Here is a 235051-nt window from a genome sequence, read left to right on the forward strand (position 1 = left end):
GGGGTGGGCATTCACGGGTGGTAGCACCACCCCTCGGGACACACACACCACACGTGGTGGGAGTACCTGGCTTGAGCCACAGCTCCTGTGCTGCCAATCCAGCTTCTTGCTCATGCACTCTGAGAGGCTGTAGGTCACAGTGCAAGTGCCTGGATCCCTGCCTGCTCCCATGGGAGACGGGGTTGGAGTTTTAGCTGGTTCTGGCCTGTCTCAGCCCTGATTATTGGAGGCATTTGGGGAGTAAATCAGGGAATGAGAAATCTCTGTGTGTCTGTCTCTATTTCGCTATACTTTCCAAATATAAATGAAAAGAGATCTTTATCTGTTGTAGGAAGATGATAAGACAAACTTGAAGTTGAGCTTCAGGAAGTGGCTGGGTTTTGTAGGTCAGAACAATTGCATCTCAGTAATTCCAGCGGAGTACACATGACTCTTGCACCTTTGGGCTGCAGGCAGGCTTCTATGGTGGCGTGGATGTGGGCCTGATTTGCAAGCTGCGTAGGGGCTGTGTGGAGGCAGGGCGGGGATTCCCAGGCCTGTGTGGCAGCTGGAGTCAGTTTGCTGGAGGGGAAGAATTGTTTCATTTATTTCGGTTTGTGTAGCAAGTAGCAGCAGCGCGGAAACATGAATTCACATTTGTGTGTGGAAAGGGTGGGGGTGGGGAGGGGACAACATCAAAGCAGGATCTGAACTCGGGATTCCCACCGTGGACAGCCAGTGTGGGGTGGGGGGGCCTGGGAGGGACCTAGCCATGAGAAGTTTCCCAGGCGCTGTGCGGCAGAGCCCTGCGGGTCAACGTGGACGCTGGCCCAGCTGGAGCCCCTTCGCCACTGCTGCCCTCCTTGTCCTCCTCTGCGGCGAAGGCTGTCAGTCATCTCCAGCTTGTGTGAGTCAGACACGCAGGTGCCCTGTGTGTCAGAGGGGCACTCAGCACCGCCCCAACGCGAGTGACGAGGCTTTGGTTAGAAACCAGGCTGCGGACTCGGGATTTGTGCTCTTGATGCCATGTGATGGCGTTAGACGAGGGGTTGTCCTCTGTAAGGACACGAGGGTGTCCCCAAGCTGTGTGCTCTCAGCGCCTCAGCCACCTCACCTCTGCAGAACTCCGCACTGCAGAGAATGCAATAGCATGTACCATGCCCACCGCACGCAGGGTGATGGATAATGTAAGTAGAGGTACATTCTAGTATTACAGTGTCATACACCTGTCAGATGCCCACATGTACAGGGTGCATTTCACCGTGGAGTCGGAAACAAACCTGGGTGAAAGTCCAGTGAACCATTCAAAGAATTCAGAGAAAGAGGTGGGGGGGTTGGTGCGCTCCAACACATCTAATGCCATCCTTTTATCCTGCTCTTGTCTAAGACTGGCACCCCCAAATCCGGTTAAATGCAGAGTACATTTATTACATCTATGTGCCAGACTAGGTTAGATTTTGTGGGTATCAAAAAAGACAGTGTCCCTAATCCTGGAAAGTGACAGTGCAGACAGGTAAACCAGCCACACACTGTGGTGTCCAGGGGCAAGGACGCTGCAGGCAGAAGGGCACGGAGCAAGCACTTAGAGGCATGAAAATCAATTTGGGGAATGGCTCAGGTAGGCACAAACTGGGCAGCTGACATCAGAAAACTCAAAATAGCCACAGCTTAAGCAGACTAAAGGATCTGTCACTTGTAAAAAAAAAAAAAAAAGCACAGAGCTTGGATCCCAGGCCGAGAGAATAGACTCCAGGATCTTATAATCTGGTTTGATTTTTTTTTTTTAAGATTTATTTCATTTTCATTGGAAAGTCAGATATACAGAGAGGAGAAGAGACAAAGATCTTCTGTCTGATGATTCACTCCTCAAACGGCTGCAACGGCTGGAGCTGTGCCGATCTGAAGCCAGGAGCCTGGAGCCTCTTCCAGGTCTCCTACATAGGTGCAGGGTCCCAAGGCTTTGGGCCTTCTTCGACTACTTTCCCAGGCCACAGGCAGGATGGGAAGTGGAGTGGTTGGGATTAGAAACAGCGCCTATATGGGATCCCGGTGTGAGCAAGGCGAGGACTTTAGCCTCCCGACTACCACTCTGGGCCCATGGTTTTTAAACACTTATTCATTTTCATTTGAAAGAGTTACACGGAGAGAGAGGAAGAAAGAGATTGAGAGAGTGTCCATCTGCTGGTTTACTCTGCAAATGGCCGCAATGGTTAGAGCTGGGCCAAGCCAAAGCCAAGAGTCTGGAGCTTCTTCTAGGTCTCTCATGTGGGTACAGGAGCCCGAGCATTTTGGCCATCCTTTGCTGCTTTTCTAGATGCTTTCGCAGGAAGCTGGACTGCAAGTGGAGCAGCTGGGACTGGGCTTTAATCCTGCTTGTGGGGGTCACTTCTCCCCTTGAATTCCTCTATAGAATGAAGACAGTGTAAGCGCCTGTCCCTGACTCCCGCTGTGGAGTGCTGCCCCACAGGGGGAGTGTTTTGAACAGGCACTGTCCTACCACGATGTTGTTATAAGGTAGCAACCTCAGTTCTTGTCTGGCAGGAAAGAAGAATTTTCATGCAGACACAGTTTCATTTTAAAGCAAGATTTATTAGAAAAGCTAAGAAGAGAGACTCCTAGCCCAGTGATGGGAGGGGGCTTCAAGAGAGAAAAGAACCTGCACCTCCTGCCATAGTAGCAGGAGGAAGAGAGAAAAGGACCCCAAACCTCCTGCCATAGTGGCAGGAGGATAGAAGGAAAAACCCACAAATTAATGGTGGGGATGGTGTCTTTTGAAAGTTCACCTCAAAGGAGTTTCTGCATAAAGAAAGGAAAATTCCTGGTTTCCATGGTACGTGGCCTTGGGACAAAAAGTCCCAAAGGTGTTACTGGCCAACTGCCTCAGTCCCTGTTTAGTGATAAAGAGACCAGTCTGACACTACCGCCTTGGCAACGGCCAGAGATGGAATTGGGCTGGTGCTTCAGGTGGAGAACTTGATATGCTAATGCGCCCTGCCTCTTGGGGAAGCATGGTCTTGATATGTTAAGTATGCACTTGTCTCTTGGGAGAAACAAGCTCTGGTGAATCCAAGACTTGGTGGAGAAAATACCCTTTTATATTTGAGAAAAAACGATGACTTGGGAACCCATAATACCTTAACTGCCTCCTACCCAGTCTGACTCCTCTTACAATGTCATATTTATTTTAATAGTCTACCTTCCTCCTCTACTCTCTTTGATACTAGGCTTCCCTTTTCAAGGTCACCTCCAAATCCAGACTGACTGTTGGAGTGCCAGCCATCATGTCCCCTCTCTGTAACAGAATCCATTTCCTTTAAACAGCTGTTTGGAATTCTAACAGTTCACTTCTGCTTACAGAATACAGTTAGAAAGTAAGTTTATGCTGGTGCAAAACTTTGGAATCTGTGCATTCTTTGTAATATGCATTTTGCACACACTTTTTGATGAAGCCTGGTGTGTCACTTTCTGAACTGAGTTACCCAGCCCACGCTGCTAGGAAACTTGCAATCCTGGTCTTCTAGCTAGCTATTATTATTATTGGTGGTGTTGCTATTGTTGTTATTATTAGATTAATTAGACAAAGCAAGCTCCAGTCCCCCGGCTGGCTCCCAAATCGTTGCCATGGCTGGGGCTGAGCCAGAAGGAAACCAGGAGTGAAGAATTCGATCCAAGCCTCCCTGGTGAGTGGCAAGAAACCGACTTGAGCTGTCACTTCTGCTCCTCAGGGTTTAAATGAGCAGGAAGCTGGAGTCGGGAGCCGATGCCGGATGTAAGTGTCTTAGCCATGAGGCTGAACCCTTGCCCCGGAAATGACTCTTGTCTGGTGATTTGCAGCTCCTGCCATGGGGAATATTGGAGGAGCTCCAGAAGTGTGTCAGGCTCCAGCATAGGATGCAGGAGTAGGTGGGAGATGAGGCTCCAAGCACGGGGAACTGGGTGTGGTGGCATTTTCTGGTGGCATTACCAGGACACACGTGGTATTTGTCAAAGAGGAAGTGGTGGAGACTCATCCAGGGTGGTGAGTAGAGTGAGAAGTCAAGGGCAGGGGCGAGGGGTGGGTGTGCGGGAGCAAGGAGGGATATGTTCTCAGGTCCTCCTGTCAGGGAAGAGCTCTGGTAAGTGCTGTAGCTTTACTGCTCATTACCTCGCCTTGGATCTCGCATCCTTTGAATTTCTGTTGTCTCCACCTCCTCACTCCCTGCTCCATGTACTACTTTTAAAAGTGAAGGTGCCACTTCTCAGGAATATTCTCCCTGGCACCTGCCTGCCCTCCCCTGCAGAACTGCATCACTGGGGAGAGCGACAGGTGTGGCTCTAGCTGGGACTCCCGGCACTCCGCTGATGGCTGCTTTAATGGGATAAACCCCACTCTAGGGCAGAGAGGAGCTTGCTGAACAGTGGCAGGAAGGGGTGGGTGGGACTGGACCAGTCTTGTTTCTCAGCTGCACACAGAAGAACAGCTCAAACATGGTGCCCATGCTCACTGCTCACGGGGCAGACACTGGGGAAGTCATCAGATGGAAGACCCTCTGGAACCCAGGCCCATGTTAGACGCTGTGTTCTGCTCGCTGACACCACTGGCAGCCTCCCCTCTGTGCCCTCTCCTGGGAATACAAGCCCAGGAGTTGGCATTCTTTGTCCCTAAGTACTGTTCCTGAGCAGCCAGCCCCTGCTGCTCTCCCTGGCCAGGAGGAAGAGGGCAAGGTGCGTGGGGTAGCCAGGCTTCTGTCTACACCACAGAGATGGGGAACATTTGTGGCCGCGTGATATTTACCCTCTCACTGAGCCGATTGGCACAAGGATCTGCACCTTGTCCGACAGACACAGAAGTAGCACACATCATCAGCAAGGCTCAAGGACCCTGGAGAAGCTGGCAGTCCAGGTGCTGGCCAGAGGCCGCGTGGGGCTCAGCAGCAGCTTCTGGAGTGGCTTCTGCACGGGCGACCAGGAGCTGGCTGTCAGCTTGAATCCTCAACACCTCCCCTCGTTGGCCGCTTCTGGGGATGCCCAAATGGCTGCACAACATGGAACTAGCTACCCCCTGGAGTAAAAGTCCAGGAGAAGTAGAGTTGGGCAATGCTGTCCCTTACCTGCCCTCGCCTGGGAAGTCCCGTGGTGCCAGTTCGGTTACTAAGTCTGGCTCCTGCTGTAGGGGATGGCGGAATGTCCCCTTTGCAAAAGATAAGAGGGACAAAGTCTGCAAGGTGCTGTATTCCAGCCCGAGCTTGGAGCCAGGGCCAGAGGCAGAAAAGCAGATGCTTGGGGACCTTATTCCAAGGCTACCTGGAAAGCCGTGAGATGTCAGGTGGGGTTGGGCTGCCACCAGGGGACCCTGTGAGGTCATTCAGGTGATTCTCAGGTAGACTTAGCGATGCCTTGCGTTGGCCCTACAGATGACCAGATACCCACCCCCAAACTGTAACTGCCTCTTACTGTAGGTGCCTTCTTTGGGTACAGAAAGGGAAACTGAGGCAGAGAGGTTGAGGGATTTGATCTCTGGTTCCCTAAGGAGGCCCAGGTGGTGGTGACCCAGGACCCCCACCCCTCCTGCACACACACACACACCTGCACCTATGTTCCCCTGACCCTCCGAGAGGCCAGTATTTATGCGGAACAACCGCTGAGCCTGAGCACTGCGGGTTTTAGGTCAGCTTCTCCTTCTAGAACCCCCCAGGGCAGATTTTATTAGTGAAGAGACACAGGCAGAAGAGAAAGTTGTGTGGGGAAAGGAGCCCAGAGTTACCCAGTTTCCCTCAGGCAGACAGGGATGCAATTCTAGCCCAAACCAACAGACTCCACATCCGTGCTCTCCATCCTCACATCCTCCCACCCCACGCTCCAGCTTCCGGGAGTGCATCTGCTCCACTGCCTCCGATGCCCCAGGGAACCCTGAGCTAAAGCTGGGGTCCTCCAGGCTGCAGAAGTCAGAGGGCAGAGGTGCCTCTGCAGGAAGTAGTGTCACCCAGAGCACTCCCGCTCCCGTCCCAGTACCTGCTGGAAACCAGAGTCAGAAACGTGTCCCCTCCTCTCCAATTACTCGGAACTCCGGCAACACCCAGAAGACCCTCTTCTTTGCTACCAAGACGCTGGGGTGGCATGCGGCAGTATCATCGGCCTCTCACCAAGGGTGGCAGCAGGGGTGGCTGGGATGGCCTCTTCTTACTCATTGGCCTGAGCCACTGCCTGCATTTCAGGCTCCTATCTCCTCCACTGACCAGGAAGTGTCTCCCTGCCCTTGGCGCCCTCTAGTGTTGGATACAGACCCCAAGCCTCCACGCCCAGGCAGGATGGCCTCCAGCAGGACAAAGGGGGATGGAGGAAAGTCCTCGTCCCCAGACTCTGGGTGCTGCCAGCTGCCGCCACAAGAAGACATCCAAGTCCTCCCATACGCTGGAGATTTCACAAGATGATGCTCCCTCTCCTCAACTAAGGCTGACTTTTTAACCTAGAGGACAGCCCAGAAAAGCAGCAGTTCCAAGCTGGAATCACCGGTCTCAGACGTAGGTGGTTTCTCAAGTCTCCTGGCACGGAGGGGGCTGAGGAGAGGAGGTCAGCAGAAGCCCCCTCGGCCCAGCATCTCTTAACCAGCTCCAAGGGCCTCAGGAAAGACCAGCGGTGGGAGGGGCATGACTACCGCAGTCAAGCCACGCCTTGGGATGCCTACATCCTGTGTCAGAGGGGCTCGGTTCAAGGCCCAGCTCCTCTTCTGATCTACTTCCTGCTAGTGTGCACCGGTGGAGTCATCAGATGATGGCCCATGCGGGTGACAGATTCAATCCCTGACTCTTGGCTTCATCTGGGCGCAGCTCTGGCTACTGTGGGCATCTGGGGAGTGAATGCCAGATCTTAACCAAAAGATCTAGCTGTGTCTTTCTGGCTTTCAAATAAAACGAATGAAGGCATGAATGAGAAGCACATGGCAGGTGCCTGTGAAGGGGCTGGAGAAGGACCTCTCCCAGGTTCCTCCGTTCTTACTACCTGTCCTGCTGCCTGGGGACTGAGGCCAGCTGGGCTTGGCCTGAACCCTGCGTGTCTCAGTTGTACTCCTCTGTCATCATACTGTCTTAGTAAATCAACTGATGAAATATGGGTATAACAAAATTTCTATAAAAATGCGGATGATGGGCTCAGCACCGTAGCCTAGTGGCTAAAGCCCTTGCCCTGTATTCGCTGGGATTGTGTCCGACTGCTCCCCTTCCCATCCAGCTCCCTGCCTGTGGCCCGGGAAAGCAGTAGAGAATGTCCCAAAGCCCTGGGATCCTGCACCCGTGTGGGAGACCTGGAAGACGCTTCTGGCCCCTGGCTTTGGATGAGCTCAGCTCTGGCCATTGCAGCCACTTAGAGAGTGAACCAGCAGGTGGAGGATCTCTGTCTCTGTCTCTCCTCTCTGTATAGCTGACTTTCCAATAAAAATAAAATTTAAAAAATTTTTTAATGCAGCTGAATAGCTTGGAGGAAGCAGTTGACTTTAAAAATAAAATAAGCACAGGCCCATTTCCGATTCTCAGTCCACAGTGAAGGCAGGCTGTTCTGTCTGAGGCCCAGCGAGGGTTTGCATGCAGGTGGCAGCCTTGGCTTCTGGCACCCAGCACAGCAGCGGCCGCAGCACACCCAAAGGCTAATTGGAAAATCCATGCGGCCAGGCCTAATTGACAATGCTAATCATCTTTTTGAACTGAAGGGTCCTGGCTCTTGGACTCTGTTGGAGCCTGTCAGTCTGAGATAAAGCCTTAAGATTTCCACAAGGAAACCCAGTTTTCCCTCAGCAGACCTGCACTTAATCAATACTTCCAATTGCACGACCCCTTGACCTCACTCCAGCGAACAAATGCAAACACCCCTCGGCAGGCTGCCCACCCGCGTCCTTCCAGGCCAGGATGCTGCTGCCCACGCGGACTTCCCTGCGCATGCGCTGCTCTGCAGAGGCACCTGAGCGCTGTGCCCTGCTGGCAGACTTAGCTGGGCCTCCTCTTCTTAAACTTCAGTTGTGATCTAAAGAAACAAACGCTGAGTCAACAGGAAACCTTCCATCCTCCACCAAGGCCAAGGTAGCCTCAATGTGTGTCCTATTTACCCAGAGCGCTGTGGTTAAAAGCATGGTCACCTGGTTGTCATGGTTTGCAGCCCAGCTCTACCACTTACTACTTCTGGTGTGAATGTGGCGAAGCCAATCCGTGCCTCAGTTTACCTAACTTGTAATATTGTTGTGAGATATAAGTGAGTTATTCACGCTAATAGGGGCTGCAGGTGCCAAAACTGCTCAGCCAAATGTTTGCTGGCTCTGGTTTTCCCTTTTTTTTTTTCAAGATTTATTTATTTATTTTTAAATTAGAAAGGCAGAGGGAAGGAGAGAAAGATCTTCTGTCTACTGATTCACTCCCTAAGTGGTCACAACAGCCAGAACTGAGCCAATCTGAAGTCAGGAGTCAGGAGCTTCTGCGGGGTCTCCCACATGGGTACAGAGTCCCAAGGCCTCGGACCATCCTTGACTGCTTTCCCAGGCCACAGGCAGGGAGCTGGATGGGAAGGGGAGCAGTCGGATCCATATGGGATCCTGGTGTGTGCAAGGCGAGAACTCTAGCCACTAGGCTACAGTGTTGGGACCTGGTTTTCTGCTTTAAAGCATTAATTTAGTCGGCTAATGGCTCTGAAAACTCTTCTTAGAAGATACGAAAAATGCCAGTTAGAGAAGAGTTAAAAGAAATAAAATCTCAAGGTACAAATTGAACGCTTTGTCATTAACAAAACCATTATGAATTCCCCTTCTCTGAAGGCTGGCTTGTTGGCTCTCTCCTTGCACTGGCAGGCGGCCTCAGGCCCTTTCCACCGGTGCAGCAGGCAGAGATTACTGCTAATTAACTGCTCTGGGAGGAAGCCTCCGGGTGGGTCCCATTTGCACTCGCCCCAACTGCAGGGCGCAGTTCTCCACTGCCTCTTTAAAAGGAATTCCTTCAGCTCTTTACGAGGGAATCGGAGCCTTCTGAACAGCCATCCAAGAAAATGGAACAGCAATGAAGCCCCCTCCCAGGCACGTCGGAGCTGCGGACACTAAGTGGGAGCTGAGGATGGCGCCTTCCTTCTCCAAGCAGGTGGGATTGCCGGATGAGGAAAGGGAAGAAACAAAAATCAAAACAATGCGGCAAGCTCAAAGCTGGGGGCGAATCCCAGTCACAGGTTTAACACGACACTGGGAATTGTCCAGTCGGCTGGAGGCCTGTCATCCTCTTGTCCGCCGTCCCCGAGGGGCAGGAGAGCTGACCTTCAGGTAAGGAGGGCCGAGAGGGCAGATGTAGACATTTAAAAGCATATTTTAAAAAAATGTAATGATTTGAAAGAAAGGCAGAGTCACAGAGGGAAAGGGAAAGACATCTTCCATCCGCTGGGTCACTCCTCAGAGGGCCACCGTCGCCTTTTCCTGGACTCTCATCTGGGTCTCCCAAGTGGGTGTCAGGGGCCAGCTTCCCCTTTATCCCCAGGAGCGCTAGGAGGCAGTTGAATGAGACAGGAAGCAGCCAGGATTTGGCTGAATACCAGCAGCCCCTTAACCCGCTGTGCGAAGCAATAGACTCCAGGCAGGCATATTCATGAGACAAGAGTAGGAAAAACTCCGGAGTATATCCACATCTTGGAAATTCCTGAGGAAAGCTTGAAGACTGCAGGGCGGGGAGGGGGCAGGGCTGCGCGGAGGGGGCAGGGCTGCGCAGAGGGGGCCTCCCAGAGCAGCGGGCTTCCGGCTTCCTCCGGCATGGTTACTGCTCTTACAGAAGGCTGAGCCGCAGTTAAAAAGTCAGCTGACACACAGGACCAGTGGAAACCTGAAATGCCCAGGAGAGGTAGTGAACAGGATCCTTCCAGACACTTCTGCAGCCCAGGACCCATGGGAAAAAAAAATCAAACATTACAATCCCCACAGAAAACAAGCCAGGGTGAGGGCTGGTCAGCAAATACTTTGCACAATAGACACAATAAAACAACTTGAAAGATGTGTGGGCGAGTGTGTTTCAAGTGTTAAACTAGTAGTGGAAGAACAAACACTGAGAAGGTAAGAATGAGATCCTGCACACAAAGACTGCCAAAGAAAACAGGCAAATTCTGGACATACAATAGTCAACACTTAAAAAATCAATGGAAAGATGAAGATCATTACAAGCCCAAAGGGAGAATTAGCTGGTTATTTAGAAAGTTGCATCCTAGGTAATAAACTAACATGCAGCTCTGGAAGACAGAGATGAAAGTGTGAGAGCAGAGTTGGGAGGTGCGGTGTCGGGGGCCAGAGTAAGAAGCTGGGGCAGGCATCCGGCCCAGCGGCTGAGCTGTTGCTTGGGGTGCACTTGGAATTAAGTGCCAGTTCCACTCCCAATTCTGGCTTCTTGCCAATGCAGACGCTGGAAGGCAACAGGTGATGGCCCAAGTGGGGACTGGGTCTTTGCTACCCAAGTGGATTGAGCTCCTGCCTTAGGCCTGGCCCAGCCCTGGCTGTTGCAAGCACTGGGAAAGAAGCCAGCACATAGAAGGTCTCTTTCTTTCAAACAATTAAAACAAAAACAAAAAAGCCAAGAAGATTGAGAATATAATAAATAAAAGTTCTGAAAAGAGAATGCAGAAGAAACAGAATGTTAGGATAAATGTCAACCTGGAATTCTTTTTTTTTTTTTATTTTATGAGTGTCAGCATTTTTTAATTTTAATTTATTTGAAAGGCAGAATAACAGAGAGGGAGATGAGGGAAATAAGAGAGATGAGAGAAAAGAGAGCTATTTCATCTGCTGGCTCACTCCCCAGTACCCACAACAGCAGGGACTAGTCCAGGCCAAAGCCAGGAGCCAGGAGCTGCTTCCAGGTCTCCCATGTGGGTACAGGGGCCCAAGCATTTGGGCCGTCTTCCCATGCTTCCCCAGGCTATTAACAGAGACCTGGATCAAAAGTGGGACACTCCAATATGGGAGGCTAGTTCATCAGTTGTGCAAGAATGAATGTGAGATTAACATGTTTTGAATTTACAGACCTACCTTGGCAATAAGTTTAGCAAGACTGAACATGAAGAAAAAGATGGCTTCCAAAAGCTCCTGGTGTTACTAAAAACTCATGTGTTTCTGATGCACACTCCTGGCTAGCAGCCAGAGGTTTAGGTCAAAACTAGGATTTTATCCATGTGAGAATGTAGACTCAGAGACATAAAAAATGTCTTCCTCAAGGTCAAATACAGCTCATATGAAGAGACAAACTTCCTTGCACTTTCTTATGTGATGTTTTCAGTCCTAGGACTCAACAAGTTTGTTGGGTTTGAATGAAAAGGCTCTGGAGCAGGGGTCCCCTGGCAGGAAGGAAAGAGAAGAGCTGCAGCGGGTAACTCCAGCCCAGGATTTGATTAGCCATGTCTGGTGCAATACTTATGGGGCTGATTCCTGCTGATTGTTAGTAATTAACATCTATATGTTAATTATATGTTACAATTAATCTTATATAATTAAAATTGTATAATTAACATATGTGTTAATTATGTATTATAACATTGTATATGTTAATTATATATTATATTATAATATATTATTCTATTATATATATTTTATATATATATATATTTTTATTATTATTAACATTGTATTATGTGAAACAGTTTTATAAGCACTGGGGAGTCCCCCCGCCCCTCCCACACCCCTCCTCCCATAGTGGATTGCTCCATCTTGCTGCATAACCACAGTTCAAGTTCAGTTGAAATTCCTTCATTGTGAGCATGTACCTAGCATAAAGTCCAGCGTCTTATTGTCCAGATAAGTTCAGTGGCCTCTTGGGGAGACCTTCTCTGGTCTGAAGGTAGAGCTAACAGAGTAAAGTTCCGGTCAGTTAAAACCCCCCAACAAAACATCAGCGTCAATATACAATGTTATGGGATTAATTGGTATAGTGTTGAGTGAACAATATGTTAAAAAAAAAAAAAAAAGTTCAATTCTTCCACACCTCTGGGTTTAGACAGTATCAGTGACAGGTTCAAAAAGTAACAATCAACCAAGCATAAATTACAGGTTAAATCCAGGCAAACATTAGATGTCTGACATAGTATTGAGTAGACAATATGTAAAAATTACATGTAAGTTCTTGATTACCTTCTACAACTATTTCAATGTCACCTCCTCAATTGAGGTGTGTAACGATTTTGGGGGGTTATTCTATTATATATAATAGGTATATATATACACGTGTTAATGGCCTGGGCAAAGCAGCAGAGGCTGGCTCAAGTATTTGGGCTCCTGTTGCCCAACTGGGAGCTGTAGAAGAAGCTCCTGGCTCCTAGATTTGACCCGGCATAGTCCTGGTGCTTGTGGCCATTTGTGAAGGTAACCAACAGATGAAGACTCTCTCTGACTTTCAAATGAATCAATAAATCTTTAATTTTTTTTCTTTTTTATGTTAAGACTATATGAGGATAGTTCCACAAAATGTTTGTAGAAATTGAGTGTCGATTACTGAAAGAGAGAAAAAAAAATAGAACGTATAACTGCCTAACTAGTCAAAGGTAAAATGCTGAATTAAAAATAGAAAAACTAGATCAAGTCAGCAGTCGAGAGGAACAGGGGTGGGGGGAGAGAAAAAAAGTAGCAAAGAAAAGGCTTTGTAAGTGGGTTTAGAACAGGTTCAGAATTTGACTTTGCCTCCTCCTAGCTCTGTGGCCAATGCCATAGGATAAGACACTGGTCCTCCTTGTTGAGCCTCACTGTTCTCCACTGTAACATGGGAGCAATAATTCCTTTACAGGTGCTTCTGGGCTTATCTGAGACGGTTCATGTCAGGTGATGGCCATGGCTTGCAGCTGGTGTTCAGTGTCAGGTCTTGGTTCATTTCAGTCCCCACTCCCTCCCACCTGTGGGATGTCTCCTGTCCCAGCAGCACTTCCATGGATTCTCGTTCAAGCCCAGAGTCTCTTCACTTGCCCTGGGTGAGGGTGGCCTGCCTGCAGCTCCTCCTCAAATGAATCTCTTTGTCCTTGACTCACTGCGTACCATTGAAGCAGACAATGGATTCTCTCTGCGCTTCAGTTTTCTCATGCATAAACAGAGTTAGCACCAGTAGGGTCTCTCCTAGGGTTCTCCTCCAGAATTGGATAAAGTAAGACAATGGGGATGTTAGACTCTGCCAATGCTGCATAGGACCTGACCAGAAACCTCCAAACCCACCTTTCGTTCTTGTCACTTCTGCCTTGTCCTGGTTTACTGCACAAGAACTTTCTCACACACATTCATTTGTGAATTCACTGTTTCCACCTATTTTTGCTGAGTGTCTGCTACTCACCAGGTACTCCAAAATCTCATCTGGCTTTCAGCATCACGCTGAGTGGCTTGCTGAAGGTGCCACTTCTCCCAGGGGTTCATACTTGGGGCGGGGCAGAGGAGCAGCCTGGGAAAGTGTGTTTGTAGCATGTTCTGAGGCTCTTGGCTCATGGTTTGTGCCCACTAACCTCACTATTCCAGGTAGCCGAGGGGCTCAGCACCTGTCCCCTGTAGGCCTGCTCAAGTCCTCCACATGGCTCATGTGAGCTGTCTCGGCTGCTGGGCTGGAGCTGCCTGGATCATGATGTTCTGCCTTCCCCATCCTCAGAGGGCGGCAGCATTCTCCATCTCTTTGGCCTACAGAGAAAGAATCAGACTGGAGCACCTGCACGACTGAGTGAGCCAGGGAAGGTGTTCGCAGGGAGGTCAGGAGCAGTGCAATGCACACAGACCCCAGGATGCAGGTGCCCAGGTGCCGATGCCAAGCTCAGGAGTCTGCCTTCATCCCCCTCCTGGGTCTCCTTAGCTGTATGGCAATCCAGAGCCTATCTCCACTCCACATGTCCTGCAGATTGTGTGCCTCTTCTGCTTCTTGCCCATCCCCCCTGTAACTTCCTGGTCCTTTGCCTTTGATAGACACACTTGTCTTTGGGGGGACAGAGTTGCTATCCCATCGGCTGCTAGATCATGCAATGCTTTAGACACCACCTCACAGACCTGATTCCCCTGCCTCTGTCTCCTCTCTAGTATACCCAGGCGAGACCTGGAACACAGGGCACAAAGTGACTCCTGTGTGTAGTCAGTTCACAGCCAGACATTACCGTGCACCTTATTCCAAATCGCTTAGACCAGGGTAGAACTGTGTGAGATTAACACAAGCTAGAGGCAAATGGTGAGCAAGGATTTGGAGAGAAGAGAGGGACCTCAGAACTTGGCAGCAACACCACCACGAGTATCCCACAGGCACTCAGCTGGCTGTCTTTAGTCCTCCTGTTTCTAAAAAGCACCCAACAATGTTCTCATTACTTCCGGAACAGTCGGGATTGATGAGCACAAGAAAATGTCTCTCTTCCTGCTCGAGTGGAGATGAGCCGGAACGCTGCTTGATCTGCCTGTGGCTGTGCCACCAGGACCTCAAACCCAAGTTCCCAGTTCTTCATTCTTTGTGTCCTCAGTTCCTCCACCATCAGGGGTCACGTTGCAGCCCAGAAAGGCAGTTCTCCTCCCTGTGCAATAAACCAAGAAGCACAAGGCACATTTTGTTGGCCAGGGATTTTCTTCAAGGTAGGGCCAGCAGCTGCTGGCTTAGTCCCATGGCAGGTGCTGGACACCTGCTGGAGAAGGTCAGGGTAGCTGCAGGAGTTGGCATGGTTAGGGGTGGGAAGAGTGAACCTTGTGTTGTGTGACTGGTAGTTCTGGGTTATGGGGCACTCTTTGAGTCCACATGAGAATTTGGGGTGCATCTCCTGCCTGCTCCCACTCTTCCTACAGCCCAACCTCCTGGCCTCAATGTAGCCCTCATTTAAAGTTTTATCTTCCTCTTTCCCCCGTCCTTTATCAAGATCCATGAAAATATACCACCTCCTTCCCTTTACCTAAAGCAGAAAGAACACTCCAGAACAGAAGTCAAATAAGCGGAGAGCAGTGGCTCCAGGGGTTTCCCCTGTGATCTGCAGCCACCCAGCAGCAGGGCAGCCCCTCATCTCTCTGTGCCTCCCTGGTCCCAGATGTTGGGTGGGAGTGGCAAAACTCGCCTTTGCCACCTCCGAGGGCTGTTCTGAGCATGAGGTAAGTGTCCCAAGAGGAACAGGCGGGACAACAGTGCACCAGGACCCCATGACCACTCAGGTTGGCAGCACTACCATCGCCACCAGCCTCTTTGCACCCCCGGACTTCCTTCTTCAGAGGCACGTGGTTTTAAATTGAACTGACCCCAGAGTTTATCTTTTGACTCTAAAGCCTCTTCTGTCCGGCTCTTTCAGCCCCAGCTCCATCCCTTTCTGAATCTACACCACCACCTGATCTGCAGGAAGTGATCACCCCAAGGGCCTTTGCCATCCCTGTCTGTCAGAGAAGCATCCACTGTGCTCACCTGATTGGCTTCTATGGAGAAAAAGCAAAGACAGAAAAAGCCAAGGCAGACACTACAGGAGTGATTCATGAGAATTCTCGCAACCAAATGTAGTTACGTAGAACGCTCAAGGTAGCAGAAGACTCCATCTCAGGAAGGTTCAGGTTAGTTATCCTGCGTTGCTATCTCCACAAGCTTTGCCTTGAATATTGGTTGAAACAGTTGAAACACACCTCGTCTTCTCACCCACCGGGGCTGCGGGAGGATGAAGAGGGCACCAAGCTTGTGCATTCCCAAACCAGTTGGTGATTTCCCTACACGCTAGCAAGATCTTGGTAGATGATCCTCTAGGGCCATCTCCCACCCTAAACGGTCAGTAATTCCGGAGTGCATCAGCGGCCCACTTTTCTGTCGGATATCAGAGCCAGTCTTTGCCAGATAGGGAAGCTCCCGTTGACCCTACTGGTGCAGTGACAAGTGGTTTACCAGAAGCATGGCTGGGAAACTATCTCCTGGCAGAAGTATTTGTCTTTTGTTGCTAGGAGAATGCATTCCTCAAGAAAGAATTCTGTAAATCTCCCCCAACTCTTTCACTGAGTCTTTCACTGGGCTTTGAGGGAAATGGCATTGTCCTTGGATGCTAGCCTCCAGCACAGGTGTCATTGCACAGATAGCACCTGAGTTTGTCAGGGTGTTGCCACTCAGCCAGCGTCATCTATGTATTTTGGATAGCCAGCCTACTCTTCTATCAGACCAGCTGCCTTCGGACAATGGGTACATGATAGGACCCCCACGGGCATGACCCTATTGCTGCATTAGTTTTTCACCACAGTGAGTCCTGTGTCAGAGGCAATGCTGCGGGAGTTGCCAAGTGATGATTTCTGGAGGTCCCCTGATGATGGTGTCAGCAGAAGAGGTTCATTCAGGCAAACGGGGTGAATCTGCATACAGAAGATGTTTCTGTTGAGTCCTGGCCTGGGTGAAGGAACTTAACACAGTTAGGTGTCTGGCTGCTTCTCACAGGCTCTGTATTGGCCTCCCTCGGGCTCTGCGTTGGCCTCTGTTATCGGCAGCTCTTGCCCTCAGCAGTGGTGAGGGGAGATCCCTGCTCTTGCGACCATGTCTGTCACCAGGGACTTGTGCATGGGCAGGGGAGCAAACAGCTCAATGGCTGGGGAATAAGCTGATCGCAGCAATTTGCCTAACTTATTCTGGAAGTTTCCTCTGCAATGAATGCTCTCTGCTTTCCACTTCCTGGAGGCATTGATTTCTTGGCAGTCTTCACCCATTACGAGACTTGTATCCACATACTTCCTCTCCAGTTGTCACACCAGTATTCCAAGCCTCACCTCCCCGCGTCCCTGACCGGGCAAACTGACATGTTGTCACATGAGTTAATTTTGTAATACACAGAAAATGAGCATTGTGAACAAGATGTGCATAGTTCAAAAACTTTTTGAAATTTGTTTTCATCTGCTTGAAAGGCAGAACACCAAGAGAAAGAGAGATTTTCCAACTTTCCTGAAATATTCTGAAATAGTCATAACTGGGCCAAAACAAAGTCAGGAGCCTGGAATTTCATCCAGGTCACTCCCTCTGGCCACCATTTATCACCTTCTCAGCATGCATTAGCAGGACGTTTGATTGTAAGGGGAGATGCTGGGACTCAAACCAGCAGTCTAGTGTAGGATGTGGGTGGGTGCTTAACCTATAGCAAACAACCATCCTTTAAAAATGTGAGATTTGTGCCTGGTGCAGTGGCCTAGTGGCTAAATATTTCTGCCTTGCAACTACTGGGATCCCATGTGGGTTCCGGTTTGTGTCCTGGCTCCTCCACTTCCCATCCAGCTTGCTGCTTGTGGCCTAGGAGAGCAGTCAAGGACAACCCAAAGCCTTGAGACCCTGTACCCACATGGGAGACCTGGAAGAAAGGCCGAGCTCCTGCCTTTGAATCAGCTCAACTCTGGCCATTGCAGCCATTTGGGAAGTGAACCAGCAGATGGAATATCTTTCTGTCACTTCTCTCTGTAAATCTGCCTTTCCAAAATGCTATTAAAAATTTTTGTATTTTTTTTTTAGTTCTCTATAACTGAGATGACTTTCTCCCTTGCAAAAAGGTACACAGTTGGAAATGCCATGCCCTGCAAGGTTTTAATGGTGGCTGTATTCTCTATGTTGCTCTTGGGAATGTGATGTTGCCTTTGGGGTCACTCATTTGGCAGCAGGGAGGGACAGTCATGTCAGCTTTCCAGAAGCTTCCTTTTGACCCTTCTCACCCTAATAAGGTGTCAGGAAATAGTGTTGTTTTGTTCCAGTTGCCATTTAATTCTGTTTCCAGGTGCACCCTCAAGAACTGGGCTCCAGCCAGCAGCTTGCTGGGTTCATTGTAAGACAGTTTAGCCTAAGAGCTAAGCCCTGGCTTGCCTAGCCATGTCTTGGTAAGCTCCCACTCTGGCTACTGGTGGTTTCTGGTGTCTCCACAGTGGGCGCCAGTATGGAGTCAGGCTCTAGCAGCCAATCACCTCCAGGGCACTGCCCTTTCCCTGGTGCCCAGTCACTCTGGCAAATGGTCCCTGGAGTGCCTCTGGCAGCGCTTTATGGATTGCTTTTGAGGTCATATCTCAGGATTTTTCCCTGAAGAGGTCTAGCCTCTTCGTTAACCACAGGGTCCTGGGCTTGTGACGTCACCTCTCATGTGCAGACAGTGCCTGAAGGTGAGAGTGACCCTGATTCCCCAGCTCCACAGGTCTACAGGGTAGCTGCTAGCCATGTTTGGTTATTGTGGCCAGTCCAAACTGAAATGAGTTTATAAGGAGAAAAGCAGTGGAGGATGGTCCAGAGCCTTGGAGCCCTGTACCTACATGGGAGACCTGAGCGAGGCTTCTGGCTCCTGGCTTTGGACCGGCTCAGCTCAGGCAGTTGTGGCAACCTGGGGAATGAAGCAGCGGATAGAGGATATCTTCCTTTCTGTCTCTCTTCCTCTCTGTAGATCTGCCTTCCCAATGAAAAATAAATTTAAAAAGAGAGAGGGGAAAGGAAAGAATCTTTTCGTCTACTGGCTTGCTTCCCCAGTGGCCACAAAGGCCTGAGCAGGGCTGGTGTGAAGCTGAGAGCCAGGAGCTTCTTCTGGGTCTCTCACATGAGTGTAAGGACCCAAGAACATGGGCCATCTTTGCTTTCCCAGGCACATGAGCAGGGAGCTGAATCACAAATGAAGTAGCTGGCTTCCAGGTTCAGACCATAAGGGATGCCAGCACCACAAGCAAAGGCTTAACCTACAAGCATGGCACATGCCAGCCCCCACACACTGGATTTCAAAGACTTAGTGCACATAAAAACATATAATATCTTATTAGTAATGTTTTACATTGATTACCTGTTGAAATTGTAACATAAGACATGAGTTAAAATAGTTAAATTATTTACTGTTTCTTAAAAAACATTTATTTTATTTATTTGAAAGGCAGAAGGACAGATACAGAAGTAAAGACAGAGAAAGATCTTCCATCTGATGGCACACCATCCAAACAGCTGCGATGGCTAGGGCTGAACCAGGGCAAAGCTGGGAACCTAGGACCTCCATCCAGGTCTCCCATGTGGTTGGCCGGGGGCTTAAGGGATTGGGCCACCTACTGCTGCTTTTCCAGGTGCAGTAGCAGAAACCTGGATTAGTAGCTGAGCAGCCAGTACTCAAACTGGCACCAATATGGGATACCAACGTAGCAGGCTCTTTTTACCTTCTCAATGTGGCTGCTTGGAATTCTAAATTTGCAAAAGTGGTTCTCATTACATTTCTATTAGACGGTGTTCTGTTAGATCTAGCAGATCAATTAGCCACCAGCAGAAATTCATGCTGGACAAACAATCTAAGGTCTGTTCCCCCTTCTGGCTTATTAGAGTAATTGGGTCACCTTGTCTTTGCCAGTTAATCTGTGTCTGACTGTCACCAAGGGCTCCCATTATTGCCATCAGTATTGGATTCTAATTCAAGGACAAGATCTTTCATTCTCGGCTCCTGTTTTCAAGGGAGCTGGTGTTCTCTGATGAATTTGTAAATGCTTTGGTGAGGAAGGAGGGGTGCTTTCTGGACCCTAAAGAGAAGGAATAAGCAAGTTTCACAAAACACATATGTTCCAATTTTCCATCACACCAAGCTTCAGACACCTGCTACAATATGCTGAGGAAGTGCTGGCATCCTTGGCCTCACTAGACACAGGGTGAGTCAAGGATTTAATTACTCACCCTGCAGACTGTTAGAGCGGCTCCCAGCTGCTGAAGCTGCTAGAGTCCATCCTGAACTGCAGGTGGATTCGCTGCAATTGATAAATTTGATCCAATCCAGTTCTTTTTCATTCTCCTTGGTCTATTACTCTTGGGACTATTTCCTGTGAACCCACCAGGTTCCTACCAATATAATAGAAAGAGATTGTAACTCCTTAAGAGTGTAACCGCTGGGCCTGGCGCGGTGGCTCAAGTGGTTAAAGTCCTCGCTTTGCATGCCCGGGATCCCATATGGGCGCCGGTTCTAATCCCGGCAGCCCCGCTTCCCATCCAGCTCCCTGCCTGTGGCCCGGGAAAGCAGCTGAGGACGGCCCAAAGCTTTGGGACCCTGCACCCGCGTGGGAGACCCGGAAGAGGCTCCTGGCTTCGGATATGCATAGCATCGGCCCGTTGCACTCACTTGGGGAGTGAATCATCGGACGGAAGATCTTCCTCTCTGTCTCTCCTCTCTGTATATCCGCCTTTCCAATGAAAAAATAATAAAAATAAATCTTTAAAAAAAAAAAAAAGAGTGTAACCGCCTCCATGTAAGAAAGATATTTTCCCCATTTTCTGTAGGTTGTGGTGATCCAGGAGTCACAATGGAGGTGAGTGGGGTGGGGTCTCCGGGGTAATAGCACCCACGCTCAGAATCTGGCTCCTTCCCAGCCAGTGCCCCCTGGAAACTTAGCGCGGGGGTACACTGAATGGGGTCTTTTTTTTTTTTTGAAGATTTTATTTATTTTTATTACAAAGTCAGATATACAGAGACGAGGAGAGACAGAGGAAGATCTTCCATCCAATGATTCACTCCCCAAGTGACCACAATGGCTGGTGCTGCGCCGATCCGAAGGTCTCTCACGTGGGTTCAGGGTCCCAAGGCTTTGGGCCGTCCTTGACTGCTTTCCCAGACCACAGGCAAGGAGCTGGATGGGAAGTGGGGCTGCTGGGATTAGAACCAGCGCCCATATCGGATCCTGGTGCGTGTAAGGGAAGGACTTTAACCACTGCACTGTCATGCCAGGGTCTTGAATATCTTCAGGCATTGCATTCACATTTTGAACCTGACCCCTAGCCGAATCTTCTCTGAAACTGTGGGATAAGGGATTCCTGTCAGGCCTCAGTAGAAGCTTTGTATGTCTAAACCTGGACCTGGAGATTCGAGGCTCCAAGCTCTCTCTTTCTCATACTCACCAGCACAGTCAGGAGTGGTCAGCCCCCTCTGCCATTATTGTAAGCATTGCTGTTGCCATAGCAATCAGTGCCGCAGTCACTGGCTCACTTACAAATCCTGCCTTCCGTCGGCTTTCTGTCCTGCATCACCATCAGAACCAGAAATCACTTGAAAGATTTCAACGTTGCTTCATGCCACATCAGCATCCCATTTCCCTCAGCAATTAGGTCACTTACATCTTCATGAAAGAAGTGAGAAACCTGGTCCCAAAATCATATGGGGAAGTTGCTTCCTCAGGCTGCTCTTGTTCCCAACCGTCTCAGCAGACAGGTGGCTTAGACAGTGCTATCTTCATGCAGTCTGACAGAGGGCTGTGCAAAGTGCGTGGGGCAAACACAGGATGGGAAGGAACGCTTGTGCTAGGAGCTGAGCGACTGTCTGAAGCCGTCACTAACTCAAGGGCTGACAGTGGAAGAAGTGAGAGGTGGGATCATGGAGGAGGGCATTCATCAGGCATTGCCTGCCATACAGGGTCACAGTCACTGCCAGAGACAGGACCCACGTTCAGGGAAGGGACAAGTAGGAGACACACCCACCTATGGCCAAACCCGTTGGAAGTAATAAGGACAAAGCAACCCAAGATGTTTCCAGCAAAGAGTGGGCATCTTGGGCCCACTTGGCAGATGGGAAAAAAGATTTAATCAGGCTCCAGAACAGGGGAAAAAACAGCTCTTTGTGCGCTGTATGTGAGCAGACTCCAGTCAGCCTTCTAAGCCAGTATTAGTGGTGTGCTATTCCCATTTTACACATGAGGACACGGGCATTGGCGAACAGGTGCTTTAGACAATACAGAATAGTAAAGCCCGGGATTACCCAATTTGAAACTGAGTTTTCCTATCCTGAGAAATGAGATGAGGATGGAAGCTTGAATTTGAGAAGTGGAAACAAATGGTGAGACTGTAGCCCCAGACTTCAGCTGGTCTAAGGAAAGCATTAGCTCTCTCTCCGGGGGCAACCAGCTGTCAGGGCGGCTTCATCAAGCCCAGCCAGAATCAACAAGCCCACCGACCTTTGCTTCCCCTTCTTAGCAGCCTGGGGGCCAGGCCATCAGCCTTAAGGAACCCCCTTGTACTCCGGAGGGTAGAGGATGCTGCCCGGTTGGTAGGGCTGGCTGTTCTCTACCTTGCTCGGGGCGGGGATTGTTCCATCCTGACGCGGTGCTGCAGCCCCTTTCTCAAGTCCCTGACTTTGTGGAGTTCCTAACCAAGTCACCAAGTTGGAGTTCCCCAATGGCAATAATCAGTCCAGAGCCAGGCACAGGGCGGACAGTAAGAAAGTTGCCAGCGACGTCGGTGCTCAGAACAGCCTTGGAGGGCTGGGGGCCCGAGAAGCACTTGGGGAGTGACTTTGGCAGCTCAGTGGCTACCAACGGAGCCAAGACAGAAGCCTTCCTAGAGGAGATGGTAAAATCATGTCCTTACAGCAGCATAGCCAGGCTGGCTCACCCTTAGGCTCTGTGCGTAATCCTCCCTCCACCTCCATGACTGCCCAGCAGTGGAACCAACCAGAGACGAGGGTCAGAATCTTCAGAAAAAAAAAAAAAAGGGAACACCGCACACAGACATTTTTACAAGGCATTTCCAGAAGTTCATGTTAGTGGAATTAAAAGCTAAGTTTATTTTGGTGCAAGAATTTTTTTTAAAAAAAGGCTTATTTATTTGAAAGGCAGAGTCACAAAGAGAGAAGGAGAGAAGACAAGACAGGGAGGGGGAGATCATGCATGGGCCAGTTCACTCCTCAAACGGCTCCAATAGTTTGGGCTGGGCGAGGTTGAAGCCAGGAGCCAGGAGCTCCACCCGGGTCTCATCCATGGATGGCCGGGATTCAAGTACTTGGGGAGTTTTCTTCTGTTTTCCCAGGCAAATTAGGAGGGAGCTGGATTGGAATCTGAACAGTTGGGACTCAAACTGATGCTCCAGTATGAGATTGGACATCGTAAGTGGCAGCTTAACACACTGTACCGCACACCCGCCCACGATGCAAGAGGTTTTGAAATCCATACATATAAGGAGTCTTCACACCATTTCTGAAAATGTGCATTATAAAACAACTCCATTAAAAAGTTTTTTGATTTATTGAGAGAGAGAATTCACATGCTGGAGAGCTCCCATCTGCCTACAGCTGCCAGGGCTGGGCCTGAGACAATGCAGTTCTCTCTCACACGGGTGACAGGAACCCAATTGTTGGGTTGTTACTGCACTGACAGGAAGCTAGTGTCAGGAGCAGGAGAGCCGCTAAGCAGTTGCCGTCCTAAGCCCCACCCCAGGATTATTATTTCTTTTCTTTCTTGGCACCAAAAATACACTTCTCTTGTGTACATCGTGTTAAGTACCAGAAGCAGGGATGCTTTAAAATACATCCCAGGATCAGGACTCTGCAAGGAGTGTGTATGGACAGACCCCTTGATCTCTCTGAGGGATCCTGAGCCAGGGACCAGCATCTAAACCATCCACACACTGTTTCACTGCAGACGGTTTTCTGTCTTTTGGAACCACAGGCAGATGTGCCCCTTGCCCCACAGGATGCAGAAGCACAGGAAGTGGAGCCCATGGCAGAGGGTGCCTGTGTCCCCCTCCCCCGGAGGGCGAGATGCCAGGGAGAAGAGGAACGCATCCCTGGAGATCAGAGACAAGATAAACGCTGGCATCAACACAGACTCCCACAGAGGTATATTTAGGAAACTTTTTTTTCTTACAGGGCTTGAAAGATCAAAATTGCTTTTTAAAAAATAATACAAAGGAAACAGCCACTGTAGTTTCTTCTGACACCAACCCAATTTCTTGGCTGTCACAATACTTTCAAATAACATGTGTCATACTTCCCTGGGCTGTCTTTTTCTCCCTAAAAGCCAAGGCAAACACAACGGAGGAGGTCGGCATCCCAGCCGCATAGCAATGTGTGGCCAGAGGCTCCCTGAGACAGCTCACCTGCAGGCAGGGGAGGGAGTAGATGATGGACTCCACCACCGTCATCCCGAGCCTGCAAAAGGAAGCTTCATCCTGACAGCGCCACCTGATGATCTCCGTTCCTGGGCTCGTTGCTCTTGGAAACCTGTCTGCTCTTTGTTTTTTGTTTGTTTTGTTTTCTTTTTTTAATTTACTTACTTCTATTTGGAAGGTTGGGTTACAGAGAGAAAAAGAGGCAGAAAAAGAGAGACTCTTCCATCTGCTGGTTCACTCCGCAAATAGCATAATGGCCAGCTCTGGGTCAGTCTGAAATAGGAGTCAGGAGCTTCTCCAGGTCTCCCATGTGGCTGCAGGGGCCCAAGCTCTTGGGTCGTTTTCTGCTGCTTCCTCAGACACATAAGTACAGAGCCAAATCAAAAGCGGGAGCATCCAGGGCACAGACACTTGGGGGATCCTGGTGCCGCAGGTGGAGACTTAGGTACTAGGCCGTAGTGCTGGCCACGAGGTCCACGTTTGTATCACCATAAAATATACAAGTGGGTGTTGTGATAGTGGGTTAAATCCCCACTGGGAACACCAGCATCCCATTTCTGAGTATAGGTTCAAATCCTTGTACCTGAGAATGGATCTGGCTTGACACCCGGAAAGCCGGTGATGATGTCCCAGGTTCTTGGACCTGTGCTGTCTCTTTGGGGACACCTGGATGGAGTTCCTGGCTTTCAGTTTCAGCCTGGCCCAGTCCTGGCTGTTGTAGGTGTTTGGCAAGTGAACCAGCAGGTGGAAGATCTCTCTTGCTTTCTCTCCTATCGTTCTGCCTTTCAAGTGGAAGAAAATAAATAAATTTAAAACAATAAACAAATAGGACCCTTCATCAACATCCTCGTGGCCAATGGAGACCCTGAACTTCACTGTGAAACCAAGACACTTCCTCCCGCCTCCTCCCCCTCCTCCTCTCTCTTCTCCTTCCCCTCCTCCTCCCCCTTCTCTCTCTCCTCCTCCTTCTCCTCCTCCTCCTCCCCTCCTCCTCCCCCTCCTCCTCCTCTCCCACCTCTCCCTCTCTTCCTTCCCCTCCCCTTTCCCCTCTTCCTCCTCCTCCTCCCCTCCTCCTGCCCCTCTTCCTCCCCACCCTGAGCCCTGCAGTATAGGAAGCTCTTCTCTCTGGAAGTGCCTGCGTCCCCAGCACTTTCCTGGTTCTGATCCCACTAGAACTTGGTCTCCTAGTTCTCGACTTTCTCCCAAGTTTTCCAAAGTTGTTGAGGCAGCTTTATGGAACTATAATTACATTCAGGAAAATGAAATCATCTTAAATAAATGGGTGAGTTTAGATGAATGAATGCACCTGCACAACCGTTGACATCACCATCAAGACACCAAGCAGCTGTATCATCCCCAAGCTGCCTGGCGCCTGCAAGTGTCCCCAATTCCCACAGCCGCTGCCATCCTTGTCACACATCCATTGGGGCTGTCTTATCTTATAAATGGAGTTACACACAGTGTACACCTTTGCAAATTTGGCCTTTTTTTCACTCAGCATCAAATTTTCAAAATCCATTGCTGTGTACAGCATTAGCTCAGCCTGTTTTTGACTGGATACTTCAGAAGCCTGCCAGTTAAGATGCCTGAATCCCACACCAGCATAGCTGGGTTTCATTCCCAGTTCCTAACTCCAGCTTCCTGCTAACATAGACCCTGGGAGGAAGCCAGGGTGTCTCACGTCATCCAGTTCTTGCCACTCCCAAGGTTGGCTAGGGTTGAGTTCCTAATCCCAACTTCCATGGACCTCAGTTCAGACCATGGAGGGCAGTTGGAGAGCAAATTGGTGGATGGAAGTTCCCTCTCTCCTCTCTGCTTCTCAAATAAATAAATATTTTGAAATAGATTTTGTGAAAAATAACTAAAACAGAAATCTATTTTGCCCAGAATTCTTGATGCCTACATATATATTGGGTCTCAAAAAAAACTATTACAAATATGTATTAGGAGAAAATATGGTACCCATTTATATGACCTATCTGAAGTACTCTCATTATACTTTATTAAGATTTTGCTGTATAGCTACCTACTTGACTCTTGATGGATATTTGAGTTGTTCTCAATGTAAGGCTGTTTTCATTTCCCTTGGGTAAATACCTAGAAGTAGAATTTTAAATTGTATGGTACTGGGTGGATATTTGCCTGGTGGTTGGTCACCACTGGGATGCCCACCTCCTCTCTTGCGTTACCTGGCCTGAGTTCCTAACTCCTCTGCTTCTGCTCCAACTTGCTGGTGGGCAGCAAGTGCCTTGAGCTCCCCACCCCCATGTGGGAAGCTCACACTGAACTCTGGGCCTCTGGCTTCTGCCCTGGCTGCTGTGGATATTTGTGGAATGACCCAGAAGAGAATGGATTTCTGTCTGTTTGCCTGTCTTGCTGTGTGAGTGTGTGTATCTCTTTTTCTGCCTTTCAATTAAAATGAAAATAACATTTTTTAAAAGCCATATAATAAACATAGGCTTACTTTAGAAGAAATTCCCAAACTGTTTTCCAACATGGTTCTATGTTTCAAATGTGTGCCAGCACTACTGAGGGTCCTGGTTGGACGTCCTTGCCCAATACTTGATATTGGGGATGGTGTTACAGTGCAGTAAGCTGAAGTCTTTGCTACAGTGCTGGAGTCCTGTGGTTAGAGAGCCAGGGAACAGTTTCATCAGCTCCACCTGAGTCAGCTCCCTGTTAAGGTGCGTGGGAAAGCCGCAGAGGATGGCTCGAGTGCTTGAAAGGGGACTGTTTTGTTTTGTTTTGTTTTGTTTTTCTCTATCAAATGTGGTTTTTATTCAACTGACAAGCACTTTTCTACAGCTGCACTTGTGGAATATCACATGGCAAGAACAGGAGTTTCTTTCTCTAGACTTTTTTTCCTTTTTTAAACCTTATTTAAAAATGAGATTGGTCCTAAAAATATAGAAAGAAATAAATTTAAATTCACAAAAAACTATACATTATCAAAAAGTCACTAAAACACCACATTTGGTTATATAAAAGTCAGTCCCTTTTGCTGTAAAGGAACCTGGAAACTTGTAGGTGTTGGTGGTCATTTTTTCATGTACTCCTTTGTCATTTGTGTTTTGTGACACGTCCATTAAAATCTTCTGCCCATTTTTGTCTTCTCATTAATGAACATTAAGGCTGTTTTGATATAAATGTATTTGAATATGCATGTATATTGAAACACAGTTTGCAAACATTCTCACTATATGTGAGAAATACACATTTGTCTGTTTGTTTTCTTAGCACTGCCTTTCAAAGAATTTAGGTTCATTGTGGTGAAGTCACATTTAAGCTTGCAACTTCTGCCAATACCTTCCCTTCCCTTCAGTGGTTAGCATGGTCAGGTTTATCCAGGGACTTTCTTTTTTTTTTTTTCCAAGATTTATTTATTTATTGGAAAGTCAAATATACAGAGAGGAGAGGCAGAGAGGAAGATCTTCCGTCTGATGATTCACTCCCCAAGTGAGCGCTCGGAAGCTAGGATCCAGGAACTTTTTTCAGGTATCCCACACCAGTTATCCCACATGGGTGCAGGGTCTCAAAGCTTTGGGCCGTCCTCTACTGCTTTCCCAGGCCACAAGCAGGGACCTGGATGGGAAGTGGAGCTGCCGGGATTAGAACCGGCGCCCATATGGGATTCTGGTGCGTTCAAGGCGAGGACTTTAGTCACTAGGCCATGCCGCCGGGCCCTATCCAGGGACTTTAAAAGCCCCACTAACAAAAACCAACAAGCGTCACTCTCGGAAGCCCATTATTGAACTTCTATCTTTCTGGCTGCTGTCTTAGCCTTCATCCTTCTTGCTGGTCACCACACCCACTCAGCAGGCAAGCCCGCATCCTTTGTCTGTCCACTTGCAAACCGTGCCAGGCTAGCAGCACTCGTCCATGACACCTCTTCCGGCTGAGTCCCAGCCCCAGCTACCCAGCCGGCTTTGGATGCCTGGGAGAGCAGGTGCATGCCAACACCCCAGCTCTGGGCTGCAGAAGAGCTTAGACTGCCCTGTGTTTCAAAGTCTGACTTTCTCCTGGCTTTCTCTGGTGTCTTGTTGCTGTCTAAATAACCATGTCATTTATGCAGTACCTTAAGAAAGGGGTCAACATCGGGGATTGGGTTGAAGAACCTCCCAAAGTGTGGCGGCTGCTGGGGTGATCCGAGCCAGGTCTGACTCAATGGTTAAGGCCCTAGCTCTCCGTCGCCACTGCCAGGTGGTGGGCAAATCTTGGGCTTGCAGGCAACCAGAGCACCATCGATGCCAGGCTTCATCTGCTGGCTGCCCAATGGTGAGCTCTGGGATCTTACTGTCTAAGAACATCCATGGATAAGGCCACTGTATGTGTAGGTACTAATAATCCTGAGGGACTCCCAATGACAGGGTCACTGTATTTGCAGGTAAGCGAGGGGACTGAGACCTGGTGGTTGGGAGGGGAGAGTCCGTATAATCTGGTTGAATCAGACTGTTACACCAGCCTACATGGAAGTCCTGAGTAGGGCTTGTTAGCATGGAATATTGCTGACCACTACACACCAGTCCACATCAAAGCTAGGGCTGGAGGCCTGTCTAGCAGATCTAGATCCCAGTACCTGATTAAGTGTCAGAACAGGGGATGGGGATGAGTCACTTTAGGCAGGGTCATGACACTAACCAGCATGAGAGAGAACCATTTCCGGGGTGTAGATTCTGTGTGTGTGTGTGTGTGGGGGGGTTATGTGGGTCAAACCATGAGGAAATACAAGTCATTCTGGTTAGCTTAAGAGTTGAGGTGGTGATGGACTGAGCTAGATGTGACCATGGAACCTGCCACACTTATGGGTACAGGGACCGAGAATACTCTGGGCAGGTCCAGGCTGCAGCATCCACATGTGCATCCTAAATCAGGGTGTGTGGTGGGCCAGGTTGCAACATTCATCAGCTCATACAAGGCCAAGATGGAAGGGCAGGCTATGCTGGGCAAGGGCCTAGCACCCGCTGGCATGCGTGAGATCTGGTTCTGGGAGTTGGTCAAGTGGGGGAACCTGGGAAATTCTCCTAGGGGGTTATAACTCCCACTGGTGAGCACATGGTCCAGGCCTAGGGGTCAGGCAAGCTGGGCAAGGCAGCTCTAACTGTTGGCAAATGTGTGGGTTGGTTTTGGAAGGGGGTGGACTGGGCAGGACCAAGCAAACCTTAGCTGACCAGTAAGTGCAGAAACCAGGATGGAGTGCAGGTCATGCTGGACTAAGCTGTCATACCTACCAGTTTGCATGAGCCAGGGATGGGAGCAGACTGAGCAGGGCCAGGGTCCAGCACCTGCCAGTGAGAGTTGGGACTGGGGGCAGGCTGGGTCAGGCCAGGCTGTAGCATCCAAAGGCAAAGGCCAAGACAGGGGAGGGGCTATGCCAAACTAGGTCAGAGCAACCACTGGCACACACAAGATCTATGGCTGAGATAAGGGCTGGCTGGGGAGCTAAGTGGATGCCCTGGCTGGGTTGTGGTTCCCACTGGTGAGTGTGAAGGCCAGAGTTGGGGCTGCTGTCTGGTCTGGACATGGCTGCAGTGTCCCTCAGCATTGGTGTGGACTTGGTCTGAGGTGTACCAGATTTGGCTAGACTCCAGCACCTACTGGTGATCGTGAGAACCAGGACAGGCCTTATGTGAGTAGGATGGGCTAAGCTAGGTCTCTGTCCCTACTGAGCCATGTGTGAGCTGTGTCTGGGTGTGGACCAGGCTTTGCTGGACTGTAATACCCAACAGCAAAAACCAGAATGGGTGAAGGCCAGAAAGAAAAAGCTACTGTTCCAGCTAGGTAGGCTAAGTAGACTAAGTAGGGCTGGAAAATGCTGAAGTGAAGCAGGCCTACCAGACTGGGCTGCAGCACCCAACCAGCACACCTGAGACCCAGAGGAGAGGAGGCAAAGCTCGTAGTGGGGGCTATGGGAGCTCCCCTGATGGACCACCACTCCCACTAGACAGCATGAGTTGGGATGGAGGCAGACCAGGCTTGGAAGGGTTACAACACCTGTTGGCCTCATGAGAGCTGGGTCAGGGGAAAGCCAGGCTGGGTTGACTGTTCCTACTGGTACATGCATAATTTAGAGTGAGTATGAGTTGGTTGGGCTTTGCTAGAGCATCGGCTGACAGATGCTGGCACAAGGGGTAAATTCTGTCTAGCTAAACTGCAGAACCACCTGGAGAGTGCATGATCTGGGAGCAGGAGTGGATCCAGTAGAGAAACAGTGGGCACTTCCCTCTTGGGTTGCCACTATGACTGGTGAGCATGAGAAAAAGGACTGGGGCAGGCTTGGCTAGACAGAGAATGGCACCCACTGGCACGTGTGTGGGCTGAATAATGAGGCTGGTTGGGTTGAACTAGGGTTGAACTTCAATGCCTATTGACATGTATGAGAGCTGAATGGGATGTGGGACAGACTAAACCAGTCTGCTGTACAGGTAGCAAGCACATGAACCAGGGTAGGGGCAGGGGGCAGGGGCCGGGCCTGGTGGGGGTTATTGCGGGTCATTCCAACTAGGCTGTAGCTCCCACTGGTATGAAGGCCGTGTGTATGGTGGGCAGGATCAGGCTGGGCTGCAACACCCATTGGTTTGTGTAGAGGACAGGACTGGAGACAGAACTGACCCAGCAATTGCAACCACCAGCATATGCATTAGCTGATTGGAGCAACTGACTGTGCCGGACCCTATACTGGCAAGCACACACAAGAATCAGGTCTAGGATCACCTCAGCTGAAGTTTCTTTGGGGATCTCCCCAACTGAATTGCTGGATTCAGAACCCCAACCATGGAGAGAATTGCAGGTTCTATGATCTGACTGTGGAATGCATGTGTCAGAGCTGGGCCTCCTCAGTGGCATAGATGGAGCAGTAGCATACCTTAGCCAAGAGTTGGCAGTGAATATTTGGGCAAACGGAGAGTCTAGGGGTGGACTGTGTCAACCAGTGGCTTCTGGAGATATTTCATCATGCTTGGAGTGGCAAGATCGGCAGTAATTCAGAACTGTTGAACTATCAAAACCTCTTGAGCAGGACCCTCAGAGCATGCCTCACATCAGGGACCCTGGGGTGATGTCAGGTGGCTGTCCTCCATGCAAGGGTGAAAAGGCACTTGCGAGGCTGGGTGTGGCTTCTCTCCTTGTCTGCCCTCTTCCTCCAGATGCAGGAAGGAAAAAAAGAGAATGTGGAAATAGTGGTCTTACCCAACTTCCTGTAGCCCTTGACCCTCATCACCCTAATCAACTATGTGAAAATCATCAAAAATAAAAATAGTTAATTAAAAAAAAGAATGATTGGTGGGGCCAGTGTGGTGGCTCAACAGGCTAATACTCTGCATGTCAGCACCGGCATCCCAGATGGGCGCAGGTTCTAGTTCTGGTTGCTCCACTTCTGATCCAGCTCCCTGCTTGTACACTGGGAAAGTAGCTGAGGATAGCTCAAGTCTTTGGGCCCCTGCACCTACGTGGCAGACCCAGAGGAAGCTCCTCACTCCTGGCTTCAGATAAACTCAGTTCTCCCCGTTGCAGCCATTTGGGGAGTGAACCAGCAAAAGAAAGATCTTTCTAGGTCTCTCCTTCTCTCTCTACCTTTCCAATAAAAATAAATAAATCTTTAATAACAAAAGAAGAGGAAGGATTGCTGAGGGGTTCCCTATGGAACTATGCTTCCAAGGGAGGGTGGTCATTCCGTGTTAGCTTCACTGCCACCTGTGGTTGTGTCAGGAATTGTCCTTCCCGACAGCGTGCAGCTCTGAGCAGGGCCTGTCCCTCTCTGATCCTGTTCTTTCCCTTTCTTGCTCAGCAAATCCCTAGTGAGTACTGTCATGCTCGAAGTTACTGGCTGCAGATCGAGTGTCCCTCAAGGAGACACAGCTCCTGCCCTCAGTATCTCTCCCGATCTGTTTGGGAACGGGCATCCCCACGGCATGACATGCCACAGACAGGTCAGTGTACGGGGCTTAGAGCTGCCTTGAGGACAGCACCTGCAAAGGTGTGTGAGTGCGGGGCAAGGGCAGTGAGGTGCACGAGAGTAAGGCATTCACTGGGAGTGGGGCAGGTGGTGGGGCCAAGAGGGTTGGGAGATGATCGCAGGACGGAAGTGGGCACTGCCTCAGGTTTCTCTGCTAGCCTGGCTGCCTACCAAGATCCCTGGCCTCTTCCCACAGAGACGGGACTGCAGCTGAGCACTGGGGAGCCACATTTCCTCACTTCCCAGGCTGGCCGGGCTGCAGACACAGGACTCAGTTGTAGTAGCTGCATGGTCTTCTTCAGAAGGGAGGGGACCTCCTTCCTGCTCTCTTTCCCCCTCTGAGAACTGGCTGCAAATGAGTGGGGCTCCCAGGAGACGGTGCTACACGAAATAGAAAGTGCTCAGTTGCCCAGACAAGCTGGCACAGCACAGCTGGCCCACAAACCCACACAACTGACCCACATTGATACACAAGTAGCAGATACCCTTTGGGGGCAGGTGCTGTGGGGCAGAGGGGTGAGCTTCTGCCGGTGGGGCCAGCACCCCACACAGATGGGCTCTGGCATGTGTCCTGGCTGCTCTGCTTCCTGTCCAGCTCCCTGCCAAGGGCCCAGGAAGGAAGCCGAAGATGGCCATCGTGCGTGGATCTCTGCCCCAATTATGAGAGACCTGGAGGAAGCTCCTGGCTCCCGACTTCAGTCCAGCCCAACACTGGCCACTGTGGTCATTTGGGGCATGATCCAGCAGATGGAAGATCTCTCTGTGTGTAACTCTGCCTTTCAAATAAATACACACATCTTTTAAAAGCTACATTTCTGGGTTGCCAAGCTATGGAATATTTGGAGTGATTTATTGTTGCAGTGTAACATGCCCCCATGTAATACATTATGACTACAGCACCTTAGTGAAAACTTTATGAATTACATATGTATGTAGAGAAAAGCAAATGGAATGGAACAGGCGGACATGTTCATCGTGACGGCTATCTGGGTGGGTGGTGTGGAATTACGGTGGGTAGCTTTCATCTGGCTTGCACGCTGCAGCCTTTCCACAAATGTGTGCTGTTGTATTAGTCAACTGTCAAACGTAAATTCTTTCAATGCAGGCAGTTACAGAGAGAATAATTGGAAAGAATCTCCTTACAGGAGGTATGTAGACACATTAAGTAATGGACTCAAGGGTGGAAAACCCAGAGGGAAGGTGAGAATGCTGCTTCTCATGAGGAGGAACAGCTGGCAGCCCACGTCAGGGTCTCCAGTTTCTGCTAAGACTAGACCCCTGCGCCCAGCCCCACGCAGCGCTTCCGGCTGTCTGGGGAGGGGGAAAGGGAAGAGGTTTTATGACCGCCTCTTTTTTCGTATCTTCCTTCACATAGCTTAGGCAAGCTGAGGAGTCCCGGAGGGTGACAGACCTGGAGGTGGAGGAAGGGGAGCTGCCCACGCGCAGTGTCCCAGCTGCAGACCAGGTGGCTGGCTCTGGAGGGGCAGCGTGCAGTCCTGCGCCCTCTGCTGTACCCGCACCTGCCTGGGCTCGCCGGAGCGGCGGCTTCCCTGACTGACCGGCGCTCCCTCGGATGGATTCTGCTATTTGATTCTGCTACTTGTTATTTGAGGGCTAGGACAGGCATTGAGCTTTGTGGAGATTAATTTTTGATTTATTGGTGGTAACAGTGATTTATTCTGATACACCCCCAGGGCAAAGAAAGGGCTGTAAATATTTTAAATGCTGTTAGCGTGTGACAAGAAACATAGCCGGTTGGGGAACAGGGCAGACGGGGAATTCCAAATGCCTTCCCTAAATTGCTTCAAGGCCAACGGTGAGCACTTGCTAGTTTGTTAAAGATGGAGGCTGGGGGAGGGGAGATAGGCGTATTAAAAGGTTATCTTATTAACTCAGACAACATCTTACGATTCCTGTGCAGAGCCCATTGCTTTCCTTACAGATTGGATTGAATTGGATTTTGCAACCCGCTGGGGCGGTGAAAGGCGGCAGCTGCCAGCCTTCTGGGGAGCAGAGGCTGTGCGGAGGTGAGCAAGGCCAGGTGCCTCCCAGCACCCCTAAGCACTCCCTGCAGCACGCCCCCAGAAGCAGTGTGGGCTGCTGGCCAAAGCTCTGCACCACAAATCCCACACTGGGCCGGGAACCTAAGGTGAGGCACTTTGGAGATTTATTTATTTTTATTGGAAAGTCAGATATACAGAGAGGAGGAGAGACAGAGAGGAAGATCTTCCATCCACTGGTTTACTCCCCAAGTGGTTCCAATGGCTGGAGCTGAGCCAATCCTAAGCCAAGGAGCCAGGAGCTTCTTTAGAATCTCCCATGCAGGTGCAGGGTCCCTGCCTCTGGGAGAGAAAGGCCAGGAGTAGGAGTGTGTGTGTGTGTTGGGAAGGCCTGAGGTGGAGGGAGACCCTTGCCAATGGAGTGCAGCATTTAAGGGGCCACCAAAAGCTCAGTCATGAAAAGAATACTATTTTGGTGTAGTATTTTTTTTTTAATTTTGTTTTATGACACAGTTCCATAGGCTTGGTATTGTATTTTTAAAAGTAAAAAATCACTGCAAAAAAAAAAAAAATCCAGAGCGGACCAAATGTCTAATTTGGCTTGGTGGTCACATCCTAAGACAAGCTGTCACTGTGAGCCCTGAAGCCTCGCATGCCATCCCCCACATCCCCCAGGGGGGATCCCTGCAGCCCTGCCGGGCCTGGCTCCTGGCCTTCCTGGCTCCAGCTTCCCCACTAGAGAGCCAGGCAAGGCAGGGCTGCAGTTCCAGCTACAAGGAATAAGCAGTGTTCCTTGCCATTTGATAAGCCTCAACCCCACGTTCAGGGCCTATCCTGTTGAGTTACTGTGGAGATTGGAGTGCCAAACAGGGGGCCTGGCCCCTGGCAATGCTCTTACGGATTACTTTGACCTATACAATGGGCACCTTAAAATTAGTCCTAAAGTGAGGCAAATTGTGTGCTCCTTGGAAGGAAGGGAAACATAACCAAGCCCAGTGCTCTGGCTGTGACTGAAAACCACCAGGGCCACTCGGTCCTGGCCTCCTGCCCCAGGTCCTGGAAGAAGTCCAGGCATGGCCAGGATATCTCGGCCAGCCCCTCTGGAGAGACGTTCAAGGTTCCACCCAGACATGCTGGAGGTCAAGCCACCATAGCGAGTATGCTGACCCCAGCCACACCTTTCCTGGAGCAGGTGCCACAGCCCAGGGACAAGTCACTATCAGGGAAGCTGTGCCCTGATGGCTTCAGTGATGCCAAAGTCCTCGCCAGCACTAACACGGGTCCCAACTCCCTTGTAGAGGCGGTGCCAAGGAGCTAGAGCTGATTTCATGGACTGTGTTTAGCAAGAACCTAGTGCATCGTGTCTCGTACGTTTGCCATCCTCACCTGCAGCTGATATTCCCACTCTTAGTCTCTGCCTCATTCCGCCTCGCTTGCTGTGACTTGTCTCAGGCTGCGTTACTTTGAACAAGGTGGGAGCAGCAACAGAGACGCTTTGCATTGCAAGTGTATAATGTGCCGATTCCAATGTATCTCTCTTCTAAACATCACAGTCACCAACGCCTGCCGGGGCTGCTGGCAGGGCTAATTGTGTAACTGAATTTACCACAGAGAGTACTACTGGCTGCTCTGGAAGTAAGCAAGAGCCAGCAGGGCCTTTGTTCTTAGGTGTCTTGGTGCAGGACAGCAAGCAGTTCCTGGGGTGGAGAGTCTGATGGCTAACATGGATCCTCACCCAAGGTCAATGTCACACTCCCAGTGTGAAGTCCTTCCAGGCAGGGCTGAGAGGAGAGGCACATGGCTGCCCTTGTGAGCTGGGGTGAACAAACAACATATGCCACTGAATGATGCCCAGGGAGGGACGAGGCTTGGAAGGGGTTGGGACCTCCAGAGGCACCCTTTTTGTGTCCCCCCGCCACTTGGGTTCTCCTGCTGTGGAGAGGAGGGCCAGGAGAAACTCTGCCCTCCCCTCTGGGCCGTGATTCGGGGGCTGTAGTTTACTCACCTGCTGACCCCTGCAAGTGAGCCCAAAGTCCCAGGCTGGGCACGGGCACCCTGCACTCCCATCCCACAGGGCTGCTTGCAGGCCCCTGTCTTGTGCACACAGGGTGCAGAGCAGCACCGAACTGGGTGTGGGGCAAGCACATATGATTAATGACCTGGCTGGTGGCAAGGGATTAGCCTTGACGTTAGGCTGTGGGGTCTAGATCAACATACTGTCATGTCACAGAAAAATAGAAATCAAGATTTTTGTTCAAAGCCCAGCGCTGCTGCTTATGCTATGAAATTATTGACAAGATGTGCGTATGTGGTGGGCTCTAACTTCCCGGTATTGTGGAGGACGGAGGGAAACTGTGACAGCACTGCTGGGTGCTGGGCACATGGAGCTCGAACCCTGGGATCTCCATGGCTGGTGAACCTGGCAATACTTATATCCTGCAGGTTCGCAGGATCTGGGCCTTGGGGTGGGCAGAGGGCTGTGGCTGTCTCCTTCCCACCCCAAGCAGAATTCTGTGTCAGCACCCCTAGTGGTGGCAGCCCAGCTCAGCGCAGGAAAAGGACTTCTGTTCACTCCCACGCAGCCCAGCAGCAGGCCCTTCCTGCCCTTCCCCGCACAGGCTCCCGCCCTCTGACGTGTGTCAGCCAGAGCATAAATATTTATGACATGTAGCTAATGCAGTCGGAGTACAGGGTTCCAGGAGCTTCAGAGCAGGAGGGGATTGTATAAGGAGATTTTGGGACGGTTGAGGCTGGGAGAGGGGCCATACCACCACATAGAGGAGCCTCTGGCCCCTGCTGAGTGTTCTGTAAACCTGCCCTTCACTGCGAATGTCTGAATTTGTAGGGAAGGCTGACCACTGCGGCTCTGGGGGCTGAGGATCAGCCAGATTCCAGAAGCTTCCACTTCAAAAGCCCTCCTCCCAGCTCTACAGGACTGGGGCCTTGGGCTGATGGGCCTCTGAGGAGAATGCCCCTTCTACCCTCTGCACCCTAAGCTAGGCCACTCCTAGTGGCTCATCCACTCCACACACCTGCTCCATCGGAATCTAACCTCGTTCATCTGGCTCTTGGTCTAAACCAGTGTGACAGTGACTCCAGTGATGCACAAAGGGAGAAGGAGGGCGACGAAGGTGAGGAAAGCTGGGCTGCTGTTGTGGGGTGGAAGGCTCAAGCCACAGCCTGGGATGCCCACATCCCAAGTCGGAGTGCCAGCTGCTGTTCCGGATCTTGCTCTTCCAGTCCAGCTCCCGGCCGATGCTCCTGAGGGCAGCAGGGATGGATGGAGCTCTTGGGTCCCTGGCACCTGTGTGGGAGACCCAGGTGGAGCTTCCGGCATCAGCCTGCTCGGCCCCGGCTCTTGTGGCCATTTGAGAGAATGGACCACCAGAGAGAAGGTCTCTCTCTCTTTTTCTCTGTCATTCTATCTCACAAATATTTAAATAAGTCAAATGTTTAAAAAAGAATCACCTAGAGGTTTTTTCTTTTAAGAAGCATATAGCAGAAGGGCAGCTGGTGCCAGCACCCTTGTGCGGTAGACTAACTCTGCACCTGAGACACTGGTATCCCATATGGGCACTGGTTCGCGTCCTGGCTGCTCCACTTCCCATCCAGCTCCCTGCTAATGCCTAGAAAAGCAATGGAGGATGGCTCAGGCCCCTTCATTCATGTGGGAGACCTGGAAGAAGCTCCTAGTTTTGGATTGGCTCAGCTCTGACCACTGCTGCCCTCCTACATGCCACTTGTTTGCCCTTGAACTGGGCATGTCCATCAAGGTCACTCCCATGACAGGCATGCCCTGAGTATTTGGTGAAGGCGCCTCTGGCTTGGCCACTCCCCCAAGGGACTTGTCGGCCACGGCACCCGCACAGCTAGAGGGAAGGCCAAGGTGGGAGTGAAGTGCAATAAGAGAGTACAGCTTTACCTGTTGTGCTGCAACACCTGCCCCATGGATGAGATTTTAAGAAAAGATTATTTACTTATTTGTTTGCAAGGCAGAGTTACAGAGAGAGGGGGAGGGACGGAAAGAGAGATCTTTTGCTGGCTAGTTTGTTCCCCAAATGCCCTCAGTGGCCAGGCCTGGGTCAGGTGGACCATGGAGCATGGCGGACCAAGGTCTCCCACTTGGGTTGCAGCGGCCCAAGCACACAGCTCTCATCTGCTGCCCTCCCAGGTGCATTAACAAGGAGCTGATCGGGAACGGAGCAGCCGGGACGCGGACCAGCTCCCGTATGGGATGTCACCACAGGTGCTGGCTGAATCTGCGGTGCCATGGTACCAGCTCATCACGCATGTTTTATACATTAAGCATAACAGACTTGCCTTGACTTAGCTTGAGCCCCTTCTATTCTGTACACCCTGGGATTATAGAAATACCCTTCCATGTTCTCTTTTGGCGCATATAGAGGTGCAGTTTGGGGTTTTGCTTGACTGGTGAGCTGCTTCTGAGGCTAGCTTGCATTTCATCTTTACCAGTTCACCAAAGTCATCATTTCTTTGTGTGAATTGCTTTTCTGTCATGTGGACTAACCATAATTTGGGAACACATTGCCCAGATATTGGTCCTCAGCTGCTTTCCCGGGCCACAGGCAGGGAGCTGGATGGGAAGCGGGGCTGCCGGGATTAGAACCAGCGCCCATATGGGATCCCAGGCGTGCAAGGCGAGGACCTTAACCACTACATCATTGCGCCAGGCCCCAAGGTCACTTCTAAGGTTAGGTTCTGTTCCTTGCTACAGCTGTAATACCTGGGAGAAAGGAGGAAGGTGGATTTCTGCTCACAGTTTTGGAGGTTCACCGCTGAAGGTCAAGAGGTCCCGCTGGACTGCGTGGAGGCGGCAATAACAGAGCATGCACAGAGGAATGGTCGCTGGCGTGCTAGCAAGGGGAGCGACAGGGAGCTCACTCATTCAGTGTAAAGTGACAGCCGTTTGAGACTGGAGCCCCACCTTCCAACCCACCCAAGCCAGTCATCTCCCAAAGGCCTCAGGAGCACAGCTGGATGGGCTGGGGGTCGTCCCAGTGATCCAAGGACCTCTCCATCGCACTGAACACAGGTAAGGAACCTGGAGAGCACAGGTGACAGCAACGTGCCACTAGGAGTCAACACACACTGGGGAGTTCTGGATGATGGCTGTGTTTATCAGCTATCTTGCAAATTTTTTGGAAGAGTTCAGCGCGGGCTTTGGTGGGTTTGCTGTTTAAGCCGGCTCCAGCACACCCTGAGGTGACGCCCGCTTGATGTACTGGGGTCGGTCCTCCTCCTGGAGCCTCCAGGAAGACACCAAAGAGGTCTCTGTTCTGCAGGCTTTTTGCTCCCTGCTATCTCTGGTTTCCTTCCTTAAAGCCAGACTCCAATTTCCAACGCCTGTGGTTTGCTGCCCCCTAGTGGCATATTCTGCCCTCTACAGCCGCTGATAGCCTTTCCCCATCACAAGACCAGAGGTCCCCTGCACAGGTGTGTCTCCCAGTTCCCCAGCAGCTGTCAGGACCCAAGCAAGGCAGGTGAAGGCAGGTCCTCGAGCCCTGCTGCCTGCTCTCCATCCCAGACTCGTGGATTCTCCCCCTGCAGATCCCACAGGATGGTGACAACTAAGGTAAAGGAATTTTACCTGGTACTGTGGCTCCCGCCTACACCCCTGCAAAGTGCTCCATGCGCCTGTGTAGTCAGCCCTGTGCCGGGTGTCCCTGAGGGTGAACCTCTCTTAGGGAATTCCAACTCAAGAACTTGTTTTGTGTATGCGCTGCCCCGTTCCCCCTTTGAGGTTGGACCCTGGTGGGAAGGAAAGGGGCTCCCACAAGGTGCGGCCGTGTGACCAGGAATCATCCAAATTAGACCCGGAAGTTCCAGCTGGGAGGACACGGGCCTAGAAACTGGATGTTTTCCTATAATTTATGTGGTAGGGTCCAATGACATGGTGAGCAAGTTAGCCTATGCACATCAGAGCACTGGTTCAAATCCCGGCTACTCTGCTTCTGAACTTGCTTCCTGCCAGTGCCGCTCAGGAGGCAGTGGGAAACAGCCAAAGTCCTTGAGTCCCTGGCAGCCACCTTGGAAAGCAGGATGGAGTTCCTGGCTTCCACCTGGCCCAGAACTGGCCATTGCAACCATCTGGGGAGTTAACCAGCACTTCAGCAAGTGGAAGGGAATTTTGTGTGTGTGTCTTTCTGTCCCTCCATCACTCTGTTTTTTTTTTTTTTGACCAACAGTACGATTTATTTCAAAGGCAGAGTTATAGAGAGAGCGGGAAGAAAGGATGGTGAAAAAGAGAAAGAGAGACTCTCCCATGCGAGAAGAGGGACCTTAGTGCCTGAGCCATCCTCCACTGCTTTCCCGGGTGCGTTAGTGGGGACTGGATCCAACACGGAGCAGCCAGGACTTGAACCGGCGCTCATATGAGATGCTGGTGGCATAACCCTCAACAGCAGCTCAAAATAAAGGAATCTTTTTCTTTTTTTTCAAGAAACACTACATATGGGTCCGGCACAGTAGCCTAGTGGCTAAAGTGCTCCCCTTGTATGCACTGGGATTCCATATGGGTGCCGGTTTGTGTCCCAGATACTCCACTTCCCATCCAGCTCCTTGCCTGTGGCCTGGGAAAGCAATCAAGGACAACCCAAAGCCTTGGGACCTTGCACCTGTGTGGGAGACCTGGAAGAAGCTCCTGGCTCCTGGCTTCAGATTGGCTCAGCTCCAGCTGTTGCAGCCACTTGGGCAGTGAACTAGCAGATGGAAGATTTTCCTTTCTGTCTCTCCTTCTTTCTGTAAACCTGACTTTCCAATAAAAATAAATAAATCTTACATGTTAGTAACATCCTATTAAGCCTGTGATGATCTGGAGACAAAACCTGACCTGCAATGACACAGGCGATGAGTTGCAGCTCTGTTCATTCCACTTTGTGTGGGCGTCTGTGTGTTTCACTGCAGAAATCCTAACGCCTTTGATGTATGTGGTGCCGCCCCGGCCTCACCAGGGGCGTCGTGTCATGTGCAGTGCTCGCACTGAATTGTTTTTCAGACCTCTGAAATTCTCAGTTCTAAGATGCAGCTGGTCTAAAGATTCTTCAGAAAGAATGATTTGAAAAGCAGAGTGACAGAAAGGAGAGAGAGAGAGGAATCAGCCTGAAAAAGGGGACGTGGGCGACCCGAGCAGCAGGTTAACCTGCTGTGGCAGAATACCCATCCTACAATCACTGAATTCTTTTTTTTTTTTACATAATTCTTTTTTTTTTTTTTTTTAAAGAGAGGAAGATCCTCTGTCCGATGATTCACTCCTCAGGCGGCCACAACGGCTGGAGCTGAGCCAATCCGAAGCCAGGAGCCAGGAACTTCTTTCCGGGTCTCCCACATGGGTGCAGGGTCCCAAAGCCTTGGGCCGTCCTCGACTGCTTTCCCAGGCCACAAGCAGGGAGCTGGAAGGGAAGCGGGGCTGCCAGGATTAGAACCGGCGCCCATACGGGATCTTGGGCATGCAAGGCGGGACCTTAACCACTGCGCCATTGCGCTGGGCCCTACAATCACTGAATTCTAAAGACTTGCACTGCAGGGAGACTCTGTTAGTTTATCTTTGGGGGTGTGGCCACCCCTGGAGAAGGCATCATGTTTGTGAGGTTCTGCTGTGATTCTGTGCACAGCCACACCCCTGGTAAACCTGCGGGTTGTCTTTGGGGTACACAGAATGGGGTGTACCAGTCTGCCTTCACTCACATGCACACCTCAGAACTGGTTATCGGGTGCTGGATCAAAAGTGGAGCAGCTGGGGATGCCCGTATGGGATGCGCACACAGCGGGCAGTGTCATGCAATGACGCATTCTTGCAAACTGAGGTTTTTGTTGTTTTTCTGTGTGTGACAATGTGACCTTCCCCAGAATATGTTCTTGGAATTTATTTTTCAGAATTCCAACTTTTATTTTTATTTTAGGATTGTACTTCGGGGGTATTTTGGACTTTAGGAATTTTGATCTTTCAGGGCTTCAACATTGGAGGTGATGGTATTTGGGGTTGAGCACCACAATAGCTTGACTGTTCCATCTGTGCCTTGTCAGATAGTTCTACTTCTGTTTGCCACTTCTGTTTTTGGCTTCTGGGCCACAGTCCAATGACTGGAACCAGGAATATGACTTGGACATGCTACAGTTTGAACATGTTTTGGCCCCCAAACCCAAGCAAAGCTTTAAACTTCAAAGTCATAAAACCTTCAAAATCAGACTGCAGGTTAGGAAAGAACATCCCATGCTTTTGGGAGATCCATGCACCTGTTGCTTACTTTAAAAAAGAAACAAAACTCAAGTTTAGTTTTTAAAGGATTTATTTACATATTTGAAAGGCAGAGCTTCAGAGAGAAGGATAGAGCTTCCAGCCACTGGTTTACTTCCTACATGGCTGCAATGACTAGGTCTAAGGTCAGGCCCAAACCAGGAACCTGAAACTCCACCCAGACCTCCCATATGAGTGACCGGGCCCAAGTACTTGGGCCGTTTTCTGCTACTTTCCTGTATTGATGAGCCAAGGCTACAACCTGTAGTCTAATATGGGATGCTATGTTGCAAAATGTTGCTTAACTTGTTGTGCCATGACGTTGGACCTGCCCTATTTCTCCACGAGCATGGCTTAACTGGCTACAACAGAGGTAGCTTCTGTCCGCTTCACATTGTCACATGGCAGGTCCCTTCTCTCTCTGCTCCCCTTCAGCCTGGGCCAGAAGTTCCACTGTCCATGATCCCTGTCCGCTGTCCTTCTAGGGCTTTCCTGACCTGTGGCCCCTCCCATGACGGTCCCAGTACCCGCTGTGGCGAAGGGATGCCCCTGAGAAAGAACAGGTGGTGAAATGTGACACTACCATGCCTGCCCTTCCTTACCAATGAGCAGGAAGGCAATAAAACCAGCTTACCAAACAAGCAGACTTCATGCCCAGGATCGGGGTGTTCTCTCATGGTCTCCTCCCAAGACGTCCACAACCCCTCTTCCGCTTGTTCCCACCCGAGAGCAATCAGAGGTCAGGCAAAGGAGAAAGCGCTCAGAGCCACCCCAAGCCCAGGGCAGTCCGCAGCCCCACACACCCTGGGGACAGTAGATATTCACAGAAAGCTAAAAATCCAAGTTTCAACCCCCAGTCGGGCAAGCTTTGCTCTCTTCCTTGTAAGTCATGGAGCATTTGGGGTTTGGGGCCACAGTGGAGCCACACCCCATGGGTGCAAGTCCAGCCCCTCGGTTTGTTGGCTGTGAGCCCCTGTCTTCAGCCTTAGGTTCCTCACATGGTGCTGTCAGGGTTCAGCGTGTCCCATGTTCTTTTTTGATTGGGAGTGAATATCAGTGAGTAGTAATTACGTTAGCTCTGCTTACTCTAGAATAGAAATACATGGGGATGGGCCCGGTGCAATGGTCTGATGGCCTTGCATGCACTGGGATCTCATATGGGCGCTGGTTCATGTCCCAGCGACCCCGTTTCCCATCCAGCTCCCTGCTTGTGGCCTGGAAAAGCAGTCAAGGACAGCCCAAAGTCTTGGGACTCTGCACCTGTGTGGGAAACCTGAAAGAAGTTCCTGGCTCCTGGCTTCAGATCGGCTCAGTTCTGGCTGTTACGGCCACTTGGGGAGTAAATCAGTGGATGGAAGATCTTCCTTTCTGTCTCTCCTTCTCTCTGCACATCTGCCTTTCCAATAAAAATAAATACATCTTTTTTTTTTTTTTAAAGGGGGACTTCACAAAGTTTGTGTAAAGTACACTTGTCAGAGAAGGTAGACTTGGGAAGACACTTCATATAAATAGATGACAATTCGTAACTAGGTGACAGTCTTACCCATCCTGCGGCTGTCCTCAGCCTGAGCAGGACTGATGGGCCCTGAAGAGATGCTGTGTTCCAGCACCTTTGATTCAGCACTGATGACCCTTGTGGGAAAGGCTGCAAGAGGGAAGGCGGGCATTGTGGCACAATGGGTTAAGCTGTTGCTCAGGATGCTGATATGCACTTGGGAGTTCCAGGAGTCAAGGTCAGCCCCCACCACCCATCCACTCAGCTTTTTGTGAATGTACCTGGAAGACAAGGGCTGGCAGGGACTCAAGGACTCAGGTCCCTGCTCCCTTATCGGGGAGGCCCAGATGGGCTCCTGTTTTAGTCTAGTCCAGCCTCTTGTGGGCTTTTGGGGAGTGAACCAGCAGGTGGAAGATCTCTTCCTGCTTCTGGCTTCTCTTGCTCTTTGTTTCAAATAAACGAAAAAGTAAATAAGTGTGAAAGTAAGAAAAAGTTGACCACAGAGGAAGCCCGACCCAAATCCTAACAGGATGTTTGGCATCAAAGCCTCCGCTCACCTTGCTTGACCACCGTGCACCATGGGTGTCCATCACCATCCCTCACGGCTTCTGTTTGCAGGCTGCTTTGTTCCGTGCTGCCTTTGTTCGTATGTTGTTCAGTTTGAAAAACCTCTACTGACCCAAAAAAGGTGAGAAGCCAGAGAAAGAGGAAGCCGTGGGCTGGGATGTGTCTTGAGCAAAACCCTAATCTGATCCACAGATGATCGGACTGTAGCTCACGCCACCATGGCGCTTTCTGGAGACAGCACGCTAGTCTGGACCCGCCATAGGGTCACTGGGCACCAAGGGCTCCAGGCATCACAAGCAGAGGCTGAACAGAGAGGGACGCAGGTGTCACCTGGTGCCACAGTGTCTGGAGGACACCAGCACCTGCCCATGATGTTAATAAGTGTGGTCATTAACAGTGCTGACCACAGCTGATTTCCACCTTTTTAAAAACTGCAAGGTGGGCAGACATGGCACTGCAGCCAGCCAAGCTGCCATGTTGGATGCCCACAGCTTATATCAGCTCACCTGTTCGAGTCCTGGCTGGCTGCGTCGAGTCTGATCCAACTCTCGGCTAATGCTCCGGGGAAAGCAGTAGAGGATGGCTTACGGACTTGAGTCCCTGCCACCCACGTGGGAGACCCGGATGGAGTTCCTGGCTCCTGGGTTCTGCCTGGCTCAGCAGCAGCTGTGGCAGTCCTTTGGGGACTAAGCCAGCAAATGGATGGTCTCTCTTTTTCTCTCTGCTGCTCTGTCTTTAAATCAATAAACATATCTTTTTTAAAAACCTGAGGTAATGCTGCAGAAATTCTAAACCATAAGTGGCAAAGCAGAGACATAAACCTGTGGCTCCAGGGTGGCTGGAGTCAGCTCATATCACCTCCTAGGAACCGATTGCTCCATTTCCTGGAACTCCGCAAGTGGGTTGTGAAAGCAGCCATTATGAAAATTTATATAAATTCACAATTCAATAATTACACCAAAAATGAAAGTAGGAATGATCCAAAAGCTCTTCATTTCTTACTTTATTACTGCCAAATGAAAAACTCATCAGAGAGAGATTCCTCAGAGATGCTGCCGGGTAGGTGACAACGGAGGACGGCCTTGGTGGGAACTCGTGTCCACGTGCCAGGAGGCTGAAGCAAGGGGGTGCTGAAGAGGAGGTGTTGGAGGTGTTGGAGGTGTTGGAGGAGATCGTTGGAGGTGTTGAGGGGATTGTTGGAGGTGTTGGAGAAGATTGTTGGAGGTGTTGGAGGTGTTGAGGGGATTGTTGGAGATGTTGGAGATCATTCGAGGTGTTGAGGGGATTGTTGGAGGTGTTGGAGGTGTTGGAGGAGATTGTTGGAGGTGTTGATGGGATTGTTGGGGGAGCCAACAATCTTTGGCTACAAAGAGGGTATCAGCCTAAGATGACACAGACCACTGTTGGGGTATGCATCCTTCAGGAAACATTTGTTGGTGCTGAGTTACTGTGGTCTGGGTGCTGGGTTTTGGTTCTGGCAGAGCCCCCATGCATGGGATCCCCTTTGCTTTGCTAATTTGCTCTTCTGGTTAGGGCTGGACCAAAGTGTCTTCATCGGATCTCTTGATTGACATTCACCTCCCACTCATGCCCTTGAGGTTATTTCCATCCGCGGTGTCTGTGTGGAGGACACGTGATGTATTGCTGTGAGACTGCCCACATAATTGGAAGCCTGCACCCACGTGCATGCAATTGTGACAACTCTCCTGTGTTTGGAAGCAACTCCATCCCTCCCACTAGCATCAGATGCACTCTTCTGGGGATCCCTGGGGCGGGAGGGCACCCGCCTCAGGCCTGGCCCCTTCCTGGGACTTCCGGTGTGGCCCCACAGACAGGAAGTACAGAAATTCTTTGTAATTTGGCCACTCCCCTGCCTGTTTCCCAGGGTACCCTGTGCTAACACATTGGCATTAATAAGAGAAACTAATCGGGAGTGGCCAGACTCTCAGCTGCTCCCTCTTGGCTCCCAGCCCCACTCCTGCTGACTCCAGTGCCAGCAGGAATTGTGTTGGGACCACCATCACCACCCCCCTCCCCCCATTGGACTGGAGTGGGGGAAGGTAGTAGCAGAGGAGCCTGGGCTCTGGGCAGCTGATGCCTCTTCTCATCCCCTAAGGCTGGGACGTGTAGCCCAAGGCAGAAGGGGACACCTCAATCACTAAGACCCAAGGCTTCTCTGGCAGAACAAATCAAAGCCAATGGCAGGAGGAAGGGAGCTTCTGCTTGGAGGGACCGCGCTTTCCTGCTAGAAAACTGAGACATACGTGCAGTCCGACAGAGGGGCTTCTCACAGCTACTGTGTGTCCAAAGCCGTATGAGGAGGGCAGCCTGGGCACTGGAAGGCTGCAACCAAAAGGACATGTCAGTGGTTAGGGAAAACCGCAGGCAAGGCCACATGAACTTGAGCTTGGCTGGGTTACCCATGGCTGCCTCACCAGTCTTGCTCAGCTGTGGGTTGATAGCTGATCCAGTTGCTGCATATGTTTATTTCTCCAGGAAATAAATCCAGCCCAACGATGCCCCTTCCAAACCGGAGAAGGAAGCGGGTGCTGGTGTCTGGAGTATGCAGATATCCACGTTTCTTTATGTTGCCTTCCTTTGGGCTGCTCATTTCTTTAGATTTCAGGATGCTAAACCCTAATGTGTCTATTTAGTCTGTGTTGATTCATCAAGAGGCTATGATGTTATGTGTCTGTGTGAGTCTTCTGGTTTTTTTTTTTAATATTTATTTATTTTTCTTGGAAAGGCATACTTACAGAGAGAAAGATCTTTCATCCACTGATTCACTCCCCAAGTGACTGCAATGGCTAAAGCTGAGCCAATCTGAGGTCGAAAGCTAGGAACCAGGAGCTTCCTTTGGGTCTCCCACATAGGTACAGAGACCCAAGGCTTTGGGCATCCTCCAAAGCCCTCCCAGGCCATCAGTAGAGAGCTGGATGGGAAGTGGGACAGCTGGGACATGAACAGGGATCCATATGGGATGCTGCTCCTGGAGGTGGAGGATTAGCCAGTTGAGCCATTGTGCTGGCATCTGTGATTCTTCAAGCAGCAGCTGGCATAGCTTCACACATAAGGAGGTAGATACTTTGTGCCCCCAACACCTCCCAAACAGTTGCTCAGGTTGGATGCTGCAAAACTCCAGGTGTTGTCCCTCATGAGACAGACCAGTTCTGTTCGGTAGGATGTTCTATGGTAAGGACAATATTCTCCAACTGAGGGTATCTGCTGCAGAGCCACATGTGCTTGGCCACTGAAGAATTGAATTTCTGTCCTTAGTTCACTTGACCTTCAGCAGTCACATATGCTTAGTGGTCACTTAGGGGACAGAAGTTCTTTGTTTCAGATCAGCTCTGCTCTATGCATACAACCATTCGACAACAGCATACACCACTGGACCTTCAGCCACGGGCCGTGAATCCAACACAGCTGCCTAGATGCATTCTGAAAGACAGTCCCTGCCATAAACAGCCCCCTGGGTGGACACATGGTGTGCTCCGTGCTCTGTGGGGAGTAGGTACTAAGTGCAACTCATGTACCATGGATGGGAGGCTGTGGGCGTGGCAGCGTGAGAGCTTTTAACTTTCACAGGGGTTGTTTAAGCGAGGTCTTAAAGTGGGAGCGCAACATAAAGACATAATTAGTGAGACATATCAGCCAGAGAGATTGTCTAATGCACCTGAACCTTCTGAATGCGATGAAGTGGATGCCTTTGTGGTCAGCAGCATCTGATACCCTCAAGGCCTTTAATGCCTACAGGACTGTGCAAAATGGAGAGCTTCCTTGATAGGATTATCTGCGTGTCAGGACCCCCGCCTCAGCGGGTGCTTATCCCTGGCTGGGGAGGGACCCCGGTGAATGCTGGTCCAGGGACAGGCTTGGGTGGAGACCTGCCGCTATGGTCAGATTGCTAAGGCTCCCAGAAAACCCAATCTAGATTTAGAGCAGGAGGCTGCAGCTAGAGGTTTGTGGGTGTAAGAGAAGGGGAGAGTTCTTCGCTGATGGCCATTTCTGACAGCCAGGCACAGGCCCATGCATGTGGCAGAGAGGATATCCCAGAATTCTCTCTTGATGCATTTGTGCAAGTGGTGCTTGGGGGAGGTTCTTCTTTTTTTTTTTTTAATTTTTATTTTGACATTCTTTACATAGTTAATTAGGGTAAGAAGGTTCAAGAGCTACAGGAAAGTGGATAATACTAGTATGTTTTCCATATTGTTACCTTCATGTTTAAAGCGGGGTATTAAGGGAGAAGGCCCACCCAGTTTCCCACCCTCCCCAGGTCCCAGATGTAGGGCATGCTCTGAGGTTCTTGCTCAAGTGGTTTTGATATTGCAACAGTTGTGCATTGCTGTCAATCTTGCCACTCCAAGCACTATGAGGTCTTTGAAAAATCCACTGATTGACATAGTCCATCATTGCTGAGATGGTTGGTTGACCTGTTCTGTCTTCTCTCTTTTCTTCATTAGGGTTCTGAGTCCAGCATTTAGATTAGGAAGATCTCCAAAGAAACTTCTTGTATGTGCTAACAAGTACAGGGCCTGGCACCGTCCATCGCCCCAATCAGCTGGTGGTTGCAATTGCTGGGTTGGTTCTGTTTTCACTCCCGACTTCCACTGGAACCAATGGGTGTTGCAATCCAGCCTGGTTCTGCCCAGTACATACTTGGCCCTCACATAAACCAGTGGGAGCTGCAGCCTAGTTGGAGCGACCCACAATAACCCCCACCAGGCCCATCCCCTACCCTGGTTTGCCAGTAAGTGTAGCAGTAATCCAGTCTGTCCCACACTCCATTCCACCCCAGCCGCTATCTTAGTTTTATGTCCTCCTGTGGAAGTGGTAACCCAAGAGGGATGAGCCCACTATTTCCCTCCCAGGCCTCTCCCACTCCCAGATTCCAGCTGATGCTGTGTCTAAGCCCAAACAACCCTCGCCCACTTTAATTTTGTTTGCACCAGTAGGAATAATCAGCCCAGCTCAGCTCTTCCCTGATCTAGTCCACATGAGGTGCACAGGTGTGGTAGCTCTGCCTAGTCTGGTCTGTCCCCATCCCAGCCTATGCGCTCCTGCGGAAGTAGCTGTCCAGCAAAGGAACCCTCCCTTATTCCCCTGCCGGCTCTGCCCACTTCCTTTCTTGTTCTCAGGCTGGTTGGGCGCTGCGGTCCCTTCCGGTACAGGCAACCTCACCTCGGCATTCCATATTGTACACTAGTCTTTGTTGCGACCGAACCTGGGTCGACCCACACTGGTGCCTGGATTTGCCAGTGGATGACGTGGACAGATTCAGCCTGGTCTTGCCCCCACGTCTGCCAATTGTATGCCAGTGTGTAGCTTTCCATGGCCTTTTCTGGGCTGTTTCCTATCATGTTTCTTGCACTTACCTGCCGGGTCTGTGTCCTGCCAGAGGAGTTGCCCAGGCTCCTCCATCAGAACCTTGGGGGAGGTTCTTTACAGGTGGAAAGTCACCCCGTGTAACACCAGGCTCAGGGGCATTCTACCCTTTGCCTCATTCAAGGGGCAGGGCTGAGAGTCCGGCCTCCTCCTCTCTCACCACCCTGGCTCTTGCACTGCGTGGTCTCAGCCAGGAATGAAATTGTTCTTGACTGGCGTGAGACGAACTCCAGGTGTCTTGGGGAGGGCTCTGCACTTGGAGGCCTGAGGCCTGAATGTGTGTGTTCCTCCATGTGACCTCTGCTCCATGGCTGGTGCTTGGCACTGCAGAAAGAGGCAAGCCACAAGGAGATTAAAAAAAAAAAGAGTTATTATTTTTATTGGAAAGGCAGATTTATAGGGAGAAGGAGAGACAGAAAGGAAGATCTTCCAACCACTGGTTTACTCCCTAAGTGGCTGCAACAGCTAGAGCTGAGCCAATCCGAAGCCAGGAGTCAGGAGCTTCTTCCAGGTTTCGCACACAGGTGCAGGGTCCCAAGGTTTTGGGCTGTCCTTAACTGCCTTCCCAGACCACAAGCAGGGAGCTGTATGGGAAATGGAGCAGCTGGGACACTAAGTGGCACCCACATGGGATTCTGGCACATGCAAGGCAAGCATTTAGCCACTAGGCTATCATGCTGGGCCCTATTATGATTATTTTAAGGTAAACAGTGAGAAAGCAGCTGGAAAGATGCTGTTCTGCCTGGAACTAGACTGGGCCCTTTAATTTCTTAGGCTGCTGCCCAGAGTGGGGGGCAGGAGGACAAGTACATAAGACTATGCTGGTGTGGGGATGTGGTGAGGCACCTGTAGAAAGCCTGGGCTCGGCCCGTGTGTCCCACCAGCAACTGCAGGTTGGCCTAAGCAGAGAAGGACCAGGTCCCAATCTCTTTATTTCCTTCTTTCTTTTTTCAGTTCTATGAACCTCCCTTTTGGCCTGGGAGGAGGGTTGGAGCTGCTGAAGAGGAGACCAGAAACTAGACTCGGAGTCCAGCTTTGTGGGGGACCCGTGGAAACGTCCTGGCCTTCCCAGTGGTTGCTCCCACTGACTTTTTAAAAAAGATTTATTTCATTTATTTGAAAGGCAGAATTACACAGAGAGAGAGAGAGAGAAAGAGAGCGCTTCCATCCTTTGGTTCACTTCCCAAATGGTTGCAGTATCTGGGGCTGGGGCTGGAGTTGGGCCAAACTAAATCCAGTAGCCAGGAGCTTCTTCTGGGTCTTCCATGTGGGTGGCAGAAGTCCAAGTACTTGGGTCTTCTGAGGCTTTCCCAAAAGCATTAGCAGGGAGCTGGATTGGAAGAGGAGCAGCTAAGCCTTGAACCAGTGCCCACGCAGGATGCTGGCGCTGCATGCAGCAGCTTAGCTCACTATGCTACAATGCCCACCCCACCCTACTTTCTCTGTGTCTGCCTTCCTGCCCATCTGTATTACAGGAGCCAAGATTCCAGGGGCTGTCCGAGATTTGCTGCCTCTCAGCTAGTTTGTCCACATCCTCATCCAACAGCCCTTCTCTCTTCCTGAAATGGTCGCTCATGGGTCTGTGGGTCAGTGGGAGGGGCAGCCCCTGCACCGTCTGAGAGCTTTGTGCAAGTCTCCATTCCACCGGTCAGTATGAACAACGTAGGCTTCAGCCCCTGAGACCACGCTCACTTCTGACCAAGTGCAAGGCCAGGGACCTTCCAGGACACCCTGAGGTCAACAGTTTGCCATAAGGGTTCATAGAACTCATTGGGAGCAAGTTTGCTCATAGTTGGGTTTATTACAGAGAAAGGAGTCTGACTCAAACCAGCATGGGGCAAAGGCGGCTAGGGCAGAGTTCAACAGTGTGTCATATGTAGGTACCCTGTTGTCCTTAGTGCAGTCAGGAATGGGGTGAAATTCCCCCAATCATGACACTTGACCATGCTGGCCAGATCATCCTGCCCCAGCCTCTGCCTTTGGAGATTCTATTGGGATTCAGTCCCAGGGGTGTGGCAGACCTTCCATGTGGCTCACCCTGGTTTCTGTAAGCTCTGACCCAGACCCAGAGGCCCCAGCACACGTCACAGGGTCAGCAAAGGCTCCTGGGGTCAGCAAGATCCCCACGGAGACAGACAAGCCCTCCTCCCCTCCAGGATACTCCCAGGCCTTCCAGATGGCCATCTGGGGGGCCCAGGACAGAGGTCAAGCCCTTTGTGGACAACACTAATCCCTTTTCACACCCCATCTGTGCCACAACAATCTCTCTGGACCACGGTCCCCACCTGGCTGAGTTTCTGGGAGGATTGACGTATGCTAAGGTCATGGCGTCCAAAAGGCCCTTCTGTCCTTACCTCTCGCCCTTTGCCTGGGGTACCAATCCTCCTCTCGTCTTCCCTTCCTTTATCCCAACTTGTCTCAATGTCTTCCCTAGAAGGGGATGTCACCCCCACACATTGTTATCAAGTTGATTTTTTTTTTAATGTATCTGTGCTAGCATTTGTGACCAACAGCTTCAGACTTTTGGGCTGTAGTTATCATTGCAGTGTATTTGATCACTGCTCTCCAGGTGTGTGTGTGCCCACACATCTTTGTGACCTGTGGAGGTATGGCTATAGGTTGGACTCAGCAGGTGGCGCTGGTGGGTCCAGGGCACAGAGGTCTTGGTGGTACTGTTCTCCCGAAGTTGCTCTCCCAAAGGCTTTTGAGGTTTGTTGTTGTTTTTAGTTTCATCTCTTCAAAACTCTTTCTCATTAAATTCTTCACTGACTCATAGATCATACAGTAACATCATTTTCTTCAAGAAGGTTCTTGATTTTCCTTTTCATTTCTTTGGAGACGCATTAGTCATGCAGTAGCATGTTATTTAACTTCATGGCATTGTAAATTTATTTTTTTCCTTCCTGTTGTTGATTTTGTTTTGTGGCTTTTCATTTAAGGGGATGTGTGGTAACTGTAATGGAGACTATCATATCCAGATGTGAGGATACAATGCAGTATGCATTTCTACTTCCAGACTAAAGATGGACTCCCAATGAAACTGTTTACTATATCTTGACAGTAGGATGCCGGACAATGCCATTGTCCAGGTCTGCAATGATGGACATATGACTGTTTGAAGAATTATATTATAGCAATAACATAGGAGAACTCAGTAGGGGGAGAAAGGGTTTGGGGAGGGGGTAAGGGAAGTCCCAGGGCCTATGGAACTGTATCATAAAATGATAATAATAATTTAAAGATAAAGTCTTCAGAGATACTAGGAAAAAATTAAAATAAAATTATGAGCAATTTTCATATAAAAAATCCTGGGGAGACTGACACACAGGAAAGAACAGCTATTGCTAAAACAGACTCGGGATTTCGCTTAACTGTTGTTTGCTCTTTTTCAAAGATGCAAAAGGCGTTCCATGGTGAAAAGTTAACTTTTATAACGAAGCACTGGAGCATTAGGTATCCATGGATCAAAGCAAGCAAGCAAACCAGCCAATCCATCATAGCCTTCTCCCAGCTCCCACGGAAAGTTGTCTTAAACCTCATACTTTACGTAAAAATCAATTCAAAATGGAACATGGATGCAAATAAACTTTAGAAAAGAATGGGTTTTAAAATAATAATAATAAGAAGAAGATAAAAGCTTTGGCATTCTCATCCATTTCTAACCATGTATGTTTCGGCCCTTCAGTATCCAGTTTGAGCATCACCTCTGGGGAGCTCTCCTGGAAGACTGTGGCCCCAGTTGCTGTTCTGTGCATCCCATCTGCTCTGTTCCCTGGGGATCTGCATACAGGGGATCTCCAGTCTGTGTTCTTGTAAAGACGTGAGCTGTCTGGGCTATCACGTTATAGTCCCGCCCTTAGGACCTCGTTTAACCTTGATTACCTCCTTAAAGTCTGAATACAGTTGTGCTGGAGATTAAGACATCAGTCTGATTTGAATAAAAGCTTGATTCAATTCACAACACACATTAACTCCTCTGTAAAATGTGCAATTCTTCAAATAACAACAACAACAACAACAATAATAATAATACTAAAAGCTCCTCCAGCAAAGCATGAACATGCCTGTACCTTGGGATGGCTCGGAGGGTGTCACAGGCGCTGCCCTGCCCTGCCCCTCAGCACTCGCACACCCCAACGTGCCCAGAAGTCTTTCTGCAGGGATCTGTAGGGGTTTCTGGGTCTGAGCCCCAGATAAGGCAATTCTAGCCCCAGATAAGGCAATTCTGTTAGGAGAAACGAGCAACCAGGAAAGGTGGAAATGCCAGGGACTCACCCTTCACCATGGACAGAGTTTGCAGGGAGGAGACCGTCCGGGGAGGAACCGATAGGGTCAGTTAGGGGGTCTCAGCCAGAACTGGACATACAAACGCAGAGAGAAGTCAGGGTGTTCTGCCTTGGCGCTCCCCTCCAGAATGGGGCACTTGCGCAAGGCTGTAGCTCCTGGAGAGCCACCACCAGCAGGTGGCGCCCTTTCCCCTGAGCAGCACAAGCCGCTCCGGAGACCCCGATTATGGGGTGTAGTGGCGGAGTCTCTTCGCTTGAGACCGCACTTCATTTCTTTACACTGGGGCCACGAGACTTGATATCCACTTCCATACCAACCACCAAATCAAGGAGTGATCTCCCTCTCCAGGCCGTGTTACAAGACAAGACCCCCACCAAACTGGCTGGAGGAGCTGCCATAGAACCCCCCAAAACTGAGTCTGCTCCCCCAACACGCAGCAAGCCAATTACTGACACCCAGCGGTGGAAGAAAAGAGGAGTTTATTTGCAACTCACAGAGCTGCGAGTCAGACAGCCGTGGCTCAAGTTCCAGACTCCTCCAGGGATCGAATCTTAGGATGCGGGGTTTAAGCGGGGCACAAGCAGCTCATACGAGGGTCCCTGCTTGGTCTGCAGTGCACGTGGCGGCCACTCCTGGGGCCGAGCCAGGCTGGACTGAAGCCAGGAGCCAGGAACTCCGGCTGTCATCCACTGCCTTTCCGGGTGCCCTGCGAGGCTGGCATTACGCTTTGCAAAGTCTTTGCCCAGCTACCGGAATTGTGGGTTTCAAAGCCTCTAACTGAAGAAGGGCAGCTGTGCTTGGTAGTCGTGCACTCCTTACTCGGAATGTACTGAGCACTGCCATGCGCTGGGGGTAGGGCAGCGCGAGGGACGGGGCAGGACCCCGCTGCCCTGGAGCCCACCGGCTGCGGAGGGAGTCAGTCAGGAGGCGGGGTTCAGGTCAGGTGTGGTGGGCTGTGCACTCAGGGTGTCCGCGTGGAGGGGACCAAGGATGCCTCCCCCACATTCCCTGTCCTCAGTCCTTCCGCCACCCCGGCTAGGCCCTGGGAGCTCCCGCGGTGCCAGTCCGGTGCAGGGCGGATCTGCGGTGCCCTTAGGGCTTCGGCTTCTTTCCCGCGCGAGGCAGGCCCGCAGAGCCCCCGGGGTCGGGGCGGGAAGCCAGGAGCAGCTGGAGGAGAACGCAGCGTCTCGGGACGCGCGCGGGGCGGCGCCCGCAGCATCCGTCCGGGCCCCGGGGGCGCGCACGCAGGCGCGCGGGGGCGCGCGGGGGCGCGGGCACGCGCACGGGCCGGTCTCTGTCCTAATGCGGCGGCTGGCGGCGAGAGGCGCTGCAGGCGACGCGAGCGGAGTGGCGGCGCCGGCCGCGGACCGCCCGGATCGCGCCCGGAGCCCGAGTCGTCGGAGGTAGGCGAGCGCCGAGAGCCGGGCAGGGCTGGGGCCGCGCGGGGCGCGGGGCGCGGGGCGTGGGAGGCCCACCGGGCGACTCCCCGGTGTCCCCGCCCTTCTCCGTCCGCCCCTCCCCCTCCGGGGCGCACGGGCACCTGCCGCCGATCCGTCCTCTCTGCTCCCTTGCGGCCAGCCGCTGCCGCCCTGCTCCCACGCTGTCCACCGAGACAGCCTTCCCAGCTCCTAGGATGCGTCCCCTCCCCCCCCCCTGCATCCCGGCGCGCTGTCCCCGCCTGGTCCTGGAGCCTGGCTGTCCTTACAACCCTCATCTCCAGGTCCCCGGCCCCTCCCTTGTTACCCCAGCCCCCCTTTTCCAGCTTCCCCAGCTCATAACCTGCCGTTCGGTGTCAGCCTGCTTCTGTTTATCTGCTCCCCCCAGGTCCCCTCTACCCCCATCCCAGCCCCTTTCACATCCGCCTCTGGGATTCCTACTTGCCTCTTGGTCCCTTTCTTGTACCGACTGCCCTTGGCTGCTAGCGGTCCACGCCCTCTGCACCTGCCCCAGATGGGGCGCTGCTTGTAATAACCCCTTGGCTTGGACTCGGGCCCAACCCGGAGGCCTCAGGCCCTGCAGGCCCACACACTCACTGTTGGCAGTAGAATCCACTTCAGCTCTCTGCTGCAGGCTGGACCCTGCTCACAACTTGGGGCGCAGGGTGCTGAGGGTCACTTTCTTCTCCAAACTCCCTCTTGTCTCATTACTCAGGTTTCCTAGATGGGCTGTGGTAGGGGTAGGGGTGTGAGATTGGGGATGCAGGAAAGGTGGGCAGGGAGCTAGGGTGGGCAGGGGTAGCATCCGTGGGAATGGCCCAGCAGGCTCATCCTGGGCTTGTGCCAAGCTCTCAAGGGAAGGGCCTTGGTGAGCAACCTGAGCACGTTGGATTTTAGCAGGAATTCTTCCCCAGCCCCCAGGGCAGCATGGGGCACTGCTGTGAATGTGGCCCAGGGTTGGGCTGAGAGTGGGCAGAATGCTGAATCACCCAGGAGCTGTCCCCAGGGCAGCCCCTCCCGTCCCAATTGCAACTCCCTGTCCCTTCCCAGGCATCTGCTTACGCGATGTGTATGTGTGTGTGCTGGGCAGCAATGCCTCCACCCCCAGTCTGGGGAGTGGAGGACAGTGCTCCTTTCTGCCCATCTCCTCCCTGGTCTCAGAGTCTGCTGTATTTCCTCTACCCTTGGAACTATGGGTGAGCCCCGCTGGGCCGTGTCAGATCCTGGGCTAGGCAAGGGCTGGCCACAGGGCCTTGGCACCTGATTGGGCAGGAGTGAGCGAACTGTCTCTACAGGACCAAGGCCAGGCAGGCGCAGAACCCCAAGAACTTCAGGAAAGATGAAGTCCCGAGGATTAGAGGCCAGACCTGCCGTGGGGGTGGGGGCAGGGAGGCCAGGGAAGGAATCTGTGTCCTCCGCCTTGTGGAGGGAACGGGGCTGGGGCACGGGGCAGGAGGAGAGAGGGGTCTGCAGTACTTGTGATCCATCCTACTTTTGTCTCCACTGAGCGGGCACTTCTGGAGCCTCTAATGCGTCTTTGGGTTCTGCTGGGATGTGTGCAGAAGGAGAGAAAAGGAAGGAAATTCACAGCTAGTCCCCAGAAGTGTTGTTTTTTTTCCTCCAGAGATTGGCAGCCCAGTTCCTGTCTTGGGGGCTCAGCCAAAACCCAAAGGCATTAACTGGAGGGGACAGGGGCAGAGAGCCGGGGGTTACAAACAGATTGCAGTTGATTCAGTTCCCTCCTCACCAGACTTCTGTGCTTAGTTGGACTCTGTCCGTGTGTGGTAACTTTAAACTGGCCTTGGGCAGCGCCCTCCATAAGGACCTGGAACTGCGGGACTGATGTGTCCCCCGCTTTGTCACTCTTCTCCATCCTCTCTCCAACGGGAGCCAGCGGGTGGGAAGCTTTCCCCAGCGTGCTCCGTGCTGCCAGCTTTTCCTGGTGCCGGGAGGAGGCATCACCTGCGGGCGCTGCCGAGAGCTGATTGGATCAAGGCTCTGACGTTGAAATGCTTGATTGGGGCTCAGGTTGAGCAGGGGATTCTGATAACAGCCATGTCTCCCCATCGGTGTGGTGGCTGCGGGTCTCATCCCTCCTTGCCTTGTGTGGCATCACAAAGGCAGCAGGGAGCCCAGCCGAGCGGGGAGGGGAGCTGGGGCAGGACCCGCCCATCGCTGTCCCTCCGCTGTCCCCCCACCCCCATGCGGGGTGCTCACACGGGGCTGCTCTTCCGGGGGAGGGGGGGGGCTGTGCTTTTCCGGAGCACCATGAGGAGGGGGCAGCGGAAGAGAGACCTAGGACCCTGATCCCTCCCTCACCTGCCTGGGGAGCTGCTCTCCTCTCTCAGGGGGCAGGCCGTTCTGGAATGTCTGAGGCCACTCTAGAAATGGAGCAGGAGGATCTTTCCTTTGTCTTTACAAAAAAGAAATGCTTGGGAAATACAAGGGGCGTTCTCAGTCTGTGGGCTGGGCTGGAATTGCATGCAACCAAGAGGGGCTGTGGGCTAGGGGAGAGGACCTTGAGACTGCTGGCAGCTCAGCTCCTTTCACGAGGGTTCACCAAGCCCTGGGTGCTGTGATCAGAGAGGAAAAGTCAGGTGGAGCCCTGCCTTGTAGGACTGCCTGGACAAATGACAGAGGAAGGCAGGTCATAGGCTTGAGCGGGAACGTCTGGACAGGAAGGCGGAGCAGTGGCGTCAGCCTTGTGTGGCTCCACAGCCACGAAGAGGACTTGGTTGATGCTGTCCAGAATTGGAGCTCTGGGCTGACCATGAAGTCCACTGCCAGGGAGAGGGCGTGGGAAGACTCAAGCGGTTATTACCTTCCCAGCCCGAGGGCCAGAGGGGGGCATGTTCTGGATAAAGCTTGGGGATCGCAGGCAGGAAACATCCAGTGGGGACTGAGTTTGAGGCTTCTTAACTCTGTCTTTTAAATATTTATTTGGAAAGTCAGAACTACAGAGAAAGAGATTTTCCATTCACTCGTTCCTTCCCCATGTGGACACACAGCTGGGATTTGGCCAGGCTGAAGCTAGGAGCTTCATTTGGGTCTTGCACATGAGTGGCAGGGGTCCAGGCATGTGGGCCATCTTCCACTGCTTTTTCCAGGCCATTAGCAGAGAGCAGGTTCAGACGTGGAGCAGCCAGGACCCAAACCAGTGCCCTTCTGGGGGTGCTGGCATTGCCAGCTGTGGTTTTACCTGCTATGCCACATGCCACCTCTTAATTCTTTCCGTCTGGTTTCCCGAGCACGAAATGTGGTCTGTGTATGCCTAGAATGCCAGAGTGAGTCAGAGAGAAGAGGCTTTGTGTGCCTTCTGGGAGCTTCCAGTCTGATGGGGGCACAGCAGGTGCATGGCCAGGGACATGCTCGGAGGCAGAGTAGGACAATTGCTGTGAGCACTGACCTGTGTGAAAGGCTCCCTGGGCTCTGGAAAGCCAAAGTTAGGTAGGAATGGGGGCCTGGTGAGGCCCTCAGGTCCCTGCCAGTGCCCCCCTGCTGGACTGAGGCAAGGACGAAGTTTCCCAGCTGCACCTGACTCAGTGGCCCTTTTCTTCCCTTGCACCCAATTTCCACTGCTATATCCTGAGCCTTTGGTGCCAGGGGCTGGGTGTGGTAGTCAAGTTGGAGAGCCAGAGATGAAAACACATGGACACTCAGCCCCAGAAAGGCTCTAATGGGTTTCTGGCATCATGGGGACATGGCCAAGTGGTCCCGGTGGTCAGTGGGACTTCGGGTGCTGACACCAACTGTTAGGGTATACACTACTGTTCTTGGCTGAAGTAGCAAATCATGGAGCATTTTCTTAAAATGCCGAGTTGGGGCCCAGGCGTCTGGCTGCCTGTGGCCTGGTCCATGGGACTGCAGGGGCCGGGGAACTCTGGGAGCGAAGGACTGTGCTTGAGTCGGCACTTTTGCAGCTTTGCTGACCAGAGCATTGTCAGATCCGGCCTGGCAGTTTGAGAACCTCCAGCCATCTTCCTTTCGATATGTCTTGAGGCAAGCCAAGACATAAAAATAGTAGTCATCAGTATCGAGTGCTTTGTGCCCTCTAAAGTACTTTACATGCAGCCTTTCATGTCATCCTCATTCTAGTAGATTCCAGGAGGGATTGGTGAGGCTGGGTTGGTGGAACTATAGGTTAACTATGGCTTGGTGGCCCGTATGGGTTGTGTACTGCAGGCATCCCATATGGCAGTGGTTTGACTTCCAGCTGCAAATGTACCTGCGAGAGCAGCTGAAGTTGGCCCCAGTGCTTGGGCTCTTGCTACCTACATGGTAGAGCCGGAGGGAGTTCCAGACTCCCACCTTTGGCCTTACCCAGCCCTGGACATTGTGGCCTTTTAGGGAGTGAACCAATGGATGGGCAATCTCTCTTCTCTTTCTTTCTCCTTTCTGTAACTCAACTCTTCAAATGAATAGAATCACTACTTAGTAAAACTTTTAAAAAGAGGGATTGGTAGGTTCTGACTTTACAAAGAAACAGGCTCAGAGAGGTTACTTGTTTTAAGATGGCAGAACCAGGGAATTGGCAGAGCTAGAACTTAAACATGTGTGTGTTTAATTTCACAGTGCGTTCTCGTCTGTACTGAGCGCACCTTGACCCTGGTGAGAAAACAAGGACCTGGGAAGCTTAATGCCCATGAGCAATGCTCTCTGGGGAACTCTGTTGGCTTGGCTGAGCTAGAATAAATTTTGAGTACCTGCTACATCCTTCTGGAAGACCAAGATCTGTGGTTTCTGCTTTTTCAGAGTGGCAGGGAAGAGCCATGTGTACCCCCCGGGGAACCACTGAAGGCTTTTCTGGGGACTTAGAACCTGGGCTGTCACATTTCAGAGGCTGCTGGAACAGGCTGCTGGGAACAACAGGGAGGCCTTGTAGGAGTGGCTCGGCCCTTGAAGTCAAAAAGACCCAGGTTCAAACCCCACGGCTTCCTCTTGTGAAATGGGGGTGTTGATGGGACTCTTGTGGAGCTGCTGCCAGGATGAAGGTTGGAGTGAGTGCAGGTTTTAGAGGAGCTGAAGAGTGGGTAGAATCTGGCTATGGAGGGGAACCTGTCAAGTGAGTGTCGGAAGCTTAGGGGTGTGTGGTTCAGGTTCTCCAACCCCTGCTGCCTTTCTCCTCTCACCCCTCCTTTCTCCCTGGTTGTTCCAGAAGGAAAGTGATGTTGTCATAAAAGACACGAGGGGGTTTCTCTTCTGCAACTGCCATCTTCATTGACAGAGTGGAAATCATTTCCGCTCGAAGATGGCTGCTGGCCTCTTGTCCCAGAAGCTCGTGCCTTTGGGATTTATGTCATTGATTGATTTCTTGGCCTGGCCCTGGAGAAGCAGGAGGACCTGGGTTGTGGTGGGGTCAGTGCCCCCGGGGCTGTTATCACCCCTTCCCTAGCTCCTGCAGTTGGGCTCCCCTGGCAGCAGCTGCCTCAGCAGCTGCCTTCTGTCCTCCCTCACCTGCTCCTCCTCGCCCTTCCCCTGCTGGGGATGGCCCAGCCTCTCGGAGGAGGCCTCCCTGGCAGCCCCCCTCTCCTCGTCTTTATGATGCTAATTGTGTTGTTAATTTTTCCGAGATCCAGTAAGAAGGTCCCAATCTGTTCTAATGAATTTAATTAGAGAGGGGCTTGGAGGACTTCAGAACCTCTTACCAGGATCACAATAAACAGAGTTAACGAGATAAACAGCCTGGGCTCAGAGGCTCAGGGCTGGCCAGAGGGAAGGCTTTCCCACTCAGTCCTGGAATAAGATAGGTCTAGACACCCATGATGGGAGGGGGACTGTGTGGCCCCTGTCCTCCAAGTGGGGTCCCTTCTGGTCTGTTCCTGCCTGCCCTACCCAGCCCTACACATTTAGTTCTGTGCCTGGTTCTGCCTTGAGGTGACAGATGAACCTCTTGAGGTCTAACCATCCTCAGCATCACCCATCAGTCATTGAGCACCTGCTGTTCATACCCATGGTACCACACCATCTTTGGCAATGATGCAAGGGCTTGTGAACCCAATGAGTGACAAAAAATACATGGTGAAACCTAGGGAACACGTTGCTGAATCTGTACCATAAGTGCTGGAAGGTCAGCGGATGGTGATACTAAGCTTTGAGTGATTTCTTACAAGGCTTGGAGATGGCTGGAGGAAGTGTGGGTGGGAAGGTAGCAGCATGCAGAGGGTCTTTTGTGGATGAATCAAGAGCACTGCTTGGGGGTGGGTGGGCGTGTGTGACTCAGTATCATGGGTTATGTCTAGAGCCATACATGGAGCTGTAATCAATCCTTAGTGGTTGTGCTGGTGTTTTCCACTTTGCTTCTTTGAGACTTTAGGATGGGCAACTTTGGGAAGAGTCTCCAAGGATGGAAGTGTTCTGGGCTTCCTGATGGGCTCATGTGCCTGGATCTGGGTCAATCCTAGTGGACTGACCAGGTAGTTTTGTGCCCAGATCTTGTGGTTTTTCTGGGATGAGAAGGAATGCCTGGCCAGGAATTCCAAGTGGCGAGAGTTTCCCAATGATGAGAATTACCCCATCCTTCCTGATGCTGGCCAGTTTGCAAATATTTAGTGGAGCCTTCCGTCCCAGGGTCAGAGAGTTTCATAACCTTCCTCTTGGTATTGCTAAGAGTTTCCTTGAATGTATACATGTTCATGTGCATGTGTGTGCATGTGCACCAGTGCCTGCTTGTGTGTGTGCTGCACTATAAAACCCAACTAGCTCTTGGTTCTAGTTGTATCTTTGGTCGCAGCAGAAAGTTATAACAGTTTTGGCTCTTGGTTTCTCCTTGTGCGGCACTGGGAGAGTTACCCTACATCTTGCTGTGGGTGGATCCCTAGCTGAATGCTTGGCAGATGCAGTGGTAATTGTAAGGACACACTGTCACTTTATCAGGGAATGAAGAGCTGAACTTTTAAGTCGGATCCCCTGGTGTTGGAGCTTCATGGTGGATGTTTCATGTAGGGGCCACCATCAGTGTTTCCATGTCTTGCTGTCTTCCATAGTCTGTCTTGGTTGTACATAGTCAGTTAACGAGGTAGGTGCTTTGCTGGGAGATGTTGGTTGACCTAAGTGAGAGAGAAGTCTTCATAGAGACATTGCTGTTGTGTGACAATACCCATCAGGTGGTGTTTTTCCAGTGTTGGGGGTGACATGCTCTGTACAAAGGAAAATGCCTCTGAGGCCACAGGCAGTTTTCCTATGCTGACGTGAGCAAGGATGGAAACCAGATCTGCTCATCCTCACTGTGCTCATGGAGCCTTTGGATCTCGGGACTGAAACCAGAATCTGTGGCTGAGCCGCTCCTGGGTTCCACCTTAGTTTTTATTATGTATTCGTTACGTCTGCGTTATCCATAGAATCCCTAGTGTGTACCTAGTGCTTTTATAGGTGGCAACTTGATGTGGAAGACTCCCTCATTCATAGAATGTTAGAAATGTTTGCGTCCAAGAAGGTTCTTTTACTGATATGAAACTGAGCCAGAGAGGGTTGAGGGGACTTGCTAGTGGCTACTTGGCTGGTTGCTGGTAACACTAGTTCTCCTTTGGCTTCCTGGCTCACCAGATACAACCACCTGTGAACCACCTGGCAGTTGTGTGTGTTGACGTGCAATTAAGTTTCCTAAGGTGTGATGTAAATTAGCAGTGCTTTGGGATTTGATGTAAGAGAGGAAGCCAATGCAGGCAGAAACCTTTTGGAAATGGTTTTCTTTCTTTTCTTTTCTTTCTTTCCTTCCTTCCTTCCTTTCTCTCTCTCTCTCTCTCTCCCTTTTCTAACATTATTTATCTTATTTTCCAGACAGAGAGGGTCTTTCAAGGCTCTTTGCCCAAATTCCACACAGCAAAAGCATGAGTGACAGGAACTCCCTGAGTCTTCACCTGCTACCTCCCCCGTACACATTAACAGGAAGCTGGGAAGAGGTTAGAGCTGGGACTCCAATCCACCCAACATGGGGTGTTGACTTTCCAAGTTATACTGTAACTGCTACACCAAATGCCTCCCCAGGGAAAGGATTTGAGGACAAGTGGGAGCTGATTTGGATCTCTAGAGATGTGAGATTTAGGTAGACAAAAAGAAAAATGTGGACATTGATTGTGGGGCAAAGGAAGCCCAATAGTAGGTAGAAGAAGGAAACAGCTGGTGTGGCCAGGCATGATGGCCAGGCTGGAGACGTGGAAGGTGCCACTGGAGGGATCAGGCAGGATCAGATTGAAGAGATCCTGGGTTTTCCAAGGACTTGGTGCTTTGCCTTAGAGTTGGTGAAGAACTTCTCAGGCTCCTTGGATGTACTAGCTCTTGCTCAGAACACAAGGCTGTGGCATTGGCAGAAGTGGGTGGGAACTGCACCCAGCAGTTTCTGAGGGCGGATCGCCAGGGAAGGAGTGTTGAGGATGGGGAAGAACCCAAAGGGAGCGTGTCGCTGTCCAGGGTGCTGACCTGTCTTCCACAAGATTTTCTCCCCGGAGGTGCCAGATTGGGAAGTACAGGGGGACTTCAGGAAGCTCTTGGGAAGCAGAATTAAAAGATAAGTTTATTTTGGTGCAGGAATGTTTTATTGCATACATGGTGTTTTTCCATGAACTTTTAAAAGAACCCTCACCTGCATAGATTTTAGACTTTTTTTGGCCCAAAATTAAATTAGTGTTTCCGTTTCCCATGAGCTCTCTGGAATCCCTTCATGACGCCAGGAGTGCTTAGGACCCCCTGGAGGAATGTGGAGAAAGACCCTGGCCAGGATGAGGCAGCAGGTGGGTTTTCTGGCAGGAACCCGCCTGGCATCTGACTTCGCGGCTCTTGTGATGGGAGTGAAGGCACCTCCCATTCCTGGAAGAGCGAGCATATGTGTACACAAATGCATGCCAGACAACCTGCTGGGTGGCCCTGTGTGTTTTGTCTTGGAGTCTTTGTGTCTTCATGAGAACACCAGCAGGTTGTTTGTTTCCCTGGGCTGTGGCTCTCCCCCTACCCAACGTTCCACAGCACTTACAGCTTCTGCCAGGAGCTGGGAGAAAGCAGCAGAGTTCTGAGAGGACCCTGCTCCTACAACAGATGACATGGCAATATGCTTGAGGTCAGGGACTGGTGTTGTGGCACAGCAGGCGAAGCTGCTGCCTGGGACACCAACAACCCATAGATTACTGGGTTGAGTCCTGGCTGCTCTACTTTCTCATCCAACTCCCATCTAATGCTCCTTGGAAAGCAGTAGAAGATGGTCCACGTGCTTGGATCCCTTCCACCTAGGTGGGAGACCAAGATGGAGTTCTAGGCTTCTGGCTTCAGTTTGGCCTAACCTTGACTGTTGTGACCCTTTGGGGAATGAACCGACACATGAAAGATCTCTGTCTTTCTCCTATGTCTCTGTAACTTTGACTTTCAAGTAAATAAAGCATATAATTTTTAATAGAAAGAAGTGCTGTCCAATATAACTCTCTGACATGATAGAAATATCTCTCTATCCTCCTTGTCTGATACAGCAGTCACTAGATTGAGCACTTGAAATGTGGCTGTTGTGACTAAAGAGTTGAATTCTGAGTTAAATGAAAGTTTAAATAGTCATGTGTGGCTGGCTGGTGGGTACTGCACTAGTCTGTGCAGCTTTGTGGTCAGAGCCCTTGACCTTGACCACTTACCCTTGCTTGTTGGCAGGTCAGACTCGGACCTATTCGAGGGAGGTGAACTTTTGAAGTGGTGGGGAGGGAGTTTGACGATTGACTGGAGAAGCTGAATCTGACCTTAAGGCTGGCTGTGAGTTCTGTCCCCACTTTCTTGATTTTCACAGGGATAGTAAGCTCACATGATACTCTGCATTTAATTTTTTTTTGTTGTTGTTCAAGAGCAGAGAGAGAAAAACTCGCAGCATTCTGGGTAGGGCTCCAGGAGCTTGATCCAAGATTTTGTGGGGCCTCGGGTGGGTAAAACCTGCAAACCCAGTCCACAGGTAACATATTGTTGTGTCCAGTGCTTGGGTCCTAGTCTCCATCCACCTTCTGTTCTAAGTCTAAATGTCTTCTCTTTTTAACAATTGATTCATTGTATTTGAAAGGCAGAGTTACAGGGAGGCAAGGAGAGAAATCTGCCATCTGCTGGTTCACTCCTCAAATTGCCACAACAGTGAGGCTGGGCACATTAGCAGGGAGCTGGATCAGAAGTGGAGCAGCCAGGACTTGAACCAGTGCCCATCTGGGGATGGCAGCTAAATCCAGTGGACCCAACATAATGTCCTTAAGTCTAGGTGACTCTTCCTACCTACCTGGCCTAGTGGATAAAGGCCAGGATGGGGGTATGACTGGTAGCAATGCCAAAGCAAGGAAGATGCTTAGAAATGCCAATCAGTGATGAAGGAATCATCTGTCATGAAGTGGGGTGGGTTTCCATGGCCTGCCTACCTTGGCACAAACAGGACTGGTTTCCTGGGGTCTCTGGCCTTACCCTGTATTCTTTGTGCTTTTGCTGTGGCATTTTCTCCCATAGCGTCTGATGTCTTTAGGTAGTCCTTGCTGGCAGTAGCTCTTTGCTGGCCTGTGACCACTAGCTCTGTGTGCAGGTAAATACAAGTACTGTTTATGGACTATGGACTCCCTGCTGGGCATAGTCTGTTGCTCAGTACCATAGGTGGAGACAAAGGAGATAAGGTAAGGGTTGTTCTTCTAATGGGAGCCGTAAGACAGGCACGTGTGAAAGATTACACACGTATACACACGCATGTGTGCACATGCACATATGATTGACAAAGGCAAGTGGTAGCAAGCATGCAGAGCTGGGTGGGGTGTGGGATGCTGGAGGGGCCTCTGTCTGGCCCTCTCTCGAGGATTCCCTGCGTCATGAGGCGTGGCTGGTACCAGCTGCCTCCAAGCCTGCAGGGACAGTGCCAGCTTTGTGGGCTCGCACTGGGACTGTCCTGAGCTTGCCTCTGCTGTGCAAAGTGCACCCGGAGGGGGCAGGCACAGCCGTGGGGACGACAGAACAGAAGGGGAAGAAACTCCCTTGTCTTCTTGTCACTGAAGTGGTTGGTGACAGCATCTTGCCCTGATTGCCTGGCAGTCACAGAAGGGGTCTGTGGCGACCCCCACTGCCAGAGTAGGGGGAGCTGCCTGATGCGGGTGCAGGTGTGGCTCTGGAGGAGCCAGGAGCAGCAGAGCCTGGTGACCTAGCTGCCCCACAGCCACCCCAGCCTATACTCTACTCTCCCCCAAGGGAGTCAGGTGGACCAGGGGAAGGGGAGCAGCTGGCCTCTCTCCACCCTCTCCCTACTGCTGCTCAGTCTGCTGGGGTCTTGTGAAGTTACAGGTGCAGAATCCGTGTTCTGCAAGGCACACCTTGATGCGTGAGACCCTGCAGGTGAGTTCTCGGCCCTGTACCAGCCGGCAAGCATCAGGGTCTCCTACATGAGCATCAGGAACTCAAGTACTTAGCCTATCCTCTGTTGTTTTCCCACGTGCGTAGCGTCACTTGAGGAGAGTTCCCAATATGCTGATAAATGTGACCCAACCCACACTGAATAAATTGCAGTCATGGTAGGGGGTAGGCTCCTCTTCATATTTTTCATGCAACAATGCCGTCCTCAATCCAAGTGACAGTGCTTGCTCAAGAGGGGAAGGTGTCTTCCATCATAGTCAGAACTCAGGTGGTCGGCACACAGGGGACATTGCTGCTGCATTCTTGTCTTGCCCCAGGAGAACTCTGGCCACTGCCGCTGTGGATGTGCTGTTAGCTGTGGGGCACCCAAGCATGGGGTTGGCTTGGTGCTGCCAATTTTAGTGTGGAAATTACCCAAGGCCACTGCCGGGGCCCAGTCTAGTAAATGTTCACAAAGAGGGCGCTGAGTCACATTGTGGAAGAGCAGGGCTAAAGTGACCAGGGCAATCTGTTTATCCTTCGTTTTTCAGTTGTACAATGGGGATATAAATGCCCACATTCTAAGGGCTGTCTAAGCACAGCTTAGGAGAAGCAGCTCTGTAGCTGCTGTTGCATAGGGAAGCAACCTCCTAAGAATTCATTATAGGGACTGGCATAGTGGGTAAAGCTGCTGCCTGCGCTGCTGGCCATTCCATATGGGCCTCAGTTCCAGCTCTGGCTGATCCACTGCTAATCCAGCTCTCTACTAATATGCCTGGGAAAGCAGCAAGGGATAGTCCAAGTACTTGGACCCCTGTGCCCACATGAGAGACCTGGATGGAGTTCTGTATGTGTGTGTGTGTCTCCCTCTATAACTCTGATTTCTCAATACAAATCTTTAAAAAAAAAAAGCCTTGTGGAGTTGGGGCTAAACTGTGTCCGTCCTCTAATCTGGCTCCAGCTAGCCCCCTGGTTTCTCCCTCCCTATGCAGGAGAGTGGCAGGGGTGCAGAGGGTCGGCCACTAACGGTCACCTCCTCCATGTTGGAGACCATGCTAGAAGCCTGACTTTGCCACCTCAGCAACTTATCCCAGTTTTGGGGGTGGATGTTTAGGTTACCATGGTCTTGAAAAGTGGGAGTCCTAGAAGGTGGCCCCCAGGACTCGGCTCCAGTAATAGGATGGGTTGGGTGGTATCAGAGTGTGGTCAGCTGTCCTGACTGCAGGAACCTGGGGCAGGGGGGTGGACATGCTGGATGGGGATGTGTCTGCCGTTAAGTGTAGGAAAGGCTCAGGTTTAAAGTGGGGTCTGGCAAACACTAGGAATGTGGCTGGACCCTCGAAGAAGGATCTAGAAGGCCAGTATGAGATGGAGTCAGAGCTGGGTCCTGCTGGGAACACCTTTCTGCACATATCCTATGGTTCCTGTGTGTTCCTGAAATCTCTGAAAACTAAGGGGGCACTTTGGAATAGCCCCGTAACAAGTTGCAGCTGGGGCTTGTGAGAGCAGGAATGGTTTGGGGACTGGTGACATCCCCTGGAACTTTTGCTGAGTGCTGGTGTGATGGGGAATGGACCCCAGTGAGCCCAGGGCTATAATATGGGGCTGACTGTACTCTGCTGGCTGATTTTCTTGGACATTGTTTAGGGGGGTTTTGTGCACATCACTTGTGAGAGGCCACGAGAGCTCCCATGTGCCCCAGGCATTGCATCTTGCACACCTGCAGTGTGCCCCTCACAGCCGGGCTGTTGGCATTGACAGGCCCGTCCCCCTTGCTTGCCCTGCCCGGCAGGACCTGCACTTGTTCCTGTGTGTGTTGCTTGATCCACCTCTGCTCCTGATCATCTGGCTGCATTCTGCCTATGCCTTTTTTCCCTGGGCCTCTGAGTTCTTGTTGGGAAATTCCGAGTGTGTGCATTTGCCCTTGGACGCGGAGGATGGTGCCAGAGTAAAGGCGCTGGAGTCAGACTGGCAGTGTTCAAGTCTGGCTGTTTGGTCATGGGTTGAATGATCTTGGCAAATGACGCAAGTCATTTCTCATGTCCAGCTGTATAGTGGGGAGTTGAATACTCATGGTGTGTACCCTGCTCGGAGTGTGAAGATGAAATTAGGTGGTACCTGGGAAGCCCTGAGCACAGCCTGTGAGGCGGAAGTGCCCTGAGAAAGTCAGCCACTGTTGGGCCTCCCCTTCCTCATGTTTGTTGGTCAAGCCGAGCTCTGGCTTTAGTGAGCAGCATGAACTCTCTGGGCTTCAAACAGGTGCTGCATTGTCTGCTAGGTGCTGGGAAGATTACAGTGGACACAAAGAGGCTTTTTTTTGGCATCGAAAGCCTTGTCCTCTGGCTGAGGAAGCATCCTGGGCATCTCCTACTTGGTGTAGGATGCTCCTGGAGGTTGAGAGGTGTTTTTTTTTTTTTTGTTTTTTGTTTTTTTTTTTAACTTGAAAGGCGGAGTTAGGAAGAGAGATGAAGAGAGAGAGAGAGATTTTCCATGGCTAGTTCACTCCCCACCTGGCCACTATGACCAGGGCTGAGCCAGGCTGAAGCCAGGAGCCAGGAGCTAGGAGCTTCCCTCAGGTCTCCCATGGAGGTGCAGGGGTCCAAGCACTTGGACCCTTCTTCCTGCTGCTTTCCTAGGTGTATTAGTAGGAAGCTGGATTGGAAGTGGAACAGCCAGAACTTGAACTGGTGCCCGTTAGGAATGCCAGTGGTACACGTGGAGGCTTACCTTGCTGTGTCACAATGCAAGCCCCTGAGAGTTTATTCCTCTCTGTGGGGCCTCGAAGGACCTCAGCGAGACTTGAAGGGACCTGGAATCCCCAAGCTCTGACTCTGCAGGTGCATTAGGCTGTGGCTTCAGGGGCAGGAGCTGAGACACTGAAGAAATGGACCGTCCACATGTCCCTCAGCCTGGGTGTCCCTCCTGTTGGCCACACCCACAGGGTCAAAGGAAGATAGGGTAGGAAGAGATTAAAAGGAGGCCCAGAGAGGACCAGGAAGCTGATATGAAAGATTCGCTGAGGAGAAAGGGCAGGAGTGAGGTGTGAGGATCACATCAAGGAGTTGGTGCCTGTCATCCAGACCTCTGATATGATCTAGTTGTGTCCCTAGACACCAACTACCCCAAGGCAGTACCCTGAGTTGACCTGTGACTCCACCGGAAGTGAGGAAACCAAGACACCCTGAGTCAGTGAGTGGCTGAGAAAGCAGCATGAACCAGGGCAGAGGCCAGCGTGGGAAGCTGTCTACTGACTCTTGCCTGTGGCTTCCTTTCTGGCTGTCCCCTGGGCTGCTCTGGGCTTTGGGTCTTCTCTCTGGTGCTTCATCTGAGACCAGCTCTGAGCACCAGGGTGGGGTTTGGAGAGCAGTCGCCCAAAGCGAGACCTCTCCCAGTGTAACAGCTGGGCATGGAGCACCAAGTGACCAAGCCGTCCCTCCTCCTACCCTGGGCAGGCTGCCAAGTCCTGGTCTCAACAGCCAAGGGACTTGGTGGCCAAGCCTGGTAAGAGCTCATTGTCTTCTTGCCTCCCCCTGCCCCACACTCCCTACTAGCTTGCTTGTTTGGTTTCTATTTGTGCTGTAGAGGCTGTGCTGAGCTCTCGGTTCAGCCGCAGCTGGGCAGCTGGCATTTGCTCAGCCTCTCCCCGTCTGTAGACTTCTCAGTGGTGTTAATGGAAGCCTGGTGCTATGTGTGCATGTGCGTGTGTGTGCATGTGTGTGTGTGCTGCAGGAGGAGGGGAAGGTGTTAAACTTGCTACAAAGGTAGGAGACTTCTGCTTGCACCAGAGGCCTCAGGTGTGTGTGTGTATGTGTGTGCGTGTGTGTGTGAATGAATTTACCACCAGTACCCCACCTTGCTCTGTGCTCCCCTTCTCATGCATTTGCAGCAGCGCTGTTCATTTTGGAGGCATGGAAGTGAAATGCAGGGCACGGGTGAGGCTTGAACTCAGTTTCTCTGGTTGTGTCTATGTAAGCTCTCACTCCACCCCTTGCTGCTGGGAAACAACCATTTCAGCAAGAGGAGGCATACCCCCAGGCCCTGGTGAGGAGGAGGCCCCTGGGAACTTGGGGGATTTTTGGTGGCCTGGGCCTGGGGCAACTCTGGAGCTAAGTTTGCAGGGCTCCTCACTTTGCACAGGAGGAAGTGGAGCCCTAGGAAGGGCCCTGCTGTGGCCAACCTTCTGGCAAAGCCAGGACTGGGGCTCCTGCTGATGCCCAGCTTCTGAACCCCTTCCTGACCTGGAGACTTCCCTTGCTTCCCAGTGCCTCCCACCTGCAGATGCAGCATGTCAGTGGGAGCTGGGGAGGAGGTGGCGGAGGAGCAGGCCCAGGTCCTTCTATCCCACAAGGCTGCCCATTTACCCCAGGGCTGCATGTGCAGGGGTGAGGTCCCTCCCATTCCTGCCCCACTGACCAGAGCCTCTTCCTTTATGTCACTCACCCACTTGTGCAAGTCAGGGGTTGCAGAAGAGTCAACTCTTGGTTCTCCAGAAAACTCCACAAACCCCATCGGCTGAGTGTGCTTGCCGCACACTTCCCTGTGATGCGTGCAGCTCTACTGCCACGTAGGGCAGCCTGTGTTAATTTTTTTTCAGATTTATTTTATTTTCGTTTGAAAGGCAGATTTACAGAAAGAAGGAGAGACGGAGAGAAAGATCTTGCATCTTGTGGAACCTACTATGCCAGAGCACTGGCCCACACTTGCTGCTGTGTTTCTAATCCCATTGTATGGTCTCATTCAGAGGGGCAAGCTCTTGGTACCCTCCAGGGACAGAGGAATTCACGGGGCTTCTCCCCAGTTGCCTCCTGATGAGCCTGTGGGCACACATAGAAGGCAGAGGGTAGTGTGGGTGCTGAGTGGAGCTCACTGCCCACGCTGCCTGTTGCTTGCCTTTAACACTTTGCAGTGGAAACAGCGATCATGGCCCCATTTCCCATAAGGGTACACTGAGACTCAGCAGCCAACTAGAGGAAGCCTGGAGAATCTATCCTCTCTCTTATCTGTCCTCTGTCCAGGAATGGACCTTACCTCTGCCTCTTAGCAGGTGCTCATTTGGTCATGGGCTCAATAAGTTGGATGCCTTTGTCATTGCGTTCATATATATTTTGTTAAATAACAAATAGTAGTGTATGCACACCTATGCTTTTTATTTTTAGAACATTCTTCTTTTAAGATAAAAGTCATAAACATTGAAAAAAAAGACCCAGTTGCTTAGAAATAACACCCATGGGTGTTTTCTCGGTTGGGCTCTGATTTGAGTGCTGTTGCTGGACTCTGCCTGCGGTCACGGCGGGGCCATTGTGCCTTCTGGAGGTGCTTTCCAGGCTGCTGCCTGGCTTCTGATCCCAGGTGGCAGCTGAGAAGCAGCGTATTCATTATCACTTCTGCCCGACTGTTAATGAGCGGAAGGAGCCGTGTAGAGCAGGACGTGTTGAGCAGTTTGCCTTGCTCTGAACACGGCAGTTGCGTCTGACATGCTGGGTGGGCATCCTGGGTTTGGTGGGGTGCAGGAGTGTCCCCTGAGAGCAGCCGGCTGGGTACATGCCGTCCTGACATGCCTGCATGGGAGTCTCCCTCCCGCCTATGTCTCAGACTTCCCCTGTGGTTCCACTTTAGCGCGTGGAGGCGGGAGCTCTCCTCCCAGACCTGTCAGCTGCAGCTGTGTGTGCCAGAGCTTCCAGGCCACATCCCCTCTTGGCTGGGCCATTTACAGAGAGCACTCACGGGAGCTCTTGGCACCTCTGCAAGTATTCGCTAACAGCGCTGTCGTTGTCATTGTCAAGATCAGCCTCCTCTCGTGATGTAGGCTAGGATGGAAGGTGTCAGAAGCGTAGGGGCCCTCTAAATCAGGCTGTTGTGATTCTTACCCATCAGTCTGGGCTCAAGGCCCCTGCAAGGCTTGGTGGCGCACACAGTGTAGGGTGTACCTGCGGTCTGGCAATTGAGACCCCTATCGGGATGCCTGCATCCCACATCAGGGAACCTGACTTCTGTTCCCTGCTCCAGCTCCCAACTGCAGCTTCCTGCTAGTGCAGATCCTGAGAAGTGTCTGTGATGCTTGAAGCAGCTGGGTTCCTGCCACCTGTGCAAGAGACCTGAATTTTATTTCTAGCTTCTGGCTTTGGCCTTGGCCAAGCAATGGCTGCCAGGGACCTTGGGGGAGTGAGCCAACAGATAGGGGCTCTGTCTGTCTTTCAGCCTCTAGAAGAAGTAATTTTATAGGATTATTATTTAAAAAGGGAAAAAAGGGAACACAGCCTAATATGAGCGCTCAAACGCTAAATCCTCGCCTTGCAAGTGCTAGGATCCCATATGGGCACCAGTTCATGTCCTGGCTGCTCCACTTCCCATTCAGCTCCATGCTTGTGGCCTGGGAAAGCAGTAGAGGATGGCCCAAAGCCTTGGGACCCTGAACCCATGTGGGAGACCTGCAGGAAGCTCTGAGCTCCTGGCTTTGTATCAGCTCACCTCTGATTGCTGCAGCCATTTGGGGAATGAACCAGCAGATGGAAGATCTTTCTTTCTCTTCTCTCTATAAATCTGATCTGCCTTTCCAGTAAAAATAAATCAATCTTTAAAGAAAAGAGCACAGCATGCTGGGCTTAGCCTCACACAACTTCTGAGCAAGTAGATCTAGGGTGAGCCTGCATTTCCAAGCAATGCCCAGGTGATGTGGAGGCTGCTGGCTTGGGGCCCGAGTTTGTTTCTGGGAAATTCAGCAAAGCAGTGAAGGATGGAAGACAGTCAGGATTCCTTGCCAGGGAGTTCCCAGGTGGATCGCAGTGGCTGCGAGCTTTGTTTCTGCATTTGCTTGCACAGTGCCTCCATTCCCTGTCTTCCTCCTTAGTGTGGCTTTCCTGAGCATGCACTGTGATGTGTCTGAGCAGGTGCTTCCGCCCCTTGCTGCCGGCTGCAGGGTGGCTTTGCCCTCATGGTTCTGTGTGCTTTTCTTAGCCATCTATTGTTTGTTTCATCTGTAATGAACCATTAGTGGAGACAGGAGACATATGGGACTCCGCAGTTAAGAAGGCACACAATAATAATTCTGCAAATTTGTTTGAAGACGATGGCTACCAGATTGTATTCATTTGACCAGAATTTTTATATAACACACCAAGATGTTTCTAGTACTCTAAACAGTGATAATTACATCTCAAGTGGATTTCCCTTTGTAGAGAATAAACACCATCCCCTTCTATCACAGACTAGTGCGTATAAGTCAGTCTGAAGATTTTTCCGTCTAGAAACCGAGTTTGAAATGTACAGATCACTGGCTATGTGAATTTCCAACAGCTTTTGGCCAGTTGTATACCTCACACCTGATGAAACTGTGATAACATGATCTGACTCCTGTGCAACACATCACATCTTGAAATGTGTTTTCTCGGTTAAGCAGAACAAACAGTGGGAGGAGTTAAACTGCCTGTGTAAGTGTAGTAATGACCAAAAATTGCATAAAAATGATGCTTCACAGAAATGTTTAGTAAGATGATCTAAAATAGCATATTTTAAAAATTTTAAGGTAACTCGGATTAACTGGCTATTTGAGTAATATTGATGGAGAACAGCAGCTTTGTTTTGTGATGATTTGTTTATTTATTTGAGAGGCACAATGGAGAGAGCGAGATCTTCTAACTGCTGGTTCATTCCCCAGACGGCCTCAACAGCTGGCTCTGGGCCAGGAAAGGGCTAGAAGCTGGGAACTCTATCCTGGTTTGCCACAGGGGTGTCAGGGGCCCAAGTAGTTGACCCACCTTCAGCTGCCTTTGCAGTCACTTTAGCTGGAAGCTGAATTGGAAGTGGAGCAGCTGGGCCTCCAACATGGGATGCAGGCATTGCGAGAGGTGATGGTGACCTCTGCTGAGATTCCTCCTAGTCCCATATTCAGGCATTCTAAACTTGTGCAGGATCGGAGGAGTTGAGGGAACAGACAAGGCACATGGTTTGGCCAGGGGGACCATGCATCCCCCTCATCCTGTGCTGTTGTGGGAAGTGGACCAGGCACATGCTCTGATGTCCAGATGTCAGAGCCAGAAGCAGAGCGCAGCTTTCTGTGCAGTTGATCCAGGAGCTTTCTAACCACGGTCCTATTGGAGTTGCCCTGTGGTGTAAAGTACAGTGAGAGGCTTTGAGGGGAGTAAGCTCTTTGCCCCAGTGAGCATTTAAACTGAGACTTGCTGACCCTACACCTGTTCTCTGGGCTTCCATGACTGGAGCCTTCCTCATGGGGCTTGGAAACAGGCTCTTCCCTTGCTCTATGTGCCCCGCCCCACCCACCTCTAGCTAAGAGATATCTTTGGCATTATTCAGTCTGTGAATGGATGAACTCAGGGCCTGGTTCCTGGGATTCCATTGGGTGTCAGTGGGGACTCTTCCCAGTCCCTTGGGGGTACCTGGTATGAGTGAGTTGCCTGGCGGGTCTTTAAGGATGCGGGTGTTTTAGGGATGGGGGCCATGGCCTGTGAGAAGGGTCTGCAGGTATGTTCGCTAGACTGGGCTCCAGGATTCTCCTGCCTTGCTAGCCCTGAGTGTCTTCTCCCCCGTGGGCAGACACCATATCGCCAGGTCACTCCCTGCCAGCCTTGCATGGCGCTTTATGACCTCAGTGATAGATGGAAAGCCATGCTGAGGAAAGCCAGGCCCCAGTCATCTGCAGTCTGCGGAGATTTCCAAATGACCCACCGGGTGCCAGCCTCTGGACGTAGATTATTCTCCCTAATTTTTCCCTTGTGGAGGCTGACAGCAAGTGGTTTCCCATGTGCTTGGAATTCCCAGAGGAAGCAGCCAGCCTGGAGCAAGTAAGCACACCTTGTCTCGAACGCTCACTGCAGTTCATCGAGGCTGCGTTTGGTGCTCACAATCACATGGGCTCATATTTGTATATGTTGAACCTCCCCAACTTGGCTTATTTCCTATGCATGTGTGTGCAATGCATGTGTATGCATATACACACCTGTGTATATGCCTGTATGTATGTGTGTGCACGTGGCCTGGTGCATATGTGTGCTCATGTGTGCATGTGTGTGTGCATGCCTGTGCTATATGGGTGCAGGTGTGTGTGCATGTGTGTGTATGTTAGATTTGTCTAGTCTCCTGAAACCTCAGCCTGGAACCTTCTTTCTACCCTGTCCAGAGCCAGGCCCAGTCTCTGGCTGTTGTGTGTTTTGGGATTTGGTTACAATGAAGCCAACTGCAGTAAGGGGTTTCCCAGCCTTGAACCAACCTCTGTGCACTGGTCTTCTCTGGGGGAAACCTTGCACATGTTCTCTCTCTCTCTTTGTCTCTGTCTCCCCTGCACACAGCTATTCTCATAGCCCATGATTGCTCCCCCTACCCCCACCCAGCTCACAGACAGGTTGAGAGTCTTGGATGTTCTGGTTGGTCTCCATTGGAGAATGCTAAGGCAGCCCTGTGGGAGGGTGTCTGAGCCAGCCATCTGAGCCCTGGAGCCATCTGAGCCAGCCAGCCACACTCCTGGGCTTTTCCTGGCAAGGGTCGACCCACCTGTCGGGGGAGAGGGGTGGGAGAGAGATGGGCCACTATAGAGCCTTACCTGCTCCATTTGGTCGTGCTGCCTCTGGCCGACACTGAATCCAGGAGGTGAGTGCCTGTTTTTGGGGGGAAGGGCCAGCTTGACATGGGGAAGCTCAGCCTGAGAAAGCCACACCCCTTTTGTCTCCCTCACAACCTGGGAAATCCTCTAAGCTGACCTAATTACCTGCTGATAGGGAAAACTAACAGACTCCCAGCAGGTGCCTTGGCTGAGGAGGGCAGGAGTGTGGACCAGTGGACATGTCGCTCTGGGACTGAATCCTTTGTTGCCTTCTTAGCTGAGAAGAACCCCATGTGGAGTCTCCTTGGCTTGGGAGCCACAGTCCCAACAGAGCGCAGGTTGGCTGAGCCAGGCTTCCTGGCGCGGCACCGTGGGCTGTCAATCCACTCCCCTGCAAACCCTGATCTCTAGTTCTCTAAGGTCCCTTCCCAACCCCATGCGGGCAGGGTGCTGGGGAGCCCCCAATCCCTTCCTTTGTGTTGCTTGTGTCAGGGGAACTGAGGCGCTGAAGTTCCAAGGCCTGCCAGCAGCCCCTGAACTCTGCTGGCAGTATCAGCTCACGTTGTCCATCTCTGGGATGTACCGTGCCCTTTTCTCTGCCCTTAGACCATTTTCTGCAGCTTTCCCAGACACATAAACAGGGAGCTGGATTGGAAGTAGAGCAGTCGGGATTCAAACTAGCGCTCCAACTGGAGGTGTAGTAAGAGGTGACATAATCTGCTGTGCTGAAGCAGGACTTGGGCATGGTGAGGAAGGCTCAGGAAGGCTGTTCCTTGCTGGAACAAAACCACCGATGCCCAGGAGCTGATAAACAACCTTGGGATGAGGACAGAGAAAGGCCATTGCTGGCTGGAGTCATGGGGAAGGCTCCATGGGAGAGGTATGCCTGGAACCAGGCCCTCAGGTGGCTTGTAATCTGCCTGAGGCGACACCTGCAGAGTGAGGACCCAGAGGAGGCCATGGTAGGAATGGGGTGGAGCAGGAGTAGTCACCAATGAGCACACGAGACAGAACCATCCCTGGGTGGGAAGGTGGAGTCCCAGATAGCCTCAGATCTGGTGACACACACCGAGAGCTGGAGGGGAAGAGGACCGTTTGGCTCTGACTTTTGTCCCCATCCCCCTCCAGTGTTGGTGACGGGGCCGGCCTGCCCCTCCCCAACTGAGTGTTGGATCATCAAGGGAGATTGCTGCCCAGGCTCCGCTGTGGGGGACAGGCCAGGGAAGGCTTTAAGAAGTGCAGGAAAGCATCAAAAACCAGTGCCCTCAGGTGTTTCCTACACGTGGCCCCTGTGAGCTGATGCAGGCAGGGTAATGGAGAGGCTGGCCTCAGCCAGAGGATGTCACTGAGAATGGCAGGCGGGGGTGTGGGGGGCAGGCTCAGGGAAGATGGTGTGTGTCTTTGCGAGGACATATCCAAAACTGGCAAGTCTAGAGTGAGCCCCAGTATAGCCAGCACTTCACTATAAACAATAATTCAGGGAGCTGGTGTTGTGGCAATTCAGATGAAGCTCCCACTTGCAGTACTGGCATTCTATGTTGCAATTCTGGTTCGAATCCTGGCTGCTCAATTTCCAATCCAGCTCCCTACTAATGTGTCTGAGAAGACAGTGACAGATGACCAAAGGGCTTGGGACCCCACCACACTCCTGCACAGGTGGAGTTCCAGCTCCTGGCTTCTGCCTGACCAACGCTGGCCATTGCAGCCATTTTAGGTGTGAACCAGCAAATTGCAGACCCCTTGCTCTGTCTCTCCTTCTCTCGCTGTCATTCACCTTTAGTAAGTAAATATATCTTTAGAGACAAATAACTTATCCAGGTGAATTTCACATGACATAACCATTTTACAGCAAATTGTCAGTGATGTTCAGCAGATTCATGCTGCTGAATAAATTCTTTTCTCCCGTTCCAAGCTTCCTCAGCACCTTGGAGACCCCCAGACCCCCTGACTCATCGCTCTCTGTTCTCCCTTTGCCCTGTCCCCCAGCAGTGGCCAGTCTGCTCTCTGATTTGGCTGTTGTAAATATGTCACGTTCAAGAAGCTGTCTCACGCTAGCTTTCTTGTCTAACTTCTTTCAGATAGTTTTCAAGGTTCCTCCCCACTGGAGCATGTATCAGTTCCTCATTCCTGTTTATGGCTGAATGATATTCCATTGTATTCTGGGTCACAATATCTCCTCCGCTTGTAAAAGCACAGTTCTGTAGGGATCAGACCATCGCATATGACATCATTTTATTTCATTACCTCTCTAAAGGCCCTGTCTCCAGCTGGCATTGCAATAGAGCAGGTTAAACTGCTAGCTATGGACACTGCAATCTGTGTGGGTGCTGGGTGTGTTCAAGTCCTGGCTGCTCCACTTCCAGTGCAGCTCCTGGCAATGTGCCTTGGGAAGAAGCAGACGATGTCCCAAGTGCCTGGGCCCCTGCCATCTACAAAGCCCTCCTGGATGGAACTTGGGGCTCCTGGCGAAGACCTGGGCCATCCCTGGCCATGTGGCCATTTAGAGAGCAAACCAGTGGATGGAAGATGTGTGTGTGTGACCTTCTCTATTACTCTTTAAATATAATAGAATAAAGCTTTTATTAAAGATTTATTTATATACAGAAAGGAGAGACAGAAAGGAAGCTTTTCCATCTGCTGATTCATTCCCCAAGTGGCCACAACAGCCAGAGCTGAGCTAATCTGAAGGCAGGAGTCAGGAGCTTCCTCTGCGTCTCCCATATGGGTGCAAGGTCCCAAGGCTTTGGGCCTCCTCAACTGCTTTCCCAGTTCACAAACAGGGAGCTGGATGGGAAGTGGGGCTACAGGGATAAGAACCAACACTCATGTGGGATCCTGCAAGTTGCAGACTTTAGCTGCCAGGCTACCATGCCAGGCCCTAGAATAAAGCTTTAAAGATGATTAAGGCTCTATCTCCAGATACATTCAGATACACTCTGAGCTCCCCAACATGCAGCTGAACAGTGAAGCTGCCCAGCAGCTTGGGAGGCAGGGATGTGTGGAGGAGGCCTGTGAGTTTCCAGGCTCCTGGATGGTCTCAGAGTGGTGCTCTCAGGTGAATGAAGACCTGGTGGAGTGGGGAGCTGCTAGAGTGTGGGGGGCTTGGGGAAGCTGGAGAAGCAGTGCCCATTATCAATAATTTATGTCTGGATGCCATGCAGGAGAGCATTGCCATGGCAACAGGTTGGCCTCACTCCGCTCTCCCTGCCTAATGCCTTCCTTGCTTGCTTTTTGACATTTCCCTTTCCAATCATTCTTTCTTGTGTGTCTTGGGAGATCCCTTGGGGGAGGAGCCTGCCTGCACCTGCTTGTTCAGTACAGGGTCTTGGGAGTTCCCAGAAGCTGTGGCCCTCCTACTCTTGGTTCTGTGGTCCAGGGGCCAGTGACTAGGGCCAGAACCCTGACTGCCTCTTTTGGAAAGATCCCAGTGAGAGGTTCTATCACTGACTTTCCACCCAGGCCTTTTAAAAAACTTGTGCGCATTTTTGTCTGAAAGATAGGGAGAGGAGAGAGGAAGCGATAAAGAACTCTTACATCCACTGGTTCATTTCCCAGGTGCTCACAACAGCCAGGGCTGGGTTAGCTTGAAGCCAGGAACCTGGAACACCTTCCTGCTGTTCCACATGGGTGTCAGGAGCTCCAAGCCCTGGAGCCATCATCTGCCACCTTCCCAGATGCGTCAGTAGGGAGCTGACTTGGGTGGGGGCAGGGACTGGAGTGGTACTTATAGATGGTGGTACAGGCATCTTGTGTGGAGCCTAACTGCCCACCCCTCCATCAGGCATCTCAGCACAAGCATATGGGAACTTTTTTTTTTTTTTTTTTGCTCACAGCTGGTTTTCCAGGGCTTCTGTCCCTTCCTGACAAGCTGAAGGTGTCAGCTTCTACCCACTCCTAGTGCCAGGTGTGTCTGCCTTAGACAGCCCCCTGCAAACAGGAAGTGGTTTTCCCAAGCTCAGCCCTAGGTGACACAGCTGTGGGACTGCTCATCCCTGGTCAGAGCAGTTCGCTCTCCCTCCCTCCTTCCTCCATGGCCTTGGTGGACAGGAAAATGCCAGAAGCACACAGTTCACCAGAAAGTCTGAATTCCCTAGTACGCCCTGGGAGGCTCTCTGAGCAGGGAGGTTGGTCTGAGAGCCACCTAGCAGTTGCCCAGTTGAACCCTGAGCTCTTTCATGGGTCAGATGAATGAAAAGCCTAAAGGAGGCCTTAAACAATGAGCAAGCCAGGAGCAGGCTCCTTCCTGGGACTCTGCCCACTTTTCCTGGAGGCCGGGACCGGGATCCACCAGCTGCACTGATGGAGAACCATTGAATCTTCAACATTATCTTCCATGCACATTAAAATTCACTGCTTGCTCATTCACTGGCTGTCACAACTAATAAGGGATCTGGGCTGTAATAACCATTTAAGACTTAATGTTATTAATCTTGTAATTGCCACTAAGGGTCTTGTCTGTTGTCTGAGTTTGCAAATCCTCATGCGCAAAGATTAGGAAAACCTCCTCCCCTTGAGCTGGAGGCTGCCATGGGACTGGAGTCTTGGAGACCAGCCCCAGCTGCCTGGCCAGGATGTCCCTGACAAAGCTGGGAGCTGGGTCAGCAGACTTGCCTGGGCAGCATGTATGAGCAGCAGCCTTGGGGAGCCAGGGGAGGGATGCAGGAAGGGGTGTCCAGAGAGGAGTGTGGTGTGGTGGCCTTCGTGACAAGCCACTGCTAGTGGAGGGGACAGCCTTTCCTCAAAGAAAGGACAGCCCTGCTCCTGGTCCCTGGGCAGCCCACGAGCTCAATTCTTGATGGTGCAAAAAGAAATAGCAGTGAGTGGTCACCAGTGGCCATGATGCTGCCTGTGGGGATTAGAGTGGACCAAGAAAACCCACTTGAGTTAGAAGTGTCCACTTCTCCCTCTAGCCTCCATCAGGGAATAGTTACAATGGATCCTGATGGGTTTGGTGTGGTGAGGGGCTGGAGCTGGAGCTGATGGTCATCAGTCTGAGGCCTGTGTCTCCTGCCCTCCTTTCTCAGCACCCTGCTCCGGTGACAGCCACCAACCAGGGCTGGCAGCCTTGCCCTCACTGCTGAAGCTGGAATTGAACACAGCAGCTGCTTGCTTCTTTATTTTCTCTGTGACGAGATACAAATGACAGGGCTGGGCATTGGGAACTGTAGCTACCATACCATTTGGGAAAGCCGCATTCCATCCTAGAGTGTGTTTGTTTGAGTCCCTGCTCCACTTCCCACCCCGCTGCCTGCTGGTGCACACTCTGGGAGTTAGTGGTTGATGGTTCCAGGGCTTGGATCCCTGCCAGCCACATGGGAGACCTGGATGGAGTTCCCAGCTCCTAGCATTGTTGGCCCAGCCTAGGCTCTTTTGGGTAAATGAACCAGTGGATGGGAGCCTTAGTATTTGCTCTCTGCCTTGGAAATAAAATTTTGGAAAAATACACAGAACACAGAATTTACCATTTTAACCATCTTAAAATTTGCAGTGCAATAACTGTGACTGTGTGGTGGTACCATGTGGCTGTCACTACTGTCTGGTTTCAGAACAGGTTCATCTTCCCTCTGACCCAAGCAACCCCTCCACCAGCTACACTCCCAGTCCCTGGCAGTTCTATCTTCCTCCTGCATCCCTGCATTTACCTGTCCTCCTGGCAGTTCCCTGTGCCAGCTCCCTGGAGAGTCTGTGCCACCCACCACATCAGGAAAAGCTCTCTGAGCAGCAGGCTGTTCTTTAGGCCACATAGCAGGTGTCTGGTAGAACATCTATGCTGTGCCATGGGACCAATGAATGAAAGGCCTGAAGGAGGCCTCAGACCAGCCCTGAGTCAGGGGCAGGCTCCTTCCTGGGTCTCTGCTGGGGCTTCCTGGAGGCTGCATCTGGGATCCAGGACCTGAGGACTCACCACACTGTCTCCTCCTGAGAGAGGGAGCGGCTTGCTGCTGTGCCCCCTGTGGCAGCCACTTTGGCATTTGAGGGTTCCAGTTCCTAGTCAAGACACAGCGAGGCGGGGTGTGGGACTAGTCCAGGAACTGAGAGGTGGCAGTGGAAGGGTTTCTAGTTATTTCTCGTGTTGCTTGCAGATCCCACTCAGCTGTATGTGTGCTGTCCACCAGGGCTGCACCTGTCCTGCACAAGAGCGTGCCGCTTCTTCCCTGGGAACAGCCCGCAGAGCCGCCCCTCTCTCTCCCCACTTCACCAGCTTTCCTATTCTTGGCTAAGGAGCCTCTCCTCTCCACCGTAGGGGCAGGAAGGGGCATCCAAACTCAGGTAGTGTTGCTGGAGTGTGTTTGTAGCCGCTCCAGGGGCTCTCTGCAGGAGACAGTACTCCTTTAAATACATGCATTTTGCTGTGTGTGTGTTGAAAGATCACTGGGCAGACCTAATAGGTCAACATCGAAAGAGCCCACGTGAAGGGGGACCGAGTTAGTAGTATACCTCCAGGAAATGGAAGAAAGATTTCCATTTTGGGAGTCTTAGGGAGATGGAGTCAATACAACCTGGGGGTGCAGTGCCGTAATGGGCCCTAGCTAGTGTTTCCCAGCATGGGGCAGAGGGCGGAGAAGGGTCTGTGACACAGCGTGGGGAGTCCACAGGCTAGGAACAGGCCGTGTGGAGAACAGTGCTGTTGGCAGGATTTTCCACCTCTGGAGGGTAGTTGGAGGAAAAGGCAGATGGGGTGTTGAGCATAGGTGAACAGGCATCTTGGTGAGTTAGATTTGTTAAGGTTTCAAAAGCTCAGGTCTCTTCTCAAGGCTTGGACTCTGCAGGGCCACCCTGGAAGGGTCTGAGCGGGGAGCCAGCATTGGAAGGCTGGCAGAGAAGCTGCGGCTGACCCTGAGGCCAGCGGCTGGCTGCGTTTGGCTTCCTGCAAAGGAGGTGCGTTTCCTCTCCTTGTTGGAGATGCTGAAGGCCACAGCAAGGAAGGTGCGAGTGAGGAAATCCATGGTGGGCTGCTGGGAGGGGTTGGAGCGGAGGCACTCCGGCCGGTTCCCAGTTCCCGGGAGGCTGGTGACACTGTCCTATTTTACAACCTGGCCTGAAGGTGCATGACAAGGTCAGTGGGATTTCAGAGCCAAGAATAGATCCCCTCCACACCATCACCACAGTAACTGTCTCCAGTGTTCGAAGAACAGCACCCTCAGGGGAGGTAGCACTTCCAAAGCCAGTCTCACATCTGTGTGGCGTTTTTCCTGGCAGTTATTTGTCTGGGGTCAGATATTGATAATTCAGGCACAGAGCAGGGAAGGATGCTGCAGCTGTTTGGAATTCTTTCATTATGGTTGTGTGTGTTTGGTTGTGGGGAGAATCTTCAGAAAATTCATGGAGAATGAAATGAAAAGATGTTCAGTGTGGTGCTAGAGGTTTTTGCAATCTATGCCTTTTTTTTCCCCCATAAGAGACATTTTCTTTTTCCATGAAGGTTTTGATGCCCTTGTATGTAAATGTGTGTATGTAATGGACCATTTTAACCATTTTAGTTTCTAAATCAGGGGCATTTATTGCATCCGTATGTTGAACACCCTCTCTGTTCCATTTGCAAAGTACTGTCATCACTGCCAATAACCACTGGGCAGTCACCCGTCATTCCCTGCTGCTCGTAGCCCTTGGTAACTCTCTTGACTTTCCTGTAGAATTTGCCTGTCTTAGATATTTTCATGGACATGCAATCATGTAACATTTGTCCTTTGCATCTGGCTTATTTCATTTTGCATAATGTTTTCAGGATTCATTCATATTACAATATGATTCAGAATTTCATTTTGTTTTATGAATGAATATGCTCCCATTGTTTTGAGATGGACAGTTGGCATAGCAGTTAAGGTGCTGCCTGGGGTGCCAGCAGCCCATATCTGAGTCCTGGCTCGAGTCCCAGCTCCTCTTCTAATCCAGCTGTATCCCAGGAAGCAGCAGATGGTGACTCAGGTCCCTGTTACCCTTGGGGGAGACTCACCTTGAGTTCCTGGCTCCTGGCATCAGCCTCACCTGGTTTTGGTCATTACAGGTGTTTCAGGTGGATGGGAGATTTCTCTCTGTCCCTGCCTTTCAAATAAAATGAAAATATATAAATAAAAATTTAAGATTTCATTGTGTAGAAATGCCACATTCTATTTCTCCACCCATCTTTGGGGATACTTGATTCAGTTCTACCTTTTGGCTATTTTAAATAATTCTGCAGTGAACATTGCTATAGAGGTATCTAAATGATACCCTGTTCTCTTCTCTTTAGATTTTAAAATTTATTTGAAACAGCATGTAGCCACGTGCCAGACAATGACACCTCATTCACTAATTCGCCAAGGCTGGGCCAAGTCCAAAGCAGATTGCCTCATTTCTGGTCTCCCACACAGGAGGCCGGGACTCAACCACTTAAGCCATCACCTTCTGCCTCCCAGGGTGCACATGAGCAGGAAGCTGGAATGGAGAGGAGAGTCAGGCCTCCAACCCAGGCACTCTGATATGGAGTATGGGCCTCTCAGACTGTGGCTTAGTCCCTGTGCCAGATACCCAACCCCGGGACCCTGTTTTCAGCTCTTTTGAGTAAATGCCTAGGAGCGAGATGACTGGGTTACTCCGACTCTGTATTTAGCTCTCTGAGGAGCCGCCAAATTGCTTCCTGTAGTGGCTGCATCATTTTACCTTCCCGGGAGCAGTGTAGAAGGGTGCCAGTTTCTCTACCTCCTTGAATATGCTTGCTACTTTCCATTTCATTCATTATTCCTCTCTGTTTAATGGATATCCTATTCCGTGTGAAGTGCTATTTCATTATGGTTATTAGAGATACTGAGTACCTGTTCATGTGCTTCTGAGACCAGTGCATCTCTCCTTTAGCAAATTGTCTATTTGACTTCCTTGCCAATTTTGCTGGAATCTGATTTAACTGTCTTTTCCCTTTATGCTTCATGCTTTAATGTCAAATCCAAAAATTTTTTGCTAAACCAAAGTCATGATTTAGCTAAAGCTATATCCTGAGAATTTTGTCATTGTAGGTCATGTTGAAGATATTGATTGATATATTTACTTAATTTATGTATATGCCTTGGATACAGCTTCTTTTTTATGTGAAAATTCAGTTGTTTAGCATCATTTGCTAGATAGATGGTTAAAAGTCAGTTGGCCAGGTATCTGAGTGTATTTTTGGATTTTTTTTAAAGATTTGTTTATTTTTATTGCAAAGTCAGATATACAGAGAGGAGGAGAGACAGAGAGGAAGATCTTCCGTCTGATGATTCACTCCCCAAATGACTGCAATGGCCGGTGCTGTGCTGATCCAAAGTCGGGAGCCAGGAACCTCCTCCAGGTCTCCCATGTGGGTGCAAGGTCCCAAGGCTTTGGGCCGTCCTCTACTGCTTTCCCAGGCCACAAGCAGGAAGCTGGATGGGAAGTAGGGCTGCTGGAATTAGAACTGGCGCCTATATGGGATCCTGGCTCATTCAAGGCGAGGACTTTAGCCACTACGCTGTTGCTCCGGGCCCTGGATTCTGTTCTTTTTCATGGCTCTCTGTGTCTATTGATGATTTTCAGAAGGTTTGTGAAAGTGCATAGAACAGAAAAACTATTTATGTATTTGAAAGATTAACATCAGGGATTGGTATTGTGGCATAGCACATTAAGCTGTTACTTTCAGTGCTGGCATACCATATGGGTGCCAGTTAAAGTCCCAGATACTCCACTTCTGATCCAGCTCCCTGCTGGTGAGCCTAGGAAGGCAATGGAAGATGATCCAAAATGTGAGCCCCTGCTGCCCATGTGAGAGGTCCAGAGGAAGCTCTTGTTTCCTGGCTTCTGGCTTCAGCCTGGCTCGGTTAAGGCTGTTGTAGCCATTTGAAGAATAAACCATTGGATGGAAGACTCTTCTCTCTTCTCTCTTCTCTCTCTCTCTCTTTCCCTCTCTCTCTCCCTCCCTCTGCTTCTCTCTATGTAACTTTGCCTTTCAAATAAACAAATACATCCTTTAAGAAAACTAATGTCAGAAAAATCTTACTTTTTAAACCTCTTCTATGAACTTTCTGGAGTACCCTGGCTTGTATACGCCATACTGATTGGATGACCATTGTTTTGTATGCTTTGGGGTTAGGAAATAGGAATCTCTGACTTTGTTCTTGCTTTTCAGTTGTGGCTACTCAGACGACCTGTAGTTTCATGGGGATCTGAGTGTCATCATCCTTGAACCCATCTTAGAGATGTGAGGACTGAGTTCTGCCAGGTAACTATCCAGAGGAAGGACTGGGGAACGCGGGGTGTGGCACTGGGAGTCACATGCCCAGCTTTAGTGCTTGCATGGCTCTGCCAGTTAACTTGTCTGCCAGCAGTGGATGGGAGGCCCAGGTAGACCACGTCAACCCTGCTGTACAATTTTTTTTTTTTTAAATTAGGAAAATTTCTATTTTGACAGGCAGAGAGACAGCGATCTCTGATTCACTCTCCAAAGGCCCAAAGCAGCAAGAGAGGCCAGGCTGAAGCCAAGAGCTCCAGCTGAGTCTCCCCCATGGGTGGCAGGAAGGGAGCCCAGCACCTGCTGTCTCCCAAGGGGTGTGCATCAGCAGGAAACTGGTGTCCCAGCTTGGTTGCTGTACCCAACACCTGGCCCCCTTTGGTACCAGTTCAGCCTTTCTGGTTGGTTGCTGGCCTCAAGTTCTGCTGTCTCCTGCAAAGGCAGGGTGGCCTCCATGCCTTTGCTCCAGTGGCCGTGCTCCTGGACACATCCTTGCGGGGCTCTCTTGCTCCTTTTCTCTCGGTGGCAGTCAGGGTCTTGCTCCCCTCACTGGGTGCAGGTCTGGGAAGGCAGAATAAAAAACTCAGAGAACACAGGTGTTTAGAGCATGAGCAGAGCTGGGCATGGAGGATGGTCAAGGCTGCTGGACACGGAACATGAGTAACTGGACACCGCTGTGGCTGCAGGACTGGATGTGACTTCCAGTGTGGGAGGGGTATTGGAGTGTGTGGCACCCTTGAGCAAGGTTCTTGAGTAATTGTGCTTCAGGGCAAGGGAGAAGCTGGCAGAGCTGCCCCCATTGCATCTTGAAGAGACTCCATCACATCCAGATTTCGGATCCAAAGAAGGCGGGAGGCTGTTCCCAGGCTGCTTGCACACTGGGGCTGGGGACTTCCCGTGTCTTGTCCCTGCGCTGCCTGGAAGGTCCTCTCCTTTTCTAGTTTGCTGCCTCAGGAGTTCAGGCTATAGAGGTCAGCAAATGTTCCCTGCAGGGCCCTGCATGCCAGCCCCTGCCTGGGTACCTGAGAGGCCACAGCGGCACATATCACCGTAATGAGGGCAGTGGATGTCACACCCAGCCCAAGGGCTGACTGGCTTCCAAGGGTGGCCCATGACTGGTCTTACTGAAGGAATAAGACTTGTAAGGTAGTGATGCAGTGAGGGGATACTAGGCAAAGAAAGAAGAGAGCAGGAATGTGGAGGGTGACTGCCCTAGCTGGGTGAGGCAAAGCAGGGGCAGTCATATTAGTGGACACTGACCAAGAGGGCCTAGGAAGTCAGCCTGGCAGCTGCAGGTGACTGTGGGGAAGACTCATTGAGGGTTGTTTTTGCCTCTGGAACTCGCAGATGACAACAGGGACATTGGGGTGAGGGGATCACCTCACTTTCTCTGGCTTCTGCCTTCATCCACACACCTATGGAAACAGAGACATGGACACAAAGCACATCCCAGAATGGACATGCCTGCTCAGAAACTCATATGGGAACCAGGGCAAACACGCATACCAAGACCCAGGGCCCATGTATCAAACACAAATCCAGATAACAGACACACACATGCATACACAGACGTACACACACACACACACACCCCGATCTGTAAATCCTTGGAGACACACAGCTAGCACCACATAGCTACTGAGACACTCAGCTAAGAGCACACCCAGGACTGACACATGTGTGCACCACACAGTCGCACCTGCGTGCTGATACACTTCCACACATGGCCAGAGCATGCTCACACTGCCCAGGGCATACTCAGTGAGGACCGAGACCCCCTCCTCAGAGACGCACAACGTGTCCCTCCCACAGGCTTCCTCAGGCTGACTTGCTTCTGGATGGTTGCCATGCTGGGCAGGTTAACCTGACCTTTCTGCTTCCACTGAATGCTTCCAAATTTCTGAATGTTTCTGGCCATGGTGGAATTCCTTTCATGCTGGTGTGTGTGGTGTGTGTGTGTGTGTGTGTGTGTGTGCATTTTGTATCCATAGAGGAGTCTGGACCCTCAGCTGCAATTGTGACAAGCAGCTAATATGGGCAGGTGATGCCCTAGCAGGCTCAGTGCCACCCCCCACCCCCACCGCAAAAAAAAAAGCGCCCTCCACCCCAGTCTCCCCTTATCACTGTCATCTTGCTGGTGTGTGACAGGAGGACTGGCCCCAACATGCAGACCTCATGGGAGGGGGCTGTGGTCTCGCAGGGGAATGACCCTGGGGTCTGGACAGGGTGCCAAAACAGGAGGGAGCTCTCCCACAGGCACACCAGCTGTTTTACAGCTGCTCCACTGGCACCCATTGCCCTCTGCCAATGTGACCTGACCCACATTCAGGGAAACCCCAGCAGCTGTCTCAAACCCCTCCGCCAGTTGCCTCTCCTGTGGCCTCCCACCCCATTCCCTACCCAAGAACCGGGTTCCTAGGCTGCAGGTGCCTCTGAGAGATGGCCCTTGTGGCTGGCCTCTGTGAGACAGAAAGTCAAGGGCAAAACAAGGAGGTGGCTTCCAGCCCCGAGCTGCCTGCAGAGGAGACAAGGATGGGGACAGGGACAGGAGGGGAGGATAGAGCAGCGGTTGCCCTCTCGGTCTCCTGCATTCCCAGACCACCAGCGGGGGTTGGCGAGATGCTTGTCCAGCCTTCCCAGAATCCTGCTTTCTCTCGTTCCTCTTGCTTGTGGAATAAATCCAAGCTTCCCCTCCAGCCTCTCCCTACCCCGCTGCCTCTGCCCCATCCAGCAAAGTGCCCTGTGTCCTGGCACCAGATCTCAGGGTCTTTCCCATTCACTTCCATGCCTGGTGTCTGCCAGAGGCCTGAACAGCCACCCCTACCGGAAGGGGCCCTGTTGACCCGGAGGTCAGCGGAGCCAGCAGGTGCACTCGAGGGCTTGGGGCCCCAGGAGATGAGTCTATACTGGAGGAGGAGTCGCGTTGGGGCTGGGGCTGCCCTGTGCTCTCCTGGACACTGGCCATGGCTCTTCTGTCTTAGCAGAAGTGATCTCTACTCTTGGCAGGCAATTTAGCTAACATGAACAAGCACAAAGGAAAAAATGCTAATTAGCCATTTCACCAGCAAAAGGTCATCACTTGTATCCTATTTTTGTATCTTTTTGCTTCATCTTTGAATGAAAATATCTGCCTGCATTATTTTATCACCCTAATATTTATATATAATTTCATTATTTAGAACGCAGAAGTAGTGTGTCACTTTCTCTTTTTTTTTTAATATTTTTTTTTAAAGATTTATTTTTATTATTTTTTTTATTGGAAAGGCGGATGTACAGAGAGGAGAGACAGAGAGGAAGATCTTCCGTCCGATGATTCACTCCCCAAGTGAGCACAACGGGCCGATACTATGCCGATCCGAAGCCAGGAGCCTCTTCCAGGTCTCCCACACGGGTGCAGGGTCCCAAGGCTTTGGGCCGTCCTCGACTGCTTTCCCAGGCACACGGGTGCAGGTTCCCAAAGCTTTGGGCCGTCCTCGACTGCTTTCCCAGGCCACAGGCAGGGAGCTGGAAGGGAAGTGGGGCTGCCGGGATTAGAACCGGCGCCCATATGGGATCCCGGGCGTGCAAGGCGAGGACCTTTAACCACTTGCACCACCGCGCCGGGCCCCACTCTCTCTTTTTAAAAAAGTGTTTACCATATGTCCCCGCACTGTCACGGAATGCTTAGGATGTGGCACTGGTCCTCTTTCCCAGTTACACAGGTGAGGAAGCTGGAGCACAGAAAGGATGAGTGACTTACGCAGGCAAACACAGCTGATACACTGCAGAAACACGGTTGGCACCGCGGTCCCCTGGCTCCGGGACGCTAGGGGCTTGCATGCTGCGCTGCCTGTCAGGCCCCACTTGGGCACCCTGCAGTGTCTCATGTCCTTTGGTTAGGCTCTGAGGCTTTTGTCTTTTCTTTTCTTTTTCTCTGATTCTAAACACTATTCTGATGTGCCTCAATTATTTATTTAAGATCTGCTCCCAGCAGCAGAAGTTAAAAAGTGAAGGGTATACATGTTTGTGAGGTTTATAAGAGGCCGCGACTGCTGAGGCCACCAGGAGGGCAGAGGTACTGGTATAGGTGACATCTACCCATCGGAGGGGAAACAGGAGGCATGTGTGTGTGTGTGTGTGTGAGTGTGGTGCGGGGAGTTGGAGAGATGCATTTTGCAGAAGATTTGGACTGCAGGGGTGGGGTTGGGAGGCCCACGCATGCAGCTACCCAATGGAAGAGAGAGAGAAGTGACCTCGTGGGCTACAGCAGCATGCAGCCATGGCCAGCACAGGGTGGGAGTCAGGGATGTGTCCCGCAGCTGTCTGCCATACCCCTGCTCGGGCTCATGTGGGACGTGTGTGTGTGTGTGTGTGTGTGCTGGATAGGGCCACCTGCTGTGCTCCCCCACTCAGCATTACGTCTGTGTCCTCCTCGAGGGGTCTGCTGCTCATCCTACCCCCGCCTTGGGGAGCCTGGCCCAGCCTGGTACCTCTGTCCGTCTCTCCCCTTTGAGCCCGAGGGGCACAGCCTGGCCTGTGTCACAGGGCCACACAGCTCCTCCATTATGCATGAGGGGACCCGGCGGTGAGCAAGCGAGCGAGGGAGGGAGGGCCGGGCGGTGATTAATAAACAGGCGTATTGTGTGGCGCTCCATTCATAGCACTCTCTGAGGACGTGGTGGGCTTGAGATAATAAAACACTGTTTATGCCATAGAGAGCTGGCAGGGAGCAGGGAACCAGGAGTGGTTTTGAGTCTTTCCAGGACCAGGCTGCTGTGTTTGCTCTGAGGCCAGCACCCCCAGCGGGGGCTGGAGGGGGGAGTCTAGCTGGGCTTTTGCCCGTGCCTAAGTCTGCCCCTGGCATGGCTTGGGGCCTGGGAGATGCCAGCCTGCCATCTCTACCTGTCCTACAGATACTGGATGAACCCAGCCACTACTCCCTCACGAGCAAGGTAGGACATGAGCCCCTTTCTGCCTCTGTCCCTGTCCCCAGCCCTGCCTAGTTCTGCTGTTGGCTGTGCATGGAGTGGGGTGGGGTCGTGCAAAGCTTCCCACTGGTGCTGGCATCTTTCCCACCCAGGGAGCAGGTGTTGTCGAGGTCTGGCATGCCAACCAGGCAAACTGAGTGGGAGAGTGGCATGGTGACCCACCCACCCTGCTCTTGGTCTCCAGTCCTAAATGGGCTGGAATCTGGAGAGGCAGAGTGGCCTGTGACAAGCTTCCAAACCCATGGCATGGCACCAGATGGACTGGGAGCTGAGATCGGGGCTGAGGGGAGTATGGGCAGGGAGAGCTTAGTCTGCATCTCTAAGCTTGCTAGCGTTAGTGCTGCCGTTAGACTGTCCCCTGTCCCTCGTATGTGTCCCCGCTACTCCCCCAGGCCCTTTGCTCTGGACGTTGGCTCCAGCTCTTTCCCTCCAAACCCCTCGGGCTCAATCTCAGTGTCTCTGGACAGCTGGGAGGAGGTGAGAAGAGGTCCTTTGGCTGGCACTAGCTGTTCTGGAAGGATAGGGGATCTTGGGCTTCCTGTTGGTTAGTTCTGAGATAGAATAGGTGAAGCTGGAGGCTACTCCAGGTGGGCTGTGTCTTTGTGTCAGAGCCAATGATACTTGCTGTGAACGTGGAACTGGCCCCTGGCCCAAAGCTACCCTGAGCAAGAAAGCACTCAAGAAAGCATCTCAAGATAGCTGGGCCTGAGAAATGGGTGCTGGTTTGCTGCTAAGGAAGAAAACAAAAAGACCAGTGGAGGGGTGGGTCTGTCCTGCTTTCCGCATGGGTGCAGGCCTTCTCAAGGGTTGAATTGAAAACTCAGTGATCCTGTTAAAGCCGGGAAGTTCTGAGGCTGTCTCAGGGACCACACGGGTAGAGCTTGGGTTACTGGAGGGACACTGCTTCCTTGGCTTAAATCACAGAGCTGACCACTCCCTAAGGCAAGCCTGATACCTGTCCTCATCCAGGGCAGAATGTCAGGGGTGAGGAACATAGCAGGTGCTCCCTGGGCCCCGTGAGCAGAGTCTGCGGTTGCATAGGCTTCCCTGAGCACAGTGACCCAGGGCTGGGATGCCAGGAGCTCACCATGGCAGGAACTGGGAGGTGTGCAGCCCCTCCTGGGTCCCAGGTTCCTGCACACGCTGTGGATACTCACTTGCAGGCTCCTCCCACAACCAGAGAAGTGGTGATCATTTTTAGGAACACCCACTGCTCCTGGGAGCACAGTTTCTGAGAGCACTGTTCTTGTGATCTGTGCTGAATAGGTCTTTGACCAGTGTCGTGTCCAGAGTTGCTAAGCAGGTGCAGCAGGGAGCAAAGCTGCATGTGGTCACCACAGCTGCGGTCACTGGCCTGGGGCACCTGGCTTGGCTCAATGACGCGGCATCTTGCACCCAGCTTTTTGGGGGTTGGGGGTGGTTGCTCTATTGTCTGGTCGTCAGTGTCCTGGAGCTTCCTGGAAGATCCAGAGTGGAGCTAAGGGCTTCTTCTCAGAGTCAGAGTCATCCTCAGACAGCTCCCTCCTGAGGCTGGCGTGCCTAAGCAAAGCAGGAGGAGTGGGTAAAAGCCACATTGTCACCTACCAAAGCGGCCTTACTCTCTGATCCGCAGGCCCTGCCCGAGCCCCCAGACACTTGTCCTCTCCTGGAAACTTGCCGGCAGCCTGTGCTGTCCTTTCAGGACCAAAAAATCTGAGGCTAGAGGAATGACAATGTTGTCTAGCATCATCCTGGTGATGATCTGGGCCAGTTGTTCACTCAGATCCAGCAGTTGGCTCTTTCGGGACCTCTGTGCCATGGTCCCTCTGAGTAGGTGACAAGGTGAGGTATTGTGATGGCTGGGGTTAGACTTCTGGGGAAAGGCTAGGGTGGCCAGAGAATGTCCCCAGCTTGAAGAGGAAGCCCCAGAGAGGCCCACCCCTGGGAACAGAGGGGCAGCCAGGACCTGTTAGAAGCTTCATTTCTGCCTCCGAATCTGATGGGCCTGAGGCCCTTGGAGTCCAGCAGCGTGGAGCCTGGGGAGCGCTCTGTGCTTCGCTTTGGAAGCGCACGTCTGTACATCCTGCATGCTGGAGGCAGCCCAGACAAGGTAAGAGCTTCCTGAGGGGGCAGGCACACTTGTGGGGGACACTCTTCCTGGGCAGCCAGCTGGACGCCTCATGGACTTGGCCTTTTTGACCCTGAGCATGACAGCAGCCTTGGAGAAGAATGTTCTGGGGGTGGGGTGAAGGGCTGCTTCACCCTGGGGAGCTGCCATAAGGAGCAGGTGCAGCCAGCACCCAGGAAGTAGTGGGACCGTGTGCTCCCACAATGGGTGGTGGAGTCAGGCTGCCTAGATTCCCTGCCCAGATGCACACCTGACAGGGTGACCTCTGGATTTCTCTCTCTTTTGGGGTGGTGTTTATGATTTCTTTATTATGGGAGTAAGAATGGTACTAACGCTGGCATCTGCTACTTGGTGGGGCAGGATAAATAACTGTGTGGTTCTTCTGGCCTTCTCGCTGCTTCCTGCTGCCACCCATAAAGTACCTCTTGCTCTCCAGGATTCTGACTTACTCCTATATCTTCCTCATAGCTCAGCCCTGTGCAGTTTTCAGAGTGTGGGGGCCTGGGAATGGGTCAGTGGTTTTGTCCCACCCGTCTCTGCTCCACAGCAAGCCTCCTGCATGTCGAGCCCACCACTCTCCATCTTCCTGGCTCCCAGTCTTGACCTGCCTGAGATCTCTCCTTCTCCTGTCTGGACCCAGGTCTGGGCATCTCCAGTGATGCTTCTCTGGCATCCCATACACATGTTGCCTGTGCAGGGTGCACTTGTTTTATTATTTGGAAATTCTTTAGGGTTCATGTCTTCATCTGGGTATGAGCCCAACACAGCACAGAGTCTGGGCCATCTCTGCGGTAACACACAGCCTATTCTGTGATGTCAGAAATCTGGAGGAGGGCCCTGGGACAGGGTTAGCCCCATATTAGTAAATTCGTTTGCAAAGCAGAAATAGCATCCCACCAGGCTGAGTGGGGTCAGAATCAGAGGGGCTGCCTCACTACTCTCCCTGCATCCCTTCGATAACTCCAGAAGGCAGCTGCAGAGAGGTTAAGTAGAGAAGTTAAGTGTGGGTGGGGGAGGAGGCAGGACTCAAGTGTGGGGCTTGCTTGTTTTCTGTCTGGAGAGGCCAGGCAACGAGTTACTGTAGATATCTCTGTATTCTGTTGTCCCTGACCTGTACCACGTCCCTTGGCCACAGTATATGTTTCTGTCCCCCACCTCCCCTTTCTCTTCCCAAGGCTTGGTTTCTGGCTTCAGTCTGGCCCCATCCCAACAGTTGTGAGCATTTAGGGAATGAACCAATGGGTAAGAGCTCTGTCTGTGTCAGTCTCAATCTGTGTGTGCCTACCTCTCAAATAGATTAAAAGAGCTAAGGTGTTTGAAAAGATAAAGCTGTGGAATATTCTGCGGTATGCATGTACAGTAAGGATAAGTGTTTACTTTATCCATCCATCCGTTGATGGAGCCTTGGGTTGTCGCCAGCGTTCAGCTCTGGTGAGTGATGCTGCTTGCACGGGCCTTGCTGTGCAAATATCTGTCTGAGTCTTCATGGTGTTGGAAGTGCTCAGCATCCTCCTAGCAACCCCTCCTGCTTTGGCCCGCTGTCCCCAAGGACGCTGCCTGGTATGCCGTTCTGCCCCCTCGCCTCTCTTTGCTGTGCCTGTGGCAAATGCTGTGATTCACATCTTCAGTCTTTAGTGGGTCCTGAGCTGTAGGTTTCCCAGGCTGTGAGGTTTGGAGTTGCTTTTTTCCCAGTGTTTCTTAGTTACTCTTGGCCACCAGCTAACTCCGGGTGTTTGATTCCATGAAGCCTCTTAATACTAGACTAAAACTGAACGTCTTCTTCTCATCTAACTTATCAAGCATCTACAATGACCTGCTTCAAGGGCACAGGCCTGCGAGCTGCACCTTCTTGTGCAGTGAGGGCCAGTGTGGTAGAGGCAGACCGTATGTCTTAAGGCAAAGAAGCCGATTCTGATCCCTGTCTGAGTTCAGGGGAGACAACCACAAACGATGCCGGCTGTACATCACCCTGCATAACTCCTGCTTGTGCAGATGCAAAGGGGCCGGAGAAATTTCTGGGCCCTTCCCTTTTGTAGTCGAAATCCAGGCCTGGAGATCTCCCTGTGGTATGAAAAGCAAAAATCCATTGGCCTGTCCTAGTTCTGGTAGAACAGGAGCTTATAAGGAAGATTCCTGTTTTGTTTTTTTTCCCCAAAACATTCTCAGGAGAGACGCATAGGGAATCCCCGAGCGCCTTCTCCTGGCTTCAGGAGACAGTGATCCACGCTGGCCAGGCTCTTGTCTTCCAGCACATCCTTCGCTCTCATCAGCCAGGGCTCCAGCTCCACGTGGTAAGCAGTTGGTAGCGGGTGGGTCTGTCATCCTGGTCTGTCATTCTCCAGCTGTAAGAATGTTCACTGCCACAAGCTGGAATCCCCTGGATGATTCCTGAGTGCCACCCCAGGGGACAGGGCAGGGAATCAACAAGCCTTTGAGAGTCCTGGGCAGACCTCAGGGCTTTTCCTTCCTACCTAGGCCAGGTACACACCAGGGGAGGTTATCTGAGGATCACCTTCCCTTGGGGGACCAACACCTTAGGACAGAAGCAGGTGCATCCTAGAGTGGGATGAGCCTGAGGCCTCTTCAGCAACGCGCAATATAATAGGTCATGTGCGTGCACAGAAAGTAATAGCTGAAAGCGAAGATTTGGGGTACAATGGAGATGTTCGTGTGCGATTAGCGTTTCACTGTCCACAGCAGGAAATGGGCTCAGAGAGCACAGCACCACACACAGCCAGCAGAGGGGGAGGCCCTGGGGTTTGCGTGGCTGTGATTTGGACTTCCGGAATGCAGTGGGGGAGGGGAGAGGTGACAGCAGAGGGCCCCAGGCTGCACAAGCGTGGTTATGTAAAACCTCGCCAGATGCATTTTCTCACAGGATTTGGGGGCAGCCAAATGGGACATTTTCCTCTTGACATTTCAGAGGAATGTGGGATTTATTTTTATTTCAAAAAACAGGACAGTTCTTTGGGAAGAGAAAGGGAGTACAGAGCGGGACTTCAGGAAGAGGTGGAGGGAAGTGCGTCCAGTGGGCTTATTTTATCTCAAAGAACGGTTAACATTTTTCGAGCCAGATGAGGATGAAAATAAAAGAGGTGGCGTTGAGGGCAAGGAAGGGGCAGACTCTGGTTTGTCCCAGCTCCGATGTCACGTGCTTTGGGGTCTGGTGTGCTAGGTACCGGTTCCTGTTCTGGGTGAAATCTCTCTACCTAGGTCTGCATTTCCAGTTTGAATGGCTCTCCTAAAGTAAAAAAGTAGACTCAGCTAATGGTTCAGCAGAAGGGAGAGCAGGTGAGTTGGTTTTTAAAATTTATTTGAAATTCAGTCTCCAAATGGCCACAGCAGTCAGGTCTGAGCTAGACCAAAGTCAGGTGAATCTTCCAGGTCTCTCACATGGGTGCAGGGGCCCAAGCTCTCGGGCCACCCTCTGCTGCTTTCCCAGGTGCATTAGCAGGGAGCTGGATTGGAAGTGGAGCAGCTGGGCTTGAAGTGGCGCCCATACGAAAGTCCGGTGTTGCATACAATGGCTTTACTCACTGTGCCACAGTACCAGAATGAAATGGTTTGTCCTCATCCCTGCCCAAGTTTAGTTTTTTAAAGATTTATTTATTTTTACTGGAAACTCAGATATACAGAGAGGAGAAGAGACAGAGAGGAAGATCTTCCATCTGTTGATTCACTCCCCATGTGACCGCAACAGCTGAAGCTGAGCTGATCTGAAGCCAGGAGTCCCCCATGTGGGTGCAGGGTCCCAAGGCATTGGGCCATCCTCTACTGCTTTCCCAAACCACAAGTAGGGAGCTGGATGGGAAGCGAGGCTGTCAGTTCTGCCATATGGGATCCCGGTGCATGCAAGGCTAATACTTTAGCCACTAGGCTACCATGTCGGGCCCTTGCCCAGGTTTAAGCCTTACTGTACTGGGTTGAGGTTGAACTTGGATGGCTCTGCCTGTGTGAACTAAGAGGGCTGTGAATTGTTGACATGAGAGGGCTGGAAGTAGCTGGGATCTCTGAGGAATGGAGAGAAAAGGGACGTTTTATTATTAACATTGGATTTTTATTTTCGTTTAATTTTCCCCCTTCTCTTTTTTAAAAAAAGTTGTTTGTTTTTTAAGATAATGACCAAGAGAAATCTTTCATTCGTTGGTTCATTCCCCAAATGGCTGCAACAGCCAAGCTGAAGCCAGAAGCCTGGAATTCCATCCAGGTCTCCCACCTGGCTGCAGAGATGCAGACGAGAGGATGGGGTGACCTGCTAGAAGGATCAGGGGCTTCTCCGGGCAGCAAGAGCAAAGGAGCTGGCTCAGAGTGCAGCCGCCTCCCACTTGCTCTCTTGAGACTGCAACTTGCAAATGCCGGTTGCTATGGATACAAGCAACTGAGGCTCCCTAGGGGCAGTGGCGGAGGGTTCTTTGTGGCCTTGGTGCAGGGCCTGGTGAGTTCCTGGTGATGCTGCCTCACTAAGGTGTGGGGGAGGTGGTGGAGATCAGCTTTGCCTGAGTGGCTGCCTGGACCCCAGCACCCTCAGGTTTGCCCAGCTCTGTCTGTTGAGGCACCGCAGGTAGCGGGGGGCAGGTGTGTGTGTGTGAGGAATATTTGTGTGCACCTGAGGTGGGCCGCAGCCCTGCTGGCTGCCCCCACCCTCGTACAAGGGCACGTTCAAGGAGTGCACAGGTGGCACATGTGTGGTTCGGGTTTGGGAACCTACCAGAACAGATGGTGATAGCTCCCTGGATTCAAGAGCTGCTTCTGGGTGGGAGGCGTCCCAGTGGAGTTTCTTGTGCATGAGGCCCTGTCCGGGAGGCAAAGAACCACTAGCTGAAGGTGGAAGTCCGAGATGGTGCTGCCTCCCACGGGCGTGGGAGATAGCTCTGGACTGCAACTGGGGAGACACAGACTAAGACAGAAAGACGCTACCTGCTCTGTTTCTGACCACATCTTGGCTTCACCAGACATCCGTCAGCTTCCTGGAGCTTCTCCCAGCCCCGTCTGTGCACCTCACCAACTCCGGTGTAGCAGGAATCCTGCTCAATTGGTTTAGCAGCCCATGCATACTCTATACAGTGACATCTGACCACCCTGTCCTCCAGCCCAGGTTATGTCTGAAGCCTGGTCCTGTGGCATAACTTCAGCCAGAATCCTCCTGAGCCCTGATGCATCCTTATCCACTGAGCCCTGTGCTGCTCCGGTCCTTCCCTTAGCCTTGCTGTGCTCCTGTTGAGCTGGCTCTGGCTCCATGCTTCTCCAGCAGAGGTGCTGAGTGAAGCCCGTGCTGTGTCCTGCACTTGGCCGTGGAGTATCCACTCACTTTGTTCCTTAGCCTGTCAGGCCCCCGAGCTGCCTCCGTGCTTGCTCCCCATCACTGGTCGTCTTGGTGGGCAAGGTCCTCTGTGACCCGGCCCTCCTTAGCTCTGCGTCACCATCGCCCTTCTCTCTGCTCTGCCTACCTGCACCCAGGACTTCCCTGAGTATTCCAACTGCCTCCAGCCTTGAGGCCTTGTCTCGCTGTTCCCTGTACCAGGGGCTTTTCCCCTCACTCCCTGCTCACTTCATTTCTTTCCAGTCGGCTTGGGTGCCGCTTCCAGCCACCCTCCATAAAGCCAGTCCCCCTTCCCTGCTTCGTATTTATCCAGAATCCCTCCCATGACTTGGACTTGCATCATTTCTTCATTTACCCTGTTAGTGCCTCTGCCCCCGCCCTGTCCCCCAGGAGGTGAGCTGTGTGGCTGCGGAGGTTGTGTGTCTTGTGTTTGAGTCCCTTTGCCAAGGGCATGGACTGTGTGCAGGAGGCACCTGGTAAATGATGAATGAGTGGCAGCCAACTTAGTGCTTCTCACTGGATTCTGGGAGTATGTTTACAATGTGTGCACTTCTCTATTATTTTCCTAGTTATAAGCACCTGCTTGCTGATTCTAATTTGCAATCGAAACTGTTTTGCATAAGACCTTGTGTCTCACAGGCACCTCCTCAGCCTGAGGATTCTCAGAGTTTGCTCTCAGGAGTTTGGGAGAGATGGTGCTCCATTGGAAGAGGTCTGCATATTTGTCAAAAGCAAGATGTGTTAGAGGTGGTCTCCTGAGAACTTTCTGGAATGCAGGTCTTAAGTAGCAGTTAAAAGGAAGGGCTTAGTCCTACTAAGACAAAAACGCTGTGCAACTTGCATTCGGGGGTAGGGAACCTGGTTTGTGTAAATGCTGAGAGTCCACATGGGCCCAGCCCTGGAGGACACTGGGGGATGGAAGGGTTGTTGGGGGAGCGTGTCTGCCTGGCTGATGGGACTAAGGGATGGTCCAAGGAAGCAGGGAAACTAAAGGCCGAGCCGGGCCAGAGCCGGGACCCTTGTGCTTCGCTGTCTGGCCCCTTCCCAGTCACTTTTTCATCATGTTGGCATGATGGTCCCTCCAGGGAGCACCGTGCCCTCCCCGTGGCCTGTGCAGCTGGGGCATGGAGCAAGCATGCACTTGGGAGTTAGCTGGCGGGTGGAAGATGACCCAGCCTGTGGGAGGATGGCCCCCAGCTCACCAGCTTGCAGTCCTTTGTTTAACTGGGAACCAGCCAGGCCAGAGGTCAGCATTTTCCTTGGAAGACTGTCAGAGCTCACTGGCGGCCCAGTGAGGGCAGGTCAGATTTCTGGGGAGGGATGGCCCTGTCTCTGCACTAGCTCACCTCTGTCTGCAGCCTGGCTGGTGCCAGCAGCCAGGGACTGGCGGAGCCCAGGATTGCAGACCTGAGCAGCCATGGAGCTTTGTACAAGTCCTTGTTGTAGGGAGGAGGGGCCCAGACCCAGCCATTCATAAGAGCAGCTGGAACCCATCTCTGGTTGCCCCACACCCAGCTCTGCATCCTTCCTGCCATTTCCCCCTAGGTGGGGCATGAGAGCTGGGCAACGCTGTCCCAGTGCCTCAGTTGCCTTCTGTGCATCTCACTCAGGAGCTTAAGATGTGGCATCTGGCTCTTTGCTATAGTGACTGTCATTGTCCCTGGACACACGGCTAACCTGTGGCTTCCTCACCCTGCCAGGGCCTTGGCTGCCTGCGGGGGTGGCCCTGGGATTAAGGCAGGACTACATGTCAGGGGCTTTGATACTGAGGGTGATGTCCATGTAGAGAGGTGTGGCCTGCGGAGGAAGGAGGCCCGAGCAGGCCAGGGATTTCACCCTGTGCTGGATGGCTGCCAGCACCCTTTGCCACTTCCTGCTCACTTTTCAAGAACTGGGGAATCCTAGGAATGGTTCTTAGGGGTCCATTCCCTGTGCTGTGGACCCCTCTAGGTTACGAAGGGTGGAGGCAGCAGAACTTAGTAGAGAGGATTCCTGAAGTAGAAGGCAGGTCAAGGGTGGTGTCATGAAGAGAGGCGAAGTGTTAAGAGCTCTGTTTGGGGGACCTTGGGCTCTGGCACAGTGGGTTAAGCTACTGCTTGTGACACTAACATCCCAGTCTCCAGTTCAATTCCTGGCTGCTCCACTTCAAATCCAGCGTCCTGCCAATGCTCCTGCAAGAGTCCAAGTGCACAAACATGGAGGACCAGAAAGAAGCTCCTGGCTCCTGGCTTCTGTCAGCTCTGCCCTGGCCATCGCAGCTAGCTGGGGAAAGAAACAGTGGGTGGGTGATCTCTTTGTCTCTCTCTCTCTAAATCTACCTTTAAAATAAATTTTTAAATCTTAAAAAAAAAGCTTTGCATTTGGAGTTCTACAGACCTAGCTTTGTCCCTGAGGCCTCCAGTTGACCTTCAATGGGCTCCTGACTTAACCTGTTTGAGCCTCAGCATGACAGGCAGAGGTAGCAGCACCTTGCGCCCAGCACCGAGAGAATTAGCTGGGTGACGCACACAGTAGGTGGACGGGGTAACGTGGTTGTTGTCAGCACCACCCTGTGTGCCTGCCACCCTGCAGGGTGCTAGGGACGAGAAATCCACATACTTGCCACTGAGCCGGAGGTCTGACCACACAGGAAAGAGGACAGTGCAAAGCACCTGTGAACCTGAACTTGAAGATGTGGATGCTGAGTGTGTGAGGGTGAGACTTGCAAAGTGAGGAAGGCAACTTCCGAGGCGTTTGAAGGAGCAGAGGGAAAGAAGAGGAAAGACTGTGGGTGTGTTTAAAATGCTGTCACATGTCTGCTGTGTCTCCCCCACCAACCCGTTACCCCAAAGCCAGCCCTCAGGACAGGGCCAGGTGGAGCAAGAATCAGCATCCTGGCTCAGCCCCATAACCCTTTGCCGGGGGTGGGAAGGCACAGCGTCCTGGGTACCTCCTTCCCAGAGTCTTGAAAGTGTGAGACGGCATCTTGGGTGCTCCCCGTGCTGCCTGCGTGCTGTGGGATGCTAGGAATAGTTTTCAGCCCACCGGACGAAGAGGAATGGACCAGGGCTGGTGCCAGAATGCTTGGCCAACTAAAAGAGGCTTTTGTTTCCTGAAGAAGGCAGCTGGCAGCCCGTCTTCTGACTTGATGTCACAGCCTGTTGCGCGGGCCTGCCTGCCTCCCCCAGTCCTGTCTCGCTCCTGGCTCAGGATTCTTGGGGAAGGTCATTCCTACTGCTACACATGGGTCCTGGGACCTTCCACAGACTCTCCCAGGCCCACAGTCCTGGGTTGGGAGACGTGGTACATTTGCAGTCCATCTTAAGAGCGGGTGCTTGCATCCCAGAAGGGCTCCTGTGAGCAGCAGTGGCAAGGGGTGCCACTTTCCTGGGGTGTCCAAGGCAGTATAATGCTGGTGATTCTGCCCTTCTCTGAATACAGAGCAGATCTGAACTGTACTGTGGCGATCATTGTCAGCCTGCAGCACTTTCCTTGCATATCCTCCATGATGGGCTTGCAGTGGGTCAGCTGTTACACTGACCCAGGTTGACTGGATTCTCCTTTTTTTTTTTTTAATATTCTTTGATTTTCGTCTAATAGAAAGGCAGAATAACAGAGAGAGAGAGATCGTCTTTGGCTGATTCACTCTCCAAGTCCCAACAACAGCCAGGACTGGGCATAACTGAAGCCAGGAGCCCAAATTCCAATCCACATCTCCCACATGGGTGATACGGAGCAGACCCTTCAGTCATTACATTCTGTTTCCCATGGTGTGTGTTTGCTGCAGGCTGGCTGGGACTTGAACTGGCTCTCCGCTATGGCACTCCAAGCAGTGGCTTAACTCACTGCACCAAACACCTGCCTCCCTCTCCTGGTTTTTGAAAACTTGGCCACTATCTGAGTTCCATTTGATTATGAGACGCTTAGTACAAGGGACACCATTTGTTTAGCAAACTTTATTTAGCAGTCACACCTTAAATTCTCCAGCTGGTGTGGGTTGTTATTTTGGAGGCAGCAAGACCCCCTACGCAGTAGAAGACATTTGTACAGAGCTAATGAGTGAGGCTAGCAAGAGGGGCGAATGATTCCAGGTGGGGTGCTGGGGCTAGGCGTCTTGCAGGAAGCAACCAATTAGGCAGACTAGTTTTCACCACAACCCAACCATTCCCAGGGTTGTGCCTAGGAACCTCCTAGGAATCCTTCATGTTCCTAGACTCAGAGGAGGAAATTGGGAGGCTGGTGCCTTCTGCTGCCTATTGAAGGCCAGGTGTGAGACTTAGAGTGGGGTCTTCCTTGGGCTCCAGCAAGACGTGGTTGTGGGTCCTATGGGATTCGGGGCAGTTGACTCCGGGAGTCAGGGAAGTATTGAGGGTGCTGGTGGGCAGAGGACCAGGCTGTGGATTTGGCCATACGTGGCTTTTGCCAAGTCTGCAAAATTCCAAGTATTTTCCGCTGATTCCAGGTGATACTGTGAAACTGAGACAGAAGCTGCCAGTTTCCAAGCCTTAGGGAAATCAAGGCAACACAGCATTTATCTCCTGCAGTCAGTGATGTTCAACCAGCAGCCACCAAATGCAGAACTCCCAGTGGCCTGTGGGAGCCTCACTGTGCCTTCCCAGGATGAGATGGTTGAATGGCAAAGTTTGGGGAGCAGGAGGGTACCCCGTCACTGACACCTCCCCCGCAATTACTCACCTGATCTGGTCCAGCACCCCAGTTTTCAGATGAACAGAGAGAGACAGGCTAACAGATGTGGTTGTTGGTGCCTAGCATCCCTGCTGGCTTGTGGCAGTGCCCCTGGTGTCCATGTGTAAGCAGATGAGCCTGCCTCCGTGGGCAGAGGACCACAGGTTGTAGTTGTCTCTGGTGCACGCCTTCTCCCCAGGCCCCAGACTCCGTGTTCTCTTCTCCCAAGCCTGCTTTCCCCTTGAAGGAGGTAGCCAAGACACCTGCCCTGGGGTTTGTATGCTCCTTGCTTCCTTTGCCCAGGTTAGAGTGGAGCTGCTAAGTGGTTTCAGATCTCAGGACACAAATTGGGGAGGGCAGGAGAGTGGGGATCCTGGGTGGTAACCAGGACTGTTAACTTGGTGATCAGGAGCTAGCATCAAGACTTCCAATTTATTAACATTGATGGTGTTGCCAGTTGTAACCAGGCCCACCTTGTCTCGGCATCGGCTTCAGCCCTGCAGCAGCCGCTTACCTTGGCTGCTTCTGGGAATGCCAGAATTCCCTCAAGGCTCTCATGGTCACCGCAGGAGACCGTCAAGGTCTCTGGGCTCCCTAGTCTCCGGGAGCGGCCCCCTTGCCTGTGCTTAAGGTGAAACAGAGGACTCAAATGGCTGACCGCGCCCCTCTTTCCCCAGGTGGAGCCTGCGAGCTGCCTCCCTGTGGTACATCCAAGTTTTACTGTACCTAGGCTTGTGCTGGGGGCAGACGGGCTGAGACCTGCCTGAGGCCTGCTGTGTACCTTCACAGGGCTCCATGAAAAGCTGGACAGCAATGCAAGGCAGGCTGAAGAACAACCAGCCTGGTTATTCAAAAATAAAAATTATTTGTATATTTGAAAAGCAGGGTAACAGAGAGAGAAAGAGAGATCGGCTGGTTCACTCCCTAAATGATTGCAGCAGCCAGGGCTGCACCAGGCTGAAGTCAGCAACTCCAACCAGGTCTCCCCTGTAGGTGGCAGAGACCCAAGGACGTGGGCCATCCTCAGGGAGCTGGAGTGGAGCAGCCAGGGCCTGAACCAGGCACTCTCATGGCCGTGGGCAGCACAAGTGGCGGCTTAATGTGCCTAGCCACAACACCCTAAGCCCTTCCTTTTTGGGCAAACAGAGTACAAATGTGAAACTTAGTACTGGGTTGAGTCCGGTTGCTTTGTTTCTGATCCAACTCTCTGCTGATATGCTTTGGAAATCAGTAGAAGATGGTCCAAGCACTTGAGCCCCTGTGTCCATGTGGGAGAAGAGCCAGATGGTACTCCAGGCTTCTGCCTTCATGGCGGCCATTTGGGGAGCGAAGCAGTAAATGGAAGGTTTGTCTATTGCCCTCTCTCAGTCTGCCTTGCAAATAAAATTTAGAAAGAAATACGTGGATTAAAGTGAATACTCGGACACTGACCGCGCATGTGAAGACCATGTTTTCCTAGGTTAGCTTCATCTCTTACCTCTCTGAGGACTTAACTGCTGCTTCCCAAACATTTAGACTTCTAAGACTTTTTAGCAAATTGGGGTATTGTTCACTATTCTATCAATTATCTAATGCTGCGGATTGGACCATCCCACTACATAGTGATTGAAAACAGCTGTAATTCGTAACAATTCAGGCTGGGCTCAGCTGGAAGATTCTTCCACTGGTCATGCCGGGATTCACTCACAAAACTGCACTCATTTGGGGGCCCCATGCAGCAGGTCATCTGAGGAGTTCTGGCACGCAGTGCTGTCGCTTGATTGGTCTTGGGCTGTGCTGTCCAGCATGGTAGCACTGGTCTCACATGGCTGTTGAACCCTTGAAGTGTAACTGGCCCTGAGGGACAGCGTGCTGTCAGTGTCAACTGCACACAGGTTTTGAAGACTTAATACGTGTATCTAAATGAACCAGCTCATTCATAATTTATAGGTACCATAGTATGCTGAAATGAAGATATTCTGAATTTTTGGTTTAACTTATTACTAAGATGAATTTGTTTCTTTTAATTTTTAAAAATATGACTTAGAAAAAAAAAGTTAAGAGCTTTGTTTATTTATTTGAAAGTCAGAGAGGAAGAGAGGTCTTTGATCTGCTGGTTCACTCCTCAAATGGCTGCAGTGACAGAGCAGGTCCAGCCAGGAATTCTGTCGGATCTCCCATGTGGGTGGCAAGGAACCCAAGTACTTGGATCAGCTTCTACTGTGTTCCCGTGAACATTAGCAAGGAGCTGGATAGGAAGCATAGCAGCCAGGGTTAGAACTGATGTTCTGATATGGAATGCTGCTGTTGGAAAAGGCAGCTTAACTCACTGTTCCACAACACCAGCCTCTGACCGTGAGGAAATGTGAAGTTAATATTGATATCTTGTGCTAATGGACAGTTGCTGGACTAAAGCAGACCTCCCTGACCTGTAGTGATTTGGTTGAGACTTGAACTAGGAAGCACAGTGGGAAACAAGAATGTAAGAGGCTGAGTACATGGAAATGTAGGAGCCAAGACAGAGAGGAGTCTGTTGAAGGCGGCTGGGAGGATAGTAGGAGGCTCAGGTCTAACCAGGTGAACCTGCCATGGTGACAACATGGGACAGTTTGGAGGAAGAACATGTTTGATAGAGGAGGACATGGATCTGGTTTCTGGCATCCACCATGGGAGATCTGAATGGAGGTGAAAATAGGAATTTAGTTGTGGGTAAGAGATAGAAGGACATGAGAAATCATTGTGGGAGTTGTGACTGAGATTGAGCCACAGTAAGGAGGCCGAGAACCCTGCTGAGAGAGCCTGGGCAGTCTCAGTGTTGGAGTGCAGGGAACAGAAACAGCCTTGGAGGAGAACCAAGACATGGTCAGCAGTAGGGCCTGGCAGTCAGTCTGATTGCTAAGGAAAAGACAGAAGGGAGAGACCCCCAGTGGGCCATGTGGTGCTCATTGTCCTCCTCCTAAAGCATTTTGTGCTTAGACCGCGGAGTTTGAGTCGCACTGTGCTCCTGCGTGGCGACGGGCTGAGCAGGCCACGCCACTTACTGGCCTTTTCTTGGCGTTTCAGGCATTCCTGTGCTTTGCCTCTCTTTCTCTCGTTCACAAAGTCCTGTATGCCTTCCAGGGGCTTGGAATGTTCCAAGTGGAACATTCCAGGGGCTTGGCAAATGCTGGTTCAGGCTACCTCACCAGCTCCCATTGTCCTGCTCTCTGATGACCACCATCATGTCCACACAACGGAGCCTTGAGTCCCAAGCCCGCCAGGTGTTTGGACTGCCCTGATTTTCACACATAGGAATCTTCAAGTTCTAAACTCCTGGTTGCTCAGTTAACACCGTAGAGTAACAGACAGCTGCCACCTTCCGTATATCGTGTCTTAAATAGCCGTGCTCCTGGTAGGAGTAAATGTCAGCCTCTGCTGTATACTTTCTTAAAAATGACTTTTATTTAAAAATAAAAGTTTTTGAAAAACAGACACAGAGAAAGAGATCGCCCATCTTCTGATTCACTCTTCAAATGTCCGTGGTGGCTTGGGCTGGACCAGGCCAAAGCTGATCAGGTCTCCCAGATCAGTGGCAGTAACTCAACTACATGGACTATCACTTGCTACAGCCAAATGCACATTTGTGAAGGCTGGCATTGGGGCTGGAACCCAGGCACTCTGATATGGATGCAGGTGCCCTGTGCAGCATCTGCACCCTGTCCCTAAGCTCACTGCCCCTGCACTCTATCTATGTAAGAGACTGGTGTCTTTGTGGGTATGTTACCAAGCTATCTTTCTTGTGCTTGATGATCAGCTTAGCCATATGGCCATCACTCGACCAAAAACTAGCACAGGACAATGGTGTCAGCATGTGGGCTCAGCCGTGTCAAGAGCCATCTCTTGATGCTAGGGGGAGTGCCACCTTCCTGAGCATCATTAGCTTCAGAAAAAAAATAAATGAAGTCTAGTAGACTAGGGAACAAGAAAGCAATGGCCCTGGGTGTCTTCCATGGCCTTTGGGGAAAGTGTGTTGTAGGAATTTAGGTTTGAAAATATTCACCATCTTGATTGCTTCCTGTATTTCAAGAACGGTCACTTGGCACAGAAGCAGGGAACAGCTCAGTCCTCAGTCTGCTGGCCACCTCTTACTGGTCTGTATTTTCCTTGGGATTCTTTCCTGCTTGGGGTGTTGACCCAGCCCTGGGGGTTCTGCTGAATTAGCACATATAATCCAGTCCCCTCTGCATCTTGGTTAACGCAGCTAACCCTGATGCAGGAGACCCGTATTCCCATCGTCTTCATGTTGCTTGTGATAGCACTATTCCTTGCACTCCTAATCTCTCCTTCCAGAAAGAAAGAAAGAAAAGAGGGAGGGAGGGAAGGAGGGAGAGAGAGAGAGAAAGGAAGGAAGAGAGAAAGAAAGAAAAGAAAGAAGAAAATAGGAAAGTTAAGATAGTTGTAGAAAAAGTATAAAAGTTTATTTTGGCACAAAAATAATATTGAAGTCTGCACATGAGTCTTTGACAGTGCTTGGTGCTTTCTGGCTTTAAGCAACTGCCTTGGTGTCTGATAATCAGGGTCAGGGTCATCTTCAAGCTCGTCGGCAGTGCTGTTGCTTTCTGAACCACTCACTGTTGTCTTAGGAATCACCTGCTTGTGCTGCCGCCTCAGACCCCCGTTCTGTCTCGGAATGCTCCTTTGCTTCCTCACTGCCTGTTACCTGAGGTCTAGTCTGGTTGTGGGGTGTGGGGGTGCACCTCCCTACATTGCCTCTAGCAGGGGTCTTGGTGAGTGGAGCATGGTAAGGGGCTCGTTAACTTTCCCCATGTTGGGTGAGTCTGACTATGAAACTGTATTTACATCATGTTTGGTTATGGAACCAGTAGCTTGATGTTCCCAGTTCCCCGCATCCTTTCCAGACCCCCTGCTATTGCTCCTGGCCACCGGTTCTCCCCTTCATCCAAACAGGTTCCTTCTCTGCCCTCGAGATCAGCCTGGAGCTAATGCTCAAACCCATGGTCAGAGCGGCTGTGCCTTTGCCACCTGGCTGGTTCTCATTTCTGCCCCTTCATCTGGGCTGTATGACACCTGCCAGGACCCCACCCTGCTTCCAGCCAGTGAGCCTGGCAGTCTTCCTACTCTGAACTGCTGTGGCCCCTTTGCTATTGCCTGTTGGCACTCTGGCCCTTTGAGTCCTGCATCCTCCGTTCTCCCTGCCTTTGCTCATCTACTCCCTGGATTTTGCTGAGGACATTCAGGGTAGCTGTGGTGACCCTGGAAGTGGCCCATCAAGAGTGCAGCTTACAGAGACAAGCCTTAAGCTGTGACTTGCAGAAGGGTGTCCCCTGTAAGCCATGCCACCTGGATGTTCAGGTGACTGTCAGAGGTGCTTCCTTGTACTGTGGCTGGCATGATGGCCTTGAGGCATGCATCATCGGCTACCATCTCTTTGTCATTGCTGGGTTTTCACACTGTTATAGTACTTAAGACCCCAGGTTTGACTTCGAGCCACCTGGATAGGGAGTGGGGGACTCCCCTGACGCCATGGCCACCTCCTTGGAGATATAGGGGTCTTTTGCAGGTGTCTGCTTCCTCCCTGCTCTGCGGGAGGCTAAGAATGAGAGGAGCTGGTTGGCTGGATCTGTTGGCTTCCTTGACATTCATTGCCTTGTCTAGAAGCTTCTGAACTGTGAACAGTCCTGCCCGCTCTCTGGCCTGGTTGAGATGGGCAAGCATGGGGTAGACCAAGAGAAACGTTCCAAGGTTGGTGCCATCAGAAGAGCTGAATGCAGAGAACCAAGCTTCGCTGCCACACAGTGGGTGGGAGGCTTGTCTTCACCCCCGCCCTGGCGGTGCTTGTTGGGTAGAGTAATTGTGCTCTGAGCAACACTTGGGCTGGCATTTAGATGGATCTAGAATGTGAATTCCTGCAGGGGAGGCAGCTGGCACAATCCTGCTTTGTTCCTCTACTTTGAGGACTAAGGAAATAACTTTACAACAATAACCCTCCTGCCTGGGCTGTCACTTGTTTGTCAGCTCGTTAACTCTTTGGTCTCTCATTTTTTAAAAATTTTATTTTTAAATAATGATTACATGGTCAATCTGGGTGCTTGTGTTGGAACTGTGGCCCTGACCACCAGCAGTGTTAGTGGAAGGGGGTTTGTGGCGTTTGTGGCTGGTGTGCAAGGCTGGTGGTGTGCGCTCATAAAGGACCATGCACCAGGGTCTCTCTTTCTTTTTTTTTAACCATTTAGTTATTCATTCAGCAAATACTTTCCAGGCCTGGGTTTTATGTCCAGGGTTCCTATCACCCAGACAGATTGAATATCCAGCTCCCAGTCTCAGCCTTAGGCTGGCTGTTGCCAGAATGATGGGTTAGTGAGCCAGACTTTGAGGACTCTGTGTGTGTGTGTGTGTGTGTGTGTGTGTGTGTGTGTGTGTGTGTGTGTGTGAGTGCATACACACACACCCGAAATGATGATAAAGGAGACATACCATCTAAAGCACAAACACCCACCTACTGAAGTAGCAGCACTGGTGCAGGGAGGTGGGTCAATGAGGAGGTGAGAATTCTGTTGTTTTTTATTTTCTCAGCTAACAAAACCTGCATGAAACAGTCCAAGAAGGGGAAATCCCAGTTTCTTTTTAAAAATAGAGTATAGAGGGAAAACTGAGCTGCAGCTTGTGGAGTGAGGAGGCATGAGGCACGTCAGCTACTGGGTAGGCTTGTTTGGATGCTGAGTCACATAAACTTGAAAAAATACATTTATGAAACTATAGAAAGTTTAGATCTGGCATATTTCAAAACATTAAAAATGATTAATTTCAGAGAAGTTAGTGGTATTTGGGTTATGTTTTCGAGAAGAGAAATTGTCTTCTAGGTGTAGGTGCTGAAATGTCTGTAGACAAAATTAGACAGTGCCAAGGATTTGCTTGTAAATGATCCAGTGGAAGGGTGGGGAGGGCCAGGCGTTCAGATCATGTGTGGTTGACCTGGAGTCAAAGATTGCTGACATGGGTTGAGGCATACATGCAATTCATTACTCTTATTTATTTATTATTTGTATTGGAAAGTCATATAAAAAGAGAGAGGGGAAGAGGCAGAAAGGAAGATCTTCCGTCCAATGATTCACTCTCTAAGCGGCCTCAACAGCTAGAGCTGAGCTAGTCCGAAGCCAGGAGCCCAGAGCTTCTTCCAGGTCTCCCACGTGGGTGCAGGGTCCCGAGGCTTTGGGCCATCCTCAATTGCTTTCCCAGGGAGCTGGATAGCAAGCAGGGCTGCTGGGATTAGAACTGGCACCCATATGGGATCCCGGTGCATTCAAGGCAAGGACTTTATCTGCTAGGCTATAGCGCCAGGCCCTTCATATTAAAAAATTAAAATGAAGGAAAAAGCAGGCTGGTCCAGGCCTAAGCCAGGGCCTTATCATGCCTTCTCTTACCCTTTGCTCCAGAGTGGGGGAGATGAGCGTGTTGTGAGTGCCCTCTGCCCAGCGTGCCCATGGCTGGGGCAGGTGAAGTTTGATTTTTAAGATTTATTTTTTTGATAGAGTTGTACATTGAAAGAGACAAAAACAGATCTTCCGTCTGCTGGTTCACTCCCCATACATCTGCAACACCCGGGGCCGGCCATACCAGGCCAAAGCCAGGGGTCTCTTTTCCAGGTCTCCCACATAGGTGTACAAAGGCCCAAGTACTTGGGCCATCTTCCACTGTTCTCCCAGGTGCACTAGCAGAGAGCTGAACTGGAAGTGTAGCAGCCAAGACATCAGAGGCCATATGCAGTGCTGGCACTGCAGGTGGTGGCTGCTCCCCTCAGGCCTTCTGTCCATCACCTGTGATTGTCCCCAAGACTGTTCTGTTTGAGGCTGAAGCTGTCACCAGATTCTTCCTGGCCAGGTTCTGCCCACAGGACTGGGGGTCCAGCCGCTCTGGCTCCCCTGCTTCCACAACCTGACAGAGACATGTTTAATCAGCCGCAACATCTGTCTGGCCAGGTCCTGCTGAGCACTGCAGTTTGTGTCTGATTCATGGTACACGTCAACACCAGGAGGCATCGAATTTGCCCCACCAGGAAGAAACAGAATGGTCTTGGCGCCTCTTGTTCCCTCAGGAACACTAAGTTCTCTGGGATAATTGCAAAGGGGACATTTTGCAGCTTTGCTCCCTGCAAGCTTTGCTCATCTCTGACTCGTCCCTCGGGGTCTTGTAAGGTTCTAGAGGAAATCTTGCTGCATTATCATGAGAGGAGTTTCAGTGTAACATGACAGTAGCATGGGTTTTAGTCATAGCAACCTGGGTTTCAATTGTTTGTTTTTTTCAATTAATTGAGAGGCAGACGGGTCAATTGAGAAACAGATAGTGAGAGTCCTCCCCTATGCTGCTTGCCTCTCTAGATGCCTTCGGTAGCTGGGGCTACGAACTAGGAATTCAGTTCAAGGCTCCTAGCCAGAGTGCAGGGTCCCAAGCACTCAGGCCATCCTCTGCTGCTTTCCCAGGACTTTGTCAAAGTGCTAGATTGGAAGCTGAGCAGCCAAGAACCCATGCTGGTGCTCATATAGGATGCTAGCATTGCAGGTGGCCTAGCCCACTATACTACAGTGCCGGCTTAAATACAATGCAGGCAACTGAACCTGTATCTTAACAACTAGGCTCCCAAGGTCACCCTGGGTATGGGTTTTGGCTCTGCTGCTTTCTGGGTGAGAATTCCTATTAACTAAACTTCAAGTTTCTAATTGTAAAATCAGTATGCTCGTGTCTGCCTCCTGGGGCTGTGGTGGGTGAGAAAGGATGCCTAGTGTAGCAGTGGATGGCATAGCCATCCCTTCCTAGTGCTCCCTAATTGTTGCTGCTTTGTCTTTTGTTGAGTCATAGTTTGTGTGCCTTCAACTTCAGAGGTAATGTAGAACTTCCCCAAGGTGGTTGCACCCTTGACCATCTGTGACTTCATTCTCTTGCAACACTTGGTGTCATCAGATTCAGTTGTTCTTGCCAAGTGCATGAGTGTAAATTGGCATTTCATTACAGTCTTGATTTGCATTTTTCAGAACACCAGAATGGCTATTAGTCATTGATGTGTTCCTGATGGCCTCTTGCCTGTGCTTTTATTGGGTTGCTGATTATTTTATCAAGTTGTAGACATTCTCCATGTATTCTTGTGTGTGTGTGTCCTCCCCTGGATCTTAGCTTATCTTTGTGTATACATTAAGTTATAACTTAAACAGCATGGTGCTTACCTTTATTAATTGAACAAGATTATGAACCTTACTCAATGCATAAGTTATATAGCCACCATCCTATTCAAAGTGCAGAACATTTTTGTTATTCTGGAAAGTTCTGCTGTATCCCTTGTAGGTTCTCTCCCTGCAGTCCCAGACTCTGGTGCCCACTGATCTGTATTCTGTCACTGTGTCTGGAGTTCATTTTTCTAGCATGTCATGGCAAGGGAATCAGGTGACATGTGGCCTTTGAGATCGGCTTCTTTTACTTGACATAAAGTGTGTGAGATGTGTGTGACTCTGTGTGTTTCAGTAAATCATTCGTTTTGTTGGTGACTAGTGTTCCCTGGAGCTGTGTGCTACATCGCAGTGGGCTGCTCACCTGTGGACAGACCTGTGGCTTGTCTCCAGTGTGGGCTTGCTGTGAATAAGCCTACTCTGTCTGCCCGTAGGGTGTTGTGTAGACATACACCTTCATTTCTTGTCTGTCAATGCCCAGGATTATTGCTGGGTTAGCTGGTGGCCCTGCGCTTAACTTTCTAAGAACTTGCTCAGCTGTTTTCCGCAGTGAAGGTGCCTTCTTGTGTTCCCACCAACAGTGTATGTAAGTTCTAGTTGTTCCAGGTAAGATACCTCAACAGGTGCAGAGTAGTGTCACAGTGTTCTTTCCTGATGGCAGATAATGTTTTTTTTGTCTGCCTGTTTGCCACACATACATCTTTTTTGGTGAAATGTCTATTGTCTGTTTAGGTATTTTGCCTGTTGCTTGTTGAGTTGTTTCCTTATTCAGTTGAGAATCTAGGTATTCTGGAACTAGTCTCTTATCAGATTTATGTTTTCCAAATATTTTCTCATAATCTGTAACTTGTCTTTAGGATAAACTAATATGTTTGTATATTTGAAAGGCAGAATGACAGAGGGAAAGATGGCGGGGGGGGGGAGACAGAAAGAAAGAGAGAGAGAGAGGGAGAGAAAAAGAAAGAAAGAGAATGAATTGTGCATCCATTAGTTAACTCTCAAATGCGTTCAACAGTCAGAACTGGGCAAGCCTGCAGCCAGAAACCAGGAAGTCTGGTCCCCCCACATGGGTGTTTGCAACCCAAGCGTTTGAGCCGGTATCTACTGCCTCACGGGTGCATCAGCAGCAAGCAGGGGCAGAAGCAGCGGAGCCAGGATTAGAACTGACACTCTGACTTGTCCTGCACCGCTTGCCTGCTCCCAGCAGTTTTTTGGTTTGTTTTTTTAGTTCTCTTTGTTTGTGGTGTCTTCCAGCAGCGGTCTCCCACTCCTCTGCCCATGCTGTCTTTCCTCCCATCAACTTGGTGGCTGTGTAGAGCCAGGTGCATGCTTGCTGTTGGATTCCCAGGGTCGCCAGCACCACCCTGAGCACGTTGGGAAGATGGTGCATTTCCACACTGTGTGCTGTCCTGATGAACCTGTCGGATTCTGCTCTAAGCGTGGATGATAGTGCTCGTGTCTGCCTTGAAGCCCCCAGTGAGAAAGTCCCTCACTCCTTGGGCTTACAGACCCCTGCTAGCCTCTTGCTGATGGCTTCAGGATGCAGATCTGGCTGCACTGAAATCAGTGCCCTGTTCTAGGAATGTGGGGTTCACGTAGGGAAGCAGGTTGCCAGCCACAAAAGGTTAATGAGTCTCCTTACTTGGACAAGTTACTGAGTACTCCCAGTGCTGTTAACTTTGGGCAGTTTATTCTAAGGGTATGCCTTAAATACACCTGTGTGAATATTTTCATGTTTGCATTCTATAATTTGTGCTAGCCCATAATTCACTCACTCACTCTCTCACTTACTCTGTGTGTGTGTGTGAGAGAGAGAGAGCGAGAGCTGTCATTTGTAGATTTACTCCTCAAAGGCCTGAAATAGCCAGAGGGCGTGGACTGTGCAGCTGGGAATTGGGAACCTAATCCAGGTCTCCCACGTAGGTGGCAGGGACCCCACTGGATGAACCATCACCTGCTGCCCCCCTTTCCAGGAGGGAGGCCGGGACTCAAACTCCGGGGCTGGGATACAGGATGCAGGCATCTCAGTGACAGGGTCATGAAAGATTTAAGCAGGCAAGGGGACCAAGACCTAATGGTTTGGGGGAAGTGTCCAGAAGATAATTTTAGTAAGACAGATTTAAGCAGGCAAGGGGACCAAGACCTAATGGTTTGGGGGAAGTGTCCAGAAGATAATTTTAGTAAGACAGATGCAACAGCTCAATTATGAATACAGAGATGGGATATTAGTATAGAACATCACTGATCACCACATACTAGCCCACACCGAAGCTATGGATGGGGGCCTCTTTGGCAGTGTTGGGTACCATTGCCCGACTGAGTGTTGGAGGTGTGGAGTGGTCACATTTGGCAGGATCAAGACACTCTCCAGCACACAAGAGAACTTGGGCTGGGGGTAGGCTCTGTGGGGTTGTGTGGGCCCAACCCTTTGGAATACAAGTCCCCCGGGTTAGTTCCCAAGCTGGGGTTGCAATGGTCTAAGCTAGGTGTGACCACGCCATCTGCCATCACTCATGGGTAAAGGAATCCACAACAGTCAGGGTAGGTCAAGGCAGCAGCACCCAAATGTGCATCTTTAAACAAGATGTGGGGTGGGCCGGGCTGCCACTGGAAGGGGGCAGAATGGGCAGGGCTGAACAAACCTTAACTCACAAGTAACAACAGAAATCAGGTTGGAGCACAGCTCATGCCAGGTAGGTCCTTGCACATACTGATCTGTGTGAGGCAGAGGCACTAAGCCACAGCATCCAAGGGGCCAGGACAAGTGAGGGGCTCTGCCAAGCGGAGACAGAACAACCACCGGCCTACACCTGCTCTATGGCAGGGCAGAGGCCCGGTTGGGGAAATAACGGGACACCCTAGCTGGGTTGAGTTTCCCACCAAGGAGCGCATGGGCTGGAACTGAGGCTACATTCTGATCAGGATACGATCGTAATCTCACTTGGCACAATTGTGGACTGGGATGGGAAGCACCAAGCCAGGCCAAATTCCAACACCATCTGGTGCTCTGGAGGACCAGGGAGGGTTGTGTGACAGACTAGGTTAGGTCTCAGCCCTTACTGAACCATGTGTGAGCTGGGTAGGGGTATGGAAGAGCCATGGATGGGTTGAAATATCCAACAACAAGAACCAGCTTGGGTCGGAGGCCAGGCAGGAAAAGCCACTGTTCCTCCTAGGATAGCAGGCGAACTGAGTAGTGCCGGCTCATGGACCCACTGGTATGCGCGAAAACTGGCATTGGGAGAGGTTCTGGTGGAGGAGCCTGGGCAACTTCTCTGGCAGGACACAGTCCCATGCAGGTAAGCGCAAGAAGCACAATAGGGAACAACCCAGAACAGGCAATGAAAATTATCCCACTGGCATACACATGGCATGGGTTGGGGGCAGACCAGCCTGAATCTGTTCACATTACCTTCTGGTGAATCCGAGCACCAGAGCAGAGTGTGGGCTGAGCCAGGTTCGGTTGCAACACATACCAGTACACAACAAGTAATGCCAAGGTGAGATGAGCCGTACCAGATGTGGCTGCAGCACACAAACAGCACATGTGACAATCAGGGAGGAGGCAAAGCCAACAGGGGAACGTGGGCACCCCTGCTGGATAACTACTTCCATTGGAAAGTGTGAATGCGGATGGGGGCAGTTCAGACTAGGCAGGGCTATAGCACCTGTGGGCCTCACGGTGAGCTGACTGTTCTGACTGGTGCAAGTTAAAATTAGAGTGGGTTGAGGGGTGTTTGGGCTTAGCCACAGCGTTAACTGGCAGAGGCTGGTACTAGGAGCCAATTCTGACAAGTCAAATGCCAAAACTACCTGGAGACTGCATACTCTGGGAGTGGGTGTGGCCTAGTAGGGAAATAGTGGGCACCTCCCTCAGGGTTACCACCCTCACTGGACAGCATGAAACCCAGGCTAGGAGCAGGGGTGGCTTGACAGAAAGGCACCTGCCAGTGGGTGTATGGGCTGGATAATAGGTTGGTTGGGTTGAACCAGGCTTCAATGTCCATTGACGTGTGCGAGAGCTAATTGGGATGTGGGACAGACTGGACAAGCCTGCAGTGCATACTGGCAAGCATGGGAACCAGGTTAGGGGGCAGAACTGGTAGGGGTTTTGGGGAGTCGCCCCAACTAGGCTGTAGCTCCAACTGGTTTGCATGAAGACCGAGTATGAAGTGGGTAGAATCGAGCTGGACTACAACACCCATTGGTTCACAAGGAAGACAGGGCTGGAAGCCGAACGGACCCAGCAATCGCAACGACCAGCATATGCATAAGCTAATTGGTGTGACAACAGTGTTGGAGTCTGTACTAGCAAACTCACTCAAGAATCAGATCTGGGATCAACTCAGATGAAGTTTCTTTGGATATTTCTCGAACTGAACTGCTGATCTTGGAACCCCAACCATCAAGAGACTGTCAGCCAGTAGACTCTGAATAGGTTTCATTACGGTTGGGACGGAGAGATTGGCAGCAATCCAGAACTGATGAACTATCAAAACTGTATGAGCAGGACCCTTGGAGCGCGCCTCATGTTGGGGATCGGGGATGGGTGGGAGGTAGGGTGGGGCTTTCCCCTTTGTTACTCCCCTAACCCTAGATACATGGCAAAATGATTATATTAGTGTGGAAACAATGATATTACCCACTTTCACCCTGTAGCCCGTGACCCTTTGTACCCTAATAAACTAAGATTATTAAAAAAAATAAAAATAAATAAATAAATACATTAAAAAAAAAAAGAAAATGAAATAAAATTCTTCCATAGTAAAAAAAAAAAAAAAAAAAATTTTCCATCCATTGTGTGTTACTTTAGGTGGTAGTAGGTTTTTTTTTTTTTTCTCACTCTTTTGGCTTTAATTTAATACTGCCAAAGGAATAAATATAAAGGAAGTGTAAATATTGGAAAGGAGGTGACACTGTTATAAATAGATGATAAAAATATAGCGTACAAAGGAAATCAACTAAAAGTTGCTTTTGAGGGGCTTGGCAAGGTAGCCTAACAGCTAAAGTCCTCACCTTGCACACACCAGGATCCCATATGGGCACCAGTTCTAATCCTGGCAGTCCCACTTCCTATCCAGCTCCTTGCTTGTGGTATGGGAAAGCAGTGGAGGACGGCCCAAAGCCTTGGGATTCTGCACCCACATGGGAGACCCAGAAGAAGCTCTGGGCTCCTGGCTTCGGATTGGCTCAGCTCCAGCCATTGAGGCCGCTTGGGAGTGAATCAGTGGACGGAAGATCATCGTCTCTGTCTCTTCTCCTCTCTGTATATCTGACTTTACAATTAAACAAACAACAAAAAAGTTGCTTTTGAAACCTTTGCATGCTGAGGCATGTCTGGGTTCACCAGCAGTTGTGGCAAGTGACGTGAGCACTCATGGAGTTCCTTCCCCGGGTGGCGGCACTGGTGGAGCAGAGGGTCACGTCGCCACTCGTCCTTTCTTTTTCTTTCTTCCATTTTTTTACTATCACTTGCAACATGAATGGAATGAAAAGCCTTTAATGGTCACATATAGAAAATATAGGAAAATGATTTACATAAATAAATTGTGCTTATTTAGTAGCAAATTGATCATTTATATTTGCAGCAAAATAGAATGATACTGAACAAAATTGATTTCCAAACTCTCCACCCTGTGACCACTATGTAAGTGTATAAATATTTAGTAAAAGTTAAATCAAAATGATATTTTAAAATCTTTATAATAGTAATGGAAATTTTTCTGTTTGTTTCAAACTGTTCTACAGTACGGTTCTTTTATAATTTGCTTTCAAGAGGAGTGTTACACTTCTGTTTTAAACAATTATGGTTTTTTTTCACTTTTTCTTTTTTAAAAATTTTACTGCTTTTTATTATTATCATTTGGTAATACAGTTGCATAGGCCCTGGAATTTTCCTTATCCCCTTCCCATTTCCCTCCCCTCTCACTGAGTTCCCCTAAATCGTTACTATAGTATAGTTCTCATACACAGTCATATGTCCATCTTTGCGAGCATGGACAGTGGCAGAGTCCAGCATCTTATCATCAAGATATAGTTAACAGTTTCATTGGGAGTCCATCTTTGGAAGTAGAGATGCATACTGCATTGTATCCTTGCATCTGGATATGATAGTCTCCGTTACACAGTTACTATACATCCCCTTAAATGAAAAGCCACTATACGAAATCAACAACAGCCTGGCCATTTGGGGAGTGAACCAGCAGATGGAAGGTGTATGTGTCTCACACTGTTGTTCTGCCTTTCAGATAAATAAATAAATGTGAGATGTCCGCAGAAGGATCCTTCTTGTCATTCTCTCATGACCACACCCATTTCTTCCCCTCCCTCAGCGCCTGTTCTCTGTTTCCATAATTGATTGTTTGCAGAAGTTATATAAGTGGATTCACACAATATGTAGTCTTCTGGGATTAGCGTTTGTGACTCTCTGGAGATTGATCTGAACTGCTGTCTTTGTCAGGGTTCAGATTGAGTGGGAAAGTATGCCCATCTGCTGCTTCCTTCCCTAGATACCCACAGAAGCCAGGAGACAGGAGCTCAATTCAGGTCTCCCTCGTAGGTGGCAGGGAGCCACTCCCTGAGCCATTCGTACTGCCTGCTAGCATGAGCATTTGCAAGAAGCTGGAGACGGGAGCTGGGGACAAGCATGGGGAACCCAAGGATTACAGTATGGTCGGGGTGGGAGCTGGGTTTGTTCAGCCGTATCCTAGCTGCCTGGTTCAGTGCCTGCACCTCGTCCAAGTTCTTAATGCAGACGTGTAGAGTTTTTCATAGTATTTCTTTAATGTGCTTTGGCTGCCTGTGGAGTTGCTGAATGATTTTCCCTTTTTTGTTCCTGATACTGGTAACCCTGCCATCATTTTCTGCTTTTCTAGACGTTTGTCAATTGTGGTGCTCTTTTCAGTGAACCAGCCCTTATTTTCACCGATTTTTCTCTGGTATTTTTATTGTCTGCTTCATTGATTTCTGCTTCTTTAATATTGTTGTCTTCCTTCTCACTTTATGGTGATTTTGTTCCTTCAGTTTCATGAGTGTGGGCCTTAGCTGATGGATTTGAGACTTTGCCTGCTGTCTAATCTCTGGGCTTAGTGTCTGCATCCATCTCTCTGCAGCGCCTTAGCCGTACCTACAGGGTTTATGATGTTGTATTTTCATTTAGTTTTTAAGTGTATCTGAGAAGCAGAGAAGCTGACAGCTGTCATGCATTGACTGTCTCCCAGTTGTCTCCATCCACCCAGGGCTGGGCTTGGTCTGAAGCAGGAAGCACAGTACAGGTCTCCTACATGGGTGGAAGGAGCTGACTTCCATGGTTTGCACTAGAGGAGCTTGGGTCAGGAGCCAAGGTTTGGTATTGGACCCAGGAACTCTGTCCAGCATGAGTATCTCAACCATTAGGCTAACACCCATTCCTTCATGAATTTTGTTGTTTCCTTTCCCTTGACACAGTCTCTTTCAATCACAGATCATTTAGAACCCCTGACTTTCATCATGGCAGGATCAGAACCAACATGCCGCCCCATTTTAAGTAACTTAATGGAAGTTCAAATCCAAAGTAAGAAACAACAAAAATGGAGATTGTATGTGAGAATGCTGAGATGCAGTGGAAAGAGTCCAGAGAAACTTTTCAACAGGTTAAAATGCATCTCACATACTTTTTGTTCTATAACTTTCATTGTGTCTATTTATGATACAATGTGTGATGTTGTGAGATACACACGGATAGTGAAATATTCACAACAGAATCAAATTCACCTGTTCCTTGTTTCACACAGATTCTCCTTACGGCAAGAGAAGTGACAGTCTTGCCTCTAACTTACGTCCCAGCTCTCACGCAGTAGTTAGTATCAGATACAGGTCTCAGATTGCACTTTGGACCTGTTGGATTATTCATTCTTCAAACCTGTCACTTTGTGTCCTCTGACATGCTTGCCCCATGTGTGTCATATTCATAAACGTAGATGTTAATTCCCAGTTACCATTTTGATGTGATTACAACAAAAGTACTATGTGGTTTTATTGTTAAAAATGGAGTCTGATTCTAAGTTCATATGTAAAAAAAATAAGTGGGGAAAATGTGTACAGAGAATGAAACTGATTATAAAACTGTCATGATTAAATGGTTTCTTGCCATGAAGAAACAAAGAGAGCCAGTGTGGAAATAGAGACCAACACATAGGGAATTAAGCATCTGATGAAGACGGTGTTTCCCACTGCAGGTGACAGGTGAAATCTTTACTAACTGGGACTAGGAAAGCTATCTGAATTGACATTAAGTCCCTCCCCCACGGGAACTTAAAATAAATTCTAGATGGACAAAAGCTCATGTAAAAAGTCATACGAAAAAGAAAGTACAGAAACACCTCAAGTTAGCTTTGAAGGAAGACATAAGTATAGCAGGGAACATGAAAGAGCCACTCAACTATGAGGAAAAAATGTGGGGTGATGGAGTGGGGAGGGAAGGGAAGAAGAGGTAGCAAAATGCCACTCATAAAGTTAGGATAAAAATAGTGATACAGCCCCTCCTAGAGACAAGAAGTGATTTTCCTAACCATAAAGAGTTCCTTCAAATTAAGGGGAAACTCCCCAGGAAAGAAATGAACAAATGACTAATTCACAGCAAACGAAAGTGCAGGCTGCCTCGTAGGAAGAGAGCACCAGAAGTGATACCAACTTGTGTATCAGATGTCAGAGACAAAACAAAACTGCGACCTATTGTCGCAGGGGCAGGGGCCGGGCTCACACACTGCCGAAGGATGTGAGCTGCGTTGCAGTCCAGCAGATTCAATCACACTTGCAATGTGAGTGACTGCTCTGCTTCCAGTCCAGCTTCCTGCTAATGGTGTGCTGGGAGACAGTGGATGATGGCCAAGTCCTGGGCTTCCTGCCGCTAGTGTGGAAGACCCAGGTGGAGTTTCTGGCTGCTGGCTTTGGCCAGACCCAACTCCAGCTGCTGTGGCTGTTTATGGAGTAAACCTCTAGCTGCAAGCTTTCACTCTCCTCCCTCCCACCCGTGCTCTGTCACTCTGACTCTTAAATAAATAACTAAAACATTTTTAATTGTCAAAGTGTTCATGGAAGACAGCATGAGAACAACATTCTCTTTGACCAGACCTTCTACATCCAAGAATTTTTTCTAAAAATAGTCTTGCAAACCTAAAAAATTACATTGGCTCAAAAGATACATCTTGCAGCAGTTTCCCTACCAAACAATTACCAATGACCTCAGTGGTTATCAGTGCACAACAGAATACAACACATCTAACCCAGAAGGCCGTGAACTCACCTGGAAAGATGTGCAAGAGATTCTCTGATGGCACAAAACAAGGGAGGGAGAAGTGCATATGCACCTGCTCTGGCTTTCAGAAGCACACACACACATGTATGTGAGCACACATGCACACACAGACTCTGGAAGGACCCAGAGGAAAAGTAGAAGCAGTGGTTAGTTGAGAACAGGAGAGGGATGGGCCTAGATGGGAGCTGGGAGCTGAAGGGACAGAGTTGGTAGAGAGAGCCACCTGTAAAACCCATTTTCCCATATAATCTTCTGTAGCTGTTGAGTTTCATATTGTGTGAAGGTACCAGCTGTTAAAAAAAATAAAGTCAGGGCCCGGCGTGGTGGCGCAAGTGGTTAAGGTCCTCGCCTTGCACGCCCGGGATCCCATATGGGCGCCGGTTCTAATCCCGGCAGCCCCGCTTCCTTTCCAGCTCCCTGCCTGTGGCCCGGGAAAGCAGTCGAGGACGGCCCAAAGCTTTGGGACCCTGCACCCGCGTGGGAGACCCGGAAGAGGCTCCTGGCTTTGGACTGGCATAGCATCGGCCATTGCGCTCACTTGGGGAGTGAATCATCGGACGGAAGATCTTCCTCTCTGTCTCTCCTCTCTGTATATCCGCCTTTCCAATAAAAAAAATAATAATAAAAAAAATAAATCTTTTAAAAAAAATAAATAAAGTCAGATGTTTAGAATGTTTATGTAGGAATCCTAAAGAGGACAAGAGAGTGGTGGGTACTTCCTGAACACAGATTAAATATTCAAGGGTCTGGGGATGGGGAGACTCAGGAGTCAAGAGGAATCTGTATTTTGCTTCTATAGAAGTCTGCACTTACAGAGTCCTGGTGTGCCAAGGTAAGGAAGTGTGAGAGGACCTGCCCCCTTTCCTCCCCTCTACCCCCGCCCCAACCCCAGGCCAGCTCTCCTCCTGGGTAGAGAGAAGGATTCTCTGAGGATAAACCTGTGCTCAGGGGAGCTCACCGAGGTGAGGGAGCCCCTGGCAGACATGACCACATAGAAGAGAGTGGCTAGCCATCCCAGAGTGACTTTCTGTTACGTGCTTTGTCTGCTGTACCTTCCTCAAAGGAGCCCGGCAGGCTTCTGCTGCCCCGGTCCTTGTCTGAATAGGTGGGGACAGTGCCCAGGTGCCCAACAGAGAGGCCATGGTCTCCATCCTTTCTGAACCTTTGCAGTCTGTGTGATAGCGAATGTCTTCTAGGCCCTGATCCTCCGTGAAGGGTCAGGTGTCTTTCCTGGACCCTTCCCCCTGGCGAGTCACATGGAGAGTACATCCCTGGGCTCCCATCTAACCCTGACATTCCACAAAGGATGAAATACACACAGGTGGGGGAACACTCTTTAAGGCTTCTCTGTCCATCGATTTTCAAATCATAGCTCTCATTTGATCTCACAGTAATCCCACAAGGCAGGTCCAATCACCACTTACCAAAGGACAATAAAATATTTGTAAGAAGGTTTGTATGTAGGCAAAGTTGAGTTAGCTCAAACATACAAATGACAATATGGAAGAGAGACCACAAAGGGCCTTTGGAATAAGAACATGTTAGTTTGAATTCAGACTCAATGCATTGTCCACACGTGTTTTTTAGGTGTAAAGTGGATATGGTGCTACGTAGATCATCTCTCACAATAGGTCAGGAGATTTTTTTAAAATAAATATTTATTTATAAAAGTCAAAATTGAGGACAGAAGCAAGGAGAGATAGAGATCTTCCATCTGCTGGTTCACTCTCTGGATGGCCAGCACTGAACCCAAACCAAAGACAGGAGCCAGGATCTTCTTCTGGGTCTTCCACATGGGTGACAGGACCAGAAGTAATTGGGTCATCCTTTGCTACTCTACCTGCTGTACCGTATCAGCCCCCCAGGAGACTTTCAAAAATTTAACATTCTAAGTGGTTCCCATTTCTTAAACTCTTCTATCATTGCCTCTTTTGCTTAAAACATACTTTACAGAAAGAGGAAATAGAGTGAAATTATTGTGTCTACCATAATCTTCAGTACTGACCCATATAAAGGCTAATCTTACAACTCCTAGAGCCCAACCCACATTTCTGCCCACTTCTTCTTTCTGGTTTTATAATTTTTAAAAATGTTTACTCTTTAAAATTTTGAAATATAGAGTTATAGAGAAAGAGAGGGGAAAAGAGAGATCTTCCATCTACTGGTTCACTTCCCAAATGGCTGCAGTGGCCAGAGTTGGTCTTGTCTGAAGCTAGGAGCCAGGAGCTTCTTCTGAATCTCCCCACAGAAGTATAGGGACCCAGGACCTTGAGCCATTCTCTGCTGCTTTATCCAATCTCAAGCAGAGAGCTGGGTTGAAGTGGAGTCTTGGGGGTTTGAAACAGTGTGCAGATGGAATGCAGACACCGTAGTTGGGGATTAGCATGCCATGCCACTGTGCCATCCCCTTTTCTTTCTTTTAACGATGTATTTGTTTGAAAAAGTTACAGATACCTGGGGAGAGACAGAGCAAGAGTGAGAATGAGAGAGACAGACCTTTTGCTCATTGGTTCACTTTTCAGATGACTGCAATGACCAGGGCTGAACCAAGCTGATGCCAGGTGCCAGGAGCTTCATCTGGATCTCCCACATGAGTGCAGGACCCAAGGACTTGAGCCATTTTCCACTGCTTTTCCCAAGCTGTTGGCAGGGAGTTGAATTGGAAGTGGGCAGCTGGACCTGGAACTGACATCTGTACGGGATGCCGGTGTTGCAGGTAGCAGCTGTTTTGTGCTACTCCACAACACCGGCCCTACTCGCTCTTTCATAGTTTTCCAGGTGACATGTTTTATAACATTGTCTGTAAGTGAGTGATAGCTTAGGGGAGGGTGGGTCTTAGGGTTCTAGTCTGATTGCTGGGGGTCCACAGTGCTCTTGGGGTGATCATCATTTCTAAACAGAGCTAGTGGAAGTGTGTGTGTTTGTGTGTGTGTGTACACCTGTGTGATAGATTAAAGTGAGATCCTGGTACAGACAACAGTGTATCAGCATGGTATCACAGGAGGTGGAGATTGGTGAGACAGGAGCTGGGGCTGTCGAGATCATGGTGGAAATCTAATGTTAAGAACCCAGACCTGGAACTCGCTGGAGCAAGTGGCACAAGTGACTGAAAACAAAGAGCCTTGTACCAACTGCAATAGGAAAATTGAGCCATAGATCTGTGGGTGACTCAGCTTCTGCCCCAAGGAGAAGAATCTGATAACCAGAAGTACAATGACCAAAAGCAAAAGAAGAGACAGAGGCATAATGAATATTACTGAAGACTCCCCTGCAAAGGAGGCAAAACCCTTTGCCAACACCACAGTTCACTAAGGAAGACGTCGAGAAAAGGGGGGATACAGAATTCAAAACACTTGTTCTAAAATTTCTTAACAATGAGAAGCACATAAAGCAGGCATTCAAGGAATTCAAGGAATATGTCACACTGGAAATGAATCAAATGAAAGCAGATATATCAGAACTGAATAATACAGTGGAGCAAATAAAAAGTACAATGGAGAGTCTCCAAAATAGAATAAAGAAAGCAGAAAAAAGAATCTCAAAATTAGAAGATATTTCCTGTCACCAGGGGAAACAAACAAAAAGCTGGAAGCACAGCTGGATCAGGCCAAAAAAAGTATTCAAGAATTGAAAGACACTATTAAGAGGCCAAATATAAGAGTTATGGGAGTCCCAGAAGGTGGAGAAAGAGAAGCTGAGTTTACAAATGTATTTAGTGAAATAATAAGGAAAAATTTCCCTAATCTACAGAAAGATTGGGAAACATCTAGGAGGGGCACAGAACTCCCAACAGGATTGACCAAAAACGATCTTCACTACAACACATGATAATCAAGCTCTCTTCAATCGAACATAAGGAAAAGATCCCTAAATGTGTATGTGAAAAAAAATCGACTGACATATAAAGGAATGCCAATTAAACTCACAGGAGAACTCTCATAGGAAACCTTGCAGGCCAGAAGACATTGGAGCAACATATTCCAAATTCTAAAAGAAAAAAAATGTCGGCCCAGGATAACATACCCCGCAAAACTTTCCTTTGTCTATGAAAATGAAATAAAATTCTTGTACAGTAAAGAAAGTTAAAAGAAAATACCTCTTCCAAGCCTTCCTGACAAATGATACTTAATAGCGAAAACCAAAACCAAATTCGAAGAATAACCCAGCAAAATAACAACAGAAGACTAAATCAATGAACAACCCATTGCTAAAATGACAGAACCAAATTATCACCTATTTGTATTAACCCTGAATGTAAATGACTTTGTCTCATCAATCAAATGTCAAAGATTAGTAGATTGGATTACAAGACAAAACCCATCTATTTGTTGCCTACAGGAAACACATTTTACCAACGAAGATCAGTGGAAACTGTATCTCATGGATTTTGTTTTTTCTTGTTAGTTTCATCTCTTCAAAACACTTTCTTATTAAATTCTTCAATGACTCATAGATCATACAGTAGTATCATTTTCTTCAGGAAGGTTCTTTATTTTCTTTTTCATTTCTTCAGACACACATTAGTCATTCAGTAGCATGTTATTTAACTTTATGGTATTGTTAATTTCTTTTTTTTTTTTCTTCCTGTTGTTGATTTTGTTTTGTGGCTTTTCATTTAAGGGAATGTATAGTAACTGTGTAATGGAGATTATCATATCCAGATGTTATAGTAACTGTGTAATGGAGACTATCATATCCAGATGTGAGGATACAATGCAATATGCATCTCTACTTCCAGACATAGATGAACTCCCAATGAAACTGTTTACTATATCTTGACAGTAGGATGCCGGACTCTCTGCCTTTGTCCATGCCTGCAAAAATGGACATAGGACTGTTATGAAGAGCTATACTATAGTAACGATATAGGGGAACTCAGTGAGGGGAAGGGAATTGGGGAGGGGATACGGGAAATCCCAAGATCTATGGAACTGTATCATAAAATGATAATAACTAAAAGTAAAATGAGAAAAAGTGAGACCCTGAGGTTCACTCTCGGGACCACTGAGGTGGTTTTATTCTCTAGTCTCACCATCTTACATTTTATTTCCTTCTGATGACAAAATCTTAGCTTCTCAGCAACGTGAAGGTATTGTACTCACTCTGCACAGTGAGAGCCCTGAAGCCCCTTCTTTATAAAATACTAATACATAATGTCACTGAAAGCAGTTTGGGATATCTTGGGGGGTTTGAGCAGTTTGTATTCTTGGGGTTCATCTCTCTAGCAACACACAGATGATCCTGTTTCAATCGCCATCTGTGAGGATGGGAAGGGACCTTTTTGAAAACTTTTAGTTAGTTTATCATTATGTTAATATTTCAAAGCAACAAAACAAGGTACATTCATAGTCTAGGATCTCTACCTCATTCTTCCCCTTCCTTTTTGAAAATGTATTTTGTGCTTTATCCTTTCATGATCTTTTAAAAAACGTAAAAGCATGTGTGTTTTTACATCTCTCCATCATTTCTTAACAAATCAAGCACACAGCTCTGTTTCCGTAGTGTAGTGGTTGTCACGTTCGCCTCACAAATCAAGCACACATTAAACACGTTTTTCCCAGTTTACATTTCTTTCCATTAGTAGCCCTGGAGAGCACAGTGGTGGCTTGGAGTCGAGAACTAGGATTGCTGAGTAAAAGAGCAAATGTGTACTTACAGTGATACATATTGCCACATTCACCTGCAAGGGTGTGTTGTGCCATTTCCTGGAGACATATTCTAAGGAGATAGCAGGTAATTAAATGAGACACAGAAGCATGACATGATTGCCCCAAGGAACTCCAGATGGGACTTTGAATCCTTAATGCTAACAGGTGGCCCAGTGGCTCGACTCGCTCTGAGGTCCCTCTCCCCATTACACAGATAAAGAAACTGAGATACACCTAGGGAACATGACCCACCTTAAATGTCATAAAAGAACAGAACTTAAAATGTGTGTCGCTTGACCCTAAAACTAGCTTTCCTCTCAATGTGTTAAGAATTTATTTAGTGAATTCAATTTATGACATGATCATTGTCTTAAGGAAGCTAGAAAAATTAATGAGATCATTACAGGTAAATTGTCCTGTGGATGTGGGAGAGACTCAGATGTGGCTGGACTCCTCTGTGAGACCAGGGAACCAGCAATGAAATGGTGGCTTTATGAGAGAGAAGTGGAACCCCAAAGTCCCTTCTTTGGCAGAGTGCTTTAAAGGTCTTTGAAGGAAGGTGCTGGTATGCCATGCAAAGCTTTCCAAGTAGGTAGGAACAAAGATGAAATTTCCCCAGGGAATGAACAAGCTGCAGACCACAAAGCCCCTTCCCCCTCCCTTTCCTGGAGTAACCCTGGGGTTCTCTGTTTGCTTTGAGACAGGTTGATTGACTTATATGCACTGGGGGATCCTGGAGTTTCCCTTCCTTCTTCAGACCGGTGCACAGCCTCTGCTGGTGTGGCCAGGAGGAGGCTGAATGAGGCAGAGAAGGTGAGTAGGGGCCGGCTTTTGCCTCCTGCCTCTTTGATCTTGCTTAGTCTGATTCCAAAATCTTCTGGGGGGAGGGGGTGTGTGTGTAGTGGGAGTGGGGGAGGAACCAAGGCCCTCCCTGCACCAGATCCTTCTTCCCCAGCAGGTGCATTCAGCTGGCATTAGTGTAGCCATTGTCGCCACTGTTCACCTTAATTGAAAAATTGGGAAGCAGCTTTGTTTGTGGCCTGTGTCACCTCCCCTCCTTCCCCTGCCCCCAGCTTAGCATGGGCCTTGACAACATGACAGCCCTGGCATATGGGGGGCAGCCCCAGAAGGCCTCCTCTGGGCGGGGCCTAGGCCCTGGCAGATGGACAGCTGTCCAGGGTGTCAGCACCAACCAAGGCCCACAGCACAGAAGCCACACCCTGTGTCGGGGTCTGCATTGTTCCAATTTGGGTTCGGACTGCCTTGTGATTCCTAGGCAGGTGGCAGGGAAGGACCATGCAAAAAGTGAGGGCTGTGACTAGAACCCCACAGAAACCGGCAGTGGACCATAAGCTTGCCGCCTGGAGGCCCCTGGGCAGGGATGAGAAGGTGGAAGCATAATGTACTGAGAACATGAGTTTGGGATCTGGCCTCACCGGGTAGGGGTGTGGCTCTGTGGCTTTTGGATGCTTTCTCCACTGCACAGAGCATGGGTTTGCTAGGTTATGGAATAGGGCTGTAAAAACGGCATTGGAACAGACATGGGGAGCCCTGCCCGGTGTCTGGTGTATAGCAGGTGTTAGTAAATGGAGGTTATTACTGTTTCTCATATCAACAAGTAGATTTGCTTCATCATTTCTGTGTGACCCCTTTTTAGGGCTGTAACTTGATTCAGAGCAGTGTCAGGTTTCAGGGACTCCCCCCAACCACCAATCCCCCCTCCCTTCTCCCCCGCAGGGATTCACCTGCCACTGAGCTTTTGATCAGACCCTCTTGTCGCTGTGAATGGAACTACTTGATCACACTAGGGGGTGGGGACGGCACCTTTCTTTTGTTTTGTGGCATGTGGAGAACTGAGTGCAGGAGCACTGTGCTCCTTTGTTTAAATGCACACATTCTGTAGATAACCTGCTCAACTGCTGAGCCCCAGGGGTGTGCACAGCTGTGTGTCTCCATTCCCCCCCCCCCGCCCCCCCCGCCTTTTCATTCACCCTATGTACTGTCAAACCCTCTCTCCCAGAATGCCTGCCCGGCCCTCACTGGGCTGCCCAACCAGATCCTCACCCAGGAAACCCTGGGCCTGGTGATGGCTGCGTTGCTGCCCAGTAGTGTATCTAACTGGTAGCTGGCTCATGGCTGGCTCCATCCTGCCCTACCAGTGCAAACTCGGGTGAGTTTTGGCACTTCTAAGCCTGAACAAAGAAGGCAGGAGGAGACACACAGAGGATGCGCTGAAGCGAGGGTGACTGCTTGCTAGCAGGGGAGCTGGTGATGGCAGCTGACATGCTGGACATCAGTGTTTCCGTGTCCTTGACCAGCAGTTCCCAGGTACCCCTCCCCCCACGGCCCAGGAGGGAGGCCCTTGTTGCCCAGTCCTTTCGGATCACTGAAGTTTGGTGCACAGAGGTAGAGGAATCTGCTCAGAGCCTCAGAGCATGCCAGTGCCCAGGGATCTGAGTCCCCAGCCTTGCTCGCTGGCTCGCTGGCTCACTCACTCTATATTCTGTGCCACCTGCTGGCCCTTTGGACTTGGGGCTGGGTCTGTGTTCAGGGTGACCTGTCCCCAGTGTCATTCAAGCTGTGAAGCTGTTCCTAAGCCACTTCCACGTGTGACTCTGACTTGTCCTGCAGCTCCGGAGGCTCCAGAGGAGTGAGCCCTAGTGTCCGTGTCCACCTTCCCTCTGCCTCTTCTGCCTTTGTTCCTGAGGCCACTGCCATCTGGCGCTGCCCCAGGCATCTGCTGCCTCACCACTCCCTGTCCTTCCTCCTGTAGGAGCCACCTTCCCTGACAGGCGTCATCTCCTCCCACTCCCAGCACTTCAGCTGGGATCGGCTCAGGTCATCCAGAATGGGCACCTGCTGACTGAGGGACACCTGCACTCTGACGCAGGGCAGGAACCCCGCAGCCTCCCAGACCTTCCATTTCCCAAATGCATCCATTTGGTTAATTGCAGTCAGGCTGTTAAGCCCCTCTAGCTATCAGCAGGAAACCAGGCCTCATCCCTCCAGCAGCATCACCACAGGCCTCCGTGGACACCTGGACAGCAGGCTCAGGACACAGCTGTGTACAGATGGCGTGGATCCCGGGCTTCAGCAGGAACTGTCTGATTTGCTCCACATCCTCTCCTGACCCAAAACCAATTCCAGGCCCCTGGGGCTACTCCTGCTTCTCCACCTTTTTTGCCATGAGCCCTCAATTGTCAAGGGCTGGGCCTGGGGACATGGATGGTTGCTGCGAAAACCAATGTTTTGTGTTCCCTTATAAATCTATTGAGGTCTTTGCTGCTGATTCCACGCCCACCTTCCTCCAGAGGCTAAGCTGTTGGGCTATCACCTGATGTGTCCCTGGGTAGATTCCTGTTTCTAGCAAGAGCACAACTGTTGCACAGGGAAGCCTGGGAGAGGGGTGTGCACGGTGGGCAGTTTCCCCTCCACTGCCAGGGACGGCAGTGCCTTTGGTGTAGGCGCAGAAGACTGCCAGCAACTCCTAGACAAATGCAGTGCCTCTCCTAAGGTAGGGAACAACCTTCCTGCTGCTGCCTTCCACTGCATTCCTCCCCGCCTCCTGCAGGCTGTCTGTGTTTGCACTTCTCCCCCAGCCTGTGCCTGCCTGCCTGCCTGCTTGCCTGCGTGCTGGGAGAGCAGTTGGATGCAGACCAGTGTCTGTGTTGGATGTAAATGCGGGAGACCAAGGGAGGGGAGGGAACAGCTGCTGCTCCCTCCTGCTGCCTCAGTCTCTCCTCTCTGGCCCCACTTGTCACAGCAGACAGAAATTTTAAAAACAGCACCTGGAAGATGCTACCTCGGACTGTCAGCAGCAAGAACAATATCGAGGGCAGATTGGAAGTCACTGCAGAGGACCTGAGATGGCTCCCGCTTGTGGCTGGATGCCGGCTGTCCTCAGCTGGGAGCATGGGGAACATGGGTTGCTGGTGGAAAAAGCTCATGGAACAAACAAGGGTGTGGAGGGCTTTAGCAGTGGAGACTGTGGTGGAGGCAGGAGTGGGAACCCCAGAGGTGCTGTGGCTGGTCTGAGGTTGGCAGGGCACCTCGTTCTGCTGCAGTGTAGACCGTCCCCATGCAGCTCAGCACAAGCACACGCTAGTTCTAAGAGTAAACAGTGTTGCTTTGGCCACAGAGCCTGCATGTGTGGTCTGGTCTGCTTGGTGGACACACAAAGTAGATCTGAAGACTGAGTTTGGCCAAAGCCGTGTGGCAAAAGGCGTGCCAGCCACAGAGCCTGCGGGAGGAGTGCTGAGTGTTTGCCAGGCTCGGGGTAAATGCCACGTGCTGATGCTGGCTTGCTCCTTGCTCTAATCATGATCCGACATCCTGATAGCCTGTCAGAAGTGAGTGTAAGTATCCCACCCTTAAAAAACGATTTTAATTTACTTGAAAAGCCAAGTGACACAGTGATCTTGCATCTGCTGATTCACTCTCCAAGTGGGTGGAACAGCCAGGGCTGGGACGGTCCAGGGAGCTTCCTTTGGATCTCTCACACATGGGCACAGAAGCTCAAGTACTTGGGCCATGTTTCACTACTTTCCTAGGTAAAATGAATCCTGTGGCATGAACAGGGTTGGAGAGGGAGGTAATGTGCAATTAAGAAAACAGGAATGAAACAGACACAAGATCAAGTGGGCAGCCAGAAGGAAGCCCCCTTCCTAGTTAAGAAGGAAAGTCAACCCTGTCAGCTCTCTGCCTCCGCCTTTTGTTTTAATTGCTTAAGGAGTCAAATTATTGGAATTGATGAGGCACAAACCTTAATAGCCACACACCCCATACTGATGTTCACCAATCAATACTTGATGATCAGGAAACAATGGCGTGACCCAACTACGGAAGTCCGTGTGTGACTGTCTCAAGGACACCCTGTGACCTTGGACCATTGTCCGCCTGTGGACATACCCGAACACTTTCGCACTCATCTCCGATGCCAGCATCATGTAAACTCAAGATTTCAGGCACAGTCCACTCTGTTCATGGTCATCACAGCACGCTCTTTTGTAAACTGCCTGCAGCACTCAGCTGCATGAGCAAGGAGCTGGGAGAGAAGCAGAGCGACTGGGACTTGAATGGGCACTCAGGCAGTCACTTAACTTACTGTGCCACAACCACAGCCTCTAAAAGGCACTGGCTATCCTGTAGCAAGTAGGGGCGGAGGTGGGATGGAGACACTGTGTGGTTCTGAGCACAGGCTCTTTCCTAGTTCTGGAGGGGTGGTATGCTGCTTTCTGTCAGAGCTGAAGCTGAATTCAAGTAGAGTGGGTTCCCCCTTCACATGACTTGTGAGCTCGTGCGAGGTCTCTGCTGTGTGCTCAGCTCAGAGGCAACACCCACGACTGTAAAATGCAAGAGGACTCTGCTTCCTTAGGAAGTTACCTTCCTGTTTAGGGGCTAGGGGTCATCTTCTCCTCACCCCAGTTTCTCCTGTGGTCTGGTCCCTGCATTTTGCCCTGTTGTAGCTTAGTCTGCCATCTTCCAGTGCCTTGAGAAGAGGGTGTGGAGAGTAGGCTTGGAATCTAGGGAAGAGCCATTTAACGTGAGAGGCGCTGAAGTGAGGAGGTGCAGGGCCTGAGCTGGAGCTGGAGGGACAAGAGTCCCAGGGAGCCTGCAGCGGCGGCAGAGGTCGGCTGGGGTCTGCTGGAGCTTGCAGAGCTGTCTCCTGTAGGAAGAAGTTTCTGGATGCTCCACAGCCCCTTCCCTCTGGGCAGCATTCTGCAGTTCACAAGGCAGGGAGTCCGGACATATTTATATATATCCCATAAATGTTAGCAATCACTTGTTCCCATTAAGAAACTGAGTGAAGAACGTAATCCCTTGGAACATTTGAAACTATTCGCAGATTTCATTGTTGACTTTTCCTTTTTGAAGCATCATGATTGTTTGGTAACCAAGTGTTCTGATTCCTTCTTGAATCCTGTTTTCTGTCAGTAGTTTAATGGCAGCTGAATTGGGCTATGATTCACATGGCATTCCAAGGGTCCAACCACATGCAGTACCCAGTGCAGGGGTTTTCAGGGAATGCAGCGCCTTGTCACAGCCCACAGAGTGGGGCAGCTGTCAGCAAAATGAACTGGCACTGGGTCACCCCCTCCCTCAGCCCTAATCTACTTCCTGCCTATTCTCAACCTATTCTCAATGCTTCATGAAACCACCTAATCCATAATTTTTTGTATGTCTGGCCTCATTTAGGCAGTAATAATGCCAGGTTCAACTGTGAATTTTAGGAAGCCTATGGAAGATGGGACCAAAGGGAGTTTATTTTGATACACAGCCTGTCACTATACACATGCCCATGGCTGTCTGAGCCTCCTGTTGTGTCTATGACCAACTAGTATCCACGGCACAGACAGACCATCCATCCATCCCATGGAGTGGGCCCTGTGGGAGCCCCAGGCCAGCTGAGGTCCAACCCTGAGCTTTCTTCTGGCCTCCCTGCCTCCCATCTCCATTTCTCTCCTGCCTGACTCTTCTTCCTTCCCTCGTAATTCCAGGAACCCGTGACCTAGACCAGTTATCACTTCCATCCAGCCTTCCTCAGATCTATACCCCACTCCTCTTAAGTGGCAGAGCCCCAGGCAGACAGCGCAGCCTGTGTCTGGTGCCCTGACGCCAGGTGCCCAGCCGGGCAGTCCCTCTCAGGGACGGGTCCGGGGAATCTTCGCCCCTCATCAGCTGCGAAGGGAGGCAGATGTGCACCTGTTTGTTGTTGACACTGTCTCCCCAAGGGCAAAAGACAGAGAGCCAAGGCAGCAAGGAGCTGGGGTGCGAATTCCAGAGAGCAGAAGGGAGCTGCCCTCGCCCTCCTGCTGCTGCTGGTAGAAGTGGGAGGCGGAGATGGAGGCAGAGGCAGGAATGTCTCCACGGTCCTCCTGTTGGACCTCTTCCCAGCCTGAGTTTGGCATCTGGAGGCCGGCGTGTGCCCTGGCCCACCCAGTAACCTGGTGACTGCTGATGGGTTTGCCACCTGCTTTACCTGCCACCTGGGTGGCAGGAGACTGGCCAGAGCTAGTTTCCAGTGGAGTCCAGATGATGGAGATTGAGATAAGCCCAGGCAGCCCCTAGCAGGGGCTCCGTGAGTCATGCAAGAAGTAGCCATTGCCATTGGGAGGGTGAATGCATGAGCAAGGGTGAGGAGAAAATGTACAGCTTGCAGAAAACTCTAGAAAACTGGCTGGATCGCAGCCATGGCCGTGTGCTTCCTGGGCTCCTGGTCGAGGCTGCCGGTCTGCTGGGATATCACTGCAGTGTCAAACTGGGTGCATGAGCTAGGGCTATGCACGCAGGATGCTCTTTGGAGTGTAATTGTGTTATGGGGAAATCAAGAGAAACAGCCAAAGATCCACAGCCAGCAATCAGTCACAGTTTTGGTGACTGACCCACACCATGTCCTTGTGACAAAGAACCAGGAACCCTCTAGATCTGACCTGCCAGGGAGAGCAGCGGCTGCCCTTCTTGCTGGTGGCTTGTATTTCTCCGCCCAAGAAAGGCTGGTATCAATGCTGGCAGGAAAAGTCTCACCTTCTCTCTCACCCCCTAGTAATTAGCCAAGGGGTTCCGATTTCAACGTATGAATTAGTTCTGGGCATTGGGCACAAAGCAACTGCTTTATTAGCCAAACGTCTAATCCTAAACCCAGGTGTCCCTCCTCAGGAAGGAGTCTGGACCCCGCCTCTGTGAACTCAGCGAGGCTGGGAGCGAAGGGCTTGGTGATTGAGGGCCGCTGATGGTTAAACACGCAGCCCCCTCCCCCACCCCGCCCCCCACATGGCTCCCCTGACAATGAGAGGGAGCCAGGCGTGAAACCCAGCCACAGAGCAGATGGAGACCACCCCTCCTCCCCTCAGCAAGGGGGCGTCAATCCCACAGACAAGGTTTCCTTGGTGGGTGGAGGCTCCTGGAAGATTGGTGGCTCCCACACCAGCGTTGAGCAGGGGCTCTAAGGCCAGGAGCTGCGGGCTCTCGGAGCAGGCTGGTGAGTGGCTTGTGTCTGAAAGTGGAGGCTGGCTGCTGCCTTTCAGAAAGCGCAGGGAGGGCTGTGTGGCAGAGGGTGCTGGGACACCTGGTACAGGTGCTACCAGAGGTAGGGAGCCCTTCCCTCTGCATTCCCTTTGATCCCTGTCTGCCTGCCAGGAAGCTCTCCTGTCTGGTGTGCTGTCGCCCCCCAGGGCAGGCCTCTGGTGACCATCAGTAGATGGCATTTGGAGTTTCCTAGGAAACCTGCCACCCTGGCCTTCCTATGCCTGTGGTTGGAGGGCATGGAGCCTCTGGGGCCAGCCATCTGTTGCTTTATCGCTGCCCTTGAATGAGAGATGGTACGGTGTGTGTGGGGGGGTGGTCAGAGGGCAGGGGGGAGAGGGGATCCCTCAGTGATGCTCCAGGCAGTCCGGCTGCCGAGAGTGCCTTTCAGAACCTCTAGCAGGTGCTGGAGAATCTGCATTCCCGGATCCCAAGCCTCCCAGTGTGGGGGAGGGACAGCAGCGTGGCCTTGCACATGGAAGTGTCATTGCAGCCCTGAGAGTGGTGGCAGGGACGGATTCCTGTGCCTGCTGGTGTGGGGAGGAGCGGTGGGAGAATGACAGAGGGAAGGGAAGGGCTTCCCTAGAGGCTGCTGAAGACATGCTGTTATTAGGTTATCGCCATTGTTTGTACTGCTTGGGCTTCTGTTGTAACAGCAGCTCTGTTGTATGTTACATCAACCAAGGTGCTGATATGTTGATGGCCGCTTACCTCCCAGGGGCAGAAAGTGTCTGATATGGTGGCTGTCACTCAACCCACACGCATCCCTTGCACCGTCTCACTGTGGAGGAGGTTGCACAAGGCTCTCAGCCTGAAAGATTCAGTCTCAGGCAGGTATTTGGCTCAGTGGCTAGGATGCCCACATCCCATGTCAGAGTGCCCGGGTTTGAGTCCCTGCTGTGCTTCTGATGGCAGCTTCCTGCTGATGTGTACCTGGAAGGTAGCAAGTGATGGGTCCTGCCACCCATGTGGGAGACTAAGATGGAGGTCTGGGCTCCTGGCTTCAGCCTGGGTGTTGTGGGCATTTGGGACTAAACCAGCAGATGGAGATTTCTGTCTGAACCTGTCTCTCTCTGCCTTCCAAGTAAATAAGAAGTTTAAAAAGCACAGAGCCTGAGGCAGGAGACAGATGTGGAACAACTAAGCACATAGGTGGGAGACAGTGAGCTCCAGAACTGGGAAGCCATGCATGGGGAAGTGGGAGCTACAGAATGCCTGCTGGGGTCTTGGGGAGAAGGAAGAGCGCAGTGTTTCCAGCCAGCGAGGGAGAGGGATGGTGTGAACCTGGGAGCTGCCATGGTGCAGGTGTGTGGTGGTGGCGGGGGGTTGGTGCTGAGCTGAGAATGCTCCCACTGAGACTCCTCAACTGCTCCGCCTTGCCAAGGCAGCGGAAATGGACACTGTTGCAGGCATCGCACTCTCATCTTCAAGGGGAAAAGGTGCAGGGCTATGGCTGTGTGAACACGGCAGCTCTGGTGTCAGCCTAAGCCACAATGCTCCTGGAGCACAATGAGGAACAGATTACTTGAGAAAAGCCTTGTCCTGCATCCTGCCTGGCTCGAGGACGCCCTGGCCCTGGCAGGGATCAATGTGCACTCATCCTAACACTCCTGCATGCACCTGCATGCCTGCTCCTTCTCTGGGTGCACCTGTTTCCTCTGGTTTTACCTCGCCTGCTTGCGTATTTTTTTTTTCAATCTATTGCAGGATGGCTGAAATTTGCATTGGGCTTTTATTATCTCTGTTTGCCCACAATTTCCTGTGGCAGGGATGTGTTAAGTGTCCCCAGGCTGATTCTCGTAGCACTATTCGTTGATTCCAAGAACCAATTGCTGGCATACGGCCTGGGCAGCTCTCAGCTGTTGGTGCATCCCAAGGCGTTAATTCATTGGCACAGTCTCCAAGTCCCTGCAGGCTCTGAGCTACATCAGAGTGTAGTCACACCAAGGTGACTGACTGCCTGACTCCCCATCCTGCCTTATTGTTATGATTATCATTGTTATTATTAGAGAGGCAGGGTTTGAGTTCCCATCCTATTCACTGGTTCACTCCCAGCTGCTCACAGGCCAAGCCAAAACTGAAGCCAGGAACTCCAGCCTGGTCTCCCGTGAGCATGGCAGGGAGCAAGCTCCTTGAGTCATTGCCGCTGCCTCCCAGGTTTTGTGTTAGCAGAAATCTGGAGTCAGGGATTAAACCCAGGTACTGTAATGTGGGAGGTGAGCACCTTAACTGCTAGGTCAAACCCCCGCTCCTCTCTCCTCTTCTGTATTCTTTTTTTTTTTTTGTAAATTTATTTATTTTTTTATTACAAAGTCAGTTACACAGAGAGGAGCACAGACAGAGAGGAAGACCTTTCATCCGATGATTCACTCCCCAAGTGACCACAACGGCCGGTGCTGTGCCAGTCTGAAGCTGGGAACCAGGAACCTCTTCCCGGTCTCCCACACAGGCCCAGGATCCCAAAGCCTAGGGACATCCTCGACTGCTTTCCCAGGCCACAAGCAGGGAACTGGATGGGAAGTGGAGCTGCCAGGATTAGAACCGGCACCCATAGGGGATCCTGGCATGTTCAAGGCGAGGACTTTAGCTGCTAGGCCACACCGCCAGGCCTTCCCCTTCTGTGTTCTTGATACCAGTGATCAGCATCACCCAGTCCAGTTCTCCATCCTGGAAACCATGGTGCTGTCCTGGTTGTCATACCTGCTTCTGCTCAGTCTCAGATCCTGCAGGTTCCAGTCTCAGGGAGGCGTCATCTCCCTCCCTCTCGCTCCCTCTCTGTCCCTCTGTCCCTCCTGTTCTAGAAGCTTGGGGAAGGTGTGTGGAGAGAGGAAAGAGGAGATGTGGTCTGAGCAACCTGCCTCTGGGTGTGGCTCCCAGAACAGGAGGGAAGGTCTCGCACAGTGGCTGGCTTGCGTGAAGTGTGGAGCAGGTGCATTGTGTGGTGTGTGGCTCAGTTGGGAAGTGGGGTCTTGGTGGGCTTGGAGGAACCCTCAGGAGCCCAGCATGCTGGAGCTGGCTGTTTGCATTTATTCTTACCAATTAGTGGGGTGACTTTGAAGGGTTTTCAGCAAAATATGGAATTGATCAGAGGGGGACAGGGATAGGAAAGTCCCTATAGTAACAGCCTGGAGCAGAGACTGGTGGTCCGGGAGACTTGTTTTGTTCTTACAGTGGCCAAGATGTAAGAAAAAAGCAGTACAGGCATGAGCCTGGGGAGGGGAAAGGAGGTAAGGGTAAGCAGTGGACAGGCCAAGGACCTTGGTGCCTGATAGGAGCTATAGAGCGGGTGAGGTTTGGGGCTGTCCCCATCTCTGGCTTGGATGACTGGAGAGGGTCCTGCCAACAAGGTGGGCACGGAGGGGAAACACTCAGGGCAGCAGACGAGAGGAGAGTCTTACTGTGTGATCAGGGCTGCCCCGGAGCTTGGCAGGGCCAGAGGGAAGGGGAGGCTTCAAGATGATGCAGTGGGACCCCAAGGAGGGCCGTGAAGGTGGACAGAGGGGCTGGCTGTGTCCAGAGCCCCCACTCAGACAGAGTGAAGATGGAGAACATGGTATGTGGCACCAGGAGGGCATGGAAATCTGGAGGGGCAAGTGCAGAGTGTGGCTGGAGCAGGGGTGAGGGAGTGCAGAGCCAAGGCAGGAGCCGAGATACCCTAATTCAGAGCGCTTTGGCAAGTCGAGATAGAGAACAGCACTGAACTGCGTCCAGGGAGGCTGCAGATCTGCCTGCAGATCAAGGCTCTGTGTTACGTGTCTACCCAGGCTGCAGGCAGGGGGCAAGCAGGGCGAGGCCATGGCGGGCAGGAGGAGGGACGCTCTTTTGTGTGGAAAAGGGGGGGCAACAGAAGGCTCTGGCAATAAGCCAACACTCTGGAGTTGTTTCTGATTCTGACAGCGCTGTCAGCCCAAGTGATAACAGATTCTATTCCAGCTGGCTTGAGAATGGAAAAGAGAGAGAGAGAGAGCGCACGCACGTGTATGTGTGTGTGTGTGTGTGTGTGTGTGTGTGTAATGTGCATGCTTCCACATGTATGTGTGTGATTTCAAAACCCACCAGAGGCTTGCTTCAGGAAGGGCTCAATCAGTAATCCAGACAGTGCCTCTCTCTGCCTTCTGTGGGACATCCTCATGTTCCCTGGCGGACCCCCGCTGCACCCCCTTCCATGGGCGTTCCCAATGTGATCTCTCTCAGAAAAGAAGAATTTATCTTTCCTGGACGGCTCAGCCAATGTCTCCTTGCTGGAATCAGTGCCTGTTCCTTAGTGGGTTGGAGTGCCAAAAAGATGGAGTGGCCAACCCTGGAACTCCCATAGACTCATCCTGAGAAAGGAGTAGAAAGGACTTATCCAAGAAGCATGTGGGTGCCAAGGCAGTGTGGGTGCTGGGTGAGTTCCCCATGGAGGTAGGTACCCCCTGTTTGTGACCTTGTGACTGGCCCATCTGTGGCCTCAGGAACCTCATGGTATAGTTGGGGAAGGAGCTCTGAGAACACACAGAGTGAGAGCCTCATGTCACCTGGGAGAAAGCAAGTGATGCAAGCAAACCAAGGGAGGCTTCGCAGAGGTGGCACCAGCAGGAACTCAGATGTGTAAGATGAGAACAAATTACGTGGCAGGAGGAGAGCAGGGGAGGGAATGGCAGGAGTGAGTGATGCAGGTTCACACATCTGGAAAGCTGGGCACTTACCCCAGGCTTTCTTACCCACCTGCGTCCCATCCTCCTCACGGTGGCCAAGCCTCATCCTGTCAAGCCAGTGCTTGAAATTCTCAGTAGCTTCCTGTCTTGCTTGGAATACAGATTTTTAGAAGTTCATTCATTCATTCACTTAGAAGGCAGAGTGAGGCAGAGGTCTTCCATCCTCTGGTTCACCCCCTAGATGGCCACAGCACTCAGGGCTGGGCTAGGAGCTCCATCCTGTTGTTCCGCATGGGTGACAGGAATCAAAGCACTTGGACCATCTTTTGCTGCTTTCCCAGGCACATTAACAGGGATCTGGACAGAAGCAAAGCAGCCAGGACTTGAACAGGCACCTTAATCTGGATCGCTCATGTCACAAATGGTGGTTTAACCCGCAGTCTTACCATGCTGGTTGCAAAGTAGGCTCCTCGTTATTTGAATGCACTCCCTTGCCTTTCTCCCTAACTGTGACTGATTCCATTCTCTTGTAGGTATTCCCCAAACTCCAGTTGCATTGGCTTCTCGCAAGTCCACACGCGTGCACACATGCACACATGTGTGTTTGTGTGTATCTGCCAGTCAGAACCCTACTTAAGGATCTTTCCATGAACTGGCCTACCTCCTAGGGAGGTTTTTCTTTCCTGAACCATCTTTGCAAAATTGACGTCTTCCTGCCACTCAGCCATCCATCAAATGTCCCCTTTGCCCAAGGTCTTCCTTAATCCGTTCACTTCCTTTTATTACTGCATCCTGCTGTCAGCACTCTCTCCCTCTCCCTCTTTCTCTCTCTCTTTCCCTGCCTTCTGACTTCATCTTACGGAGCAGCCATAGATTCACAGCAGAACTGAGCAGAAGATGGAGTTCCCGTGTACCCCGGCCTCCACAGCCACCCCCGTAATCAATACCCTCCACCAGAAGGGTGCATTTGCTGCGGTCTGTGAACACAGATTGACATGTCATTGTCATCTAGGGACCAAGTCCACAGCTGTGTTCCCTGTGGTGTTGCATGGTTTGGACAAATGTGTGCTGACAGGTCCCCACCCTCACGGCATCACACAGGGCAGTGTCACTTCCCCAAGGCTGCTTTGTGTGCATCTGTCCCTCCCTCCCCTCGGTCTCTGGTCTCCTCACTGTATTCACTCTTCAGTTTTTCCAGAATGTCAAGTAGTTGGAATCACAGTATGTACCTTTTCCACACTGTTTTTCTTTTTTTAAGCTTCCTCTATGCCTTTTCTTGGTTAGATAGCTCTTTTTGTTTGGATGGTTGGCTTTTGTTGTTATGTTTTGTTTTTGTTTTACAGATTCACTTCTTTATTCGAAAGTGACTGACACAGATCTTCCATTCTCAAATATACCCCCCTCAAATGCCAGGAATAGCCAGCGTGGTACCAGAACAAAGGCAGGAGCTCAGAACCCCACCCTGGTCCCCCTTGTGGGGTGTGTGGGACTGGGACCCAAGTCTATGGGCTGCTTCCTTCCCAGCGCATGCATCACCTGGATGCTGGGTCAGGAGCAGAGTAGGCAAGGTTCAAACCAGCACTCCCACATGGAATGCAGGCATCCTGTGGCGGCTTAACACAACGTCTGTGCCAGTCCTGTCCTTCTAAATACTGAATACTGTGCTCTTGTCCGTGTGGGTCACAGTTGATCCGTTTTGCTTGCTTGCGCATTTGGCAGTGATGGATAAAGGAGCCCAGGCGGATGGGCTGTGTTTTTGCCCTTGAGCTTGTTACAACCCTGATATGTTGGTTCCATTGTTTTTTGTCTGGTGTAGCACCATGAGCAGAGGAACCTCCTGTCTCATCCACCTGCGTATGGGCCAAAATTTTCTGGAAAAACTTGCACCCAAATAAGCTTATCTTTCAAAATTTTATTTATTTCCATTTTGTTTGAAATGCAGAGACCAGGCAGGTCTTTTCACCTTCTGGTTCACTCGCCCACGTGCCCCCAACAGCCAGGGCTGTGCCAGGCCAAAGAGAGGAGCTCAACCCAGGTCTCTCCTGAGGGTGGCAGCAACCTGAGGACTTGGGCCATCACTACTGCCTCCCAGGGTGTGCGTTAGCATGGAGCTGGATTAGAAGCTGAGGAGCTGGGTCTTAAACCAAGCATGCTAACATGGGTTGCAAGTGTCCCACGAGGTGTCTTAACTGCTGTGTTCTGCCACCTAAACGTGTCCTTTCATTCTGTTTGTCCATGGGCATTGTGAAGTCCCTTTGTGCTCCCCTAGACCAGTGTCTGCCACCATGTGTTACATGTTCCAGTGGATATAGAAGGTCACCCCAGACCAGAGGCAGCTTCTGCTGCAAAAGCTGAAGCACTACCAGCTGATTCCCGTCTCAGTGCTGCCCTTTACTCCCCTGACCACATCAGATGTATTGTGACCACTGGCACAGCTTGCCCAGAGTAAGGCCTCATGGATGTGGGGAGCCCCCAACAGTGACAGCCTGTGGGAGCTGTGGGCATCCCGCCCATCTGCCAGGGACAGCTTGAAGAATCCACACCAGGGACTCCCTTGTCTGGGGAAAGATCCAGGATCCGGAAAAAAAGAGAGAAACAGCCAAGCGGGCAGGCAGTAACCATGGCTAGATCGTTACCCTACATATTTCCCAGAATTACCAGTAGTGTCATGGAGGGAGCCAGTGCCACTACAGTGCCTCTCCACGGGTTCAGATCCTGCCAGGGACAGCCGCCAGCAGCTGGGGAGCTTTGCTCTGTGTCCTTGCTATAGCTGGCAAGTGTTCAGCACCCCTCAGAAGTAGCTACTGCCATCATCCCAAAGACTCAAAGCCCTAAACGCAGTGCTTACGCAAGGCCCCCTCTCTCTAAGTGGGAAGTGACTCAGTCCCCAGCAGTTTGACCATGTGGACCTGGACTCTGGGTCTGGGTCAGGAAGCCGTCATGTCCAGCACTTCTTCCTGGTCATTACCCAGCTCACAGATGCCCCATCTCCGACATCTCCAGCCCACATTTCCCATGGCTAGCAGGTGCGAGGGGCATGACTTCAGGCAGGTTGACCCAGAGCGCACATCATCCCTCTTCTAAGACGACATTCAAGTTCCAGCAGTCAGATTAGCAAAAGGATAGCTACAGCTTGACTCAGCCCCTGCCTTGATGTTCAAGGGTTTTGGATTCTGCTTGTTTTAAAGTGCTACAGGACTAATACAGTGGTGTATCAGGCTAATCCTCCACCTGTGGCGCAGGCATCCAAAATGGGTATCAGTTGGTGTTCTAGCTGCTCCACTTCTGATCCAGCTCCTTGCTAATGATCTGGGAAAGCAGAAGAGGATGACTCAAGTCCTTGGGCCCCTGCACCCATGTGGGAGACCCAGAAGAATCCTGGCACCGAGCTTCAGATGGCCTCAGCTCTAGCCATAGAGGCATGGAAGCTGTCCTTCTCTCTGCTTCTCCCCGTTCTCTCTCAGTAATTCTTTCAAGCAGAATAAAGAAGTCTTTTTTAAAAAAAGTGCCATGGTGTTTCTGATGAGCACCCAGTTTCCCTTCACGTTACATTGGCAGTAATTCACTTGACCACATACCATTTGGCTTCTCAACAAGAGAATTCACTAGGTAACATGACAAAGCATTTTCTGTTCTGTGGCTGTTGTCTTACCTGGGTGTGGGAGTGTGAGGGTGTGCAGGGCGTGGGGACACCTCAGATATACAGGAAGTAGATTATCAGTGGCTGCGGCTGATGGCATTCTGTCTGTCCACACGCAGTTTCTTTTTGTGTCCTTGAGCTTTCTCCTTCCCCCTGCCGTAGGGCTCCTCTCTGATATATTGTAAGACACTGGAATCTGCCCCTCGTCTCTTAGACGCAGTAGGCAAGGACCCTTCCATTACGCCCTGTCTGTAGCATGGGTGGGAAGGTGTAGTGTATTTAAAAGGTATAGTGTATTTAACTTCGCAGAAAGTGTCATGGGATGGCTGGGCTAACCTTGTATGGTCCTTCCCTGTGTCTTGGTGAAGCACCTGCCCTCGGGCACGTCCTCCGTTTGGTGCTGGTGTTGCCTGTGATGTGGCGCTCAATGGAAAATTCCATACCATCTTCCAGCATCTGAAACCAGATATGGTATGTCCTCTGCCCAGTTGCCACTGCATCGTCCTTCTCAACTCTGGGGCAGCAACCTCATGTGGTATTGGAAGGGCCGGAAGAGGAGTGTGAGTGATGAGGACTCTGGGCCATAGAACAGGGCCCTGCGGTCACTAATGGGCATCTTAGGGCTGACTGTCAGGACCCCTGACCTTGCCCTTCCCTGCCTGGTTGTCAGCATGGGGAAAGAGAAGCCTGCATGCACAAGGTCCTTGGAACTCAGTGCTGGAACTCTCTGCCTACAAGGATTGTGGGTTCTCCTCTTTCTTGGCCCCAGTGGAAATTTGCTTTGAATGTATCAGCAGGGCTGGGAACAGCATGCCTGCCCACCAAGCTGAGTGCACCTGGTCTGAGGACCCTTAAGTACCCACTTCACATAACCATCCTCCTCATGTTCTGTGTTTATCTTAGCATGTTAAGCAGATTGTCATGACATCTTGATTTTTATTGAGTTGCAACTTGCATTGCATAAAACAAGCAGAAAGAGCACTCCCATTCATCTGCTGGTTCGTATCCCACAGCCATTCAGCCAGAGCCAGAAACCAGGAATCCCATTCATGTCTCCTACATGTGTGATAGAAACTCAGTGTTCTGAGCCGTCACCAGCTGCTTCCCAGGGTCTGCATTAGCAGGAAGCTGGAGTCAGGAGCTGAGCCAGCTGTTAAAGGCAGGTGTTCTAATACAAGGCATGGGCATCTTAGCCAAGCTAAAATTCCGCCCCTTATAAGCCATTCTAAAGTGCATGGCTCACCAGCATTTTGTATATTGATAATGTGCGTGACCATGACCCGTACTTAGTCCCAAAACATTTTCATTTTCCCAAAAGGAAACACCATAGGCATTAAGTAATTCCTCCCCACTCTCCTATTCCCTCTGCCTCTGGTCACCACCAATCCGTGTTCTCTCCACATGCCTACCTGTCCTGGGTAGTTGGCTTTTGTAAGATTTATTTATTTAAAGATAATAGGGCCCCCACGGAATAGCTCAGTAGACTAATCCTCACCTTGCAAACACCAGGATCCAATATAGACACTGGTTCATGTCCAGCTGCTCCATTTCTCATCCAGCTCCCTGCTTATGAATTGGGATATCAGTAGAAGGTGGCCCAAATCCTTCGGATCCTGCACTCATGTAGGAGACCTGGAAGAAGCTCCTGGCTCCTGGCTTCAGATTGGCTCAGCCCTGGCCATTGTGGTCACTTGGGGAATGAACCAGCTGATGGAAGATCTTTTCTTTCCTTCTTTCTGTAAATCTGCCTTTCCAATAAAAATAAATAAATCTTTTTTTTTTTAAGTTACAGAGAGGGAGAGGCAGAGTCAGAGTCAAGAGAAGAAAACAATCTTCCATTTGCTGATTTACTCACTGAATGATTGCACCGGCCAGGACTGGGCTAGGCTAAAGCCAGGAGTCGGGTGTTTCCTCTGGGTCTCCCACATGGGTTCAGGGGCCCAAGGACTCGGCCCATCCTTCGCTGCTTTTTGAATAGAGCAGGTAGGACCAGAATTGGTGATCACATAGGATGCCAGCACTGCAGAATGGTGGGTACACCTACTGTACCACAGCACTGGGTCTCTGGATGTGTCTCATTTGAAACGTACGTGTGGGCTCATCCAAAATGTGATCTTGCGTGTCACTGAGCATGTTTCGGGGTAGCGTGTGGATCCATTCTCCCCTCCTTCCTGTGGCTGGATGGCATTCCAGGAAGGACTGGGACTGAAGTAGGTTCATCTGTTCACGTGTCAGTGGACAGATCCCTCTGGCAGAAACCAGGGCATTTAATCCTTTGGGGCATATTCCCCGGAGAGATTTTCAGGGACTCGTGCTTAATTTTCTGAGCCAAAGTGCCTTCTTTTATAAATAGCAGTTTCAGCCTGCAACATTTCTCTCTTTCTCTCTTTCTCTCCCTATTTCTCTGTCATTCTACCTTTCAAGTAAATTAAAATAATTTAAAAAAAAAAATCTATGGGTCCAGAAACATCTTGGACACTTGAGCCTTCCTCCTGACAGTGTGTTTCTGACTCACGGACAGCTTCTGGCTTCCTGTTTCCACCAGGATTTCCAGGGGAAAAAAAGAAAGAAAGAAAGAAAGAAAGAAAAAAAGAGGTGCCTTCCATGCTTGGCAGTGCCTGATGTGACATTTGTAGAGCCAAGACAGGTCCCCTCCCCAGCACCTTCCCTCCCCTGCTGCCCCCTGCTGGAGCAGTCTGACTCATTCTGGGCCAGCCTGACCGCCATCCTGTAGGATTAGGAGAAGGAAGTAAAGCCCCCTGTAATGTCATCTAGCATGGGAAGCTGTCTGCTTTCCTAACGAACCCTCTTCCTGGCCAGGGGTCAGTGTCTGTGTGGAAGGTGTCCTCCTCTACCTGGTGCGGCCCAGGTCCACAATGAGTGTTCTCTTGCGACCCCTGGTGGTTGTCAAAGAAATCAAGATTAATAAAAGAACCTTGTGATCCAAGTGGTTTGTACATCCACTGGTTCATTTCTTCAGCTTCTTATGCATCTATCATGTGGAGTGTTTTTTCCCCTCTTTTCAGATCATTTGAAAAGTAGAGTTAAAGGAAGGGAGATACAAAGAGATCTTCCATGCACTGGTTCACTCCCCAAATGGTCACAAATGCCAGAGCTGGGTTCCTCTGAAGCCAGGAGCCAGGAACTTCTTCAGGGTCTCCCTCACAGGTGCAGGGGCCTGAAGACTTGAGCCCTCCTTCGTATCCTTCTCAGGCACATTAGCAGGCTACTGGATTTGAAGTGAAGCCGTCAGGACACAAACCATAACCCATATGGAATGCTGGTATTGGAAGTGGCAGCTTTGCTTGCTATGCCATGACACCGGCCCCATCATACATTTTGAAGAATCTGCTGTGTTTAGTTTCTGTGGTGTATTCTAGCACTAGAGCAGTAAACACTTTTCTTATAGAATCTTTGTTTCTGTAGGGGAGACTGCGATGTGGCATGGATACCAAGAGCAAGGGCCATCGTGGTAGGCAGCTGTGGGTGCTGAAGAGTGTGGGTAGGGACACACAGTCACACCCAGCAAATCCTAGTCAGGGAGGACAGGCCCAAGAGTGGTCTAAGCATGTTTGTTTGTACAAAAGTCAGCAGGACAGCGCAGCGCACACTGGGAGACACATACTGTGTTGCAGTGGTTGCAACACAGAGGCCAGGGAGGGCGTCAAGAGCGGAGACTGCAGAAGGGGCACATGGTGCAGGGCCTCGGAGTCACACCAGACTCATGCCAACTGAACTGGCAGGTGGTCCAAGCACTTGAAAGTTTAGCTAGGGTCGTGGCCTGTTTGCCTCTGCCCTTCTGAAATGACAGTGGTCAGGGTGGAGAGGAAGCAGAGGGGCAGGGACGACAGGGAGACCACGCAGGAAGCTGTGTGGGAGGTGATGCTCCCAGCCACGATGGTGGCCATGGAAAGGGAGACAAGTGGATGAAATCCAGAAACAGCCCTGAGGCTGGTAGCCATGCGCAGCCCGTACCCAGGAAAAAAGCTGCAGGAGCAGAAAGTGAGTGTCCTAGCTCGCCCCACCTCCTAGCACTGGAACATGCTGCCTCCTTCCATGGTGACCAGTGACCTGCTTTCTGCTCCAGATCCCCAGGGTTGACTCTCACGGGCAGGCGTCCTGCCCCCATCCTCTGCACCCTCAGCCAGGGGCATGGTTGGCTGTGGGTTTCCAGCTGCTGCAGAAAAGCAGGAGCAGAACTTGTTGTCCCTTTGGTGAATGGTCATTGGTCCAGATGGGTGCAGGAGCTACCTCCTGGCATCCTCGTGGACTCCGAGTCATGGTGGAATGGCTAATGGGGCTGCTTTCTAAAACCCCATGTTGCAGAGCAGTCTTGCAGCCCTGTATTCCTGCAGTTTCCTACTTGCTCTTCTCTCTCAGAAGACAGGGAAGAAGGGGCTCTCGGGATCACCATGTGCCCCATCTGCCCCAGGCCCTGGAGTGATTGCTTGCATATGAGGCGACAATCATCGAGCTGGCATAGCGCTCCACCAGAGGCCCGCCGTCCTCTGGGTCTCTGTCTCGGCACTAACACTGCTAGCTCCAAAGGAACATCCAGGACCCCCAGTCCTCAGCTACGCTCCATATTCTCAGAGATCCTTCGTCAAAAAGAGGAGGCAGATATTGCGGTGCTGTCCATGAGGCCACTACTTGGTTCCCCTGCATCCTTATCGGAGTGCCCGCTCAAGTCCTGGCTCCTCTGCTTCCTGTCCAACTTCCTCCTAATGCAGCTTAGGAGGGAGCAGTGATGGCCAAAGCAATTGGGTTCCTGCCACTTACATGGGGGCCTGGACAGAGTTCCTGCTTCCTGATCTTGACGTGCTGGTTGCGGGCATTTGGGGTATGAGTTAGCAGATGGAAGACTTCTGTGACTTCCTCTTTTTCTTATTCTGATCCTCCAAATTTCAAGTAAAAAGAAATATTTTTTAAAAGGCTGTTAGTCCACCAAGTTTTTGTTTTTTTATTGAAAAGTCAGATATACAGAGAGGAGGAGAGACAGAGAGGAAGATCTTCTGTCCAATGGTTCACTCCATAAGTGGCCACGATGGCTGGAGTTGAGCCAATTCAAAGCCAGGAGCCAAACGCCTCCTCCTAGTCTCCCATCTGGGTGCAGGGTCCCAAAGCTTTGAGCTGTCCTAGACTGCTTTCCTAGGCCACAGGCAGGGAGCTAGATGGGACGTGGGGCCACCAGGATTAGAACCAGCGTCCATATGGGATCCCAGCGTGTTCAAGGCGAGGACTTTAGCAGCAAGGTTATTGTGCTGGGCCCGGAAGTCCCTGTTTTAAGCCCAGTGGGCCCCTGAGTCCTTCCAGACCCCGTAGCATTACTAGAACAAGCCACAAATCCAGTGGACACTCACCTGCTCTTGTGTTTCTTTCCACAGTTGAGTTCTGTCCAGGAGACCCAGGTGGAGCAGCTCAAGGCTGCCAGACCCCGAGGACTGGGGCACGAGGAGCGGGGCCTGGTGCTGAGGATGGCCAGGCTACAGCCGCCGCCCTGGGTCCACACAGCCTTCCTCCTCTGCATCCTTGGACTTGTCGGGGCCATCGAGATTCCCATGGATCGTGAGTCCTGCTCCATCCTCTTCTCTTGTTCCTACCGATCATGGGCAGAGTTGTTGGAGGGGAGGCCAGCAGAGTTCAGAAGTTTGGGGATTGGGTAGTAGTGGATTCTGGGATTCAGTGCTCAGTCACTCATCAAAGAACAAGCACTGGCCTTGAGTTTGGAAATCCCAGCCTCAGCACTGGCTGAGCAGGCGCCTGCAGAGCTGTGGGCCATGCCTTCTGCTCCACTTCCACAGAACTGTTTGGACCTGAGCAGTATCCAGGGTCTGGCATGGTGAACTGTTATTATTTACCTTTCGAAAGTCTAGGGTATCCAAAAGCTAAACCCTACAGTCCCTCTTGGCTGGGACAAGCAGGTAGATGGATGGCCTGCAAAGGAGTAAGAAGCAAGTGTATCTTTGCAAAGATGTGGCTAAATGTGACAGTCACATAGAGTTATGTCATGGTGAAAAACCCAGGCACAGATTGCTTGAAATCAAAATCTGCTTCTTTGGGAATGGGATCATGATGTGAACTTGATAAAGTAAGGAACTTGAGCTGTTGCAGTAACAGCCAGGTCCTCACAGTTGCACCCTCTGCCACATTCATGAACATCCATTGATGGGCAGCCATTCTCCTTGGCTCTGCCTGAAGGCATGTGTTGGCTCTGCCACACTTCCGGCACTTGGTGCTAGGGTAGGAGACATAACACTCCAACCTCCAGTTCCTGCTTCAAGGGCTGGAAGGACCCTGTGTGATGCCAACCAACTTGGGCTGTCTCCAGTTGACAGACATATGGGGTGGAGGTGGGAGAATGACATAACCTCCAGGAAGCCCTCCAAAGTCAGACCCCTCCTCGCACTCTATGCACCAACCATAGCTGCTCCCAAAGCAGGTGTATGAAACTGACAGGCAGCTGGTAGTCTCATCTGTGGACTTGAAGCAGAATAGACAAGGTCCTCCAGGAACCTGGGTATGTGAGCTTGTCTGGGTACACATGTGCCCCATGGTGAGTGCACCATGGTGTGTGTACTATGAGGACAGTATAGTGGGGAAAGAAGCTGTTGCCATGGCTACCATCTGCATGGTGACTCTAGGCAAGTTTCCTATGAACAGTCCTGGGCAGATAACTTAGTCAGGGTTGGGATAAGACCATGTCCCTGAAGGGGAGAGGCGTGTGGAGGAAACTAGGTTATCACAGAGTGGAGGTCCATTCTCTGCGGCTGCCTCTCCTTACTCAGTCACTCACCTGACACTTGGCTTCTGCATGGTGAACCCCCAAATAGAGAACTTTGGCATCCTGAAGCCCTGCCAGAGCAGCTGCCTCCAAAGCAGCTGTGTTTGCAAAGCCCCGTCTCTGCGCCCAGAGCCGAGAGGAGAGCTGTAACCTCTGCTCCAGTCTCCCCCTACCCATGTCCCTGAGGAAGGCCTGGGGGATCCCCTTGCCACATTGTTTCCAGGGAAACACAAGTCCTTGCTCACTCAGACTCACCCAGAAACAGGATGACATAATAAGGAAAGAACCCAGACCTCTCATCCCTGCTGTTGTGTTGCTCAACATGCCCACCTCTCCTTCCGTTCCTTCTTGAAACTCATGGGCATCACAGCTCGCTGACATGGGCAGAGTTCAGTGCCACACACATCTCTCTTGTCAGTTTCACAGCTGACCCCCACGCAGGTGTCCTACTGGACATCCGGGCTAGCACACAGATGCCCGGAAATCCAGCCACTTCTGCCAGTTCACCAGCAGCTAAGCAGCCCAGCCAGCATAGGACCATCGCACCTCCCAGACGGAGGGGTGACCCAGGCTGTGCCAGGGCAGGCAGCTCAGGCTGTTGGGGGCAGGCCCCACCCCTGTGAGTACTGCAGTCTGTGGGTAAAGCAGGGGCCACCACAACATCCCTCAAGATGAGCGTGTGGAAGCTGAGTGCAAGAAGCCAGGAAGGTGAGCCCTGTAGGGAGGCCCCAGGGGGGAGGGGGGGAGGGGGCTCTGGGCCAAATTTCTCCCTTCCCTTTGTTACCGAGCCTAGCCTCCACTCACCCTGGGTCTCCTCCACTTTCGCCCTGTCTGCCTGGGGGCTCAGGCCAAAAGCTCTCCAGCCAGATGTGCCCTTTTCTCTTGCTTGCCCTTTCTGAGTTCTGGGGAACAATGTCTGAGCTCAAGGGCCAGGCCCTGCTTCCTGTCTTGGCTGTTCCGGTACGGCTGTGCCCTCACCGAGGCACCCAGCCTCCAGCTTCGTGCCTGCCAATGCAGTCACATGCACCCCACCTCCCCAGCCCTGAGGAGAACAGCCTGACCTGGGGAGATAGCCCAGGGTACCTTGCCAGCCAGCATAGGTTTGCCAGCAGCAAGTCTGCTGGAAGCTTGCCCTCTGTCCCCTCCCAGCATCAAGGGCACTAAGTTCTCTCCTGGGAACCTTAGACAGGGGACAGTGAAGTCACTTCCTCCCAGCCTCATCCCAAATAGCACTGCGGGATGCCTGGACAGTGCACACACACGTAACACACTCCCCATCCTCTCAGGGGTGTGCCAGAGGGTGCAGGTGCCAGAGCCAGGCAGGGGAAAGAACCACAGAGCAGTAGCCTTGGTGCCCCGTTGGCATCTGCTGCCACCACCCCGCAGAGCTGGGCTATGAGCTTCTCCTCCCCCTTGGAAGCCAGAAGACAACATCCATTCCCGCACTCAACATGCCCAGACAGTGAGTTCTGCAGGAGCCGGGGCAGGTGGTGTGACACTGGAGGGGAGCCGGTGTCCTTGGTCCCCAGACAGGCTGTCCCTCCTGGCAGCTTGTCTTATTGGTTGAATTCCGTCCCTGTAATAAATTCCTTGGTAGCACCATGGTAGCTGCGGATGTCCTTAAGCCAGAAGAGTCCCTGAGGGCTGGGGACAGTAGCCCGCCTGTTCCACAGCCCTGAGGGTCTGTGGCTGCAGTGGTCTCCCTTCTTACTCGCCCCCATCCCAAATGTGGAAATTGGAGTGCTGAGGCCCCAGCCATCTGACCCTCTTCCCCTGGCTCGGGACTTTGTCTCTGGAATTTTACCCGGGTCACGGCCACTGCCCTCCCTCAGGTTTGAAGCCCCTGGACAATGTCTCGGGCTTCCCAGTGAGCCAGACTGAATACATCAAAGAGTGGACAGGGACTGCCTTTGTCAGGCTTCCCATCGGGGGACAGGGAATCCCCTGTGGAGGAGCCGGGGACCCAGGCTGTAAGAAGCAGCAGGGCTCAGGGCCAACTTTGGGGTGCAGTAGGCTAAGCTGCCACTTGGGGTCCCTGCGTCTCATATCAGAGTCCTGGTTGCTCTCCTCCTGATTCAGCTCTCTGCTACTGCTCGGTCTCTGCCACCCAGTGTCGGAGACAGAGCGGGAATTCCAGGCTCCTACTCCTCCTGGGAATAGACCCTCCCTCCTGCCCCCATCCACTGCTGCCTCAGCCTACTTCTGTTCTTTCCAGGATAATATTTCTTGTCTCTGCAGGAGAATCACACATACACAAGGAGGCCACTGGAGGATAGTAGAGCATGCGTGTAGCAGCTAGAAGTTTACATCCCCCCTGGCCTTTGCTGCGTTCTGTTTCCTGCCCAGGCAGCACTGGGCAAGTGGTAGAGCCACTTGGAACTAACAGGGCCCCTAAGGAATTCACTAGAGGCAGTTCTGGTCTCCCCTTGGGGCTTTCGTGGCCTGTGCCCTCGGGTGTACACTTCTGTCCCTGTCTCCTCCCTCTCCTGTGGTCCCTTCTGCATATCTTGATCCCGGCTAACTGGGGCTACCCTCTCGGAGCCCTGGCCTGCTCCTCCATGCGTCTCTCCCTGCAGCCAGAGCAGAAGACCCTGGGAAACCCCACTCTGAACAGCCCGCAGCCCTGGCTCCTGATCTGAATGTTGTCTTTTTCTTGACCACAGGGAGGAGACATGCTTCAGAGTTAAAGCCCAATGGGTTCTCTTCCCTGAAGACAGATTTATTTATTTTTATTTGAGAGGCAGATTGTACAGAGAAAGAAGGAGAAATAAAGGTCTTCTAACCACTGGTTCATACCCCAAGTGATCACAGTGGCTGGGGATGAACTGATCTGAAGCTAGGGGTCTCCTCCAAGGGTACAATGCCCCAAGGTGTTGGGCCCTCCTCCGCTGCTTTCCCAGGCCTTAAGCAGAGAGCTGGATGGGAAGTGGAGTAGCCGGGATGTGAACCAGCACTCATGCGTGATGCCAGTGCTAGCAAGGGAAGGATTAGCTTGCCACACCACCATACTGGTTCCTCCCTACAGATTAATTTTAACCAAAACTTTCTCTCCCCAAGGACACACAGGCTAAAATTTTGTTTTGCAGGGCTAGGGATTTAGCCCAGCAGTTAAGACGCTGGTTAAGAGGCCCATGGCCCACAGCGGAGTGCTGGGGCTCCATCCTCAGCTCCAGCTCGGGATTCCTGCTAATGCAGCAGATCCCATCAGGCAGCAGCGAGGGTGGCTCAAGTGCTTGGGTCCCTGGCTCAGCCCCAGCCCCTGAAGGCATTTGGGGAGTGGACCAGTGGATGGGAGCTCTTTCTCATCCTCTGAAGTAAACTTTTTAACAATAAGTAAACAAAGCCTTCATATCCAAAGTGTGGCCCTCAGACAGCCAGCATGGGTGTTACCTGGATGTTTGTCAGAAATGCAAAGACCCAGGCTCCCTCCCGAACCACTGAACCCCATGTGATTCAGGAGAAGCCAGACCTCACATGTGTGCACCCCTGTGGGGCACACCTGTGCAGGAGTAAGTGCCTGTTTGGTGTTTGCCACCTGCCTCTTTGTGTCCTTCGTAGAAAGCTCAGAAGGGAGGGGTACTCTGCCACATCTCCAGAGTCAGGTTTAGAAGTGTGGTTTCTCTGTGGGAGTGAACTTTTACCAGATATAGGGCAGTGAGAATGCCTTTGTCCCTTGAATTTCCCAAAGGATGGGAAAGGCGGAAAAGGGGAGGGGAGAGAACATTTTCAGGTGTGGGAGGAGCCTGGAGTCCCTGCTGGCCCTTTGCCCTGCAAGGCAGGGTCCAGGTCCGTCCGCCTAGCCCCTCATTCTGACCACCCCCAAATCCCATCTCTTCCTGTCTTGCTGGCCTGGAGCCCATGTCCCTAAGTGGCATCAGATGGCCTTTCGGGCAACGCTGGTGTTTGGGGACATTCAGCATCACAGTTTGATCAGAAGCCGAGCTTTCTGCTGGGCATCGTCGGTTTCATCTCCCCAAGGAGGCATTGTCATGTCCGCAAGCACTCACTGAGTCTTTTCCTCAGCCAAGCCCCGTTCCCCAAGCTCCTGGCCTTGCAGCCCTCCCCACCCCTCCCTTGCACGCTGGGGCCTGAGGCTGCCAGGGCAGGTCAGCTGCTCGCATGCAATAACCATCTTCTTCTCTTCTCCCCGCCCATGCTAACCCATCGGAACTAACAGCAAGCATTCAGAACGAGCGTAAGTCCTCCCTTACCCTCTCCCCCTGTGTGCCTGGGGCAGTGGTTGCGCCACTGGTCCCTGACCCCACAGAGCAGCCTATTGCTGGGAAGCAGGTATAGGATGGGAGTCTAGGTCAGAGCTGACTGCTGCCATAGACACCCTTCCCACCTGTGGCCAGTGCCTGTCCCCATGTGAAACCTTGGGGCTCAAGACCGGGCCGCTTGGCATGCAGACAAGTCCCTGGGAAGGCTCTGGAATCAACACCTGCTCAGCCTTGGCCTCGCCATGGCTGGAGAGCTACCAGGCCTCCTGCTGCTGAGACCCTTCATGGGACCCTTCAGCTCCGAAACCTGAATGCTTTTGCTCCTGTAGTCAGACAATGACAATTGACTAGAAACATATGCATTGTGCAGAGCACTGGGCCATAACAATGAGTGGAACAAACTCCAGTTTCCCAGCGGGATCTTCTAAAAGGGGTGTCCTGGGGCCTTGGACAGCTACTCCGTATCCTGCAGTGCTGCTGAGGTGTTCTTGTTCCTTCACACGCCTAGAATAAGGTGCTCTTGTCCTCTTTGACCACATGGCTCCCGAAACTCCCCATGCTAGCTGCTCCCCAAGCAAGGGTCCCCGACATAGGTGCTGCTGCCCTGACCACCCATGGTGTGCCCTGTTGCAGTGACCCAGCCCCCAACCATCACCAAACAGTCGGTGAAGGACCATATTGTGGACCCCCGGGACAACATCCTCATCGAGTGTGAAGCCAAGGGCAACCCTGCCCCCAGGTGAGTGCCCAGATGGGGGCCGAAGAAGAAGGTGTTTAACCTCCCCCACACATTCTGCTTCTGAGCTTGTGAGGCTCTAAGGCAACTAAGAAGTTAAGTCCACTCATTCCAGAAATTTCCCTGGGGAACCCACCAGGTGGAAGGTACAATTCGGGTGACCAAGCAAGGATGCTAAGGGCTGGAAAACCTGAGTGGTTCAGGAGCACCCACAGTGAGGACCCAGGACACGACGTTCAGAGCATCACTCTGTTTCCGCTGCCTTGGGTCCCCTCTCCCACCCTGCGTTCAGCTACCAGGACGTGTTTGACATTTACCTGATTCTTCCTTTCTGAGTTTGTCTCAACCTGCATGTTTGTCAGGATCCAGCGAGAGACCCTTGCCTCCAAGCGGGCTCTGAGAGGTGTTGCGACTCACACTGGCCTTTCCCCTCCCCTGACAGGAACCAGGGAGGAGGCGGTGTGGGGGCTGGGTGTGGGCTGTAAGCACCTTCTCCATGGTCCCCCAACTTGAAAGGTGCAGAGCCAGAATAAACCACAAGGCCTTTTGTTCCTAGGGCTTGAAGAGCATGTGCAGCTGTGAGCCCCAGAGCCTGGAGGGAACCCCCCCCACCCCCGGCAACAAGTGCCTCGCTGACCTGGCCTCTGAGGCGAGGTTCCTCTATGAGGGCAGTGACCATGACACTGAGAGGCCTCCTCGGCTGCCCTTGCTTCCTTCCCCCAGTCTTGTCCAGGGCCAGGCAGCCCAGGGTGTGTCTGCTGTAGCCGGTACACACCCTCTCAGAAGAGACTGAGACCATCCCACACTCTGTGCAGTGGCTCAATTCTGGGAGACTTGAAAAGTCTGTGGAGAAGTAGAATTAAGAGATAAATTTATTGGGGAGGGAAAAAACCTTTGGAATTTGTACAGATTTGTTTTTCACAGAATATGTATTTTCCATGGCCTTTTTTGAAGTCCCTTGCATAAGGCCAAGTTGCCTTTGCAAACCTCTGCTCCAGGGCCACCATGTGTGGCTGTGGCTTTATCATCCATGCTCCCTTGAATAGGTCTCAGGCAGCCTTGCTGCTGTTCACTCTGGCTCTGGAGTGGATTTGCAAATTCAGGAGGTGGGAGGAGCAGAGCCAGCTGGCTAGGGTATTGGGATTTTAGAATTTGCACTCCTGGTGGGAAGAAGGCGGAAGGAACCACTCATCCTGGATTCTCAGAGTTCAAAACCACAGCCACTCTTAGAGAACTTGGTGAAACTGACCTGTGGCAAACACCTGAGCAGCCCCCAGTTCCCATCCATGGTGCGCTGCCCTGGCTGGGTACCAATACTAGTGCCAGGCCATAGCCCTGAACTGTCATCTGGTGAGGCCTAGGACTTGGTAGAGCTGAGAACCAAGGCACGGTGAAAGTCGGGCGCACTTGTCTGAGGTTTGCCTGGAGAAGCAAGCCATCCCATCTGTCTTGGTTGTCCCTGCCCTTCCCACTCTGTCCACAGCTTCCACTGGACTCGCAACAGCAGGTTCTTCAACATCGCCAAGGACCCCCGCGTGTCCATGAGGCGGCGGTCAGGCACCCTGGTGATTGACTTCCGCAGCGGGGGGCGGCCGGAGGAGTACGAGGGGGAGTACCAGTGCTTCGCCCGCAACAAATTCGGCACAGCTCTGTCTAACAGGATCCGCCTGCAGGTGTCCAGTGAGTTTCAGGGGGCATTGCAGGGGGAAAGGAGGGGCATGAAAGATCATGCCAGAAGGACTGCCCCTGCCCTTAGCCATTAAGTACCTTGGTGCCCTCCATGCAACTCCTCCAATCCCGAAAATCCCCTGAAAAGGAAACTCAATGCCAAGTGTGTAGTGACCTCACTGGCCACTCTGGGCCGAGGAGGAGGGAAGGGAGAGGTGTAGGTAGGTGCCTGTCACCATAAAGGGCCCTCTGCCCACACCTCTCCAAGGTCACCCCTAACTGGGCTCATGCCCCAGCCCCCTCTCTTGCCTCCTTCACTCTCTTTCCCCTCTTCAAGCTCCTGATCCTGGCCCTCACTTCTTCCTCCTTTGTCCCTCACCCACCCCCAGAATCTCCCCTGTGGCCCAAGGAAAACCTGGACCCTGTGGTGGTTCAAGAAGGTGCGCCCTTGACCCTGCAGTGCAACCCGCCACCCGGACTTCCGTCCCCAGTCATCTTCTGGATGAGCAGCTGTGAGTCTCAGGGGCCTTGGGGTATTGGGGGGGGGCGGGGGCAAGGGCTTTCTCACAGCTAACCGACCTTAATCTGAGAAAAGCAGGTGCCAGGCAGCCGCGGGGCTGAGGGGGCAGGCCTGCATGGGGCTGTCCTGACCCAGCCCCATTCATACAACTTTGAGAGGTGCTTGACATCCCTTGGTCTCAGTTTCCTCTCCCAATAGGGCTATTGTGAGAGGCAATGGGATAATAGGTACTGAGTGGTTAGTATAGAACCAGACACACGGGAAGTGCTTGGTAGTGGTTGTGGTGAGGAGGAGGAGGAAAAGGAAGGCCTTCGGAGGAAGGGAGCCTGCTCTTGGCTCTCAGCAGATCGGGCAGTGGGGACGGGAGGAGGGATGGAACAGGGTACACACCTGCATGCAGAGACTGTTTCGCTGACGTGGGACCAAGGCTTGCTTGGCCTCTCTGGGCTTGAGCCACTTCCCTGCTTCTATCAAAAGCAAGGTGGAATCGTGATGGCGTTTGCAGGCTCCTGTCTCACCTTGGGAAAGCCTGGACGCCTCTCTGTGTGCAGTTCCCTTCCTGCCCTGATCCCTCTGCCCATCCAGTGTCTTTGACCCACCTCCTTCCCTGAGAGGCCTCTACACGCTTAGTCTTCAGCACACACTCTTACTGCTGCCTAGGTGTCTCTTAGCTCCTCTGTGTTCTCTGCTGGGCTCAAGGTGCAGTACACCCTAGGATGGATCAGACGTTTCTCTGCAGTCTACCCCTTTCTTTATGGGTGCGTCCCACTCATCATGCTGCAGTGCCCTGGCTTATTTGCCTGCCATCACTTTTGCTGGAGCCTGGAAGTTCTTTGCAGGAAAGGCTTTTTCTTAGCCATCTCACCAACACCTAATGCAATGGCTGACACAGGGCAGACCTCAGGGAAGGGCGATGATTTGAAGAGCCCATCTGCTCTCCCAGCGGGAATTTTGACATCAATAAACCTTAAGAAAGGATGGCTTACAATGCCAGCCATGGGAGTGGAGAGAGATGGCTGGTGTGCCTGGTCCTCAGAGCTGCCATCATACCACCCACACAGAAGGTACATAGGTAGCACTCCCAGCCACTCTGTTCCCAGAGCACACAGTTGAAGCATCTGTGCAGTGAGAAGGGCTCTTAAAAGCGGATGGTGCGCTTCATTATCAGAGCACGGTTATAATCCACAGTGCTTTTCCACTTAAGGGCAAAATCCATAAATAAAACCGAAGGTACATCTTAGAATCGACGAAAGCTTAGTTTTGATTAAAGGCAGCAGGGCCACATTCCATTTCAGTTAGTTCAGCAAGCTGCTTTGTGCCCATGTTGGCAGGGTACCACTGCAGAATAGATGATCAAGCCACAGTGCCTGACCTCAGCCCACTACCTCTGCCAGCAGGAGCCTCAGAACACTGATCCGGGGACACCCAATGATTTGGGGTCAACCCTGGGGCTACTGAAGTTGTTTGTAGCGTGAAGAGGCAATGTAAAGTTTGGGCTTGGGTCGTAGATAAGTCTGAATTTAAACTCCTGCTCATCCTCTCTGCCTGTGCAAGCCAGGACACGCTGAGTCCTTGCCTTTCATTTATTTTACTTTATTTGCTTGAAAGGCAGTGAGAACAAGAGACAGAGGTATTTCCTCTCTCTGTTACTTTAGTCCTCAAATACCCTCAATAGTTGAGGATGGGCCAAGCCAAAACTGGGAGCCAGGGACTCTGGGTCTCCCATGTGGGTGGCAGGGACCCAAGTACTTGGGCCATCACCTGCTGCCTTCCAGAGTGTGCAGTCAAAGGAAGCTGGGATCAAGAACCGAGCTGAAAATTGACCCAGGCCCTCCAATATGGGCTGCAGGAGCCCCCGGCAGTGTCTTCATTATTATGTAAACACCCACTCTCTATCTTTGACATTTTTTTAAAAGTTTATTTATGTATTTGCAAGTCAGAGTTACAGATAGAGGGGGAGAGATACCGAGGGAGAGAGATCTTCCATCTACTGGTTTACTTCCCAGTTTGGCCACAGGAGCCACCGCTGAACCAAGCCAAAGCCAGGAGTCGGAAGCTTCTTCCAAGTCTCCCATGTGGGTGGCAGGGGGATGGCAGGGGGCAGGCAGGAGGCAAACATTTTGGCCATCTTCTACTGCTGATGGTTCTTCCAGGCCATTAACAAGGCCCTTGATCAAAAGTGGAGCAGCTGAGACTTGAACCAGTGCCCAAATAGGATGCCAGTATCATGGATGGTAGCTGTACCCATTACATCGTAATGCTCGCCCAGATCTTCATAGCTGTAAAATGAGAATATTCTCTCCTTCTGAGTGCAGAGGATTAGGTCAAATAGTGCCAAGCTCCAGGCCCTGTCTGAGCCGCTGTACTGCTCAGCCATTGGCACTGTCATGCTTGGGGCTGGCATTCTGACACAGAGGATTAAGCTGCTGCCTGCAATGCTGGCATCCCAGATTGGTGCCAGTTTGTGTCCCAGCTGCTCCATTTCCAATCCAGCTCACTTCTAATGCACCTGGAAGAGCAGCAGAACATGGCTCAAGTCCCTGGGCCCTACCACACATAAGAGAGAGACCTGCATGAAACTCCTGCCTCTGGGTTTAGCCTGGCCCAGCACTGGCCATTGCAGCCATTTGGGGGGTAAACCAGCAGATGGATGATCCCTCTTTCTCTCTCTCTCCCCTCCCATTTCTGTAACTGCCTTTCAAATAAATAACTAAATGATTATGACTAACTGCGCACCGGGCCTCTGCTTCTTCGTAGCCATGGAACCCATCACCCAAGACAAGCGTGTGTCCCAGGGCCACAACGGAGACCTGTATTTCTCCAACGTGATGCTGCAGGACATGCAAACTGACTACAGCTGCAACGCCCGCTTCCACTTCACCCACACCATCCAGCAAAAGAACCCCTTCACCCTCAAGGTCCTCACCAGTAAGTGAGGGGCTGGGAAGACAGCCTGCCGAGCCCAAGTAGCCCTGGGTGGGTGCTTGAGGCTGACCTAGACATCCGTCCAGTTTATGGAATCTGGATGTCATATGCCCTCAAACAGCATTCCGTGGTTGTGCAGGCTTGAGTCCCACTCAGTCCCACTCTAAGTCAGTGGGACTCACACCTTGGTGGGTGTCAGGACAAGCTGGGCACCTGGCAGCTGGACTGAGGCCTGGCACCTGTGCAAATGATGTGGCTGCACACCAGAATTTGAGACCTGCTGCTTTAAGGGGTCATCTGGCATCCTGCCCCTGCACCTGTTTGTTTTGGTTCTAACCACTTCTTAGCTATCTTTGTATCTAAAAGAAAACTGCAGCATCCAATATCATAATAAATGATGCTGAAACACGTAGATGCTGATCCCAATGGAGTGGCAGGGTTTGCAGCTTGCAGGTGGATATTTTAGCTTGGTTCTATTTTCTCTTTTTATTCCTGGACTCTGTGCGGCCAGAGCAAAGAGTAAGGAATATTTCCTGGCACAGTCTCATGGTGGTAACCTCTGGTCACCTCTTTGGTGGGGACAGGCCAGTGCAGAGCATTGGTGGTGTAGCTCTCTGCCCACTTGGGGCACTGGGAGTTGTGTGGGCATGTTTTGACCATGGATGTGGAACATGCTTTGTAGAAGGCCTTTCTCCTCCAGGAGCCCTTTAGGGTCTGTTCTGGTTGTGAATGCTGTTTCTGCTGCTGTGGGTAATGAGAATGGTGGGGAAGGCTGGATGAAGCCCTACAGCTGAAGGATGTGCCAGCCCCGAGTGAGGTCAGTGCCTCCTGGGCAGGTATAGGTGCAGAGCACTCAAGGTGAGCACTCTCAAGATGACTCCTATGGCCTCATCCATTTCCCCTGAGCACTGAGAGTGAGCCCAGCCCACATAGGATCCCCGTAGCAGGGAGAGCGACCCTCGGCAGCACCTGCCTTCTTCATTCTCCTCCTCTTGCTGGTGTTTCTTCCTTCTCTTCTCTGCCTTCCCTCCTCTTTCCCTGCTGTCATTGCCCTCTCACTTCTCCTTGTCCCCTCCTCTGATGGCCTCCTCCTGCTGCCATGGCATCCCCATTTGCTGTGATGGGCAGGTAGGTGGCGAGCTGCCCATGATATGATACCCTCAAGCCCTGTGTGTCCCTGACCACTTGACCCCTGCCTCACTCTGCTTGTCGCTCTCCAAGGTTGGCTTCTTTCTGAACTGGCCCAGGGTACACCAGAAGAGAAAGTTGGTTTGTGGGCAGCACCTCCCCAGTGCATGTCCAGGTGACCACTAGCCAATGGCAAAGCTAGGAAGGACAGCGAGGCATATGCCGGCTCTCAGAGCAGCCTGGGGTGGACAGCATGAGGAGGAGAGAGAATGTTGGAGCAAGGTGTTTGCTGAGCTGACTCTGGACCCCCGGCTCCTTGCCTGAGGCTGAGAGTTAGCCTGCTGTTTCTGGCATGGACCAAGGTGACCTCCACCATGCTGGGCAGGTGGAGGTGGGCCAGAGTCTTCTCTAAGCTATTAGAGCTGTAAACAACATTTAGAAGCTGGGCTTTCTAGAAATACCCTTTTCTCCCCCAGAGGATGCAAGGGGTGTTTGTGCTTCATTTCTGGACCTATTGTTCCATGGTGACCAAGCAGGACCCTGTCGGCTTCCTGGACTCTCCCATGGGCCATCTTGGCTGGAAGCAGGTCCTGGACATCCAAGCCAGCTGACAATTGGGCACAGTTGCTTCAAATAGCACGGGTGTGCTTTCTCCAATTCCCTGTCTGGAAAGGACACAGGCTTCCTTTGTGTGCTCAAAACCAGGTCTGGGAGCTGGAGCAGAGGAGTGGGGGAGGGCAGCGCAAATGCACTGTTCTCTCTAGGTGCCCCCACCATGTCTGCCTGCCTGGGAAAAGATCACACTGTTGCCCTCCATCCCCCATTGGCCATTTCCTGTGTCACCAGAGGTGGGGACAAGCATGTAGTACACACATGGGCAACTTGAAAGGCCTTGCAAAACCAGCTTTGGGGTGCATGCAGAGATCTATGGTGGATTCAATGTGGAGTCAGCAGACACAGAGGCAACTGCCCCCCTCTGCAGGTATTGTAGCCAGCACCGAGACCCTCCTAGGCCCTGTAAGAGAGAACTGCGGTGCAAGAGGAAGTCCCACAGAACACTGCACTTGCTTCCTTCTTTAAAAAAATATTTATTTTTATTTGAAAGGCAGATTTACAGAGAGAAGGAGAGAGAGAAAGAAGGTCTTTTCTCCACTGGTTCACTCCCCAAATGGCTGCCATGGCTAGAGCTGAGCTGATCCTAAGCCAAGAACCAGGAGCTTCTGAGTTTCCCATTAAGGTGTATGGGCCCAAGGACTTGGGCCAGCCTCTGCTGCTTTCCAAAGCTATAAGTAGGAAGCTGGATAGGAAGTAAAGCAGCCAGGGCACAAACCAGTGCCCATAAAGCACCACAGGGTGGAGTTTTAGCCTGTTGAGCCACAGTGCCGGCCCCATGCACCTGCTTTCTTCTGATGTGCAGGTGATAACCAGAGGGGAAAGAAAGTCTACCTGTATTTGTCCTCTTGTCCAGAACCCACAGGCAGTGAACTCGGTCCGGAGTGTGTGTTGGTTCCCTGGCAAGGGTAGGTCCTATTGCACCTGCTGGCCTGGGAACATGTGAGAAGAGCCCTTCCCCCCCAAGAGAAGGGAACATTCCTTCTCATGCCCACCTACAGCCCCTACCCCCACCCTGTGCACTTGCCTCATCCCTCCATGGGGGATGGGCTCCTGCCAAGAGTCCCAGCTCTAACCAGGCTGACTTGTCTTTCACAACCAAGCCCACATTGAGAGATGGTTCTCAGTCATAAAGATCTTCCTGCCAGGTGGTCAGCCAACTTGAGCTGCAGCATGATGCCAGTCCCAGGAAAGAGCCCACATCCCCCATCTCTTAATTGGCTGTACTGGTATTGGATCTGTCTTCAAATATGCAAATGTCTTGGCACAGAACCCAGCCTCCCCCAGGCAGTTGGACTGTGTTTTGGACATCTCAGGGCTGCCTGCCTGCTTGGCTGCCACTCAGCCTCTCAGGCCCCCTGTGGGTGCTGTTGAAACTCAAACCCAGCAGTTGACAGGTGTTGGTGGCAGCTAAGGGTGAGAAGCTGCTTCGGGACAGGGCCTGATGCTTTGTCGCCTGATGGGATGTCCTTCTTGGGATGGAGGAAGCGCACTGGGTCTTAATGACCTGTTGCTGGCACAAAAGCCACTGGTCTGGCCCCCGACAGGGCTCATTACCATCCCAGTACATTGGAGAGCCCCCAGAAGCCCCGCATAGGCAGTGCCACTGTCTTGGTCCAGAGCATAAACCTCATGGTTCCTCCTCAAGCTGCCCCAAGATCTCATTCTAAATCCTAATCCTCTGCCAAGCTCTCCAGGCTCACAAAAACTATCTGCAATCTCCTTACCCTGGGGATGCCTCATCCCTCGGTCGGACCACCAGGAATCTCTATCCCTGCTTTGGTTGTCCGTAACTCTTCTCTCCAGCCTGTTGCAGCTTAGCTTTTGTTCAGTGCGACTTGGCTCTCCCCACACCCCCCAGGGCGGGAGGGCTTACTAACACCCCCCAAGAGTTCACCTGATCCAGAATCCCAGACAGCAGCCGTTGGAGGAGGTGTCAGCCCAGAACTGCTGCTGCAGATGCGACTAATCCGGGGCTCGTTTGTTCTGAACCGCAGTGAGACCACGTGATCCGAGTTCAAACCTAATTTCCCTTACCTAAAAACAGACTGTGTTATTGCCTTCTTCTTTTGCAGGATTTAACCTCTTCTTCCCTTTCTTTGGGTTGTTTTGTGTTGCTCGTTCTTCACCCAGCGTGCCACGTCTTTCCTTTGCACCCAAGCTCCAGTGCCCACCCCAGTTGTTTTGTGGCTTCGCCTCCGTTGACTTCTCCATGGTCCCCCCCGCCCGCTCACCCTCTTTTGTTTATTGCAGACCACCCCTATAACGACTCGTCCTTAGGAAACCACCCTGACATGTACAGTGGTGAGTCGCAGCGGTGACCTGGGCACAGCCTGGCCTTGTCCTAACCACACTTTGCCTAACCGGACTGACACCGCGTCACTAACTCCAGCGAGGTGGTGGGTCTGACACCTCCGCCGGAACGCTGCTTATCAGAGTGGGGCATTTGCTGGACCGCCATTGGCAGACGCAGCTCCTAACACACCAGCTGTGAGCTGCTGAGGTCTCAACGTATTGTTCAAACCCAGGCAGCATTGGGCAAGAGCTTTGTGAGGATTAAGTGGAGTGTAAGGGGGCCAGTGGAACAGAGGGGTGGGGACAGAGTCCCTGAGGCTGGGGGTGCCCATAGCGAGGTGAAGCAAGGGTCCTATTGGGTCCTATTGGCCATTGAAGGGGCGCAGAAAGTTTGGTGGGGTGAGTTGTGGTTATGAGCTGCAGTCTGCAAATGAACCAGCCGTAGTTACTGGAAGGACCATTTCCCAGCTAGGCCCTGTCACTCTGACATCCTCCTGGGATAGGCGTCAGGGTCCCGCTCTGAGTCCCCTTCCAAGTTAGTGGCAAGGATGGTGGCACCTGCTGTACTCCTTCACCTGTGCCGCCTCTCTGCCCAGTAGTGCGTGCCCACTCCTGCAAACTGTGGGGCCACAGCTTCAGGCTTATTTCTCACTCAGTGCAGAGCTGTGCACCTGTGTGCTGCCCACAGCCTTGACTCCTTAGCAGCCCCTGGTGGGGACTCAGGGATACTGTATTCCTTCCACAGCCGGAAGCCATCATCTTCTGCTGGCTCTGCAGCTGAGGCCACAGGCCCCCTGAGGATGGTCTGTGGGAAGTGTCTGTCCCTAATGTGCTGATAGAAGCAATGACTGGTGTCTGGAGTGGAGGGCTGGGGTAGGGGACAAGGGAGCCAGAGGCCTTGAACTTGGCAGCAAACAGCTGGTGCACTGAGAGTCTGACAGAGAGATGCTCCACCCAAGGAAGTAGTGGACCTGAGGCAGACTGGAACCCGGAAGTTCTGGAGCCTGTCTAGCCCCAGCTCCTCTCCTTGTGTGAGATTAGCCCCATGGGAGAGTAGGTTCTCAGGGTTGCTTATCAGTAGAATGAAGTGCAAGGGGATTCAGTCTTCCAGCCAATTGGTGACCAGTGGTGGGCATTCACAAGGGACTGAGTAGCAGTTGCGAGAACTGACCGGGACTGCAAAACCAGCTGGGGCTCACCACCCCTCACCATGGAGCCGAGCCCCTTGTTCTCAAGCATCTGGAAAGAAATAGTGGAAAGGGGAAAAGGAGGGAAACGCCCAGTGCCCCTGAGTACTTGGCTTTGAAATACAACATCTCCACTGACTCAGGTGTCTCCCAGTACACTCCGGGGCAGGCTGCCTGAGTGAGATCCAGGCTCCAGGATGTACCATTGAGTAGCACGGGCAAGTCACTTAATGTCTCAGAGCTGTGATGTCCTCATTAGCCAGGTGGGGGTGCAAGTGTCTGCTCCTGGGTTAATGTGAACATTGGACAGGATAACGTGCGTCAGGCTCCAGTGTGGGGTTGCACTGCACCTGATGTCCATGCTTGGTAGCTCTTACCCACTGCTGGTTTGAGAGGAACTTGGCTTATGATGGGCTGGCTCATGCCTGGGTCACCTGTGCTTCTGACATTGGGAAGGACATGGACAATGTGAAGGGAAACCATGGGTAGGAAGGGAGGGAGGCAGGCATGGGTTAGAGGAGGAGTGTGCCATAAACAGGGAAAAATTACAGAGTGGTCTTGAGAAACAAAAGTTGTTCAGAACCTTGGAAGGAGAAAAGCTGAAAGATGAGGGTGAGACACCAGGAAGTGAATTCCTGACAGTAAAAGCTTCAGATTTGCTAGACAGTTTTTTTTTTTTTTCACTGCCAGGGGCTGTTTGGCCTCCCACTCCTAAAACCAGAGAGGTAGACCAGATGCCAGGAATGCAGCCTCTGTGTGTCATAGTGTTGACTTTGGGAACTAGAAGCAGCAATGCAGTCTAGATGTAGGTTCCAGCTGGCCCAGAAGCTGGTTGTGACAAAAGTTCCCAGATGCATCTGATTGGCCAGACATACAGCACCTGGCAGAGGGGAGCCGCTGCGGCTGCCCGTGCACCCAACCTTTCTGACAGCAAGAGACAATGGAGAGGCGTTTTTCACTGGATTCCCCCGACACACCTTGGTGGGGTGGAGGGGTGTCGTCCCCTGATGACTGCTGGCTGACCACCAGCCCATCCAGAGCTTGGGAGAGCAGGGAAGGACTGGACCTCTGGGGTCAGAGGTCAGATGCACCAAGTGGCTGCCTCCTCCTGAACCCATGTGGACATCCAGGTTCTGAATGTGATCTGGTGTTGGGACAGAGCCCACCCTGAAGGTCAGAAGGAGCGGCAGGCTCTGCCTGTGGGGGCCCGCTTGCCTGGGCTCCTGCCTCTCTCCCTCCCACCCGTAAAGCACCTTGGTAGCAGTTACCTTTATTTCAAAGTCTCTGCCTCCAAACTTGTGCAGGGAGAGAAGGAGGCCCCTCCTGCAGGTACAGGGGGCCACCTCAAGTTCTCAGGAATTCCTCCCACTGCAGCTGACCCCATTCTTTCATAGCTTCCCTTTGAGACTGTCCTTAGAGATCACGCCTCTCCCCCCAACTCAGCTACTCATTTGCTGTGCCGTTCAGATGCCTTGGGGGTGGAGGTCCTCTCTGCCCCCTTCCCAGCTGGAGTCTGAGCAGGGAACGGATGCCATTCACCCACACAGGATCTTTCTGCTGCACATCCCTTAACGTTTGGATTTGGGTCTAAAGTGCCTCAAGCCGACTGTCAGAAATGGGAACAAGTGTCTCCAGCAGACAGAGGTGACACTGGGGAAGTGAAGGGAACAGGCTTACATAAGAGTACAGGGTCCTGACCCCAGTTGGTGGTGACCCTGCACGGGTCTGGTGACTCCTCTTCCTGGCGATTGCCCCCAGGCCTGCTGCAGTGACCCAACACAACCTGAGTTTAGCACTTAGCTCCCAACTCCTGCCCACCACACAGTGGCCCCGTTGTCACTGCTGACTTCATGAATGTTCTCTGCTTTTTTTTTTTCAACCTTTGGCTTATTTCCCAGCAGTGTCTCCTTCTCTGGGGGTGTTCTGTGGACCACATGCTGCAGAGATGTGCTGGAACTTTTTTATAGTCCTTGTGGATTTCTCTCCTCCCCAGTCTCATTGCTTTGCTGGTCCTGTGTGCGTGTGACACCACATGCAGGGTGTAAATTAAATGTCCACAGGGGACTCAGCCTCACATCTATATGGGGTGGGGGGAAGCCTGACACCTGAGCAGGGACCTCTTCCACATCATCACAAGGCTCCCAACTTTTCTGAGCTGATGGAAGAACCTCCCACCCCGGAATCTCCTCCTCTTCCCAGTGTCCTTGACTTTGTGTTGTCCTGAGTGTCCTGGTGACTTTCTGAAGGTGGGAGGGAGGAAGCTGTACTTGGGTACTGGCTTTCTTGGTACAGAGAGCGGGGATGGGGGCTGTGAGAACTGTTGGTAGAGGTGGTAACCCATTAACCTCATAATGCATTAACCCCTCCAGTAGCCTCTCTTGTGGGCGTGTACGCTGTGGGGTAGGCAAGGATGTCTGCAGAAATATGGCATGGGGAAACAGTTGCCTACTGTTTTGTTTTCCTGTCCCCTTTTAATCTCTTCACCCTGCAGGCATTTACCGAACACCTGCTAGGGGCCATGTCTCCATCAGCAGCCTAATCACCTGCTTGTGTCCCGTGCTTCCTTCCCCTGACAACAAGATAAGTTAGTGGCAGACTACATGATGTGTCTCCCCACCATAGATAAGGGAGAGAAGTCAGGTGCCCCCCAACAGGAACCCCTCGGTCCCACTAGACATCAGCTCATCCAGGGAGCTCCCACAGGGAACAATGCCAGCTGTACCCACCACTGCTCGGTCCTCACTCTGCCAGCCCCAACCAGATCACTGCCCCCTTTCCCCACCATGGATGCCTTCCTTCTCACACTCCCTGTGTCCAGAGAACTCCCTACATCATCAACTCTGCCTTCCCTTGGCCTCCTCCTCATCTCGGACCCCCGAAAACCAGGCATGGCTGATTGTTCCTTGTAACTCTTGCAGTCGAAGCCAACATGGAAGCTCTGATTGGAAAACCCTTGCTCCTGTCCCTTCCCCTTCTGTGGAAAGAGAAGGTTCTGGCCAGCGGATCCACTCTGCCGTGGGTATCCACAAACTGGCAGGACCATTCCCATGAGGGAGACAGCCATCCCAACATGTTCCCAACCCAGTCAGCCTCTGGGACCTCCTGGCCTCTGACACCTGTGTGTGTGTATGTGTGTGTGTCTGTGTGTGTGTGTGTGTGTGTGACAGCTCCTCGCCTGGTTGAGTTGCACATCACCTCCTCCTTCTTGGCTGCCACTATCACTCTTCCTGCCACCCCATCCCCATTTCACATATAATTAACACCTCCTTCCCAGTCCCCTCCCAAAGTCATTAGTAAGGAAGCAGCATGGGCCTGTCCCCTCCCACTGAGTGTCCGTCCTCCTCACTCATTCTCTCCACACCTTTGCTCAGCTGCAGTGATAACCTCCCCCACCTTGCTGGGGCTGAGGTCCTGGGATTTCGTTGCAGGTCCCAGAGAGCAGGCTGATTGTCCGACGGCCCTGCACACCCCTTCCCTGCCTTCCATGTCCCTGTGTCTTGGAAGGAAGGTTCATGGTGAAATGACCTAGCCTGTGGTCCCTCCGGGGGCTGCTGGGAGCCCAGCCCAGGATGCTCACTGGGGCAGACTTCTCTTTGCTCAGGCATCTCAAGCCCTGCCCCAGGGAAGGTGGGAGGGGAAGATGGGGAAGGATCTCTGACAGATCCTTTCAGAACTTAGAGCTGCTGGCACCCACCTGTGATGGGATGACCAAGGCACCCGAGCTTCCCAAATCAGCTCTCAGGGTCGTGCAAGCCCATGGGGTGATGTCAGCCAGCTGGACGGCAGCATTGTCTCTCTGACCCAGTCTACCTGGGGCAGCGGGCTCACACACACTTGCTGTGTCCTGTTGCAGCCCGAGGAGTTGCGGAGAGGACACCCAGCTTCATGTACCCACAGGGCACCTCAAGCAGCCAGATGGTGCTGCGTGGCATGGACCTGCTGCTGGAGTGCATCGCCTCAGGGGTGTAGGTATCACCCACACACCTGTCCGGAGCCACCTGCAGCAGCATGGGAGGTAGCCCGGAAGGTTGCCTCTGCCTGGCGTGTTGAGAAAGGAGATGGTTGGGCATTCTGTGTGTGCACGTGTGTGGAAGGAGGGTGGTGTCCCTCAGGTGCCCCGTGTCAGGAAAGGCGGGCTCAAAGGACAAATGTCCCCCTGGGCCCAGGATACCTCGAAGACTCTGAGAATGCAGCCAGCAGCCACATTTAGGGTTAAGTCTTGTATTTCCCCGACTTGGTCTCCTCTCCTAGCCCCACACCAGACATCGCCTGGTACAAGAAAGGCGGGGACCTCCCCTCCGACAAGGCCAAGTTGGAGAACTTTAATAAGGCACTGCGCATCACCAATGTCTCCGAGGAAGACTCCGGGGAGTATTTCTGCCTGGCCTCTAACAAGATGGGCAGCATTCGGCACACAATCTCGGTGAGAGTAAAGGGTACGTTGTGTGTATTTCTCATTATGATCCCTTTGCCGCCTTGAGCACCACAACCACCCTGTCCCTCCCCCTGCCCAGGGCTGTGGCAGAGCCAGTGGGGGAATCTTGCAACTCAGCAGTCAGTGGTAATAGTGACCCGTGATGGGTGATACCGCTGCTATAGGTGGGTGGGTCTGTGTGCCTGGCTGGGGGAAGGAAATCCACTCTGACCTTCAGCCAGCTCTTTTCTGTGCTGGGGTCCCCCAACAGGTGCATTTCTTCCTGTGGCCCATTAACCCAACTTCCAGAGCTTTCCCTATGTTTCATTTCACATCCCCATTCGCGACGTGTTGTCCTAGCCCTGTGCTGTCTGTGTGCTCATGCGGGCCACGGGAAGACCTCATGGCCAAGGCAAATTCCCCAAAGCAACAAGGCCTGCCCCCTCCAGCTACACCTCATCTCAGCCATGTGTGGTGGGCTGCCTGGATGGTGGCTGGTGAGACCAGAGAACAAGCATTTCCTCTGTACCCCCACTAAGGGATCTTGCAGCTGTGGGGGTTCCTAGCCTTTGGGGAAACTGACCCAAAAGACTCTTAGGAAAAAAAAGTCCAAGATGTTTCCAAATCAGTAGAAGGCATGGCCTGCTGAGAAATGTGCTCCCTTAAGGTCCTGTGGCTACAAGGATCAAATGAGGCCACTGCCGAGGGGTCTCATCTTGTAGGAGTGACCAAGACCCACAGGGGCTGACCCAGCATCCACTTCACCACCTCCCCAGGCTGTAACTTGAGCCCTGGCTGCACAGCACAGTGTGTGTGTCCTCTATAAGCCTTGGTCACCCAGGCCTGTCTGGAGCACTCACATTGAGGAGGTCTAGCTGGGCCTTGACATTCAGATGCTTTGAGAGCTCTCCTGGGGCAGCTGTTCTTGGACCTATTGCTTGGCAAACTTAACATAAGCAGGGAGCATTCTTGTGGCCAGGCCAGCCACGCAGGAGCTGGACTAAGCCTTCCCATGCAGTTGAGCCTGGTCCAAGGGGGAGGAGGGCTTGGGCTGCGACTCCAGGCTTCTTGCTTCCCAAAGGAAGCCAGTCTCTGCTGCGTCCTGCCTGCCCCATGCGTCTGACTTCCCCATCTGCACCCTCCTTGTCTTCCAGCTGCTCCCTACTGGCTGGATGAACCCCAGAACCTGGTGCTGGCTCCTGGCGAGGATGGGAGGCTGGTGTGCCGAGCCAATGGGAACCCCAAGCCCACTGTCCAGTGGATGGTGAATGGGGAACCCCTGCAGTGTGAGTCACATGCCCTTGTCCATGCCCAGCTGTCGAAGACCAGCCTCCTGGCTCTGTGGGCTGGCCCCAGCTGGAAGTGAAGAGAAAGAGTGTCACCATGGCTATTGCTTCCCCAAGCCCGACTACTCCTCAGGACTCTAGCCTCTTGTTTGTGGGAGAGACTAGCTCAGCAGGCCCTGGCTGTGTCCCCAAGTCTAGGAGATTTGCAGAACCCTGGCTCAGGTCTGGGGACTGTGTCTGCCTCTTCTGGGGTTTGAACTCTTGAGTGACAACCAGAGACTGGCAGTTGGAAAAAAGCTCCAGTAAGTCACTGCCATGAGTTAACCAAGTCCCTGTTGGCACAAGAAGAGGTAGGATGATATGGCAACAGAAAAAATTGTAGTTGAGTATGAAGAAGAATTTCCTATAAGAGCAGAAGTGCACAGGAACAGGTTAGGGAAAACCTTGTCCTGCCCAGAGTAGGGATTCCGGGGGCCTCACAGCCTGGGGTCTCAGTCAAGTTCTCAGGACCTGAAGGACTTGCTGTGGAAGCAGGTGCAGAGGTGGGGCCTACAGAGAGGGGAGGCTGAGAAGGTGCCCTCATCTATCTTTTTTTTAAAGATTCATTTTTGCTTATTTGAAAAGCAGAGTTACAGAGAGAGAAGGTGAGATAGATCTTTTCATCCACTGGTTCACTCCACAAATGGTCACAATAGCCATAGCCTGGCCATACTGAGCCAAAATCCAGGAGTTTCTTCTAGGTCTCCCATGAGGGTGCAGGGGCTGAAGCACTTTGCTGCTTTCCCAGGCACTTGAGTAGGGAGCTGAATCACAGTGGAGCCATGACTTAAACCGGCACCCATATAGGATGCAAGCTGAACATGCTATGCCACCAGGGGGGCCCAGCACTGGAGCCCTGTGGTCTCTCAACTCTCAGAAGAAGTTCAGAGTGAGAAATAAGGTTCTGGTTTGTGCAGCGAGTAGCCCCAAGCACACTGGGTTGCTAAGTGATGACACCTGAGCTGGCACTAGTCTACAAACTCCCAGCCCTATCCTCAGGAGAGACTGTGGCCCTGGCAGCAGGCAGAAACAGGGACCTGGCCTGTTCTGCAGTTCTCCCTGTTGTCCCCCAGCACTCAGACAGGTGACAGAGCCAGCTACAGGATAACGAGAAGGCAGTGTAGCCCAGGGAAGGGATCGCCTGGCCCTCGCTCTATGGGACGTGGGGAGCGGGGAGTGCCAGCCAGGAAAGATGTTCGTGAGGACTGCTGGCACTTCTTTCCTTGATGCCTCTCTGCTGAGCGGGGTTCAGGGCACTGATGGCACAGATGCTGATCTTGTCTCTGTCTGCTCTGTGTTGGGGAGTGATGTCCTCAGGGCCAGACTCCCGCCCCTGCTGCCCCTCATCCCTTCCTCGTGGGTCTGAGTGAGGACCTCTGCCACCCCAGCTGGGGAGCCCAAGGTGAAGTCAGCTGTCAGCGGTCAAAGATGAGGAAGTGACCATTCTTTAGAGTTCTAGAAAACTTGAATTCGACAGCTTGTTGTTGTCTTTCCTTAACTTCACCCTCCTTGGGAGGGTGTGGAGGTGACAGGTGGCAGTGGCTCCTTCCAGCCTCGTGGATGAAGGTGATGAGGCCCAGAAGGATTTACTGATTTCCCCAGGGCGCAGAACCCCAGCTTCAGTCCTCAGAGGACTGACATGGTGGTGTCCTCCCTGGGTCAGGCTACGGAAGACTGGAGCTTTGGCAGGCAGGAGACTCCTTGGGGCTGGCATCATGGTGCAAGAGGTGAAGCCACCATTTGTGCTGCCAGCATCCTGTAGCAGAGCTCCAATTGCAGTCGCGGCTGCTCTGCTTCCAATCCAGCTCCCTGCCAATGTGCCTGGGAAATGACCAGCAGATGGCCCAAATGCTTGGGCCCCTGCTCCTGCATGGCAGACTTCGAGGGAATCCTGGGCTCCTGGCTTTGGCTGGGCTCAGCCCTGGTAATTGAGACGATTTGGAAAGCAAGCAAATGAATAGGAAGAGCTCTCTGTATCATTCTGCCTTTCAAATAAATAAAATATTTTTAAAAGATTTTTATTTTGTTATTGGAAAGACAGATATACAGAGAGGAGAGACAGAAAGAAAGAGCTTCTGTCCATTTATTCACTCCCCAAGTGGCTGCAACAGCCAAAGCTACACTAATCTGAAACCAGGAGCCCGGAGCCTTCTCCAAGTCTCCCACGCAGGTGCAGAGTCCCAAGGCTTTGGGCCATCCTTGACTGCTTTCCCAGGCCACAAGCAGGGAGCTGGATGGGAAGCAGGGCCACCAGGATTAGAACTGGTGCCCAAATGGGATCCTGGTGCATTCAAGATGAGGACTTTATCTGCTAGGCTACCATGCTGGACCCTAAAATACATTTTTAAAGTTAGGAAGACCCCTGTCTGTTTATGGGGGGTCCTGGCTCCCAGGTCTGACTGTGAATGTCTGCAGAGGATTGGAAGGTGGTAGATCCTGCCCATTTGTGTATTGCTTTATGCTTTGTAAAATGCACTGAAATACGTGCACATTAGACCCTAACGATACCAGTGACCATCCATGGGGCAGGACCTCCTGCCGACCATGTTCTGTACACACAAAATCTCTAGCTGTCTTCTCCCACACCCTGTGGGGCGAACTGGTCTGCAGACAGGATCTCGGCAATGCTGGCAGGTGCTGTGGTCAGAATTCAACCCCCTTTTGCCTTCAAAGCCTGTGCTCACCACCACAGCTGCCCAGCTGCCAGTCGTTCAAGCAGGGCATTGTCTTCCCAGGGCATAGACCGAGCCAGGCTCCAGTAGGGTTCTGCCAGGGCCCCCAGCTTAGTCGTGTAGGGAGGCCAGATATTTTGGGCCCCGCCAGTGCTGCTTGTTCCTGATGGTACCTGAGAGATCTGGCCGGAGCCCCCGTCTCCTGCCTGACCGTTTGTCATGCGTGGCATCTCTGACCCGCAGCGGCCCCGCCCAACCCAAACCGCGAGGTGGCCGGTGACACCATCATCTTCCGGGACACCCAGATCAGCAGCCGGGCTGTGTACCAGTGTAACACTTCCAATGAGCACGGCTACCTGCTGGCCAATGCCTTCGTCAGCGTGCTGGGTGAGCTGCGTGGAGCCCGCCCTGGGACTGTGTCAGGACACGGGTGTGCCTTCCTGTCAGAGAGGCGGGGCGGGGCTGGATGGAGGTCAAGTTAGTGGGCAGGCGGAGAACTGAAATACCAGAGTAGAGAAGACAACCCAGGACCTGCTCTCACCCTCAGTATGTTGGCATGTCTGTTATGACTGCCCTAGGTGCCCTTGGGGTGTCAGGCAGTAAGTGGCTCTTTGGGCCAGGAGAGGATTCTGGAAGGGCAGCTGGGGTGGGTGCAGGTGGGCAAACAGGCTGGCTCCTTCCTTACCTGCTGCTTAGAGGACCCCTGAAGGGGTGGGGGTGGACAGGTGTCACCGGGTCTGTAGGGAGAAGGTGTGGGATTGGCGTGTTGGGGGAGGGACAGAGGAGGTGGCCCTTGGAGCCAGCACCGGCTCTCGCTGCAGATGTGCCACCCAGGATGCTGTCGCCCCGGAACCAGCTCATCAGAGTGATCCTCTACAATCGTACCCGGCTGGACTGCCCATTCTTTGGATCTCCCATCCCCACACTGCGATGGTAAGACCCAGCCCTTTCCCGGCAGGGGTCGTTGGTTGGTCTCACCTTTCTGGCGCTTACCTGGTCTATAGATCGGGTACTTACCAAGACCTGGGAGTTCTGCAGGATCAGATCAGGGAGGACCACAGCGGGTCCCCCAGGGCCAGCCCCTTAGCATGCAGAGCCAGAGTGGAGGCAGAATGGAGATCCCAGGAGGGGCCTGCCAGAGGTGGGAGGCAGGTGCTGCGGGGTGAGGCTCAGGGCTGTAGGCCCCTGGGGTTCTGGCGAGCGGGTGCCTTCTCAGTATGCTGTGTGTTCTGCCACTCCATCGTGAGGTTTAAGAATGGGCAAGGAAGCAACCTGGATGGTGGCAACTACCATGTGTACGAGAACGGCAGCCTAGAGATCAAGATGATCCGCAAGGAGGACCAGGGCATCTACACTTGTGTCGCCACCAACATCCTGGGCAAAGCCGAGAACCAGGTCCGCCTGGAGGTCAAAGGTAAAGGCGTGGATCCCCATTAGGGGGCTGGGGGTTTGGGGAGCACCTGATGCTGGCCCCGGGGCTGTGTCTACCATCAACCTGCCCCAAGGAGGGGCTGGGAAGGAAACTGCTGCCTGCCATTTCCACCAAGTTCCCATCCATGCAGGCCTCAGGGTCACCTTGCTTGGCTACATTGGGGTGCTGGGCAGAGAGGAGGCCCATGACGACTCCCCCCGCCCACCCCACCCTGTCCTGGGCTTCTCCCAGACCCTACCAGGATCTACCGGATGCCTGAAGACCAGGTGGCCAAGAAAGGCACCACGGTGCAGCTGGAGTGCCGCGTGAAGCACGACCCCTCCCTGAAACTCACTGTGTCCTGGCTGAAGGACGAGGAGCCCCTGTACATCGGAAACAGGTCTGCCCCTCCCCCTCACAGGCGCTGGGGGGTGTTGCGGTTGTTTGCTCTTCCCTTGCTCTCAAGTCAGAGACACGCCCACGAAGCCCATACCTGTTGCTGGCAGGAGACCGCACCCATCTCCTTCCCCAACACCACTCCTGTTCCACTCCAGGCGTCACAGCACACACAGTTGCAATATTCCTATTTTCCAGCAGAGGGCAGGGCCAGTCAAGCCACATGTAGCCACTGCAACTAGCGCTTTTGGCCTGGGTCTTGACACACACCGGGAGTGGTTGCTAAGCCCACATCTCCCTCTCCCCTTGCCTCAGCTTCTCACTTCTTCGGTGCAGGGGTAGGATTTGGGCATTGAGAACCTCTGGGTCTAGCTTCCCTCCCCAGGGACTGTCTTCGGTGTCTGGGCACAGGTGCCCACTGTGTCTGACCTTGGCCTGGGTGTGTGGCCCTGCATCCGTAAAGACAGTTCGGGATACCAGGGACAGGCCTCCCTGAGGCTGGTGATAGAGGGGAGGCATCTGGACTGAAGACAGGTAAACCTATCAGGGACGGAGAGAAGGGACGCGGATCTGGCTATACTGTGATTTGGGAGAGGCACGGAGGCAGGTCTAGGGACCTCTTCAGTTCTGCCCCTGACCTTGAGTCCCCGTCCCTCTCAATGCTCAGAGCTGACCCCCACACTCCTGGGAGGGATGTGGCTTCCCCTTTCCTCCTTCCCCCTCCCCAACATGGGGAGAAGGCAGCAGACTGTGCCCAGCACCCCCGCTGTTAGTCCTCCTAACCGCTGCCGGTTCCTTCGCAGGATGAAAAAGGAAGAGGACTCGCTGACCATCTTTGGTGTGGCCGAACGGGACCAGGGCAGCTACACGTGTGTGGCCAGCACTGAGCTGGACCAGGACCTGGCCAAGGCCTACCTCACCGTGCTGGGTAACGGCCGCCTGTCTTCCGCTCAGCTGCTCCCCAAATGGTCCCATTGGCAGCACCTGTCCCTGGTAGCTGGTCCTCTGATCTCAGAGTCAGGAAGCTGTGGGGCGGCCAGGTGATGGAGAGACAGTGGGGAGGGACCAGCTGCTCCCTTAGAGCTAACAGTGCATCCCCAAGTCTCCAGGCCCTCCCTCTCAACTGTCCAGGCGTGGCGGGTTTGTGTTTCCACTCTGGCCACCCCCAGTGTTCCTCCCCCATCCTGTGCCTGGCTTGTGATGGCATTTCACCAGTGCCCTACTCACTGAGCAAGGTGAGATCCTCTTGTGTCCTGCTTGACCACAATGACCAAGCTGTCCCAAGCTGAGGGGATAGTGGTCTGTTTCTTGTGGGGAAGCAGCGCCCTCCTGGACCCTGTTTCAGAACCTTCTAACCTGCTAACCTGTTAACCTGAATAACCCATCTTCACTTTGCAGCTGACCAGGCCACTCCAACTAACCGTTTGGCTGCCCTGCCCAAAGGTAATTTGTACTAATCTTGGCCCAGCCCGCCCTGTTCCAGACTCCTGCGGGTGGGCTCCAGGTGAGGGGGTCACCTGGACACCCATGTTCACCTTCCTGCAGCCGGCTGAGCCCGGATCTCTTCCCCGTGCCACACCCCCTGTACTCCTGGGGTGGCCTTTAATGCCCGCCCACCTGGTCTGAGGCCTCCACAGTGGGCAATGCTCTCTTCCAAGTGCTAGTGGCCATGTGTGTTGTCTTCTCTGCTTGGGGTTTTCCCTCTGCACCTGCTCACCCATGTGTGGGTCCCTGATGCTAACCCTCCAGGTACCTGTGGGCGCGCACACTTGGACACAACTAGTTCTGGGGGACAGAGCACCCATCTCACCTCGCCTCACCCCAGTCAGTAGCTGTGTGGCTTTATGCCTTGCCCAGGATAACCCTTCTGCACCCCCAAAACAATCCCAGAGGGGCTGGAGTCCCCAGAAGGTGCTGCCCTTACCCCTGCTCAGAAGACTGCGGGCACAGCTCACTGCTACACCCATCACTGGCACTTGAAGACTGAGTCCCCATATTCTGCTCTGGGGTTTGACCCTCCGCTGCCTGCCCCACGCTCAGGCACACAGAGTGGGAGATGAAAGCCCCAGCTCCCTGGATTCTGGGGCTGATGCAAAGGGCAGCCTATCCTAACCAGGCATTTACTCTGGAAGGTTCTCTGCAGGACCCAGATGCAGGCTACTGATCCCTGCCTCACACCCTCTGAGAAAAGGGGTCTCCTTTTGGTTCTTCCTTGGCCCCTGTGGGAAGGGTCCCTGTGCTGCCCTGCCTGCTGGGATGGGCTCTGTGGGAAGGGTCCCTGCGCTGACCTGCCTGCTGGGGTGGGCTCTGATGCTGCGGAAACTGGGGCCCCTGGTCGGAGCCAGTACAGAGCAGCCATTCACGAATGCCTGCAGTGTGTTCTCCCTCTACCGTCCCCAGGACGGCCGGACCGGCCCCGAGACCTGGAGCTCACCGACCTGGCCGAGAGGAGCGTGAGACTGACCTGGATCCCGGGGGATGACAACAACAGCCCCATCACAGGTCAGTCCAGCTCCCGCCCTAATGTGGATAGATGGCTGCTCCCAGAGGGACCTGGAGGCCTCGTCTTCAGCCTTTGTTTCCCTCGGTGGGCAACAGCACAGCAAGCGAACGGGTAGAGCTGAAGCTGAGCTGTGGCCAGGGTCCTCTCGGCTTCAGCTCCACTTCTTTGCCTGCTCAGACTATGTCGTCCAGTTTGAAGAGGACCAGTTCCAGCCAGGTGTCTGGCATGACCACTCCAAGTTTCCCGGCAGCGTCAACTCGGCCGTCCTCCAGCTATCCCCGTACGTCAACTACCAATTCCGGGTCATTGCCATCAATGAGGTTGGCAGCAGCCACCCCAGCCTTCCGTCTGAGCGCTACCGGACCAGTGGGGCGCGTGAGTACCCAGAGAAAGCCTCTAGGTATTCCCCAAACTGCTGGCTGCCGGGGAAAAGTGGTCTGGGTTAAGTGGACGGTCCACAGATGGCGTAGTCCACCTGCTGGCCACCCTCTATGTAGAAGGCCTTGTGATGGGCACTGTGCTTTGGGGAGGGGGGGAATCAGCTTTCAGCCAGAGGGGAAGGCATTTGATGGCATAGCAGCTAAGATGCCACTCGGGACACCTGCTTTCCTATGGGAGTATCTGGCCTTCAGTTCTGGCTCCACTTCCAGTTCCAGCTCCCTGCACCCTGGGAAGCAGCAGATAATGCTGACTCAAGTACTTGGATTCCTTCTACCCATGTAGGAAACCAGGATAGAGTTCCCAGCCTCAACTTTGGTCTGGCTGAGCCCTAGCTATTATGGATTTACAGGGAATGAACCAGTGTATGGAAATATATATATATATATATATATAACTGTTCAAATAAATTAAAAAGTTACATCAAAACTGTATATAAAAAAGCACCTGCCTCGCCAGCATCCTGTAAGGATGCCAGTTTGTGTCCTGGCTGCTGTACTTCCCTTCCAGCTTCCTGTCAATGCACCTGAGGAAGCAGCAGATGGCCCAAGAACTTGCACCCACATGGGAGATCAGGACTGCTGGCTCCTGGTCTCAGCCTGAGTCAGCACAGGCCCTTTAGCCAGTGGGGGGGTGAGCCAGCAGATGGAAGATCTGTGTCTTTCTTGCTACTCACTTTCACTTTCCCCCTCCCTAACTCTGCCATCCAAGTAGATTTTTTTTTAAGATTTATTTATTTACTTATGGAAATTCATATATACAGAGAGAAGGAGAGACAAAGAGGATGATCTTCCATCTGTTGGTTAACTCCCCAAGCAGCCACAATGGCCAGTGCTGTGCTGATCCAAAGCCAGGAGCCTGGAGCTTCTTCTGGGTCTCCCAAGCAGGTACAGGGTCTCAAGACTTTGGGCCATCCTTGACTGCTTTCCCAGGCCACAGGCAGGAAGCTGGATGGGAAGCAGGGCCGCCAGGTTTAGAACCGGCGCCCATATGGGATCCTGGCACATGCAAGGTGAGGACTTTAGCCACTAGGTTACTGTGCCGGGCATCCAAGTAGAGCTTTAATAAATAAATAAGCTGGTCTTAGTGAGGATAGTGTATTGTGTATATGAAAAACAGAGTTCAGGTGTACCTGGGACAGAGCATGTGCTTGAATGTTGAGAGTGAAGCATCAGGTGGGGGTACTTGCTCTGCTCTGAAAGGATAAAAGTTGGACTTGAACGTGGCATCTGTTTGGATTCCAGCCCCTGAGTCCAATCCTGCTGACGTGAAGGGAGAGGGCACGAGGAAGAACAACATGGAGATTACTTGGACGGTGAGTGTCACTCCACCAAGGCCCCCTTCCCCGAAGGACCTATGCACCTGGCAGTGTGTAGCTGGGCACCTGGTCCACTGGCATACCTGAGCCCTCAAGGTCACGGAGTGGTCCAGGCCTCCAACTGGCTTGAGTGGTTACTATGCTTTGAGAAGCCAGTTCCTCTCTGGAGTTGGGCACCCAGAAAGTACACAGGACAAATGCTGGGAGCCAGGAGCAGGGGTGCTGGAGGCCATCAGCATAGCAGAGGGCATGGAGGAGGCCAGCTAGATGACACAGGCTTCTGCAACAGAAGGCAGGCTGCAGGGCAGGAAGGGGACCCAGCTCTGTGGATCCTGGCTTTAAGGTTTGTCAGTACCCACCTGTGACACTGGTGCCGAATGGCCTCCCGGGTAGCCGAAGGCTCAGGAACCTCCCTCCAGACCAGGTTTTGTTAAAATCCCATCCTCGCCCTGGCTCACCATCTGTCTTTGCCAAGCCCAGACGGCAATGTGTGGTCTCCAAATGACAGCTTTGTTCTAAACTGCTTCCAAGTCAGAGTGATGCAAATGTGACCATTGAAACAGTTGCGTTTCTGAGCTGCTGCCAGGAGTGATGGCAGCTAGCAGGTACATGCTCGGGTACTCGACCCGTCCCTGGCTTCCTGCGCGTCTGATCTCATGGCAGCCTTTGCCAGCCCTGCCAGCAGCAGGACAGAGTCCTCATAGGAGATACCTACTGTGCAGGGTCCCCCACAGGACCACTTTGTGGCTCAGCCCCTAGGGACCACACCCCTCCTTAGGGAGCTCTGGTCCTGTAGGAAGGATGGGATGGGCACATGCAGACTTGGCAGAGTCAGTGCATTCTGCAAGTTTGAGAATGCTAGCAGGCAGAAGGCTAGAGCTGGGCCCAAAATCGTTGCCATCTGGCTTTGGACAGGATTCCGTCCTTGTTCAAGTCTTGTAGGGAGGCGGTGCTGTCAAAAAGGAAAATTTTGGATTCTTTTTGCATCTGCTAATGTGAGTGACTCTCGGGGGGCAGGGTGACAAAATCCCTGTGAAGCTGTTGTCATAGGAAGTCCATGGCCTGCCAAGTTCATGGGCTTGTCCTGTCATGCTGTCTTCCTCCCTGCCCAGCCCATGAATGCCACCTCCGCCTTTGGCCCCAACCTGCGCTACATTGTCAAGTGGCGGCGGAGAGAGACTCGAGATGCATGGAACAATGTCACAGTGTGGGGTTCACGCTACGTGGTGGGGCAGACACCGGTCTACGTGCCCTACGAGATCCGAGTCCAGGCCGAAAACGACTTTGGGAAGGCCCCCGAGCCAGAGACCGTCATCGGCTACTCCGGAGAGGACTGTGAGTACCCGCCCCCGGCCCCAGCTGGGACCCACCTGCCTGGCCTTTATTTGGGTGTCCCTGCCCCAGGGAGGGGCAGGGATGGTGGCAGTCCAGAGTGGAGCTTCCGTGTGGCCTCGCCCAGCCCAGTGCTCACATTCCACAGAGGCCCCTGAAGAAGAAGTCTTTGCCAGTGTCATAGAGTGGTAGAACCCAGGTCTGCCGACCTGTCGGCAGGTCACAACAGTGCCCAACCAGGCCAGCTCCCAGCAAGAACTGGGACCACTGCCTCCTCGGACTGAAAGTCCCAGGCCCTGAGGCACGCAGACCAGGGAGCCACCCGGGCTAACCACCTGCCAGATAGCTGGTGCTGCCTCCAGACCCTTGAAATTGACCCTAAAAAAATCCTCTCAAGACTGGTCCTGGGTAGACCAACAAGATTGTGCAGGTGCAGGAAGATGGATACACCTGGGTACCTGGGGAATGGCAGACTCTACCTAGCAAATTGGTGCTGCAGGCTGCTGAGAAGAGCGGACATGCACATCTGTGGGGTCCTCTGCTGGCTCAGGGGGAGCCCTGCCTTGCTGGCTCTGGGTTTGATCTAAGAAAAAGTCATGTACATGGGTGAGGGAGCTTTGAGGAGGAGCGGGGTTTGGGAGAGACCAGTGGTCTCCTCTCAGGGAGCTGGGAAAAGGGAGCCATGGTGATGGGCTGAAGCCCCCAGGAGATGAGCAGAGGGGGTCACAGGCCCTCCGTCTTCCCCGCTCTTCACTTCCACAGTGGATGGGAGCCCACTGGAGGCTGTGGGTGGTGAATGTGGTCCTGGGCTTGCGCACTTGCAGTTTCGGTTGTGCCTGTCTGCCTGCCATCTGTGCCCTAAGGATCCAGTCGGGGAGGTGGTCAGGGGGAGGGCTGAAGCTGTCCTGCCTTTGCAACAAACAGAAAACGGATCAGGTGTGAGTTTTGGGTCGGTGAGAGGGGTTGGCTCCTCCCTTCCAGCAGTCACCATATGGAATCGCTTCCCAAACTGGCTACGGTAATCTTCAGCCCATGGGCAGTGCTCTCTGTGGGTAAAAAGCAAATGTATGGTTTACGCTGTGTGGCAGGAGCTAGAGGATTAGCAACAAGGCCCAGGAATCACCTCCCGGCCAGTGACAGCAGGAAGCCACAGCACTGCCCTTTACCTCAGGGACAGACGAGTCACTGTGGCCAGCCAGGGCCACTGTCAGCGATCACTGGCTTGGGTAGAAGAGGGCATTGCTGTTGATGCGTAACTTCTCAAAAAGAAAGCAAGGCAAACCAATATCCCCTCCCACTGCTGCCCTGGAGCCTTCTTGGCACCTGCTACTGGCCAAGTCCAGCCAGAAGCCCAGGAGATGCCCCCGATGAAGGCCAGAGAGCGTCATCCTCCCAGGGTGCTACCAGAGTGGAGAAGAGAAGGACATTCAGGGACATGGAAGGAGAGTCCCCACACCTGGACTGTGCCTCTCCGACTCCCCCCAAGCACAGCCTGATGGAGGAGGCTGCCCAAGTGGAGGGGTGGCTCAGGACAAGGTCGGGGAGTGGGGGAGGTTGGCAGCCCAACCTGTGTAACCGATCCTCTGTGCCGACACCTTGCAGATCCGCGGGCTGCACCCACCGACGTTAAGGTGCGAGTCATGAACAGCACAGCCATCAGCCTGCAGTGGAACCGCGTCTACTCCGACACGGTCCAGGGCCAGCTCAGAGAGTACCGAGTGAGGAAGCCAGCTCCCGACTCCTTCTAACCTCCCAGCTTGCTAACCAGGGGTCAGGGGAGCAGGCGCGGGCCACAGATAATCAGAGGGCATCCTGGGGTTCTGGAGTCATGGCTAGGATTAGCGGTTCAAAAATATGCCAGAAGAAAAGGTGTGCATACACACACAGTTGCCTCTGTGGGTCCCACACCCACAGGTGCAGCTCACCTTGGATTGAAAATATTCAGGGGGGAAAGTTGCACATTTTCTCGTCCTTGTTACCCCCAATCAATTCAGCATAGCAACTATTTGCATGGCATTTATCTTGTGTTTGGTACAATTCATAATACCAAGTTGGTTTCAAGGATGCAAGAAGAAGCACTAAGTTATATGCATGTGCCAGGCCCTTGAAGTGACACATTTTGTGTGCGGAGTTACCCAGTTTGTCCTGGGACAAAGGGATTCTGCTCAGCCAGAAGCACTGGGTGACGCTGTCCGGCACGCTTGTTGGTCACACACATGCAGGCAGACATACACGCGTCTTGGGCACCGCTGAGCTACTCCCCTCCCCTGTCCCATAGATCCTACTGGGCTGCTTGCCTCCCTCAGCCTGGTCTCATGAAGCCCCACAACTAACAAAGTCCCCCAAAAGGATGCAGCACCTTCCCTGTTGCCACAGCCAACCCTGGGTTACCCAGGATTTGCTCCTCTTGGCTGTCCCTGCCTGCCAGCAGTTTATGCTGAGCCTCACTGCTCCTTGTGCATGCCTCAAGGGCAGGCACACCTTTTAGAGGAAAACCTGCAGTTGTAGGAGAGGGCTACACAGTTCACCTGCAGCCGGAAGGGAGGAAGCCAGGAGGATCTGCAGAGTGGCTGGGGAGGAGGGAGGCTGTGACCTCTGACGCCACTGAGAGCTGGCAGGTGGGCACTAGGAACAGAACAGAGGAGGAATGAGTGACAAGGAGGGCAGGAAAGGCAAGGCAATGTGTGCCCCTGGCTGAGCGCTTCCCCAGGCTTGCCCTTGTACCCTTGGCATGCTTGCCTGGAGGGTTTCCTGCCCTGGCAGAGCAGTCATCAACGCCCCCTGTCAATTTGGACTCTGACCTTGCCGTGGGTGACCTAGGTGACACTGGTGTGGCAGCCCAACCTGTGACTTCTCACCCACTGCTAATCAGACCTCACCCTGCCCACTCACTCGGCAGTGCCCTCTGACGCCACCGCCATCCCATCCGTGCTCTCTGCTACCCTGCAGCTGACTCCGGCACATGTCCACGCCGTGGACAGGTGTCCATCTCATCCTTAAACGTCTGCAAACAACATGCAAAGAACCCTCTTGACCTGCCTCCCCTGTGGCCTCCCACCTCCTGAACCCCACTAACCTTGCCTAAGGTGGGGGGGCCTGGCCCCTGAACACAGAGCAGAGGCGTCCAGGTCCAGACACTTGGCTGTGCCTCATGTTTGTGGTAGACTCCGGGCAAGCTGTTACCCAGCCTAGATATTGGTTTCCTCATGGAACCACTTGGATGTCACCTCTGTATTCCCAAAGAGGCAGCATCACTCAGGGCTATCAGAGCCCTGTTCCCAAGTGGATAGTGACTGAAGACCCAGGGGCTGCCCCAGCAGCCTGGCACTAGGAGCCTGTATCAAGCAAAAGGCAGATACAGCTACCACCACTAACCCCTAACCCGGTTCTGCGGCCGGCCCCTCATCAGCCTGCCTCTGTCCCCAAGGCCTACTACTGGAGGGAGAGCAGCTTGCTGAAGAACCTGTGGGTGTCTCAGAAGAGACAGCAGGCCAGCTTCCCGGGGGACCGCCCCCGGGGCGTGGTGGCCCAGCTCTTCCCCTACAGCAACTACAAGTTGGAGATGGTTGTGGTCAATGGCAGAGGCGATGGGCCTCGCAGTGAGACCAAGGAGTTCACCACCCCGGAGGGAGGTAGGTCTGACCCGCAGGTCCCAGATGGACGGATGGACGGATGGATGGATGGGGCAGCCATCCCAGGGTAATGTGCACCAGCCATGACCTGGCACGGGTGGGTCTGAGGACTCATGGCCCAAGTGCTCTCCTGCATGACAGGAGTTTGTGACTGCAACTGCTGACTTCATGGTATGCACTCCCCCAGGGGCACTGAGGGAGTCAAGGTGCCCGGCCTCCTGACCTCCAGGAACCCTCGGAGGGTGTTGACAGGTGGCTTTGGTCAAGATCCTGTGCAGGGTCAGGGAAATGAGAGGAGCTTCGCAGAGGGCTGCTGGACCAGGTGCAGGTTCTCACAGAGTTCCTGCTGTGCCTGGGACCCTGCGCGTCCTCTTCCTCCCATCTCTTCTCCGCCCCTAAAATCTCGCTTCCCTTATTTGTGTTCCTCTCGGCCTCCTCCCCCTTCTCACTTGAGGCTCTCCCTCCAGTATGCATTCTGTCATCAGCCCTGCCGTTCATCCTGGGTTTCTTCTCATCCTTGAACTGTGCATTCTCAGCCTGGGCCCCTGAGGGAATGTCCGTGAATGCGGGCCAGCACTGCTGCCTCTCTGGGCCCTCTAGGGGACAGCCTGGAGTGGCCTGGACCCAGTGGGAGGCAGCCTCACAGGAGACAAGCCTGGCATATGCTGAATCCCCGGGCAGCCGCTGAAGGAAACCTGGGTTTGCTTCTGCCCCTGGGAACAGCACTCTCTCCCCGGGCCTGGGCGGGATGACGCCCTTGTAGGCTCTGCTGGGTTCTGGGTTGGCAGCTTCTGGTGTGGGGGCTGCAGGAGGGCCCTTACCTTTGCTTTGTCTTCTGTGTTTGCCTTTCCTGCCCACCCTCCTCTTCTCCCCTGCACCCCATTCCCCCCCCCCCAGTTCCCAGTGCCCCCAGGCGTTTCCGAGTCCGGCAGCCCAACCTGGAGACAATCCACCTGGAATGGGATCACCCGGAGCACCCCAACGGCATCCTGATTGGATACACACTCAGATACGTGCCCTGTGCGTGCTGCATGGCCCAGAGGCAAAAGCCACACCTGTTTCCCTCACTTGTCCTGCCAAACCAAGACAGAAAGCCCACAGCACAGGGGGTGTTGTGGAGGGGGATAGGGGAGGGTGCTCCAGGACTAGGGGAGGCCCTTCCCCCACTCTCCTTGCCCACTGTTGCCCACAGGGAGCCAGGCTGGTGGCCAGAGCAAGAGAGCTCTTCTCGAATGCGGAGACAGTCCAGCCTGTGCTTGGAAATCTGTGATGTCCACATGTTACTTTCTCATCATTCACCTTTTCCGTCAGCTTTCCATGGCCGCTCTTGGGCACGAATTTCAAAAATGCTGGCACCAACATAAACTTAGCTTTTGATTTTCTTTTCCACGAACCTTGTCAAGTCCTCTCAGTCATGTCTGGCAGAGAAAGTTGCTACCCTAGCAGTGCCCTTTGTGTGAGATGGACGGCACCTATGCAGGAGCCCACGCTCAGGGGATACCTCAACAAGTCATTAAGTCTATATTATATTATTTATCGTATAATGTGTGTGTGTGTATATATATATATATATGTTTCTTCATTTGAAAGGCAGAGTGACAGGGAGAGAGAGGGGGGGGTCTTTACCTGCTGATTTACTCTCCAAATGCCCGCAATAGCCGGGTCTGGGCCAGGCTGAAACCAAGAACCAGAAGCCCCATCCAGGTGTCCGCGTGGATGACATGGACCCAAGTACCTGGGCCACCATCCGCTTTCCAAGATGTGGACTCGGGAAGCTAAGGTAGAAGCAAAGCAGTGTGCACGCAAAAATGTACCATCTGATGTGGGATTTTTGTGCCAGCCCCCAAAAGGTACCGTTTCTGATAAGGTTACTGTGACCAAGTGACTGTAAATGACCCAAATCAGTAGGCTTGGGGCAGGTGTGGCCAAGGGGGTTAAGCTGCCTCTTGGGACACTCAGATCCCATATCAGAGGAACTAGCTCCTGCATTCGCAGTCCAGCTTCCTGCCTGCGAAGCAGCAGATCACAGCCCGAGGACTTGGGTGCCCGCCACCCATAGTCTATGGCACAAGTTCCTGACTCTCAGCCCGGCTGGTTCACCCACCCCAGGGCTGTGGGCATTTGGGGAGGGAACTAGTAAGTGGAAGATTCTCTCCCTTTCCCTGTCTCTCCATTTATCTTTTAAAATAAACTTTTTAAAAACCATCATACACACATACACATTTTGAAAGATCCTGGGTCAGCAACATTCACCTCAAGTACCCAGCATCACCATGTGGGGATAGTGTACCACTGCAATTGGAAAGCTTTAAGATGTCTAAAGTAGGCGGTGCTGGGCCACACTGGGAGGCACAGGGGCCAGGGGTGGCAGCGTGAACCGTTCCCATAGCCAGTCCTGTGCTTATGTGGCCTGCTTTGCCCTTTGAGGTCTGTTAACTGAGCCACATACCAAGCAGGCATTAGCATCCCAAGCCCCAGTGGCTCTGCCCTCATTCTGTTTGAGAGGAAGGAAGGAAGTCAACAGATTTGTCCCTGTTGAAAGAGCTTAGGAGCTGGAACAGAGCCTTTCAGAATCAGCAGTACAACTTTGTAGTGAGCAGGAGACCGTGGGGTGCATGGAGAACCTTGACCCTGGACAGAGGGGCTTTTAAGCAGGCCCTTATGGCCACCAGGCACATTTCCTGGGTCCTTTCCCATCACAGTCAGGACTGGGTCCCTCCTCCTGAAAGTTCGGTAAGCCATGGGACAAATGCTGCTACTCTTCCAATTCTCTTACCTGTGTCTCTCCCCAGTTAATGGAACCAAACTAGGGAAACAGATGGTAGAGAACTTCTCTCCAAATCAGACCAAGTTCACGGTGCAGAGGGCGGATCCCGTGTCTCGCTACCGCTTCACGCTCAGCGCCCGGACGCAGGTGGGCTCTGGGGAGGCAGTCACAGAGGAGTCACCTGCACCTCCGAACGAAGGTAGGTCCACAGCGCAGCATCTGGGGTGAAAGGTGCCAACTAGTCAGACACCTAAAGAAATGTCAAGAGCTGAGCCTGGCTGCTGGCCACCTGGGCCAGATAGGATCGAGGTCCTCAGGCCTTGGACCTCGATGTGGAGAATTTAACTGCAGGCTGGGACTGGAAGATTGAGATCTTCTGAGAATTACCATCCGACTTGACCCCAAGAGCCTGCACTTGGCTTTGACCTACTCAGCCACTCACTGTACCAGAAGAGACATGAGCTGAGAGATGAGGAGTGTCTAGGGAAATATGTGTGGTCATGATCTGCCACGAATAGGCGCCTGTCTGTAGCAGGTGGCTGGAGTAGCCTTGCAGGTGCCCCAGGAGGACTAACGGACAGTTCTCCTTTGCCCAGACACACGTGAACCCAAGGCAGGCAAGAGGGAACACCCTTGGTGAGTCTCCGGCAACCCTAGCCAGAGCTGCACCTGCCTGAGCACACCACCTGAGGGCGCTCCAAGCTCACCCTGCACCTTACTGGCTCCTGGGAACACCTGTCAGGCACAGAATGCAAAGGGATGAGTGTTGACACTCTGCAGCAAGGTCCCTTCCAGAGCACTCACAGTGCACAGTGCCATTCACTCTGCCACACGACCAGGGATAAGCTGGCATAGTCCAAAAGGGGAGGCCCAGGTGGAGGGAACTACACAAGAGAAGGGCCCAGAAGATAGGATGGGAAAGGGTGCCCGAGTTTCCTTGATGACCACTTCTCCAGCAGGCTCAGGGTTGCCACGACCCCATGGGGTCTCCTGAGCACCCTCACCCTAGGGAAACAGCTGTGCGGTAGTGCCAACCAGGAACCAGAGGAAGGCTGGCCATTCTCTTTGTGCCCCCCTCTTCCAGCCCTGGAAGTTTTTTTCCTGGGGTCGTCTGCCAAGCCCCTGGACCTTGGGAGTTTTAGTGGGGCTGGGGCTGCAGGTAGGTGGCTAACAAAGGAGGCTGTGCAGCCCAGACCATGATGCACCTGCTTGGTTCCACAGCTCCCTAAGGAAACTAGAGGTGGCCTCTTCCCCTCCCTGTCCCCACCCAGTGCCAGAGAATACACAGAACCTCATTGTCAGTCGCCAGCAGCCACATCGGGCAAAGTTCTGCAGGGGATCAGAGAACAAAGGGACTTTCTTCTCCACTTAGGTTCATGAATTCCTGCCAAGGCTTTTAGCACTGGAGCTTTTAAGTTTATCAGGTTCAAGTGGTGGGAAAGAATTAGGGTGCTGAGGCACTGGAATGGGCTTCAGACTGCAGCCCCTGCATATCCCCATTCCCCTAACTTCTACCCTCCCCCAAGCTGCCCAGTGTCTTGCCTCCCAGATCCAGGAACCATCCCTCTGGCTGGGATGGTGTCTGGATGCACCACCTGCACCTTATGCCACCAATTTCTGGTAGCATAGGGGCTCCCCAACCTTCATAAAGGTCACCCCAACGTTGGGGAAGGAGCTAAGAATGTCATGATCCTTAAGTGATCGGCAATTACATAGAGGTGAGAAAGATTTTTTTTCCTAAGGTATTTTATTTATTTGTAAGGCGAAGTGGCAGAGATTGGGATGGAGATGTCTCCCAGCCACTGGTTCACTCCTTAGATGGCCGCAGGCAACAGGACTGGGCCAGGGTGAAGCCAGGATCCTGGAACTCAATCCAGGTCTCAATGTGGGTGGCACTTGACCCATCTTGCACTGCTTTCCCAGGTGTGTCAGAGTAGAACAGCCAGGCCTCAAACTGGTGCTGATGTGGCAAGCCCCATATAGGAATTGGCAGTGGAGGTGACCACAACGCCCACAATACCCTCGGGGCAGTAGCCAGCATCCCAGTGGCCTGTCCTGGGGCAGGTGTGAGCCAGCAATGCCTTCTCTGCATGCTGGTATCGTGGTTTCATCTGTGCTCTTTTTTCTCTTCCCCTCTCATCCTTTCTCCTTCTCTGTGGCCATGTTGGGTGCTGTGTTCTGAAGCTACTCCCACTGCAGGTACCGTACCGGCCGCAGAGGTAATGGGGCGTGGCATGGGGCGATGCAGATGGTGAAGCCCCAGCAGAGGAGGAGGGAGTGGCTGGGGCTGAAGCACGCTCCAGCCTCACCCTTTCAGTGGCTGCTTAGCCAGACTGCATGGAGCCTGGAGCCAGGGGAGTAAAGCGAGGCCTACCCTACACTTGCTTTATACTTCTCATCAAAGAGGAGGCTGGCTTAGAGGGAGTCCTGTGCCCAGGGCTCCAGACCTGCTCCCCAAGAGCCACTTCCTGGGAACTAGCTGTCCGCCCTGCCCCTCTGCCCAGCCCTGACATCTCCGAGCCCTCGGGCTGGCAGGGGTGATGGCAGTGGTCCTGGGAAGTCAGATGCAATGGCTCCTGGTGCAGGCTGCCAGGCCCTGAGAGGATGAACGCTGTGCATGCTGGTTCTGCATGCTGCATGGGGGCCCAGCCCCAGCTTTGGCAGCCACTTCAGGAGCTGCTCAGTAAGAAGGAACTAGCCTCACGTAGAAAGGGCCAGAGGCTCCAGGAACTGGAGTCTCAGTGGGTGTTAGGGGGCTGGCGATCCGCTCACCTCCTCCAAGTCTGCAGCTTGAAGAACAGCCTGCACTCTTGGAGCTTGGGACAGGGCTCCACAGTGGAGGGTGGGGGGCGGCACGTGGAGTTGGCAGGCAGGTCAGGCTTAGGTGATGGGGCTCTTTGGACTCCTTTGTCAGCCTTTCTTGGAGCCCCTCTGAGTGGGAAGTGAATGTGGGGCAACGAAGCAGCAAACGAGCCCAGTGGGCAGCTGGGGACAAAGTGAAGCTGGTGGAAAATCGGGGGGCGGGGAATGGCGTGACTTAGGAATTTTGTTCCATTTGGTTCCCTCCCCACGCTGGCTCACCCAACCTTTTGCATCCTAGATTGGTTCTCTTTCTGTTGCACACCCTGCTTCCTTCAGTGTGCAGGGTTTTTTTTTTTTTGGTTTTGGGGTTTTTTGGTTTTATTTTTGCCCCAGTGGTGAGCAGCCATTAACCTTCCTCCAGCCCTCTCCACCACCTGGACCTCAGCTTCCATAGCAGCCTCTCCACAAGGTCTCTTTGAGCTTAGGTGGGTTCCCCTCCTGTGATTGCCATAGCACATGATAAAATGTGGGTCAGGTAGGATGTGAGTGAAGCAAAGATGCTGCCTTGGTGAAACAGCTCCCTCTCCAGCCACTGCCCAACTTTTGGCAGCCCAGAACCCAGGGCAGGTGGAACCAGCAGCAGGAAACTTGCCTGGTCCAGTGGGCATCTATGCCCATCTGTGTTGCCCCTCAGTTGCAAGGGGGAGGAGCAGTGCAGTTCCACACACCCCACTTCTGATTTCCCATTTAGACAAGATCCATACCTGTCATGCTGTGTCGCTGGATGAGCCGGGTTTCCGTTCATCCATCCATGAGGTGGTTTCATGGGCATCAGCCTGAATGTAACACGATGGTTGAGGCCGCTGGCACATTGTATTGAGTGAGATGGGCCGATTTCCTCGACTGTTCTCTGCTTACACATGGCCGGGCCTTCTGCATCAGCACAGGTGCCAAGCCGCAGAGCTCAGGTTCTGCATGTTGGACATGGGCCCGACACCCAGCCTGCCAGCTCCTTGCCTCTCCTCTCCAAATCTGGGCGCTTCTCCCCACCCTCCTCCCCAGGCCGATCTGTTGGTGGCTCAGCCTGAGGAGATGATCCCTCCCGTCCACCTGTATGTGCAGCCTCCAAGGACTGCTGCCCATCTGCCTGCCCATCTGTGGCTTGGCCAGCGGAGTCCACATGCCATGTGGACATTTTTGGACTTCTCATACCCCCTCGGAATGTCTGAAAGCTGCCACCACTTGTCTTTGACTCAGCTCAGAGCTGCAATGTGGGGTAGCTCTTGGGAGGGTGATGAGCGAACCCTGCCATCTCTCCCTGTTCTTCTGCACCTCCTACTCATGGCTCCCCAGAACCCTGGGTCAGGGAGAGCCTCAGACATGAGCACGCCCCTTCCCATGCACAGTAGGGTGAGCTGAAGTGTTCACACTACCTTCTGTTCAGGTAGGACTCTGTGCTGGCCACCCTGGGGCCCCGTCAGTGATGGGGGGTGGTGTCCCTACACTCTTCTCAGTTGCTGGTGATCTCTACTCAGTACCGCAGCTCCTGATGTTGCTGGAAGGGGCATCCTTATACAGCCATGCTCCTCTCTGATTCTCAGCCCCTCTTCTGGCCTCAGACCATCTTGTCTCTCTCAACCCCAGCACTGGAAATACCTTGAGCCTCTTGGATCGGCACCATTCCCCCTCTATCAACCCTTCTCTCCCCATGCTAGCCCTGGCAGCTCATGTCTTCTGGCCTCTGCCTTCCTTGTCCATGTGGTGGCCCTGTGAAGGTTTGGGCCAGTGACACAGCTGAGTGGCTCTGAGGGAGGTACTCCTGGGGACTGTCTTCATTCTCCTGTCCTTCACCAGAGCCCTGAGGCTGTTGCTACTGTGTGTGAGGGAGAAGAGCTGGGGCAGGTGGCCGTGAGTAGCAGTGGGGGGAGTAGCAGCCGTGATAGCTGAGTGAGGGGACAGGCTCGAACCATTTCTCCTGTCTCCAGAACTGCTCAGTAGAATACCCTGGGAAACACGTGGTCCCATGAGAGACTGGCGAGGGGCGGTGGCTCTCTGCATGAGGCCCAAGAGTCCCTGGGACAGTGTGCGTGCAGCTTTGGGAAGGCTGACTTAGCAACAGGCACCCAGGAGATGGCACCTGTGCTGAGCCTGTGGGAAGGGGCTTCCAGGGTCCTCACTGGGCAACATGGGTGGTTCAAGTTCAGAGGAAGTGTTCTGAGGTGCTATCTTTCACACAGGCATGGCCAGGGATCCTTGTACTCACTGTGTGTGACAGAGATTATTAGAAAATTTGTGATGATGTTTGTGATAAGGAAGTGATTTAGAGCAGTTCTCCTAGGTGAGTGCAGTGGTCTGTCCAGCTCCTGCTGGCCACACAGAGCTGCTAGGAGGGGTCCTGTGGGTGCCCGGGCCTGGGAGAGTTCACCCTTGCCTCAAAGTCTCCTTGGCTGTGTGTCTTGATGGGAGGGGCATGGATTTCTGCATGCTAAGCGTTAATGATAGCACTGTGTTAGTTTATAACTTGGCTGAAGCTTGGGAACTAGATCCTTTAACTTGCCTGATAATCTCTGCAAAGATAGGACTGCTCCCTAGAGGGACTCCTATGATCAGCACCCTCAGGACCCAGGCAAGAAAGTGACCAGGACCCTGGGACATCCCATCTTTCTCCATGGGGGACTTATAATGTTAGAGACCCTGGGAGAATGAGAAGACTTTTATTGATCCAACTCATTCTGCCTGAGAACTTGCTTTCTCGGTTCTCCCTGGCCTACCCCCCTTCCCATGGGGAGACAGCCAGCCAGGGCATTTTCCTAAACTGGAGATGGGGGATAAGAAGAGTTAACCTGCTTGTGTCTAGGGTCTTGCGCAGTGTCGCATCAGGGTCTACTGTGGGAGATAGACGCAGGTTTGATCACGTGCAATGGAATGCAAGGAGCAGGTGTTGCCTTCTCTCTGACATGACCCGTCACTCTTCTGCTTGCAACTGTATCTGTATTCTGGAACTTGGAAGGGCAGGGCAGGGTGGTCCTTTCTTAGCATCCTTGATCCTGAGATGGCATCCCCAGAACTGACCCATGACTCTGGATGGGAGACCCACAGCTGTCCACACCCCAGGTGCCAACCTGCACTGGGGAACCCGGCTTGTGGCCCAGGATTTCTGTGTCTCCTGTGGGCTGGGAGAATGGTGCTATGGACTCCGGAGGGTCTCTTCCACATCCAAATAGAAACAGGAAGCACTTGGGGTACCTGAGCCTCAATTTCCCAGACAAAATGCTGCATTGAAGCCACTGCAGGGAGAGCCCCGTGGGCAGAGAAGGGAGGAATGAAATAAAGGCAGAAGGTGGTGGGATTGAGGGGAGGGCTCAACCAGAGCTAGGACTAGAGGACTGGTGAGCTGCAGGCAGGGTGGGCTCAGCCCACCTGTAGTACAGGGTGTAGGTGGCTATCTGAAGCCCCACAGGCATGGCACAGGGCCATGCTGAAGGGTAGGGTCGGGAACGGAGGCTGCAGACGGGCCATGCCACCTGCCCACGTCTTGAGGCTGGGGCTTCAGGGCTGGAGCCAACTGGTGCTGCTTGGGCCTGTGTCTGGATGGTGCTTGGCTTGGGACTCGGTGCGTCCGTCCCTGAGGTGTGCGGGTTTCTGTACGCATTCCCTTCCCATCCTCATCCTCGCCCTTGGCTGGGTGCATGCTGGTTGCTTGGAGCCACACAGACCATGAGAAGAAAATGAAACACACACTGGGCTTCATTCTCTTCCTCACCCCATGGTTGTGTTTCCTTACACTGCAGTGCATCTTGAGCCCTTCCATTTGCTTGTGGAGGCTTCTGGTCATCCAACCCCATCACCCCACCAGCCGCCTGCTGTGCACGCTGTCACACATGAGTTCAGGGTGGGCCCAACCGAACCAACTGCACTCGGCTGTTTTACATCTCCCCCCAGCTCCTCCCACATGGCCCCCGACCACCGTGGGTGCCACGGGCGCCGTGAGCAGTACTGATGCTACTGCCCTTGTCGCCACCACTGAAGCCACGGCAGTTCCCACCGTCCCAACTGCCGCACCTACCACCACTGTCGCCACAACTACTACAAGCACCACGGCTGCTACCACCACCACCACCACGGAGAGTCCTCCGGCCACCACCACGAGGACTAAGATACAGGAATCCGGTACTGCGCAACACTGGCGCACCCTGCCCCTCCTGGCCTGCCTCCCCTGCTGTCTCAGATGGACCATTAAGGGGAGGTGGCGCTGGGGTGCTGCTTGCTGCCACCTCCCTTAGTTTCTACTTTGCACATTTACAAGTGACGTGGATCTGAGCCAGGCACACATTGCTCCAGACACCTTATATCAGCCTTGGAGCCTTATATTTTGCCAGAGGGCTTGGCTCCTAGGCCAGGGACCCCCAAGAGGGTAGGGCTGCTTCTGGCTACATTCTAAGCACTCTGTTGTGGGGTGTGGGGGGCATGCAGAATCAGGAAGAAATGGTGGCCAGCCCAGTGCAGCCAGCTTGAGGGCCTCTTCCTCTGGCCACAGCCACGTCTAGTTGTGCAGGACAGAGGAAGCCGGAAGCGACAGGTGTACCCAGCAGCTCTGTTCCATCCCGGCCCCATGTCTCCCAAGGAACACTTGCAGACTTGTAAGAAGTCAGAGCCTGCCACGGAGGCCTGTCGTGCTTGGGGAGCTCCCTTGCCTGTCCAACTTGTATTCCCTGAGCCCCCATGTGCATGCGTGCAGGGCAAGTTGCAGCCATTCCCTGGCCCCTGGTAAAAGTTGGTGCAGGGCTAGCCTGTTGAGCCAGAAGAATATGCCATCCCTGAATGTCCCTGAATGGGCAATGGAGCCTGTCTGCTCCGCCTTCCCAACTACAGGGGGGTGGTGACACTACCAGGCACCAAGCGTCAGACTTATCCCTGCACAGGGCAGGATCTCTAACCTGCTAAGCCCACAGGCAGCTAAGAACTCCACGTGACAGCCAGCTGGGCTGGCAGGAAGCATGCAAACTCTTCCAGCATTTGCAGAATTTAGGTCTCCACCTGTCACTGCCTATGTCCTGGGCACGTCCCTCTCCCCACCACAAGGCCTCTGTGTCCTCCCATCCTGCCCACCAGGGTGGAGGCTCATTGCCCATGTGAGATGCCTTTTAATGCAACAGTATGGCTGAAGTCAATGACCAGGAGAGGTAGGTGACCCAAAGCTGGCAACATGGCCCTCAGACTTCACACACACTGCCTCCCTGCAAAGGCACGGTATCGAAGAGTTCAGCAGCATGCATTTTAGAGACGTGTCACCCCAAGGAAAACCGCTCAGCTGTTAGGAGCTGTCGACAGCCACTTGGTGGCTGGCACTCTTTGGGACATCAGGGAGGCATCTTTCCCTTCAGGTGGGCCTCTGTGCCCTAAGACCACTGTGAGCTCTAAGGGACAGTGCACCACGAGTGCAGGGAGTGGTGTCTCCCCTTGCTATCCCTTAGAATTGGTCCCAGGGACTCACACTCCCAGTTGTGTCCCGTTGCACATGGTTATGGTTCTGAACTCACTGAGAGCCGGTGCATGGTCCTGCAGCACCTGCCCTTCTCTTAGTGATGTAGAGTGGCTAAGATGCTCATGAGCCTTTGCTTTGAAATGAATGTAAATCCTTACCAGGCTCTACGTCCCGGGGTAAAATGTCTCCTAAGCATCTGTTGTTTAGGGTGCTGTGGGCTTTCATGGTCCCTGGCTTTTTCAGGCACCAAGAGCAGAGTCAGCAGCACCAGGCATCCCTCTCAGGCTCATGTTTTGGTTTTTAATTACTGGCACTTCCTCTTGCTGCTCCTTCTCTGGAAGCTTTCCAATTCTGGAAGGGCCACCACCTTCATCTCTATGCAGGGCAATGCTTCCTCCAGGCCCACCTCTAATCCATTCTGACATGTCTTAACAGTACCCGAATCCTCATACCCAGAGTGTATTTGAACTCTAGTCATTGTACCAATCATAATTCCTGCCCACTAGCAAGAACTGCAGAATTTTGAGGAGCTGGGTTTTGAGGTGGCGGAAGGAGCACAGCGGAAACACCTGGCGGATAAGATTCCCCACCCCCAGCTCCCCAGCACACACACATACCTCCCCCTGGAGACAGCTGTGCAGGGCCATTAGTGCAGTCTGTTTCTTGGCCCCTCCCCTAACCTGGATCTTGGTCACCAGGGAACCAGTACACCTGCCAAGGTTGTGGTCGAGAAAGCCCTTGTTTCAAGACCATTCCTCATTTTCCCCAGCCCTGCAGACTCAGGTACACACCCCATAGATCCTGAATAGATGCATCACCAATGTCCTCTGCTCATTTATTTTTGACAAGTGAGCTGGTGACAGTGCCCTCTCGTATGCTAATAAAATATGTAGGAGCTGCACTTGTAATGTCTTTGAAATATGAGGCTCCAAGCTAGTGTTCCACTATTAAGTTTTTGCTGGAAAATGGGGTAATCAGACCACTGGGACTCCCGGAAAATGATGGTGTTTGAAGAGTGCCATCCTGCCGTACACGGACTGGGGGTTCAGACGGCGTCACGGCTTTCATAAATAAAGCGGCCGCCAGCTCTTCAGAGCTTGATCACTCAAGTCCTCTGCACGGCCTGAGATCCAGCCTTGAAGACCCTGTGGGCCAAGACGCTACTACACAGGGCTCTTTTGGGGTCTGGGCCAGCAGCGAAGGCTGAGTGTCAGAGAGGAGCTATCATCTCTCCGTGCCCTCTAACCCATGGAAGGGAGAGGAAGGGTGTTACTGTCTCTGGTCAAAACCCTGGGGTTCCAGGCTCCCAGGCACTTCCAGCAGTATGGGGCCATCAGCTTGGCTGTCCCTTAGAGCTGCCCCAGCCCTAGGCTCTCTGTTTCCATGCCCTCCTGCAGCTCAGGAACCCAACAAGGTTTCTCCACACTTTCTCCAGGCTTCCCTGCCAGAAGTCCTGCTTGGGCTTTAAAGGCAAGCTCCTTCCTGCCTTCCTGGCCTGTGGGCCCTCTTCTCTCGCTGTTTAAATTCCTGACAGGGGCTGTAGAAGCCCAGGAGAGCGGCTCCAAGGTCATTGGGTGGAGAAACCAAGTTCCACTCATAGTCTCACCTGTGTGGGTGCACAGCAGCGAGCTGCCCCAAATGTCCCATCCTCCTGTTTGCCCCTTCTTATTGTTAGACAGCGACTTTTGTGAATGTCCACTTTAGACTCTGCCCTTCCCTTGCTGACCTTGCGCACGTGTGTGTTTGTGTGTGTGCACGTGAGCCTGTGTGCATGTGCACATGTCTCTTCCTATGTCTCCACTCCTGCCTCCTTCCTCATCACTAACTCCTCTTCTAGCCCATCCACCAGCCCCTGATGAGCAGTCCATATGGAACGTCACAGTGCTCCCCAACAGTAAATGGGCCAACATCACCTGGAAGCACAATTTTGGGCCTGGAACCGACTTTGTGGTTGAGTACATTGACAGTAAGCATTGCTGTGCGGGTGGTGGTGGTGGTGGCGGCGGCAGTGGCAGCAGCGGCGGCGCCAGGGAGTGGTAGATGCCATTAAACAGATCCTGTGGACTCCCCCTCCCCAGGCTCAGAGAGGCCTTTTAGCTTGGCTTCATTATGGCTTAAATGAAATCGATCCACACCCAAGCAGATGTGAGGTGGGAGAAGGAGGCCACAGGAGAAGGAAGGGGCTCCCGAAGCCATTAGTGACAGCCTCGGGTTGAAAGCACTGTGCAGGAATTTGTCTCTCTCCTGCCTGGGGTATGGGTCCAAGTACTTTGTGTGAGAACCAGTTCTCGCTTCTGTATTGATCTCCCAGTCAAACTCTGACTATTTCAGCATCTCCACCTGAGAGGTGCATAGTCGTGGGCTATAACCGCTCTGCTTGCAGAGAATGTCTGCGGTCCCAGTGAGCTGAATAGGGGATTGAGCTGCCTGCTCATTCCATGTGAGCTCTTGGGACCTGGGGAGGAGGGCCCAGATGCAGGTACAGCCAGGTGCTCTGCACTGTCTCCCAGAAGCCTCCTGCTCTTGGCATCAGCCCCATCTCCCTGAGCCTCTATGGCCCATGCTCTAAGCAGCCAGGCTGGCTCTCCCAAACCAGAAGTTTACCCCAAGCTGACTTAGAGGAAGGATCAAAGCCGGTCCCCTGTTGTGTGTGTCCAGAGAAGGGGTTTGCACCCACAGAACCTGGCATCCATTCACCTGTGTCTCCTGGCACCAGCATTGAGAAAACAGAGTCCCGTCCCATGACCAGGTGCCAGGCAGCATGCTCCCAGTTGCCTCCAGGACTGCAGTGTGTGGGCTGATAGGCTGAGAGGGATGAAAGTGGGTCAGACTGCTGCGAGGATACGGCGTTTCGGGAGCGGGGGTCATGCCCTCAGCGGAAGGTCATTGTGCATGGATAGGGTGTTGGGGGACTGCCTGACTGTGTGGTGCCCTGCACTCGTGGGTCCCTGGCCCTTGCCCCACCCTCTCTACCTTTCACAGGTGACCAGGAACCTAAGTGTTCTTTCTCCAGCTCCCAGGGCCTGGCTCTAGGCTGATTGAGATTTCTGTTCCCCAGGCAACCATACGAAAAAAACTGTCCCTGTTAAGGCCCAGGCCCAGCCCATACAGCTCACAGACCTCTATCCCGGCATGACGTACACGTTGCGGGTTTATTCCCGGGACAACGAGGGCGTCAGCAGTACCGTCATCACCTTTATGACCAGTACAGGTGAGAGGGGAGCTGGCTGGCCATCCCCTGTGAGCATGGCACATCTCGTTCTCCTCCTCAGCTTCCGCCCCCTCCCCACCTTGCATGGTGCCTCATGGCTATTGTGATCCATCCATCGGAGGCCCCTGGAAGCCACGTGCATGCGTCATAGAGAGGAAGCCTTGGTTTTGACCCCACAGGGCCATGTGCGAGTCAAAGGTAGGCAGAGGCTAAGAGCATTTGGGACAAAAGGACTTGGTGTCTGTGAACCTTGGTGTCGCTGGGTATGGGTCTGAGGAAGGATGCAGAGGAGGGCCACCTACCCCATGTGAGCAGGGCTTTTCTGCTGCATGTGGGATCAAGGGGTGAATAGCTTAAGGTCTCAGTGGCGTGGAACTGCCTCTCCGCTGCTGTGTTCTGTGTCACCTTGCATGGTGGGCTACATGATGTGGAGGAGCAGCTTTGTTTCTGATTGAATTCTGGTCCCAAGTTTCACTCAATCTGGAGCAAGTGGCTTTAGTGGTCCTGGGAGAGAGGAGGAAGCCTTCAAGAGGTCACCATGATCAGAACTGCCGTGGAGCTGGAGGGCTGCGGCTTCCAGATTCCCCACTTGGTGGTGAAGAGGCTTCTTCAGGCATCCCAGTGAATGGGAAGCTCCCCCAACTAGTGTTCTGGGAAGAGAGCAAGCCCTGGGCATTTTGAACCATCGAGGTGGATGGCCGTCTGGAGCCCATGAGGGCACTGGCTTGGCTAAGTGTGTGCAGCTTTAAAACCAGGCAAGGAGTTGCCAAGTGCCCCGTGTGCTAAGCCCTGGGGCTGAGGATCACATGGAGGAAAGAGGAAGAAAAAAAGGATCAGTCCCCATGCCAGGGGTGTCCTAATCAGATGCGGGTTATTAGACACAAAGGGTGGGGGAGGGGCCCAACATGATTTATATGGACTCTGAGTGTGACTTAAATATTCATGACTCTCCTGGTGCCTGGCCCAGCAAGACTGCTCCTCTGGACTCACTGCCCATTTACATATGTGGTGCAGCCACCCCTCCCCCTCCCGCTTGTTCCCCTGGGGCCATCTGCCATCCAGCCTCTGGGGTTCTGGCTGCCTGCCGGAAGCTAGCAGTTCAATTCCCTGCAGGACCTCTGAGTGAACAGCCCAGCCCGTCCAGTTCCAAGGAGAGCCAAGCAAAGAAGCTGGACAGGTGACCAGCGGGGTGGAGCAGGTGGCAGGATGTGGCAGGCTGCTCTTTGAGCCGGCTAGAGTTCCAAGCACTTGCTTATTGGTGCATGTGTTTGATTTGGCTTCCTTGCCAACTTGAGTCTCGCAGTGGCAGGAAGCAGGGATGATTGAGGATGGAGCTCCAACCCGGGGAAATGCTGCTGAGTTGGCACGGTCTGCTTTGAGATGTGGGCTTCTCTGGGTACTAAGCCCCAGGCTGTCGGTGAGGGTTAGGAAGAGAGAGTCCTCAGAAACTGCCCTAATCTGCTTCAGGGTGTTCACACAGCACACGCCTATCCGTGCTTCCAGAAGTCTCCTCTCTCTGCCTGAGTTGGGTCTGGGAATTCAGAAGCCTCGGTACTGACAGGTCACCCCGGACACCTCCCAGGGCAAGCTGGGGTGAATACGCTTCTGCCCCTGGCTCTGAGCATGCTTTGTTCCCTTGCAGGGGAGCTGGAAATTGCTGTGCAAGCCACATAGGGAAGATGAAGCTTTTCATGTTCCCAAGTCAGTGTGCGTCTGTGAATGGGGTCTGTGCCCTCAAAAAGGCACCCTCTTTGCTGTGGGTGGGTTACAGTGCCCGGTCCAGTCCCCCAGATGCCTGGGTCTCATCAAAGCAGGAATCAGTGAGCATCTCTGGGCTGCCACCACCTGTCACTTAGGCAACCTCAGGCCAGTACTTCATCCTCAGCCTCGAACCCGCTGCAGCAGTTCCAGGAGGAAATGGAAGGGAACCATTAGCAGCTGCTCGCGTGCTGGTGTGCTGGCATGCTGGCAGTCCTGGCTCTCGCCAGAAAGATCCCAGTGGAAAGTGAATCATCTGCTGGAAGCTTTTTAAGCCAAAGAGACTTGCGGGGACTGCAGGACTCTGTGGGGCTGTCAACTTTAACATGCTGGGATGAGGCTGCAGTCGGGTTACAGTGAGAGGCATTCATGCGTTTGCCAACAGCCACTCAGCTATAAGCCGAGGGGATCGACACACCCTGGCCTCTGGGTGTCGCTGTGCTGGACCCACAGGGATCTGGAAGGAGGTTCCATCGAGCCATGAGGTCACATTCTAAGTGAAATCATCACGTCTTGAACTCCTCCCGGTTCCCCAAAGCAAGTCACTTTGATGAGGGTATGGTTGAGGCCACCGAACTCCCAATTCCACAGCCATCTGTGCCCTAGCCTCCCAGGAAAGTCCTGGGCATTTCAGCTAGAGTGGGAGGTGACATGTGCCCTTCACCTGGCACTATCAGGGTCAGAGCTTACTGTCCAGTGCGCTGCCTGGGGCCATGATGTTCTCTCCCAGGGGAAAGTGGGGGGAATCTTTGGAAGAAATTGTCAAAGACTGGCAGCAGCACCAGGCAGGTGATGGTGAAGTCGGCACTGCAGACCTGCAAGCCAGGTGCACACACAGGTTCCTATCCCGCCTCCCAGTGCATGGGCAGGGTGCATGAAATGGGGATCCCAGGCTAACCTTGGTAAGTTAGGATCAGGTTGCTCTGTCAGTGATTGGTCACTAACCACCTGTCATGGGAGGCTGTAATCATATGTGGTCATCACTAGGTGTTAGCAGGACACGGGCTCCAGAGGATTCCCTGTGGCTGTCAAAATCCACAGATATGCAAGTCCCATATGTAAAATGGCATAGTATTTGCATATCACCTATACACATCCTCCTGACTACTTAAATCATCCCCTAGACAGTACCAACTCCATGTGAACGCTATTTACATAGTCCTTGTATTCTGTCACTTAGGGCACAATGACAATATCCATGCTCGGGAAAGGTACAGCCATCAAGGGCCTGACCATGTCCCCATGACAGTGGTTAAATGACAGATGCAGGATACAAGGACACACAGGGCCGACTGGGATGAGACACCAGGACCCAGGAAACAGAACAATGAACGTTAGGGTTGTATGGAGTTGTTGTTGAGAGAAGGCATGAGTTGGAAGGAGTACGGGGAAGATGGGCCAGGGCTCCGGGGTAAGAAGGACAAGAGGCCCAAAGGGACACCCAGGAAGCCTACCATTCCGAGACATGATGTTCTTTGGCAGGACGTGATGCAGGCTTCCCGGGGTAGAATGCTGTTGGTTCTCATGGCATCCCTGGACACCAAGGGGTGCAGGAGAGGGGAGCCCAAGCTCACAGGGCATGAGGATAGGGGTCAGCAGGGAGTGGAGAAATTCAGGAGTTGCTGTAAAAGGGGGTGCATGAACTGGTGGAGAGGAATATGTGGACATCTCCTCGGGGTTTGGTTTTAAGACATGGGAAACCTCCATGTGTCTAATTGCAAAGAGGAATCCCCGAGGGCCTTAGGGGATAGGGGTCCAGGGAAGGGGCACGGGGTCCCCTTAGGGAGGGATGGAGGAAGGGAGGAGCTTCTCTGGAGAGGGAGAAGAGAGTCCTGGTCTGTGGCAGGAAGGAGATCGGGGTTCAACTGTGTGCTTGACACCTGAGGTCATTGCTGATGGAGCGCAGAGCAGGCATGGGGGAGCAGCACTGCAGGGACAGAGACAGGAAGGACAGGTCCAGGGCAGTAACAGCCAGGACCCACTTGGAGTAGGACACAGACAGCAATGGCCATGGCCTCAGCCTGGGCCTGCATCCCAGGTGAGAGCTGAAACATGCAGAGACCCACAGCAGGGGACTGAGGCAAGCTGGATTGTGTGGTGGTGTGGAAAGGGAGGGCAGGGTCAAGTTGAAGGGAAGAAGTGTCCCACCCCCCAGGCCATGGCTGGGGAGGGGCTGCATGAAGATGGTGAAGCAAGAACCTTTGCTGCCAGTCCCTGGGGAGCTACCAGTCCCTGGTACGCCTGACCAGCCCCTCCCTCCAGGAGGTAGCTGCAGGCTGAGCGGCAAGAATGGCACAGTCAGAAGTAGGGATTTTCTGGGCATGTCCAGCACCTCCAGTCGCCAGCCCCTTGACTTCCAGCAAGTCCCTCACCCTCCCTATGCCTCAGTTTCCTCATCTGTGAAATGAGTGTGAAAGGAAAAAAAAAAAGACACCATTAGATAATGCCTGTAAGTGTGAATTGCCAGCAGCAGTACATCCAGCGGGCGCAACTACTACTACTATGAGAGAGAGAAATTATAGTGCTCCGGGAGAGAAAGGCGGGGCTGGCTTAAGCTGGAGAGGCCTTTCCAGGGATGTGATCTTTGTCAGGAGCTGTCCAGGGAAGGCAGATAGATGCAAAGGTCCTGTCCCTAGGCCTTCTGGAGTGAATTCTGTCCCACAGACTCACCCCTCTCTTGGTATGGCATTTCAGGAACTGCCCCTTTTGCTGTGTAGCCCTAACTCCAACCTGCTCCCCTGGCCTAACAGGGGCACCTGAATCAATCAGGTGACTCCAGACCTACCCATGTATGTCCCCCAACCCCAAAGCATCACAGCAGGGTCTGTTCCCTTGAAATAGGTCTGCACACACACAGGTAGGGACACGCAGTGTATTACTGCCCAGGGGCCAGGGTCGGGGTAAGTCAGCCTGTCAATACCCCAGGGTGGCAGTGGGGGCAGGGGAAGAAAGAAAGCAGAACTCAGAAAGTGCCGAGCCCATGACCTGCTGGGGATGGCCACCCCAGCACTGTGCACCTGCCCAGACCTACCACGGTGTGGTCAGAGCCCCCACTCAATGAAGAGGCCGGTCTTTCTCCACCCTGGCTCCCTTGAGGGAAACGCATTCGTCCATGGCCACCTCTGTGCATCTTAGGTCCCTGCCACGTCCTCAATGGATGTTTCCCTCCTGCCGCCTTCTGCTTCTTCTCTGCTCCCTCCACTCTTTCCTTTGCCTCTTTCCTCATCTTTTAACCTTGGCTCCCAAGTGATTTTATTTTTTTCCGTTTTGTGGGATGGCTTTTGTCAGAGGGCTGCTAGGTGGAGTGTTAGGCTCCAGGAGCGAGACCACATGAGATAGCTGCGGCTTTCTCTCATCCCACCTCCTCACGTGCCCCACAAGATCACTCATGCCTTTGCTTCCGGCTTCCCTGCCAGCTTACACCAACAACCAGGCAGATATCGCCACGCAGGGCTGGTTCATCGGACTCATGTGTGCCATCGCCCTCCTGGTGCTGATCCTGCTCATCGTCTGCTTCATCAAGAGGAGTCGCGGCGGCAAGTACCCAGGTGAGCTGGGAAGTACCCGGGTGAGCTAAGAGACATGTATGCCCATGACCAGGTAAGCTGGGAGGGGCAGTATCCAGGTAAGCCAGGGGACAGCACCCATGTGAGCCGGGGCAAAGCACCCAGGTGAGCTCAGGGGGCAGTATCCAGGTAAGCCAAGGGACAGTAGCCATGTGAGCTCTGGGGGCAATAACCCAGGTGAGCCAAGCAAGGGTCAGGAACCCAAATGACTCAAGGGACAGTATCCAGGTGAGCTAGGGAAAGTACCTAGCTGAGCCAGGGAAAGTACCCAGCTGAGCCATGGATCAGTACCAAGGTAAGCTGGATCAGGAAGTATCCAGGTGAACCCAGGAACAGATACCCAGATTAGCAACAGGCATCTCTCTTGGGGGTGCCATGCCAGCCAGCACCAAGGAACTACTGTGTCCCTTGGTAGGCTTGTGGCGCGTCCTCCTGCTGCTGCTCTGGGTGTCTTTGGGCTGCCAGCAAGCCTGTGAGTGTGTTCAGCTTGCTTGAGTTGGAGGAGGGCACCCCCCATCCCAGCAGGTGCAGGGGGCACAGCAAGAAGTCCACCTCAGGGAGGAAGGAGCTTCCCTCCCCAGGACCCACTGCCCATCTGCTCACTGCCTGGGCTTTCCCAGCCTGCATCCCATTAGAGTATCCTGGGGAGGGAAAAGGCATGTCTGTGTGTCAGACCAGGGAAGAGAAGCACTTAGACACAGGGACACAACATGCAAGGCTGCAGATGAGGGTGCAGAGTCCTAGACCCTTCTACTCACACAGGGGCAGGCAGAGAATAGGGCTGGGGGATGTGAGATGGGGGTGCCCCTTTAAAGGGTTTTGGGCTCCCCTGGAGTCCCAGAGGCATTTTTCTCCTCCAGAGCTTGCCTGCAGCCAGACACGCCAAGGCCAAGGAGCTCGGCCTCTGGTGTCTGGTGTCCAGAGCCCTCTTCTGTTGCAGGGCAGGGTGGGGAGGGTGACAGGAGACAGGAGAGCAGATGCCTCAGAGTGTAGCTCTTGCTGCTCCCCGTGAGAGCCCCATCACCCAACCCCAGCCCTACTGGAACCCAGCATGAAGGAAGTGGAGGGGATGAGAATGTCTGCTCCATGTCCTTTCCTGCTGCTCCTCCGGGAACTCTGGGATTCTAAAACCCTCGCCTCTGCTTGCATCAGAGAGTGTGGAAGATCAGGAGCCCTTGCCAGCCAGGGCCATTTGCTTTCACCTTGTCATGCTGGGTCGTTTATGGTGGTTTTTCTTCTGCAAAAGAGAAAGTCGGGGTCCAGGAGCAGGCAGCCTCCGTCTGCCACTAGCACAAAGGTAGACCCAGTGAGTTCATGCGCATGCTGGGTGGATCTTAGCTTCTGGAGGAACTTGTCAGATAGCCCTCTGAGCCTGTCTTGGCCCCTTCCATAAAGTGCCCCATTCCAGAAAGTTCTTCACAGCTAAGCTGCTTCCCTTCAGCTACAGGGTAAGCCCTAGCATGTTACAAAGTTGAGTGACCCATCACTGATGTGTTCTTCACATCTGAAGACCTCAGTTTGCCACACCTGAAATTGAGGTGACTTTCTTGCCCTGTGCCCACCACATACCAGCCTCTGGACCAGGTGACAGGGAGCCGAGGAGAAAAGAGCTTTCTCCCCAAGGACATAGCAAGCAGCAGAGAGCACAGCAAGCAAGGCCTCCTCTGGGCTCAAACATCACAGAAGAGCGGGTACAGGAAGGGGAGATGCCAGCAGGAAGGCATGCCACACACACACACACACACACACACACAGGCCTCAGGGAATGAGCTGCTTCTGTTGCAGACCTGCAAAATGCACACAAATCATTCTGGTTTTGAGCAGAAGGAAAATGTGTGAACAGAAGAGGATGTGTCTTTGGCAAAGAATGGATCCTGGAGTTTGGGGAAGGCACTGGGGTGGGGGTGAGATTGCAGCTGTGAATGGAGCTGCAAGAAGAGGAGAGCGGGGAGGAGGCAGGAGGAGTGGGCAGCTGGTTGAGTGTGGGAAGCCAGCACCAGGGAGTAGGGGCCAGGCCGGGCCTCTTACATTCCGCTGCACCCTGGACGGCGGGCACCTGCTCTCTCCTTACTTGCCCTGTGTCTCTGCTTCTCTTGCTGACCAAGTGCGAGAGAAGAAGGATGTTCCTCTTGGCCCCGAGGACCCCAAAGAAGAGGATGGTTCCTTCGACTACAGGTGCGTGAGTTCCACCCTTCCCTGTGTCCATGTGCCAGCACACTGTCCCTTCTGCCCCTCTGGTGGTACCATGGCAAGGGTTGCAGGTACCCTTACACCATCTGTTTGTTCTGTGGCATTCATTCAATCCACTGGCCACCTCAAATATAATAAGCTCCTGCTTTATAGCCTTCCACCTTTTTACTGTGAAAATGAGCCCTCAGCCTCTTTTGCTGCGATCCCCTCTGCCTCAGGCCTCCCCTTTGCCCACACCCCCAACTTGGAAGTGACATTCCAGAAGGCAGCGTGGTCTTAAAACCTCCAGATGTGAATGGCAGGAGTGGGGTGGGGGAGTGGATCCTGGGCCTTTTCCTCCTGAACCTGGGGCTATCTCTGAGTGCAGGGCAGCCATAGGCCTTGGAGAGGCATCTCTTGGGGCAGGAAGCTTGTGGCTCAGGTGCCAAACACCTTCTAGCGGGGGTCTAGGAGGGGGGCAGTCTCTGTCTCTCTCCCCTCTGTCTGCCCCCAGACCCCTAATGGTCTCTTGGAGGCAAGACTGACAGGTGGCAGGACGAGGGCACCTCTAATTATTCAAATCCACTTAGATCTATCCTTTCCAGACCAGACTCCCGTGCCCCACAAGAGCTTGGCCGAACCCCTCCCCTGACTGGGGCACCTCTGCACTTGGCCTAGTGTTTGCAAATAGGATAGGGATCCCCCCACATTGTATAACACAGTCTCAAAAGCCTGCAGGAGAGTAGAGACCCTGGTAGCTTCTTTCTACCCTCTAGCACCCTGTGTGTTTCCCGGACAGCCACCTCTTCTGCTCTTGCTATTAGGTGGGGACACACAGCCTGCCTTAGATGGTCAGCCAGCCAGCAGTTTTCTGCGTACCGGGAAGGACCCAGTGTGAGCAGGGGAGGATGCGTTGTGACTGCTCAGGCTGCCAGGAACCACTGTGGTCCCACCTGCGGGGACCGAGACTCCTGCTGCTGCTTTGGGCTGCCTCCCGCCTGGGAGTACGCCTCCCCACTACAGGGCAGCTGGCAGCACCTGGTCTCCCTCTGAACCTAAAGGGCAGACAGAGTTTTCCTGGAAGGAGGGGCACAGTGCCAGAGAAGATGCTGGCATGGTGTGAGAGGGGCAGCCCCGATCTCCTGGGGAGCACAGCTAACATCCCAACTTGCGGGGGTCTGTGCCCAGGACCTGGTTCCTTCTTATGCAGCAGGCCTCCCAGCTCACCCCACTTGTGAGTGTTGCTAAACAACACCCCAAATTCATTAGAAGCATTGTTATAGGACCCCCAAACTGGAGTCTCCTTACCTGACATGCAGAAAGCTGAGTGGTGGAAGAATAGAGATGCTTATTGCAAAACTCTGAGCAAGGACCTGGGCAGTTATTGCTTAATTCCCAGGCTCCCTAAATAATCAGGGGTAAAAAAGTTTTGATGCATTAGAATTGGTACTGATGTGTGTGGTCCAGGTTCCTGGTTAGTCTGTGGTGTTCACGACCTGCCTTGGATTGGTCAGTGATGCTGTGCTCTTTAGGGAATTTATGATGGCCAAGTGGGCTCCTGGGCTGGGGTGGGGTGCAGTTACATGAAAGTGGAAGTCCCCTTCTTCCCCAGACATGGCATTACCCTGCCTGCACCTGGCACTGCCCTAAATGAACCACCCATGACCAAGCTGGACAACAGTTTTATCCATGGGAGAAACAGATGACTTTTTGAGTGCTGTGATTAGAACCAGCTGTGCCACTCCCTCAGTTCAGAGACTCCCTCTTGGTAAAGCAACAGCAAGCACGCCTTGGGCTGTGAAGGAAGACAGAGGCTGGGTCCTGCCTTCTCATACAGAAGTTCCTTCATTATAGGAGGGGCTTAAAAAAGGACCTTGGCACCTCACTAGGGGGCTGGGAAGGATCTAGGGCACTTATTGGCGTGTCCCACCCCACCCCCTGATGCTGCTGCCTGCACACTCTTTCACCTGCTAGATCCCAGCATCTGCTTATGATACACCCAGTATCGGAAACAGCAGGAAGGCTGAGAGGCCAAAACATGGGGGCAGCTTCATCCTTTTGTCAAGGGCAAAGCCTTGCCCCAGGAGCCTCAGGTCATGAAAGGTCATGGCTGACCCAGGCATCCTTGACAGCACACTAAGGCCAGGCCATAGAACCTCTAAAAGAAGGCCCAGAAATCCCCACCCCAGCTGCAACTCACAGTCTGTGACCATGCCTCTCCCCACCTCCTCCATGGTGGTCCAGCCTCATGGAGGGGACCCTTGCCCAGCAACCCCCCAAAGTATGGGCTCCAGGCTCTGCTCTGTGTGACCCGGCACTTGGCTTTGGAGGACACACCAGGTACTTGGACCCTCAGTTTCCCCTTTGTGCACCGTGTGTGATGGGCAGGGGCTGGCCTCTTGATTGTATGTCTCTCTGTGGCCAGTGATGAGGACAACAAGCCCCTGCAGGGAAGCCAGACGTCCCTGGACGGCACCATCAAGCAGCAGGAGAGCGATGACAGCCTGGTGGACTACGGCGAGGGTGGGGAGGGCCAGTTCAACGAGGACGGCTCCTTCATCGGCCAGTACACGGTCAAAAAGGACAAGGACGAGACAGAGGGCAACGAAAGCTCGGAGGCCACGTCCCCTGTCAATGCCATCTATTCTCTGGCCTAGCGGAGCCCGCCCAGGGCACAGCCACTCACTACTTTGCAAGAGGGAAGAGGGGAGAGAGGGAGATGAAGCCGCTGCAGACCCTACTACACAGCCACCATCACCTTCTGGGACAAGGGTACAGCATGGGAGGGTTCCTGGGGAACCACCCAGCTACCCACATGCTCCCTCCCAATAACCCCCTATATTCCCAGGTACGCCAGTGTGGAAGAGCTCAAACGATGACTAAGCTGGCTGGAGAGGGAACCCCGGGCCCTTTGCCCTTGTCATAGCCACCCTGGACATCCGCCCTGGACCCCACTTCACATTGCCCTCCTTTGACCCCAGCTCCGGCGCTTACCGACTCTGTTGGCTGCGGTACTTCTCACTATGTTGATTTGGGCTTTGTGTGTCTTCTTCCCTTTGGACCACCTGGAGTCTGCATTTCCTTTTCCTATTTGAAGAGGTGTCCCTGGGAGAGAGGGACTAGGTGGCTCCTCCTACCGGAGCAGGTGGAGAGGACAGACAGGAGCCCCAGTATTCATGCCGCCCCCCAGACCAGCCTGGTGACGGCCCAAGGATGCCTCTGCCATGCACTGACCGTTACGACCCTTACGCCTTGGGCCTGGCTGTTACTAAGGGAGCAGGCCTTGACACCCTTCTGAAGACAACAGTATTTTTGGCAGGAAGCTGTGCTGGCTTCCTTGCCTTTCTGTGCAGTTCACTTGGGAGGCGAGTATACCTCTAGCTCCTCCATCTTCCCTCCACCCAGAGAATCCAGGATACAGGCAAACTGCACGAACTCTGCAGTTGGAGGATTGGGAATGTGCTTGGGTGGAGAAGACTGTCCTTGGGGGCCAAACTTCAGGCAGCAGTACATGGTGTTGGCCCCTGGCAAATGGTGCCTGTGTCTAGAGGGTGCTCCTTCCTCCATGCATTGGTCGGTACCTGCAGTGAAACCAGAATGCAGGGAAGGGGAGTGGAGGGTGCCTGCCCACCTGCCAAGGGTCTTGGCTGCTACCCTCAGATGATGGTACCTGGTGCTGCGAAAGCCCTGCTGGTATGTTTGGGGGTGTAAGGCCCTGTCCTGCCCTGCCTTCTTACCCCTAGTCCAGCAGGTAGCCTCGCCTCGGTCAGCTCTGCATGATACTGAGGTTCCTGTTCGACATGGCAGGTGCACGGGGACCAAGCCAGCCAATCCTTTCATGAGGGTATACATGTATCAGGGGACCCCTGAAGTGGCACTGTCTTGACCATGCTGTGATTCCCCTCTGCCCCGGGCTGGGGCTCTCATCAATGCTCTTCGTATGCCTTATGCAGTTCTGGTCTGTCCCCGGAGCTCCCAGGTGCCCAGCCCTTCCCTGCAAAGCCTCGAAGCCTCCAGCGTCTGCCTGTCTTATGTTATTGGTGGGTGGCCTGTGCAATGCCCATGCCCCCTGCCAGGACTGAAGCAGCCACTCATGGGCCCTTACCCTGGGCTGCAAGAAGAGCCGCTCAGACCTACCGTTGCCAGAGTGAAGGTGCTGCCTTCACCATCCCCACCTAATCCTCTTTGAAACCAAAGGTACCCATGACCTTGTGGCCGGCAAGGGAGAAGGGAAGATGTGGAGCCTGCAGGTCTTGAGCTGCTGCCACAGCAGGAGGCTGTTCCAGGAGGATGAATCTGCCCCACCCACCACAAGAAGGGCTCACCCACCAGGGGCACAACTGCTGGGCCCTGGAACCCAGGCAGGACAAGGCTGGTGTCCTTCAGTGGCTTTGTCAAAGCGTCATTTTGCCACATGTTGAAGCCACAATGGTATTAGCAATGCTTGTGTCACTTAATAATCAAGACCATAGACACACACACCGCATCTGCAGAAAAAGGTACCGGAACCCAGTACCCAGAAGTGGTTTGTGAACCCTAGATGCACCACAGCCCTTGGGCCCATGCTACAGCCCTAATGGTGAAAGGGGACAGGGTAAACAGCAGGCAGCTGGGGAGGGAGTTCAGGGTCCTGTCCTCCAGCAGCAGCAATGACACAGCGGGGCATTCCTGCAGCCCCCGCCCAGTGTCACGGAGGGCCTTGACAGCGGGAAGAGTGTGTGGGAGCCAAGCCAATGACTGGCCATTCCAGGATGTAAACTCAGCGCTCTGTTGCTCAGGCACTCCATCGTCCACACTGCCCCTGCACCAAAAGCAGGCTTGTCGGGCAGGAAGGGGCCAAGGGTGTCAGCATAGGCACCTGCCCACCTTTACTGTCATAGGGTCTTGGGAGAGATGAGCTCTCCTCCAGTTCTTTGTACCCAATTCTAGTGTCCTGCCAGGCTCTGAACCATCCTCCCCACATGTTGAGAGAATCTGCTGCCTTTCTCTGTCTCAGGCTGTTGTTCTGTGGCTGCTAAGAGCTGCTGCACCACCACTGGCAGGGCCAATGGATCACAGCCCTTCAGGCAAGAGCAGATTGGGAGATTGAAACACCTAGATTTTGCAGCAGGTGCTCAGTGATCTCAGAGACTGAAGTGCATGGTTTGCAGGGTTATAGAGGCTGCCCTTTGCAGAGTCTGCCCCAGCTCAGCAGGAAAGCAGTATTGTCCAGCCCTCCCTACCATCTGTGTGTCTCCAGCAACTGCCCCAAAGCCTGTCTACCAACAGCTGTGCCCCAAGTGGGTGATGCTGTGGGTGCTCCAGCTTGCCTGGCCGGGGAAGGATAGGTTGCCTGGCAGTGACTGTAGAAGTTGCACATGCTCAGTTGTGGAGCTGCGCCTTCTTGTGCTCTTTGTCCATGGCTATCCCTGCAGCAGGTACTGCGACGGGAGGTCAGTTGCATCCTCCACACTCTCCTGGGCTCATCACCCTGGGAGTCTCCAGGCAAGGGATGAGTTGGGACAGTTCTGCCCTGTGTGGCTAAAGCTGCTAATGGCTCCACACAAGTAGGAGGAGGCTGCAGAGGGAGAACTTGGCCCATGTGATCAGCAAGACCGGCAGAGCTAGGCACTCAATACCTGCAGGGTGGGGCTAAGGACAGCCCTGCGTTCTGAGCCTCTTTGCTCAGCCCCTCAGGAGCAGCTATTTAGCCTGTCTGTATTTTGTTGTCACCCCTGGTTCAGTTACTCTTGAATATTTCCCCCTATGGAGGCACATTGGATTATGGTGATGTCTCCATGTCTTCATGTCCATCTAGGCCTGTGTGAGATGTAATGCAGGGGGTAATGTGTGGGTGCCACACATAATTTGGTCCTTAGTCAAGTGACTCCAGGCAGAATCTAGAGACAGAGTGACCTGCAGGGGAAGGGAGATCCCCTCCCTCAACCAAGGTTAGCACAGCTCTTGTATGGCACCTGCTCTAGCCAGTGCTAGAGCTGGACCAAGTCTTAGCACCCTAGGCTGGAAGCAGTTGGACTTAAACCTCACTGTATCTGTTTTTATCAGGGGGTGGGGGAGTATGGTCCTTCTTGGCTGATGTTCTGAAGGGTTGGCGCCTCACAGGCTGTTCATCAGTAGGGCTACTGTCAGGGACTCCCTCCCCAGGGGAATGGCGGCACCTCCAGCCAGCCCCTGCCCATGATCTTGGTTAGATCCAACAGAGTGTCCTGCATGGCAGCCAAGGAGCAGGTACAGGAGGTCCCCAGTTTAAAGGGAAATAGAGATGATTTGGTCCAAGAACTTCAAGTGTCCAGAGGAGTCCATGTGTGCTGGAAGACAGCAGCAGCCCTTCCTTGGACTGCGTGGGGCCACCACACGTGAGGTGAAACCAGGCCTTACTCCATGCTGGGCAGGACATGCCTCCCTTCTCCTCAGCTAGCAAGGTTCCACAGCGCTGACAGCCTCTCACAGGATCACCCAGAGCCCACCCAGATCTTGACCCACACATACCCTAGTAGGGTGTGAATATGGGGTGGGTGGTCAGGAATGATAAGAATGCAAATCAATGTGAAGGTGTCCAGCTGAGGACGGAGTCAAGGATGAACAGGTGCTGAGTGAGCAGGCAAGGAAATGGAATGGCAGGGTCAGCGGCTCACTCCAGAGCACACAGCCAGCCGGGCAGTGTGGGCCAGGCTTCTTTCATGTCACCACAGCTGACTCCTTTTCACAGAGTAGTGTTAACGGCAGATCTGTCAGACAATTTCGCTGCCAGGGTACCTCTTCCACTTCTCCCGCATCCCTCATAAACACCCCAAAATGGGTTTTTCTGAGTGCAGGATCAGCCACTGCAAGGCAGCCTGTAGTTACTAACCCGAGCCATGCAGTACAGGGAGGATCCAGGCCAGAGGTGAGAGTGACAAGCTGACGGGTGGGTGGTGTTACTGTGAAGCCGAGACTGCAACCCCTCGATGGTGCGCTCTGCGTGGGGAGACCTGGAGCCCTCGGGGAGGGAGAGCACAAAAGGGCCTCAGCCTGCTACCCGGAGAGTTGCTGGGCTGGGGTTCAGCAGATACAAGACTTCAGTGAAGCAATAAAACACAAAAATCTGGGAGACACTATCCCAAATTTTGTGTACGACTCTGTTTCTGGTTTGTTTTTGGGTTTTTTTTTTTTTTTAAGCACTGCAGATCAGCTGCCCCTGACCTGCTGTTTGTTATGACTCCACAATGCCATGTCCCCAGGCAGTGTTTGCCCCTCTGCCCAATATCTCCACGCCGCTCTAGAGCTAAGCTGAACGAACATTCATCGCCTGTGCTGCCCTCTGTCCTTGTCCCCAGCCCCACCCCACGCTGGACCCTAGAAGGACCTCTTACTCTGCCCCCACACATTTCAATGGTTCTGTTCAGTGGGAAAAGTGTCGCTGTTTCTCCCATACCCCCACCGACTGGCGTGATTTCTTTCCTTTGGTGACACAGTTAACTCCGTCAACAAATCTTGTCCTAACCCCTCTCACATCGTGTTCTTCCCATGGGACGTGTTATTTTGCATTAACCCACTTGGTTGACAACAGGTGTGTGTCTGAGGGTGTCGTGCAGCCTTCAGCAGGGAGGACTCATGGGCCGTGGAGGACTGTCTAATCCATGGACTTATAAACTGACTGCATGAGCAACGAAAAGGCCAAATTATTCTGGATTTTTTTTCGAATCACTGTAAAAACAACTGATTTCTTTTGTATAGAGAACACTAAACATATAATCAAAGTTGTTCAGAATGGACTGTGGCCGTGTGATTTGTTCATTTGCCTCGGTTAATGAGTGGAAGAGGAGTGTCAAGGGGTGACAGAAGTGAATCTTTCAGGAATGGCCATGAGATCTAGTAGGAATCCAGCAACCCGGTGTGCCTGGGTTCAACTCCAGCTCCCAACCAGCTTCCTTCCAACACAGACGCTGCAGGCAGCAGTGAATGGCTTGACTTCCTGGGGCTCTGAGCTCCACAAGGTAGACATAGACAGAAATTCAGGTTTCTGGTTTTGACCTGGCCCAGCCCCAAACTGCTGTAAACATTTGGGGAGTGAACCAGCAGATAGAAGACCAGGCAACCTCCTCTGTACTTCCTTTGCTGCCATAGGACAGAATCTTGACCTTGGCTGGGAGTGTTAAACCTTTGGTGACCCAACTCTCACTTGTCCAGTTGTTTTTCATCACTTCCCCTCCAACACCCTGAAGTGTAGCCATTCCAAGCTATTTCTAGCACCTCATGAAATACAGTAGCTTCTTAAGAAATGCAATAGTGTCTCAATTTCCCAAGTCTGGTAATTCAATTAAGAAGTATTATGAATACCCTACTCTGTGCCTGTTAGTGACGTAAGAAGGGAGGGTAGAATCCCAGTCCACGGGAAGTTCAGACTGCCTAGGAGACAGATCAGGTAAGCAACAGTGATCCCAGAGTGTGTGGGCAAGGGGCTGCCTCCATGTGGTCCCTGTGAGAAGATGCTGGCCTAGAGGCAGGGCAGCTTGGAAACCATCCTCCTCATCTCCCACACACCCCTGCTTGATTCTCACACAGGCCTGGCAACATTTGAGTCCAGACCCTCATCTTCCCAGGCCAAGCCCCTCCGCCTGCTTTCTCCTGCTAGCCCAGCCCTCCCCGACAACTAGAGGAAAGGCTCTCACCTCTGACCTGGCTCCCACATCCTTACCACCAGCTGAGGGGCCATAGGCTCATGGGGTCTTCCACACATACACTTCACACTTCTTCCCTGGACCCTGTGTGCACACATACATCATCTCTGACACCCTGTACGCACACACACCTTCACCCAACACTGCACACACACTCATCTTCCCCAACACCCTGTGTACGCACACACAGACACACACAAACACACATCTTCTCTGATACCCTGTGCACACGTACTTCTTCCCTGGCACCCTGCGCACACACACACACACACCTGTCTTCCCTGGGCCCTGCTTGTGTGTGCACACACAGACACTCATCTTTTGCAACACCTTGTGCATACACACGTGCATAGTCTCATTTGGTTCCCCTCGCTGTGCCCCAAGAGCACTGATTTCTGCCTCATGGGGCTTGGTAGATGGCGTGTGTTGTCTGCTTTTTTCTCTAAATTATGACTGTCCTGAGTGCAAGAGATCATTTTCTGTTGTCACATTCAGAGTGCCCATGCCAGGCTCCCTGCAAGCCCCAGCTAAGAGGCAAAGAGAATGATTAACGAATGATGGTGTGAATGAGGCAACCATTCGTTGCAAGGTAAATTCACCTATCTCATGTCATTGCAAGTGGATGCTGGACTAGGGTCTGATGTGTCAGGGTGTGGCTCTGCCAGCCTAGGTCTTAGAACAGAAACCCCCACCCAGGAAGGCAGAGAGAGGGAGGGAGCAAGGGTTTTGCACAAAGAAAGGCAGACTCAAATCAGCGTGGGCCAGACAAAGCGACTGCCTCCTTCCAGAGTCCTGGACCCCAAGAATATGTCATCCCTCATCCCAGTCTCCTGAAGGCTGCACCTCCCAGCCCATTACAAATGCTAATCTCCAGCTTGGCGCTGGATTAACGGACCCAGTGGGGAGGCAACCAGTCATATTCCCGTCTTTATTAAGAGTGAAGACTGCGCTCAGCTGTCCCCAAAGGGCCAGAATCCGGGGGTCATCCTTGCCCCTCTCATCAAGGCAGCCAACATTATATTAAGCAGGGGCGGGTGGAGGTGGGGGGGGGTCCAGCCTCCCCTCCCTACTTAATGCCTCCGAGCCCATTTGTTTGATGTCAGTTCCTGCTGGAGTCAGGCCAGACAGTGGGCCTTAGAGCAATTTGGAGTCACAGCTGCGGCCCCACAGCCCCAGAGGCCCCACCACCCAGCCCCTAGAACTGACTGCTGATTTAGCATCAGATCCCAGTGCAGGGGAGCCACAGCTTTGTGCAGCCTAGGGATGAGGCTTGGTGGGCTGAGCCCGATGGGGTCTACAGCCCCTCAACTCCTCCTCAGCCCAAGCCCTAGCAGAAGCGCTCAATGCTTGGTGGAGGGACTGTTTCCCATCACAATCAAGTTCTGCATTTAACATCCCAATTGCCCCCTAGGAAGGCTGCATCCCATTTACCCAAGCCCAGGGCTGCTGTAGTGATGGGTTGCCACAGATAGCAGCAGCCCTAGGCAAGAAACAGGGCAGGTCTCTTGTATCTCCCTAGGCAAATGCAGAGAGAGTAGATGAAAGTAGAGACAGGTAGACAAAGGAGATGGGAGGATGCACCCCACACTGCCAGTAAGCAGAAACTCTGGAGTCCAACATTTAGACAGACCTTCTTCTCCCAAGGTCCCTGAGCCAGTACTGGGTTAGCAGGACACATGGAGCAAGCTGTGTTTTCTAGGAGGTGAACCTGCCCTGTGCCCCCTACATTGGCAGTCAAGCCTGCAGCTCCCCACAAGCTTGCTCCCCAGGAGTGGAGGTCTTACACAAACCAGCAAAGCTGGTCAATTTCCTGTCCAGTTGGTGCCAGAGGAAGCAGAGTAAGTTTGAAAAGAATGTGGGGACCCAGAGCACAACCCCCCCACACCGCCTCCCCTCAGGAAAACAGTAAGCATCAGGGGAGGGGCTCCAGCTCCAACAGGCTGGGGAAGGGATGGGGGCCTGAGTCGACTATGACACCAATGTCACCAAGGCAAGAGGGCCGCAGATGGTGCTTGGGTCATACTACATTTCCATCAAGCCACTTTGGAGGGGAAGAGGAACTAACAATGCTGACAGCTCGTGTGTGAGGCTTGGTAAAGGGGATGGACACTTTATGCAAATCACCTCTTGCTACCCGCACACCAAACCCTTTCAAGGCAGCTAGCTTTTTGTCCTCATGCCCCCTGCGCCCCTTTATGCTGCAGAAACTGTGATTCCAAATGGCTGAATTGTTCGCTCAGACTCAATGAGTGGCCACCCCAGAACACCTGAGTGGTCGCAGGAGCCCTGCTGACCCCTCAGAGCTCCCCACCACAGCACCGTGTCCTGCCGACCTCAGAAGAGACCTATGAGTACCAGGCAGCCCACCGACATGCACGAGGGTGCCAAGCCCTCGGTGGTGAGTGCAGGCACTCTGCCCATAGCTCAGACAGCAGCTATGCCACCCAAGGCAGGTCACATCACCTCTCTCAACCTGTGTTTTCTCAACAGGGTTTGTGGTTGGAACAACCTTGTGCATTGTTGTTAGAATCAAATCAGCTAAAATGTTTAAGGGTCAAGGAACACTGTCTGATGGATGGCTCGCACTCCCCAGTAATTTGCTACATTAAATAAATGAATATATTGGCTTACACTGTCATCTATTTCCAGGATGTTCTTTCCACCCTTTGCAGCAGACCCACACCCCATCTGGGTCCGATGTGATTTGCCCTAATATGGCAGGCATCTGTCTTCTCCAGGCCCAGTCATGCACCTTCAAGGGCACAGCCAGTGCCCCACACTCTGCATGGTAGCTAGCCCTTCACCTCACACACAGTGAGAGAGTCACTTATACACCTGCCTGGCCTCTGGGCCTCCATGATTCCCACAGGGATCCCATTTGTGTAAGACTTCAGTCTGTGGAAAGTGAAACTGAAAGATACATTTATTGATCGGGGTGCAAAACATTTTGAAATCCATGCACAGGGTTTTTTTATAATGCACAGCCAAGGTTTCAGCATGGCAGCATTTAATGTCCAGTTGTTAGGGTCCAAAATTGCCCCTCCATTGAATAGCAAAGAACCAGACGTGGATGTAATCAGCAAGCAGAGTTTATTGAGCTGGCTAGCCAGGGTCAAGCTCCTCACACGGACACTCAGGACCGGTGGATGAAGCAAGACCCCGAGCTAGGGACAAGCCAGATTCTTATAGGCCAGTTTGGCCTTTACAGCAAAGCCTGCGTCTGCGAAAAGCACTCCAATCGTTTTAAAGCAAATATGAAACACTCCAATCAACTAAAAGCCTGCAAAATGCCTCAAGTCTCTATTCATCATGACAAGACAAAACTGTTCTAAGCTAAGGGGTTACAGATGCAAAGCAATAGGTAACATATCTGTGAAATACAGACCATGGGGCTATTTTACCCTTATCAGGGCCACTGACCCTTACTTACATCTTGGATGCGGTGGACAATGGGCTGTTGCCCTTACTCTTATCAGTGCCTGCAAAAGACCCACTGACCCTTTCAGCCTAAGCCTGGGAGTGTGGCCCAAGTTATTTGTAGGAACTTCTTTTTACTTTAAATTTAAGTTGCTTTTGATTTACTCAACCCACTTCTAATATATAGACTTTTTTTTTTAAAGATTTATTTTTATTATTTTTTTCATTGGAAAGGCGGATATACAGAGAGGAGAGACAGAGAGGAAGATCTTCCATCTGATGATTCACTCCCCAAGTGAGCGCAACGGGCCGATACTATGCCGATCCGAAGCCAGGAGCCTCCTCCGGGTCTCCCATGCGGGTGCAGGTTCCCAAAGCTTTGGGCCGTCCTCGACTGCTTTCCCAGGCCACAAGCAGGGAGCTGGAAGGGAAGCAGGGCTGCCGGGATTAGAACCGGCACCCATATGGGATCCCGGGCGTGCAAGGCGAGGACCTTTAACCACTTGCGCCACCGCGCCGGGCCCAATATATAGACCTTTTAACATCTTGGTTGCCTCTAACACAGTTAATGGTTCAGTCCATACCATCTTGGGCCAAGGAGGGTAGGGGCATCAGGTGACATCTGGCCTCCAAAAGCAAGCTCACCAGGTTTCTCAGGGCTATAGATGAGGACCAGTGGGTGATCTGCCTGGCAAAAGACTCACTCCACAGCCATGCTAATTTACTTCCCTGAAGTACCCTAAGTGCTCTGGCTTCTCCTGAAGGTTTGAGCGTCCATACTCCTCCCTCCCGGTCCTCCAAGCCCAGGCCTGGCTGGGAGAGCACAGTACAGCCTCCACCCCAAGACAGCACTGGTCAAGGCGCATCCAGTATCCTGGGGTTATTTTACACCAGGGTATAGGAGCCGTTCTCTTCCAGGATGCAAGAATGAGCTCTAGGCCTCACTTCTTGTCAGCACTGACCGAGTCTCTCCCCAGATCACAGCCAGAGCTCTCAGCTCTGAGGGCCATGGGAGTGAAAATCTGCACCTTCTCCCTCTCAAGGCTCAGCACAATCTCAAGGAGAAACAGAAATGCCTGCCTTGAGGTGCGCATCACGGCACAGTGGGTTATGCAGCTGCTTGGGACACCCACCTCCTGTATCCAAATCCCTGGGTTTGAGTCCTGGTTTGTCTGCTTTCAATCCAGCCTCCTGCCAGGTGCACTCTGGGAGGCAGTAAGTGATGGATCAAGTATTTGAGTGCATGCTACCCATGCCAGAGACCCAGATGGAGTTCCTGGCTTCACGCTGTCCCAGCTCTGCCTATTTTGGGTGGAAGATTCTCTCTCCTGCCTCTCCCCACCTCGTCACGCTCTCTTTGAAATCAAAAAATCCTTGTTTAAAATGAACTCCTTCCTTAGGAACTACGCACCAGCCTCCTGCTTGTTTTTCATGCAGGTGCATGTCGCCAAGTGACTGGCTGTGTGATTCAGGCCACAGGGAGAGCACACGCTAGGCTTGGAGTGTCAGAGACCATCCCCAGTGCCCACCTACCGCGAGAAAGCCCCAGTGCCCTCCCAGTCCCCTTATGCAGCTCAGGCCTGCAGAATATTCACAGGTCGAGTGAGCCCCAGTCACTGCACCTGGCCAGTAGATCCCCCACAAGGAATGCCAAACCCATGCAGGGCAGCCCCTGCCGTGCACCCTGGCCCCTCCTGGCCACTTCAGCAGGTGCATTCACTGGGGAAAACAGGTTTACATTGCAAACCATGGCCAACCAGAAACAGGAGATGGAGACACCCAAACTTAGGAGTGTACATGTTCCCAAAAGCCACATAAAAATTGCTCAAGATCTCCACTGCCATCAGAGCGGGCTCTGGACCCTGGGAACTTGGGCCGGAAGAGGCCACATGCTTGCTCATGGGCTCTCCACCTGAGCTGAGGTGTGTGTAGATATAACTGCCTCATGCAAAGACAGACCTAGGCCTAGGCTTATCCCTTGGTCCCCTCCTCTCCCTCTCCCTCTCCCCCTCCCCTTTCTGCTTCCAACCCTTTTTCAGAGCTGGCAGCTTCGGTCCATCAGGGGCTTTTCACAGAGCCCCCCCTTTCATCCTATTAGTGAGCCTGGGAGTAATTACGACTTCATTAGCCAAATAGGTTCTGGGCTCAGAGACTGCCTCTCACTGAGGCAAGCACAAACACCCACCTCCCTCCATCTGAAGTTCATCCCCTGAGGCCTCCAGTAACAATGCAGCCTGAGCCGGTCTGGGGGTTGAGGGAAGAGCCAGCAGGAAGGGGGACGGAAGCCTGGACGGCTGGCTGATGAGGAGGGAGGCACATCTGCCAGCTGGCCCCAGGGATGCCGGACAGAGAGAGGGACGACCCTCCTGCAAATGAGGGCCGTGACCCAGTGTCAGTCTACTGCTCCTTGCCCTCCGGCCCTACTTGCCCTTAAGTCTCTGGATGGATGAGGATGGGGGTGGGGGTTGGGGGTGATGCTCTCAGAGTCAGGGCCCAGATATTGCCCTGCTCCTCTTCCCCTCCTCTCCTCCCCCACTGCAGGGCAGTGAGCACCAGGGACAAGGAAGCTGCTGACTGGTCAGCAGACAAAGGCGCACCTTGAACTTCTGAGCTGATGTGCGGGGCAATGAGGAATTGGGGAGCAGGGGAGAGGGGAGGAAAGGAGGTGTGGACCTGAGCCAGTCAAGCAGACTGTTAGGTTTCCACATATGGGAGAGGCTGCACTCACTTATCTGTCATCTCAACCTCAGCCGAGCTTCCCTTGGATCAAACTAATTCTATGCTGCAACCAGACCCTGTCTTTCACTTTTTCGGCTCTCCCCATAGATTGTAGAAGCGGAGGCCAGTCCTCCTGCCTCTGAATGGGATTCAACTTAGAGCCTGCCTGCAAACCACCAGGTGCTAATCACTGCCTCCCACCTCTCACTCGGATGGGGAGAGCAGTGCAGCCGGCCAGGTACGCAGCCAGTATGAAGAGGTGCAGGTTCCATTGTGCCCATGAATGGACAAGCAGACACATGCCTCTTTGTCCACAAAGCTTGCAGAGAGAGAGAGAGCTGGCTGCTTCTCTCAGGGGCTCTGTAAGTAGCAGCTGGTGATTTCTTGCTCCTGCTAAGGGCCCCCCTCTGCCCTGGGTCCTCCGACGGCAAGATGCCATCTGCTGGGGCTGGACACAGAGGCAGGCAAGCGGGATAGATGGGGTGACCTCTAGACAGTCCAGCCACACAGGAGACTTACAGCTCTGTGTAGCTGTGGTCCTGCCTCTAACCTAACCCCATGATGTAACCTTCCCCCCACCTCCAACCCCAGTGCACACCCAACCTTACTCCTAGCCCTTCTAGGAAAAAGGAGTCCTCAGGGGCCAGCCCAGCTGTGCGTACTGTGTCCCTGCTTGCGCTCCCTGACAGCAACCGTCCTTTTGTTAATTTTGCAATTTCCCAAAGTGCCAGGAGCGTCTCCTCCGACAGCCATGGCATCTGCTCCTCTCACTCTCCAGAAGGCCGGGTGGGAGCCATGCCAGCCTTTTGCCTAGACTCCCCCAGCCTCCCACTCTTTTCACTATTCACCTCGGCTCTCCCAGGAGCGTCTCCCACTCCTTTCCTCGTTTTCAGCCCTGGCCTGCAGCACCCATCCCATGGCCATGACCAGCACTGTTGGCAGCACCTGCCCCTTGGCGTGCGGATCAGCGCCCACTCTGTTCCTTGGAGGACTATGGACACAGAGGGGTTTTTGTTTTTGTTTTTTTAAACTACATGAGACCTGCCCAGGATCCCTGGCAGGAACAGGAGCCACACAGATGGCAGGGACCCAAGTGCCTGAGTCATCACCCGATGCTTCCCAGAGCACATATTAGCAGGAAGCTAGAATGGAGCGCAAGGCTGGGACTCACAGAGACACCCAGACACAGAATGTGGCATCCTAAGAGACAGCTTAAGCATTGTGCCCAACAGGCACCCGTGTCAGTTCCATCCTGAGCCTGAATGTCCTGCTCTCCTCAGCGCCTCCAGCGTTTGGTGCAAGGCCCAAAGCAGGAGGCACTCATATTGTTCAATAGATGAGTACGTGGGTGGAGGAATGGGTAAATATAAAATTTCATAATGGCATCTGGCGATCATCTTTTATTCTTAAAATTTATTTTTTGTTGTTGTTTAAAATTTATTTTTGTTGTTGTTGTTGGAAAGTGATTCACAGAGAAGGAGAAGCAGAGAGAGAAAGATCTTCCTTCCACTGCCTCACTCCCTTGTTGGCCACAATGGCTGAAGCTGACCCAATCCAAAGTTAGGAGCTAGGAGCTTCTTCCAGGTCTCCCACACAGATTCAGGGAAGACCTTGGGCCATCTGCCTCTGCTTTCTGAGGCAGGGAGCTAGATGGGAAGGAGCAGCCAGCACACAAACAGGTACCCATATGGGATCCCAGTGCTTACAAGGGAAAGATTAGCCAGTTGAGCCATGGGGTTGGGCTCCTGGCTATCATCTTTGACCTGGTGCTAGGAACTGCAGGTCCCGAATCAATACGGGTTCTCAGTTGCAACTGGCAGGAATAGACTGTGACCATTCCTCACAGCAAGAATATACCAGATGGTACAGAGTCCAGGGGAAACCTGAAGATACTGAATCTGAAATGACAGAAACTGGGGGAGGCTTGGTCAGCAGAGACACACAGAGGTCATAACCTGGGAACAGTCTGCTGGGAACACCACTGCTGGCATCAGCTGCCCTGAGCGCTCCCTCTGTCAGTGCTGGAGCCTAGAGATTCCTGCTGTGCCCCCCTTCACATGCACATACAACTCTGCCACCCGCCTCATGGAGGTAGTCTCCCGTCCACTTTACAGATGAACAAATTGAGATTAGAATCCCAAGGTCATAGAGCCACCCTGCAACCCCAAGTGTGTGCCCTGACCCAGCTACTTCCCACAGGTTATCTATGAGACATTTGGGCTCCTGGGAAATGACTTGAGCCTCAAGGCGTCCTGCAGAATCTATCACAGACTCCAGTAGCCCCCTGCCCCTTCTGGTCCCATGTCCATGGCTCCCATTAACCATCCAAGGCAGGTTTTATTAAAGATGCTCCAGGAACATCTGCTCTGCAGCCCAGCCTGCTCTCAGGGTCACGGATGTTCCTGCCCTGGGGATGTCCCCCTCAGACCCAGTTGCTCTGGGGAGTGGAGGCCAGAGCTCCAGGCAATGACAGAGCTCCCAACCCTAGTCTCAGATCTGCTCCCACTGCTCTAGGACCCTGGCCGGTCACTTCAGCTTGCTGAGCTCCAATTTCCCTGTGACTCAATCCTTCCCACCTGCCACCTCTCCCACACCCACCCAAATGGTTCCTGAAAAAAGAAAAAGAGAGAGAGAGAGAGAGCGAGCTTGGGCTTCTTTGAGCTCTTAGGAGACCACATAAATGCAGGGCATTATTAGCATCATTACTATTAAATATTAATAATGACATTAGCATTGTCTATTATAAGCCTGAGAAAGCAAGCTCCAAGAGCCTGGATTGAAATGGCAGGGAGAATAATTAGACCCCTGTGGGCCACAGACCCCTCTGGGCCCTCCAGCACGATCAGGAAGGCAGGGGCAGGTGCTGAGGTCTCCTTCAGACACCCCTCCCCCCAGTGCAGGCCCCAAACATACCAGCTTCTTCCCAGGCCTTAAGTTGTAGCTCCTGCCACACCCCAGCCTACACTGCCTTCTCTACCTCTTCTTTGCCTACTTTGTCCCCATTCCAGGGGCACCCCCACCTCGCAGAACCCTCCCTCCCTACCTGTGCAACAGTCGTCACTGTCCCCTTTCTTCTTCACCCTGTATACCAACTCCCACGCTGTCCCTGCCATGCACTAGGCCACATGTCAAGCAGCAGGTGGGGGACTGGGGAGAGTTTAGGCTCTGGGATGAGTCCCACAGTCACAGCAATCATCCCTGGAAACCTACAAACCCTCTGCATTTGCTCTACCTGCCCTCGCCACCATCCTGGGGTGCAGGAGGTCTCATCCCATTGTAATCATGAAGAAGTGAACCTTAAAGCAGTTGAAGTTCATTCACTGGTCTGCCCAATGTCTCCCAGCCAGAGGGCACAGAGCTGGACAGAATCCAGTTCTCTTGATTGCAAATCCACACTGGCAGAGCATCCAGTGTGTGCAATGCTACATATATGACTTGGTCCTCACATCAGCGCTGGATGGAGTAGGCCTTCACCCTGATCTCCCACAGTCACTGAATTGCTCGGCAGCATGGCGGATTGCCATGAGCTCCGATTGCCACTTGGCTGCCCGCCCCCTCCCAAGGCACAGCGCTGGATGTCACCATCCAGAGGGGGCGCAGGCTTGCAGGAAAGAAGCTATACGCTCTCACTCTTTTCTTTTAAGATTTATGTTATATTTATGTATTTTTTATTACAAAGTCAGATATACAGAGAGGAGCGGAGACAGAGAGGAAGATCTTCCATCCAATGATTCACTCCCTAAATGAGTGTAACGGCCGGTGCTGTGCCAGTCCGAAGCAGGAGCCAGGAGCTTCCTCCAGGTCTCCCACATGGGTGCAGGATCCCAAAGCATTGGGCCATCCTTGACTGCTTTTCCAGGCCACAAGCAAGGAGCTGGATGGGAAGTGGAGCTGCCAGGATTAGAACCGGTGCCCATATGGGATCCTGGCATATTCAAGGTGAGGACTTTAGCCGCTAGGCCATGCCGTCGGGCCCCCCCCCCACTCTTGATTTCTCCACCATTGCAGGCAGGAAAACTTCTCCAAGAGCACATGGCCTCCAGGGAGAGCTGTAGAACAGTCTGCAGTCTGCTTCTGAGGCCCAGAACGGAGATGGGGAGAGAGTAAGGAAACGGAGTGAACAAGCAGATGAAGCCACCAACACCATCCCTACAGGCGCCCTTGGGACCCCATTGTTGTTGATCTGGTAGCATGGCATCAGGGGCAACAGATGATCTGGAAGGGGCTGAATGGATCCCAAAATGCCCTCTGAGCACCCCAGGAGTACCACCTGCTCAAGGCAAGTATGCAGCACATCAGATCAGCTACCTGAGGCATCACCAGCTTTTCTTTGTTCTGGTGAGAGTCTATGAGGACTCAGTATGGGCAGCAGGTCTCCATGCTCCGGAGTCATACCTAGAGGCATGGATTTGCCCCTAGGGTCAGCCTCATTGAAAACTCCAGGCTCCAGCAGGCACTGAAAGAGCAGAAACTTTCCTGTCCTCAGCTCTGTGCATCCCAGATGGGCGGCGGCACTGGAGTCCCCAGACCTGTGGCTACCCCCAGGGGGCTAGAGGCAGAGCCCAGGCTCCTTAGAGCAAGTTCTTGGCTTTCTGAACATCAGCTGTAAGAAAAAGACAGTGGCAATCACAACTATGTGCACTCCTGCGATGAATGATTCGGGTAAAGCAGTTAGCACAGTCCCTGGAGGTGGCAGAACCAGCTATTGTTCTTGTTACCAGCAAAGTAATGGACCCCCAACACCCACCCCACTTCCTCCCTGGGGACAGAAGGATCTCAGAGCCTGATCTCCACTGCCTCCAAAAAAAGACCTGTAATGGGCTCATCTGACAGCGTCAGAGCAGGAAGAAGAAACTTAGGAAACTGTCTTCAGAACACGGGTGTAGGTTCAGCAAACAAGTTTGTTTCCACTGACTGAGCCTCTGGAACCCACCTAGGGTGCTGCTGGCTGAGTGCATGGAGATCTTGGAGATCCAAGTCATCTGTGCTAAGGACCCTGCCCTTAAAGCCAGCCCACAGCCCCCCTCAGGGCAGCAGCTGTCCCCAGCAGAGTTCCCAAGACTGCTGCCCCCAACTAAAGCAATCCCTGCACATTTCTCTAGACCCTGGGCTCCGGGGCCAGCTAACTTCCCAGCCGGCCTGCCCTGACAGCAGCCAGCAGATACAGGATCCACTCTCTTGGCAAGGATCTGCACCTGCTTGGCAAGAACACACAGGGCCTCTTCTGCAACCTGGGCTGGCTTGAGCAGTGGCAGGGGAGCGGGGCTCATTTTGGAAGCAGAGGACCTGCACAGAGGCACCCCAAATAGCCAGACAGATGAGGACAAAGTGGGGCAGTATGCCCTGGGGGTGGGGGTGGGGCCAGTGCACAGCAGTATTCAAAGTGATGTTAGGAACATCAGATCTGTCTCCTGTAGGGACAAAGAGCCATGTTGGGAAAGCCCCGAGGAGGAGCAGAAGGAAGAGGGGGGCCTCTCGCTCTCCTTTTCCCAGCCTCTGCTCCAGCCCAGGCCTGTGCCCTGCCCCAGCCAGAAAGCAGCAGCCGGCTTTACTCCAGGCCTGACAGGTACAGCCATGTGCATCTTGGAGGCCGGCCTGGCCCTGCCAGCTGCTCGGCATCTGACTGCTCCACAGTACTGCCCGTGCAAGCTGGACAGCTTGCAGACCACAGGGGGGTAAGAAGACAGTGACAGCCTGACAAGCCGACTGGTGCTACAGATGGCCGGGCTCCCCTTCCTGTCTCCAGGCCCCACCTCCTGGTTGCACCTCCATGTGACAGGAATAGAATAAGCACCTGGTCTCTCAGACCTGCCAGGGTCCTTGGTCACCTTTAAGCCCTTCCATTTCCTACCAGGAAGGCTCAGAGAGGGCAGGGCACTTGGCCAAACACACACAGCCAAGAAAACCCTTCAAAGACTGCTAGTGACATCACACGGCTGGGTGGTTAGAGATGGGCGTGGATCCACACACGCTAGCGTGGAGACTGATGACTTGGTTATAAAACAGTGTGCACATCATGATGCGTGGTGGGATCCTGCTTTCATGAAATACTAACACTCTGTGTCAGTGCATGTGCACAGATAACAAACCTACCGGCCCAGACTCCAGTGAACTAAGCCCATGGCTGAGGGACTCGCACTATTTTTAAAATTTTCCCAGTGTTGGACTATTTGACCTGAGTCCTGGTGCTATTTTTGAGCACAGGAAACAATGAAGAGAAAGGTGATGCAGGGTGAGCAGCAGAGGCGGCTGCTTCATCCCACTCACTGCGTGCTGCAGGCTGGGACTTTACATTGGGATCTGCTCCTCAGACAGGCGCATGGGGGAGTTGGGGGGCCATTGGTCTGGGGAGTCCGAGGAGCAAAAGCCACTTTCTTCTTTCCTCACCCCACCTCTCTGCAGTCCCCGAGCCCTGGGCTAGGGGGAGGTGGCGGGGATGCTGGGCAGGGCTGGGGAAGGCGGCCGGCAGCCAGCCCGGGCCCATGCATTATGGAAGACCGGCTCACTCCCAGGTCCGTCAATGGCAGCGAATGAGGGAACGCCGGGAGGGTGGGGACGGGAGGGGCGGGAGGGGGCAGGAGGAAGCCATCTCCAGGGCCCGAGTGAGCGTCGCTGAGGACCGGAGCCAGCCAGTGAGCGGAGCTGGGGAGAGGGAGGAGCACATCTTGATGCAGAGATGCTGCAGTGGCTCCAGGCGCGCACACACACTCGCGCCCTCCTCTTCCTCCGCCGCCGCCGCCGCAGCGCCCAGACAGCAGCGGCCCAGGCCAGCAGGCGCCCAGGGGAGCCAGCCCGCAGGCTGGCAGCAGCTCGGCCTCCTGACGCGCCCACTCGGACAGCTTTCACCTGTGCAAGCCCACACCCTCCTATCACCTCAGGTAGGGGCCCACAGCTTTTGTCTCCTTCAGTCCAGCGGCTTCCCAGGGCGCTGTCACCTGTCACCAGCGGGAGTTCCCCTCTCCGAGCTGGAAACATCCCTGTTGTAACTTGGGAGGGGGCAGGGTGGGGAATGCCCAGCCAGCCAGTAGGCAGCCAGCGGGGCCAGTCTGACTTCCTACCCCACCCCGCACCCTGCCTGCGGGGGTGGCATCCTCTCCGGCCCTTGCAGCACAAGCTGACCGGAAAGCCGGCCCCCGGCAATGTGTCCAGGAATTCCAGCTGGCCAGCTAGGAGCTGAAGAAGGCTTGGAGGGGCGAGGGCACTGTGTAGGTCCACGCCAGACTGCCCTAGACAAAGTGCATGTATAGACTTGGGCTGGAGTCCTGATTTGGAGTCATGGCGGGAACCACCGGCCTCTATACAGTTGACCTCTTTGTAAAGTCTGGCTCAGCTGGAGAGAGGGGACGGTGGAGTGCAAATTTAGGCAAAGCGCTGCCCAGGTACTGGGTCTCCAAAAGGGGAAACTGAGGCAAGTCAAATCCCTTAAGCCACCGCATCACCACAAAGGTAAGAGGCCGTGAGTCTATCTTTGCCATCTGCCTCCCAACCTTATCCTCTCCTTCAGCTGATGGGAGAGAAGGTTTTGCCTGAAGTTTGCATTTCCCTTAGAGAAAGGGGCTGCGACCAGACTGGTGTGGGCAGGGAAATGGCTTGAGAGTCCCAGAAAAAGCAGGTGTCCTACCCAACAACCCTCCTCCGGGGCTTACATAATGGGCCAAAGGTAGGAGCCACAGCCCCAACCTGTGAGTGTCCAAAACTGAATCCTGTCATTTTCCTCAAGGTCTGGAAAGCAAGAAAGCAGGCTGACGTGAACAGCCACACAGGTCCTGGGAGCTCAGGGCAGAGCCTGGGTCCCTGGAGACGCTGTCAGTCACGGCCATTGGGTGGTCTGGGAACACTGAGCCGGCAGCAGCAGGAGCAGCAGAGGCAGCGGGCCATGGACTGTGTGTCTCAGCCCCAGCCCTGGGCTTCGGTGGGCTTGAGAGGAAGGGACCCAACAGTCCAGTCCCTACTCCTGGCCTCCACCCTCAGAGAGCTCCTCAGTGCACGTAGCCATGGAGCCCCTCTGCTTCCTTGTCCCACATCTGACCCAGGGAGCTGGAGACCAAGGGCAGCAAAAGGTGGACACCTGTGGGAGGGGCTGGGCTGGCTGCACTTCCTGGGGGTTGGGCAGGAAGACCACCGGAAAGTCAGAACAAGTGCACCTGGTCTTGGGGAACTGCCGGCCAGTTAACCCCTTCCTAGCCAGGCTGCTGAGCCCTAGGCAGGGCTTCTGCCACAAGGTCAAAGTGCTCCCTCATGTTCTGGGGGATTCCTCAGCCAGTAAGAAGAATGCAAGAGGTAGGATAGGTGGGAAGGGGGGGTCTCCAGAGCGAGGGGGATGGAATTCAAGTCACCCATGGTGCACCTGTCCCACACCTGAGGAGCCAAGAAAGCAGAGGCACAGGATCCAGGAGTTGTCCCCCAGCCCTGCCCAGCCACCCTCTCTGAGTCTTTCCCCATCTCTCTGTTTCTCACTCAACCCTGGTCACCAGCCCCTCTCTGGCTTTAGCCCTGGGCCTGCTTGCATGCCATCCTACTTATGCTCTAGCACCTTCTCTGTCAGTGCTTGTTCAGACAGAGGCACACATGGAAAGGGCTCAGACGCATCATCGTCTGCAAGGGATGGTGACAACTGAGCATGGCAGCACTGCTCCCCAAGACAGCGCCCTGGGTTGAAGTGGGGATGGGGGGAGGGGAACAATGAGTGCTCCCTTCCCCAGGAAACTCCTAGAGCCAGTGTTGGTGAAAAAGCTTACTTCAGAAGGATCTGTAAACCGGAGGGTGGGCAGTGCTTGTTTCCAGAGGGATTCCTGGGGCCAGAGAAAGAGGTGGTGGATGCCTGAATCAAAACCGCAGTGGAGCAGGAGAGATTTAAGTTAGACTGTAGGAGATACTTTCTAAGCAGTAGTCATATGCCAGGGAGGAGAGGGAGTTTGGGGGGCTGGATGGGAAATAACAATCTCCTTTCAGAGTATTCCCAGGGGGTTTGTGAAGCGCTATGAGGTGGGATGGTTGTCTAGTCCAAGGTTAGAGACGGTGCTACCCAGAGGCAGGGAGGGCCAGGCCAATCGGAGGCAGCTCTTCCAGGCTCCAGTAATCCCCTTGTGAATGATAAGAGAACCGTGCATCTGAGATGCCTTTCAAGCCCCCTCCGGCCTGCCGGCTACCTTTTTCTCTCCAGCTGGACCAAATCCCTGACTCCCCAGCCTGCCCCAGGGCTGTGGTCAAACTTGCTGCTGTGCTGCCTGCGTGTGCTCTATGCCCTGCAGGAGAGAGGGATCCCCATCCTGGAGTCCAGAGGACCCGTCTGGGATTTGCTCAGTTCTGTCTGTGGGATTTGCCCATTTGTCTAGCTCCCAAAGGGGAGGCAGGCAGGCCGGAGGCTGTGTGATACTCTTGTCCAAGACAGAACCCCCACTGCCTGCCCTGTGCTGGGACACACCAGAGCCTTCAGCGCTCTTCCCATCTCAGAAGCCACTGGGTTCCCTACTTACACAGGGAAGCTGAACCCTCCCCCACTCTCAGGGTACCCCAGAGAATGTCCAACACATGGTCCGCCTCCCTTTGCCAGCTGGGAACCCAGCAGTCCCCCTGCCTCGACCCCTAGCCACTGCAGAGCCCTTGGCCTCCCACAGGGGGCATAGAGATGGTTCAGGCCTTCTTTGCACAGTGATGCTACCACAGGCCAGGCAGCGATTCCTGACCTGGGCAGAGGAAAGGGGATGAGCTTCCAGCTCGAATCTGCAGGCAGGAAGTGGGTGCTGAGGCTTGGATCTGCAGGCAGGAAGCGGGTGCTGAGGCTTGGGAAGAGCACCTGATTGGGTATGGCTTGCTGCCCTGCTAGACACAAGAGATCAGGAGTGACTGTCATGGGGAGGGAGTCCCTGTGATCCAGTCTGGGGTGGCATTCTGATGCTTACCCAAGTCCTCCACAGCGTGAGGAGTGGTGGGACAGAGGCTCCTGTCTCGGGTGATTGTGGGTTTGTGGGTGTCTTGAGCATACCTTAGTGCAGCCAGTTAGCCCAAGACCAACAGCCACGGGGTCTGCATGGCTCACACAAGAGGGCAGGTGGATGCTTGGTTCAGAGTATGGGTCTTTCCCAGGTACCCATTACAGGTCAGGGGTGAGCAGACTCTGCCTCCCCTCTTCCCCGTCCCACAGATGGGAGACCCAGGCTCTGAGCAATGCCTGTGGTAACCAGGCACTGTACTAGTTAAAACCAGGGTTGTATTAGTTAATCCTGTCCAGACTGCTGAGGCTCAGGATCAAGGACTGTGATGCCATACGGAGGCTGTGGTGCGGCAGGCAGGCGGGCATGCATGCGTGCGTGTGTGCGCGCGCTCCTGCTGCCCTTTATGAGCCTGTAATAAATCACTCAGTCTCTGTCACCCACCAGCCTCTGCACCCCTCGCTCCTGCCTCCACCCACCAAGAAGAGCAGACCAGATCCCACAGTGCTCCACTCTCCATCTATCGGGAGGAAAGAACGATTCTGGGCCAAGGAGCTGGGCATCGCAAGCAGCAATATTAGGGGAGGGTGTACCTTTCTTTTTCTGGTGAGCTTTGGGCAGGAGTCCTTGTTGTGTACTGCCCCCACACCCTTTTGTTTCCTGTGCTGGGCAACCCAGCCAGCTCCCTGGTGTCCCTGGACCTTAGGTGGCTCATTCCCCCATGTGTTGTGCCTCCCAGTACCCGCCTCCAATGGGGCCAGCCTGTGCCAGCCTGTGCCCGCCTGTCCCTGCACCCCTCATCAGGGCAGCTGGCCTGAGGAAGGTTTGGCCAGCTCGGGGTTGGCAGGGCCAACTCTGGGCCTGGCATGGCTCCATTGCAGCCTTAGTCTGGACAAAAAGTCTGTCTCCATTCTAGGCATTCTAGACTACGTCCTAGGGTGGATGGCACAGAGGAGGGGTGGCTGAGCTGTGAGCTCAGGGAGTGTGTTGGCTGTACCTGCCTGGCTGGGGGATATTTGGCAGCAGCTTTTTTTTTTTTTTTTTTGCTGTCTTCTGTGTTTGATGCGTGATCAGATGGTGGTAGAGACAGGTGCCAGGCACAGCTGGGGCTGCCCATTGCCTTGCCTTCAAGGAGGCAGTCAGCTCTGACCCTTGGTCCAGACTCGTGAGTGTAACCAGGGCCCTGGTACGTGGGGTTACTTGGCATGCACCCGTTTGGGCCAACCATTTTCCAGCGCTCCCTGATCCCAGCCCCTCCTGACACTTCTCCTGTAACTATACCCAGGGCCTTTGGGTTGGAGAGCTCACTGATTTTTTTCTTTCTGTATCTGGATTGCATTAGAGTTTGGCAAGAACAGTGGGATTGGATTGTGCATGAGCTATAGTGATTACCTAGCATGATGCAAGTAGCAAAATTCTGACCACAGCCGGGGGATGATACCCACAAGGACGCCTGCCTCTGCCTTGTCCTTGCCCATTCAGGATAATGCCTGGAGCCCAAACTCCCCTAAGCCCAGCCTCAGGCCCTGAGTTCCCGGCATGGACAGTCTGACCAAAAAGACAGTCAGCAAGCTAGGATGGAGCCCCTTCTGCAGCCCACACAGAAGTGGCCAGAGGTGGCCTGGCCGTGCCAAGAGCAAGCTTCTTGAACTTCTGGGAGGAGGCTTCCTATATAGCAACTTCATGGGAACGTCTGGTGCATGAGGCCCACATGGGTGGATATGCCCAGGCTCTTCTCAGCATGGTTCCTGCTGTGGCCCAGGACGAGCCCCACAGCCCTAAGGCTGCAGAGTTTGGAAAGCACTGCTGGGCTCTCTGTAGCCTCATGTACCCTCAGCACAGCTTTGTCTATTTTTCCCACTTGGCAGATAGGAAAACTGAGGCTCCTCGAAGGGAAAACAGTCTCTCACAGTGAGGCTGTGGAAGAGGAAGTTGGTGTTAACAAGTCTGGTTGGTCAGATTCTGTCCAGGAGGGCCCCACGGCTTCCCAGTGCCTTGCTCGGTGGCCTACACCTGGGCTGCACAGGGCCATACTCTTCGGTTTTCCCCACAGCTGGATGTCCTCCTGCTGAGTGGCCCGGATATGTGCTGCTGGGTTGCCCTCAGAGAGTACTAGAAAGCTGTTGGCCTTGTGTGTGAGTATGCGTGTGTGTGTGTGTCCATCGCTCCTGGAAGTGACTGGCTGTGCTTGTTCCTGGTTGGTTCAAGTCCTATTTGGTATGTGCCACTTTGCTAGGCACAGCTGACATGGCTAGTTGCCCATGAGGGGTCCATAGAATTGGATGGAAGCATGGCTCTCTGGGCAGGGCCAAAAGGTGTGTGGTCCAGAACACAGCTGAGCTGTGTGCCCCCAGTGGTGTACCGGGGCTTCTTGGCAGGAGGGAGGGTGAACAGGGCTTCAGAAGGGTGCCTCACCAGGAAATGAGTCTAGCATGTTTGGGACAGCACATGCAGGGCAGGTCATGCCAAGCATCTGGGTTCAAGTCAGGAACAGCACCAATGAAGCGCCGAGGAAGGTGTTGTGAGCTCAGAGGAGGAGTGTCACCACCCTGCCACCTCACTCTCTGTTCTGCCCTGTCCATTGCTCACACCCCCAGACAGGTCCTGGGGCCATGTCACTCCCTCCTCATAGCTCCTTGGGAAGCAGAAATAGTCTGTGGGGTGATCCAGTGCCAAGGTTAAGAACGTTGGGGTGCTATCTTTCCAACAACATAGGGTGTGAAGCAAGACAAGGCCAACTGTGAGCTGGCATTGGCCTGTAGACCCTGCCCTGCCCCACTGCTGCCTGCCCATGAGCAACCTGCCTAAGTACCCTCCTGGCTCAAGAGGACTCCAAGAGCCAGCAGTGGAGCATTGGGCTCAGCAAAGCAGCCATGCAGGGTAGACCAGCAGCTGCTGCAGGTCCTCTGGCCATACCCTCTATTCCCATGGATGGGGAGCCTGCCCACAAGGCTGTCCTCCCTGGGCCTCTCAGAAAGGTGGGATGGACTTCGTCTCAGCAGGGCCCTGACGACAGGTTGTCAACAACTCCTTGTTTTTATCACGTCTCTTTTCATTTGTGCCACAAGTCAGGATCATTGCCAAGGAGGCCAAGGTCATGACTCCTTCTTGCAATGCCCCTCAGTGCTTCACCTGGGGTCACACTGGTGAGAGGGTAAGGAGAATCAGTGTGGGGCCTCACACTACCAGGAAAAACAGGCTACCCCTCCCCTAGACTTCATGCAGTTCCTGGAGGGGCTTCTCATCTGTTGGGGTGGAGGAAGTCAGGAGGAGATTTGGTTGCCCAAGGAAGGTATTACTGGCTCCCCACAGCAGGTCTGGGGCCCATTCCCTTCTGGACCCTACATGGAGAGC

At 52.5% G+C, this 235051-nt stretch overlaps 1 protein-coding gene across 10 annotated transcripts; it reads left to right on the top strand.

Moving 5' to 3' along the window:
* Positions 1–54964: 54964 nt before the first annotated feature.
* On the top strand, positions 54965–209991 carry NFASC (neurofascin). Of its 10 annotated transcripts, XM_040985257.1 has the most exons (32): positions 54965–55089; positions 128105–128213; positions 149084–149264; positions 154658–154675; positions 155334–155439; positions 156920–157116; positions 157494–157616; positions 160382–160552; positions 169625–169736; positions 170023–170207; positions 171340–171471; positions 174426–174569; positions 175004–175115; positions 175430–175596; positions 175846–175993; positions 176793–176917; positions 177388–177432; positions 178390–178491; positions 178670–178867; positions 180175–180245; positions 181361–181583; positions 183183–183298; positions 185008–185212; positions 186110–186232; positions 188005–188178; positions 190164–190178; positions 194724–194951; positions 198116–198232; positions 199325–199477; positions 204652–204783; positions 206907–206976; positions 209396–209991. In XM_040985257.1, exons 1-32 carry the CDS (start codon positions 54989–54991, stop codon positions 209625–209627), a joined length of 4335 nt encoding a protein of 1444 aa, XP_040841191.1. In that variant the 5' UTR covers positions 54965–54988; the 3' UTR covers positions 209628–209991. The 10 variants fall into 10 exon arrangements, with proteins under 10 accessions (XP_040841191.1, XP_040841193.1, XP_040841195.1 ...); XM_040985258.1 differs by lacking the exons at positions 183183–183298; positions 185008–185212 and adding an exon at positions 91749–91758 and having other exon boundaries at positions 54969–55079; XM_040985259.1 differs by lacking the exons at positions 183183–183298; positions 185008–185212.
* The last annotated feature ends 25060 nt before the right edge of the window (positions 209992–235051 follow it).

This window comes from Ochotona curzoniae, unplaced genomic scaffold (assembly GCF_017591425.1).
Source record: "Ochotona curzoniae isolate NIBS_2020 unplaced genomic scaffold, NIBS_Ocur_1.0 contig_430, whole genome shotgun sequence".
NCBI lineage: Eukaryota > Metazoa > Chordata > Mammalia > Lagomorpha > Ochotonidae > Ochotona > Ochotona curzoniae.

Excerpts from the sequence above, each read along its gene's own strand:
- NFASC (XM_040985257.1), top strand. The coding sequence starts at position 54,989 with ATGCGGCGGCTGGCGGCGAGAGGCGCTGCAGGCGACGCGAGCGGAGTG. Across the intron at positions 157,117-157,493 it reads GATCCGCCTGCAGGTGTCCA|AATCTCCCCTGTGGCCCAAG; the intron begins GTGAGTTTCAGG and ends ACCCACCCCCAG. Across the intron at positions 206,977-209,395 it reads GATGGTTCCTTCGACTACAG|TGATGAGGACAACAAGCCCC; the intron begins GTGCGTGAGTTC and ends CTCTGTGGCCAG.